At 37.4% G+C, this 247461-nt stretch overlaps 1 protein-coding gene, 1 long non-coding RNA gene and 2 pseudogenes across 14 annotated transcripts; 2 read left to right on the top strand and 2 right to left on the bottom strand.

The window, feature by feature from the left end:
• Positions 1-29278: 29278 nt before the first annotated feature.
• LOC123839307 (small ribosomal subunit protein uS13-like) lies at positions 29279-29742 on the top strand (annotated as a pseudogene).
• Positions 29743-75668: 45926 nt separating this feature from the next.
• C2CD5 (C2 calcium dependent domain containing 5) lies at positions 75669-176715 on the bottom strand. Of its 8 annotated transcripts, XM_045873759.3 has the most exons (28): positions 176505-176715; positions 176220-176338; positions 162354-162440; positions 151362-151533; positions 148735-148830; positions 145452-145607; positions 143786-143984; positions 138194-138345; positions 134838-135029; positions 132771-132856; positions 126920-127028; positions 114235-114349; positions 111798-111893; positions 108905-109096; positions 104005-104191; positions 101865-102029; positions 97967-98107; positions 95968-96031; positions 94712-94773; positions 94396-94494; positions 93608-93697; positions 93046-93133; positions 92012-92098; positions 82603-82653; positions 81606-81707; positions 80098-80288; positions 77003-77149; positions 75669-76336 (listed from the first exon to the last, which is right to left on the bottom strand). In XM_045873759.3, exons 2-28 carry the CDS (start codon positions 176307-176309, stop codon positions 76205-76207), a joined length of 3348 nt encoding a protein of 1115 aa, XP_045729715.1. In that variant the 5' UTR covers positions 176310-176338; positions 176505-176715; the 3' UTR covers positions 75669-76204. The 8 variants fall into 8 exon arrangements, with proteins under 8 accessions (XP_045729715.1, XP_045729710.1, XP_045729711.1 ...); XM_045873754.3 differs by lacking the exon at positions 134838-135029; XM_045873755.3 differs by lacking the exon at positions 134838-135029 and having other exon boundaries at positions 81606-81677.
• LOC123844964 (leucine-rich repeat-containing protein 34-like) lies at positions 147206-148723 on the bottom strand (annotated as a pseudogene). Its single transcript, XR_008506011.2, has one exon. The product of XR_008506011.2 is annotated as a leucine-rich repeat-containing protein 34-like (transcript).
• A 7-nt stretch (positions 176716-176722) lies between the features above and the next one.
• Positions 176723-225727, top strand: LOC123843905 (uncharacterized). Of its 5 annotated transcripts, none has more exons than XR_010411578.1 (5): positions 176723-177151; positions 181322-181486; positions 183545-183614; positions 187437-187530; positions 225385-225727. It is a non-coding gene; the product is annotated as an uncharacterized LOC123843905 (long non-coding RNA). The 5 variants fall into 5 exon arrangements; XR_010411577.1 differs by lacking the exon at positions 225385-225727 and adding an exon at positions 219238-219868; XR_010411576.1 differs by lacking the exon at positions 225385-225727 and adding an exon at positions 210198-210771.
• Positions 225728-247461: the final 21734 nt, after the last annotated feature.

Raw genomic sequence — 247461 nt, 5'->3', positions numbered from 1 at the left:
GCTTGAATATATGTCAATAGAAATGCCCCAAATTAAAGTGTGGGGCAATTTCAAAAGGTAATATACATGTAACTGGAAATCAGAAAGAAAAGAAAGAGAGAAAGGAACAGAAAAATATATTTAAAGTAATAATAGCTGATAATATCATCCTCAATGGGGAAAAAACTGAGAGCGTTTTCCCTACAGTCAGGAACACGACAGGGATATCCACTTTCACCACTGTTGTTCAACATAGTACTGGAAGTCCTAGCCTCAGCAATCAGACAACAAAAAGAAATAAAAGCCATCCAAACTGGCAAGGAAGCAGTCAAACTTGCACTCTTCGCAGATGACATATGATACTCTATATAGAAAACCCGAAAGATTCCACCAAAAAATTGCTAGAACTGATAGGAGTTCAGCAAAGTCACAAGATATAAAATCAACATACAGAAATCTGTTGCATTTCTATACACCAATAATGAAGCAGCTGAAAGAGAAATCAAGGAATGGATCCCATTTACAACTATACCAAAAACTGTAAGATACATAGGAATAAATCTAACCAAAGAGGTGAAAGATTTGAACACTGAAAACTATGGAATACTTATGAAAGAAATTGAAGACGATACAAAGAAATGGAAAAACATTCCATGCTCATGGACTGGAAGAACAAATATTGTTAAAATGTCTATACTACCCAAAGCAATCTACACATTCAGTGTAATCCCTATCGAAATAACACTAGCATTTCTCATAGAGCTAGAACAAACAATCCTAAATTTTTATGGAACCAGAAAAGACCCCAAATAGCCAAAGTAACATTGAAAAAGAAAGCCAAAGCTGAAGGCATCACAGTTCCAGGCTTCAAGCTGTATTACAAAGCTGTAATCATCAAGACAGCATGGTACTGGCACAAAAATAGACACAGAGATCAATGGGACAGAACAGAGAACCCAGGAATGGACCCTCAATTCTATGTTCAGCTAATCTTCAACAATGCAGGAAAGAATATCCAATGGAAAAAAGACAAGTCTCTTCAACAGATGCTGTTAGGAAAATTGGACAGCAACATGCAGAAGAATGAACTGGACCATTTTCTTACACCATACACAAAAATAAAGTCAAAATGGATAAAATATCTAAATGTGAAACAGGAATCTATCAAAATCCTAAAGGAAAATACAGGCAGAAACCTCTTTGACCTCGACCGTAGCAACTTCTTACTAGACGTCACCAGAGGCAAGAGAAACAAAAGCAAAATGAACTATTGGGACTTCATCAAGATAAAAATCTTCTGTACGGCGAAGGAAACAATCAGTAAAACTAAAAGGGAACCTATGGAATGGGAGAAGATATATGCAAATGACATATCAGATAAAGAGCTAGTATACAAAATCTCTAAAGAATTTATCGAACTCAACACCCAAAAAATAAATAATCCAGTTAAGAAATGGGCAGAAAACATAAACAGACATTTCTCCAAAGAAGACAAATGGCCAACAGACACATGAAAAGATGCTTAACATAACTCATCATCAGAAAAATACAAATCAAAACCATGATGAGATACCACCTAACACCAGTCAGAATGCCTAAAATTAACAACTCAGGACACAACTGATGTTGATGAGGATGTGGAGAAAGGGGAACCCTTCTACACTGTTGGTGGGAATGCAAAGTGGTACAGCCACTCTGGAAAACAGTATGGAGGTTCCTCATAAAGTTAAAAATAGAACGACCCTATGACCCAGCAATGGTATTTATCCAAAGGATAGCCAAAGGATTCAAAAACTAATTTGAAGGGACACATGCACCCCAATGTTTATAACAGCACTATCAACAATAGCCAAATTATGGAAAAAGCTCAAATGTCTATCAACTGATGAATGGATAAAGAAGATGTGGTATATATACACAATGGAATATTACTCAGCCATCAAAAAGAAGGAAATCTTGCCATTTGCAATGATGTGGATGGAGCTAGAGTATTATTCTAAGCGAAATAAGTCAGTCAAAGACAAATACCATATGATTTCATTCATATGTGGAATTTAAGAAACAAAACAGATGAATACAGAGAAAGGGAAGGAAAAATAAGATAAAAACAGAGAGGGAGGCAAACCATAAGAGACTCTTGACTTTAGAGAACAAACTGAGGGTTGCTGGAGGGGAGGTGGGTGGAGAGATGGGTTAAATGGGTGATGGGCATTAAGGAGGGCACTTATGATGAGCACTGGGTGCTGTATTTAAGTGATGAATCACTAAATTCTACTCCTGAAACTAATACTACACTGTATGTTAACTACCTTGAATTTAAGTAAAATCTTGAAAGGAAAAAATGTAAAAATAACTGAGAATTTTCCAAAAATAATGACAGACACCAAACTATAAATCCAGGAAGCTCAGGGAACACCAAGCAAGATAAATACCAAAAAACTACTCATGGTATATCATAGTCAAACTACAGAAACCAAAAACAATGCGAAAATCTTGAAAGAAGCTGGGGCAAGGGGAGAAAATCACCTTATTCACAGAGAGAAAAAAAAGAATTATAACTGATCTCTCATCAGAAGCCATTTAAGAAGATAGTGGAGTGAAATATTTAAAATGCCGAGAGAAAAGAAATCACCAACTTAAAATTGTATGTACAGTGAAAATATCCTTCAAAAGTGAAGGAGAAATAGAGACTTTCCCAGGAAAAACTGGGAGAATCTATCATCAGCAGATCTATCCTCTGAAAAATGTTAAAAGAAGTTCTTTGAGAGAAGGAAATGGTTTAGGTCAAAAACCCAGAGCTACATAAAGAGAAGAGCATCAGAGAAGGAATAAATTAAGGTACAATAAAAATATTTTATTTTTCTTATTCTTAATTCATCTAAAAGATAATAGCTTAGGGGTGCCCAGGTGGCTCAGTTGGTTTGAGCATCTGCCTTCGGCTCAGGTCATGATCCCGGGATCTTGGGATGGAGCCCTTTGTCAGGCTCCCTGCTCAGAGGGAATCTGCTTCTTCCTCTCCCTCTGCCCCTCCCCCCTGCTTGTGTGTGCTCTCTCTCTCTCTCCCTCTCTCAAATAAATAAGTAAAAGCTTTAAAAAAAAAAGATAATAGCTTTAGATAATAGTAATAATATAGAGTGATTATAGCATATGGATAAGTGAAATGAGTGACAGCAATGTCATTAGGGTCCAGAGGAAGGAATTAGAAATATTCTGCTATAAGGTAGTTGTACTACAAATGAAGCAGTATAGCATTATTTGGAGGTGGACTTAAACTAACTAAAAATGTATACTGCAATCTCTGGGGTAGCCACTAAAGAATGTTTAGAAATAAGTATAATTGATATGCTAAGACAGGAGAAAAAATGAAATCATATAAATTGCTGAAAAAGAGGGAAAAAAAGAGCAACCAATTCTATATTGGAACAGGAAAACAGAGGACCTGAGAAAGGATTCCTCCCAGGATGAAACTGAGAGACCACGCAGAATGTTTGAATGTGTTGAGAATAGACACTTGTGTTACGTTGGAATGCAGTACTAGTAAGTATATAAAAGACTAAATCATTATAAAACTGAGGCAATAATGAACTCCAAATAAAACAAAACACTGTGCAAGAAAAGAAACATTTGGGGGCACCTGGGTGGCTCAGTTGGTTAAGCATCCAACTGTTGATTTCAGCTCAGGTCATGTGCTCACTGGTGTCTCCTTGAGATTCTCTCTTTCCCTCTCCCTCTGCCCCCCCCCTCTTTTTTTTTTCCCTCTCTCTCTCAAATAAAGAAATAAATAAAATCTTTTTTTAAAAATAAAAATTTTGAGGGGCATCTGCCTTCGGCTCAGGTCATGATCCCAGGGTCCTGGGATCGAGCCCTGCATCAGGCTCCCTGCTCAGTGGGAAGCCTGCTTCTCCCTCTCCCACTCCCCCGCTTGTGTTCCCTCTCTCGCTATGTCTCTCTCTGTCAACTAAATAAATAAAATCTTTAAAAAAAAAAAGAAAAACTTTGATACATTAAATCTATATTCTTAATAAAATAATAATAGATGCTAATTTAACAAAAAAATGGATAAATGATATTGAGTAAGGGTGGGGTAAGATGGCAGTATAAGATAACAAAATCTTCATTTTCCTTAGAAAGAATACAATACACAATGTTTTTTTTTAAAGATCAAGAAAAGATAGGGGTGCCTAGGTGGCTCAGTCAGTTAAGCATCTGCCTTCAGCTCAGGTCATGATCCCAGGGTCCTGGGATCGAGCACTCTCTGCTCAGTGGGGAGCCTGCTTCCCCCTCTCCCTCTGCCTGCCACACTGCCTCCTTGTGTTCTTTCTGTCAAATAAATAAATAAAATCTTTGAAGATCAAGAAAAGGCAACATAAGCACATTATTTAGAATTATGGAGTAACTACCTAAAGAAACAACAAAAAGAACTGAAAGTGTTGCCTCTGTGGAATAGGGAACAAAAGATGGAGCAGGGAGAACTATTTATGTGTTTATTTACGTATCTACTTATTTACTTACTGTTTGAAGCTACTACCTGACTTTTTGAAATATGTTTATTCAATTTGTAAAATGAAAAATAAATTTTAAAAAGAAAGAAAGAAAATTGGGGGAGCCAAAGTATATTCAGGAAGATCATTAAGTGTGGGATGCTTGCAGTAGAGATTAAGGAAATAAAGTTGATTAAAGAAATATTTAGGGGATAAAATTTACAGGAGTTGGAGATGAATTTGAAAAAGACATGAGAGAAATGTGGGTATTGAGGGTAACTCACAGGTTCTGACTAAATAACAAAAGGCGCTATTCTTAAAAGATAGCAAGCACTAGAAGCAGAGCAATTTGGGTCTGAGGACCTGAGTTTTGTTTTAGATGTGTAGATTTAAGGTGCCTTTGAGGCATCCAGATAGAGATATCATCTAGACAGGGATCTATCTATTTGTATCTAAAACTCAGTAGAGAGATTTGAGCACGATATTTATTTGGAATCACAGGTGGAGACAAAGATGAAATTGCTTAATGGAGAAAAAAGGGAGGGAGACAACAGTACCTAGGAATGAGCTATGAATACCCAACTACAGGTGGGCAGACAGAAGAGAATGAGTATGTAAAAGAGTTGGAAAAGGCTTGACCGAAGAGGTGGAATGAAAATCCAAAGAGTATCACTGAAGGCAAAGGAATAAAGTATTGAATAAAGACATGATCAGTGGTGTATCAGAATGTATCTCCCTTCGGGGCCCCTGGGTGGCACAGTCAGTTAAGCATCAGACTCTTGGTTTAGGCTCAGGTCGTGATCTCAGGGTTGAGATCTCAGGTCGTGAGATTGAACTGAGCCCCCCGTCGGGCTCTGAGCTCAGTGAGGAGTCTGCTAAAGTTTCTCTCTCCCTATGCTCCTCGCTGCGCTCATTTGTGTTCTCGCTCTCAAATAAATAAATCTTTAAAAAAAAAATGTATCTCTGTTCATATGGAATATATTTTTGAGGTGATTCAAGGAAGACTGCTCATGGCATGACTGTAGTATCAAAATTCTGTGTGTTGATATGTAATCATTTCCAAAAATATAGTTTTAGGGGCACCTTGGAGGCTCAGTCAGTTAAGCATCTGACTCTTGATTTCAGCTCAGGTGATGATCTCAGGGTTGTGGAATCGAGACTTGCGTCAGGATAACACACTGAGCATGTGGAACGTGCTTGAGATTCCCTCGCTCCCGCTCCCTCTGTCCCTCTCCCCCGACTAAAAAAAATAAAAATAAAAATACAGTTTTGAAGAGAAATGGCCATATTGGTATACAGCAACAGTTTCCATGATTTCAAAACAAGATATTTCAGATGCATTAAATATAAGGTGGAGAAAGAGTAGAAGGGGATTAGGGGCGCCTGGGTGGCTCAGTTGGTTAAGCAACTGCCTTCGGCTCAGGTCATGATCCTGGAGTCCCAGGATCAAGTCCCGCATCGGGCTCCTTGCTCAGCGAGGAGTCTGCTTCTCCCTCTGACCCTCCCCCTCTCATGCTCTCTCTCTTTCTCATTCTCTCTCTCAAATAAATAAAAAATTAAAAAAAAAAAAAGAGTAGAAGGGGATCTAACATTTATTGAGATAGTAAGTATGGCACTTAAACACATTTTCACTCACTTAATCCTCACAACAGTTCTCTGATTTACTACATATATTATTCCTATTTTTCAAAGGAGCATTCGGAAGCATGTAGAAGTTAAACAATTTACATCATTTAATTCTTATTCAAGGTCTGCCTAGAAACACCTTAACAACTTTTTAAAAATGGTTAGGCTTTTTTAGGGAGTAACCCTAAGCAACAGAACTGAAGGGACTTGAGGTATTATTCTTCCTATATACATTCAGAGATTGCTTAATAAAAGTGGGTTAACATTTTTACATTGAAAAGAATGATTATTAAATTTATGCATGATAGGGGCGCCTAGGTCGCTCAGTCGGTTAAGCGTCTGCCTTCAGGTCATGATCTCAGAGTCCTGGGATTGAGCCCTACATCGGGCTCCCTGCTCGGCAGGGAGCCTGCTTCTCCCTCTCCCTTTGCTGTTCCCCCTGCTTTTGCTCTCTCTCTCTTTTGTCAAATAAATAAATAAAATCTTTAAAAAAATAAATAAAATAAATAAATTTATGCATGGTAAATATTCATCTTTAAGAAAATCCTAGCTTATAGGTAGAAAGAATGATGCATTAGTGAACTTATGCCATCTAATTAGTACTAAAGTCTGCCAATTTTTTCTTTGTGTGTCTTTAGAATCCAGTTTCCCATTATGCTACCATCTCAATTCTGCTTCTGATATTTTTTTTGTTCCCTATCATTCTCTTTGCATGCAATCGTCTCACTCATCCATCTTGCACACCACTGAAATATTAACCTAAGAAACTTTTAATTGCCACCATCCACAATCAAAAAAGGACTCCTAGTTACATACATCTGTTGCTTAAAATCCATAGCTGAGCAGGCAAGATGCACCATAGTCTCACCAACCTTTATACTCAGACTTAGATCCCCATATAAACAATTGCCTCCAGCCAAGTCATTCTACTCCGTGTCCCTACCTTTCTTGTGCTTGCTTCATTCATTAAGTCCCTTCGTTTTGACATAGTTTTTGAATATAGGTGAAATCCGGAGCTGAAGGACAAGAAAGAATTCTTGAGACATCTTTGGTGCAAAAAGGTAATTTTATTAAAGCAGGGGGACAGGACCCATGGGCAGAACGAGCTGCACTGGGGTAGTGAGGAGCAATTGATTATATACTATGGGGTTAGGAGAGGTAAGGAAAAAGGGAGGTCTGCAAAAGGACTTTCATATGCTAAAAAAAAACCCTCCGGATACTGGAGGCCTTGCAATTATCAAGCTAAATTTGTTTTCCCTCTAGCGAAGTATTAACATTAAGATAGTTAGAAGTTTCCGGGAGGAATGTCACACATATGGGGGGGGGGGGGCCGCCAGGGAGATTGCGGGTTGTCAGTTTGTGCTTCATCCTCAGCTTGCCTTCTGCTCCCTCATCAGTTTGAAATTCTGTCACTGCCTCTGCCTAGCCAGATCTTACCCAACTTCAAAATCCCATCCTTTTCATAAACGTTTATTTTTCCTCCACAGCATTCCAGGCCAGTCATCTTTCCCCTCGAGATTTTATGCCAGTATCTACAAACTTCTTTTAGCATTGCCCCAAGAACTACTGCAAGCTGGCTTGAATTTTCACCTTTTTTCTTATCTGCCTATTAGATTTACGTGATTTGCCTTCTCATTAGATTTTAAACTACTTAAGAGCAGGCACCAATCAAATACAAATAAAAGGCCATTTTTACAGCCAAACCACTATGGTGGGTATAAAAATAAAACTATGAAACAAGACAGTCCCTGTTCACACATGTTTACAGTCTTCATCTTTTTTAGCACTGGCCAGTCTTTTGTGTGTTAGTAGAGATAAAGCTGGATTCAGTGATTATGCCTACCCATGATTCCTACTAGTGTACCATGAAATAGACTTTTACATTATACAAAGTGCCCATGGAACATGAAAAAAAAGAATTATCAAGACAAGTCTGTATTCCCAAATTCACAGTTTAAAGCAAAGAAATTCCCTGCTCTTCCATACCCAAATATCTTTGTTCTTGTCAGTAAGGATATACAGAAGCAGGATCATGTTCAAACAAATTCTGAACAGGGTCATGTTTAAATAAACTCTTTGTGCACTTTGTAAACTAATCTATTTTATGAGACCTGGTGGAGACTAAATACCCACTTCATCTGGCATAATATATTCATTTCTTTCCAAATGTCATTATGGACACCATACCAAATTCTATCCACAGTGATCACAAAGTCACCTAATCTTTCTGGGCCACATGTTTCTTCTAAAATCAAAGAATTATGCTTGAGAATTTTGAAGGTCTTTCCAGTCATAGAATTCTACAATTATATACATACCACCTAGACTTGTAATCAGAGTGCTAGAATAGTAAGGACAAGAAACAAAAAAAATTTTCTTTAGTTGCATAATGGTTAATTTCATTTGTCAGCTTGACTGCACCACAGAGTGCCCAGATTAAATATTATTTGTGGGTGTGTCTGTGATGGTGTTTCAGGATGAGATTATCATTTCAGTTGGTGGACTCAGTAGATAACCCTCCCCTATGTGGGTAGGTATCTCACAATCCACCTGGGGCCTGAACGGAACAAAAAGCAGAGGAAGAAGAAATTTGCCCCTTTTCTTCCTGCATGCCTGCTTAAACTGAAACATTGGTCTCCTGCCCTTGGACTGAAATTTACACCATCAGCTCCCTTCATTCTCAAGACTTCAGGCTCAGACTGGAATTACACCACTGGCTTTCCCAACTCCCCAGTCTGCAGATAGTAGACTTCTCAGCTTCCATAATGACATGAGCCAATTCCCCTATAATAAATGTGTATGCGTGCATGTATGTACCCACACTACTGGTTCTGTTTTGCAGGAAAACTCTCATACAAAGTTGTAAAATACCAATGAGATAAGGTCAAAGAAGCCAGAATGGGGATTTAGATGTAACTCCTATTATACTTACTAAAACAAACACCATACCACCTACTGATAGAAATGTTTGGGTGCAAATGGAGCAACAAAAACTTAGCCTAGCAGTTCTGGGTAAATATATGGCATTTGAAAAATCTCTCTTATGCAAGATAATATATTTGAAAATATCAAAACTGGTTAAGTTCCTAGTGATTCTTCCAGATCTACTGAAAAAATAGAGACAATCCTACAATATGAGTAGGAAAGAGAAAGCCTATTTCAGTGTTTCTCAAATTTTGACGTTCTTGTGATTCACCAGCGGTGGGGGGGAGTCTCTTAAAATGCAGATTCTGATTCAGAAGATTTAGGCTGTTCTGCATGGTAAGCAATGATCCTTAATTTGTCAAAACCCAACCAATTACAGGAAATATAAATACTTTTTTTAATTGGTGGCACTGTGGGTGTGATGGAACCAAAATAAAGATCACACTTCCTAATGACATCTTGCCAGTTCAGGCTGGCCATAGTTTTCCCACAAATGGATTCTTCCAGACTGAGCCTCCATTACTCATGGGCACTGCCCTTTTAAGTATATCAGATTCTATTGCAAGCAATGTGTCAAGGTTCATGCCTTCCCACAGAGATGTCAGCAAGCCTGATCCTCCATCAGTTTAGTACTATATAAGCCCATTCTCATATTGCTTCATCATCTTTTCAGATCAACTGTCAAGACTGCAGTGGTCCCACTACTTACCCTTGTCCAACTTAACAGCTCTTTCCTATCCTGATGATAAGCCTCCACAAGAGCTATCTCCACTTGTCTTCACATGTCAAGTCCACCTCCCAAAACCCACAAGTCCCTCTTAATACATCTTGACCAATATTATTTAAGGCACAACAAATGTTGCCACTGTGTGCCATTTTTCTTCTTGAAATTCCAGGAATGAACTATCAGTGATACCTGATAATCTCATTAAGCCAATATTCACCTTTTGGAGCACCATCCTGATTCCATCAAAACAAACTTGTATAGCACTGTATTTGTGTTCACATCTGATATTGTAAAAAGAGCAAAGTAGACCCTGACACGCAAGGAAGGCAGTGATGCCTCAAATTATCTCCCATTATGCCCAACTGCCTTAACACGCTGTCAACTCAGCTGAACAAGGTACCAAATCAGCTACAGATGCCAAATCTGCAACATACGCTCCAGTTCAAGGATAGGTCTTCTCTAGAAACTGCAAAAGAACCAGTACAATAAACACAACCAACATAACATACCCATAATGGCAATTGCAAACTGCTCTTATTCAAATGAGTCATCATGAGATGCTGATTAGTATCTTTTCTCTAAATTTCCCAAGTACATTCTTTGGGTGCAACTTGTAGTATGGCTTTAATCCAGTTCTCCTTGTCAGGAGAAAACAAATCTGGGGGCTTTTCCTAGCATTGGCTATGATTCAACACCACATCTGAAAAGTATGATTCTCCTGGTTCTAAGATGTTCTCTCAAGATGTGATGATGCCCTTTCCTAGCATCATTACCCAGTTACATACTTCTTTCCCACAGTTTCCATTTATTACCTTGTTTCAGCCTTCCTGGGTGGGAGTCTCTGCCCAACCACGGCATAAGCAGTAGGCACAGCCTTGACAGAGTTTGCCCAGGAAACAGGACTAGGGTAAGAAAGGTTAAGGATGATGAAACTATATCTACCACTAACCGGTGAGATAGCACTGAGCCAAATTCAGAGAAATTAAAATAGTGTTCTGAATACTATCTCTTTCTTCCAGACACACAAGGGCAGTCCCAGAGACAGCAAATATGGATACAGAAAAACAAAGAAACATTTTGTGAGAGGAAGAATGCAGGATTGTTGTGATTGCATCAAGCCCCACTCCTTTTGTTTCCATCCCACATTCCAGAAACCTGTCCAAAAGTGTCTCCCCTTTACTACCCATGTAGTCAGATGAAAGATATATTCACCAAAGTGAGTCGGACATCTTTCCTGCCTTATCATCCCCCAGGTTACTAATAGATGTTTTAATTGCTCATCCCAGTTCTCAAGCAAACTTTGTGTATAGTCAATGATATCTGTCCATTCATTATTACTCTCTATAGTTCATTTTTGTACATTGCCAGCCAATAAATGCACGCCTTGATCCAGTGAAATCTAGGGAACCGATTAATGTATAACTTGCTACTCCATACCATAAACGGTATTCTCAGCCACTGCTTAGGTCACTGGGTAAGCACCGACCAAAGTAGATTACATGTCTACTCCAAGCAGGACCCATCTGAAACCAGCTGCAACTACTAGTAAGAGTTCTATATATTCACTTGCCAGCTAAATGCTGGGTCTTCAGAGACTCTTACCCAAAGCCATCTTCAGGTAGTTCTTTTCTTATTGACATTTATACAGTCTTCTACCTTATTAGAAGCTTCAACAGGAGGCAAAGGAATTTGTCATTTTTTCCACCCAATATTTCATAACGTGAGCATCTTCATGCTGCTCAGTTCAAGTTACTAGGTGGTTACAGGACAAGGACAGGGGCAGGGTAAGGACAACCTCTACATTCTGGTCCCCTTCTGAACCATCAGCTGGGCCTTTCTGGTTGGCATCTCCATAGCCCACTTCAATTCACCACTGGAATTCCTACAGGTATTTCCATAATTGCATTCCCCATAAAGCACTGCGTGACTATACATCAAGACCTTGGCAAGGTCAAGTTCTTGCAGTACTATGCATACACCACCCTCAATTTTGACCCATTGTTCAAACTTACCCTTGCTTCTTCAGCCAAGGTTTTATGAGCCAGTGATCAAATGCGGCAAACTTCTAGATTGTATTTCATTCTATATTTGGGCAATTGGGGAACTTTTATTAGTAAACCAGGAAATTCACTTTGCTTTAACAAGGAGAGAAACCTTGTCCACAATAGCCAAAATATGGAAAGAGCCCAGATGTCAACCGACTGATGAATGGGTAAGGAAGATGTGGTGTATGTTATACACACACACACACACACACACACACACACACACATAAACACAATGGTATATTACTCAGCCATCAAAAAGAATGAAATCTTGCCATTTGCAATGACATGGATGGAACTAGAGGGTATCTTGCTAAGAGAAATAAATCAATCAGAGAAAGACAAATACCGTATGATTTCACTCATATGTGGAATTTAAGAAACAAAACTGATGAACATAAGGGGAAGGGAAGGAAAAATAAAATAAGATAAAGAGAGAGAGAGGCAAACTGTAAGAAACTCTTAACTACAGAGAACAAACTGAGGGGAGGGTTGCTGGAGGGGAGGTGGGTGGGAGGATGGGGTAATTGGGTGATGGGCATTAAGAAGGGCACTTGATGTAATAAGCACTGGGTATTATATGTGACTGAAGAATCACTAAATTCTACCCCTGAAACTAATAATATACTATATATTAACTAACTTGAATTTAAATAAAAATCTAAAAAAAAAAAAAAAAGGGCAAGAAAGAAAAAACCAAGGAGAAAAACCTATGATTCAAACCATTCAGCACTAAGAGCTGCCACTTTCGGAAGCTCCTGTTGTTAGTTCTAAGGGCAGGGAGGCAATATAGTTATGGATACACTATAATCCCCAGGGCCACGGCCAGTGGAGACTATATGGTATATGGATGGGTATATGGTGGGGTACTCCTATATCCATATACCATTTCCACTTTAACACTGAGCTCTTCTGAAATGCTCCTTCCTTATGGGAAGTAGAATTTGACATTACCCAAGACAGAAAGGTATTTTGGATCTGAGAATCATTTTAAATCCCTGATTAGTGGGAGCAACATCCACTAAATCCCAGTAAGAAGCCAGTAATTGTTTCTCAAAAGGGCCATATCTCTTCTTGGCATCATGTAACTATAAATCCAATATTCCAGAAGTCGCTGTTTGGGGAGGAAAGGATAGTGTTAAAGACTTCTGCAAGAGACTCCAGTCTACATGTGTCTAGACAGTAAAAGCCTCCAAAGCAATCTGTGCATTAGACCAACCCAAATGATACTGTTTGGGGCTATAGCCCTCTGCAAGTTTCTCAAAGCCTAATTTTTTTGTTTGTTTTAGATCTCATTCAAATTCAGATTTCTTTTTCTTGCCACTCAATATATTAGGGTTAACAAGATGCCCAGGAACAGTGTATGGTATTCCCCACAGCCAAATGCCCCACAAAGTATTGTGTCTCTTTCTTATTAGCAGGGCCTGGCAAATATATCAGTGTAATCCCTGCCTTGTGTGGACTGTATCCTGTGGCCTCCAACCCAAGTCATTCTCAAATGTTTAACTAATTGAATTCAGCCTTGTATCTTAGCCCAGACAGATTAACCATCTTCAACTAGTCAATGTACCAGTGTTATTCTCAAATCTTTCTGGACTTCCTCCTCTGAGAGGGAGACTTTCATGCTATCATTAATGCATATATTAACTTGCATTTGACTGTGATTGAGACTAAACCTCACCTTGCCAGGTTGTCAAAATATACAGGAGAGTTCAGCTATCCTTAGGAAAGGATGGTGAATGTATATCAGTCATTCTCATGAAAGAGGAAATTTTGCCTGACTTGCTTCTAAGATTGGAGGGAAAAGAATTAACCAAGACAACCACAGCATCCCAGTCATCTTAGCCTATTGGATTTCCTAAACAGCTTTCCCCATGTCTGACATGCTGGGAGTTATCAGAACTACTTACTTTAAGCACAATAAGCAGCAGCTAGTTTCCATGAGTCACCCACTTTTTTTCCACAGGCCAGAGACAGAGGAGGGTTTAGGCAAATCTAAAAATTCCTAATCAATATGACCAATTAAAATCAAGCAAAAAATAGAATTGCCAGCAATGGCAAAGCCCTCCATTCATAAACACAATTATTCCACTTGTGCACTTGGGTATAGAGAATGCCACTGCAAAATTTTGCATTTGGGTTTTTTTTATTAATTTTGTTGTCAGTTTAAATTCATTCATGTTGGGCGCCTGGGTGGCTCAGTTGGTTAAGCGACTGCCTTCAGCTCGGGTCATGATCCCAGGGTCCTGGGATCGAGCCCCGCATAGGGCTCCCTGCTCCGCGGGAAGCCTGCTTCTCCCTCTCCGACTCCCCCTGCTTGTGTTCCCTCTCTCGCTGTGTCTCTCTCTGTCAAATAAATAAATAAAATCTTTAAAAAAAATAAATAAATTCATTCATGTTGTAGTAAATAGAGTGAATTTAACAAAACCCTTTAGGCAAGGTGCTCACCTGTGCTAAAGTAGTTTTTCTTCCTTCTAGCTAGCAATACTGTGCAACCCAGCAATGTGCAAAGTGGGCACATTTTTCTTTTGTTTCCAAATACCTGCTTTAACTTTATGTTGTCTCACTTTATTTTTCCCTGGCCCCATCAGTGATTTAACTTTTACTAAAGCAGTTTGTTATAACCAGGGGGTTGTATTTCTGGCCGTTAATTCCTCATTTTGTTTCTCCTTCTTCAGGCATTTTCCTTTCACTACTTTGAACCCAGGGTGGGTCGGCAACCACCCTAACTTCAAAATGTTGTTAGATTCCCATGCTGGCCAAGATGGAGTAAATCTACTATTATGTAATTACAACTCTGGATGTTGTATCTGGATGATACAAAAAGCAACCACCTGAAAGCTCTGAAAATTAAATCATAGCAGGCAGATTAGGAAAATAAAACTGTGATGACCAGTAATGTAGTGAGTTTTCTGATTTTTTTTCCCTCCTTTATCACGCAGCTTTAACCCAAGGGTAGCCCACTGCACAGTAGGCACAGCTAACAAAAACTCAAAGAGAAATCCTCTTTTTCTTGCCAGAGGACCAGAAAAATAGGCTTTTATTTATATTATCTATTTTCTCTGAGACTTTCTATTTTTTCATTTATTTCAAATATGTTTGTAATTGTTTGTTGAAGGCTTTTTATGATGGCTGCTCTGAATTCCTTGTCAGAGGGGCACCTGGGTGGCTTAGATGGGTAAGCAGCTGGCTCTTGATTTTGGCTCAGGTCATGATCCCCGGACCCTAGGATTGAGCCCTGTGTGGGGCTCTGGGCTCAGCAGGGAGTCTGCTTGAGGATTCTCTCCCTCTCCTTCTGCCCCTCCCTCTCTTGCTCACTCACACTTTCTCTTGCTCTAAAATAAATAAATCTTAAAAGAAAAAAAAGAAAACCATTTTAAATAAATAAATAATAAATTCCTTGTCAGATAATCCCAACATCTGTATCATCTCAGTATCGGCACTGATGGTCTTTTCTTATTCAAGTTAAGATTTTCCTGATTCTTAGAAGAATGAGCGATTTTGATAGTACTCTGGACATTTTGAATATTGTTATGAGACTCTTATCTAAATCCTCTGATTTAGCAGGGGCGCCTGGGGGGCTCAGTGGTTAAGCGTCTGCCTTCAGCTTGGGTCATGATCTCAGGGTCCTGGGATTGAGCCCCACATCAGGCTCCCTGCTCGGCAGGAAGCCTGCTTCTCCCTCTCCCACTCCCCCTGCTTGTGTTCCTGCTCTTGCTGTGTCTCTCGCTGTCAAATAAATAAAATAAAATCTTAAAAAAAATAAAAATCAATAAATCAATCCTCTGATTTAGCAGACCTTTTCTGACACCATGCTGGTGGGTGAGAAGGGATACTTTCCCACTACTCCCAGGTGGGGATGGAAATCCAGGCTCCCCAGGTATTTTCTACTGCACCTCAAGCAGAGTTTGGGGGAGGGGTATCATCACAGCTAGATGAAGGGAAAGTCTAGCCTCTTCACTCAGCCTTTGCTGAAGAAGATATAACCACTATTTATTCTGGGTTGTAATGGTTGCATTAGGGTGGTTAGCATGTAAAAGATATCTTTCTTGCTAATCTGCCACTTTTCTGTTCCTTTAGCTAGAGAGAGGCAGTTTTCCCTGGGGCCTTTTTTGGTTTACGCCCATTAATGTTTCTGGGTTGCTCTTTAGCATCTAGTCCCCGCATACAAATCATCAACAACAACAAAATCAACAAAGAGAAACTCTGCCAGATTTTCCACATGTCCCATGTCCCTAATCTTTCTGCCTTCTCTCTACCTTCCAAAGTCTTCTATGTTTCCTTTATATATTCTGTCCAGGATTTTTAGCTGTACTTATTAGAAAGCCTAAGGAAAAGTTTGTCTACTCCATCTTGTCTTGCAACCTAATTATCTTTTAAAACAAAACAAATCAACTTTCTTCAGAGAATTTTAACAGAACTCTGTTCATGTCATTCTACTCAAAATGTCCAGGATACAATCTAAAATTACTCAAAATATCAAAATCCAGGAAAATGTACCTAATTATTGAGAGGAAAAACAATCAAGAGAGGACAACCCTTAGATGACTCTGATATCCAAACTATCAGAAAAATACTTTAATGTTATGACTATGCTCTGAAGCAAAGGTGAAAACTCTTGAAATGAATGGAAAGATAGAAATTTTCAGCACAGAAATAGAAACTATAAAAACAAATCAAATAAAAATTTTAGAACCAAAAAATACAATATTGGGAATAAAAAAATCAGTGCTTGGGCTCAATAGCAGAATGGAGATGAAACTGGGAAGGGTATAGACAATAGATTAAGGGAGATTATCCAAGCTGAAGAACAGAGGGAAGAAATAGAAAATAAATTAACAGAGCCTTAGGGACTTGTGAGACAATATTAAATGGTCTAATAGTCATACCATTGTCACCACAGAGGAAAATGAGAAACAACTAGTAAAGAAAAAATATCTAAAGAAATTACACTGAAAATTTCCCAAATTTGAAGAAAGGCCTAAATCTATGTATTTAAGTAGCTCAGAGAACAACCCTCAGATAAATTCAAAGAAAATCAAACCCAAACACATTACAATAAAATTGCTGAAGACCAAAAATTAAGAAAAGCTTTGAAAGGAGCCATAAAAGTCACACTGCATATAGAAGAACAGCAATTTGAGTGACTGCAGATTTCTCATCAGAAACAAGGGAAGCCAGAAAACAGTGAAACAACATCAGAAAGAAAAGTACTATCAACCCACAATTCTATGTCCAGTGAAAATAACCTTCAGGAATGATGACAAAAATCCATATACTCTCAAATGAAAGAAAACTAAGCAAATTTGTTGCCCACAGATTTTCTCTAAAATAAGTGGTAAAAGGAGTTCTTCTGGCTGAAAGAAAATGATAACAGGGAAATATTGGAACTTCAAGAATAAAGGAAGAACAACAAAAATGGGTATGTATTTAGATAAACATTTTTTAATTATTTTCTTCTAAGTTCCTTAAATATGTATAGTCATTGAAAGCAAAAATTATAACATTTTCTGATGTGGGTTTTCAGTTATTTATGTTTAAAACATGACAAGCATAACATAAAAGAAAGGATAAAGAAAAGATTTCTAAATTTTGTTTGAAGTGGCAAAATATTAACTCTAAGTAGACTGTGAAAGGTTAGGTTAGTATATTGTAATCCCTACAGCATGTGCACACCTGCACACACGCAATATATATCCAATAAACCAATAATATGAAATGAATGGAATATTTAAAAAATCAAACAACCCAAAAGAACACAGAAAATGAGAAACAGATGGAAAAAATAATAAAATGACAGATTGAACCACAGATTAATATTTGTATAAAATATAAATAATCTATGTATATTAATTAAAAGACAAAGAATTTCAAATTGGATTTAAAAAAATGAGACCCAACTATTGGCTGTCTACAAGGAATTCACTTTAACTACAATGGTATAGATATGTTAAAAGTAGAGGAGGGACGGGCACCTGGATGGCTCAGTGGTTAAGCGTCTGCCTTTGGCTCAGGTCATGATCCCAGGGTCCTGGGATCGAGCCCCACATCAGGCTCCCTGCTCGGCGGGAAGCCTGCTTCTCCCTCTCCCACTCCCCCTGCTTGTGTTCCCTCTCTCGCTGTCTCTCTCTCTGTCAAATAAATAAATAAAATCTTTAAAAAAAAAAAAAAGTAGAGGAGGGAAAAAATATACCATGCAATTATTAATCAACAGAAAACTGGAGTTATTATATTAATATGGGACAAAGGATATTTCATATTAAAGAAGATAAGTGTGGATAAAGAGGGGCATTACATAATTATAAAAGATTAGCTCTCCAAAAATACACAAGAATCCTAAATTTGTGTTCACCTAATAGTAGAATTTCGAAATCTATGGATCAAACACTAATACAACTTAGAGAAATAAATAAATCCAAAATTATACCTGGAGACTTAAAGAGTCTTCTTTTAGTAATTGACAGAACAAGAAGACAGCCAAACAAGGATACAGATTTGAGCAACACTATGAACAAACTTGACCTAGTGGACATTTATGGATGTTTACAGAATATAGAATATTCTATCCAACAAAAGTAGAGTACACATTTGTTTCAAGTTTACATGAACACTCACCAAGACAAACCATATATTTGACCATAAAACAAACCTTAACATACTTGCAAGAAGTTATATTATACAAATTATTTCTCGACCATAACAGAATTAAATTACAAGTCAATAATAGAAAGATAAATGGAAGATAGCCAACTAAGTGAAAATTAAACAACTTGCTTCTAAATATCACATGGGACAAACAGAAAATTGCGGGGAAGTTAGAAACTCATTTAAACTGAATAAAAATTAAAATGTAATATATCAAAATTTGTAGCAGGAAACTAAATCAGTGATTATGGGAGATGGATGGATGGAGAGATAGATAGATAGATAGATAGATAGATAGATAGATAGATAGATCGATTGATCGATCTAGACCGTTAAAAGATTGTATTAGAAAAGAAAAAAGGTCTCAATCAATCATTTAAGATTCTGCCTAAAGAGATTCTCTTCACTATAGAGAACAAACTGAGGGTTGTGGAAAGGGAGGTGGATGGGGGGGATGGGGTAATTGGGTGATGGGCATTAAGGAGGGCACTTGATGTAATGAACACTTGGTGTTATATGCAACTGATGAATCACTAAATTCTACCCCTGAAACTAGTAATATGCTATATGTTAACTAAATAGAATTAAAAAAAAAAAAAGATTCCACCTTAAGAAACAAGAAAACGAAGAACAAATTGAAACCAAAGCAAGTTGAAGGAAGGAAGTAACAAAAATAAGAGCAAAATCAATGACATTGAAATTTTTTAAATGGTAAAACTAAATGAAACCAAAAGCCAATTATTTGAATAAATTAATAAAATTGATAAAACTCTCACTAGATTGATCAGGATAAAAGGAGAGAAGACACACATTACTAATATCAGAAAGAAAGAAGGAGTATCACTACAGACCACATAGACTTTGAAAAAGTAATAAGAGAATGCTACCTATTTCTCTATGCCTATAATACGAAAATGTGGATAAAATAGAATAATTCTTCAAATGAATCTGAATAATTCTTTGAAGGACTTACCAAAATTCACTTAAGAAGAAACAGATAAAATAAAAACCCCATGCCCTACCAACATTCAAAGAAGAAATAATATCAATTCTACATAATCTCTTTAAGAAAATAGAATAGAAAGGCACACTTCTCAACTTATTTTGTGAGACCAGCATTACTCTAATACCAATACCAGACACAGACATTACAAGAAATAAAAACTATGGAAAACTATCCTTCATGAATATGATAATTTTTTTCAACAAAATATTAGCAAAAAGAATCTGTAACATGTTAGACAGTAATCATGACCAAGTGGGTATTTTCCTAGTAATTCCAGGCTGTTTCAATGTAGAATCAATTAATGTACTGCACAATATTAACAGAAGAAAAACTAGATAGTCATCTCAGTAGATGCCAAAAAAAAGCAATTTACAAAATTCAATAGCTATTCATGATACAAATCTTTAGCAAATTAGAAATAAGATGAAAGACTGAATGCTTTTCTCATGATAATGAAATCTACAAAAATACTTCCCAGACCCTATATCCTACCTAAGACATACTAATAAAAGACTGAAAACTTCCTACTACGATCAATAATGAAGCAAGAGGGGCACCTAGGTGGCTCAGTTGGTTGGGCAACTGCCTTCGGCTCAGGGCATGGTCCCAGAGTCCCGGGATGGAGTCCTGCATCGGGCTCCCGGCTCAGCAGGGAGTCTGCTTCTCCCTCTGACCCTCTCCCCTCTCATGCTCTCTCTCTCTCTCTCTCAAATAAATTAAAAAAATCTTTAAAAAAAAATAATGAAGCAAGAGTGTCTGCTTCCACCCCTCACACTCAGTATCATACTGGAAGTCCTAGCTAGTATAATAAAGGAAGAAAGGAGTAAGTAGCCTACAGATTGAAAAGGAACAAATAAAACTGTCTCTATTTCCAAATGACATGTACTATTTGATGTAGGAAAGACATTAGGGTTCAAAGCCGAAGGCCAAGAAAGAATTCTTGAGACGTCTTTGGCACAAAAAGGTGATTTTTTAATTTTTTTTTTATATATTTTTTAAGATTTGATTTATTTATTTGAGAGAGAGAGATAGCCAGAGCAGGAACACAAGTAGGGGGAGTGGGAGAGGGAGAAGCAGGCTTCCCGCTGAGCAGGGAACCTGATGTGGGGCTAGAGCCCAGGACCTTAGGATCATGACCTGAGCCGAAGGCAGACACTTAACGACTGAGCCACCCAGGTGCCCCAAAAAAGGTGATTTTTTTAAAGTACGGGGACAGGACCCATGGGCAGAAAGAGCTGCAATGGGGTCATAAGGGGTGGTGATTATATACCTATAAATTGGAAGGGGGGTTAGGGATAGTGTAAGTCTCTAAGGACTTTTGGAAACAAGATTTCCAGGACCCTGAGGGGACTAGCTATTGTTAGGAAAAGGTCATTTATTACCGTCTAATAAAACCTGAGTCATGAGATCCTTCAGATGTATATCAGTGGGCCATATGCTTGGGGGATGATTGCCAACACGTATCTTGGGGGGTTTAGAGATAAAGGAAATTTCTAAAGGAATTTTTATATGTTAAAGTAGACTTACAGGACCCTCGGGGTTGGGCTAAGATTGCCTGTTGCCCTTAGGAAAGTATTAAAACAAGGCAGTTGAGTCCCTAGAGGAATGCCACTCTGCCTGTTTCAAGGACTTGTCAATGGGCTGTAGATAGTAAAGAAATTTAATAATTTTTCTTCTACCTTTGTTTCCCACATCACTATCTATATTGAAAATCCAAAGGAAAGTACAAAAAAGCTCCTAGAATTAATAAATGAATGTAGCAAGGTGATAAAAGATCAATATATAAAAAATAATTATATCTCTATATACAAGCAATAGACAATTATAAATCAAATTTGAGAGGAAAAAGTACCATTTAAAATAAAACCAAAAAATAAATGAAGTAAATATAAACCTAAGGAGATATGTGCAGGATCAGTATGCTGAAAAATATTAAATAATGGTGAAAGAAATTTAAAAAGACCTCAATAAATGGAGAGATATACTATGTCCATAGATTATAAGGATCAATATTGCTAAATTGCTAATTCCCCCAAAATTTATCTACAAATTTAAAGTAATCCCCCCAAAAAATCCCAGGAGCATTTTGTATAAATAGAAATAAAATGATTCTAAAATGTATATGGAAAGACAAGGGAACTATAATAGTCAAACAATTTTGCAAAAAAAAAATTAGGGATTCATACTACCTGATTTAAAGATCTAATGTAAAGCTACACTAATGAAAATTGTGTGGTATTGATGAAAAATAGACATATATATCAATGGAAGAGAAGAGGGAGCCTACAGTAGGCCAACAAAAATACAGACAATAACTTTTTACAAAGGTATAATGGAAATTTAATGGAGCAAGAACAGCAGTTCCAACAAGTGGTAGTGGAAAAATTGGACATCCATATGCAAAAAAAAAAAAAAAAAAAAAAGAACCTCAATACATAACATATACTTAAAACAAAAACTAGTTCAAATTAGACCTAAATATAAAACACAAAAGTACACAAATTTTAAAATACAAGAGAAAATCTTTGTGACCTCAAGTTAAGCAAAGATTTCCTAGATATAACAGCAAAAGCACAAGCCATAAAAAAAATATTTTTTAAGTTGATGAACTGGATTTCATTGAGTTTAAAATATTTTGGCCTCTGAAAGATACTGTTAAGAGAATGAAATTAGAAGCCACAGACTTGATGCTGGAGTGGAGGGGGGCGTGGGAGGGAAAGGGTGGCTGGGTGATGGACATTGGGGAGGTTATGTGCTATGGTGAGCACTGTGTAAGACTGATGAATCACAGATCTGTACCTCTGAAACAAATAATATATTATATGTTAATAAAAGAAAGAAAAATAAATCTTTCTTAAAAATAAAAAATAAATTAAATTAAAAAAAAAAAGAAGCCACAGACTTGGAGAAAATATTTACAAATCACATTACTGATAAAGGACTTGTATCTAGAATAGATAAAGAACTCTCAAAACTCAGCAATAAGCAGGGGCGCCTGGGTGGCTCAGTCGGTTAAGCATCTGCCTTCGTTCGGCTCAGGTCATGATCTCAGGGTCCTGGGATCGAGCCCCACATTGGGCTCCCTGCTCCGTGGGAAGCCTGCTTCTCCCTCTCTCACTCCCCCTGCTTGTGTTCCTTCTCTCGCTGTGTCTCTCTCTGTCAAATAAATAAAATCTTTAAAAAAAAAAAAAAAGACTAAGATGCCTTTAAAAACAACAACAACAAAAACTCAGCAATAAGCAAATTAATACCTCAGTTAAAAAAAGAAATTTCAATGGACACTTCAACAAAATAGATATACAAATGAAAAATAAGCACCTAAATAGATGCTTTTCATCTTTATTCATTGTAAATAATGAGTAATTATTTAAAACTACAGTGGGTATCACTGGACAATTAAAATAGCATAATTAAATTTAAAGCCATTAACAATATTAAATGCTGATGAGGGTGCAAAGCAACTAAAACTTTCATACATGACTGATGGGAACACAAAATGGTACTGTCACTTGGGAAAGCAGTTTGCAATTTCTTATAAAGCTAAATATACACTTACTATATGAATCAGCAATCCCATTCCTAGATATTTACTCAAGAAAAATAAAAACATGTTCACTCAAAAATGTGTATCTGGATGTTTATAGCATTAACTTATAATTGCCAAAAACTAGAAACAACCCATATATCTTTTAACTGGTGAGTGATAAATTCTGATACATCCATAATAAGGAATATTACTCAGTAATTTTTTTAAAAAGAGTTACTGATACACAACAGAAATGTATCTCAAATGTATCATGCTAAATTTAAAAAGCCATGTTCAAGAAGCTACATACCAAGCCATTCCAAATATATGGCATCATGGGAAAGCCAGAACTATAGGAATAGTTAACATGTAAGTGGTTGCCAGAAGTTGGGACAGGACAGGGCTGATTACAAAAAGATAGCATGAGAAAAAAACAAAAAAACAAAAACAAAACAAAACAAAAAAACCCCCAAAAGACAGCATGAGAATCTTTTTTCAGATGATGAAAATGTTACATATCTTGACTGTGGCTGTGGTGATTATATGACTGTACATGTGTTTCACAAGTCATAGAACTGGACACCCAAAAGCATAAAATTTACTGTATATAAAATTAAAATGTTATAACAAAAATAAGTTTTAAAATAAATTAAAATAAAACATTATTTTAGATCCTATGTCTATGTGCTTTTTATTATGCCGGAGTACTTCAGCCTTGCATCCAGCAATAATTGTTTTAAGGGAGAGAACAGACTCTTGAAGACAATCCACCATAGAAAGTTTAATTCTGCATGGGCTTATTCACTAGTAAAAAACCTTTTTATACAGAGAAATGATGAGAAGTTTAAAAATTTTTAAGTGATAGGATTTTTTTAATTGTAGCAATTTCATATCCATATAAAAATTAGGTAAAACCATTGTAGGCTGTTCAATAAACTATTGAGAGCTAAAGAAACTAACCCAAAGGGACCAGGATTGAAGGATTGAAAAGAAAGGAAAAGTAAAAGACAGGATAGAAGAATAATACAGTGCAAAAAGGGAGAGAAAAGAGAGTTGTAAAGGAAAGACAAGATAAAGAGAGAAAAAATACAATGGAAGAAACAGAGTGTATGAAATTTTTCTATCTTTCTTAGCCAGCATGCATTTCCCATAATGTAGATATAAAAGTGAAAACAAATACAGCTGGGTACTAAATGTTACTGCCTTTTACTAAGTTGTATTAACTTTCTCACACAATGAAACAGATTTATTAAAGCCTTCTTCCTTACAAAAATATTGTCAATTATTTCCCCTAGAGCTGCATATAAAACATCACCAACTATCTCAGAAAATGAAATTATCTAAATGTTCTCTTCTGAGTATGTCTGACGCTGGTTCTCATACCCTTTAAGTGTAGGAAAACTACTTTCTCCAAAGATGTTAAGCGTAAAACAACATTGAAATCAACTTTATCAGCCAGATAAAGGTTACCATAAAGTTATCAATAAACTATGTGGTGCTTTCACACTTATAACAGTATAATGTGCCATGGATATCTTCATGGCATAGAGAAATAACTTCTTTCATTAAAATAAAACACCAAACCCTTCGAATCAAATTGTATTTGTTAAAATGCCAATGAAAATACACAGAGACTTCCAAGTATGCTATAAATTAAAGCTAAGAGAAGACAATATATCAAAATCTGAGAATTTCCATGAATTGCTGAGTCTTGAACTGTACATCTTATTTTCCAACATATGAACCAAAACATGGCAGAATCTTCTTCCTGGCATTCCCAATGAGCACACTTAGAATGGACATCTTAGGTTTTTTTCTGTTGCAGCCTCTAATCCCCTTCTTTTGGTCCTAGCACAGTGACAGCCAACCCTCCTGTAGTATCTGCCCATGCAATGCAAGTGAAACTGACTCCACCCCATTCCAGGATTAGGCTTGTGAACTAAACTTGGGCAATTAGAACACTGTGGCTCCCTTACTACGGTGATTGATTCAGGAATGGGCACCTGACCCAACCCAGGCCACTCAGAGCCAATAAGATTCTATTTTAGGATTTTTAAAAAATTATTAGTAAATGGAAATTACTTTTGTACTGAAGTTGAACTAGTAGAGTGTACATCTAAAGATGTTAGTGTCCATCTTATTACCACATGGACAGAGTTAAGAAAGAACCAACACAGAGAAAGCAGAGCTTAGAAATGGGTGTAGAGACTGCATCCTAATAGTATCCTAATGGAAGTCTCTGGATCTATTTCTGTAGATCTACCTTTGAACTTTTCAGTTTTTGAGCGAATAAATTCACTATGTTTATTAGACCATTTGAGTTAGGATTCAGCCAAATCTAATGGAAAGCATCCAGGTTATAAAATTTATAAGCTAGTCATTTTCTACATTAATCAATCAAGCTATTTTTTTAAAAAAGCAATTAAGAGTGAAGGGCCAGTAGATGTGGTAGTTAATTGCAAAAGTAGGGAAAGAGGAAAGAGGACTATTGAGAATCCTCCACTCTCCATCTCTACTCAGCAATATCAAAGTAAGAGAAGTTTTTTAAAAAGCTTCTACTTGGGTCTGATTTTCTGTATAGCAGCATACATTTGGATTATGATATGATGTACCAGGGGTTTTCAACCAAGGAGATTTTGTTCTCCAGGTGACCCTTGGCAATGCTCGGATGGAGACATTTTTGGCTGTGATAACTGTGGGAAGGGTGCTACTTGCATCTAGTAGGTCGAGGCCAGGCACAGGATGCTGCTAAATATCCTACAATGTACAAGACCACCTTCTACAAAAAAGAATTATCCAGTCTAAAATATCAAGAGTGCCAAGGTTGGGAAACTGCTATCTGTAACTCTTAACATCACATCCTTATAAAAATATACCTATTTTTATATCAAGTACTTATTTGGGGTTTCTGCTTGTTTTTGTAGTTTTGATATTTGGGGTTTTCTGATAAGGATGTTTGGTTCTGTGTTAAGAGACCACAGGCTCCATTAGCAGACTCTTCAGAGACCTAAGAGAGATGTTTTTAGTAATATTGAGCATTGCAGTTGGTTTCTGAGTCAAGCTGCAGAGCCCTGGTTTCTGTAGCCACATAAACTCTGAAGAGGAATAGACCCTGTGACTGGGAGTGGAAACTTCCACAGTTCTGAGGATTGCACACCTGGTCTCCATAGGAAAGTAGTAATATTCCTGTGGCACTTATTAAAAATAATAGCAAAAGAAAGGGGGGGACCAGCTCTAAGTGTGAAATACCAGCAGAATTATATTTTCAAATACTTGGGAAGTTGGTACTTCTTTACCTGCAATAATAGTAAGTTAGTAAATTGAATTTACTTTTAAATGGATCTCTAAACTCAGGTAATATTATTCACCTTTGAGAGGCATGGAAAGTACAAACTTAGGTTCACCTTGTTAAGTGGACAGATAATTTATATATGAAATAAAACAGAGAAAGCTATTTTTTAAAGCTGAGAAAATCTAAATGAGTGAAACTCTTACTCTGACAAAAGTATTCAAGTAGATGAGGGAGAAAGAGTGAAGCTGAAAAATTCTCTAGCTTGCATGGACCCAGCCCTCTCTGTAACAGAAAAATGATAATGCTCAATTTTCATTCATTATATCCATCATTGAAAATCTGGTTTGTGGGGAGCCTGAGTGGGTCAGATGGTTGAGTGCCTGCCTTTGGCTCAGGTCATGATCTCAGTGTCCTGGTGATAGAGCCCAGCAGGGAGTCTGCTTCTCCCTCTCACTCTGTCCGTCCCCCCAAGCCCCACCCCCACTTGTGTGTGTGCTCTCTCTCTCTAATAAATAAATAAAATCTTAAAAAAAAAAAAGAATAAAATTTAAAAAGCTGGTTTGCATATAAAAGTAAAGAAAAAATTTGTAATCATTGTGTTGCTTTATGTTCATTTTTAAAAGACTTCAAAACATTTAAGAAAATTTGCTGTGTTAGACTTAAAATATGATTACAATCTATATTAAAATATTTGGAAATTTTAATTGGCTATATAAATAAGTTTTTATTTATAGTTGTATAAATATGTGAATACTTGAAAAAAATTTGTATTAAGGATTAAACAGACATTAACTGACATACAAATAAAAGTGAGGATTCCTCTACACACAAAGGCCCTCCGGAAAACTGCTTGCTTTATGAATTATCACATGGTGTCTGCCCCTACTTTAGGTCTATCTGATTGTATTGTCCTAAGAAAAGAAAGAATCCATAGAGAAAGCAATTGTCAAAGACGTTCAAAGCAGGATTAAAAAATTCTTCTCCCAGGGTGCCTGGCTGGCTCAGTTGGTAGAACATATACTCTTGATCGTGGGGTTGTTAGTTCAAGCCCCATGTTGGGTGGAGAGATTTAAAAAAAATTTTTTTAATATATATAAATATATACATATATATATAACATTTAACATTTTAAAAAACAAATAAAATAAAATCCTTCTCCCTCCAAATCATAGCATTTTGTTTAAGAGTCCATGTTTGAGAACCAAACTTCCTGGATTCAATTTTTGTGCTTTAGCCATTTAATAGTGGTGTCATCTTGGGCAAATTATTTAACTTATTTAATCATTTTCTGATTCAGTATATTCATTAATAAATGGGAATAACAACAGCACCTACCCTAGAAGGTTGCTATAAGGATTAAGTAAGACAACATTTTTAAGGACTTGGTGTAATATATGAAAGATGGATAACATTATCATATTACTCCAAACACTGAAACCCTTCTCTCTATACCCTAGAATAGGCAGGGGTTTTTTTGTTTGTTGGTTTGGTTTTGGTTGTTTTACATTTCTTTTTAAATTTTTTAAAGTTTTAATTCAAATTCCAGTTAGTAATTACACATACAGTGTAATATTAGTTTCCAGTGTACAATATAGTGACTCAACACTTCCATACATCACCCCATGCTCATCACGCAAGTGCATTCCTTAATGCCCATGACCGATTTAACCCATTCCCCCACCCACCTCCCTTCTGGTAACCATCAGTTTGTTCTCTATAGTTAAGGGTTTTTATTACATTTTAGAGACCCAATCCTGAAAATCAGAAGGGATATTGGCCAAAAATTTTTGAAATTTATCACTGACTTCACCGAACTGTAAAAAAAAAAAAAAAAGCACAGTTACTTTTAGCAAAATATTCTGTTATATTAGTGCATTTCACAAATACAAAAATTTACAGGGTTGAAAATAAAACATAATATATATACCTGAGTTCTGTTTAGTACTCAAATGGGTCCAGAAGAGTTAGGATTTAGATGAAAGGAGACATATGGACTTTTATAATGGTGGTGACAAAGATGTGGGGATGGTTCACATATGCATAATGTACACCATACCCTCTTCTGGGAGTTTAACATATTCACTCAACTGGTCCTCCGAACAACATTCTAAATGGACACTACTGTGATGTCCACTTTTGTGAATGGAAAAGCTAACACAATGAGAGGTTTAGTAGCTTACCCAGGTTGGCGGGGTAGTAAGTGGCAGAAAAGTCACTATATCAAAAAGTCTGAGACCTATGGTTCTGGGAACACAACATTTTTTTAAATTACTTTTATTATAGTAATAATAACTTGCTTGAATGAAACAATGAGATTAATAAAATGTTCTTTATGTCAACCATCATAACAGGTAACACTTAATGCTCACTATGCACAAAGAGCTGTTCTAAATTCTTTACATATATTAACTCTCTTAACACTCACATCAACACTACGAAATGGATTACTGTTCTTTAACCCAATTTGTTGACAAGGAAATCAAGGCACAAGAGAGCTGAGTGATTTACCCAAGGTGTACACATGGCAGGTGAGGAAAGGGATCAGGTCACACCAGGCAGTCTGCATCCAAGAGACATACTGCCTCTTACTATAAGGAAAATGGTCTCAAGTCTCTCCACTTTGATGTCCAAACTCAAACAAGACAGAAGTTCTCCCCATCCCTGCACATGTAGAGCCTGGACACGCCTAAGTTGACAGAACCAATTTAAAAAAAGAATATCAGAAAAAACTGGAGAAACAGAGCACTGCCCAAGAGTAAGAGGCAAATGCAAACTAGAATGAGTACAGCTCCTCCTTTACTTATGATGGGGTTATATTCTGATAAACTCATCACAAAATAAAAATATCATAAATCAAAAATGCATTTAATACACCTAGCCTACTGAACATCACAGCTTAGCCTAGCCTACCTGAAATGTGCTCAGAACCCTTACATTAGCTACAGTTGGGCCAATCACCTAACGCAAAAACCTATTTTAAAAAGACTGTTGGGCTCTTCCACAGGAGGTCTACACGCTGTCGCTGGGGCCGCCACCATGTCTCTAGTGATCCCTGAGAAGTTCCAGCACATTTTGCAAGTACTCAACACCAATATTGATGGGCGGCAGGAAATAGCCTTTGCCATCACTGCAATTAGGGTGTGGGGTGAAGATATGCTCACGTGGTGTTGAGGAAAGCAGACATTGATCTCACCCAGAGGGCCAAGAGCTCACTGAGGATGAGGCAGAACGTGTGATCACCATTACGTAGAATCCTCGCCACTATAAGATCCCAGACTGGTTTTTGAACAGACAGAAGGATGTGAAGGATGGAAAGTACAGCCAGGTCCTGGCCAAAGGTCTAGACAACAAATTTCGTGAAGAAATGGAGTGACTGAAGATTAGGGCCCACAGAGGGCTGCACCACTTCTGGGGACTTGGTGTCCAACGCCTGCACACCAAGACCACAGGGTGCCGTGGCCACATCGTGGGTATGTCTAAGAAGAAATAAATCTGTAGGCTTTGTCTGTTAATAAATAGTTTATACACCTAAAAAAATTCTTTTTAAATAAAATAAAATAAAATAGAGTGTTGGGGCACCTGGGTGGCTCAGTCAGGTAAGCATCTGCCTTTGGCTCAGGTCATGATCCCCAGGTCCTAGGATTGAGTCCCCCATTGGGCTCCCTGCTCAGCAGGGAGTCTGCTTCTCCCTCTCCCCGTACTTGTACTCTCTCTCTCTCAAATAAACAAATAACATCTTTTATTTATTTATTTATTTATTTATTTATTTATTTGACAGAGAAAGAGAGACAGCGAGAGCGGGAACACAAGCAGGGGGAGTGGGAGAGGGAGAAGCAGGCTTCCCATGGAGCAGGGAGCCCGACGTGGGGCTCGATCCCAGGACCCTGGGATCGTGACCTGAGCCGAAGGCAGACGCTTAACTGATTGAGCCACCCAGGCATCCAAATAAAATCTTTTAAAAAATAAAATAAAACGGAGTGTTGAATACCTCATGCTATTTATTGAATACTGTAGTAAAAGTGGAAAACAGAATGGCTGTACAGGTACAGAATGGTTGTCAGTGTAGCGGTTTCTTACCCTCGTGATCTCATGGCTGGCCAGGAGCTGCTGCTGCCACTCCCCAACAGCACCAGAGAGGATTACACCGCATATCGCTAGCCCAGGAAAAGATCCAAACTCAAAATTTGAAGTACAGTTTCTACTGAATGTGTATCGCTTGCATACCATCATAAAGTCAAAAAATCCTAAGTCGAATCATGGTAAATTGGAAATCATCTGTAATTTTGATTAGCTTCATCAAAAAGCAGATCATCTATGTGCTCTGGTAAGCGCTGTGAATTGTGCGAGACTGTTGAATCTCAGATCTGTACCTCTGAAACAAATAATGCAATATATGTTAAGAAAAAAAAAAAGAAGAAGGTAGCAGGAGGGGAAGAATGAAGGGGGGGAAATCGGAGGGGTAGACGAACCATGAGAGACAATGGACTCTGAAAAACAAACTGAGGGTTCTATAGGGGAGGGGGGGTGGGGTGATGGGTTAGCCTGGTGATGGGTATTAAAGAGGGCACGTTCTGCAAGGAGCACTGGGTGTTACGCACAAACAATGAAGCATGGAACACTACATGTAAAACTAATGATGTACTATATGGTGATTAACATAACAATAAAAAAAATTTTTAAAAAAGCAGATCATCTTTGCCCCAAGTAGGTAGAGGATAAGGCCAAGGATCTTGCCATTCACCTAAAAAGACAAAGTGGCCCTTCCTGAAATTGCTGGTATGAGGCTTAGAGGTAGGATCACTTAAAACTTATGTAATGCTGTTTCTTCTATCTTCACACATGTATTATTTAGATTTGCAAAACAAGAACCTAATAATTATCAGCTCCAAACAAATAATTAATTTGGGGTACTTAAGCTCCTGGGAATCACATGAATAGGGTATCCCTAAAAAGCCCAAGCACTGGAAAATGTTTTCATGACTTCCATTTCTGAAACACAGGCTGGCTGGATTTCTGAGCCATCACTCCAGCTGAAAACAACTGTAAATGCTGAGTACAGCTTACATGCTTTCATCTCATCTTAAAGGCCTTGACGAGAAGAGGAGATGGTAAGCAATTCCAAGGCCTAAATTTAGGTGAAGATGGGAACCAAGAGGGAAAACAAGCAAGGAAGCTACTTTTGCCCTAAGAGTATTTGCTGAACCTGGAGAACTTGTGATTTTGTCCTCATTGCCTTCAGGGATGTTTATGGTCCTGGATGGAGAGTTAAAGCATATGTGCTCACAGATCCTTTTTCTTCCTTTCAAACCCACAGGGAGACTGCTGTTCCTATTCCTACTCATAGTTTCTTTGTGAGCACATGTCCAGTTTTGGACAATGGAACTTCTGTACACCACTTCCAGTCCTGGCCCTTAAGGTAATCTGTAAGATCCTCAGCTTCCTTATCTAAAAGTGAAAGATTTCTTGAGAGACTGTGAAGGAGATAAACCCAGGAGAGCCATCTGACTTATATCTGACTGTGACATGAACTTATAGTACATTTTTATTTTTTGTAAGCCACCAGGATTTTGGCTATAGTAGCTTGTGGTCATTATGCTGAGAAATTCAGGAAACTAAGAAGAAACCCTAAGCCCTATAAATGTAAAAACAATGTCAACCCACTCTACTGGCCCAAACCTAGGAAACACTCATAAAGAACAGCATCTCTGTTGAAAGAAAAGGAGAGCAGTGAGAATGAATCTGAAAAACTAGAAACACAAATAAGTGCACACATGGATCACTAGATTATATTCATATTTCCTGGATTGTGAAAATATCTTAAATTAAGAATTTAGTTTAAACTTATCTCAGATTGTAGTATTCCCTGGAGTCTGGCAAATGCAAACATAAATCCTTTCTGTAAGAATTCATCTTCACCTTAGGCATCAAGGAATTTCCACAAATAATTTTATTTTTTTTAAAGATTTTATTTATTTATTTATTTGGGAGAGAGAAAGAGAGGGGGGGGGAGAAATAGCATGAGAAGGGAGAGGGTCAGAGGGAGAAGTAGGCTCCCCATTGAGCCAGAAGCCCAATGTGGGACTCAATCCCAGGACTCCGGGATCATGACCTGAGTGGAAGGCAGTCACTTAACCAACTGAGCCACCCAGGTGCCCCTCCACAAATAATTTTAAAGGGAAGATGTACAGATCACAACCCAAAATCACTGGAAACAGGAAGAAACAGGGGAGAATGAGCAAAAACAGCAGAAATAACAGCAGAAACAGGCATGAAAAAGATTATATACTGAAATTATCAGAAATATAATTCTATAATTACTGTGCTGAAAACATAAATGACTCATGTGAAAGCATCTGCAGAAATCAGAAAACTATGAAGAAAGACCAGCAGATTTGTAAAGGGTGCAAACAGAACTTCTAGAGTTAGAAAATGTAATAATGAATTTCATGAACATAAGATGTACTTATTTGTTTCATTATTACATCCTTATTTGAAAACTTTCTTACAAACTATGGCAATATTGACTCAAAGGAACATAGTTATTGAAATGAAAACTCGGGCGCCTGGGTGGCTCAGTTGGTTAAGTGACTGCCTTCGGCTCAGGTCATGATCCTGGAGTCCCTGGATCGAGTCCCACATCGGGCTCCCTGCTCGGCAGGGAGTCTGCTTCTCCCTCTGACCCTACCCCCTCTCATGTGCTCTCTCTCATTCTCTCTCTCACAAATAAATAAATAAAATCTTAAAAAAAAAAAAAAAGAAATGAAAACTCATTCAGATCCTGAAACGAATGAACGAATGAATGAACAAAAGAAAGCAAGCAAGAAAGAAAGGGACTCAGAAAGAAACTATACTAAGAAGAATAAGAAGGTGGAAGGGGGGAGGAAGAGGAAAATTCATTGGGAAATTTTAATAGCAAATGAGACAGAGCTAAAGGGAGAATTAGTGAAATGTAAAATAGGTCAGAAGAAATTATCTAGAAAGCTGCACACTAAGAAAAACAAATTTAATATTTTTTGAAAATATTTTTAAAACATGGGGAAGTACTTTCAGGATTGTCGGATAAGGATCTCTGAAAATCAGGTCCTCCATAAAATAAAATATTGTCCAAAGCAACTTTTTCAGTATTCTGGAATTTAGCCACTGGCTTGCAACAATCCATGGGACATTTACCCAAGGCTGAATCACAGTAACAGTAGTGAGACTTGTGATGTTTAAACTTTCTCTAGTCTCATCTGCATTCGGCAGCTCTGTAGTAGCCATGAAAACCAAGAGCCTCACAACTGTCATAGCTATGAACCAGAAAAGTTAAACCTAGGTTAATTGAGATTAACCACACTTAGGAATAGAAGGAAAAGAAAATAAACAAAATGAACAGAGCTTCAGAGACCTGTGGGAAACCATTAAGTATATCAACATACATTTGATACCAGAAGGAGAGAAAAGAGATAAGGGGGAAGAAAAAATATTTGAAAAATAATGATTGACAAGTTCACACATTTGATCAGAAATCATAGAGCCAAAGAACAGTGGGCAACATATTCAAAGCACTGAAGGAAATAGACTGTCAACCCACAATTTTATATCCAACAAAACTAACCTTCAAAATAAATGAAAAATTAAGACATTCCCAGATAAATAGAAACAGAGAATCTATCACTAGTAGATACACCCTACAAGAGACACTAATAATAATTTTTCAGGCTGAAATAAAAGGACAATAAATAATTACTCAAATCCATATAAAAAATAAAAAACATCAATAAAAGTAACTACATTTAGAAATATAAAAGACATTATACTATAATTTGTAACTCTTTTCTTCTCCTATCTGATTTAAAAGACAATTGCATAAAATAATAACTATAAAACTGTCTGAAGGGCTTATAATGAATAAAGATGTACTTTTTTTTTTAAAGATTTTATTTATTTATTTGAGAGAGAGAGAATGTGAGACAGAGAGCATGAGAGGGAGGAGGGTCAGAGGGAGAAGCAGACTCCCCGCTGAGCAGGGAGCCTGATGTGGGACTCGATCCCAGGACTCCAGGATCATGACCTGAGCCGAAGGCAGTCGCTTAACCAACTGAGCCACCCAGGCGCCCAAAGATGTACTTTTGATGATAATAATAGCACAAAGGAGCAGTGAGGAAACAGAACTGTACTGAGTCAAAGTTTTCATATTAAGGTGGTACTAATATGAACTAGGTTGTTTTAAGTTAAGATGTTCATTGTAATTTCCAGCACAGATTGATAGAATGTAAAAGATACACCATGAAAAGAGTAAATAAAGGAAAATTGGAGTGGCTATCCTAATATTAAACAAAATTTAGACTTAGTAACAAAAATTGTTACTGGAGACAAAGAAGGGCTTTCATAATGATAAAAAATTCAATTCATCAAGAAAATATAGCAATTATAAACATATAAGCATGTAACACTAGAGCCCCAAAATGAATGAAACAAAAACTGACAGATAAAAATAAACAATTCACTATCATTAATTGGAGACTTCAATAGCCCACTTTCCTTACTAGATAGAAGAACAAGGTAAGTCAACAAGGAAACAGAAGATCTGAACAACACTATAAACCAAATAGATCTAACAGACACAGAATACTCCATTCAACAACAGCAGAATACACATTTGTTTCAGGGGTGTATGGAACATTCTTCACCTTAGACCATATGTTAGGCCATAAAACAAGCCTCAGTAAGTTTATAAGAGTTTAAACCATACAAAGTATATTCCCTGGCCACAGTGGAATGAAATTAGGAATCTGTAACAGAAGCAAATTTGGGGAATTTTCCAAAAAATGTGTAAATTCAACATCACAATACTAAATAACCAATGGGCCCAACAACAAATCACAAGGAAAACTAGAAAATATTGTTAAATAAATAAACACAAAATTACAGTGCACCAAAAATCATGCGATGCAGTTGAAGCTGTGCTTAGAGGGAAATTATTAGCTATAAACATCTATATTTTAAAAATGAAGAAAAAGCTCAAATTAATAAGCTAACCTTCCATCTTAAGAAACTAGGAAGGAATAAATTAAACAAAATGTAAGCAGAAGGAAGGAAGAAATAAAAATTAGAGTGGAAACAAATGAAATAGAGAATAGAAAAATAAAAGAGAAAATCAATAAAACCAAAAGGTGATTTGAAAAGATCAACAAAACTGACACACCTTTAGCTGGACTGATAAAGAAAAAAAAGGCACAATACTCAATTTACTAAAATCATGAATGAAAGCAGGGACATCACTACTGAACTTATAGAAAAAAAGAATTTCCCCACAAGATGTTAGAGCAGTTAAATGGCAACAAATTAGATAGTCTAAGTGAGACAGATGAATTCCCAGAAAGACACGACCTATTAAAAAATAGATTCAAGCTGTTAAGCGTCTGCCTTCAGCTCAGGTCATGATCCCAGGGTCCTGGAATCGAGCCCCACATCAGGCTCCCTGCTCAGCAGGATGCCTGCTTCTCCCTCTCCCACTCCCCCTGCTTGTGTTCCCTCTCTCACTGTCTCTCTGTCAAATAAATAAACACAATCTTAAAAAAAAAAGTAGATTCAAGAAGTAAAGAAAATCTGAATAGACATATCACAAGCAAAAAGATTTAATTGGTAATAAACCCTCCCCACCACACACACACACACACACACACACACACACACATGCCAAAGACTAAATGGGTTCACTGGTGAATACTACCAAACAAAGAATTAACACCAATCCTTCATAAACTATTCCAAAAGATGGAACAGTACAGAACACTTTCCAACTCATTCATTCCATGAGGCCAGTATTATCCTTATAACAAAATCAGACAAATACATATCAAAAGAAAACTACAGATTAATATATCATTATGAATAGAGATGCAAAAATTCTCAACAAAATACTACCAAACTGAATTCAGAAAAACATAAAAGAGTATATAACAAGACCAAATGAGATTTATCTGAGGAATGCAAGGTTGGTTTACCATGAAAACCAATCAATGGAAAACACCATATTATGGAATAGAGGACAAAACCTACACAATCAAGTCAATAGACACACACACAATATACAAATCATTGGCTAACATCCAATACTCTTTCATAATGAAACATACAATAAACCAGAAATAAAAGGAAATTTCTCAACCTGATAAAAGTCATCTACAAAAACCACAGAGCTAATATAATTAATGGTGAAAGAATGCCTTCCCCCTAAGATCGTTAACAAGAAAAGGATGTCTACTTTTACCACTTCTATGTAACATTTCACTTAAGATTCTAGAGAAACATTTATAAAAATAAATGGTTTAATATATCAGAAAATGTAACAATTTTAAATGTATATGTGTCTATTTATATAACCACAAAATATAGACAGGAAAATTTTACGTAACTATAAGGGCAAGTTAATATATCCACAATCAAAATGGAAAAAATTTTAACACATTTTCCCCAGTATCTGATAGAATACAGACAAAACGAAAAAAGGCTATAAAATACTGAATAGCACACCCTACAAACCTGACCTAATGGAGCGATACAGAACACTGCACAAACACTGCAAACCACATTCTCTCAAATACACATCAATTATTTACATAAATTGCCATGAGTTGGCCCCCAAACTATTCTCAGATAATTTCAAAGTCATATAAATAAAAATCATAATTCAGTTACCCTAGAGGTCAGTTAATAAAAAAATAACACGGGAATATTCCATGTTTGGAAATAAAGAAGTATCATTTCAACTATGAGTCATGGTCCAATTAATAAATCATAGTGGAGGGGCGCCTGGGTGGCTCAGATGGTTAAGTGTCTGCCTTCGGCTCAGGTCATGATCTCAGGGTCCTGGGATCGAGTCCCGCATCGGGCTTCCTGCTCCTTGGGAGCCTGCTTCTCCCTCTGCCTCTCTCTCTCTGTCTCTCATGAATAAATAAATAAAATCTAAAAAAAAAAAAAAAATCATAGTGGAAATAGATGACAAGGAAAGTAAAACTGTCTACTGAAAATGGAGAAGAAGGACTACACACTATAATAAAAAGAAGGAAGTAAAAGATGGCTTGAAATATAAAAAGGAGTTAGGAAAAGAAGGTACTAGGTGGGGGAAATTGGGAATATCTTTACAAACAATAGAAGCAAACATAAAATAACAGGAACCGTGAATTTTCAGAAAGCAAGGCAGAGTGGAAAAATTTACTCCTAATCTTGATTTTTAAAATTCAATAAAATAGGAATTTATGGATATGTCCTTAACATAAACACCACACACAGGTTTCAAACCAATAGTCTGAATAACTTACTATTAGAACAGAAAACAGCAAAAGAATTAAAACAAAATAAAGGAAAACAAGTTGATTAAAATGAAGGAAGAAAGATTTTTTAAGAAGTTGGACAGAAGGCAAACTAGAGAGACACAAAAGGGAAAATGAGATATTAGAGACCAGAATAGATACGTTTAAATGAAAAAAAAAAGATCTTTTCCAATACCCCTAGGTATTGGAAAAGAGAAAGATGTACAAGTTTTATAGCATAAAGGGTGACTGGAACCCCAAAAAATCTGACAAAGACAGAGAGATGAAGTCTCCGATAGTCATCTGAAATGACCCATCGCATGTCCTCCACCGGAGACAGGGTTAAAGATGTAGAGAGGCCATGGTGAGATCAACTGGGGGAATCACCCTTGAAGACTGGGAAAAGTATGCAAAATTGCCAAATAAAATTTTTGGACAGACTCAGGGCAGGGGGGACCAAGGATAGAGTAAAATATTCAAAGAATTACTGGGTGAGTTTCAAAGTAACACAAAGTTTATTATAAGTGGACAATGTAAGTATTAACCATGCCCTGTAGGGACATGCCAAGAAATGCATGGGATTTGGGACTCTTAAGGAAAGACACAACCAAGATGAGGCAAGATAAAAGGGAGCCAGGCAGGATAACAATAGATCAAGTGTAGGCCTGCATTAGATTTTTGTTGATGGAAAAACACCTCCTATGTCAGATTAGCCAATTTTAAAAGGGGAAGATAGGTGAGGTTTGCTTTGATAGTTGATGTTTTAGTAGATCCATACCTTAATGACTCGTTTCTCTTACAATGGGAGACCCCACAAAACAAGTCTGAAAGAGTACATGAGAAAAAAATCACTGAGGCTGGGAAGAAAGAAGAATTAAAAACAAAAATGGAATTTTTTGGAATTTTCTACAGTAGAAAAGTACAGAGTATGATTTTTAAAAGTGATTTAAATGTGAAAAACTCAGCTGAGCCTCTCTGAAAGGAGTAGAGGAAGAGCAGTGGGAAAAGAAGTACTTGAGATATATCCCACAACTGGGAAAATAAAGATATAAGAGTAAGAAATGCTACTCAAGTCCTGAAACAAAGGCTGAGGAAAACATGCCTTGAGGAGCACATAACAGAAGCATCCATCCACCCTATGATCCCAGAAACAAACCCTTGAGATTCAACAAGAGGAGCCTCAGTTGAGGAATCTGCTGAGGCTGATTCTCCAGTTGGAACATAAGTGGAGACTATGTGAAAATCTTCCAGGAGAAGCAGATTTCACAGGCACTTCCTTAGGAAGAGGACATCGAAGTGGCTTCTGTAGCATGACCTGAATTTGGGGGCTTACAAAAGGATGGTAGCGGCTGCCAAAGAATGCCCACACTCAAAGGGTAAATGGAAATGAAGAGGTTTTGAATATTCTTGTTGAGGCAAAAGTAGAGATCCACAAAAGACCTCCTAACTGGGTCTGCTATCATTGAAATGTCTGTGTTCTTGAGAGAGATGACAGTATCCACAGGTGGATTTTTCCCCCCTCACGTGCAAATACACAGTACCATAATTACCTCTGGTGAATCGACGTTCATAGATCATGGAATTCAAACAACTCACTTAGATGGACATTCTGATGAACCTGAAATCAAAGTTTTCTCTTTTCAGTCTATCTCCTTCAGTCACCAGAGTTCCCAACTTTGGAGTTTACCAAGTACTATGTTCTGGGAACATCATTTTCCTTGGGATAGCTCTTCTCTAGGAGTTTGGGAATATTATCTTTTTAAATTTTGTGGTGGGGTAGGTGCAGGGGGCTGAAATTGTGATTGTGTTGAGTAGCCTGTTGTTTAAAGAGGAAGCATGTTTAAATTAACTTCCTGAGATCCCAAAAGAACCATATCCATTAAAGGCAGTACCCACTGAAGCTTCTCTAGCTTTGATTTTCAGCATTGGCTGGTATTAAAATCAACTTCAAGCCTTTAAAAACTGTGAGTTCCATAGCCCAATAATTATCAGACTGTGGTCCCCAGACCATGACCAGAACCAACAACATCACCTGGAAACTTGTTAGAAATGCAAACTTGGGGGTAGGGTCCAGCAATCTGTTTTAGTGAACCTTCCCAGGGATTCTAAGGCACAGTAAAGTTTGAGGACCACTGCCCTAGCTCATCTCAAGCAAAGGAAATCAGAAACTCAAGGAGTCTGGTCATCAGATTCAGAATCACTGTATTAAAGAATCCCTGAATCTACGCAGACACTGGAGTGAGAATCATCTGGCTGAGACTGGGCAGAAAAGAGATTGGGAAATTAGAATTGGGAGGACGGGCAGGAGGTGGGGGGGGGAGTAATTTAAGACATTTGGATTATAATTTCTTTGGAGTTTCCAAGATCAAGAAAATTTTATTATGACTTTTTTTTTTGTATTTTGCAATTCACAAAAGCAAAATAATTTGGTTTCAGATTCTTAAACCCTGTGGACTTTAGCTAATTTGTAATAATTAAAAGGACTTGAGATGGGACGCCTGGGTGGCTCAGTCAGTTAAGCGTCTGCCTTTGGCTCAGGTCATGATCTCAGGGTTCTAGGATCAAGTCCTGCATCGGGCTCCTTGCTCAGCAGGAAGCCTGCTTCTCCCTCTGCCTGCCGCTCCCCTTGCTTTACTCTCTCTGACAAATAAATAAATAAAATCTTAAAAAAAAAAAGTACTTGAGATGAAAGTTGTAAAGTGCACAGAGAAGTACAGAGAACCGTGTAACTGATCTGCATATTCCTCAGATTAAACAATTATCAACATTTTTCCATATTTGTTTCAACTACTCTTTTTCTTTTCTTCCTTCCTTTTTTTTCTGTTTTTGTTTTTTGTTGTTTTTTGTTTGGGTTTGGCTTAGTTTTGGTTTTGGTTTGTTTTGTTTTTTGAGGGGTGGTACTATAGTATTTTTGAGAAAATCCCTGGTATTGTTTTATTTAGAATCATAGGCACCTTCCATAAGTTTCACTAAAATATAGGGACATGTTCTTACATAACTGTAATTCTATTTTCTTTTGTAACAGTTTAGTAATTTTTCAGTATCATCTAATACCTTGTTTGTAATAATATTTCCTCAACTGTCTTAAAAATATCTTTCACAGATTCATTTGAAACAGGAACTAAACAAGGTCCACACATGCTATTTGATTGTTACATTTTTTAAAGCTGTTAATTTAGAAGTCACCTCTCCCTTTCATATTTATGTCACTGACTTGTGAATGAAATAAGATGATTCTTCTGTAGAGTGTCCCCATATTGGATTTGTCTGATTGCTTCCTCCTGGTGCTATTTAAATTTTTTTCCTTCCCCTCTCCTCCCATTAAACTGGAAATTAGATATTAGAAGCCTAGATTCAGGTTCAAGCTTCTTTGTGAGACTACTTCATGTGTATTTCATAAAGTCTGGTTATTGGGCTATGTCAATGTTAACCCTCACAAGTATATTCAGACAGTGGCTGTCGATCCTTCTGTTATAATCATCAACTTTTCCCTTCAAGATTTTGACATCCATTAATGGTCACTCTTTGAATCAATTACTGCTTTGAAAATCACAAAATGATGCATTTATAATGCTATTGCCTTACCTATATTTTCATTTGGGATTCTATAAAACCAACTTACTCTCATCAACTAAGGGTCTTTAGTTAACTTGAAATAATGTACAGAACAAGACGAATAAATGCTCAGCTCTTTCTCTCTTTGATAACATTTATCAAAAATTTAAAGAACACATCCTCCACTCAGCAGTTATGCTTCTAGAAATGTTTCCTACTGGGGTGTCAGTGGCTCAGTCAGTTAAGCAGCCAACTCTTGATCTCAGCTCAGGTCTTGATCTCAAGGTCCTGAGTTCAAGCCCCACATTGGTCTCCATGCTGGGCATAGAGCCTACTTAAAAAAAAAAAGAAAAGAAAAGTTTCCTACATACATACTTACACAAATGTGGAAAGAAGTATGTACAAAGATTTTTACTGTAGGATTTTTTGTAATAGCAAAAATACATTTCTGAAAATAACCTAAATATTTCTCAATAGGACATTGCCCAAATAAATAACAATGTATTTGTGCAAAAGAATACTACACAGCCATTAAAAAGTGTGTTTCTCTTAGGAAATTAAGAAAACGAACTTCTTAATTTAATAGACTATCTACTGCAAACCCACAGCAATTATCTGATTTCATGAAGAGAACTCACATAGACATCCTCTACTATCTCATTTATTTTATCAATAGTATTAAAGTCCTGGACAACATAACGAGACAAGAAAAAGAAATAATAGGTATAAGAATTGGAAGGAAAGAGACAAAATAACCAATACTGGTGCAGAGAATAAGAGAGTCCAGCAAGTTTGCTCAATACAAGATCAACATGTAAAAATCGACAACATTCCTCTATTGCAGCACCACCCAACTATAAAATGTACTAGGAAATAGGATACCCTGAACAATAGCAATAAAACTATTAAATGTCTAGGAAATAACCTAACACATAATAAATAGAATTTCATAAAATACTGAGTAAAGGAAAGAGCTGTGAATGAAGAACAAAGGTACTGGCAAATATCAGTGAAGTCTGAAGAAAACATTTGGATGACAACACTGGTTTGGACTAGGCTCACCCTATTGCTAACCAAAGCTTCCATTTCAGCCACAATCAAAGTCTAGCTGCTGCCCCATGTTCTGGGACAATGAATAGGGAAGGAGAATAAGTTCCAGGTGGCAAGGGCTCTTCATATATCTGCTCCCAACAGGCTGAGGAAGGCTTTTTGTTAGAAATTTTGGCTCATCTCATGGAATGCCCATCTGCATTGTCTGCCATGTGATGGATTTTCTTCTACAAGAGGCAAGTTTCACAAGTCATTAATTATACCAGATGGTGGTGAAAGACTTAATAGACAACATAAATCTGCTGGAGAAACAAACATCAACAAATCACTTCAGGAAATAGCATCCATCCATATATCATTATGGACAGTCACTAGTTTTGCCACAGTGGGTATCAGACATCAAAGTTGGTTGGATAGTCATAAATTAAGTCATCCAGAAATCCAGATAGGAAATTCTTATTTTTACAAAATGTAAAACCCCAGAAGATCAATTCTAGGAGGAAAAATATATATTATGTCTCTATATTTGATAGAAATATAACTCAGCGTGATGCATTCATAGTGCAGTCTGCTTGAAACCCTGTGAAAATAGAAAATTGATAAAGAACATATTATTAGGGGCACCTGGGTGGCTCAGTCATTAAGCGCCTGCCCTCGGCTCGGGTCATGATCCCAGGGTCCTAGGATCGAGCCCCGCATCGGGCTCCCTGCTCCGCGGGAAGCCTGCTTCTCCCTCTCCCACTCCCCCTGCTTGTGTTCTCTCTCTTGCTGTCTCTCTCTGTCAAATAAATTAAAAAAAAAAAAAAAACTTAAAAAAAAAAAAACATACTTGTTGCAGGGCAGGGACCTATTATCTGTGACAGGGTTGCTCTTTTGAGTGGAAAATGGTGCCAACGTACAGTAATGAGGTCAAAGTTGTATGTTCATATCCCCTGGTGGGCCAATTTTTTGTTTTGTTTTGTTTTGTTTTCAGGTTATATTGTACAATTTGCCCTTAATAGGACAGAAAGGGGGGTGGGAGGAGTGGGTCTATATGAATCTATCTCTATTACTGGAAAGCTACTCAAACGGCTTATTCTGCAGGTGGCACATCAGTAGTATCATCTTTAAAATGAAAGAGATCCAATCGTTATGAACACAAATGATACTTGTAACTCCTATCAGTGGTGGAAAATGTTAAATATTATTTCAAGCAATGTAACCCATTGTTTCACTCTTGATATGAGATAAAGTACTTTTATACCATATGAGACCTAGTAACAACTTAACTCACACTATTTTCCACAGAAAAATGTGTCTTCTTGTGAATTTTCCTAGTTCAGCATTAAACATTAAAAGAACTCACCATAGTAGCTCATGGAGAAGAAATACATTCTAACGTTCTTGCTAGCTTCCCTGGATATTGCAAAACATCATACTGCTAGTTCTTTTGCACAATACCCATTATTACAATATTTTTAGCACTTGACTTTTCCATTGTGAGTAAAAGAAATAGCTATTAAAAACTTAATGATAGTAATAGTATAATTATTATTACTACTAGTATATAAACACTAGTATAATAAAAGTAATAATATGTATTATGCTTAGTAATGGCTCATTAATTGGGACACCTTGAAAATTTTTGCCCATTTCTCAGAATTGCCACTGATCAAAATTTTCAAATGTGTATATTTAGATAAAACACTGACACTGAATCTAATAAAACTGAAACCATGAGGGGTGCCTGGGTGGCTCAGTCAGTTAAGCATCTGCCTTCAGCACAGGTCATGACCCTGGGGTCCTGAGATCAAGCCCCCTGCTCAGCAGGGAGCCTGTTTCTCCCTCTCCCTTGCCTGCCACTCCCCCCTGCTTGTGCTCTCTCTCTCTCTAATAAATAAATAAAATCTTAAAAAAAAAACAAACTGAAACCTTGATACTTGAATTCTAGTCATAATTTTTGAGGGAAAAAAAGTTACCTTAGAAAAAAATGGATGCTTCCTTCAGTCTAAAAATCTAGCCCCTGGGTGTTTATCAGCTGTAGTTAGAGAAAATGAAGCACAAGGCAGAGGAAAAGAAGGAATTACCTCTCAGTTTCTGGGATGAGCAAGGTTGGTTCTTCCCAGATGAGTCTATGTATCAGGTAGGATAGGCTAATTACTACAGCAACCCAAAATCCAGTGGCTTAACCTACTAAAGGTTTATTTCCTGCCCAGTTCTGCAGGGGCCCTGGGTATCATTGCCAGTTTTATTGGTCATGTCAAGATCCCAACTATTCTTTACCAGAGCCATTCTCAGAGTTACACTTGCTATGAGCAATCTTGAAAAATGACATAATGTCCTCCCCATAGCAAAGTGCAGGCTTGCTTCTCCTTACTATCAAAGTGGTGAATTCCCCAAACTCAGTGTTCAAGTCTTCCACTGCATGTGTAGACATCCCTCATATGTCCTGTGCTGCCTGAATGGAACTTGGGAGACAAGAATAGACACAAACCAATATGAAGCACTGGGCTCCTGCTTTTGCCAGGAATAATGAAGTCCTTTGTCTCTGACTCAGGAGCTTTGGGTGTTCTGCCAGGATCCAAGAAACAGTAAGGGGTTAACTTGCTATCTTGCAAGTAGGGTAAAATCCCAGACACGTCACAATTCTTGACAGGTGGAGTTTGGGGCTCTGTTCCACACAATCATTCAAGGGGCCCAGGCATATTCCATCAGTGGCTCTTCCAGCCAGCATCCTCACCTAGATGTAGCTGACAGGTGAAAGAAGGACCAACATGGACTGCATAAGAAGTTCTAGAGGCCTGGCCTGGAAGTGGCCTATATTACTTCCACTCATATTCCATTGACTAAAATGTAGTCATATGACCTCACCTGACTACTAGGGAGGCTGAGATGTAATTTAAATGTAATTTAACTTTGTGCCCAGGAGAAAAAAGGAAACAGGGCAGAGGATATAGCAATGTCCTTGCCACTGACCATCATGCTGGTGTGATCATGAAAATATGAAACTGTTTTCGGAACCAGAATTTTCTCAGTGGGAGCTCGTGCCTGCACAAAATAAAATTAACAAATACATCAAGAGTCATGTTTTTTGTGGAGGAATCAGCATTTCTACAATACTACGAGATGAGAAAAAAATAAGCATTCTTTATTTTTCTAGAAAATAAAGGAGGCCTTCTCATCTTGATCTGAGACCCTTATCCTATAAAGGCTTGACGCAAAAGGGGAATTAAACTTGCCAATTAAGATAACTTAGGCTCCCTTATTTTTTAAAAGCCTATTTGGGTTTAGCTTTGTTTATTTCAGGTAATTGCTCAGTTGATCAGTGTCTCTCCTGTCAGAGGGTATCTGAGTGTAGACGTGAGGAGAAAAGGATCCTGGGGTCTGGAGCTCTGGGGTTGGGTCCAGCATTGTGCTCCTGGCCATCCCTGAACTCTGCCAGGCTATTTCTCATCCTGCCTGGACACCGGGCATCTTCCTGGTAGCTGCTGCTAAAACCCACAGGAAGGGAAACTTATAGTTTCTTTTTTTAAGATTTTATTTATTTGACAGAGAGAGAGAGAGCACAAGCAGGAGGAGCAGCAGGTAGAGGGAGAGGGAAAAGCAGGCTCCATGCTGAGCAAGGAGCCCAATGTGGGGCTCAATCCCAGGACCCTGGAATCATGACCAGAGCTGAAGGCAGACGCTTAACCAACTGAGCCATCCAGGTGCCCTGGAAACTTGTAGTCTTCTCTCTGTCCTGACCAGATCCTTGAGCTAGTCCCTCCATGATCTGAACTTGGCCTTGGTAGGATAGAAGAGGAGCTGACTCTTCCTCTCCTCTGCTGAGAGCATCCCCTCAACCACTCCAACCTATCACTTGGGATGCACCTTGTTGGTTGTTCTCCTTCGAGGGGACTTGAAATCCCAGCCTGTGCCCAGGGAAGTGAGAAAGTCCATCTGCTCCCACATACCTGAGGCTTATCTAGAACTTGACTTGGAGCAGGGAAAAAGAAGTCATAGATGTGACCACATGCCCTTCTTTCTTCTTCTCCACTTACTTCTTTTCCTGGAGATTTCCCATCCTTCCCTATACCAAGAGAGGCCTACCCATATCATAGACTGTGTTCTCCCTCTTCCTGTGCTCCCTATTAAATTTTGAAGTTAAGACTTCAAGGAGTTTGGGAATGTAGAAATTCTCTTCTCTCTCAACAAACTTTGCTTCTCAGAAGCCTGCTTTTATAAGAGCCCTAAATGCATCCATGCAGGAAACAGCATGTTCTCTGATGCCCTGAAACCTACTGTTTCATTGGGTGGAAAGTCCCAGAACATCATAATTTAAAGGGAAAGAAAATACATCACTTCACTGTTTCTAATGTGTATCTGTTACACTCCCATTCTTAAAGGAAAACTGCTAAAGATATTGATAATGTTTCCTTTCCACACATTTCTCCAGCACCACTTGTAACGAATATTACCTTGTGGTATTTGGGGTATCATAACTTTCCTCTCTAGGACAATGCTAATATCTTGGATGACTTTCATATCCAATATCACACAATCCAGTTCCAGTAATCACTTCTCTGGCCCTTTTTTCCTGATAAGTGTTGAGCAGTATCCATTGTCTTAGAGCCACACTGGGAACAGCAATGTGGCTATTTTGTTAAAAAAAAGAAAGAAAGAAAGAAAGAAATCCCTTGTCTTTTTAGAATTTTAACTTGTTTATGTCAGTATTACAATTAAAAGGGCAAGTTTTCTCGACTACCAGTATAATTTTTCAATGGGATTTCTGAAACAAGGCTGCTCTTTGTGTTAGAAGTCTGGCTCTTAAGGTCAGAAAAACTAAAAACTGTCTCAAGTAGAAAATTAGGAAATGTAATCACAGAGGTTTGCTATTCTAAACATTCTATTTTTTTATGTTTCCTTTTTTTATTATGTTATGTTAATCACCATACATTACATCATTAGTTTTTGATGTAGTGTTCCATGATTCCTTGTTTGTGTATAACACCCACTGTTCCATGCAGAACATGCCCTCCTTAATACGCATCACCTGGCTAAACCATCCCCCCACCCCACCCCCATTCTAAACATTCTTCATGAAGAATTGCTCTGTGTCAGAATTCGGCAGGGTGGTGACACCGGGTACATGACTGCACTGAAGTGGGTCCCTAGATTCAGGTCCCTGTCTCCGGGGGGCACAGAGTGGGGCACCAGCATTTGGGCAACCTTGGGTCCAAACCCAGGTGTGGGGAGGAAGGAGGAGACAAAGAGTCCTTTAAACTAGTAGTTACAGATTTTAAAGCATATCCTGGTTACACCTCTGTCAGACGGACATTTGCTTAGCCATAAACTATGAGGAATATTTTGTACTTACAGATCGTGAAAACATTGTCTGACAATTACCTAATATCAGTGTTCTGATACTTCAATTTGTCTTTTTAAAAATAGAATAAGCTGCCTTGTGAGTAGTAAGTTTCTTTTCACAGGAACTATTCAAGTCAAGGCTGCTGAGGTTTATCATTGAAATTATGAAAATAAATTCCTTGTTAATTTACATTAGACAAGACCTAAAGTCCTGTGGAATCTCAGTCCAAAAGAGCAAAGAGACAAAATCAGTCCTTTGAATTTGGGGATGAAAAATCATCTCATTCAAAAAAATGTTGTGCTCTTAAGAATAGAAATACAGGAACACCTGGGTGCCTCAGTTGGTTAAGCATCTGCCTTCGGCTCAGGTCATGATCCCAGGGTCCTGGGATTGAGCCCCGTATTGTGGGGGGAGGTCCTTGCTCAGCAGGGAACCTGCTTCTCCCGTCTGCTGCTCCCCCTGCTTGCGCTCTCTCTCTGACAAATAAATAAATAAAATCTTTTTTAAAAAATGGAAATATATTCAATAATTATTTCTATAACCTCAACAACACAAATATCAAACACCTCAGCCTCCACAAGGAGTATCAGCAAGATAATACTTTATATGTAGCCTGTAAAGGGCCATCAGATTTTTTTTCCCCACATCTGCTGAGCATTCACAGTAATTTCTATTTTAGCAGTTTCCAGTGATGTAAAGTGGAATAGAAGCCACTGCACATCTTTTGAAAAAGTTATAAATATCCAAAAGGCCGCTGACTCAGGAGAACTGCAGATGCCCTCAAAACCTTCCTACACTTTTGCATGTCCCTCTCCCAGCTCCAAGGCCAGCCACTGCCTCCTCTCTCACTACCTGATGCCTTGCAGTGAGTAACATCAGTCATTTCTTGTTCTTGTTGCCTTGTGGTCTATAGTAGGTACCCCAGGGGCAAAGCACTTGTTTGTTCTATAATATCACATGCCCTTTGTGTCTTTTTCTTGTGACAGAAGAGAAAGCAATATAAAAGATATTAAAATTAAAAACAGAAGCAGCGGTGGTCACTCGTGTTGGTAAAATGGAGCCCCAGAGCTCTGTCCAGCCTTTACAGCAATGAACTCAGAGTTTAAACTGAAATGATAGTTTTTCTACTACTAGCTGTGTGACTTTGGGGAAAATAACTCATTTCTCTGTGTTTCATGAGAACATGAAACAAAAAATGAGGAGAGTATAACCCTTCCCTCACAGGATAGTTGTGAGGATTGAAAAGTTAATAGATGTAAAGCATTCAGAGTAGCGTCTGTATATAACAAGCATAATATAAATGTCCGCTATTTTTGCTGTGGTTTGTTCAGGTGGAAATAAAGGACAACAAACATGGAGCTGATGTCCTACGTTCTATTATGATTTCAGTGTATTTCTTCTGATTTGGTCTTCAGGAAAACTACTGACTCACTCAATTCACCTCAAGGAACTCAGGTCCTCTTTTCAATGATTGCTTTTTCTGATAGCTAACAATCAGCCAATTGAGGCAATTATTATATGGCCCCTTAGCTTTCTTTACTTTTCACTTGACAGTTTGACATCCCTAAAACCCATCTCATATATTTTCACAGTAAATGGAGGATTATAAAATTTATACCCTAAGGTTACATATAGCCTACAAATTTAACACTAATAACATTGTATAAGCCAGGAATTGGCCAAATTACAGAGTAAATAAATAATAACCAAGACAGTTAATGCTAATAGAATTAATTTGACAACTCCAAGAAAATATAAAAATATATATTTTTAGATGTCCAAACTACTTGAAGCAACTATATTCTAAGAAATACTTAAATTTGGGGGCGCCTGGGTGGCTCAGTCGTTAAGTGTCTGGCTTCAGCTCAGGTCATGATCCCAGGGTCCTGGGATTGAGCCCTGCATTGGGCTCCCTGCTCAGCGAGGAGTCTGCTTCTCCCTCTCCCACTCCCCCTGCTTGTGTTCCCTCTCTTGCTGTGTCTCTCTCTATCAAAAAAATAAATAAAATTTAAAAAAAAATAACTTAAATTTTCATGTAACTGAGAAGTGAATCTATGTGAAATATGATAATGCCCAATTAGGCAGGATTTTTTAAAACTGCCATTTAAAGTTCCCTAATTCTTTTCTTTTCAGATAAACCCACGTTTTCAATTTGGTCAGCATTTTCACCGTTCAAGAAAGAGACCTGAAGGCTCCACGTCTCACAGGTTTCCCACAGGAATGCTGAGTGGCAGTGACTGAAGTAATAGCAGCTGAAAAAGGAGTCTCCCAATGGATTGTCAGTCTTTGGTTCCTTCCTCCCCCGGCACCTGGACAATGGAGAGGCCCCTCTGCACTAAGTAAGCCTCCAGGTTCTTACACATTTGGTTGGAGGACATGAGAACTTGAGCAAATGGAGGCTGAGCCATTACTATGAATATCAAAGGAGGTGAGTATTTGAGAAAGCAATGCCACAGAAGCCCAGAGAAGACGGGTCCACGCAGAGTGGAGTGGTAAACAGTGTCCAGAGCTGCTGAGACTGGAACAAGATTGCTCAACATGCTTTTTAGTCACCTCTCGGATCTATGGTTTAGGTCATCAACCTTGTAAGCAGAGTTTTGGTGGAAAGCAGATTCCATGGATGGAAGAGTAAATAGTGAGTGAGGATGTAAAGAGGACTATATTCTCAATAAGTTTGTTTGAAGAAGGGAGGCCCAGTAACTAAAGACTGACATAGGAAAGAGCAGGAACAAGTTTATATATTAAGATCAAGAACAAGAAGAGAGGAAAGCTTAAAAATAAAAGAGATGAACTAGAATTGGGAGATTTAGATTTAAAACTCAGCAAAGGGACTAGCCAGAGAAAGGAGGAGGGCTCCCCCATCCTCTGACAGAGTGGGGAGGAATAAATAAGATTTGAAATAGCTTCTGAGAGGAACGGGAGAGGGAGCCTGCCAGAGACAGGATGAGGTCTACTATGGATTGCTTGCTGTCCAACTGAGATTATTCCAGCACCAATTTGCAAGAAAAGGGTGGATGGCTAGCCTGGCCCAGGGTTGGGATCTTGTCAACTGGTATGGCAAGAAAATAGATTTCAAATTTTCCTAGCCAGGTCACAATCATGTAATTTCTAGAAATAAATCTGTTTTCTGTATGTGTGTGTATGTATATACTTATGTATAGATCTCCTAGTAGTTCTGTTTCTCTGGTAGGTCCCTGACTGCTACAGATATTCGCAGCTTATTCAAGGGCATAGTGCTGATAAGTGGTAGAGCCACTCTCCTGACCTGGGCAGTCTGGGCCTTGAACCAATGTTCTTAACCCACCACCCCACCCCTCTTCCCTGTAATTTCCAGTCATTAGTGGTCTAATTGAATATTCCGGACTTGGCCCTCAGGGAAAAAGCAAAGAGAAAGAAAAACAAAACACACATGAATGAAGAGGAATACAGTATAAATGAGTTCATTGAGTGAAGGAACATGCAGAGTAAGGTGAATAGCATTAGACTCTGGAGAAGAGATTTTGGATTATGCCGGGAAATGAAAATGAAGAACGTGTATTTGCTTAGAAGAGGAGAAGAGCATTCCAAGTGAAGTGCATGACACATGCAGAAGCCTAAAGCAAATCACATAGAACATGGTTATGGTAAGCCTCCAAATGAGCAAAGAACATGAAATCTATATTACTTATCAACTGCCTCATAACAAACTGAAGGCTGGAATCAAGGGAAAACCCACTCTCACACATGTCTGGCAGTAATGCTGGCTGTCTGGTGATGACTGCTTCATGTGGTCTCTTCACATTAGCCATTTGAGCTTCTTTAAAATATGGTGGCTAAATCCCAAGGCTGAGTATTGACAGAGAGAGAGAGAACTGACTATATCAGCTTCTTATGATGAAGCCTCTGAAGCTGGGTAGTATCTCCTGTACTTCTTTACTGCTTTTATTCTACTTCCAATTTCAAATGGAAAACAACTACTTCACCTCTTGGTGGGGAAAGGCAAGGTCTGGACAGCATGTGGAACTCAAAACACTGCATTGTCAGTTTTGGAAAATACAACGTACCACACAATAACTCATGGCAAATTAGTCCCATTGTGAGCTGGACCATTATGTCTTTTAAATGCTTACTGATAGGGAGACTGGGTGGCTCAGTCAGTTAGGCATCTGTCTTTGGCTCAGGTCATGATCTCAGGGTCCTGGGATCAAGTCCCACATCGGGCCCCTGCTCAGCGGGGAGTTTGCTTCTCCCTTTCCCTCTCCTTCTGTGCTCTCCCCTACCCTCTCTCAAATAAATAAATTAAATAAATAAATAAATAAAATCTTTAAAAAAATAAATAAAAACTTACTGATAAATACTTGGTGGGGGAGGGAGAAGTCTGTATCACCCTCCTGTTTGTTTATAGTCCCTTCATTCAACATTCTTCAAAAAGTGGTCTAGCTTTTAAACCTAAATTAAACATTTAATTTCACACCTGAACCTCAGAGATCTGTAACACATAAGCACTTCCTGTTGAAGTTTTGTCATGGCATGAGTGAGGGAGGGAAAGCTCAGAGCTGAGCAAGTGAGCACAGCCAGTGTAGTCAACAGCCAGCTCATGCCGTAGGCTGAACTTGGAGCTAGGATGAAGCATTCGACCTTTCTCATTCGACCTAGAAAATGACTTCCATTTATGGCAGAAGCATAAACAGAATCTGAACACATATGTTAATTATTCTTCCTATGGAGGGCACATGAGCCCGGGTTTTCTACTCTCATACAGTGGTGCCATGATGGAAAGTGTATCATCATCTTCATACAAGAGAGGCTTAAAGACACAACAGGCTTTTCAGTCTAAGGATCCATGGCTTTTTGCTCTGGTTGGAGGCTGTTGCCTGTGATATACAAGGTTTCCCCTAAATGCAGTTTCTTCACCGTACACTAATTGAATCTTGGTCAGCTGTCACTCCATTCTATATCTGTGCACTTGATCTTACCTTGCTTCCAGGACTGTGCTAAAAATCTCACTTTCTGTCTGACTTTTCTAACTGGAGTCACTGACTTTTTCATGTATTTTCTGACAGCAATAAATGAACTTTTCCCATCTTTTTTGTACTAAGTTATTTTTTCAATGCCTCCAACAAGCCACATTGATTGACTTGGGTTTTTTTTATAATTACTTCTACCAACTGCTAATGTCCTAATAATTAATATCCTAATAATCTAATATTGAGAATATGGGAGTTTTTAGAGAACTGATAGAAACTGTTAGAAAGTTTCTGGCAACAAGATAGAAATCAAAGGAAACAAGTACTTTGAAAACTATAAAGCACCAATCACATACATATATGTACATGCAAACATGTATTTATATATATACACAAACAAATGCATATTTGAAACTTCTCCGTTTTTTGTAGACTTGTCTAAATATTTATTTATTTTTAAGATTTTATTTATTTATTTGTCAGAGAGAGAGAGAGAGAGAGCACAAGCAGGGGGAGTGGCAGGCAGAGGGAGAAGCAGGCTCCCCAGTAAGCAAGGAGCCCGATGCAGGACTCAATCCCAGGACCCTGGGTCATGACCTAAGCTGAAGGCAGATGCTTAACCAACTGAGCCACCCAGGAGTCCTAATATTTATTAAATAATATGTAAGGGATGCAGTGATTGCAGCTACCTTCTGGTAGGTGAAGCAGAGGAAGCCAGGAACACTGTGAGAGTGTGATAAGAGCTAGTGTCAGATAGAGTGGCAGGGGACAATTCATATAGAATCTTGCAGGATTTTAAATGCATTCTAAATTTAATGAGACATCAATGCAGGGTGGTGGAGTTAATGGAGAGAGCTTGACTGGAGGAGATCTGTATTCCAGATATTGCTAATACAATTGTACATGGTTTCAGGGTGACTGGGTGGCATTAGTTGGTTAAGTGTCAGACTCCTGGTTTCGGCTCAGGTCATGATCTTTAGGGTCCTGGAATCAAGCCCCATGTCAGACTCCGTGCTCAGTGTGGAGTCTGCTTGAGATTCTCTCTTCCTCTCCTTCTGTCCCTCCCACTCATGCTCTCTTTCTCGAAAATAAATAAATAAATCTTTTCAAAAAAATTGTACCTGGGTTGTTGTTATTGCTTAACTTTTCTCTATATTTGTTCTGTGGATGATACTATTTCAGGACTTCCCAGGGTTTCTGACGACTTGTACTTGAGACTAGTTTTGAATATCCTTCCCTAAAAACTATAGCAAAGGATGAACTTAAGGACATAAGACTGGTCTGGGTGACCTGAAAACCCCCTCCAGGCATATAATTCAAGATATCATGCTTCGGGAAACCTCCATATACAGGGAGCAGGGCACCTAGCAAAAGCATCCCATTTAATCCTCTCAAAGGTGTTGCCCACAACTGGTGAGTGGTGTCTTTCATGTCCTCAACTGGGAGACACATCTCTTATCACTTCTATTTCAGGGCTAGCACCTACACAGAATCAAATGCAATGAAGACTTACATTTTAATAGTTGACTCAGCACATAAATCTCTTACCCATCCTACAGTTTACTTACTTATCATTCATCTAATAATGAATTGCGGCAAATTCTTCGTTAGTCAAATTCCCTAATTTGTTATTTTTCTATTTTTTAAACTTTACCAAAAAACGTTCATAATTAAAAAAAAAAAAAAGCAGTTGACCAGGAATGAAAGATTGTTCAAAATGCTTACATGTGCTTTAAAATGTGACAGGTAATTAGTTTTCCATAATGTAGGACTCTGGAAAGCTAGTTTACAATGAATAATGTATCTGGAAGAGCATGGCCATTAGGCTGAACCTCGGGGGCTTTGCCGTTTCAAAGGAGAAAACATATTCTGCATATAATTGCATGGCATTTTTCATGGCTGCAGAAATACCAGTAACTAAGTAACTTTGATTATAATATTAACAAAAATTTGGCACTGTACTTAGCAATTTTTAGTAAATGCAATACATTCATAACTGGCAGGATATAAGTATTCCTAAAATGGTCTTTAAATATTAAAATGGCCTTCTTTCCAATCTTTATTTGATTCTAATCTAGAAGTAGAAATTCAAATTTTGCTGGGAAGAGAAGATTCCCACACCAGTGTGAAGCATTAGCCTCATGCCAAGTATATGAAGGAGTCTGTGAGGGAAGTTTAAGACAGCTTCTCTCTGTGCCTTGTAACCAAAATGGAATGTTTCCTGAGGCATCAAACTATGATAAATTATCTGTTCCAGAATGGTTATTAAAAAAAAAAAAGTAATGCACTGATTTTAGTTAATAATGTACTCCATTGTTCTTCCTCAGTTCTCTGGGGAGTATCTCATAACCCAGGGAAAGAAACAGGCAGGAAGCAATTAATTACAATAGAGTCACATACTTTCAGTAATAGAAGAAACAAAGTAGAAACCAATCCTGATGTTCTGACTCTACTTTCAGTCCTTTGACTGATGTACAAGAGGTCACTGTAGCCAAGATAAGGCCTCCAGAAACATAGTGAAATGCACAGTAAGTTTAAGGCCATGGAGATGAATGGGTGTAAGTAGCCATGCTGGGCACGGCCTATAGATATTTTTAGCTGGACAATGTGCATATATACAGGTTATGTGGGGGTTCGTGGAGTGACTCCCCCAGTTTGTAGGCACTGGCTTCAGGCTTACAAAGGAGCAATTCTGTATTTACAAAGTGGCAGTTCAGCTACATCTAGAGATAGGATTCTGAGGGCTGTGTACAGACAGACAGATCTTACTTGAAAACCAAGATTTTTTAACTTCTGCCCATTGGGTCACCTGCAGCTAGGCCAGATATTCGCATATTGGTTGGCGGGTCTGTCATGGCTGCAGCTGGAGGTCTAGTCTCTGCTTGGCCCCTCCAAATATTTTCTAACCTTGCAAAGAGTCCAGAGGCCCTCCTTTCCCTATGCCCTGGGAACTAAGCTATATAAAGGTTAAACATACATTTCTTCCCATGTGTAAATCCTCTCACTGATTACTTTTTCTCTCTCTGATGACAGTGTTCTACGTACTATACACTAACCAGCTAGAACCAGGGAGAGAAAAGGGCCAGTTAAATGTGGCAAAAATCCCCAGACTTCACATAACACATCTTCTGATCTGAGGTTTTGCACTTCTCACCAATAATCTAAAGAAGGGCTGGGTGGGAGTCTTACTCTTTGACCTGGACCTTGAAACCTTTAAGACTAGATTGAACAGAAAATCTCTAGTGAGTGGTAAGTGCTAGGTACAGGATTAGAATTGGGCTTCTTTAGATGATCAAGTTTCTCACCTCATGGAAGTGACTTTAAGCTGGAGAAGTATTCATACTAGATGGGTGGAAGAGCCAGGACCAGAAGAGTTTCCTGAATACCAGCATTCTTGCCAACATACCTGGGCTGGATGATGGTTTAATGACTGTGCCAAAGCCTATTTTTTAAACTTCACTCTACTAGTATTATTCTTATTTCAAAGTAAATGTGGCCTTTAGAGCAAACTACTTCATCTGGTCATTTTAAATGGAAATATAACTATCTTAGATAGGTGGTATTTTATGCAATGAAACACATCCAAATTTTAACGAAGTAAGTCATGTTGTGAGAACGAATCTTGAACATCTCTGTGAAATGCAGAGACGGAAGGAAGGAGGGATGGAAGGAAAGAAGGGAGGAAGGGAGGAAGGGAAAGAAAAGAAAAGAAGGAAGAAGGAAGGCAGGCAGGCTTAACATCAACTTTCTTATCCATCAATACTTTTGCCAAAGCTTTAAATAATTAAACAAAATGAATATCATAATTGAAGACTATCCATTTGGATTTTGGGCAAAGGAATAATTGACCTCATTGGCTTTTTATTCTTTCCCAGACTGATTGTTGTTTAGATAGCAGGTATTTAAAACCAGGGTGTTTATAATCAAATAAAACGTTCTTGGTTAGTGACCTTTTAAATATCATGTTGAGATTCCAAAAACAAGCCTACAAAAGAAGTGATAACAGTTTCAAAGACTTTGAAACACTGAGATCAAAGAATAAAACGTTAATAAAAAAAGACACACAAGGTAACTCCTAGATAGATTAAAACTCAGACAGCATGACATTAACTGTTTTTTAGCTTAAACATCTTTATGCTTAAACATTTATCTTGGGCTGTAAAAAATAGCATTTCAAGCTTTTTTAAAAAAGAAGAAATAAAAGCTTTCGATCATTTTACATGTAATAAATATTTACTTTTCCCTATTATGTACTAATCACTGTGTTTGTAGTGGTGGAACCCTTAACATGCCAAGATTAGCTGAAGCAATATAAAAGCAACTGTAAAGAGGTTAACAGTTTGACACCTAAAATCTGAGGGGTAAATTTGTACCTGTGTCCATCCTGTTGAGTATGAAAGAAAATTGGTCTATAGTGGGGACCATTAAGTGACAATCCTTTAGGTTCATGCCTCTGCAACATAATGAGAATAAATCTGAAAGGCCTCTCTGGAAAATGCCCAAGGGGACAAATAGCAATCAACCCGATGAACCCAGCTGCTACCCACCTCCTTCTACCCATTATGAACTGATGCTTCAGCTTTTATTTCCACTATTATAACCACTTTGGTAAATGAGGTGTTTGTGCCAATGTGCGGGGAAAAAGCCTTACAGACCAATAAGCATTTCTAATATCTATACTGAGAACCAATAACAGCTGAGTACTTTATTTCAAAGTGGAGGATTAGGAATCTGATCAATTTAAATTCAGAGGAGGCCCATCAAACATAACTGAGTGTGGCCAGGTAAAAATAGAGATAATTTCTCCTCAATTTCAGGGAATGACAAAGAGATAGGGATGACATCTACAGATAAACCAGTTTCTCTAAATAAGCTTAGCAAATACCTCCAAGGCAGACAAGAATATTTAACTAGATGACTCTGCTATTAAAATATATATGTATACATTTGTGTCTTGTAGGGTATGGGTATCCTTATGCCAAAAAGAATCCATTTTGCTCCCTCGACCTGATTTCTAGTAGTTTCCTTGAAAATCTTATCTGTGAGAAAAATGCTTGTGTGACTAGAGGTTGTTATGCTGAGCCAAATAAGTCAATCAGAGAAAGACAATTATCATATGATCTTGCTGATACGTGGAATTTAAGAAACAAAACAAAGGATCATAGGGGAAGAGAGGAAGAAATAAAATAAGATGAAATCAAAGAGGGAGACAAACCATAAAAGACTCAAGCATAGGAAACAAACTGAGGGTTGCTGGGGGTGGGGGGTGCACGGAATGGGGTAACTGGGTGATGGCCATTAAGGAGGGCCTGTGATGTAATGAGCCCTGGGTATTATATAAGACTGATGAATCACTGACCTTTACCTCTGAAACCAATAATACATTATATGTTGAGTTTAAATAAAAATAAATAAATTATTAAAAAATAAATAAAAATAGGGTGAGGAAAGATGGCAGAGGAGTGGGGACCCTATTTCAACTGGTCCCCGGAATTGAGCTGGATATCTACCAGACCACTCTGAGCACCCATGAAACCAGCCTGAGATGTAAGAAGATCTGGATCTCTACAAGCAGAATATCGCAGGTGGTTGGTTTCGAGGTACAAAGCGGGGAGCCGTGATGCCGCGGGCAGATATCGGAGGATAAACGGCAGCGGGAGGGTGCCTGGCCATGGGGATCCTACACCGCCAGTGAGCGACAGCCTCATGCCCTGGGGACGGGCACAGACTGGCAAACCAGTAGTGGTGAGGAAAGGACTTTAGGGCAGCCCTCGGGGCGGAAACCCGGAGTGGTGGGGTTGCTCAGGCGAACTGGGGGCGGCTGGCGGTTTTAGAAGCACAAAGGGCAGAGACGTGCCCCAACCTGGAGGCAGGACTGGGAGCACTGCGGAGGGGCGCACAACCCAGGACGCTGCAGTTTATAGCAGCACGGACAGAAACGGAGACGGTGTGGCCTGGAGAGCTCACTGAAGAACAGACTGCGGTCTCTCTGCTCTGAGGCAGAGGGTTGGAAACGGTCTCTTCTGCTCTGACTCGTGGAAGACATGTGGAGAGCCACCAGGGAAACCCGCCAGAGAACAAAAGCCCCTAAAACTGATTCCTACTGAGCCCATCCCCCGCCACTGGGGGGCAGGGCAACTCCGCCCAAACAGGGTTGCCTGAGTAACAGCGCAGCAGGCCCCTCCCCCAGAAGACAGGCTGGGAAAACAAGAGGCCAGCAATCCTAAGGTCCCAAGAAAACAGGTGCATCTTGCTTGGGTTCTGGTCAATAATTTGGACTCTATACATTCCCTCAAACACCCATCAACAGAATGACTAGGAGGAGGAGCCCCCAAAATAGAAAAGACTCAGAGATTATGACTTATGCTGCAGATTTACAAATGGATGCAGATATAACCAAGATGTCGGAGATGGAATTCAGGCTAGCAAATTGTGAAGACAATGGCTAGAATGGAGAAATCAATTAATGGCAACATAGAGTCTCTAAAGGCAGAAATGAAAGCTGAATTGGCAGAACTTAAAAATGCTATCAATGAGATCCAATCCAATCTAGATAATCTAACAGCTAGGGTAACTGAGGCAGAAGAACGAATAAGCGACCTGGAAGACAATATAATAGATAAAAAAGGAAAAGAGGAGGCCAGGGAAAAACAACTCAGAATCCATGAAAATAGAATCAGAGAAATAAGTGACACCATGAAGCATTCCAATGTCAGAATAATTGGAATCCCGGAGAGAGTGGAGAGAGAGAGAGGACTAGATGATGTATTTGAGCAAATCGTAGCTGAGAACTTCCCTAATCTGGGGAATGAAACAAACATTCATGTCCTAGAGGCAGAGAGGACCCCTCCTAAGATCAAGGAAAACAGGCCAACACCCCGGCATGTAATAGTAAAACTTGCAAATCTTAGAACCAAGGAAATCATCTTAAGGGCAGTTAGGGGGAAGAGATTCCTTATGTACAGAGGGAGGAACATCAGAATAACGTCAGACCTATCCACAGAGACCTGGCAAGCCAGAAAGGCCTGGCAAGACATATTCAGGGTACTAAATGAGAAGAACATGCAGCCAAGAATACTTTATCTGGCAAGGCTTTCATTTAGAAGGGATGGAGAGATGCAGAGCTTCCACGACCGGCAGAAACTGAAAGAATATGTGACCACTAAGCCGGCCCTGCAAGAAATATTAAGGGGGTTCTATAAAAGGAGAAAGACCCCAAGAATGATCTACAACAGAAATTTACAGGGACAATCTATAAAAACAACATCTTCACAGGCAACATGATGACAATTAATTCATATCTTTCAATAATCATTCTCAACGTGAATGGCCTAAATGCTCCCATAAAACGGTTCAAGAAAACATTACTGCTAGGAATATCAAGTTTCCCAAGTAACCATTTATACTTAAAGTTATTTTAAAAACCACGCTGAAAGAAATATATTGATATACTGGAGAGATTCTTTAATTATATAATATCCATTTTTGCTGTGGCAGTATACTTTTTACTAATTGATATAATTAAACTCTACAGGTAAGAGTTATGTCTGTGAAGCATAATAAAATAATTCTATTGTTTAGCAGTGAAAAATAAACTAACCTTATCAAAAATTCTAAATCATCTGCAAGGCACATATCAAACTCAGTAAGTGGGTGCAGATTTAAATCAGTATCCTGGAGACATTTGTCAATTGATATTATTTACCTTGCAATAATTAATCGATTACTTAGAAATTGTACAATTTGGCAATTAACAAATAGTTTTCAAATTCATTATATTCTTTTTATTTTGAAACTCGCAAGGATGTTATGAATTAGTGTCCCATCTTCAAGTGAGATTGTTATGCTAAATGGCTTTGCCAAAGCCTAATGATAATAAGTAGAAGATCTGGCATTTAAGTCCAGTTTATCTGACTCCTAATCCAGGATTATTTTCACTATTCTGTTCTCCTAATATCTGTAAAACTCATCCATTCATCCAGAGGTTCTGGTACTCTGCTAGGAATTGTTGTACAGCTCTGAGGGAAAAATATTTTGAACATAGAATTCTTTTTTTGGGAGGGGGGAAGGGGCAAAGGGAGAGGGAGAGAGAGAATCTTAAGCAGGCTCCACACCCAGCAAGGAGCCCAATGTGGGGCTCCATCTCATGACCCTGAGGTCATGACCTGAGCTGAAATCAAAAGTCAGACGCTTAACTGACTGAGCCACCCAGGCACCACAGAACCCAGGACTCTATAATCAACTAAATTAGATGGAAAGTGAAGGTGGAATAAAAATAATTTTAGATATAAATTTTTATCAAAAGATAAAAATTTGAATAAACTAATGTCTTAAAAATATACTTGAGATGCAAGAAGGAAAATGAACCCAGAAGAAAGGAATGATATGTAAAAACTAGTAAGTAGACATCGGAAAAGCACATTGGTAATCTCAAAAACAACGATAATTTGTATATGTTTCAAAATGCTAGAATTAAAAATCATAGAAAACAACATTAAGTCCTGGCTTATGTGGGAGAAGGATAGAAAGGCTCTGAGTTTAGACTTGTTAGAGAACTAAAATATTAAGTATATATGTGTACTAAGCTGAACAATGGCCCCCAGAGATAGCCATGTCCTAATCTCCAGAACCTATGAATAGTGTTTTATATGACAAAGGGACATTGCAGATGGGATTAAGGATATTGAATTGGGACAACACTGGACTGTCCAGGTGGGTCTTAAATGTAATCAGAAGTGTCCACATAAGAGATCTGATGAGAGCAGAGACAGAGGCAATGTAATGATTGAAGGAAGATGCTAAATGTCTGGCTTTGAAGATGGAGGACTTGAAGGCAGAAAAGGAAAGGAAGCAGATTCACGCCCTAGAGCACCTGGAAGGAGCATAGCCTTGCTGTCACCTGGGTCTCTGCCCAGGGATACTGCTGTCAGACTTCTGGCCTCCAGAACTGTAGAAGAATAAATGTGTGTTGGGCGCTTGGGTGGCTCAGCCGGTTAAGCATCTGCCTTCAGCTCAGGTCATGATCCCGGAGTCCTGAGTTTGAGCCCCGCATCAGGCTCCCTGCTTGGCAGGGAGTCTGCTTCTCCCTCTCCCTCTGCCTGCCGCTCCCCCTACTTGTGCTCACTTGCTCTCTCTCTCTCGGTCAAATAAATAAATAAAATCTTAAAAAAAAAAAGTAAATTTATGCTGCTTTAAACCATCAAATTTGTGGTAATTGTTACAGCAACCATAGGAAACTAATACATTAAAAATGTGGACGTAATAACTAAAGAACAGATGTGGAATATATTATTTACTTTCTAAGAATACGTATGCCTCTACTTGTGTTTCTAGGGGTGATTTTTATTAAAATAATATTCTTGGACACTCAGGCCACTCCTCCTCACTCTGTTTGGTAGACAAAATTACTTCTCAGAATGACAGTTTGGGAAAGGCAATTTATTGGTTTGCAAACTGGCCCTTGTACACAGAGGGCAAGGAGAGACTGAAGAAAGAGGCAGCCCACTCCAGATCAGCAAGTGACAGTTTTAATAAGCAAGGAAACTTGCACTGGAGGCTTGCTGCAAGACAAGAAAATCCCTGCACCTACCCGCCAGACTTTTAGGACTTAGCTGGGTTCGGTCATGTATACTGTCCAGATAGTCTCAACAACCCCTTACTCTCTCAAGGCTATGTCCCTGGAACAGCTCTTACTGTGGGAATGGTGGGTAGACCATACATTCCAAGGACAGGGAAGGGAGTGAAGAGCCTCTGACTGCCTGGGTCCACCTCATGAGTCAACCAGTGGTCACATTCTCTCAGTGACCTCCTCCAACAAAACTGAACACCTAGCTCAGCGCCTTCTAATCTCCTTCTTCTCTTGTGATCTGTTTATCAGGAGAGAACATACATTCTACTCTGCTCAACTTCGCTTGTCCCTGAGGAAGGAGTTCTGTGGTTACTCAGCACTATTAGGGACCAGATAATTCTGCCTAATTCACAGACAACAGACTTAGAGTCACATTCTCCAAAACCTTCATCAGTAATAAAAGTGGCATTTGACCTCTGCCTGCCTCACTCTCCTGTCTATTTCTCAGTTGCTTCAGAACACACATGGGGAAAAACAAAATACCACACATTAGTTTTTTGAAATCTGAATTTTCAAACTGGTAATGAAAGAAAAAAGTGGGAGGACTTGATGAATTCAACTGAAAACACAGAAAGAGAAAACAAAAAGAAGCAAAGGAATGGTGGGCCACACATACACAATCAGAACAAAAATCCACAGAGAATTTAAATATAATGGTTTGGGGAAAAAAGCACACCAGGCAAAAATTAACCCAAAGAAAACTGACATACCAATGTTCATATTGCTCAAAATATATGATTTTTAAGAAATGCATTTGTGGGAATACATTTCACATTAATAAAAAACACATTTACATTGGTAAAAGATGTAAACAACAAAGGTGATATGAAATCATAAAATTACATAAACCTAAATTCATAGCCTCAAAATATAAAAAGTAAAAGTACCAAATTATAAAGACAAATTGACAACTGCATAATTACAGTGGAAAATGTTAATGCTATGTGTTGGTTAGTTATGCTCCATAAAAATTATCCCAAACCTCTCTGGCTTAAGATAACTGTCATTATTATTGATGAATCTGCTCATTAGCTAATTAATTCAACTGCAAGAGGAATAGTTAAGATGACTTATCTTTGTTCCATGAAGTTTCTCATCTAGCAGATAAGTCAGGGCTTGTTTGCATGGCAGGATAGAGGTTCCAGAGAGAAAGCAGATGCACACAAATACACCTGTGATCTAGGCTCAGAGTAGGCACATCAATACTTCTGCTGTATTCTGCTGGCCAGTGCAAGGCAGAAGGCCAGCCCAAACTCAAGACACGGGGAAACAGATTCCACCTCTTGATGGAAGGAGCTGCAAAATCACAGTTTCACAGAGGTCATCAATGTAATCAATATACCACATTTACCTTGCTCAGAAATTGATAAATCAAGGGGACAGAAATATTGGTTAAGGATGTAGAAGAGTTAATAATTAATTAACAAGCTTGATTTTATAGATACTTGATGATAGGTGATGAATGGATGATACAGAGATATATATACAACCTTGTATGCAACAAATAAACAACAAATTTTCTTTCCAAGTACATGTGAAACAGTTATACAAATTGAACAGAAAAGCAACAAGGAAGTTTCAAGAATTTCCAAAGAATTTGTCAATCAGATCACAATATTTTATCACAGTGCAACTTAATTAGAAAACAACAAACTGAAAGAAACCCATTCATTTGGAGACTAGAAATGCACTCCTAAATAATTTATAGACTAATGAAGAAATCACAATAGTAACTATAAATATTCAGATTTAAAAGAAATAAAAACAATGCATAAAACTTGTGGAATGATAAAAGAGCAACTGCACAGAAATTTATAACTTTAGATACACTTATTATGAACTAAGAAAGACTGACAATAAACAAGCTTAAGCATTCACCCCAAGATGCTGATAGAGCCTAAAGAAGAATGAAAAAAATAATAAACTGGATTACAAGCATTCAGAGAATAGTCCCCAACCACAAAGTAGATATGCTAGTTTATTTGAAGTAAGAAATACTATAACTTATACCTAAGTACTTCATGTATTTTCAATATACAAATCTGTACTTTTGTGTGTGGGAGGGGGGGAAGGGTTTCACACCTAAGTACTTGGGTTATTTGAAGATAGACTGTGATAAAATAAAAGTACATATTGAGGGGCGCCTGGGTGGCTCAGTCAGTTAAGCGTCTGCCTTTGGCTCAGGTCATGGTCCCGGAGTCCCAGGATCGAGCTCCGCATCAGGCTCCCTGCTCAGCGGGAGGCCTGCTTCTCCCTCTCCCACGCCCCCTGCTTGTGTTCCCTCTCTCACTGTCTCTCTCTCTCTCTGTCAAATAAATAAATAAAATCTTTTAAAAAGGGGGGGGGGGCATCTGCCTTTGGCTTGGGTCATGATCCTGGGGTCCTGGGATTGAGCCCCGCATCGGGCTCCCTGCTCCACGGGAAACCTGCTTCTTCCTCTCCCGCTCCCCCTGTTTGTGTTCCCTCTCTCGCTGTGTCTCTCTCTGTCAAATAAATAAATAAAATCTTAAAAAAAAAAAAGTATATATTGAAAAGTATAGAACAACCACTAAAACTTTTTTAAAAATAAGCATAAGTTATATGCCAGTAGTGAAGATAAAATGAAATCTGAAAGAACTTGAGGGCATTATGCTAAAAGAAATTAAGTCAGACAGAGAAAGACAAATATTATATAACATTACTTACATGTGAAATTTTTAAAAATCAAACTTGCTTCTTAAATTCCACATATGAGTGAAATCATATGGTATTTGTCTTTCTCTAACTTACTTCGGTTAGCATTATACTTCCTAGCTCCAACCATGTGGTTGCAAATGGGAAGATTTCATTCTTTTTTATGGCTGAAAAATATTCCATTGTGTCTATAGATATAGATATATACCACATCTTCTTTATCCATTCATCAGTCGATGGACACTTGGGTTGCTTCCATAATTTGGCTATTGTAAATAATGCTGCTATAAACACTGGGATGCATTTATCTTTTCCAATTAGTGATTTCATGTTCTTTGGGCAAATACTGAGTAGGATGATTACTGGATCACAGGGTAGTTCCATTTTTAATTTTTTGAGGAATCTCCATACTGTTTTCCACAGTGGCTGCACCAGTTTGCATTCCCACCAACAGTTCACAAGGGTCCCTTTTTCTTTTCTTTTCTTTTTAAAGATTTTATTTATTTAAGAGGGAGACAGAGAGAGTGAGAGAGAGAGAGAGAGCATGAGCGGTGTGAGGGGCAGAAGGAGAAGCAGACTCCACTGAGCAGGGAGCCCGATGCGGGACTCAATCCTGGTACTCCGGGATCATGACCTGCGCTGAAGGCAGACGCCCAACTGACTGAGCAACCCAGGCGCCCAAGGGTCCCTTTTTCTCCACATCCTCTCCAACACTTGTTCTTCCTTGTTTTTAAGAAACAAAACAAATGAACAAAGGGGAAAAAAAGAGGGACAAACCAAAAAACAGACTCTTAACTATAGAGAACAAACAGGTGGTTACCAGTGGGGAGATGCGTGGGGGGACGGGTGAAATAGCTGAAAGGGATTAAGAGTACACTTACCTTGATGAGCACTTAGTAATACACAGAATTGTTGACACTATATGTTAACTATACTGGAATTTTTTTTAATTTTAATTTTAAAAAATCGAACTTTTAGGGCGCCTGGGTGGCTCAGTTGTTAAGCGTCTGCCTTCGGCTCAGGTCATGATCCTGGAGTCCCTGGATCGAGTCCCGCATCGGGCTCCCTGCTCGGCAGGGAGTCTGCTTCTCCCTCTCCCGCTCCCCCTGCTTGTGTTCCTGATCTCGCTGTCTCTCTCTCTCTCTGCTAAATAAATAAATGAAATCTTAAAAATAAAAAAAAATAAAAAAATCGGGGCGCCTGGGTGGCTCAGTCGTTAAGCGTCTGCCTTCGGCTCAGGTCATGATCTCAGGGTCCTGGGATCGAGCCCCGCATGGGGCTCCCTGCTCCGCGGGAAGCCTGCTTCTCCCTCTCCCACTCCCCCTGCTTTGTGTTCCCTCTCTCGCTGTGTCTCTCTCTGTCAAATAAATAAATAAAACTTTAAAAAAAAAAATCGAACTTTTACAGTATAGTGATTATAGGCAATAATACTGTATTATGAACATTAAATTGCTAAGGGACTAGATCTTAATTATTCCCACCACAAAAATGAAATTATAATTATGTGAAGTGAGAAGGTATTAGCTAACACTACAGTGGTAATCAAATTGCAATACATAGGGGTGCTTGGGTGGCTCAGTAGGTTAAGAATCTGCCTTCGGCTCAGGTCATGATCCCAGGCTCCTGGTTTTGAGACCCCTGCCTGGCTCCCTGTTCAGCAAGAGTCTGCTTCTCCCTCTCCCTCTGCCCCCCCATGCTCTCTCTCTCTCAAATTAATAAGTAAAATCTTTTTTAAAAATTGCAATATATAAATATGTCAATATGTTGAACACCTTAAACTCACACAATGTTACATTTCAATTTATTAATAAAATTAATAATGAAATTTTAAAAATAAAAACGCTGAACTCATAGAAACAGAGTAGAATGGTGGTTACCGGGGGCTGGGCACTGGGAGAATTGGGGAGATGTTGCTTAAGGGCACAAACTTGCAAACAGTAGATAAAGTAAGTCCTGGAGATCTAATACACAGCATAGTGATTATAATCAACAATACTGTACTATAAACTTCAAAGTTGCTAAAAGATTATATCTTAATTGTTCTCACCACAAATAATATATCTGGAAAATCCAAGACACTTGGAAATTAAATAACATTCTTTTAAATAAACCATTAGTCAAAGAGGAAGTTAAAAGGAAATTATATAATATTTTTAATTTAATGTAAATTTTTAAAAATGCATCAAAATTTGGAGATACTATTAAAGTAGTGTATAGAGGGAAATGTATCAGATTAAATACTTATATTAGAAAAGAAGAAAGGTCTCAAATCAATGATCTGCTTCCACCTTAAGAAACTAGAAAAATAAGGGCAAATTAAATCAAAAGCAAGCATATTAAGGAAATATAAAGATAAAAGTAGAATCAAATAAAATTGAAAACAGAGGAAAAACCAACAGAGAGAAATCAATGAAGCTGAAAGCTGGTTCTTTGAAAAGATCAATAAATGAGATGAACTTCTAGCTAAACTGATCAAGAAAAAAAGTGAGAAGCCACAAATTACCTATATTGGGAATGAAAGAAGATACATCACTACAGAACCACAGGTATTAAAAAAATAATAAGGAAACAGTATTAATAATTTTTTACCAATAAATTTGACAATTTAGAAGAAACGGACAAATTCCTTAGATACAAACTACCAAAGGTTACACAAGAAGAAAAAGATAACCTGAATAGCCCATAACTATTAATAAAACCAATTTTTGGGTTACAGACATTCCAACAAAGAAAACTCAAATTTGCCAGCTTTATGGCATATTCTATCACACATTTATGGAATAAATAGCATCAATTATAGACAAACTCTTCAGGAAAACAGAAAAGGAGGGAACATTTGGTTTAACATTTGAAAATCAGTAAGTGTAATCACCATATCAACAAACTAAAGAAGATTAATATGATCATCTCAGTAGGAGAATAAGCATTTGACAAAATTCAAAGAAGTCCTTGGGAAAACCCACAGATAACATCATACTTAATAGTGAAAGACTGAATGGCTACCCCGGAGATCTGGAAAAAGTTAGGATGCCCATTCTTACCATTCTACGTCATACTTAATATTTAAACCACTCTACATTATACTGGGTATTTTAATAAGCTGATTGTTAATAAGGCCATTTTGGTAAGGAGCAAGAAAAATAAATAATATTCATTCAGAGTCCCGATGCACAATCATGACAATGACTGTCTACATAAAAACCTCATATAATAACCAAAAAAAGCTACTAGAATCAATACACAACTGCAGGATACAAGATCAATGTAAAAAATCAATTCTATTTGTATACACTAAAATAAATAACTGCTGAAAAATTAAAATTAAGGCAGTGTGCGCCCTGCGGTCCCCCGGATCTGTCTCTTGCTTCAACAGGGTTTAGACAGAACAGACCCAGGGACGCCCCTTCTACCAGCCTCCCACCACCCTGCAAACTTTTTCCCCAGGGGCAACCTTCGGAGGCTCTCCTTGGCCACCCTCTGCCTCTGGGACCAGCCAACATCCTATTTGAGCTTAGCTCCTTAAGAAACTAGAAAAATAAGGGCAAATTAAATCAAAAGCAAGCATATTAAGGAAATATGAAGATAAAAGTAGAATCAGATAAAATTGAAAACAGATCAATCAACCCATGAGCTCCCGGATTCCTCAGAATTATTCCCCCCAGATGGAGACCACCGTCAACCGCCTGGTCAACATGCACCTGCAGGTCTCCAACATCTACCTCTGTCCGGGCTTCTATTTCCACTGTGGTGATGAGGTGGCTCTGCAGAGGGTTAGCGAGAGCTGGCTGAGAAGCGCGAGGGCGCTGACCTTCTCCAGAAGATGCAAAACCAGCGCGGAAGCCGGCTCTCTTCTAGGACTTGTAGAAACTGCCGAGATGACAAGATGAGTAGCGTAAAACCACGGACCTGACGGCACCTGCCGCGGTCGCGGCGAAGAACCGGAAGCCAGCGCTCCCGCTCCGCGTGCCCGGCTTCCGTCTGCGCAGACGCGCGTCTCGGGGACTTGCCGCAGACCCGCTGCCTCGGAGAGGAAGGTGAAGCTCTTCGCGAAGGTGGCGAGCCCCTGAGTCAGCTCCGCAGGCCGGCCGGGCTGGGCGGGTATCTCTTCCTCTGGGAAAGCCTCCGGAGCCCAGCGGCCTCTGAGGGGCCCCTCGGGCATCCCCCTGGTGCCAGGGCTCGAGCCGGAGCGCCTCCCTGCAGCCGCTAGGCAGCATTCTGACCACCCTGGCGCCCTCGCCCAAGCTGTGGACCAGATGGAAACAATAAAGCTTTTTGCAGCAGAAAAGAGAAAAGAACGTTAAAACAGTACCATATAATAGGACCAAAAAACATGGAGTACTTAGATATAACCCCCCCCAACACACACACACACACAAGATTTGTGCAAGATTTATGTATTGAAAACTACAAAATATTGACGAAAGAAAGTAAACAAAACCTAAATGAAGAGAAATAGCATGTTCATGGATTAAAAGACTCAATATTGTCAATTATCCCTAAACTGATCTATAGATTCAACACAAACCCAATTTTAAAAAGCAGGATTTTTTTTTTTTTTTTTTTTAAGATTTTATTGAGAGAGAGAACAAGCATATGGGAGAGGCAGAGCGAGACGGAAAAGCAGGATCCCCGCTGAGCAGGGAGACCGATGCGGGGCTCGATCCCAGGACCCCGGGATCATGACCTGAGCCGAAGGCAGACGCTTAACGACTGAGCCACCCAGGTGCCCCAGCAGGATTTTTTTTTAACATAAAGCTATCCTAAAATTTATATGGAAAAAACAGAGGAACTAAAATTGTCAGAAATAGGGCGCCTGGGTGGCTCAGTTGGTTAAGCGACTGCCTTCGGCTCAGGTCATGATCCTGGAGTCCCGGGATCGAGTCCCACATCGGGCTCCCTGCTCGGCAGGGAGTCTGCTTCTCCCTCTGACCCTCCCCCCCTCATGCTCTCTCTCTCTCTCTCAAATAAATAAATAAAATCTTTAAAAAAAATAAAATAAAATAAAATAAAATTGTCAGAAATATTTTTTAAGAATGTGAACCAAGTTTTAAGACTCACATTCTTTGATTTCCAGACCTACTATAAAATTAGAAGAATCAAGATCGTGTAATATTAGAAAAAAGGTAGATATGTGGAACACATGACAGATCCAGAAAGAAATCCATACATCTATATGTGGTCAACCAATTAATCAATTTTCAGCAAAGATGCCAAGTCAATCAAATGTAGAAAAGTTCGTCTTTTCAACAAATTGTGCTCAGCAATTGGATATCCATGTGCAAAAAAGAGAGGGAAAGGGGGAGAAAAGCCTTAACCCATACCTCACATCATATACAAAATATAACTTGAAATGATCATGTACCTAAAAGTAAAGCCAAAAACTGAAATTTCTAGAAAACCTTTGCAATGTTGGGTTAGGCAAAAATTTCTTAGAACACAGAAAGCACAAACCACAAAAGAAAAAAAAGTCGACTTCATCAAAATTAAAAATTTCTGTTCCCCAAAAGACAACGTTTGAAGAATGCAAAATAAGCCACAGACTGAGAGAAAATGTCTGCAAAATACGTATTAAAAAACCAACCAACCAACCTCTGATATCTAGAATTTATAGGAAGCTCTCATAACTCCATTGACAGTTGAATTGAGCACTAGGAACTGAAACTTGGCAGGCTTCCTTGTCCTGGAGGAAATAGGACTACCTGCTAAAGAATTAAGCAAACCTTTGCAGGAATCTTGGCGTCATCACCGCAGGAGACCAGCATCGACTGTTTTACTGTGCGGAACCCATTCCAACAGCGACATCATGTGGCAGTGAGAAGCTAACGCAACAGTGTTCCACAGACCTTCCTGAGGCTTAACGTTAAAGCTTGGGTGGGGAAGCTGCTCTTAAAGTCCTGAGGACTACGGTGAGCCCCTAGAGTTCTTGGACAATTTTAGAAGTGGAGACGACTTCAAAGGTGAGAGATTCTGGATTTATCCTAATTAGTTGGGTGGGTATTCAAAAAAATTAGTTAGAAAAATAAAAGAGATATGACTGTACTTATATCCTGAGTGTGTGAAGCATTTCATATTACCATAAATAGCACTATATTGTAATTTTATACTTTATATATGGCCATAGTTTAAATTTATGAGAACTTTGTAACAAACTATCGCCAACTTAGTGGCTTAAATAAGTTTATTATCTTACAGTTCCATAGGTCAGAAATCTGATATGGGTCTTGTAAGGCTAAAATCAAGCCACTAGCTGGGTTCTGTTCCTTTCTGGAGGCTCTAAGGAAGACTCCATCTCCTTGCCGGTTTGAGTTGTTAAAATTCAGTTCCTTGCAGTTATAGAACTGAGAACCCCATTTTCTTGCTAGCTGTCAGCTGAGGGCCATTCCTGGAGTCTAGAGGCCACCCATATTTCTCAGCTTGTTGCTCCCTTCTAACTTCTTCAAAGCCAGGAATGGCAGCTTGAGTCCATCTCTCATAGAATCTCTCTCACCTACTCTTCTACCCTCCTCTTCCATTTTTGAGGATTCCTATGATTAGAATCTAGGACCCTTGCAGATAACCATAGATAATTTCCCCATCTCCAGGTCTTTAACTTTGTCACATCTGCAAAGTCCCTTTTGTCCTGTAAGGTAATATATTCATAGGTTCTGAAAATTAGGCTGTGGACATCTTTGAGGGGGTGGGGCTATTCTGCCTACCATAGATATATTGGTGTGTTTTTTTTTTAAAGATCTTTTATTTTTAAGTAATCGCCACACCCAACGGGGGGCCTGAACCCACAACCCCAAGATCAAGACTCACGTGCTCCACCAACTGAACCAGCCAGGCACCCCTAGGTTTTTTAATATTTAAAAATCTAATCTTAAAAATATCTTGACTTGGGGCGCCTGGGTGGCTCAGATGGTTAGGCGTCTGCCTTCAGCTCAAGTCATGATCCCAGGGTCCTGGGATAGAGTCCCACATCGGGCTCCCGGCTCAGCGGGGAGCCTGCTTCTCCCTCTGACCCTCTCCCCTCTCATGCTCTCTCTCTCGCTCGCTCTCTAAAAAATAAATAAAATCTTAAAAAAAAAAAAATCTTGACTTTCCTACTGGGGAAAAGGCAAATTTTTAGATAGCATTTACCCAATTATTCCTAATCTCTATTTCGGCCTGGTTCCTTATTCCCCTCCATTGATTCTATACTAGGGGTTTCAATGTTTCAATAAACCTCCTGAGGTAGTATGCAGAATATCAAGTGTTTCCTATTTTTCTGGGGAAAAGTTGCAGAGTTTAAATCAGATTCTCAAAGTACTCTGTGAAAGCCTCTCCCCGGGGGGTGGGGGAGGAAGGGGGGAAACTACAAAACTGTTTGTAAATAATGTGTTACTTTCATGTAACATGCATTTTCAAGCCTCCACACTTTTATGCATCTTGTTCTATGAAATTGGGTGGTGTAGTGGAAAAGGTATAGGCTTTGAATCTCCCTCAGGTATCTGGCTCAAGCTAAGACTGACTAAATGTGATGGCATTTATCTAGTAAGAAATAAGGAAGGGTATCAAGTTTGGTGGGGAGCCACCGAGATGAGAGCAATTCAGGACATGTTTGATGAACCTTCAACCTTCGAGATAACCAAAAAATCAAGGGGAGATCATCTTAATTAAGGGAATCTAAGAAAGAAAAGGTAGTCATATTGTCCATAATAAAATTAAATGTTTGGATATGATAAAAAGGTAGCATAAATTATGTTGATGGACAACAAAATAAGGGGAAATTTTGTCAAACACATGGCAAATTATCAACAAGAAAGGTAAATTCCAAAGAGAAGTTCAATTTTCACAGAAAAGTGCCAACTCAATTTAAAAAATCGCTTTATTCATAATAGCCGAAAATGTCTATATGTAGATGCACCCACTACACTAGGTGAAAGTTATCAAGCATAAAATCCCGGAGCACCTGGGTGGCTCAGTTGGTTAAGCGTCTGCCTTCAACTCAGGTCATGATCCCAGGGTCCTGGAATCTATCTCCAAGGAGGGAGCCTGTTTCTCCCCACCCCACCCCCCATCCCCTTGTACTCTCTCTCTTACTCTCTCTCCTCTCAAATAAATAAAATCTTTAAAAAAGAAAAAAAGCACAAGATCCCATTTACACAAAAGAAGTGGACTGACTGCCAAAGGGCAGAAGGAAAACCTGGGGCGATGGAAATGTGTTTTTTTTTTTTTTCATGTGTGTGCATGTGTGTGTGTGAAATGGAAATGTTCTCTTGTGTGATGGGGATGTTCTTTACCTTGGTTACACAACTGAACCTATTTGTCAGAGCCCCTTGAACTGTACATTTAGATTAATTTTACTGAATGTAAACTATCACTCCTTAGCAGATTATTAATAGGGATGTGATGGGAAAGAGGAGAAAGCCAGGCAAAAAGGTAAAAAATAAAGCTACTCTATTTAAAATTGTGTATATAATCCCATCTATACATTAATGAAAAATTGTATGTATGTATAAAAAAAGCTTGTCAGCAACCCAATACTTGTATCATTGGCATACAAAGGGCAGAGGAGTTGGAAGCCAGATGGCAATGGATTAGGGAAAAGAAGGAGATGGAAGAAGTGGGACAGTGCAGTTAGCAAATCTAACATGGGCTAAGTTTTGTAGTTTACCCTTGGAGCAGTAATAACGAATGAAAGAGATACATAGGAGGCCTGCTATAAATACTGTAACTGGCCTCAGTATTCCCAAAAGAGTGAGTGCCAGCACATCTGTAAAAATGATCATTTTTGAGGAATCCACACGAAGGAAAGAGCAGCAGCTCTTGGCGTATAGGGCAACGTTAGCTTTTCCGCAAGAAGCCTAGCTTTGCATGGGCTGATTACGCTTCAGAGGTAGAGCACATGAGCAAATGGCCCATGTGAGTGGACAGAGAGCAAGCCTGAGTAGTTAAGGAAAGTCTAGCTCTTTTAGAAATCAGCGCAGGCCTCTGTTGAGTATACAACTGTTCATACCAAAATGGAGCGAATGCCACCCAGCTACTTTTACGTTCAAGAATTAGTAATAATGCGTGGGGCACGCCTGGGGGGCTCAGTCGGTTAAGCGACTTCTGACTTCTCCCTCTCCCACTGCCCCTCTCCCTGCTCATGCTCTCTCTCGAACTCTCTCAAATAAATAAAATCTTTTAAAAAAATAAAAATAAGGGGCGCCTGGGTGGCTCAGTTGGTTGGGCGACTGCCTTCGGCTCAGGTCATGATCCTGGAGTCCCGGGATCGAGTCCCGCATCGGGCTCCCTGCTCGGCGGGGAGTCTGCTTCTCCCTCTGACCCTCCCCCCTCTCATGTACTCTATCTCTCTCTCATTCTCGCTCTCTCACATAAATAAATAAATAAATCTTTAAAAAAAAAATAAAAAAAATAAAAATAAAAATAAATTATCATTTCCTTTGGGAAGCTACCTCCATCTCAAGCTGTGCCTACCTTCTCACTTAATAGTGTGGGTTTCAGAGCCAGATTGCCTGTGCTTGAATCTTTTGGCAGATCAAACTCTCTACTCAGTTTCCTCAACTATAAAATAGGGCTTAACTATGATATTTACCTCTACCTCATAGGGTTTCTGTAAAGATTAAAAGGGTTAATACAAAAATACATTTATTAGGGACGCCTGGGTGGCTGAGTCGGTTAAGCATCTTTGGCTCAGGTCATGATCTCAGGGTCCTGGGATCGAGCCCTGCATCGGGCTTCCCTGCTCAGCGGGGAAACTGCTTCTCCCTCTGCTCCTGTTCCCCCTGCTTGTGCTCGCTTTCTCTCTGACAAATAAAATCTTTAAAATTATATATATATACATATATATATATATTACACTGCCTGGCATATAGTAAGCATTCAGTAAACATTAACATTAGCAATTGTTATAGTGTGTGTATATACATATACACACACAATACATAAACATATATATACCACATATATATGAATAGTAGGTATAGTATATATATACACACACACACATATATATACATACACACAGCACATTTTACAAATTATTTACTTGTGTGGCCACTGAAAATAAGCTCCGTGATCATAGGAACCTAAGCGTGTTTTGTTCACTGCCTCAAACTATGCCCTGGGATCTAGTAGGCATTCAGTAGTTGTTGAATGTGAATACCTACCGACCAAAGACCATGAAAGTGCCCCAAGGATTACAGTAGCTACACAATGGATGTTTGCTGACTGCAGGAATAAATGGAGGTGACCAGATGGAAAGTGATTTCAGACTACTGGCAGTCCTACACTACACAAAGGAGGCAAACAAGAGATTTAGCAATATTCCAGTTTATAAACTTTTTATTTAAAAAATAAAATTATACACAAAATACAGAAAAATATTGACACCTGTGATAACAAGGAAATGACTCCTAATCTTTAGGGTAGTTTGTTATCCTGAAAGAGCAAAACCATAAGTTTTATAAAGAAATTTTATTGTGCAAAGGAGGAATGTACTTTGTATGCTTCATTTACAATAGGTATTTGGCATTGACAGAAAAAGTATTTCTATGTATACATTCAACACTTTGCAGCATACTTACATTCAAGTTACATTTCCAAATTCTATGCCAAATACAATCTAACTCACCATCAAAAATCCCTAAGATATAATTCTGTTTATTTGGTAGGAGTGCAGTATGATTCTATCAGAAATAATTTTATGCTCCTACTAGATCAATTATACCTTAACTACTTCAACAAAATTCACTGACCTTTTCCTTCCAGTTGAAGCCAAGCCTCTTCTAGACAAATTAAGCACTAATAAAATTTGGCCAGTTACAAAATTACATAGTTTTTTCCTCCCTCCTTACAGACATTATTAGAACTTTCAATGGAAGGACACTGGCTCTAATAAATTACTTTTTCTTTTACAGTAGTTAAGACACAGTATGGATACAAGTTGCAGAATTTTAACTTCTTTTTAAAAGATGGCTGAAGCACTCTTCCTTTCGGTTGTTACCAAATTCCAAATTCAGTTGTTCTCAAAATAAAACATATTAGGAAACCCGCATAGTGTTCTCAAACTTTTCTGCATTTTCTCACACATTCCTCAAATCAGATTTTTTTTATTCATTGACAATTTGTAAATTTCTTAGTTTCTCTCAATTACACTAGGATAGCTATTATAATTTTGATGATTTGACCATTTTATTTCTAAGTATGATTTTATTTAAGTCAACATAAATTACCAATAACTTCCATCTCTGCTACAGTTCTCTGAGAAATCTATCTGAACTTAGTGAGGAGTCAAGATTCCATGGGGCCTGACTAGGACTGGCAAACAAAACATCAGGATTTGAGAATTCTCATGCCTCCAAGAGATTCCAGATAAATCAAATCACCCATAATGTACCAATTCTTTCTTAATTATCTCAAATAAGTTCATTTTTAAAAGTCCAGTAAGATAATTAAAGACAAAACAATGGAGACAGATGGATTTCATTGAGCTGAGCTCTTTCTGATTTACTTCAGGTTGTAACTTCTCCTCCAGCACATGATGGGGGGCAGTTGGTAGTAGGCTGCTGAGTTGACACCACTTCTAATTCAGATTCACGAACAAAAACCACTGCATCACCACTCACATTTATAAGACACTGTGCCTATACAAACAACAGGAAATGTTCAATCACCAACCCAACAATCTGCTCATAATTTTCTGTTATTTTAGGGCCAGTGCTACATAGCTGAAAAAGCACAGGCTTTTAAGTCACTTGGAAAAGAGACAACCCAACAGAAAAATGAACAAAGGGAAAAAAAGGAAGGCAACTCACAAGAAAGGAAACTCAAAAAAACCCCACTGATAGAATTAAATTTTTTAAAGGAAACTTTAACAATTCTAAGTGAGCTATTATATGAACAATACTGATAAAAGGAATTTATTCTAAAATTAATCCTAAGCAACAATTCTTTGCCCCCACTAACAGAAGTATTTATTAGGGATAATAATCGGGACGTACCACTACGTACCACTACGGCGATTAGAACTAGACAGAACATAGTCCAAACTAAAGGTTGTCTCTCACAGTAACTTAGAAGCTAAACTTCCAGAGGTATTTAAGAATACCCAGATGTGAAAACAGCATCTGATCTATATATGACCATGGTTATTAATATATTTGTTAAAACATGTTTCAAGCATCTGGAAACAAAAAGTTCTGAAGAGCAATTCTCTTTGGTGGAGGTTGGGGGGAGGGTGGGAGATGGGAAAGCCATAGGGGAGGGAAATCCTCAGGTTCCCCCAAAAGAAGTTTTTGACTACATCTCACCTGGTTTTTATTTGGATTCTCCATGAAGACACACTGCTTCATTATGTAGGAGACAACAGCATTCCCTCCTAATGCAGCAACATGAGCTCTCACCATTGCAAACACTTCAGCAATAAAAGCATGGAGAAAACCACTGACTCCTCCTTCCTAGAAAATAATATGAAAGAAAATCAAACTGTAGACATGAATGTATATAAAATGCCAAAAATATATATACTAAAAATCTTAAATAATCTTAATATAATGGATGGATCATTTTAATTTCCCTCATAACAGGGATTTGTTACATGAATGAACAAACAAACCTTTACTGAACACATGTCTGTGATGGGGATTAATATCCTTACTTCACAGATGATGAAACTGATGTCAGAGAATGTGTCATATGCCCATGACTATGACCACATAGGTAATAAAAAATGGCAGAGCAAGAATTCAAACTGTTTCTCCAATGTCAACGTCTCCATCAAATCATTCCTATCACTCACAGAAATTGAAGGTAAATATAAACAATAAAACTGCTCTGCTCTCCATCTCTCCCATTCTGAAGCATGTTCCAAGTACACTTGCCTTTTTATCAGTTTCTCAAACCTATCAAGCACTTTTCCTGCCTCAGGTCCATGCTGTACATGCTGTTTCTGAAGGTTCCTCACCCAATTTTCCATCAGGATAACTCTTACTCAATTCTTCAGGTCCCTGTTTATATGTAACTTTCTCAGAGAAATGTTCCCTAACTATCAGATCTAAATTAAGATCCCCAGCTGAATTCCCTGATAGCCTCTGTTGTATTTCTTTATATTACTATCACTAGTAATACATTAGTTACATGATTATTTGTTGCATGCTCACCATGCTCCGTTTCACTAGACTGTAAATTCCATCAGGCCAGAGACTGCCATCTGTTTTGCTCATAACTATATGCTAACACCTAGTTCAATAGGTGCACACACTAAGCATTCCATACATATTTGTTAGGAAATGAAATCCAATAGTTTAGGGAATGTTTTCAGTATTCAAAAATAAAACAGAAACCAAAGTCTAGCAGAGAGCCTAAAATGCTTTAGAACCTAAGTTTTCCATGAATTCTACTGGAGGTTATTTACAGTCAAGGAAGAAATTTCCAACTTTAAACTAGAAGTTAAGGGCAAAATTTAATGCACTGTTAAAAAAAAACATTTGACCAGATCACACCTTACTAAAAAGCCAGGGGATCCTATATATAGATCCTACATATAAAGGTAGCTCTTTATAATTAAGGAATTGAGGTATTTCAGCCTACCTCCAACTCAGTCATAGCTCAGTACATTTTTTTTCTTTTACTTGTATCTGTTTTCCTCCTGCCTTTTAAATCTCGAAATTCTGATGGCAGAGTACCAAAGACTACAGAGGGGTAATTCTTAGAAGATTACAAAATAGAAAGCAAATAACTTATCAAGCAATGAATAAATTTGGGATATTATGCCATCCAGTTAATATTACAATTCTCTGTTGAAAGGAAATCTACTATGAAGCAACATTTTGGGGTATGGCTGCTTAAGCAGTAGAGAAGGCACTTAGGAAATAAAATTTTATGGACTACAATAATGCAATATCCATGTACTATTAAGAGCAACTGGAAAGTTAATTCACCAATCTATACCAGCTTCTCACACCCAATTTTATCAAACTTAAATGGGCTTAGAAGTGTCACCTATTTTAATTCTATATTAAAAAGGGTTTTGAGAATATATTAAGTGTCTTTTCCATCTCAACACAATTAGAATATGCTTTAAAACCTAATGTATCATAAAGGAAACATCTAACCAATCTGTCAGAAGTCATTCCTTCATTTACACAAAAATAACTATGTCTACTCTGCCAGGCACTGTGCCAGGTACAGGATGGTGAGCATGATATTAAAAAATAGTATGAGGGCTGGGGTGCCTGGGTGGCTTAGGGGGTTAAAAGTCCAACTCTTGATCTCAGCTCAGATCTTGATCTCAGGGTCATGAGTTCAAACCCCATTATGGAGCCTACTTAAAAAAATAGCATGAGGGCTATTATTTCTAAGAAAGTATAGAAACACTGATGGTGAGACAATGGGAAAAAAGCATAGTTAAGTCATCTTTATAATGCACACACTTTTAAAAAATACAAACTGCTCAAGAGTTTACTGGGTTTCATACCTATTCAATAAAAAATTTCCCTATTCACAATATTAATTTGCTCTAGCCTTATTTCATAATGTAAGACACAATATAATTTTTTTCTTGAATTTAAATTCCTGTGTAATTAAAGATATAATAGGCTGACTGTAATTCTTAAATTTGACCACATCAAAACATTTATAACTATGGTTATACAGTATGAGGTAAGAATTTGAATAAACGGCATTCTCATGTACTTTTGGAGAGGTGGGAATAAAATGAGCAGCCGCATTCTTTTGCAGGGAGAGAAAATGATAAACTATCCCCACAGACATCTATCTATAATATAGTCCCTTATGATTTCTAAATGTAAGGCCTTAAAAACTGTTATTTAGGGGCGCCTGGGTGGCTCAGTCGGTTAAGCGACTGCCTTGGGCTCAGGTCATGATCCTGGAGTCCCGGGATCGAGTCCCGCATCGGGCCCCCTGCTCGGCAGGGAGTCTGCTTCTCCCTCTGACCCTCCTCTCTCTCATGCTCTCTGTCTCTCATTCTCTCTCTCTCAAATAAATAAATAAAATCTTAAAAAAAACCTGTTATTTAAATATATCTCAGACAAATAACTGAGCAAACTAAGCTGTTCTTCCAGGCTGTTTCAAATCTCTAATCAAACATAGATCAATTTACTTGTTTTATTTATCCTATGATAAGGATCTGGGATTTCTAATAATAAATGAAATTAAATCCAACATAACTCTGGTGATAATACTAGGTGCTATATGAAATTTAGTAAGTCTAATCTAGAATCAATCCATACAGGTTATTGAAAACAAAACAAAACAAAACAAAAAGGTGTGGGTATGCGCACGCGTGTGTGATTACTTTGGCAAAAAATAACAATCTGGAATTTGTTTGGTTTTGTTACTGATGTCTTCAATCAGAAAATTCATAAAAACAATGTTATAAAATTACCTCACGAAGAGAAGTGGTTTCCCGAATAAAAAACATGTTAATTATCCCAAGATATTTAGTTATTTTTGCTCCAGGAATAAAAGAAAGAGGTGTCATCTTAACAACCCCAACTGTAGTATTTGCACAAGGTGGAGTTGAGCGGTTCCGGAAATTTCCTTCACCCATAGGACTTGCTTTTTCAACTGTCACAGCTAAATTTGGAAAAAGAAGAAAAAACATCAAGATCAGGTGTTGGTAACTCAATTATTCCCTAAGGTTTCCAAATAAGTGGTGACAACATTCAGCTGTCTGTGAGGCTAAGCCATGTCATGAAAGTAAAGAAATTATCATGCACTGCATGCAGTTAAAAAGAGAGGGAAAGAATAACTTAAGAGGCAATGCTGGAATGGAATTCTTTTGGAAGAAAAATGGCATTCCTGCAAAAGAAAATGTTGATGCGGTGTAGCTACACACACAATGATCGTTATAAAGTGAAGAAAAAGAAAAAGCAGTAGAGCATTAAAAATTATCTGCTGTAGGAACAAATTATTACAAAGAGAGTGTGAAAGTTGTTATATTTCCCAGTGCAGTTTTTTCCATCTTTTTCAGCCGACTTCATCATTGTCAACTTGTAGATAAACCTTATGTTAACTAGTTGTAATAGGTTTCTTCTCCGAACCTCTTTGATCAAACTCATAATTTTAAAAACTTAACATATGACCTTGGCTGTCTAAAAGCTGATTGTTATATAAAGTAACATAAAAATAGGTACCACTTGACAAGTAACTAACATAAGCCAGACATATATATGTATATATATCTAATCCTTACAACAACGCAGCAACATAGGTATTATTATCCCCATTTTACACATGAGGAAACTGAGGCTCAGAGAAGTTAAATAACTTGTCCAAGGTCACACAGCTATTAAAATGACACTTCTAGGATCCCAAACCAGATCTGGCTGGTTCCATATCCTGTGATCTTTCCTCTAAAACATCGTTTCTTCCTTTTTAATGTAAATTCTTTCACTCAAATACATTTACCTCAGAGTCTACCAAAACACATGGAGTATAAAGAGCATGTAAGTAATGATGCTGATTCTAGCAGTGAGATAAGAATTAACTACTTTCTATTCAGAAATACCTCATTCTTTTAGCCCTTTGGATATCACTCTTAGTAAACTAACAGATGCCATCTACTACATAGTAGCTTGGGTCCTGGAAGAATGTCTCTTCAATAAGAGAGCTCATAATTTCCTTCCAGTAGAAGGATATAATATCTATTTATACACTTTTAAGAATACCTTCACAAAAAGTAAAATTTTAAAAACAATTGTACAGTTAAAATGAACAAATCAAAAGGCCCTTCAATAACTTTTGCTAAGTGACCATTAGAGTCTGCAGCTTTCACACTCCAATACATGATTGATTGGCAATGTTATTACTGGATAGTAAGGTCTAGCCTTCACCACTGGGAAATCAGGGATATGCTTCTCAGATCATAATGTGGTAGAAACATCCGCCTACTTGTCTTAATTGATCCGCGCCTTATGGTCTGAGCTTTCAGTTTAATGAGCTCTATCCAGCTGCTGCATCTGTCTGCAAAGGAACTGTAATCAACTGACGTTGCTGAAAACACAGACAGAAAACAAAAGAAAAAACAAAGAAAAAATATGGATGACGTCTCTTACTCGTCATAACACTCCTTCTGATGACGTAATTTAACTGTAACTTAGAAAAAGAATGGTCCTTTTCAAGTCAGATATGACAGATAGTAGAGAGTCAAGCTTTAGACACTGATTTGTCCAAAACCAAGTTCTCAATTAGCTGGCTGAGCATTTTTGGCGATATCATAGTGGTGTGGTCGCTTAGGGGAAATGGAAACAAGGTCTAACAGAAATATCAATGAAAGGACCATACACTGCTTTAACTTTATTTCCCATTCTTTTTACTTTACAGTGTTTTAACTGTCTATATTTTATAACTTTAATTTACAATTCAAACTTTGTGAATAATTCCCTTCCCTATTTTTACCTTAAAATAAAAAAAAATATTGAGAATCAAATGCTGAAGAATACATTTTAAAAAATTACTAGTTGACTTATCTTTTATTAAAACACATTTTTTCTACCATCAGTAACAGGAAAGCCAAAGGGTCACTTTGGTCAATATTCTGTTTTCACATCTGATTTTGGCAACAAAGCTTCTGATGACATTGAGTGGGGAGGCAGGTGGGAGTCTAACAAGTTCTCCTTTTTTAAAAAAAATAGCTTTTACTATTACTGAGCTAAAAAATGTTGAAGAGCTAAGATTTTATTTTTAGAAACAGGGAAACTATTAAAATGCTAAAAATGTAAATATTAGTTTAATTAATATTTTAAAAGACACATTCTAACTATAATAAAGCCACATTTTGGTGTCTATTCCACTGTCCAGTGCATTTCTCCAATGTCTATATGTTTATGCACCACCACACTAGAATTTCACACCTTTGGTGACTATTTGCTTAATTAGACAAACTCACCTCTCTGTGCAGCTGGTATACCTGAGTTAGAACTTGCACTCTCCAGGTGTTCTAATAAGACAATATGAACAACATTAGCTTGAATGCTAAGTACAAGCCAGTATCTCTTCTTTGCTGTTTGTTAATACCTCTATAAGCCAGATGAATAAGAGGAAATCTTTATGGCTTCATTATAAAAAGCAAACCAAATAGAAGTATTTAGGTTTTAAATGCAGTTTCTATTGATTTATGAAAACTAGCTCAGTTAATAAATATCATGCCAAGGAAGACTACTTGTTACTGTAACACAAGAAGAGTTTCAGAAACATTATAGACATGAGAAAATATAAACATAGTAACAAATGTTAGTAGGATGAAAGCAGGGTGAGAAAACTGAGCAGAGAAAAGCATCAATGTATTAGGAAGAAAATCTGAAATGAAACATGGAAGGAAAATGTTTGTGTGTGTGTGGGGGAGGAGCCAATAAGATTAAAAATTACAGACCAGGCAATGACCTATGTCTCACAGATAAACACAAACTGCTTACTTACTAGCCATAACCCTCCCCCTCGCCAACCCCCCTTCATTCAGGGACTTCACTATCAACAGCTCCCTCTGGTGGTATCAAGACATCATAGAACTAAAAAGTGCTCCCCACAGATAGAACTAGATACCAAACAGGAATCATTCCCTTTCCAGTAACCTTGTAAAAGGAGCATCCAGAATTTTCCTTAGTATTTTGTATTTTTATTATCGCTATTTAAAGTATTGTACAAATTTAAACAGCACTAATAAAAAAAACTTCATAATCTATTTTTTAAGGTTCAGACTCTACCTACATTGGCATATTTGAATTTTTGTTTCAAAGAATTTTATAACTGAAAGAATAGTGTTGCTGAGTTAGAAATAACTAAAAAAAAAAAAAAAAAAAAAAAACAGAATAATTTCAGTCACCCAGTTTTTTTTTAAACTTATAAATTAAGTAAACACATATTTTTATCTCTGCTTAATGTGTTAATCTTTTGGTAATATTCTTAATAAAAGTTATACCTTTTAAAGATAAGATTTGTACAGGTTTCTGCTAATTGGGTGCAATGGGAGTATCTCTCATACTCCCCCCTCTTCCCATTTTTATAAAGCAAGTGACAACTAGCTAATACTGGAAAGTGTATAGTGACTGTCATTCCTCTTATAATACTGGGCTGTTGAGTAAATAGGATCACTAGGCAGGATCCACAAAATGACTGTGAGGGTACCATGCTATGGATGTGCCCTGACCATCATGCCCTCAGACTGAAGATCTAGGCAAGAAAACGTCCTCCCTGATTCAGGATCCTGAGGAGCTTTGGAACCCGGAAGGAGATGGAACCTACAGGAAGGAGACCAGAACAGAACTGACATTCAGAAGCTTACCACATCTCTAGGGACAGCTAGTTCAGCACTGAAAAAGGCTGTAGTGCAGAAGCTGGGACAGCAAATGCTTACCCAAGCTTACAAATGCCGGGAGAGTCCCAGGACTCTCCTATGTCCTATGCAGTACAGACTTGGAGAGTACAGACTTACATAAAATAGAGTGGGCATTAGGAATTCTGTGCAAGTTTTTAAAATGAGGGAACAGGGGGCAAAAGCTAAAAAATAATGTGAAAATTACTAAAGTGAAACTGTCTTCTATATCTCAGTATTATCTGAGTAATATGAATTCCCCAGTAGCAACTATGTATAACTTAATGACAAATGTCCACAACAAGAGCTTAAACATGTACAAAGTATCTGCTCTCATCCCTAAATAACAAGTGAAAAAAAAGTACACAATGATTTGTAAAATACTTGTTTTTTTTTTTTAAATAAAAATATCTTTGCAAAGACAGACAATAAAGCTGATTGAGGGTAGTTGCCTCTTGAAAAGGGAAATGAATGGAGAAGGGAGTTTGATTTTGGACTGTATGATTTTTTGGTAAGATTTGAATTTTTCACCATGCACATTTATTACTTTTCCCAAAAAATTTTACAAAGGGTGGAGAAGTGGGTCTTTTCCCTGCCTCCACATATGAATGTATTTGAATTAATATCTGAAAAAAAAGTTTTTAAATTGCAGATATTCTTTTTAAGTTTTTATTTTCATTCCAGTTAACATACAGTGTTATATTAGTTTCAATTACACAACATAGTAATTCAACAGTTCCATACATCACCCAGTGCTCATCACTACAAGGGCACTCCTTAATCCCCATCATCTATTTAACCCATCCCTTCACTCCCCTCCCCACTGGTAACCATCAGATTGTTCTCTGTAATTAAGAGTCTGTTTCTCTCTCTCTTTCTTCCCTTTGTAAATTGCAGATATGCTTAAGGGAAAGGTTAAAATAGATGATTTTTTTTTTATCTCACTTAAGGAGAGCAGATTCATCTAACATGTTTGCTAGGATCTTAATTTTTCTCTCAGAGAAAAGGCCCAAAATGAGATGGTCCTGGGAACAGCTGAACATTGGCACCTCAGACATTTGAATACCTCAGGTATCTAATGACCTCAGATTCTCAGTCACTCTGCTCTTCCAAGGTAACAGGCTTCTCAAAACAGAAGGTATTGCAGGTATTAGCTGTCTGGCTCATTGATACACTAGTAATTATGGTGAAAAAGAAATAAACCCATATGTAATCTCTAAAAAAAAAAAAAAGACAACATATTTCATATTCAGGATTAGAAATCTTACTAACATCTTTTGGGCTTTGTTGAGGAGCTAATGCCCATTGTCAGCCTTATCTATGTAGAAGAGTTTGAGACAAACACTTTTTATGTAAGGTTCCCCCCATTTTGCTGCAGAAAGTCTCAATCAAGCCACACAGCAGCCCACGTCTCTTACAATTTCCTTTCCCACTGGATACAAGAAAATGATTATTTTGCTCCATTAAAAAGTCACCAGTAGGTGATAACCCTGTTATCTATAAATGAACAACCCTAGAAAGTCAGCAAGGCAAAAAGAACATAAGATTTTATTATTCTTTTAGTATACTCTAACAATATTTAACAAGGCCTATCAGTGGGGAGGGGGACTAACCTAGGTTAAAAGCAGTTGAATAGAAATGAGCATATTGATGACCAACAGAAAACAATGTGGCAAGGATTCTTCCTCCCTCAATTATACATGCTCCAGTGCTTCTGACGTTTGAGACTTCTCCATTCTTCTAAATAGTCATAACAAATGACAAAGGTATCAGCTGGCTATGATAAAGCTCTACGCTGATTACTAACTCCTCTGACAAGCTGTTCACTTTATATCATTAGAATTTACAGATCATCTTTGTTCTGAATAATTAAAAAATATCTGAGATAATCTTATCTGGTCATCTTAAGAAAATTACTAAAACTAAAAAAAGCTCCTGAAACTTCTGAAGATTCTCTGGCAGATTAAAATATATGTAATCTGGGGGGCCTGGCTGGCTCAGTGCCTACAGCATATAACTCTTAATCTTGGGGTTGTGAGTTCAAGTCCCATGATGCGCACGGATGCTACTTAAAAGAAAACATATGCAATCTGAAGTCTTTAAAAATGTATACTTTATTTAGTTATTTAAACATTCTCGGGGGCGGGGGGTAGGGGGGCGCACTTAGGTGGCTCAGTAGGTTAAGCGCGCTTGCCTTCTGTTTGGGTTGTGATCTCAGGGGTCCTGGAATCCAGCCCCGAGCTGGGCTCCCTGCTCAGCGGGGAGTCTGCTTCTCTCTCCCTCTGCCCCCTGCTCATTCTCTCTCTCGCGCTATCTCAAATAAATAGTATCTTTTTTAAAATAAAGTTTTTTTTAAAAATAAATGGGGCACCTCAGTGGGTTAAGCATCTGCCTTCAGCTCAGTTCACAATCCTGGGGTCCTGGGATGGAGCCCCATGTCTGGCTCCCTGCTCAGCAGGGAGTCTGCTTCTCTCTCTCAAATAAATAAAATCTTTAAAAAAGTTTAAAAAATAAAACATTCTTGGGCTTTGTATTTTAAACTTTTTAAAAAGATTTTATTTATTTTAGAGAGATAGAGCTGGTATGGGGGGAGGGGGAAAGAATCTCAAGCAGCCTCCTCACTGAGTGCAAAGCCCAACATGGGGCTTGATCCCAGGACCCTGAGATCATGACCTGAACCGAAACCAAGAGTCAGACGCTTAACTGACTGAGCCACCCAGGTCCCTAAACATTCTCAGTTTTAAGTTATTATGATCAAAATTTGGTTTTATGTCTCTTTTGGCATTTCCATCAATCTATAATGCACTGATTAGCTATGTCCTATAACTATAAAATCTGGCTTAATGACGGACTTAAATTATGTGTATAAACCTTGCCCATAATGGTATTCAAATATTGGTGGATTGATGATGAAATTGCCATATTATAGCTAAAAATTATTAAAGCATAGAGAAAAATATAAATAGCTTCAATCTGCATAGCCCACTAAGGGGAAAAACTCAACTACCATCACAATACATACATTAGATGACAAACACAATTAGCTTCTCCATTTGGGTCATTAAAGCTTCCAGCTAAAGATGTACAACAGCCTAAACCACTTTTCTTCAATCCCCATCTTCTATTTTCCTGCCTCTGTTTCCAGGCATCCACTTCTCCCCTCCCTCGTACCCTTCAGATTTTCTCTTCCAAATAATGCCAATTTTTGTGAGTAACCCAATTCAATTTTCTTTGTTGCTTACTCCCTCTTCCTCAGACTCTGGATTTCACTGAACTCAAGCTGCCTTGAAGAAGCAAAGATTCCTTATCTCTACTCCTCCATCAATTTTCTCTTTCCTTCCTTCTTTCCCATGTCTGGGATAAGTTTCTCATACGTTTTCCACTCCTTACTTTATTTTCCCTTCAATCTCCTTCCCCTCAGCATCTCTCTCCTTTCTTCTTACTAATTGTTGGGGACATCAATAACATGGAGAACTTCAGCACTTTTTATTTTTGCTACCATTTGGTCATAATGATAAAATACATTTTATGTTTTGTTTTGTTTTTTTAAAGATTTTATTTATTTATTTGACAGAGAGAGAGAGAGACAGCGAGAGAGGGAACACAAGCAGGGGGAGTGGGAGAGGGAGAAGCAGGCCTCCCGCTGAGCAGGGGGCCCGATGCGGAGCTCGATCCCGGGACTCCGGGACCATGACCTGAGCCAAAGGCAGACGCTTAACCGACTGAGCCACCCAGGCGCCCCAATAAAAAACATTTTAAAAAGAGAGAAAAAACAGACATGCAATGAATTGTTAATACATAAAGATATTTTTAGTTTGTGCAAAGAATTGTGTAATAGTTGTTAAGAATTTAGAACCATTCATTGGCAGGATAAAATAAAAGCTAACTCTTGTAGTTTTTATAGGTTTATATTTCTAATCACTAGCTTAAAAAATGTAAGGCAAGTCATTAAATTTAAAAAATTAAACTACCTTTTAGAATCAAATTTGGCTTAACAAAAAAATAACCCTTATAGCCTCAATAAAAATAAAGATAACAAAACTTCAAATGTGATACCTAATTATGGAGTACAATGTATTGAGGGTTTTATTTTTATACTGAAATCCAGATTTTGGCCTATGCTTGTCACATTAATCGGCAGCTGCTTAATGAAAAGAGTACTCCTGCCAGCCTATTATGCCATCGAACGTGAGGCTATCACTCCAGCATAAAGCAAAACGAAAGCAGGAACAAAGTTGGTATAAAAGACTTTTCTTCTATACAGTTTCACCCAACAGTATATAAAAACTAAATTGACTTAATTAAACCTTTTTAAAGGCTTAAACTCTCAGAATTTTAATTTTAAAAAACTATTATCCTATTATAGATTGAACTTATAAAGTACTTGAAATATTTATAGTGGTACATGATTCACACACATTTATCTAAGATCTTAAGCCCCACAGTATGGTATCTAAGATATTGAGATTTAGGTCTTTAGACATGTATCAAAAATAATATGCTAACCTTCTATAAAAACTACATGCATATGAAATTTTTGAGATCAACTACAGTCTGTAAAACAAATCTTATTTTTTTTTTACTTTTCACCCAGATTACTTACTGTCACTCAGATTCTCCATTTTCACTGTATTTGCTCTATCCCTTGATAACATTTTTTTTTAAAGTCTCTTAAAACCATTTCAGAGTTAAGTAGTAAATATTCAGAAAACTAAAGTACAGACATTAATGATGAGGAAAAAACATCATGGGAGTGGTGTAAAAAGTTTGTTATACCTCCTTTTTCTCATAATACAGCCTCATATAAGTAATTTACATTGATGCCAATCATCTATTTTCCTTAGTATTCATCAAGAATTTTGATGACCTTCACATGATAATTTCCTGGAAGAAATTACTCAGGCTCAGCACCTTTTAATATTTCAAATCAGAAAAATCAAATACTTAGAGCAAGGTAACCAAACCAACATCAAACTATCTTGTTACCTTGGGAAACGAAACTAAATATAACCAAAGATGAAAGGAAAAAATTGAACATGGATGGACAATTCAGGCCCAGGCTTACTCTACACAGTGAATTAGAATACATGTAACTGAAGCATCTTTTCTTCACATAATATTCACTCATCTTCAGTAACATAAAAAGATAATTATCAGAAAGGTTTATCTACAAGTTAAAAGATGGAAGTATTAATATATACTGTGCTTAGCTCTTGAAACTACTGTCAACATAAAAGAAAAATTTTAATAAATCACCAAATTTGTAATAAGAACGTGAAAAATAAATTAGGATTCAAAGTTTTCAGAATTTAAAAAAAAAGGAAAAAGCTCCATCAGCTTAGCGAACTGACCTAACAAAACCATAAAAACTATACATTTATTTACTTATCAATATTAGCAGTTAACTTTTAAGCCTCTTGTGGTTGCATATAAGAAAATAGAGAAATTTTTTGAGCATTTATTCCTAGCACCCTTACCTTCCTCTCTTGCTTGTTACTTCTAAATTGCCAAGCTTAACTTTTGCCACATATTTCTATTCTCTATTTAAAACCTTTCATGTTACAATACTCAATTACTACATTCATATATTACACTCTATTACATTTTTCAGACCTTTTCAAAACCCCTATCCTCAAATCTTCCAAAATACTTTGTGATAACTTTTTCAAGTATATTTAGGATAGCCCATGTCCTCCTGAAAAGACTTGAGAAAGCAAAGACAGTAAATAAGCATGCAATGTAAACTACAATTTACACAACTATTTATAAAAAGGTACAGGTAAACTATTTAGTGTTTACTGATGATTTTAAAATGTAATATTCAAGGAAAAGCACGTAAGTTTTGCAGTTAATACTTAGTAAAAAAGTTTTATATATATTAGTATTAGATGTAATGCTATTGAACACTATGAAAATGATGATGATGGCAGCACGATCTGATTCAGTGGTTTTCAAACTTTTTGAAACTCTGTCTTACAACAAAATCACATACAGAAAATCAATAAATAAAAGCATACTGAATCAAAGCTGCTCTATTTCAAGGGTAGGAAGGGGGTCCAGAGACCCATCCTCTCACTCCTCCACTCTCCCCTCAGCTCCCTTCCCACCCTGCCTTTTGGAGAAGCAGAGTTTAAAAATTACTGGTTTAACAGATTTGAAGCTATTTGGAAATTTTGAATGTAACACTAGCTTTTGATTTTGATTAATTGGCTTTTGATTTGTTTTTAATAATAGAAACATGTTAATTATTGAAAAACCATAAACCACAGAAACCCAAGGAATCAGAATTTTAAAGGGTAGAGAGAATCTTAATCTTTTCACACTTTACAGATGAGGAACTGAGGCTTAACTGGCTTATTAGAGGTTCCTGGGCCAAGTTCTCACACTATCAGTAGCAGAACTGAGAAGAGAATCGAGGTCTGCTACTTTATTACTCCACTTTATGGCCCCTCTCCACACTACAAAATAAATTGCAATATTTTAAGTACTGCTCAGATAGGACTTACTCTACTCAAATTCTTCTTTTGTTGTTCTTCAGTTCAGAGTATCATTTGTACAAAATAGACTAATGACCCACAAGCACGAATTCTAATGACCTTTGAAAACATTTTGAAAGCTAATGCAGAAACTGCAAGGTATCAATGTAGATATGACAAATTTACAGAATTTAAATCCAATCTTCTGCAGAAATCAGTAATGATTAACAAGGTAAAAGTGAGCTAATAGGGACCCGATCTGCATAAATATATATACCTATATATTAGCAACTGATCAAATCTTTTTGTTGTTGCTGATTAGATTTTTGGTTTTGGTCCCCCCCCTCCACATTGCACCCCTTCCATTGCAGGGTAAGGACAAATGAAACGACACCTAAAACTGATTTGGAATTAACCTTACGTTAAATACAAGTTTCTGTATAAAGTAGGTGTTTTTTAAAAAAATTCTGTCTACCCAGTTCTAAGGAAGATTCTTCACAGTTCTTTTTGTTCTGGAAGCTGTATTTAATTTATAAATCTGAACTCAAATTATCTTTGGATTTGATTTTTTCCTCTCTGTTCTTTCAAGGAGTTCAATTATGCTAAAATTCTCTATCGAGTTCTAAATTAGAATTTTAGTTTAGATAAAAAAAGAAAGAAGACCACAGTTACCATGTTAGAAAGTTCAGAATCTGAAAGTAGCTTATCTTTTCATTTTCAAAATACGAGACAAGATCTATTTACCTACATACATAAACAGGCTTTGCACTAATTTAGTAAAGATTCTATTGACATAGATGCAATGTGAATATAAAACTATTCTGTATCATAACTAATGCTACAAAATAAGGTATAGTAATTCTGAAAATTCGTATAATAAAAATTGCCCTGAAATCAGAAGAGAAATAGAAAATACTACCTCCCATTAGTACAGATCTAGGTAGATTTAACTGCTATTAAGTTAAGAGACTATCATTTTGCATTTGAAAATATGGCAGTATCTTTTAAGTACATAACAATGTTCCTCAATAATAACCAAGACACTCAAAAGACAGCTCATCCCTTTCTCACTTATACTACCCAAACCCAAACCTCTCTCCACATTTCTTCTGAAGAAAATCAGTATTTTGTTGTCTATAAAAATCTAAAAATTTTTGTAAAATTTCTATTGTGGCTGGAAAAACCTTACCAGATATAAATATCAATATATCACGTGTGAATAGTTACTTTGGGAAATCCAGATCTCTGAAAATAAAATTTTAATACATTTGAAGTATAAGAATGGAACATCACATGATGCTCCTTAAACCTTAATAATTTATGATAAGATTACCTGAGAAATTAAAATAAAAGGAATTATTAGTCTCTCCCCTGTATGAACATGAAGAAACAGACAATGAGGGAATGAAGAATAAATCTTCATCTCAAGATTAAGTAAAACTGCCTACGATGAAGAAGTAAAAGTAACTAGAAACTAGGATTTGTGTTTGCATTTCCCTCACTTAACCAACCTTTAGCTGGTGGAAAAGGATGAGAAGGAAGTGAATCTGAACAGAGCTCCAGTGGAAACTGCAGAAGTTCTTCATTATCTGTAGAGGCTTGAGAGGCAAGAAAAACACTGGTTATTTAGTAATGATCTAGTATTAATTTTTTTAAATTAAGAATCTGGGATAAAATATATATTTCCCCAAATCCAATTTATTCTGGTTATTTTCTTCTTGGTTTCTCCCATGGAGACCCATTCTTCACCTGCACGATGATGAAAGATGCTATCTTTCCTGCTAGGACTGTAGTGAGTCTTCGAAAAAATATACTAAGTATAAATCTCTTAGCACAATGCCTTCCAAATAATAAGAACTCAGTAACAACTATTATTATCCTATTCTTTGTACCATACTGGTTCTATGATACTTAAACCAGCTATTTTCTATCTTCTTTGATAAATATCTGAACGTAATTGTTTAATACATCTCTATTTAACATTAATTCAATGCTTTACATATAGAATGTAATCAACTATAAAAATTTTAGACTAATCGTGAATATTTTATTTAGCTGCTACGTACCTAAATTTTAGAAAGCATACTATTTCCCTCTCCTTTTTTCAGAACACATAGCAATTTTTAACAATTTGAGTTTCTCTGGGATATATTAAAAATGGTACTTCCTAGATTTTTACTGGATAAAGGACAACTCTGAGGACCTTTCCTAAGAAAAATACGTGGTGCTTACTACATCAGTAGGTTCTCAGATGCCTTGAAGACCTCCCCAGAGATCCTAGGACAGAAACCTCTAAATTACTGCAGAATATGTTATAATCTAAGTCTAAAAAATAGCAGCATTCTCTATGTAAATAAACACCAGTCAACCACCTATTCACGTGTGAAAAATACCAAGTCAACCACAAAGTTATCTTGAAAAAGATAAACAGAAAAAGTGACAGTATCTCTTCTTCAAGAAACAAGTCATTTATTTAATCTACCTTTTTCACTTAACTATAACTGTAGATAAACATTAACTATGCTCCCATCCATCACAGGTTTACCTCTTTGCAGTGACTTTTCAACATGTGTTTTTGTGGTCTGTAAAGCCTGATTTTTGTCAAAAGTTATTGCAACTGCTGTGACTGTAACCTAGAATTACAGAAACAATTTGATTAGCAAAATAATCACTGACAAAATAAGTTTCTCAAAAATCTTCAGTACAATGGAACAATTTATATTAACTGGCTAATCTGCTTTTGCTAGTTAAAATTCTCAACCAGAATTACAGATATCCGCAGATATTTAGACTACAACTGAGTCTGACACATATACCTAACCCTAGATATTCCAGAAAGAGCTCAAGTACCTTCTCTAAAATATGGAGACTGAAGAAATCCCACATAAGAATACATCCTATTGTATATATGCTAGAAATGTGATTCTACCTTTGGATAATTCAGAGTTCAGAAAAATAAAACATATGTGGTCTGATTCATTCTAGTGTGTTTAAAAATATTTTGAAGTAAAATCCTTTATATTTATTCAATTATGGCAGATTTATAATATTAAAACATCAGATAAAAGCTAGAAATCTTCTTTAATAATAAACTGAATCTTAATTACCTGTATTAATTCATCTTCAGGCAGAGATACTGTAAAATTTACATGGCAAAGGCAGCAGGGGATCATAGACCGCAGTTTAAAATACAGGCTCTACATAACAGAAAATATTAGTAATATCACTTCTTTTAATTTAAAAAAAAAAAATTTTTTTTAAAGATTTTATTTATTTATTTGACAGAGAGAGACACAGCGAGAGAGGGAACACAAGTAGGGGGAGTGGGAGAGGGAGAAGCAGGCTTCCCGCGGAGTTCCAGGAAGCCCGATGCGGGGCTTAATCCCAGGACACTGGGATCATGACCTGAGCCGAAGGCAGACGCTTAACCAACTGAGCCACCCAGGCGCCCCTAAAAATTTTTCAAAACTGATTTTTCACTGAGCATTATATCATGGCAAAAGAAAAGTTTAAAAGATTAAAACAAGGCTGGTCCATTTCTATTTTGTGTATTCTTACATTATTTTAAATATTTAAGCAGACAATAGATTTAATCATATTTATCAATAAGTCATAAAAATCTAAGAAAAAATTTTTCATTTACACATATACAATAGATTTCTATGAAGCTTAAAATTATGAAATAACTTAAAATGTATTTAATAGTGTGGCTTATTAAGATGGAGAGGACAGCTTTAGCATTTTACCAGTGGAGAGAGTTAAGATTAATACAATATGTAAATAAAAATCATTCAACCCACAACTGTGTAAGATACTCCAGATAATATACACACTTTTTTAATTTCATAATTCTTAGGAGATTTAACTAAAATATAGTTAGTCAAAAGGTTCCTACCTTGAGCAAATTTTCACAGAGATCATTAAAGTTCTTATTAAGGGCTTGATTAGTCAGGTTAAGGCTGCTTAATCGGATTACTCTTACTGATGTGAACATCTAAATATGGGGAGATATAATAGCATGTCATTTTATTATTTTTAACTAAATACTGTAACAGTTGATAAAACTGCCAAATAATGAGTAATAATAAATAATGTGGTATGAAAAAGGCTAACATTTTAGTTGCAATAGGTGGTCAAAGAGAAAACATATTAAGAAGGAACTTGCTAAAATCACATTATGTTGTATTTGCTTAAAATTATGAAAGGTTTACCTGTATTTCAGATGTCCAGTTATTTATACCAGGCATAATTTCTGTATTACAACTATAAAAGCCTGTCAAAATAAATCATAGTTAAACTATTTGATAATATTTCATCTATTTTTATGTTAAAGAATAATATTTTTCACTTATTACATGGAATTCTAACTATAAGATCTATTTATTCTTTTTTTTCTAAAACACTACACCTTCAGTAAGCTTTAGACCATCTTAACAAATTATCAGTTTGGGTTTTTTTTAAATGTATGAACATAAAAGGATTAAAAATCAGTTCACCTAGGAGCACCTGGGTGGCTCAAGTCAGTTAAGCATCTGATTCTTGATTTCAGCTCTGGTCATGATCTCAGGGTCCTGGGAGATCAAGCCCCACAGGCTCTGTGCTCAGTGGGAAGTCTGCTTGAGATTCTCTCCCTTTCCCTCTCTGCCCCTCCTCCTGCTCGTGCAGGTGAGCTCTCTCTCTCAAATAAATAAAATAAATCTTTAAAAAAAAAAAAAAATCTAGTTCACCTACTTTTTTTTTTAAGATTTTAGTTTTTAGTGATCTCTACACCTAACATGGGGCTCAAAATTACAATCCCAAGATCAAGAGTCACATGCTCTACTGAGCCAGCCAGGCGCCCCCTCAGTTCACCTAAGTTCTAACATAAATATATTTTTTAATTTTATTTTATTATGTTATGTTAATCACCATACATTACATCATTAGTTTTTGATGTAGTGTTCCACAATTCATTGTTTGCATATAACACCCAGTGCTCCATTCAATACGTAACCCCCCTTATTACCCATCACCAGACCAACCCATCCCCCCAACCCCCTCCCCGCTAGAACCCTCAGTTTGTTTCTCAGAGTCTACAGTCTCTATGGTTCATCTCCCCCTCCAATTACCCCCTTCATTTTTCCCTTCCTGCTATCTTCTTTTTTTTTTTTTTTTTTCTTTTAACATATAATGTATTATTTGTTTCAGAGGTACAGGTCTGAGATTCAACAGTCTTACACAATTCACAGCGCTCACCATAGCACATACCCTCCCCAATGTCTATCCCCAGCCACCCCATCCCTCCCACCCCTGACCACTAACATAAATATTTTTAAACTATGGTTTTTAGCCTTGGAGCAGCAAAGTACATGACAGGATGTGACACTGATAAAGCCTTTAAAATAAAGTTAGTACTATAATAATTTATGAACTAAAATATTGATATATAAAACTAGTCTCATCTCAAAAGTAAGTTTTTTCTGTTCACCTGAAGGAGGAGGAACATCAGTAAGCAGAGAATGTACATCTTCCATAGCATCTGTGTCATCAATCTGAAAATAAAAATATTAGAACTATTATGTATTAAATGTATAATTTCAAATTTTAAAAAAATCATTGTTTTTATTATTTACTAAAAAGAAAACATCAGAGTCAAGGCAGAGCCATTTTTCCCTAAATTAAAAAACAAAACTTGAAAAAAAGTTCTAATATCTATAAATTTCTCCACAATTATTATAAATACTTCTAATATTTCACATTATAATGTATATTCAGTTAAAAAAAAAAGAGCCTTTTCTCAAGCCTTTATGAGGACATGTTTCAAAAGGCTTACAAAGACACCATAAGCAATTATCATCTCTACTTGTATAAGTTAATAAAGTGCAATTAAAAAAAAAAAGATCTTTTGACTTAAATACAAAACTGCTTTAAAACTGAATTACATAGGGATAAATTTAAAGGCACATCTAAAAAAAAAACCAAAAAACCCAAATCCTATTTTTCTTGTATCACAGTATTCCATTGTGAATAATAAATAGTGAAAATATCCAACTAGACATATACTGACATTCATCTGTACATCGGGAGTCTAACTGACTCTCACACACTTCAAGCGTCCCTTCACATTACCCTTGAGACTTTAAGAACCATTTTTAACTTTAGTTACCCACAGTCATGGCCATACCTCAACCCACTATTCCCAAAAACATTCCACACGCAGATCCAACTACAATGTCCTGTCTGTCTGTTCCTTCTCTTACTGAATCTGCCTCTGTTCTCAGCCTTCTGTCCAGATCTGAAGCACCTTCATTCTCTGCTTAGCCAGGATCCAGGACCATAAAGATCAATAATATTCTAGAATGCTAAGAATCACTGGAGAGTTTGTTAAACAGATTCCTGGGACCTACCTTGAAATTTTCATTTACAAGGTCTGAAGCAAGGGCTCCAGAATTTGCATTTCTTACAAGATTCCAGATGGCTGCTGATGCTGTAGGTAGTCACAGCACACTTTAAGTGGCACTACCCCAAAGAGTACCCTAGAACCTTCTACCTCCTCAGTCTGACATATTCTTTTACCAACCTCCATTTTTTTTTCATTCTCAGACTGTAGAAAACAGGCACACATCCATACAGTCTGAGTTTTCTACAAATTAACACTCTCATCTCAGTTAAGTCTTGTGCATCTCCCATGGCTAACAACCTGATCACGATCATGGGCACTGTTATAGATTCTTCAAACTTCTAATCCCATCCCAATACAATTCTACCATGTGCTTTCTGCTTTCCTAAAATAAAGGCATCTGATTTTTTCTCTCAACCAGAACCTACCAGAACATTTCTGAGTATCCTCATTTGTTTTCCTTTCCTTAATACCAAAGGAAGATAATCTATCTCCATCAAAGCTAACTATCTACAGGGCAGGGCAGAGGGAGCAGATTTGTGAGGTAGGAGGCTCCATACATCTTCCATGCCACATTTATTCTCCAGGAAAGTTCTGAGTGTATTTTTATAATGGAAGTTCAACTATACCTTCTGAATTCAGTAAGAAAACCCTACACTCAGAATTCGTAGTGCTGTTATACCACATGTAAAAGGATACAATTATACTAACATGTTATAACACATGAAGCAAGTAGACATAGGAAGTCAAAGAACAGCATTTTAATTTAATTAAATTCATTAAAGTTTACAAAAATAGCTCTAGGAATTTAGCATTATTTTTAAGCTTAGCATTATTTTAATTTTATTTCAACCCATACATTAATTTTTCCAGAACTACCTGCATTATTGTACCTGGTGTTGATCAAAAAAAATAATACCAGCTTCTAGTATTTTCAAATTTGTTGTAATTTCTATAATAAAATTTTTATATATTTATAGCAGTTGTAATAATACAAAATCATACCACATCAATTTAGGATCTGATTGTAACAATGAAAATCTTATCTTCCAAAAACTTTTAAGAAATTACTCTAATGCAATAATACCTCCAAAACAAAAGCATCTTTTTTCCCATGTGAAAGGTCCAATTCTGTAACTTCATCAGAGCTTTCTGACTGAGATCTTAAAAGTCTTGAGCGTTGCCTAGGTTCTGGGATGGGTGATCCTATAATCTCTTCAGATATATCCTAAAAGAAATACAATTGCTTTATATCATATAAGACTGTCTTTTTCAGTTTGGGGGTTATTTTGTAAACTGCAGTCTTTTTTTCCTTTTACTAAAGTATAATGGACATATAATATTATATTAATTTCAGATATACAACATGATTCAATACTTGTACACTTCAGTTTGGTTTTAAATTTTTATATTAATAAATATCTGTAGAGAAAAAGTCTGTAAAATATATTCACAGCCTATATTTAATTATAACTTTTATAACTAATTAGCCTTTTATAAAGTACATGGATATTTCCTCTTACCAATAATAGCAGCCTTGATACACTAATCCATTAACGTATAGGACTGCCACAGATGGCAAGGCAATACTGACCTCTAGTGTAATGAGCAGACACCACAACGAGTAGGGAATTGGCAGCCCTTCCAGCTCAGAAGGTATTTTCTACTCAGCATTTAAAAGACCGAACAGCCCAGAAATAATTATTTTATTATTTTTTTAAAGATTTATTTATTTGACAGAGAGAGTGAGAGAGCACAAGCAGGGGGGAGTGACACGCAGACAGAGAGGGAGAAGCAGGCTCCCCGCCGAGCAAGGAGCTCGATGCGGGGCTCGATCCCAGGACCCTGGGATCATGACCTGAGCCGAAGGCAGATGCTTAACTGACTGAGCCACCCAGGCGCCCCAATTATTTTTTTTAAATATTTTATTTATTTATTTGACAGAGAGAGAGAGACAGTGAGAGAGGGAACACAAGCAGGGGGAGAGGGAGAGGGAGAAGCAGGCTTCCCGTGGAGCAGGGAGCCCAATGCGGGGCTCGATCCCAGGACCCTGGGACCATGACCTGAGCCAAAGGCAGACGCTTAACGACTGAGCCACCCAGGTACCCCAACCCTGAAATAATTAAAAATGTAGTCTCCGAAAAGGATTCTAAACTTTTATATCTTTTCTTATCCAGTGGTAATTTTTCAAAGCTCCACATAATAAAATGAGGAATATGATAAATGTGTGCATGTATACATAATACATCTATTATGCAGGTATTTGCTGTGCAAATTATTAAGCTAAATAAACTTTGGTAGCTACAACAATGATCTTTATGAGGTCAGTGTATGGTGCCACCCTATATGGGTCTGTAAGCTTTCACCTACTACACAGCCAAAGATCAGAGCCAACCAGAGATTCTAAATATCTGTTGGCTACAGGATTATCAGAATGTGAATATGTGAGCACAAATGCAAAATGCATAGCCTATTGTTGGGATAAGAGAGCTATGTTTTTTAAAGAAACAAGGAATATAAGAAAATTTTTTTCAAAAATGCAGTTTTAAATGTTCATTGCTAGTGCATACCTTACATAAGACTACCACAATTTCATAACAGCGATCTATAAAGTAATTTCACATTTGTTTCTCTTATTTGTACCCCAAATTAACTTGCCCTGTATAATTCTGACAGGGTGCCTATTATAATGACTACAAAATGAGAAAGAGCTACAGTTCAGAGGTAAAGCAGTTTGCCTGGGCTTGAAAACTAGTTTAAGTGACAAACCTATCCAGTGCAATGTTCTTCCCACTAGATAACATCTTTCTTTTTATAATTTTTTAGTAGTTTAAGATTTGGTTATGCTTCTGTTCATTGTATTATGGACCTAATAAAAGCAACTATCTGTTATTTAATATATCTTAGATTCTTAACAAAGTTTCACCACTGGTACCATTTATTATTCTAAAAGTTTTGCACCTTTTGATACCTTTGGTTGACTGAATTATCTCCATTTAAGTGGTACTACTCCACATTAGAAAGATTTTTCAGTGTTGAGAAAAAAATCAAACGAGTACATTCACTTCAGCTGGAGCTACCTTCCTAAGAGAAGAAACACACTGATCCACATGTTCAGGGTGGGCATACATTGTTTTAGAAACAGAAAAGTCAAAATTGTAGTATGTGTAGTGGCCTACTACAATGACTTTGTCAAACAAATTCTGAGATGTTATGCTGAAAGAGATAATGCATTCAGTATGTGAAATAAGGAGAGACATATTAGAAAATTCATGAATCGATTAGTCTTTTTGTGGAAATACAGTCATATTCAACACAAGAAATCCAGATATGCTGAAATCATAACAGATTTATTCCCTCCTCTAAAATGTACTAGTAAAACAGAAGTTCGATAAATATTTATTGAATAGATGAATTTAATTCACATTCTCTAAATATGTCTGACTTTAAAAGGCTCATATTAAAGACAGACAGACATGTAAAAACTAAGTGCAATAATATGGAACAGGCCCGATGACAGAAGCACATACAGATACAATAGGAATATAATGAAGGAGAGGGTCAATTCTTCCTGCGGAGGTCAGCACAGAAGTACACAGTTGATAAATACTGGTGCAAGAGAGTTCAGCTTGTATCATGGAGCCCTAACATAAAGCTTTGCAAATCATTCTCCCCAACAGGCATAAATGCGATTTGTAAATGTTCAAATATCAAAACATAATTATAAAAGAAAAATCATGTACTGCAAACAAGTAGTCAGTAGTGTTGTGTGGAAAGCTTTTACAATAGCTATTTAAGCATTAATATATTAACACACCAACTTTCTTAGTGAATTTAAAGAAGCTCTATATCAGCACTGTTCAATAGAAATATAAAGCTAGCCTCATAGGTAATAAAATCAAAAAGAAACAAAATCAATGTTAATAAAATATTTTATTTAATTCACTATATCCAAAAGATTACATTTTCAACATGCAATCAAAATTAAAAATACTCGAGATAATTTACATTCTTTTTCATACTAAGTCTTCAAAATCTAGTTGTGTATTTTATACTGATAGCACCTCTCAATTCAGACCAGACACATACCAAGTGCCCTATAGCCACATGTGACCACTGTCTACCACACTTAAGAGTGTAGCTCTGTCACATCTTTAAAATTCCTCTCAGCTTAACTCTGCTACAAAGCTGTAAGTCTGAAGGTAGAATGCAGAGGTACTGTCCCAGACAACCAACCAAAATGTGTATGAAATCAAATAATAACAATAATGTTACCCAAACACTTTCCTTTTACAGAAGTATTTCATTATCAGAGACTCATAAGAAACAAATAGATTCATTCTAACTCCAACACTTCTTTCCTTCAATTCAGACTCTGGCTATAAGGCACCCCAACACTGTGGTACCTACTATAAATCTGGTATCAAAGACTGACTATGGAAGTGACTGGTAGGGAAATCCCAAGAAAGAAGCTAAAACTGAAAAATGGTGTATTCTTTCACATTTTAATCATATAGAAAAGCAATCTTTTACTAAAAATGAACATTTAAATATTTATTTAATCATTCAGCAATATTTATCAAGAGGCTACTACTAGGAAAACTGTTCGGGGCCTCAGGAATACAACCCCAGGGGAGCTTCATTCCACTAGGAGTAACAAGCAATTACAAAAATCAAAAACATACTTCTTTGTGCTTACACACACACAGATAAGAGAAACAAAAAACAATAAAACACAGAAGGGGGATAGGGAGTATCAAAAATTGATGGGAGAATACAATTTTCAAATAAGGTAGTCAGAGTCAGCTCCCTAAAAGGAGACATTTGATCATGATTGTAAAGGGAGGTGAAATGAATGAGTAATGAGGAGAACAATTCTCAACAGTGAAAAAGAAGTATTTTATGTCCAAAATAAGATAACCCCAAAATAAACTAACCCCTAGACAGTAACTTACATATTCACAATGTAGATTTATTTTACTTACTGGAGGATTGATTTCATATAATTCTTTATTTTTAGCAATTGTGTCATTTATCTTCTTTTGCATATGCGATATATGCTGTTCATAGGAGCCATCATTAGGAGTCTTCCCAGCAATCTGAATGCCACCAGGCGTTGGTAAAGCTGCTAAATACACACCTGTGGCCGACTTGTAAAAATAATGGGGGAAATAATCAGAAAAAATAGCTAAAGAATAATAGTCCTTAAGTTTTCATATTTAGGAAAGCTGTCTTTGCCTTACAGGAAAAAGATAATTAGCATCAGTACACGTACTGGACATATGTTGAAAGAGCACAGAAACACGTAACTGGTAACAGGAATTGGTTGCTTCTGGCAAGAATCCTGGGTAGGTAGGTGGATCAGCAATGAAAGAAGGATTTACTTTTCACTGCATACCCAACAGCACTTTTAAATTTTTACCTTATGATTGTAAAAAATAAATTGCATTGAAAAAACAGTTTCCTGGGGCTCAACCATCAGAAGTATTTGATATAGTTGGCACAATGCTTTTTAAATCTTTGAATCTGAATCAAGCTCTTAGTTCTCACAGACACCCACCAATAACTACAGTTTTGTATTAAGCCCAAATTATACATTTGTAATAATTGCTAAGCATGCGAGTTTTAAATGAATGAATTATAATGAACACTTTCTTCACAAGTTAATCTAGATATCAAACATTTTAATATAAATCAGATTACTTTCATTAATATTGCAAATTTCTCTTGTTAAAAAATTGTGACTACTTGATTTGTTTATCATCACCACACAATTATCCCCTACCTACAGAAATATACATATTTGTAAATGTATGAACAGGAAATAGTTTAGCATTTTATCTACAAACTCATACGGAGAAAAAAAAATCCAAGTTCTATAAATTTCTTTAAATTTTTATGCATCTCAGAAAGATGGCAGAGAATTCCAATTTGAAAAGTGCCAGTGTCACAGATAAAGATTCTAGCTAGCAAAGTGTCTAAAATAGGAGAGGATTTCCATAAATACTGTTAATCAGTTTCTACCTGATCAATATGTATTTTGCAAGCACCTAGTTCTCTGGGTCTCAGATGACTTATAAAGACAACTCTTGTTTCCCCACTGACAACTTTCTAGTCAGAACTTCTTTTCTACTATAGAAGCCAAGGTGAACATAAGGCTGAGATAAAGAGCTTTCCACTCCCTCACAATTTTTCTTCTTCTATTTTTTTAAGTAGGCTCCATGCCCAGGATAGAGCCCAGTGCTGGCTCAAACTCACAACCCTGCTGACATCAAGACCTGAGCCGAGATCAAGAGTCGGACGCTTAACCCACTGAGCCACCCAGCACCCCTCCACTGCCTCACAATTTATCAACACTTAAGAAAAACATACTTTAAAAAAAAAAAAAAAGAAAAGAAAAGAAACACATACTTAATTGCACATTCCACTGTTGACCACAGGTGCACATTTATGGTGAAACTTAATTCTCTATCCAGCAGTAGGCAGTGTTTCATATGTATTGCTTTATTTTCTCCATACAACTAAAGATTATTTTAGCATAGTGGTCCTCCCCCTCAGGAGTGATTCTGCACCCTAAGGGACATCTGGTAATGTATGGAAACATTTTTGCTTGTCACACTGAAGGGAAGCCATTATAGCATCTAGTGGGCATAGGCCAGGGTGGCTGCTAAACATTCTACAATGAACAAGACGGCCCCCTACAACGAAGAGTTTTCCAGTCCCAGATGTCAACAGTGCTGAGGAGAAAACATGTTTTAGCAATGCATAAAAAATTATAAAGTCCAGAACAATGATGACCAACTTACTAAACAAGCTACATATGATAATTTTTAGAAATCTGACTATTGAGATTATGGTCAGAATATAAAAATATAATAATATAAATATAAATAAATTCTATATAATTTTATTAGTTGAATTTTAAATAATTCATAAATAATTGTAAAAATAAAATATTTAAAAGCCTATCACCAGATTTTTATTTCTTATAATGTCCCCAACCCTTAAAGATCTTAATGCCAGTTTCTTTAAATAAGTTCTTTTAAAAGACTCTTTGAATCACACAAAACAGAATCTATTACAACTACAGGAATCACAAAACAAAACCAAAACATCTAAACTTACCGCTAAGCCCATCAACATATTTTCACCCACTGTGATCTGAATTCTCAGTCCAAATAAAGCATTCATTCCTTTGAGTTTTAGTTTATTCATTAGCTGAGTATGCACTTCATATTCCATAAATGGCAACAGATTACTGATAGCTGTGGCATTTGCTTCTGCCTGTGCTTTCTTTTTTAAGCGACACAACCTGTTAAGGAAAATAAATTAGCCACTAGACAGTATTCTTTGTACCATCTTAAGAAATGTCCAATTTTTAAAACTTTCTATAAGTGTACCTAATAAAACATTTATTTGTTTCAAATGGGCTTATTAAGTTATATCAATAATCTTTTCTGCCATTGTTTTCATTGTGTATGCCTTTGCTAAAAGTCTTATTTTAATAAATGAAAAAGAAAAATCTCAAAATCTCCAGAAATGAAAAAAAATACCAATTAAAATTGTTAGAGAATATAATTTAAAATTTTAGGTTTCATATCTCCATGTGATCATATGATGACTGGATAGCAAAGGAAAAAAGTTAATTTACTCATTAAAAGAACACAAAACTTTCCTGAGTATCTACCCGGTGCCAGGCACTGTTCCAGGTGGTAAGCACTAATCAACAAACAAAACACAGAGTCCCTATTCTCATGGTTATATTCCAGTGGAGGGCGGAGGGATAAACAAAGAAACAAGGTAACAACTTGTCTGAAGAAAATGAACCAGGTGAAGTGAGTGGGAATAAATAGAGAGAAGGCCTCACAGGAGAGATGATGCCTGACCTGGGATCTTTAAAAACAAGATGGAACCAAGAGAGCTGGAGAAAGACAAATACAGAATGGGGCTGGCATATTAGCAGAACCAAAAGGAGACCACTACACTAAAGTGAAGGGTAAGAGTAGTACGGATGGGGGTGCAGTTAAGCAGAGGCATGATCATGTTAGGGGCTTACAGGTCATGGTAAGGAGTTTGATTTTATTCTACCAGCAATAAGAAACTCCAGATAGGTTTTAAGTAGTAACATGATCCAATTTATGTTTTAAGATATCATTTATATTGCTATACAGAGCATGGGATAAGGATGACATAACTGATAAGGAGATGGTTGCAAAAAGCAATATAGGTGACAATGAGAGCTTAGACTAAAAAGGTAGCAGTAAAAATGAAGGAAAGATCCCAAAACTGACAAACCAGGGTATTTAGGTTAGTAGTTATCAATCTTTAGCTTGAGAGCTCATTAAAGAACAATTACTAGGACCCATCCCAGGAGTTTCTGATTCAATAGGTCTGGAGTAGAGCCTGAGAATCTGCATTTCTATAAGTTCTTTCAAGGATGGTGATGTTATTGGTCTAGGGATGACACTCTGAAAACTGCTGATGGACACTAACTCCTTCCTACCTAAAACAAACAAACAAACAAAAAACTGGATAAATTTATATATTTTTAAGAATCTTCTTAAAAGCATCACAGGACCAGGGCAAGGGGTTAGTGGAGAATATAAACATAAGGAGACAGCACAAGGAGATTCTTTTGTGGTAATGGAACACAGTTCTGTGTCTTAACTATGGTGGTGGTTACACAAATCTACTGGTGGGATAAAGTTTGCACAGAACTATACATATACACACAAATACATAAATGAATACAAGTTTAAAAAAGTATAAACACTGAGTAAGGTGTATAGTAAACAGTATTACACCAATGTTAATTTTCTAGTTGATACTCTACATAGCTGTATAAGATGTCACCAATGAGGGAAACTGGGTGAAGAGTAAATGGGATTCTTTGTACCACTTGTGCAACTTCCTGTGAGCCAATCACAGTCTAAGGAAACAAAACACAATGAATAATAATGAACAGAAGTAACAGAATACAAAAAATTTCAGATATTAAAACTATCCATGGGGTGCCTGTGTGGCTTAGATGGTTAAGCATCTGCCTTCGGCTCAGGTCATGATGCCAGGGTCCTGGGATCGAGCCCCACATTGGGCTCCTGGCTCAGCGGGGAGTCTGCTTCTCCCTCTCCCTCTGCCTCTCCCACTGCTCATGCTCTATCTCTGTCTCTGTCTCAAATGAATAAAAAAAAAAAAACAACTATCCATTAAAGAATCAGTCACAGGCTATAACATATAAGATTTGAAAAGAACAAAATAAAACTTATAGAAATAAAAATAGATTATGAAAAATTTAAAACCCCAATTATTGGGCTTACTAGAATGTGAGAGACAGCTGAAGAGAGAATTAAAGAACTGAAAGATAGATAAGAAAATATCCAGAGGTGCCTGGGTGGCTCAGTCAGTTAAGCATCTGCCTTCGGCTCAGGTCATGATCCCAGGGTCCTGGGATCGAGCTCCACGTTGGGCTCCCCACTCAGCAGGAAACCTGCTTCTCCCTCTCCCTCTGCCTGCCATTCCCCCTGCTTGTGCTCTCTCTCTCTCTGTCAAATAAATAAATAAAATATTAAAAAAAAGGAAGTATCCAAAATATGACATAGACAAAAAGATAGAAAATACAGAAAAGAGAATAACATAGAGGAGGCAGTGAGAAAGTCTAACATTTTTAATTACAGTATCAAGAAGAGAAAAGAGATGAAACATAGAAGAACTAATATCTAAAAATTTTCTAAAGCACATGAAAGAATCTACAGATTCAAGAAACCCAATATACAACAATTAGGATAAAAGAATTCCATACCTAACATTTCATAGGGAAACTGCAGAAAACCAAAGACAAATAGAATAACTCACAAACCTGGGTGGGGGGTGGGGAGAAGGTTATCTTCAAAGGAATAAAAGTTAATCTAATAGGTTATTTCTCAACAGTAGCAATGAAAGCCAGAAGGCAATGGAGAGGTATCTTCAATGTGCTATAAGAAAATAAATGTGGCAGCCCAAAATATCTTTTCAAGGTAAGTAAATATTTCCAGACAAGCAAAAATAGACAGTTCACCACCAGCAGACCCACCAAAATAAATACTAAAGGGTATTAGCAAAATAAAGACAATCCCAAATAGAAGGTCTAAGATGTAAGAGGAAATGAAAGCAAAAGTAAATAGATCAGAAATACATTCAAAAATAAAACTGAACATCACTTTGTAAGATAACTCTGATGCAGGGAGGTTAGGCAGGAGGACAGTGTCAAAGAATACCATACTTGGCATGAAGAACTGGACAGAGCAAAGAGATCATTCATCATAATAAAGAAGGCTAGGGACGCCTGGTAGTTCAGTAAATTAAGAGTCTGCCTTCGGGGCCCCTGGGTGGCTCAGGTCATGATCCCAGGATCCTGGGATCGACCCCTGCATCGGGCTCCCTGCTCTGCGGGAAGCCTGCTTCTCCCTCTCCCACTCCCCCTGCTTATGTTCCCTCTCTCGCTGTCTGTCAAATAAATAAATATTTAAAAAAAAAAAAAGAGTATGCCTTCAACTCGGGTCATGATCCCAGGGTCCTGGGATTGAGTCCCACATCAGGCTCCTTGCTCAGCAGGGAGCCAGCTTGTGCTCTCTCTGACAAATAAATAAATAAAATCTTTAATAAATAAATAATGAAATAAAATTAAAATAAAATAAAATAAAGAAGGCTAATATGAAAGAAGTGGAGAAAATCAGCGGTTCAATTCAGAACAAAGTATGTGAGCCTACAAGACTTCAAAATAGGGTACGAAAGTATGAGTCTGAAGCTCAGAAGAAAGTTCTGCACTAGAGTTATAAATCTGGGCGCCAAAGACATATGGAAAGCACACAGACCTACAGGAATTGATGAGTTCAACTGGGGCTTTGAGAAGAGGGTCCAGACCCGTGGCCCTTCTAGGATCAAGAAAAGGAGGAGGAGGGGTGCATGGGTGGCTCAGTCGTTAAGCGTCTGCCTTCGGCTCAGGTCATGATCCCAGGGTCCTGGGATGGAGCCCTCCCTCTCCCACTCCCCCTGCTTGTGTTCCCTCTCTCACTGTGTCTCTATCAAATAAATAAAAAATCTTAAAAAAAAAAAAAAGAAAAGAAAAGGAGGAGGAATCAACAAGGAGACTAAGGATTATACATAAAGGTAGGAAAAACCTGGGGTGGTGGTGGCAGGGGGCACTATGAAGTCAAAGAAATATGAAGGAGAAAATGATCAACTGTATGATACTGCTGAGATGTCAAGTAAGATGAGGACAGAACCGCTCAATGGATTTGGTAACCTGGCAGTTGTTAGTGACCTAGACAGTTATGGCTGCTTCCTGTATGCCAACCATAATTCATCATTTCCTACTCCAGTACATTCTAAAAGGAACTGTTAACAGCTAAATGAAGTAGTAAAAGAAACACTACATGGCACTATTCTTTAAAAGAAAAAAAAATAATTTCTAAAATGTATTACATATTTAATGTCCTTAAAACAGAGCCACATTACTATCCCACAACAGGTTAATTAGTAATCTTCATAATAATAAACATCTGTACAGAATTTAAATGTTTAAAACTGCTTTTTTTTTTTTTTAAAGATTTTATTTATTTATTTGACAGAGAGAGACACAGCGACAGAGGGAACACAAGCAGGGGGAGTGGAGGAGGGAGAAGCAGGCTTCCCGCCAAGCAGGGAGCCCAATGTGGGGCTCGATCCCAGGACCCTGGGACCATGACCTGAGCTGAAGGCAGACGCTTAGCGACTGAGCCACCCAGGCGCCCCTAAAACTGCTTTTGCATATGAACTTATTTGAGTTTTAACCAACTGAGCCATCCAGGCGCCCTTATTTGAGTTTTATAAAGAGTGTATTCTTCCTCCCAATTTTCTATGTGATTAAATACAAGATTTGGATAGCATTACCCAGCCTGCCCAGGATCACACAGATAGGAAACACTACAGCTGACATTTGAAACAGGTCTATCGACGTCATATCCCATAACTCCTTTGAAGACTCCAAATACTATTTGCACAAATATACCTTGCTTGAATAAGACAACCTTTTCCAATAACTGTTGCATCTATTGGGAGGTCTATAGTTGTAAAGAGAACATCAGGAACTTTTTGTTTTCTGCAGTTATAGCAGTATGTGAGATGAGCTGGAAATGGCATATTCAGTTCATCATATGGTATGTGGCAAAATCCACAGCCTGCAGGCAAATTTTCTTCTAGCCTATATGAATACATCAAGAAAAAAATTGAAGCATTCTTTAAAATTTTATGCATTTTTTCAAAAACATATTTTTCATATACAGTACTTATGTACAAACTACACAACTTCCAGAGTAGGTTATGAGAGTACCACTATGACTACTAAGAATTAAAAATGACCATGAAATAAGAACCATACACTTTCGTATGAGAGAAAAGACTTACACAAGTAGTCACTGGATTGCATCAATTCATATGTTTGTGGGTGTCCCACCTGACAAAAACCACTATTATCTGAGAGCTTATTCTTTGTGATACAACATAAAAATAATGGTTAGGTATGGGTGACATTTTCCTACTATCTGACAAATATAACTCAAATATAATCACAAAAAAAATCCCAAGGAAAAAAACCTCTTTAACCAGACAACCTAACAATTTGGAAAAAAAAAAAAAATTACGATCAAAAACAAACCCATTAAAAATTTAAAAAGTCAAAAATAGGCATAATCTAACATTTCTAATTCCTAATGACTGCTTTATGATTTCTGAGAAACCATACAACTGTTTCACAAACAACATATATATCATATATAAACCACAAATGACAACACACAACCTTCCCAATCATTGTAAAATGTTTGTTGCAATAATGTTGTTTATTAATTCATTTTAGAATGATTAAGTATTTTTTTCACTCTTCCAATCTAAGGAAATTCGGGGAACAACAGAAATGGAAGCAGAAGGAAGTTCCAGGGAGAACTCCAGACTTTCATACAGCCACACCTTCTAGGGCTCTGGAAAGATGTTCCCTATTCACTCCAAGCTAAAGCAACCTGTTAGAAGTTGAAGCTTGTCAAGTGGACAAATTAAAAAGGAGAAAGGAAACTCATACTGTATCTACTACAAGTCAGGCTTCCTGCAAATTTCTTATACACATTATTTCACTGAATATCCACAATAACCTTCTAAACCTAATCAATCCCAGGTATTATTCTTTTATTGTTGAGATGGCATTCTGGTATATTAAAAGTAACAGGAAAATCAAACAGATTCTAAGTGAAGTTGTGTGACCTTGCACAAGTCATTAAACTTCTCAGAGCCTCCTCTATAAAACTAGAATAATAATATCTACCCAGAAAGGCTCATTTTCTTTGAAGATAAGTAAGAACACACAGCTAAACACCACCCCCTCCCCAATGTAATGTGCAGCAAACAGTAACAAAAACTAGTTCTTCTTGGCCTGAAACAAACCTGAGCTACTAAGTAACTTATTCAGTAACACTAAATACTAAGTAGCAGACTTCAGATTCTAATGTCAGGTTGTTTGAACCAAAGCCCGCGTTACAAAGGGGCATAAAAGGATGAAAACTGGGGCAATTTTTAACTAAACACCTCACAGAAATTTGAACTTAAGTGATGTAATATCATAGGCATAAAAATAGAAGTATTTAAATTTAAGAAAGCATTTTAAATATGAAATATACAAAAGGGATTGTCTTTGAATACTGAGATCACAGAGAATGTTTTCTTCCTTCGACGCTCGTATATTTTTCAAATTTTCCCTAGTAAGCAGAAATAATTTTATAGCAAGAAAAAAAGACATTTTCCTCTTTTACAGATAGGGATGGTATCTGTTGCGCTAGATTGCCATATAAGAGACTTCACTGTATCCATCCAAGCCACAATACCAAAATAATCAAGCTGCATGGGAAAGGTCATTTGTTAAATCAGGCTTCTATCTACTCAAGAATGAACTCAACTGACATGTGTCAAAACTGTGTTGTAGCACTGGGACAACTCACCGGCAGGCAGTTTTCTCAACAGAACACTCTGATTTTTAACATACTTCAAAATGTTCCACACCTCTATTTTCCTATTTTTGATGACTTTCAATGCTCAGTAATATGTTACAGTCAAAATCCATTTTTAATACAAGCTAAAGAAGAAACTGACCAAGGTCTTCTATTTGCCTACCTGAGCTATTTCTCCTTCATATTTCTTTGTTATACAGAGACTTGCAAATTTATACTAAAAAAAGCAAATACGCATACAGTGGAGTAAGGGGTAATTAAAATTTATATTATCCAGGTATACTCTGGCACCAAACTAATAGTTTTCTGTATGTATATTTGATAATTTCATCTGTTTATGGAAAGCATTTCTGACATTTATGGAAGCCAACAGATTAAGGGATGAATAAATAAACTAAAAAGTAATCTAATTTTAATCTCAAATTAATAATTTCACTTTTACTTTCTCTTTCACAAACATTAAAGTTATACTTCACTTTCCAGGAACTTTTATATATAATTTTGGTACAATATAGTGTTTTGATTGTTTTGTAAATTATAAATTTTCTGTATGCAAATTGTTTCATGACCTTTTTCTGTTTCAGAGGTAAGACAAAGGGAAAGGAAAAAATAAAAAATTATTTCTATAGTGTAACAAACAAAAAATATATACTTGAAATTCTTTGAGAGTCACACATGTAATTTATCAAGATACTAGGAAAATTATAATAAGGTGTGTCACGTAGTACAGAACTCAGTACTTCTCTATTGCTACAGGTTAGGTAAAAAGCAGTAAAGTACACTGGTCCTGATTTCTATAGTGCACCACAGTAACCCACCCTCATACAGAACTATCCTGGCTCTAAAAGTTAAAAGTCAACTTCTCCCTTCTTTGCCCTTATAGAAAATAAGCCAGGCTGCCATGACAACCTCTGCTCCAAACAGCCCTCCACGGTGCCATCCTGCAGAAATCTAGGGTTGAGTACAGCTGCTGTGCCGGATGCAGATAAAATACAGACCTCTTCACTATAAAAGAAAAGAATATAAAATAGTTAATATCTTCAGGCAACCTAGCTTTGGAAAATGTTAAATATCAAAGTGTTTATAAGGGTGACAATTTAAATTCAAGTTAGACTACTAAATATTAATAATACCATAGGATTATCTCCTACTCTAGGATAAAAAATAGAAATACTTATTAAAATGAAAAGGGCAAGAATTATTGCTTAAAAGGTATAAAAGATAAAGTATAATATTAATGACAGTAAATTCCTTTAAAATATGGTAAAACTGATAAATACTGGAATGTTTCAAAATAAAAGCAGTAACAAATTATATTGCTGAATTCAACAATAATCCATAAAACTGTATTAAAGCACTCTTTAAATGCATGTTAAAGTTTATTAAAATTACTTTAAAAGCTTAATATGTAATGATCAATGTCAATATTGCTATAGCTTAATTTAAACTTAATAACAAAAGGTATCTGAAACAAATAATATCCAAAATACACTAAATGGAGCTTAAACTACATCATTATATGCAAGACAAAAAGTGATTTTCAAAAGAATTCTTTGGAATTCTTGATTACATATCACCTAATTTTAAATAATCAATACAATTATTGAATAAAATCCCCCAAAGCAAATGAGAAAAGTAGCAGTCTAGGGACAAAATAATGGAAACAAAGTATAAATGGACCAGAAGCCTGAAAGGACATGAAAGAAATGGTCACTTGATCTGTGATTTAGTAGAGAGACGCCAGGTTTTTAAGTGTTTAAGTGGGCACTGAGAAATCTGATGGCAAAAACTATGTCTTTTAAGGGCCCCTGGGTGGCTCAGTGGGTTAACTGACTCTTGATTTCGGCTCAGGTCATGAGCTCTGGGTCGTGGAATCGAGCCCCGAGTCAGGCTCTGTGCTCAGCGCAGAGTGTGCTTGGGATTCTCTCTCTCCCTCTACCCCTCCCCCTGCTCTCTCTGAGTAAATAATTAAAATCTTAAAAAAACAAAACAAAAAACTACGTCCTTTAAGACCATAACCTTAGGACCTGAAAGCTATGACACTAAAACTATGAATGAGCCAAAACTATCTATTGGGAAGTAAGGCAGGATAAGCATAACAAATTACTAGTTTAACACAAGTAGAATAGCTACACTGGGGACAGAAAGGTGCAAGAATATCACACATGGTCGGCAAAAGAAAGGGCCCTCAGAAGATGAAACAGCATGGCTTGGCTCTGTAATGTCCACATTTACTGGAGTCTAATCATTTTTCTCTAACACTAAAGACCACCATATGCATAAAAGAATTACCCAGGTAACAGCTGACAGTAAGAATTATCCAAGAATAGGTGGAAAAATAAACAGCAGAAGGTCAGTTTCTAGATGTTATCTGTTATAAACTTTTCAAGGGGTTGAAAATAGGGTTCATCAATGGCAGTCAGAAAGTTAAATCAGAACCTGAGTAAGGAACTGGGCAAAGTCTTGGTTAAGGTAAGTGTCAAAATAAACCAGGTGTAAATGGGCAAATGAGGTGGGTGGAAAATATTAAGCTGTGATCCAAGAGTGAAATTTTATAGTTTCAAATTTTTAAAAGCAAATAGTTTTGAGCAATAATGAAGTCCAAAATGTGGTTGAAAGTTAAGTGGGGATAGAGGAAGACTTGAGAATGAGAAAGCATTAAGGTCAAGCTGTTAGAAGGAGGGTAATCATGTTCAACTGGTGGAGATACCAGAGAATTAAGAAAGGCGGGAGAATGTTTTGGAAGTAGAAAAGTCTGAACTGTGGAATGGCAAGGACTTTAAAGTAAGAGAGGTTATTCAAACGAAAGGTAGGAGAAAAAGGAATTCAGAGTAAGAGTATGGAAGTCCCTTCCTAACTTGGCAGAGATAGGAAGGACGATGTGTTGGCAGGAGAAATTTATGGTACAAATTAGTAATAGAAGGCAGAAAGAGCTTACAGACAAACTTTAAAGAAAAATGGTGTTCATTTACAACAGATCAAGGGTCCCAATATCCCAGAGGAAGGAGTTAGCAGGGTCACAAAGTGGAGTAAAGTTGGCCTAGAATTAATACTTGCTATGTGCCAGTATCAATTCTCATTTAATTCTTCAATAATCTTAATTGATAAGTGATCATTAACTCCATTTCAACGTAGAAATTGAGGCTCAGAGGAGTAGTTACTTTTCCAAAGTCTCACAGCAATTAAGTGGCCAAAGTGGCACATGGACCTCGGTCTGATGTACTCCAAAGCCCATGCTCCTAGATCACGCCACAATTCTTTTTTCTATACTTGCATAAACCTTGTACCCTTTCAGATGACAATCTGTAAACTACAGCATCTAGAAAATCAAGTTATTATCATTTACCAGATGCTAGTTGATTCACTGTAGCCCACTACAGCATGACAGCCTAATGCTTTAGCATGTGATTTTATTTCTTGTCTGATTTCTGCCCACCACGCATCTCGAGTTTCTGGTTCATCTGAAAAATAAATTTTAAATCAGTTCACTACTCAATAGCACATTGTCTGTATGATAAAGAAATGTTTAAAATAAACATACTCTGGAAGGCAAAGACATACGGGTCTATAACAGATTTTAAAACTAACTTCACATGTTTAAAATGTTACTTCTCAAAATGCTTATTAACATTTTAATTTAAAATGTTACTTCTCAAAAAGTTCAACATTTTAAACTTGAGTGACAGAAAATAAACCAAGTAGTTATATTTGCTTTATTACTTCAGGGGACATCTATAGGGATGTATTTTATTAGATACAACTTAAAATGCAGACCCAGAGTTTCCAGTTTCTAATCCTAAACTGAGAGGATATTCTGTGTCTCACTCACCTTGCTCAGTGAACATTTTGAGTCATATCCATAAATTTAATTTAAATTCTGATTTCATTTCCTGGTACCTATTTTTTTTTATAACCCACTATATCTAGGTTCTTTCCAAGGCAAAGGTTTGTCAATGTTAAAAAAGAGAAAGCCATGTAGCCATCCTTGTGGGTCCTAAAGCAAAGTAACAAGAAATGAAGGGACTAACCAATTTAAAATAAAAAAAGCAAATACATTTAAAGAGTATGACAAATAATCTGGTTAATTTCAGTTAACCCACTGTAACTTCATGTATGGTTCTGTAATTAAGAAAATGCCTCAGAATCACCGCATTGCATTTTATTACCACAGGGAGTCCAACACTGCTTGTAATGGGGCATTATAAATGGAGCATCTGGCACACATATGGCCTAATCACGTGCATGTGGCTGCAAACCACTGGGGAAGAGCAGCTGCAAATTATAGTAACATTTTATGTGCAAATCAGTCTATAATGAGCATATTCTAATGTTTCTTTTTGGGGCAAATTTCATTTGGGAACAATTTGGGATAGAAAAAACTTAATCTAACTCTAAATAGGAGGCTAACCTCTTATTGTAAATTTTCCACATAAAAGGCACTATTAAAACTGAAAATCAAACAATCCAAAAACTGCGTTTTTGAATTTCAGTACATATCCAGTTTTCAAAATGTTTTTTAAATAAGTAGAATAATTGGAATTATACTCACTAGTAAAATACTGAAGACAGCAAAATAAAGAAAGGTTAAAAGGCTTGTTATAGCTGACATTCCTATGATGTGATTTTGTTTCCTCCACAGGGAGGAGACCAGCAAAAGGGAGAAATGAGATAAAAGCCAGAGCTACAAATGATGCCAGCCAGTTCTTGTATAAAAGTTTTGGATCCAAGACAGAGCTACACTAAAACTTTCTTTCAGAAAAAAACAAAGAAATGCAGACGCCAGGAAACTGAGGAAAAGATCCAAGGACGAGATAAAATAAAGAAGAGAAATAGAAAAGACTACAACATGGTATTAGCAATCAATATTATGAATTAAGAAATGTGTAAGGCAATTAGGTAGCCCTATTTTGCACATACATTATGTTAAAGAATTTCTTCATATTCCCCCTGAAATATAGACATCAACAGCACAAATACACTATCAAATCCATTCTCTTTTTTTAGGCATACATGTTCCCAGACCAATTTGGGTATCTATTTAACGTCTTCCTTTCCTAATAAGGGAATTTTTAACATAAGACAAAAACTTATTCAAGCAGCTGCTCAATCTATCAAATTATTCATGATTCTCTGAAAACAGGTATCATAAATAATAATAGAAATATATCTCAGTTTAGAAAATAACTATTTTCCCTGAAAAACTGTATAAAATAAAGCTTAAACTTTTCTTTAAAAACACTAGTTGAACCTGCTATTTACTTTTTAAACCTTTCTAGGAGTTTAAAATATTATTTGCTAAAGCTATATGCTATAGCTGTATGCTATAAAAACAGATTTTTCTCACATTAGATTTGCCTACATCTGTGGCACAAGTAATACATGGTAGCCTTTCTGTTTTAAATTGAATTTTACAGAAAGTAATCCATAACATTGTTTTTTAAATTTATTTCAAAAAAATGGAGGAAGTTACTTATTTTAAGTTCAGGATATATTTATTTAGAAATGGCCAGCATGTCTAAATGGAAATGTATGTAATAATAATTACTATGAAATACATATAACCACATAGAATACAAAGTTTATTTACATCAAACTTACCTTGGTATAACACATAAAATAATCAGATAATTAAACCAAAAACTATGAAACAATAAGTGGCTGATTTAAGAAAATAATAAACAAAATAAAAAGCTGAATGCAGCGCAAGTGGAGCATTCATATTCTTCTGACAGGTTCACAAGCAGCCTTTATTTTGACACATGAGCCACACAACTGCACATGGGGATGCCATTGTTGTATTTAATAAAGTATTTACAAGTTTAATAAAAGCTAAAGAGTTACATGGCATGGGAGCTAAGGAAGCAAATGGCATATGTCCACACTCCAAAGAATTTGTTAAATTTTGTTTTTGGCTTAAGCAAAAGCTCAGAGAACAAAGGGTTTTGCAAAGCAGATTCAGCAGACAGGAGCCAGAAACAGTGGATATTTTGGCGCATGCTTGGATCAGGTGACAGTACAGACTGAAAACTATGGCAGCTCACTGAAATGGTTACAGAAAGTAATGGCCCTAGATTCTAGGTGAAAGCAAGGCAAGCATACAGTAGGGAGCACTTCATCACAAACTAGGAACTGAATTAACAATAATTACCTACAACTGTAAGCAAGAAGCCAAAGAATGAATTTGTGGGCTATTAAATTTAGGGACTATTTAATTAAAATAAAATTAAGAATAATCAATTTATTCAATATTTTAAAAATTAAATTTATCTTCAAAGCCTATACTATATTTATGCCAGAGATAAGCCAGAGAATATTCACATGGTAATGATTCAGCCTAACTTATATAACTGAAAATTCAGAAAAATCACCATATTTAATCCTATAATAGTATTTTTAAAGCTTAAAAAACTGTTAACTATATTCTTCTAAGAAACACACTAGTTGAATTTGAATTGTTTTATTCACTCTCCAAAAGTCAAAACTGAGGATCTACCATGCTCATATAAAAGGCAAAACAAAGAGTATGGCTTAAAAATTTATGGCAACTATACATGCCACTCATGAAACTGAATACAACTTAGTCATTTGAAGGAAATACAGCTGAGATGTGAAGGTGCAATTAATCCACATTTCAGAGATGTCAAGAAAAAAATATCTTCACTTTAAACACCATGCTCCTCCTAATAATCCATAGAATTATTTATAATTTTGAAAAAGACCTCATTTTAGAAGATATTAAAATTTATTTATTATATAAATTATATTTCATACTATATTATGTTTTTCTCCTATGGGTCAAAACTCTTCATAGATAATATCACAAATCCTTTTTTTTTTTTTTTTAAGATTTTATCTTTAAGTAATTCTACACCCAACATGGGGCTCGGACTCACAACCCCAAGATCAAGAGTTGCATGCTCCACCAACTGAGCCACGCGGCGCCACAAATCTTTTAATATATCCTTTTATTTGTAGTCATGAACTGGGCTGTAGGTCAATACCTCACTGATGCTTCTTTTAGAGGTAATGTCTGCACACTTGGGTTGGTATCAAATTAATTCATTTTACTACTGTCACTTTTCTAGAGCATGGCCATAGCTTGATATCTTGCCATCTTTTTAACATTTTATCTTATTTCTGAAATGCAGGTGAAACTGGTAAAGATTCCTAAAATGAAAATAAATGCTTATATCTCAGAAAGTGAAGAAGTGAACAACTCAACATAATATGCCTTTATAAAACTGAATGCTTTTGAGATTTTAGGCAATCACACACTTGCAACTAAGAAACACTGACTACCTAAAGTGTTCAATTTAATTCTACTTTTACATAGTTCTGGAAGAGAATAATTCTGCCACTGAGACTCTTTTAATCCGACTTAAAGAAAAAAAGGAAATGGGCAATTATTCAATCTAATTTTTAAATAAACAAGAGGAGATCAAGTGTTAGGTGGGCTCAAATAAACATTTTTAATACAATGATAATCTATCTTGTTACTGGACAGCATAAGAATGCCACATTCTTAAATACCTTAAAGTATTATTCCAACACAAAACAACCTTTTGAAGAAGATAAATTCCCCCTAACAGAAATTAGAGAGTTCAAGTTTAAGTGTGCATACAATCTCAAACTAGGTGCGGATTCAGTACCAACCTAGGAAGACCAGTCCCATCATGGAGGAAATGATGTGCAAATTCAGAGCAGACATCAGTAATTTGGGATGTTAGGATGGTAGCTGGGATATAATCCATGTTAGATCAAACTGGAGTCTTCACTATTTATAAAATAAGTCAGATATATAATTACTCCTTATCTGTGAGATTTCCCTCTTTATATATATAAAGTTATATATTATATTTACATGTCACATTATAATAGTGTAATTAATATCCAGTTATATTAGATAATATATAAAGAGTAAAATTTCAAAATTAAGGAAATTACATATCTCACTTTTTTTTTTACAGATAATAAAGAATGGACAGTAGTCAATATCCAGTTACACTACAGATAGAAGATTATTTATTACATTTATATGTTACATTACATATAAAGAGAAGCTCACACATCATACATGGCTATATTTATGCCCTCTTGAACTCTATATACCTACTTCCTAAAACCCTTATTAAAATTCTTAAAACCAAAAGCTGCTTAACTACTTCAGGCTTAGTTTTGCATGTCTGCTCACAAGTACCTCTCAAATCAGTAGAATTCAAGTTCCAAGAAAGCCTCTCTCCATTTAACTACTACTACTACTTACTACTACTTACTACCACCACCACCACCACTACACACACACACACACACACACACACACACACAGCAAAACAGTATAAGAAATAGCCTAGACTGGGTGTATAAACAGGTTGTCTGCCTGGCTGAACAATCATGTTCCCAATCCCCAACATCATGCTCAAGACATGGTAGGCACACCACAAACATCCACTGAATAAAAGATTTTTACTTAAAACTGAAAAAAAAAAATTTAGATTATCAGAATAATATGTGTATTCTTTTTTTTTTTTTTTTAAAGATTTTATTTATTTGACAGAGAGAGCCACAGCAAGAAAGGGAACACAAGCAGGGGGAGCGGGAGAGGAAGAAGCAGGCTTCCTGCCGAGCAGGGAGCCCAATGTGGGGCTCGATCCCAGGACCCTGAGATCATGACCTGAGCTGAAGGCAGACACTTAACGACTGAGCCACCCAGGCGCCCCATAATATGTGTATTCTATAAATATTTCCTTACACATCAGTTGACTCATTTTGTTAAAATATGTTTAAAGTAATAATTATACTTATTTTTTCTTGGTTTTGTTTATTAATTTTTAACCCCAAAGTAAATTTTCTAAACAACTATAATTCAGATGACTAAATAAAAAGAGTAACATTTTCTAAATTCAGACCACTAATGTAAAGCTTCCCTTAGCACTAGTAAAGGTTCATTTATTATAAGACTGAGAAAATCTTAAGCATATGTCCTAAAATCTACAATCTAAAATAATAAAATATAACTTTGTAAAATATTCTCAAAAACAAAAGTTATCTAGTTTTAAACAAGCTGTTTTGGGGCACCTGAGTGGCTCAGTCATTAAGTGTCTGCCTTTGGCTCAGGTCATGATCCCAGGGTCCTGGGATTGAGCCCTGCATCGGGCTCCAGCATCCCCTCCCCCTCATCGGGCTCCCTGCTCAGTGGGAAGCCTACTTCTCCCTCCCCCACTCTCCCTGCTTGTGTTCCCTCTCTCGCTGTCTCTCTTTCTGTCAAATAAATAAATAAAATCTTTAAAAAAAATAAATAAATAAAACTAAACAAGCTGTTTTACTAACTCAGTACTTAAAACATTCACTCTTAAAAATATTGTCTAAGTTTGGAAGCTATTTCAAACTAGCATTTTTTCAAATCACTTTATATAGCTACTTTATTATTTCCTCTTGTGACTTCTTGAAAAAATATCTAAGCTCACATGTATCCTACATGAAAAAAGAATAACAAATATTTCTCAACTACACTGAGACTATTCCTAATTAAAAATTATATCCATAGGCTATTCAGAAATACTTTCGGGCGCCTGGGTGGCTCAGTTGGTTAAGCAACTGCCTTCGGCTCAGGTCATGATCCTGGAGTCCCGGGATCGAGTCCTGCATCGGGCTCCCTGCTCGGCAAGGAGTCTGCTTCTCCCTCTGCCCCTCCCCCCTCTCATGTGCTCTCTCTCATTCTCTCAAAAAAAAAAAAAAAAAAATACTTTCAGTGGTAAACTCAGAAGAAAGAAAAAAAAAGAGCATAGCCATTTAAGAAACAATGAGCTAGAACTTTTAAAATCTACTCTTAAAATATTTTTACAACTCAATTTTCAAATATACTTGGGTTTCCAAAAGATAGGATTCAACTGCTCACTGGGATTTTAGACTTGCAGCTATGTGGGATAATCCTAATCTATCTTTCTCTCAGCTCAAAGTTGCTAAGAGACTGTTTGACTTGCCACATTCTAATTACCAAGTCCTGCTGATTTGACATTTTAAATATTTTCTAAATTTATGTTAAGAGTGTAAGCCCTGAAGCCAGAGTAGTTAGGTTCACACTGTAGCTCAACAAATTTCTATTTTACTTTGGGAAAATTGTTGTTTCATTTTGCCCAACCACAAAATAGAAAAAATGCCTATCTCATGCCAATGTTTTGAGAATTAAATGATCTACTATCATAAAGCACTTGGAAGAGTGCCTGGCACATAGTAAGGGCTCTATAAACTTTAGCTCTCCTATCACCACCAAATCCTAGGGCACTTACCAGGCCAGGGGTATTGCAGTCAACCAACTGGCCTCCCTGTCTCTAGGCTTGCTGCCTTTAAATCCATTCTCCCTTCTATAATCAATGATCTAATACAAATGTGACCGCAGGGATACCGTCTTATTCCTATGCAGCCAGTTCCTGGCATATCATACACAAGATGTGCAAATGCTGCTTCCTCCTTTCTAGCAGCAAGATTTATCCTTGTCTTTCTCAAAGTCTGTTACCAGGCCAGAAACATAAGAAGCAAGATAAGAAAAGGTAATAATTTTAAAATAAATTCTCAGATAATTGAGTTTTCTTCTTCCTGCTATATAAAAATATTTCCTCTCACTGTAGTTAACACAACCTAAGACAGCAAAGCAGGAGAAAAAGGGAAATACACAAAAAAAGTTGAACTAACAAAGACATTCTGTATTCAATGGCAAACAATGGGTATGAAGTAACTATGTAAACATCATCAAATAGGTAATGGCTAGGATATTGTTTTGCAATGCACTACTAAAGTTTCAGAACTACATTCAAAGGATGGAACAATATGCCTCCAAATACACTGTCTGAAATATAAAATCTGTGTGAATCTTTTATATATCCTTCAAACTAAACTCAAGAATTACCTCTCCAAGCCTCCCTGCCACGTAGTTAATCACGCCTTCCTCTTTAATTCTGTATCTTATATCGTACCATACCATACCACACAGTAAACCATTAACATATTTTTTCTAACCTCCCGGAATATGACTTTCGTGAAAGCAGAGGTGGCATCTTCGCACACCTATCATCTAGCAAACCATATGGCATAAAATAAGTTCTAATAAATGCTTGCACGACAGATCATATTTCATGAAATACTACTGTGTGATAAAAACATGTTCTTATATCTTTCCACACTTTAATGTTTCTGAAATAAAAATGTCTAATAATTAATCAATACACTAAATATGGTAATGTTTCTTTCTCTTTTCTCTTGGAAAGCTATTATTAAATTGGTGATACCTCACATAATAAATGGTGTCAGAGAATCCAGAAAATACAGTATTGATGAACAATTTCTAACATTAATAAAAATTATACCAACAATTATTTTTCTTACTGATCTGGCCAATTCATGATTTTCTATGGTAATAATACAGGACAGCAATGGCTAACTTATTCCTTAATCACAGAGAAGAATACATAAATGATTTGAATATATTTTTCAAATATTACGTTTTTATATTTCAGAATTACCACATTATTTTTCTTAACCTAATATCAAAATCAGCCTGATCTCTGAATAGTACTGTTAGCATAAAGATTCTAATATCTCAGTCAAAAGCACAGATGAGAACATTAAACTGAAAGTCATCTTTGATATTCTTTTAATATTCTGTAACTTATATCCACCTTTTTTTCATACACTCACTACCTGACTTTATTTTAAATGATGGCAAGATATACTGCTTCCTCAACCATGTTTCTCCTTGCCAAATTCTGTAGTTCTGCTTATGCGGGACAAAGGATTATATCTATAAGATTTAACTTCTTGTCTACTTTCCAAGACTGTTCTTTCATCTAACACACATCTCACCCTAAACATCTTTGCCCTGACAACATTTAAGCTCCTTAAATTATTAATGATCAGTCTATTCCCAACGTCCTTTTCTTACATAATTAGGCTTTTTCACTTCCTATACACTAATCTGCCTACATCTTAAAAATATATTCCTATTTTTATTAAATGAATCCCGCAGGGTATTTTTCTCACTAAAAACCAAGTATAACATATTACATTAAAAATGATTATTTTAATTCTAATCAATGTGATAACATGCTGGCAAAAACTTGGATAGGAGTTAGAGTTAATTTCCCTGAAGATTTACCAATTGAAGTTAGTCTAAATCTGCAAAGGTTGGACCTGATCAGATTGTTTACTAGACTGAACTTAGGTAAATCTGCATGATGAACATGAGATACTTCATAGTCAAACATGCATTACTTACATCAGAACTTACATCCTGGACTCCTAAGAACAAAAAAAGTTTACAATATTGAAAAGATTATGGGATATTATCTAAAATGCTGAGCCTCTTGGTGTTTTTGTTTTTCTATAAATAGATATATACTTTCTGACACAAAGAACTGGTAAAATCCTTCAAGCAAAATACCAGCTTCTATTACTGAATCAAAATGGTTTTATTATTTAATTCCAAAAATAACACAAAAATTTACATATTTATATTAAAAGAATATACTTTTATCAAAAAGAAAAATTGGCTTTGACTCTAAACCACATCATCAGCTGTAAAGTTATCTTAGTTTAGTTTCTCTAAAAGCTATAAACTATATCCATATGTAAAATTACTTAAAAAGAAAAATTATATTCTCACATGAAAGGGGAAGGAAGGGAGCTTATGAAAGCCGTTAATCCCTCCAAATCTGCTCTTACTTACCAAATTTTGAAACACTTCTGGAATTATAAATAAAAATGGTAATAGTTACAATTTTATAGTACTTATAGAATACTAAATATATTATATTCAAATCTAAATTAACGTTTAAACATACTTTAAGCTTATCAAACTAGCCATTTAATTAACAGTTAATATTTCTTTAATCGTAAAGCTAATGCCTATGTTATTTACCTGATATGAAAAACTGTCAAAAATGTAATAAATATAATTTAAATTAAGGTTTTTGAAAGTTAATCACCTAACAAAAGCCATTTGTAATTTATGGTATTTCTATGGTTTTGGTTAATTCATTTTAGTTAACACATTTTTATATTTGCATTTCCATGGAAACTATAAGAGTTATAACATATGTACTGCAGAATGTATCTGTATAACTGAATTGACATTAAACCTATTTAATCTAGAACATTTCTAAAAACTTCACTGAGCTGCCATAATTTTTGTCAGCATATGTAGTACTGAATGACCATCAAAATACCTGAATTGAAACTATTCCAGTCTAGCAGTTTGTAAGATCTTGTGTTACCCATAATTCCGACAAAGGCTGAGTTCAAAACAGCAAATTAGTAGATCAGTTTTAGGTGCAGAATAGTAGGAAAAAAACAAAAAAAACACTACAAACAAGAACACAATTGACAATACCACTTGACAGGAATTGGAAAGACACAGACAGCAGAGTTAATAAGAAGTAGAAATAGAAAGAGAAGGAGCATGCTATCATAATCTAACATTAACTAAAGTCTAGTTGTTTAAGATAATGACTTTGATTTTTAAAACCACCCCATTCTTTTCCTTGTTGTTTAATATTTAACAAAGGAGAAAATTCTAAAAGAACTAACTCCAAAATAATAATCCATAGTTAGCAGGTGGTAGTGGTTTTAAAATAAGATTTTATTCCTTCTACACTCAGTGTAAAATGAAAATTTCCCATTTTCACTAGACAAAAAATAACTGCAAGAGTCATTTGAGAGTGCAAATACAGCATTTTTAACAGCACATGCATCTCAATCCATCTTAAGTTTCTCTCAGCAGAGTAACTCAGTGTCATAAAATTAAAACATCATCATGGTAGATGCTAATCTAGAGGGTTTTTTTTGTTTTAACATTCAGCTTTTTTCAACAAATTAAATCTTTTTCATAAATAATTATTTATGAAATATTAAGAACATCAATAAAATGTTCTTAAGAAAATCTTCCTTTTTTAATGCATAATACATATATAAAACAACCCAAAAAATGTGATTTTTGTATCAAAATAATGTAATATTGAAACCATTAGAATATATAGTTGATTTGTATTTAACTGAAAATAAAACAAAAATTAAAATATAACTTATATATCATTAAAAGCATTTATATTTATATGCCCATAATCTTTTGGGAAATAAGTACATTAGTAACTGAGAATTCCTACATGTGAATTGAAAAAAATATTCTGAAAGGGGAGGAAAAGAAGAGAATGGATAAGCTGATAATTACAATACACAAAATGTATTCTGTAATAAAGATTCCGGTATTCTTCCCTGGGCCTGGATTCTTACATTTATCACACCACTAGAACAAACTGGCAAGTATGATAAACCCCAAAAAAGGGTTTCTTGTAAAAAGTAATAGGATTTTAAATACAGCTCTCTACTTAAACTTATTTAAGTAACCTTTGTTTGTTCTCCCAGACTCTATAGCTTACTCAGAGTACATGGAAGCAACAATAAAATCAAAATGTTTTCAGTAAATAGAAGACATCACCAACAGTTAAATTTATTCCTGAAACCATTTTTGGAGCTTATCAGTAGGCACCATCTATCAAAATATTTGAGTCAATGGTCCAAAGAAACGCAGGTAACAAGCCTTGGGTCACACAGTTAATGTCAGGTATATTAAAACTCAGTATTTCCTTGCACTTTCCAAATAATTCAAGTTCCTAAACACAAAGATATGGAACTTGAAGGGTCTCCAATGTCTCAATACATTAAACTGGCATGAGTCTAAATATGCCTTTAATTACTACAGAATATACAAATAATACATGAAGAAAAGATCTTAAATTGATTAGAAAAAATAAGGACAGCAGAAGAAAATAATAAACCAGAGAAGAAAAAGAGAAGACTAATGCTTAAAAGATATATTTGTTCAGCTCTAAGAGTTAGATAATCCTAGCTACTATTCCTCTTCTGAAATCTCATTCAAGCTCTGGGAAAAATTCCATTCTGCTTCTCTGGAATTATTAACTGAAAAGACATCAAACCGCAAGGCACGGATTAAAATTTTTTTTAACTTAAAAGAATGGTAATGCTCTGTAACCTCAAAATCACTATCTGCAATGTTTTGCATAAAATAATTTCAAAGTGTTTTACTCTTTTTGTAGCTGTCAGTACAAGCCTCAGGAAGAGGTTATTGAAAGTGAAAATTTAAAATTTTCAACAATATGTAGGTATATATGCCAAATAAGAATACTAACATAACTTCAGCTTTTTTAGTATGTCATCAAAACAGCAAATTAGTAGATCAGTTTTAGGTGCAGAATAGTAGGAAAAAATTGAGCAAATTACTGGGAATCCAGTCAATGAGAGATGCAAGAACACACACCATATGGAAAGTTTCTACCACACTTGCCATGCTTATTTTGGATTTAGAAAAACCATCAAACATTCCTAATCCAAGGGCCCGATATTGGGATTGATTTGATGCCTTTCTTCTTTTACGATCATGGCCCCATGTTTTAAAGAAGTGAGCTACTATTCTTACTTGTTCATTGTTCACTTATATAGAACAAACAGCTTCAGAAAAGAAACCGAGAATGCACAGACAGCACTATTTTTTTTTTTAATTCTTAGACACTACACAATGTTTATGATTACATTTCAAAGGAATACTTCTTTTAGGAATAAGAAAATTACTAAAATAATCTACAAAGAGTTATTGCTAGTGAAAAGAATTACCGTCTTAAGATAATGGCCACAATGGTCTAATTGCGAAATTTGTTATCTGCCTAGATCAAAGAAAAGAGCTGACTGAAAAGTTACCTAAGAATTCCTTCAAAGTGATGCCTTGGCCAAAAAAATGAATCAAGATTTGTTTGTTTTATATAAAAACCTAACTAAAATAATACTTCTACTTATTTGATCATTTTTAATTAGGATTACTGCAAATACTTAAAGCAACATGCCAGTTTATACTTTCTTTTTCATTTCTCTTTTTGGATAGATTTGATTTTTTTTAATTATAAAAATCAATCTTAATAACCGCAGTTTAAGTAAGTGAAACACTGAAAACAAACTTTTAAAGAACATACCAGGATTGTGGATACGATCCAAAAGCTTCACAGAGCGTGCACTAACAACACCCCCAACATGCACGAGAAATCCAGGAGGAAATGCCGTCAAGGTAAAAAATGGAAATTCCTAGTAAAAATAAAGGGGGAAAAATATAACTGATCATGTGCAAAGTATAAAAAATTTGCTTGTTAAAAAGCCTGATCCGAATAGATTATATTCATACTATGAGATATGAATCCTATCCCTTAACAAAAGGCTACCAGTTATACATTACACTTGCTTTGTAATTAAATGTTTTCTTAGATGCTTAGAGTTCCTAATCCATTTTCCCATATACATCATGTTATACAGAATCCAAACACTCTTTTTATCAATTCTCAATGAGAAAAAAAGGTTCTCAGAGTTTCGATTTAAGATCTTTGAACACACTCTTCCTTCCTCTCAATCTCCTACTCTGATGCAAATTCACAGTGAGATGTGGGGACTCCCTGCCCTTCTACTCTGAGTCTACTTCTCAGTGGGGCAGAATCCTCCTCACATACACACACCCAATTCCAGGCTACTGGTAAAGACTGAAGGCCTGGTGCAAGAGATCTACAAGAATGTGGGACTGAGGGAGGAGTGGGACAATGAACAGTGTGGGTTAACAGATTCAGGGAAAAGCAAAGGGCAATACCAAGCTGAAGTGGGTAGAGAAACGCTGTGTAAGATTATCTACTCTATCAACACCAGGTCAGCTGGAGAAAATTTTAAGTACATAAATGCATCATATTAAGGAAAAGGGAGAAGAATGTAGATGACAGCAAGGGAGGAAATAAAATTCCACAAGTTCTTCCAAGTTTCATTCTCCCCTTCTCTCTCAAGGACATCAATCTCATCAATCTAGAGGTAAGAGGGAAATGGGAAAACAGAGAAAGGAAATTCATTGAAATAGCATCCAGGAAGAAAGGGGAGCTCTTGTGACTCTCCAAATACAGAGGCCTCTCACATTACACAAAATTGGATACAAGCAAGGGAAATTTAATATCTGCCTCATCTGGCTATACGATTAATGTAGCTCACTTAACCAGAAGTCATTTGCCAGTAGCCTCAGCTATTCAGAACATAACTGAGAGCTGGAAAATAAGCAAAACAGAGCTCTCAATAGTCAAAAGAACTGTTATACTTCCAAGTACTAAAATTTATGTACCTGATTCATAAGAAATCCCTATAGATCATATCCATACTATGCCATACAGCAATTATAAACATATAATTTTAGGAACGTATTTTAAAGTCTAGCAGTATCTTTTTTTCTGGACATAGCAGTTTAAATGCAGCAAACAAAAGCTGAGAGATAAAAACATACAGAATACTACTAGAAGCAGGCACATTAAAAGCAGCAAGATTACTGACTGGCTGCTTAAAGCATGAAGAATACAAATTCACCAAAGCATAATTCACAAAGCATAGCAACTTGGAGTCATTTAGCACAAAGGCAAACAGTCTTGCACACTTCAATAACCCATGAAGATATAGTTTAAAATATAGAGAGAATTTAGAAATAAATTCAGTTAGAATTTAAAAGTAATATTTAAATTAACAAGGGTAAGAAAAACCTGGGCTACATTAAAAAAAAAAAAAGTAAAAACCAATCTATGGAAATAGACAGGTTTGGCCCAGCTGACAGGCAAAAAGAAAAAAGGGAGAGGATAGGAGGGGAATCTCACTTACATGAATTATAAAATGTTTAGTCAAAATGCCTCATTTCCACCTGAATTTTTTAAATATAAGTTTTAAATGAGATATATACAAATAAGCTTATGCTATTTGAAACTTAAATATCTTATCTAAGTTAGGCCTTTATGATTTTTTTTCAATTTTAAGTACACAGTTTTTAAATTTCCTCAAAATACTGAAGCATATTAGAAAAAAGTACTTTACATTTAATCTTTATACTTAAACATTTTAAATATCCTGGACAAGAGACACTGAAAATAATATTTTTATAAGCTAAATGGAAAGCTGTACTTCCTTCTGAAACTGAGAAATAAGTTATGTAAATTCACATATTGGAAAACATCTGCATATAAGAATTTAGGTATAAAAATTAACCTAAATGACTTCTCTGCTTGAGATTCGGACTCTTCTCCCCAAATTCCAGAAGATGGGATAAAGGGACAACAGGGAAAGCATCACACTAGAGTTGGTGGTCATAAGCAGAAAAAGTAGGGGAATGGCTGCCCAAAGAGGCGGACGACCACTCTGCCAACTTAAACTCTGTCCTATATGTCCAATCAGCACACCTACTTTAACACACAAAATTTAACCTGGAGTACATAAAAATGGTATGGTTATTCAACCAAAACTACATCTTCAAATAACTCTCTCAGAAGAACTATGGCTGATACCTACCGCTAAAATATCTATCATCTCCACCCCCATCACCAGTGACACCAGTGACTACCAGTGACTGTTAAATACCCCTCATCTCCACCCCCATCACATAGTGACTACTATGAAGTGCTTACAGAGTGCCAGACCTCTGCACAGTATCTTAAAACTATGCTTTATAATCTTTCCCATACCCTAACGTGAGAGTCAAGAGGGCCTAGACTCTATGTGAGCAACAAACTTTATCATCTGGCTTCTTGAAATATCTGATTAAAACAGACAAGGAGTTGGTTTTAATCTCTACTCTATCATTATACCTGATGACTTTATAGGTTCTCTTCCATTGAAAAGAACAGCTTCCTTAAGATCAGCCAAGCCCAATCCATTTCCAATGCCTAGATGAGAATTTCAGGGACCAGAGAAGCCATTTTCTCTGCAAAGTCATAATATTTAAAGTGCCTTGCCTTGTGGTACCACTAGGTAAGAATTCGTATGTTGACATTCTGACAATAAGCCAAGTGCATGCAGCATAAATCTATTTAATACCATGTGTTCAAAGACAGGCTAGTTGGAAAATCTGGGGACATAACGGGAGTAATTTTTTAACATTTAAATAGAATTTTTCTCAGAATATATTTAAATAGTTTATTTTTTCAATCAAATATTCTTTTTATTATCCCAAGAAACGAGTCAACTTTCTACATAAGAAAACTCCGTGCCAGATTCCTACTATGATTTATTGTATAATTTGACCCCACTATTAATAATTATCAAAAGAGTTTGCTTTATATAAATGTTTCCCAAAATGTGGTCGTCACTAACAGGTATTTCACATGGAAGATTCCATTTTAAAATATATTTGGGAAATACTAGGTTAAACCAAGTCAACTAGGTTTCTTTATTGAAGAAAAAAATCCCAGCATCTGAAAAGTAACTTCATTTTTCTTACAAGTGAAAGAAGAGTCATATTGAAAAATAAATCTATTTGCTTTACATCAAATAGTTCATAGGTGGAACCTAAATCTAATCAAATATTTATCTCTACATCTTATCTCCTAATCATCTGACACCTATTACCAAGATCATGTCAATTTATTTTTCACGGATTTTGTGAAAGAAAAAAATAACACTTTTATTTTTGAGAACTGCTACTTGAACCCATTAAATAAAAGATGCTGGACAAAGGTTCTCTTTTCCTCAAGAAAAAAAAAAAAGCCATACATTTTATGAAGGGTGGCAAGGGGCAGAAATGAGTATCTTTAAAAAATGAATATAAAAATGGTATTAAGTATATCATTTGTTCACCTTGACCTAGTATTCGACTTAGCAGAGTTAAGGCCTATCTGAACACATGTGAAGAGAATTCTTCATACTTCTAAACAAATTTTTTCCCCAAAACAAAGACATACTAATGGCAACCACAGGTTAATGGGAAAGCTAAAAATGATGTTTGTTCTATTTATTGTGTACCCAGGACAGAGAGGTAGTCTCACAAAGTCAAGTAACTACTCAGGGTTAGGTAACATAAATATATTGCCAACTCAGATTTTACAAGGTTGTAAATGAAAACTATAGTTCTCCCACATCTTTACCATTAATTCCATAAAGATTATCTAGTAATGTATGCCCAATGTGATGTGTCCAAAACTTTAAGAATGTTTAAAAGCATATTTGAAAACATAAATTTTATCCAAACTAAATCTAAAACAATTTTTATTGATTAGTTTTTTTCTTCTTTTGAAGCTAGATGTTTTCAGAAGTTCTTAATATAGATAATGAAGTCACAGGCACAAGATACAGGCAAAATCTCATATCTCATATCAGTTTTCTGTTCCTGTGAACTGTAGAATGACAATTACAAGGAAATACTCCTAATGTAAGGAACTCTACAGAGAATGTAAAACTGGGAGCGGGGAGGAGGTAAGAGTATTCTGGCCTAAAAAAAGGTAAGTGAACAGGCATACCTTCACCCTGACCCTCTTCTCTGTGTTTTCAGTCTCTTTCTCTATTTGGTTTTAATAAATGGTCCCAATGTTTAAGTGGGCTTTTGCATGACAGTAGCTGGTATGCCTGCAAGGTGTGAAAGTAGCTCAAGCCCAACTGCTGCCTGGTAAGGGATAAGGCAAACAACTGTGTGTCGCTAAAGTCTCATCACTCTGCTTAGCTCAGCTCAGCTCAGCTCTGCTCCCCACAACCTTGTCTAAAAGGCAAACAGTGCATACAGATACTTTCTGCACAGGAAAGAAAGTCTAAAAAAAGTAAACTGTTACATTGTTTGTAGTCACAGAATCTGTAAACACACTATTCTCAAAAGCTAACCTCTAGAAAAGAAATACCTTTTTTTATAAAATGCATTCTTTTATAGGTATTTACCGTTTCATCTTTTTTTTTTTAATGCTAGTATAAAATGGAACATGTAAAAGAAAATTCTGTAGATGCTTATAAACTTGCAAATCAGACACAATGAAAGCTATGGAACTGTGCCTTAAAATAACTGACATAACATATAAATAATCATGCACTGTATTCGTTAAGTAGAAAAAAAAATGAGCCTCATAATGCTAATAAATTTTTAAAAATTGCATTACGAAAAGAAATAAAGCTGGCAACATTTGTTAAAGCTTAAATAAAACTTAAATGATCAAGATTAAAACTAGAACAGCTACCAATACAAGAAAAAGGCTCTCACACATGTTCAGAAACATACCCGCCTTCTACAGAACCTATGAGGCGATCCTCCCTTAGCAATGAAGTTTATACAAAAAAATAAAAAATAAAAAGAGAAAAATCATCTAAAAATTTTGACTATTTTCCCATTTAACATAGGTAACTAAACATTAAACTTATAATAATTAAAAGAGATGTATTCACATACCAAATAACCACATTGTTTATGTTAATCTGTAGAAATACTGAATCTGTGCATTTCTTACCCCTAAGAGATTGGCCAGCCATAAAACTAATCTCAGCATATAAATATATTAATACACTAAAGAATTACCTTTTCTTTTCTTTTCTCTTTTTTAATATAGTCTCCATGCCCAGCACGGAGCCCAACACGGGCCTGATCTCACAACCCTGAGATTAAGGCCTGAGCTGAAATCAAGAGTCTGATGCTTAACCAACTGAGCCACCCAAGCACCCCAAGAATTAACTAAAATATTTTTTTCTGGAAAAAGTCTACTATTTCCTTCTATATATTATAATTTTAAGGTAAGATGAGAAATGATTTCATCATTCAGTGGATATTTCCAAATAGACTATTTCTAATAAAAAACTGGAGAACAAAACAAAAAAGTTACAGAATTATTCCAAATTAAAATTAATTATTCATAAACAAATTTCTTTGATACCTTAAATAAATTTTGGACTCTGAAACTACATTACAGATACATGATCAAAACTAGTTTATGGAAATAAGTTATAAATACATGGAAGCATGATAGTAAAAGCATATTAACAGTGAAAGAATAAAGAATGTTGAATGTCTCTTACCCTTTGTTCCAGTGCTGACTGAGTCTGTTGTCTTAAAAGAGCTTTAAATGGCCCCCCTTCTTTTCCAGCACTACCACTTCCCATTCCTACAGAACATCAGTACATAAATAACAACCAAAAAACAACTATAGAAACAAAGTTTAACTGCATTCATCTTCATAAATATCATGAGTCAAAATCTTAAAATGATCCAAACATTTAAAGTATTTGACATGCAATTAAGCACATATCTTACTCTATTTTATTCACAAAGTTTTCTTTAGAAGCAAGATGTCGAAACTGTACTGATCACAGTTTTAAACTTATTTGTTTAGACTCAATCTGTTCTAAAACTTATTTTTTAAATTGTTAATGTAATGAATTTTTGTATAATATTCAATTTTTAAAAGTTGAGTCTTCTAATACAAAATAATCAAGATACTACCAATTACAATTGACCCTTGAACAACATGGGTTTCAACTGCACAGTCCACTTATACATGAATTTTTTTCAATACAGTACAGTACTGTGAATGTACTTTCTTTTCCTTATGATTTTCTTAGTAACATTTTCTTTCCTCTAGCTTACTTCATTGCAAAAATACAATATATAATACATGTAACAAAATATGTGTTAATTGACTGTGTTATCAGTAAGGCTTGTGGTCAAGAGTAGGCTATTAATAGTTAAGCTTTTGGGGAATCAGAAGTTACATGCACATTTTCAACCTGTGCAGGGGTGTGTTGCTCAAGGGTCAACTGTACTTACTATGCTAACAATTTAAGAATACTAAAAGAAACCAAGAAACATCAAATGCTTGTTTAAAAGGAACTATAGAGAGGAGAAGCACTTTTAATTGTGCTTACTTAAAATATTCCAAAATTCTCTAAAGAGCATGAATTTTAGGCAATTTTGAAATATAGTCAAATCTATTTTCTGATAACTTCTCATTCCTAAATATATCATCCATGACAAAACACTATTAACATTCATAGTTTTCAATACTCACTGGAAAAAATCAACATAAAATATTTTTAAAAACTAAAAATCACAGACATATAATAGACACATCACAAATGTACATAGTTATGGATGAAAAGAATTATATTTCCCAAGCTCTTAGATGTATTTTTTAAAGGCTTCATTTTTAATTTCTTTCCCTACTTTATTTTATTCTTTTGATAGTACCAATAGACCAATTGCGATCAGAGAATTACAGACAGCAGGGGACAGGTGAGAAGCCAGTGCTCTCTGGTGCTACGGGCCCTACAGGTTAGAGTTAACAGTTCAGTCCCACCCTTTCAAAACGGAAGATACACACAGTCAGATTTACTGCAATGACTTAAAAAAGGAACTAATTTACTTTTACATTTTTAGCTGTTCTTGGATAAGGAAACAAAGGTTAGCATGTGTATAGTCCCATTCTGTTCTTTAAAAATAAAAAAGGAACATATTTTTCTTGTAGTAACCTAAATATGTTTTTTAGAGACTATACAATACTAAACACTGAAATGAAACTAAGATCTTTATATGAAGCATATTGAAAGCCATAAAATAAAATGTAATTGTAGAGATAAATAAAACATCAGAAAATACAGCAGAATAACTTGAAAATTAATGCAATGGACAGAAAAAAAAATGGATAAAGAAAGAATACCACCAAAATGAGACTTAAACTGATTCAAACAGAATAATTTACTAATGTAACCATATGGCTTAGCAACATGATGGTGCAGGTCTGATACGAATGGAGTTGGTGTGAAGGGAAAGAAAGTAAGGCATCTAAAACAGAAACTCTAGTAATGAGAACCCAACAATCACTGGAAATATGCAGATCTATGTCCTCAGACATATAATTTTTTAATAAATAAAATAATTTCAGCAGAATATTCATAATTATCCATCAAGTAATCTTCAACCATGTCCTCACGATCATCATAATTATTTAATTCTGTGCACCAGTAAGAAAAACAAGAAGTACGCCCTGTGTAAGACACCCAACACTTCTTTATAGTATGAAATAATTACTTGTTTTCAAAGGTGATTTAAAATAAAGGGATTAAAAAGCTGACATAATGTGATCCTACCAGAAGCAGCCAGGAACAGCTCTTCACTGAAAGAAACACTTTTCCTCAGAACTGGGCTGACAGGGCTAGAATGATGAGGGGGAAGGCTAGATTCCGAGAGGAGGAGACAGGACTTTTTAAGATGAAGGGAACCACAAGAGAGAGAGGGGGAGCTGGGACACAGGTAAATCCTAGGCCCCTGTGAGTAAGGTGCTGTGGAGGAAAGTAGCAGAGAAAAGATGCAGATTCAGAAGATGACCAGAAAATGCAGAATAAGGAAAGCAATGATGATGCAAAACATAACAGTAAAAATGGAATTTAAAATGCTACATAAATTACACTAAGCATATGAAGTCATTAGCAAGACCCTCTACCCAACACAATATAAATTAAAGGAACAGTCTAAAACCTAGGAAAACCTTTATAAACTTTGCATTTATTAAAATTTTTTAAATCACTAACATGGGATTTTATGCCATTCTAATCACTTGGAGCTGATTTCTCAAAAACACTTAAATTACCTGCCTTTTTTTGCTTAAGAACGTATAAAGTTAAAATGTAAATTTTATAAATTTTTAAAGCCAGAAACTTATTGCCTCAAATATAAACATTATTTAAAGTGGCAAAGTACAGTTCTTCAAACGTTACTAAAACATATCACTTATGAGTATTTTAACTGTATACCCATAAAAAAAAGCACCATATTAAACAGTTGCCATCATTAATTTGAAATAAATACTAACTTCTTTCTGTTCATCTTTGAGATGTATATTACTACTTTTCTTTTTCCTCTAAAATTTTAAATATTCAGGTTTGATCATAACACTGTTCACATTTACAAAGATCTGAGTATGTAAGGGGCAAGTACTCTCAAATCACAAAAATTATACATGGTTAAAAGCTTTCTTTTTTTTTTTTAAAGCAAAAATTAGCTTGAGTCAGGTGTCAAATCAATACCCTAAAACTAGCATTCTAAAATTCCACTCCTACTAGTTGAGTACTTGGAAAAAAATATGAAAATGAAACCTTGTAAAATGTCAAAAATTAGAATCTATAGAAATGAATCAGTATGAATTTTTTAAATGAGACCTATCTAAAAAAAAGACAATAGCTTTAACTACAAATAGAAACCCAACTTTCTCAGTCTAAAGCTTTATTAACTTTATTCTATTTTTGGTTCCCCAGTTTACATATAATCAATCAATCATAATCAGCTTATCCCCGCTATTTCTCAAGAGACTGATTTGGTATATAGGTAAATTTGAAAGCAGAGAATTATGAAATACACACTCAGTTATAGTTTTAGAAATTTTAAAACAATCATAATTTTGCCATTTCAGATCTCTTCTGGAATGGTCCTCAGGAATATTTAAAGATATTTAGGGATTCATGATAAGCGAAAATACTGTTTATGTTCTATAAATATGCTATTAAAGATAGTGAGTAGCATATGATAGTAGAAAAACAAAATTATCTAAAGGCATCTGATAAATACAGAAATACATGAGAATAGTAACTTATAAATGAATGTTTAAAAACTAAAATTTTGGAACTAGAACATAAAATGCAAAACTGTTTTAATTGATAATATAATTGACTGCCTACAAGAAAGCTAAGGGAAGACAAATCTGATTCAGTTAACTTATTACTTGACAATCTTTTTTTAGACTTGGCCTTTTTGGTGAATTAAAGAAAAGAAAACAGAAAGACCAAGAAAAGACTTCCAAAAATTTGTCTGTGGTTATGGCAAAGAATAAAATAAAGATAAAAATATCGAAAAGTAGCCTGGAATACACAAGTAACCAGTGGTCAAAGCCTGAAAAAATATTTTTAAGAAAACTCATTCTTCAAATACTATCCTAAGTCTTTCTTGTTTTGTTAGGCATGAATTTGAAGGCCAGAATCTCATTCTTTATTAAAAAAAAAACAACAACACTTCACTATCATTTGAATGGTTCAGTTTTTATGGCATAAATATGGTTAAGATGCCACATTCCGTGTATCAATTACTATCAAATATCTCATGATTTGGAGTGCCTGGATGGCTTAGTTGGTTGAGTGTCCAAGTCTTGATTTCGGCTCAGGACATGATCTTACAGTCATGGGATTGGCCCTACATGGGGCTCCTTGCTCAGCGGGGAGTCTGCTTGGGATTCTCTCTCTGCTCTCCCTGCAGCCCCATCCCCGCGAGTATGTGCACATGCTCACTCGCTCACTCTCTCTAAAATAAATACATCTTTTAAAAAAAATCTCATGATTTTAGATGTTACTCATATTATGTATATGTAATAAAGAATAAAGCTATTCTTTTCAAATAATTAGGTATTCATAATTATCTTCCTCACATTTTGTGACTGCATTTATAAAAATAGATACTAAATCTACAGGCTTTCTTTTTAATGCCCTTTCTTTACTTTAGAATTAGCACTGGTTTTCAAATTAGATTTCTTTTCATTGTTTTCATAAAATCTGGGATCATTTTATAAATTTCTTGCTAACACACAAAAGGTTATTAAAGATGATAAAAATGAACAGGAACAATGCAAAATGTTTTCATCAATCTGGAGAGAAAACTGCCAGAAAAAAACAATATTTACAAAAATTGCTAACTACTAACTTTTTAACTTTTTACATTTCACTTTTCTTAATGGTTTGAATAAGTTAATTCTACTTTAAGAAGTAATGAAATAATTTGACTTTTTAAACAATTTTTATCATAAAACATTCATAAAAACTCACAGAAATTATTCATCAAAATACAAATAGGAGAGGGAAAAATTATAAATTGCATACATTGAGAAATATGTAAGAATAAGTAAAGCAAAAATGCTATTTTCTAACCTAGAGAGCAAGACTAGCAAAACCAAACATTTTAAATAGCAAGAAGTTAATAAATAGATATATGTACTCCAATATAACCATTTCAATTGTTCTAAAAATTTTTTCATAATAAAATCTTAGAATTAAATTCAGAAATAGACAGAAAAATGAAATCGAAAATGTTTCTACTGCATGAGGAATTGGATTGCAAGCTACTAATGTTACTTTCTTTTCAAAAGCTTTAAGATGTTATTCCTCATAATATGAGCATGAAATGAAAAATGTCTACATGCAAAAATAAATTCTGGACTTCATATCTACACTATGATTAAATCAACATATGCAGATCTTTGAACAAGATCATTTCTGAGCTATATGAAATTTTCATATTTTAATGATAGTAACTGAAAATGATCAGTATTCACATAATCTTTTAACTTAAATGCCAAAAACAGGAGGAAAGCCTTGGATGGAAAGCTAATAAAGAACAGAAACAAATTTGAAAAAAAAAAAAAAAGAAAGAAAGAAAAAGAAAAAGGTGGGTGGAAGCGCCTTACCAGTTTTGGGTGTCAAACTCAAATCTGTGTCAGAAGAAGAGGACTGTCGACTGTAGGACTTGGAAGGTGAAAAGGAATAAGTTTGGTTTTTCAGAGGGGTTGAGGGTCCTGATGAGTGAGTATTGGGATTGGGATCTTCATTGAAGGGAATCCTGCCAGAAGAAGGTGGAGAAATATTAAGCAATCATGTGCCAAAGGACCTGACGGAAGGCAGCATGATCCAAACACCAGGAAAGTATTGGGCAGGGCCAGCAGTCATTTCTTAAGTGTGGAGCTGGGTATGAGGCTAAAGACAACCAATTGCTGTTCAACCATTCATCATTCTCCAGATAAATAATTATCTGCACTTAAACAGTTAATAAGCCAAGTAAAAAAGCAAAGAAGCATGAAATGACAGACTAAGGGGGTAAAAAATATTAAAAGGAAAAATAAAATAAATACATGACTGAAAATACTTCCAAATAAACAATGCTTTTTTAAGTTACAAAAGAAAAAATGATGCTGCAAATGGTGTGTGCAAATATTCGCAATAGTTTTTATATTTGCACACACAGATATCTTCAAAAGAAAAATGTTTCCTTATCCTATAGCATCAAGAGTGCCACAGCTAAAAACACAGCAGAGAGAAAAATGAATATAGCTACACAGAACCATTGCATTTTATGCAGAAGAGTTGCTTACCTGTTTTCCAATAGCTCTCTTCCATAGAATAAACTGGACCCTACTATGTAAAAGGTTTTGTACATAATAAAATAAGCAAATCAGAAGCTTTGACAGCTATTTCGTTTAGAATCCAATCATCAATTTTATTTCTAACCAAATGCAGAAATAATGGTGAATAAAACACATACTGGAGGATACTCCTAAAAACTTACAGGATGCATACATAAGATAGGGGTCTTACAGGATCTATGGAAGAGACTTTGGAAGCTAGAAGAACACTTTCACTTCAAAGTAGTTAGAGCCTCTGTGGAGGCTATATACTGGATTTCTTCACTGCAGCTGGACTTCAAGTAAGAAAAGGAGGAAGCAAAGACTTGTGGTACCTGCCTACACTACACCACCTGCCTGCCTGCTCTTTGCAGCCACTCTGCCTGTGGCCTGCCTTCCCCAACTCTTGAGTCTGAGCAGTCTCGTACCAGTATAGATGAGAGTGGGAACAGACACAGAGAAGTTCTGAGTAAGTCGTGAGCCAGTAGCAGTGTGAATTGGGCTGTTGTGAGTCGAGCGGCATCCATGGCTTGGAGGATGAACCAGCGGAGACCTGAGGGAATTTGTAGTCAAAGTGGAAGAAAAGAAAACAATACATACAACAGAGAGCAAAGTTATGTTAAAATAATTTCAAAGGAGCTTTAGTTAGGGGAGAGGAATTTTTAATCCCCAACATGCAAAAAACAAATTGAAATTTAAAAAGAATAGCTAAATACTAACTTGTTAGGATACAGTTATAGTTTTAAGGGATCAGATTAATAATTAGGACTGTGAATAAGAAAAACAGCAAGCAGAAATAGTAGCATTAAATAAGAAAAAGACTAAGATTTGGATTCTGAGTTGCTTTAAAATATCTGTTATTATTTTGATCACCATAAAGCTTTACTACACAGGGACAAAACACCAATAAAAGTGAAAAGTCAAATATAAAGTTCTTATGTTACTTCTGAAACTGAATTCATGTAATTAATTATAATTTTCTATTTTTTTAAATTATATTTTCTATAAAGAAACTTTAACAGAGCTGTTTCTATAATCGCAAGATAGTGGTACTAAACAATATGAAAAATGATGGCATAAAGAAAAATGAATAAACTGAATGGATATAAGCAAATATAAAATTCCAGTATTTCAGCACTCCAAGTATACTGCTTTCCAGATTATACTGGAAACAAAACAAAGCAAGGGGACACTGCTTTTCAAAACACATTAATAAAACAATGTAGATAATTTTTGTCTAGCTCTCAAACAGAATATATTATTTAAATTTAAACAGAACCTACTAGGGGCCCCTGGGTGGCTCAGACGTTAGGTGTCTGCCTTCGGCTCAAGTCATGATCCCAGGGTCCTGTGATCGAGTCCCGCATCGGGCTCCCTGCTCAGCCAGAAGCCTGCTTCTCCCTCTCCCACTCCCCCTGCTTGTGTTCCCTCTCTAGCTGTCTCTCTCTCTGTGTCAAATAAATAAATAAAATCTTTAAAAATAAATAAATAAATAAACAGAACCTATTAAACTACATTCTGAATTGAAATTTTATATCAACTGACATCCTGCAATAGATCATATCTATATGTATGTATAGATATATTTATATCATAATGAGCGAAAAAGAATCAATCATACATAGGTGAATACACTCTGAAAAACTATCATATCTTCATTTTTTAGAATTCAAATTAAAAGCAGATCAAGAGGTCAACTTTTCCTGGCCTCTTCTTTTCTACTGGCCAGCAATCACAATTTGTCAAGGTTCAAACATGAGCTATCATTAACTGGCAATAATGGTCTTTCACAGAATCTACAGACTATTTTCTGAAAATATCACTGGTTTTACAATAGGACAATGTTACTGTTTTTGTTGCTAGTTTAAAATAAAAATGTGTTTAATACAACTGATAAAAATCAAACATCTCATTGGTGACCTATCTGTATACAAACAACTGAGTGAGGTTTTTTGTTTTTTTCTTTCTCTGTTGAAGGGACTAATGAAGTTAAAAATTCTAAGAATCAGTGCTGTACAGAGGAGAAATTACAGTTAACGTCTCTTGAATGGTACTTTTTTTTTTTTAAGTAGAGAAGCAGTAGAGCATTTGTACCATCAAGATATTTCAGCAAGGAAATATCAAAGAGATTTATATCATTGTATCATTCATTACACTAAATATCTGAAAGGGGAAAAAAACAATGGAGTAAAACACACCATTAATACAGGTAAAATAAAATAAATAAAATAAAATGAACATTGGAAAAGGTTCAAATTATGACATCTAGTTAAATCCAAATACAATGGAGGGGGTATAGCTCAGTGGTAGAGCATTTGACTGCAAATACAATGGAGCATCACCATATGTATTCTTGGAGTTCTAATTCTTATCAGTCTCCCTGCATGAAAGATTATCTTGCAATAATTCCCCAGTGACATTTCTAATACTAAATCCATTCAGACAGGAACATAATCCAAACTACCTTTTATCAACTCCTGTCTAGAATCAATGTTATAACATCAAAATAATTATAATCAGTTGAATCATAAAACAATTTAAACTAGCACCCAGAGGCACCTGGGTGGCTCAGTCGTTAAGTGTCTGCCTTCAGCTCGGGTCGTGATCCCAGAGTCCTGGGATCGAGCCCCGCATCTGGGTCCCCGCTCCGCAGGGAGCCTGCTTCTCCCTCTCCCACTCCCCCTGCTTATGTTCCCCCTCTTGCTATGTCTCTGTCAAATAAATAAAATCTTTAAAAAAAATAATAAACTAGCACCCAAAATTGATTCATTATCAAAAATACAAAGAAGCTGGCTGAAATAAAGCAGCCTGAGTACTGAGTTTGTTTGTTAACAGCATGACTAAGGTAGTAAGATGACTTTCAGAAAACCTTAATGAAGCAACTTAAATTCTTCATGATGTGAATATTTGACAACTTAGGGCAGATAGGCTACAACAAATTTAGAAAAGGAGAACACTTACACAATCCCAGAAGATTTACATTAATGGAACTATTCCTAAATGTAGGCAAAATATATTCCACTACTATCAATATATCATTTTAAGACACCAACAGACAATATAATATTCTCTTTCTACTAAATAATTTAGTGAAAAGAGGAAAACTTCAGACATCACAGCTGCAAAAGCCAGGCCCCTTCAGGCAACTTAGGTAAAGCTGGAGGACGGCAAGAGAAGGAGGGACCCAAGTCTTTACTTAAATTTGGTGTGGAAAAAGAAAATAAAAACTGAATCCCTCAAAAAGTTACACCTGCAATCTGACTTTACCTGTGGCAGCAGACAATTCATATCTTGTTAAAACATATCTTAAATGGAATATAAAGCAAATTCACTCTTCAATTTATTTAAAACAAGTTATTTCACTTGTCAAGGTATTTCCCAATAAAATCAGGCAATATATATAATACTGTGCTCCCTCTTGTGACTAAAATTTAATCTACACAACTAAAGGCCAACAGAAAGGAAATAATTAGACAAAAAGAACAAACTTAAGAGGAAAATCTCATCTTTAAAAATATTGTTAAAAAAAAAGTTGAATCACCATATTGTACATGTGAAACTAACAGAACACTATATTAATTATACTGGAATTAAATTTTTTTTTTAAAAAAGGATCATGATTGTTTTCTAGTCAACCTCTCTTGACTATTGTTAATCTGGGAAGCATTTCAGGTTTTCTGACTACAGAATTCTGACTCCCTGATGATACAGGGCAGGGGTGAGCAAACTATACCCTACGGGTCAAATCCATCCTGCATCTGTTTTGTAAATAATCAAGTGTTATTGGAACACAGCCACACTCACTTATTTGCATTGCACACTGTCAATGGCTGTTTTCATGCTACAATGGCAAAACTGAGTAGTTATTAGCAAAGACTAAATTATTATTTACCTGTATCTTCTGGTCATTTACAAAAAAATTTGTTGACCCTTGATCTAAAAGAATCTCTAAATCAGTGGGTCTCAATGGAAGTACTACTGACACTTACGCTGGAACAAGTCTTCATTGTACAGAGTTGTCCTTTGCTGTATACAACAATCAGCATTTATAGTCCCCAACCAGTATCTTCCTCACCCCAATCATTATGACAGAAAATTTTCATTTTAAACCTTCCTTATAGACAGCACCACCCCACCACGTTGAGAATCTTCTGCCTTAGACAAAAATGATAATACAAAAGCCAAATCCAGTCAACCAAAGTGTTTTGTTGAATCACACTCAGTTTTTTAAAAAATGTATGAGCCTAAATTCCTTTAGATCAGGATCAGCAAACTCCTTTTTCTGGTAAACAAAGATAGAAACTATATGGCTAGAGCATGGAATATTTACTATCCAGCCTTTTACAGAAAAAGTTTGCCAACATTTGCTTTACACAGTCCTCAATACTCCCTATTTAATTATACTGAATTATTTTATTTATATAAATGGTCTGGCCTCTGTAGACGTTTGCATGAGACCCCAGCACAGGTCAACCTTTCCTGCTATACTTTTCCTTTCTATACTATGTTGCTAATAATAAGCATAATTGGATTATCAGGTATAATAATGGGTTTTAAGCATTCCCCAAAGAATAAGTAAAAATTCCATAAATACCCATTTTACGCTTTAAATATATAGTGCCTAAAGATCTGAAATAAGTTTAGTTTACATTACTAACTTGAATTTCATATTAAGACAGTATAAATATTAGGAATCGCTAAATAGATTAAAGCTTCAGATTTTCAGTCATCTCTGATAGTAAAAATTACCATAAGAAAAAAAAAATCACCATAGCAAAAAATGTATGTTAAACAAATCCACTAGAATATTTCAAATCAAATGAAAACATATAGGTAAAAGATAAAAAGCTCCATAAGAACGATTCATTGATTCATACTTACTCCTTCATTTCTTTGGATGGGGAATTACATGCAGGAAGGAATGCTGCTGGGCTACTTAGTTTATCCAGTGTACATGCTGTTCCTATGGCTCGTACCACTAACCCAGATTCGCCTTCCAGATCAAAACACTGTAAGTACCCAACAACTGCATTTCCTCTCATTTCAAGCACTTTCAAGCCAATCTTCCTCTGCAGTTCACCTACAAAAAAAAGGAAGAAAACTCATTCTGCTTCAGGTCTTCACATTACATAATATAAAGTTGGATATAGTAGCAATAAAAAAAAAGTCAAAAAATCACAGATTTTTAAAACTTGAAAAGAACCTAAAAGATTATCTGCTCCAGTCTCCTAATTTCAGGGAGGTAAGACATTACTAGTTGCATTTTACAGATGTGGCAAATTAAGATTCACTCATTCATGCATTCATTTACCAAATAATTTTTGGTTGTTTACTATGTGCCTGGCATTCTTCCTTTCTTCTAAGTGCTAGAAATACAGAGGTGAACAAAAAAGATATATTATTTAATATATTAAATATAACATTTTATATTATATTAAGTATAAATATATTTATACTGATTTATAAATATTAAAATGTAATTGATATATTAATATAAATGTATTTATATTTTATAGTTAAAAGCATAAATTTATTATACATAAGTATAACATATTTATATTTATTAAATATAACATTTATACTTATTTATTGTCTGATATACATATGTGAGTATATATACATATATATGCACACACATATATACATATAAAATTTAAAATGATAAACAAGTTCTTCAAAGAAAAATAAAGAAAAGTAATGGGGTAAGAATGGCAGGGAGAAGTACAGGGAGCTAAAACAAGTTGTCAGAGAAGGACTATGAAAAGGCAACAAAAGGGGCACCTACGTGGCTCAGTCGTTAAGCGTCTGCTTTCAGGTCAGGTCATGGTCCCAGGGTCCTCGGATCGAGCCCCACATCGGGCTCCCTGCTCAGCGGGAAGCCTGCTTCTCCCTCTCCCACTCCCCCCTGCTTTTGTTCCCTCTCTTGCTATGTCTCTGTCCAATAAATAAAAAAAAATCTTAAAAAAAAAAAAAAAGAGGGACGCCTGGGTGGCTCAGTTGGTTAAGCGACTGCCTTTGGCTCAGGTCATGATCCTGGAGTCCCGGGATCGAGTCCCGCATCGGGCTCCCTGCTCAGCAGGGAGTCTGCTTCTCCCTCTGTCTCTCCCCCTCTCATGCTCTCTATCACTATCTTTCTCAATAAATAAATAAAAATCTTTATTAAAAAAAATAAAAAAAGAAAAGAAAAAAGAAAAGGCAACAAAAAACAATAGAGAGATTACCTAAGCTCTGACTACAAATAAATGCTAGAGGAAGGAAAACTAGAACCCAGTTTCCTACTTCCTTGCTCAGGGTTCTTTCCACTATGCCACTTCATGAGCACAAATTCTTTCTACTACCTAGTTAAGAAGGAAGTATAAGCTTCTGGTTCAGATTTCCTCTTATAAGATGGCAACGTGTGTATGTTCAGGAAGATGGGGCCAGGGTAGAGAATCAATCATATATAATTCATAGCCTTCACTGTAAAATTTCAGGTAGCATGTCAAAAGGAAGTGAAAAATGTAACAGTGTTAAGTAAATCAGTAATGAAGTTATTTTTTTTAAATACCTGACATTAAAGAAATGAGTCTCTGTCTGGCCTCATTTGATGCCCTTGGTGTACGAATTCGATCAATCCACTGATATTCTGGGTCTTCATTGACCACAAGCTCTTCTACAAAACCATGAATTATTACAGCTCTATAGCACTTTGGAATAGATGTTGCTGTTAAAAGAAATTGTCTATTATGCTTTTATTTATCACAAGGTTAAATTCAATTTTTAAAAAATGTACAATTAAGTTCTTACCTTTTGGATACATAATACAAGAAGACTTTTTACTGTGCTAATTTCAATGTAATTATAATAGTCATACTTCCAATCAGTCTTCTAAATTCCATATTATTCTTAGAAATAATCATTTTCTTTAATGAGACCTCGTTTTTCTCATAATAAACATAGTAGATAGAAATTGTATTTTTATAATTTGGAAAACAGCCACAGACAATCTTAAATAGCATTCAATACAAAGTTTAAAAAAAATCAGAATCAATGTCAGCTAGGTAATCATTATAAAAATAGGTACAAAGTGGGTAATAAATACAAAAAACTTTATTCAAAGCCCTTTGAAAAAGTTCTTTTGTACAACATATAGTGCAGTCTTAAAAATCAAACCATTACCTTTCTGACATAATCTGAGGAGTCATATAGCCCTGCAATTTCCAATAACCCATGGCCATATGGCCAACTGGTTCAGTAGTCACTATACTATTTAACAAACTCATTTAATATAAATAACACCAAATGTCATTAGATTTAAAATAAGATCTAGTTGGGGGTGCCTGGTTGGCTCAGTTGGTTAGGCGACTGCCTTCAGCTCAGGTCATGATCTCAGGGTCCTGGGATCGAGCCCCATGTCGGGCTCCCTGCTCGGCGGGAAGCCTGCTTCTCCCTCTTCCACTCCCCCTGCTTGTGTTACCTCTCTCGCTGTCTCTCTCTGTCAATTAAATAAATAAAATCTTAAAAAAAATAAAATAAGATCTAGTCGGATTCAAAAAGGGGATAACCTATAGAAAAACAAACAAAACAACAAAAAAACAAAACAAAAAAAAAAAAAAAAAGGGAGAATCTAAGAACATCCACACCAAATTAGTCTCTAAGACATCCATGCCTTAAAGCTAACTCAACTACTTAGGAGTTTTCAACCCTATTAATCCAGGCTGGCTATGATTGCCTACATCTGCCCAATGCCAGCCCATATTTCATGGCACTTGAGGGACTGTACCTGTAGATACCTATTTAAGTTTGGATAGCATCACAGGGTTTGGCTATAGTGCTCTGCTCCTATCTTAACAACATCTTCTACTAAATTACCACTGAAGGAGAGTCTGACTGGCTCAGTCAGTGGAGCATACGACTCTTGGATCTCAGGAATGTGGGTTCGAGCCCCATGTTAGATTAGAGATTACTTAAAAATAAAATCTTTAAAAATAAATAAAGGTAAAAAAATAAAATATCAGTGGATTTTTCTTTTTTGACAGTTATACAAAGTTCAATATAGTCTTATCTTTCACATATTCACAAGGCAACTTGTTCTAATTTATAGAAGAAAAATTTAATAGGCAATAAAATATTCATTGCTGTGAAATAAGGTAAATATGTGAAAATTATTTTAGAGCTTGTTTTTCACGGAGATTGACCTACCGGTAGAAGAGGAAAACCTGCAGGGTACCTGGATGGTCCCTTCAGTTAAGGGTCCAACTCTTGGTTTCTGCTCAGGTCATGACCTCAAGGGTGCTGGGACCAAGCCCCACATCAGGCTCCTTGCTTAGTGGGGAGTCTGCTTGAAGATTCTCTCCCTCTGCCCCTCCCCCCATGTGCATGTTCTCCCTCTCTCTCTCAAATAAATAAATAAATCTTTAAAAAAAAAAAAAAAAAAGAAGGGCGCCTGAGTGGCTCAGTCGTTGAGCATCTGCATTCGGCTCAGGTCATGATCTCAGGGTCCTGGGATCAAGCGTCGCATTGGGCTCCCTGCTTGGCGGGAAGCCTGCTCCTCCCTCTCCCACTCCCCCTGCTTGTGTTCCCTCTCTTGCAGTGTCTCTCTCTGTCAAATAAATAAATAAAATCTTAAAAAAAAAAAAAAGAGTAAAACCTGCATTAGATGAGTGCTGCAAGGTTTTCTGTAAGTTGATGTCTGATAATAATGCTTTTTAAGGCCACTGGAGACTTCTGCAAAATACACATGTCCACCCACCACAAATAGCTCCGTATCTGTATTACCTAATTTTAGATGGTCCATTTGAATTTGAATCTGAATTTGTCTGATTTGAATTTGAATTAAGTCTGATTATATCATACATGTAGTCATCGAATTTGTTTTCCCAAATGTAGATATTAGAGAGAGTGGGATTTGTTTTCATTGATTACGAAAGTACAAGCCCATCTCCCCCTATGTTGTTGCTGACTACTGACAACCAGCTGACATCAAGTTAGCATAGGCTACTGTTCAGATACGGTGCATCACCTAACTGTTTTATAATATCATGCTTACACATGAGCAATGCAACAAGACAGTGATTTTCTTTCAGCATGTGGCCTAGATGAACTGTGGACGCCTCCTATTCACCATACAGCATAGGTAGGTTTGGGTATATTCCCTTAGTTGTTTGGTTTTCAGTTAGGACTGTAGCAAATGCTATCACATTTTGCATTTCTAGACCACAGTCATTCCGATCTCATTTCTCTAAGGATGAATTAATTTGTAGCATTCCTGCAAAACACATTCCACCTTCATTTTCAAACTTGTTTCCAGTCATTCTCAGGTATTTCAGAGTTGTATTGTTATGTAGTGCTTTTACAATCAATTCTCCACCTTTGGGCCCAATATTACTAACATAAGATTTAAGTAAACAAGATTAAGTTGTTTCATTAATACATGGATTCTTCTTTAAAATTTGGGAAAAAATCCAAAATCTTCACCAGTCACTCTTTCTACCAGCAATAAGCAAATAAGTTACCAGCAATGTTTAATGTGATTCCTTCCAGAGTCTGCAGTAGGGGCGAGAGTGCAAGGCAGAGTAGGGTCATGATAACCATGTATACCTCACGCCCCAATGGACTATTCTAACAAAAATTTCTAAGAACTTGTAAAAAATTAGATTTCATTTACTTTAAAATCAGATAAATAGTCCCCAGAGCTACGGTAATTGTTTCTGAAAAATTGACAATTTTCTCTTTGGCATTAAAACCAAAGTATGATAGATTTTCCATTAGCTTTCTGAAATATTAATTTGATTCCCTATATTTAACGATTAAATTTCCTGTTAAATGAGAAATAAAATGCATTTACTTACTGCAAAAGAATTTGACTCCACATGATGACTGCCTAAATCGATTTAAATCATTGAAGAGGTCTACTTTGACAACTACATTGATTTCCCCACGGATACCTAAAATTTCAAACGGAAAATCAAGTTTTTACCCTTAACAAAATAAAGCACAATTAAATAATCCAGCAAATGAATGCCAACTGATGATTTTAAAATATCGTATCAATCATAATAGCAGTGCTAACTTTGTTTCCTAATTATTTTTACTCTAAGTAGTTTATTACATTTTCTGAAGTATACATATATATTAGAGAATGAATAAGTCTACTTATTTGAATCAAAACTAACTGCAAAGGAGCCACATTTGAATTGATGACAACAATGATGATGACGGTAACATCTGAGCACAGATAATGTTCTAAATGCCTTACGTGTAGTATCTCATAGCTCTCACACCAACCCAGTAAGGTAATTTCTGTAGTATTATCATCCTCATGTTACAGAGGAAAACATTAAAGTTTAATGAAAGTTAAATAATTTGCATAGTGTCAATAACTAGTTAAGTAGTACAGCCAGGATTAGAAGTCAGATCTTAAATGGTCAACAAATGCCAAGAATCTGATTTAACACAAAAGTTTTATTCTTTTTCTTTTTTTAAAGATTTTATTTATTCATTTGACAGAGAGAAAGACACAGCCAGAGAGGGAACACAAGAGAGGGAGAAGCAGGCTTCCCGCTGAGCAGGGAGCCTGATGCGGGGTCCCAGGACCCTAGGATCATGATCTGAGCTGAGACAGACGCTTAACGACTAAGCCACCCAGGCGCCCACACAAAAGTTTTATTCTTTTCAATGAATATATTAAGTTAAAATGAGCTAAGAAATTCCAAAAATTAGGGTTTCTCAGAACATGTCCTAATAAATAAAAATGACCCAGTCTCTATCTCTAACATTTACCAAATATTTTTACTGGACTGTCCTGATTGCATGTCAATCAAATTCAGAGTTACAGAAGGCCTTCTAAGAAGAGTGACTTGCTCATTTACCCATTGAAATAATAAGATTATGTCCTAACAAAGGGTCCATAAACATATTAAACCAACTATAAACAGTATTTAATATAAAATATTTGGAAAATTCATTCCTGCCTACTGCTATTGCCTTTAATCTAAGTCCAGATTATTTCTCCAGTGGCACATTTTATTGGTAATATACTATGGGACTGGATTTTATTTCCTGACTACAAAGATAATATACTTTTGTTGTAGAAAATACAGAAAAAAGCAAAAGAGGAAAAATAGGATTAAAGTCCAGAAATAAAACTATCCAAGAATAAATATTTTATCGGGGTGCCTGGGTGGTTAAGCGTCCAACTCTTGGTTTCAGGTCAAGTCATGATCTCAGGGTCCTGAGATCCAGCCCCGTAGGGCTCTGTGCTCAGCAGGGAGTCTGCTTGAGATTCTCTCCCTCTGCCCCTCCTCACACTCTCTCTCTCTAAAATAAATAAATAAATCTTTTTTTAAAAAAAAGAATAAACATTTTATCATGTATTCTGCCAATTTATCATATGATATCACATATATGCAATTCTTTTCTTTCTAAACAAATATGTAATCATCCTATAATAATGTTTTATAATCTGAATTTTACAAAATTTTACAATTTTACAAATCATACACATTTCCTTATGCCACTCTACTCTAAAAACATGCATTTTGTTCTGGCTGCATAATTCATGGTCTATATATGCTCTAATTTATTTAAGTAAATCTTCTTTTCCAATTTATTTTACCATTGTAAATATTAATAAATAATAATAGAATGTGTCACAATAAATACACTTTTGCATAAATCTCAGTTTATTATTCTTATAATAAACAACTAGCAACAGGATTGCCAGGTCAAAAATGGAAAATAGGCAGAAAGATGCTAGACTATAGAGAGAAACATTTGCCAGTTCCTTATGGGTCCATTTGCCATTCTAAAAAGATGGCATATTTTCAGGCTGGCAGTTCTCAAACTTTCTGATGACATAACCACTTTTACAATCTTAAAAATTATTGAGAACTTCAAGGAGTTTCTGTTTATATGCATCATATATCAATATTTACCATGTTATAATTAAAATTAAAATTGAGAGGGACACCTGGGTGGCTCAGTCGGTTGGGCCTCTGACTTCAGCTCAGGTCATGATACCAGGGTCCTCGGATCAGACTCCCCGCTCAGTGGGGAGTCCGTTTCTCCCTCTCCCTCTGCCCCTCCCCGCTGCTCACTCTCTCTCCCTCTCTCTTCCTCTCTCTATAATAAAATCTTTTTAAAAATTTAAAAATTTAAAATTTAAATTAAAATTAAAGCTGAGAATTTTAAAAAATATTTATTACTATAAACATTTTTATAAAAATAACTATATTCTGAAAAACAAAAAAAATAGTAATAAGAATAGCACTTACATTTTTGTAGTTCTCTATAATGTTTAGCTTCATGGAATACAGTTAGATTCTATTTCTGTTCTGCATTCAATGTGTGGTAATATTATATATCATAAAACCTCTAGAAAACTCCACTGTATTTGTAAGATTATTTTTAAATAATGCATTTACTTACTATATTGTACAAATTTAACAGGGATTACTTCAAATTATATACTCCTTACCATGTATAGTATCATAAATTGGAAACCATCCTGAGATGACTGTTGCAGCCTCACTGTAGAGTAAAGGATCAATATCAATGTACACTTTACCAATGGCATCATTTGCACTGTAAGTGTCATGGTCAAGAACTGTGATCTGCAGAGGTTCATCCTGTAAATCTTCATCATCCACCTAAAAGTACACCTTAAAATTAAATCTTTTAATTTTTAAGTCTTCATTACCATAAACATATACATATACCAAATGTAAAAGATTACTTATTTCTAGAAAAAAAACTTACAGATTTATCTCTAAGCACAAAGGTAAAGGAATTAACACACACACACAAGTTATAACCCCTTTTTCTATAAAAGATGCCAAATTTCTAAGGAAAAAAAGTACAGTTCGGGGCGCCTGGGTGGCTCAGTTGGTTGGGTGTCCAGCTCTTGACCTTAGCTCAGGTCTTGATCTCAGGGTCATGAGTTCAGGCCGTGTTGGGCCCCATGTTTAATTTCTTTTTCTACATATTATCCTGTGTCAGGCCCATGTTTAATTTCTTTTTCTACATATTATCCTGTATTTTACTAGTCTACTTATAATATCCAGTAAAAATGAGTCCAAACATTATCTACAGGAGAGCAAGGATGCTAATGAGCACCATGATACCATCATTTCTAAAGACAATTTCACAGAATAAAACTATAGGAAAAACTAATATATTATTGGTAAAAAAAAAAAAAAAACTAAAGTTCATGAATTAAGTAAGTGAAATAAATGTTTGTTCTCTCTCCTTTTACTTTCTATCAATTACTTATCACATGCCAAGCACTAGCCTAAAAGAGGGACTACAATGGGGAATGCAGTGAACTAAATGTCTCTGTGCCCTGAAAATCTGTATATGGAAGTCCTAATCCCCAATATGATGGTATTTGGAGATGGAATCTTAGGAAGGTAATTAAGTCAAAAAGGTGGAGTCCTCTCAAATGGGATTGGTATCCTTGCAAGTAAAGACGGGGAGAGACGTTCTCTCTCCCCTCTATGAAAGGACAAGCAAGAAGATCACGATCTACAAGCCAGAAAGAGGGATCTCAGCAAAACAAAACCATGATAGTACCCTATCTCAGAATTCCCAGCATCCAGAAATGTCAGAAATAAAAGGCTATTGTTTAAGTCACCCACTCTACGGTATTCTGTTACAGCAGGCCAAACTGACTAAGGCAAAGAATGAGGCAAAAAAAGATTTTTCCCTTTGGAAGACATGTTCATTATTTCGGATATGGAATACCATATCTTCTGGATACCATATCATCCTCCAATTTGCCAGTACTCCTCATCAAATGTAGTGGCTAGATGGAACACAATATTACAGATATTTGTAAGGATGGAATATAAAAGGATTATTTCCTGTAACTTAAAAACTATACTTTTTAAATGTAGTCTATGAATGTTTGTCATTACAGCAGATATATCATACTGTTCATTAAGACAGTTTGTGGTTAACTAAAATCTCTGTATTTTCCTTACATATGCTTTGGTCAAGTGATATCTCTGCAAACCTATATACTTTGGTTAATTTTTTAAACTTAATTATTAAATATTATGCCTTTCTCCATTCCATTTAATTCCTTATTGATTTTAGACTAAGAATCTAACCTCTGAGGATTATTTTAAGAATTAAAGTAGAAGGAATTATTGGCTTTTTTACCTTTATTAATGTTTAACTCTAAATTTTTTTTTGTTGTTTTAATTTTATTATGTTAGTCACCATACATCATTGGTTTTTGATGTGGTGATCCACGATCCATTGTTTTCGTATAACACCCAGTGCTCCATGCAGTACGTGCCCTCCTTAATACCCATCACTGGGCTAACCAATCCCCGCTCCCCCCTCCCCTCTAAAACCCTGTTTGTTTCTCAGAGTCCATAGTCTCTCATCGTTCATCTCTCCCTCCAAATCCCACCCCCATTTTTCCCTTCCTTCTCCTAATGTCCTCCATGCTATTCCTTATGTTCCACAAATAAGTGAAAACATACGATAATTGACTTTCTCTTCTTGACTTATTTCACTTAGCATAATCTCCTCCAGTCCCATCCATGTTGATGTAAAAGTTGGGTATTCATCCTTTCTGAGGGCTGAGTAATATTCCATTGTATATATGGACCACATCTTCTTTATCCATTCATCTATTGAAGGGCATCTCAGCTCTTTCCACAGTTTGGCTACTGCAGACATTGCTGCTATGAACCTTGGGGTGCATATGGCCCTTCTTTTCACTACATCTGTGTCTTTGGGGTAAATACCCCGAAGTGCAATTGCTGGGTCATAGGGTAGCTCTATTTTTAAATTTTTGAGGCACCTCCACACTGTTTTCCAAAGTGGCTGTACCAACTTGCATTCCCACCAACAGTGTAAGAGGGTTCCCCTTTCTCCACAACCTCTCCAGCATCTGTTGTTTCTTTCCCTGTACATTTTTGCCATTCTAACTGGTGTAAGGTGGTATCTCAATGTGGTTTTGATTTGAATTTCCCTGATGGTTAATGATGATGAACATTTTTTCATGTGTCTGTTAGCCATTTGTATGTCTTCTTCAGAGAAGTGTCTTTCATCTCTTCTGCCCACTTTTTGACTTACTTGTTTTTTGGGTGTTGAGTTTGAGAAGTTCTTTATAGATCTTGGATACCAGCCCTTTATCTGTAGTGTCATTTGCAAATATCTTCTCCCATTCTGTGGGTTGCCTCTTTGTTTTGTTGACTCTTTCCTTTGCTGTGCAGAAGCTTTTTATCTTGATGAAATCCCAAAAGTTCATTTCTGCTTTTGTTTCACTAGCTTTTGGAGATGTATCTTGAAAGAAGTTGCTGTGGGCGATGTCAAAGAGGTTACTGCCTATGTGCTCCTCTAGGATTTTGATGGATTCCTGTCTCACATTGAGGTCTTTCAACCACTTTGAGTTTATCTTTGTGAATGGTGTTAGAGAATGGTTGAGTTTCATTCTTCTGCATATGGCTGTCCAATTTTCCCAGCACCATTTATTAAAGAGACTGTCTTTTTTCCATTGCATGTTTTTTCCTGCTTTGTCAAAGATTATTTGACCATAGAGTTGAGGGTCCATATCTGGGTTCTCTATTTTGTTCCATTGCTCTATATGTCTGTTTCTGTGCCAGTACCATGCTGTCTTGGTGATCACAGCTTTGTAATATAGCTTGAAATCGGGCAACGTGATGCCCCCAGCTTTGTTTTTCTTTTTCAACATTTCCTTGGCGATTCGGGGGTCTCTTCTGATTCCATACAAATTTTAGGATTGTTTGTTCCAGCACTTTGAAAAATGTCATTGGAATTTTGATCGGGATGGCACTGAAGGTATAGATTGCTCTGGGTAGCATAGACATTTTAACAATGTTTATTCTTCCGATCCATGAGCATGGAATATTTTTCCATCTTTTTGTGTCTTCTTCAATTTCTTTCATGAGTGTTCTGTAGTTCCTAAAGTATAGATCCTTTACCTCTTTGGTTAGGTTTATTCCGAGGTATCTTACGGTTTTTGGTGCTATTGTAAATGGAATCGTTTCTCTAATTTCTCTTTCTACAGTTGCATTGTTAGTGTATAAGAAAGCAACTGATTTCTGTGTATTGATTTTGTATCCTGCCACATTACTGAATTGCTGGATGAGTTCTAGTAATTTGGGGGTGGAGTCTTTTGGGTTTTCCACATAAAGTATTATGTCGTCTGCGAAAAGAGAGAGTTTGACTTCTTCTTTCCCGATTTGAATACTTTTTATTTCTTTTTGTTGTCTGATTGCTGTTGCTAGGACTTCTAATACTATGCTGAACAATAGTGGCGAGAGTGGGCATCCTTACGTGTTCCTGATCTTAAGGGAAAGGCTCTCAGCTTTTCTCCATTGAGGATGATATTCGCTGTGGGTTTTTCATAGATGGATTTTATGAACTTGAGGAATGTTCCCTCTAATCCTATATTCTGAAGAGTTTTAATCAGGAAAGGATGTTGTATTTTGTCAAATGTTTCTTCTGCATCAATTGAGCGGACCGTATGGTTCTTCTCCCTCCTCTTATTAATGTGTTCTATCACACTGATTGATTTGCGAATGTTGAACCACCCTTGCATCCCAGGGATAAATCCCACTTGGTCGTGGTGGATGATCTTTTTAATGTATTGTTGGATCCTATTAGCTAGGATTTTGTTGAGGATTTTGGAATCCATATTCATCAGGGATATCGGTCTGAAATTCTCCTTTTTGATGGGGTCTGTGCCTGGTTTGGGGATTAAGGTAATGCTGGCCTCATAGAATGAGTTTGGAAGCTTTCCTTCTGTTTCTATTTTTTGAAACAGCTTCAGGAGAATAGGTATTATTTCTTCTTTGAATGTTTGGTAGGATTCCCCAGGGAATCCACCAGGCCCTGGACTCTTGTTTTTTGGGAGGTTTTTGAGCACTGCTTCAATCTCGTTACTGGCTATTGGCCTATTCAGGTTGTCAATTTCTTCCTGTTTCAGTCTTGGCAGCTTATAGGTTTCCAGGAAGGCCTCCATTTCATCCAGATTGCTCAGTTTATTGGCATATAGTTGTTGATAATAATTTCTAATAATTGTTTCTATTTCCTTGGTGTTAGTCGTGATCTCTCCCCTTTCATTCATAATTTTATTTAAAAATTTGGGTCCTTTCTCTTTTCTTCTGGATAAGTCTGGCCAGTGGTTTATCGATCTTATTAATTCTTTCAAAGAACCAACTTCTAGTTTCGTTGATCTGATCTACTGTGTTTCTGGTTTCTAATTCATTGATTTTGGCTCTAATTTAATTATTTCTTTTCTAATGCGTGGCTTAGGCGTCATTTCTTGCTTTTTCTCTAGTTCTTTAAGGTGTAGAGTTAGTTGGTGAATTCAGGATTTTTCTGTTTTTTTGAGTGAGGCTTGGATGGCTATGTATTTCCCCCTTAGGACCGCCTTTGCAGTATCCCATAGGTTTTGGACCAATGTGTTTTCGTTCTCATTGATTTCCATGAATTGTTTAAGTTCTTCTTTGATTTCCTGGTTGACCCAAACATTCCTGAGCAGAGTGGTCTTTAGCTTTCAAGTGTTTGAATTTCTGCCAAATTTTTTCTTGTGATTGAGTTCCAGTTTTAGAGCACTGTGGTCTGAGAATATGCAGGGAATAATCTCAATCTTTTGGTATCGGTTGAGACCTGATTTGTGACCCAGTATGTGGTCTATTCCGGAGAAAGTTCCATGTGCGCTCGAGAAGAATGAGTGTTCTGTTGTTTTAGGGTGGAATGTTCTGTAAATATCTATGAGGTCCATCTGGTCCAGTGTATCATTCAAAGCTCTTGTTTCCTTGTTGATTTTCTGCTTAGATGATCTGTCCACTGCAGAGAGTGGAGTATTGAGGTCTCCTACAATTAACGTATTGTTATCAATATGACTCTTTATTTTAGTTAACAGTTGGCTTATGTAGATGGCTGCTCCCATGTTGGGGACATAGATATTTACAATTGTTAGATCTTCTTGTTGGATAGACCCTTTAAGAATGACATACTGTCCTTCTGTGTCTCTAATTATAGACTTTAGTTTAAAATCTAATTTGTCTGATATAAGAATTGCTACCCCAGCTTTCTTTTGAGGTCCGATGGCATGGAAGATGGATCTCCATCCCTTCACTTTCAGTCTGGATGTATCTTTAGGTTCAAAATGAGTCTCTTGTAGGCAGCATATGGATGGGTCCTGTCTTTTTATCCAATCTGCAACCCTGTGCCGTTTTATGGGAGCATTTAGGCTGTTCACGTTGAGAGTGATTATTGAAAGATATGAATTAATTGTCATCATGTTGCCTGTGAAGATGTTGTTTTATAGATTGTCCCTGTAAATTTCTGTTGTAGATCACTCTTGGGGTCTTTCTCCTTTTATAGAACCCCCCTCTTAATATTTCTTGCAGGGCCGGCTTAGTGTTCACATATTCTTTCAGTTTCTGCTGGTCGTGGAAGCTCTGCATCTCTCCATCCATTCTAAATGAAAGCCTTGACGGATAAAGTATTCTTGGCTGCATGTTCTTCTCATTTAGTACACTGATTATGTCTTGCCAGCCCTTTCTGGCTTGCCAGGTCTCTGTGGATAGGTCTGACGTTATTCTGATGTTCCTCCCTCTGTACGTAAGGAATCTCTTCCCCCTAACTGCCCTTAAGATGGTTTCCTTGGTTCTACGATTTGCAAGTTTTACTATTACATGCCGGGATGTTGGCCTGTTTTCCTTGATCTTGGGAGGGGTCCTCTCTGCCTTTAGGACACGAATGTTTGTTTCATTCACCAGATTAGGGAAGTTCTCAGCTACGATTTGCCCAAATACATCTTCTAGTCCTCTCTCTCTCTGCACTCCCTCCGGGATTCCAATTATTCTGACATTGGAACACTTCATGGTGTAACTTATTTCTCTGATTCTATTTTCATGGATTCTGAGTTGTTTTTCCCTGGCCTCCTCTTTTCCCTTTTTATCTATTATATTGTCTTCCAGGTCGCTTATTCGTTCTTCTGCCTCAGTTACCCTAGCTGTTAGATTATCTAATTGGATTGGATCTCATTGATAGCATTTTTAAGTTCTGCCAATTCAGCTTTCATTTCTGCCCTTAGAGACTCTATGTTGCCATTAATTGATTTCTCCATTCTAGCCATTGTCTTCACAATTGCTAGTCTGAATTCCATCTCCGACATCTTGGTTATATCTGCATTCATTTGTAAATCTGCAGCATAAGTCATAATCTCTGAGTCTTTTCTATTTTGGGGGCTCCTCCTCCTAGTCATTCTGTTGATGGGTGTTTGAAGGAATGTATAGAGTCCAAATTATTGACCAGAACCCAAGCAAGATGCACCTGTTTTTTTGGGACCTTAGGGTTGCTGGCCCCTTGTTTTCCCAGCCTGTCTTCTGCAGGAGGGGCCTGCCGTGCTGTTACTCAGGCAACCCTGTTGTGCAGAGTTGCCCTGCCCCCCTGTGTCGGGGGATGGGCCCAGCGGGAATCAGTTTTGGGGGCTTTTGTTCTCTGGCAGCTTTCCACGTCTCTTCCGCGAGTCAGAGCAGAAGAGACTGTTTCCAACCCTCTGTCTCAGAGCAGAGAGATCGCCATCTGTTCTTTGGTGAGCTCTCCAGGCCACACCGTCTCCATTTCTGTCTGTGCTGCTATAAACTGCAGCGGCCTGGGTTGTGCACCCCTCCGCAGCACTCCCAGTCCTACCTCCAGCTCAGAGCACGTCTCTGCCCTTTGTGCTTCTAAAACTGCCAGCCGCTCCCAGTTCGCGTGTGCGCGACCCCGCCACTCTGGGTTCCTGCCCCGGGGACTGCCCTAGAGTCCTTTCCCTGCTGCTACCAGTCTGCGAGTCTGTGCCCGTCCCCAGTGCACGAGGCTGTCGCTCACCGGCGGTGTAGGATCCCCACGGCCAGGCACCCTCCCACTGCCGTTTATCCTCCGATATCTGCCCGCAGAATCACAGCTCCCCGCTTTGTACCTCAAAACCAACTGCCTGCCTTATTCTGATTGTAGAGATCCAGATCTTCTTACATCTCAGGTTGGTTTCATGGGTGCTCAGAGTGGTCTGGTAGATATCCAGCTCAATTCCGGGGACCAGCTGAAATAGGGTCCCCTACTCCTCCGCCATCTTTCCCCCCTCCCCGGAATTATTGTTGATATCACTGATGTAATAATGTGACTGCATGATTTGTTTTCAAAAAAGGGGATACCTCTCTATAAGAGAGACATAATTAAAAATTTATGGATGAAATTACATAATATTTTGAATTTGCCTTAAAATATTCCTGCCACCCCACCCTCCAAGTAGGGAGTGGTGTTAACAGGTAAAACAAGAACAGCACAACATATAGGTAAAAGTAAAGGTAAATGATGGATAAGTAACCTGCCTACTTTTATGCATATTTGAAAATTTCCACAGTGAAATGTTAAAATAATCATTTTGATTTCCAAGCCATTCTAAATCATATGTCATCAATGGCATTCCATACTATGGCATTACCTATATATTTAGTAAAAGGGAAAGAGTCATAAACTAAGCCATTAACCGCTGCTCCAAAGACATCCCTTCAATTTTTACCTCCATTAATAACATGTTTTGTGTACACTATTTAACCTCCTACACATTTACCTATGAGTACCCTCATCTTCTGTACTGCTACACTAAGGTATTCCTTCCCTGACACTATAGGTCTCCATAGCAACTAAATGACTAGAATTGTTTATGATATATATAGATAGCTAATAATACAAATAATCTAAGAAAAATTCAGGAATTAATTTTAATTAATTTTAATAAAATAATTAAGGATATTTCATAGATTTAATTGAGCCAATATCAAATCATGAAATAATATAAATTAAGACTTTCTCATAAATGTCTTAAGTGTTTAAAAATGTTAGTTTCACAGCAATTTGTCCAGTTAAAAGACTAAATTTCCCACCCTCCTTTGTAACTATCGAGATATAAGCATAAATCATTACATAGAACTAGTTAGGATAGGGAAAAATTTCTCAAACAGGGCTTGCTCAGCTGAAAAATATATATTAACTCATCACCACCTCTCCTGCTTTTTCTTCCAGGCCTAGAACACTGATGTGATCACTGGAACTCCAGCTGCTTAACTTGGAGGCTAATGTGACCATGAATATTGGAAGCCACAGGCTACAGATGATGGAGAAGACAAAAGGATCCTAGGTTCCAAATGATTACATGGAGCTTCCAAAGTCTCATTATACTGCCTGGCCCAGTATTTCTTTTATATAAAGAAAACTAAACATCCATTTGTTCATGATATTTGAGAGTTCACAACATATAAACTAATGCTAATTGCAACTGACAAACAAGTTTAAAAAAGTATATAATTAATGTTAACTATAAACACAAAGTTTAAGAACATCTGTCACACAAAATACAGTATTATTAGAAGTACCAGCCAAAATAGTAAACTTAGTAAATTTTAAGGGAAATGGCTGGTAACTTTAGTTGCTAAATCTCATTAACATTATAAAAATCCCGGGGCGCCTGGGTGGCTCAGTCATTAAGCATCTGCCTTCAGCTCAGGTCATGATCCCAGAGTCCTGGGATCAAGCCCCGCATCGGACTCCCCGCTCGGCGGGAGGCCTGCTTTTCCCTCTCCCACTCCCCCTGCTTGTGTTCCCTCTCTCGCTGTCTCACTCTCTGTCAAATAAATAAATAAAATCTTTAAAAAAAAATTACAAAAATCCCTTATTTCAGAAAAATAAGTACAAATATATTATCTTTTAAAGTTACCTAAGCTACCTGAGTACTTTGCAGCTTTAAAAATTCTGCTGCATCAATAAAATGAAATTAATATTCTTAAATATTAATGTCCTACTATCATGAAAATTACTAATAAGATAACCCAACTTAAAAAAAAGATACCCCAACTTAAAAATGAGCAAGGAAGTTGAACAGTTTTCCAAAGACATACAAATAGCCAATAAACACATGAAAATAGGCTCAACATTACTAGTCAATAGGGAAATGCAAATCAAAACCAATGACCTATCACATCACATCTACATTTTCCACATTAAGCTAATCACCAAGTCCTATGAAGTCTACCTCCATAATGTCATCTCTAAATATCTTTGGGGAGTTAAAATACGAGATGGCAGTTCAAAGTAAAAGAAAGGCAAACGGTCCTTAACCATAAAAAAGCATTATCATGTTCATTCATGACAAAAATGCATATTAAGATTACATTGCAAACATCACTTCACACCTACTAAGATGGCATGATTTTTTAAAAAAAAACAGAAAATAACAAAGCTTGACAAAGATGTGGGAAATCAGAATTTTCTCATACATGCTGGTGGGAATGTATAATGGTGTAGCCACTACGGAAAACAGTATGGCAGTTCCTCAAAAAGCTAAACGTACAATTTATCATATGACCCAGCAATTCCATTTCCGGGCATATACTCAAAAGAACTGAAAACAGGTACTTAAACAGATACTTGTACACTAATGTTTACTGTGGTAGTAGTCACAGTAGCCAAAAAGTGAAAACAACCCAAATGTCCATCAACAGATAAATGGATAAACAGAATGTGATACATACATACACACACACATACACACACACACAGAAGAATATTATTCAGCCATAAAAAGTAAAGAAATTCTGACACATGATACAACATGGATAAACCTTGAAAACATTATGCTAAGTGAAAGCCAGACACAAAAACACAAATATAATGATTCCACTTGTATCTAATATAGGCAAATTCAAGAGACAGGAAGTAGGTTAGATGTTATTAAGGACTAGGAGAAGAGGTGAGGGTTACTGCTGAATGAGTAGTTTCTGTTTGGAGTGATGAAAAAATTTTGGAAATAGTAGCAATGCTTGTACAACATTGTGAAAGTAAGTAATGCAACTGAGTTATACTTAAAATTGGTTAAAATGGCATTTTTTAATATATACTTTTGACTATAATTTTTTTAAAAAATTTAATTCGTACACTATCCTTAAGTGGTTTTTGGCATATGCTAAAATCCAGAGAATATTACAGTAATAATAATATAATACTTTAAGAGACTGCTTTTTTTAAACCTATGTTCTTGCATTCATACACTGTATTTTCTCAACTACAACATTATTTTTTAAAAACAATCTTGGTTAAGCAAAAAAGAAAGTATTTTTATGGTGTAGGAAGACTACTATACCTGAAATAAAAGGTACTCCTATCATTCCTGGGGGGAAGGGGTCATGTCAAAAATATATACTAAAAAATGCTGATATTTAAAAACTTACCTTAAGGGGCACCTGGGTGGCTCAGTCAGTTAAGTGTCTTGCCTTCAGCTCAAATCATAATCCCAGGGCCCTGGGATCGAGCCCCAGGTTGGGGGGGGGGGTCCCTGCTCAGCGGGGAGTCTGTTTATCCCTCTCCTTCTGCCCCTCTTCTGCTTGTGCTCTCTCTCTCAAATAAATACGTTTTAAAAAATTAAAAATTAAAAGCTTACCTCAAATTTAAACCATTCTGAGTTCCACTGAGGGTTGAGGGACTTGAGATACACATCTGTTTTAAAGGTGGTATTTCCAAATTTTACCTAAAAACAAACAATCCAAATATAAACATAAAAAATATGAATAAAAGTAAATTTTGGTATCAGCCAACCAATGGGAAGATTAACCATGGAGGGGAAAAAAAAAAAAGGCAACTATCCCCTGAAACAAAAGAGAAGAAAGTACAGTCCAGTAAGTTGATAGGCTACACCTTCATGAAAGAAGAGATTACCTACTGCTCTGGTTGACTAGCTCTACACAGAAATTAAAAACAGACTATTTTGTCAATATGAAGGAAGGAGTCAATATAGCCTTCAGAGAACAAAAGCTCAGACAAAAGAGGAATCTTGATGGCAGAGGACCAGCAAGGATAAAATTCGAAGGTAAAAACAGCAAGTGACCCTCCTTTCACCATCTCAGCTTGGGAATCCAGAACTCCAGCCCATTATTGTAAAAACTTAGAAATATCTCCTTGTATTTTCCAGCTTTCCCATTTTGTTATTTTTTTTAATCCCTTATCGGTGCACACATAGTGATTAGCAACAAACCATTATCATTAAGGGTTTTACCTTTGGGGACAATGAAAGGGATTGGATGGGGAGACTATCTTATTTCACAACCAGTCTTGGCAGACACTAAATCACAAAGATCCAAAAATAAATAAGAAGGGAATGAAGAAAGCTGAAAGCAGGCTAAATCCCTGGAACTTGCTTCCAACAAAGAATGGAGATTATAAAATCTGACTGAACTTGAGAAGTTGGTCAGGAAGCTTAAGAGCAAAACAGCTGAGAACTACTTCCTAGATGGCCTCACCTTTCCTAAATTTGATCTCTTCCCTAATTCTATGTGTTATTACCATTATCTTTCCTTACCTCTAAATTCACTAAAGCTTATTCCCTTTAAGACAATTTCTAGCAATAAGAGACTCTTAATCATAGGAAACAAACTGAGGGTTGCTGGAGGGGAAGGGGGTGAAGGGATGGGGTAACTGGGTGATGGACATTAAGGAGGGCACAATGATGTAATGAGCACTGGGTATATATAAGACTGATGAGACACTAAACTCTACATCTGAAACTAATAATACAGTGTATGTTAATTAATTGAATTTAAATTAAAAAAAAGACAATATCCAGCACATAGTTTTATACACTGTAGATTCTTAGGAAATGCTAGTTCAAGCAGATAATCTATGAAACCTCCTTTCTTTTTTGAAAGAAACCTCCTTCTCCTTTGGTATTATATTTGCTGATTTTCCTGTTTTATCATTTATCTGTCCAAGAAATTTCTACAAAATATCCAAAAGAATAACTGCTTTTATCTTCTGTGTATTTTTCTAGGTGTTTTATCATTTAATCTGGATTATTAGGCATGGTACCAACCATTTTGGTGCTTAGGCAGGTTAGAGGGTAGAAAAGGTTAAAAAAATTATGTGAAAATAATAACTTCTGGGGGCGCCTGGGTGGCTCAGTCGTTAAGCGTCTGCCTTCGGCTCAGGTCACGACCAGAGTCCTGGGATCGAGCCCCGCACTGGGCTCCCTCCTCGGCGGGAAGCCTCTTCTCCCTCTCCCGCTCCCCTTGCTTGTGTTCCCTCTCTCGCTGTGTCTCTCTCTGTCAAATAAATAAATAAAAATAATAATAATAACTTCTGACACAATAAAGAATGTAAGAAAGTCAAAGATAAATAAGAAATTGAGAAAAAGTATTTGCTAAATATATACTAAAGAACGACTTTCCACAATTTCTAATGAGTTCCTATAAAGCAATATGAAAAAGATCAATAACCCAACAAAAAAAATGGGCAAAAGACATGAACAGACAATGCAAAGAAATGGAAATATAGATGTTTTTATTTATTTTAACACAGATGCTTTTAAAATACAGTTAGGGGTGCCTCGGTGACTCAGTTGGTTAAGTGACTGCCTTCGGCTCAGGTCATGATCCTGAAGTCCCTGCTCTGCTTCTCCTTCTGACCCAACCCCCTCACATGTGGTCTCTCTCTCTCTCTCTAATTCCCTCTCTCTCAAATAAATAATTTTTTAAAATAAATAAATAAATAAATAAAATACAGTTAAACTTTGAACAACATGGATTTGAATAGTACGCATCCATGTATAGGCAGATTTTTTTCAATAAATATACTGGAAAATCTTTTGGAGATTTGTGACAAATCGAAAAAACTCACAGACAAACCATGTAGCCTAGAAACAGCAAAAAAACTAAGAAATAGTTGTCATGAATGCATAAGATATATGTAAATACTAGTCTATTTTATCATTTACTACCATAAAATACACACTAAGTATAAAAAATTAAAATTGATCAAAACATGCACAGAAATACGTAACAGAGCACACATGACGCCATTAGCAGTTGAGAGAAATATAAATGAATGGAAAGATTTGTATTAAATCATAACTGCATAAAATGAATAGCATGTACTGTGCTACTGTAATAATTTCAAACCACCTTCTGTTGCTACTGCCATGAGCCCAAGTGTTGCTAGTATCCGCTTAAAACACTGTATGATGCTACCCATCTCTATGTGAGCAGTTCATCTCTCCAGCAAACTGCATATTGCAGTACAAAGTGACCTCTTGCAGTTCTTGTGTATTTTTCATTGTGTTTAGTGAAGTACCGTAAACCTTGAGTAGTGTCACGGGACCCATAAGAAGTGTCACTAGTGTTGCTTTAAGTGCTCCCAAGAATCAAAGAAAAGTCATGATATTACAAGAAAAAGCTGAATTGCTCGATATATACTGTCGATAAAGGCCTGCAGCTGCACTTGCCTGCTGCTTCAAGATAAATGAATCCAGCATAAGGACCACGGTAAAAAAAGAAAATTCATGAAGCCAATACTGCAGCTATGCCAGCAGATGCAAAAACCTTACACCTTTTGCAAAATACCTTTTTATCTCATATTGAAAATGCAGCTTTTATATGGGTGCAGGATTGCTATAAGGCAGCTATATTTATAGACTCTAATATGATTCGAGAAGAAAGTGAAGTCATTATGTAACAACTTAAAGCAAAAGGAAGGTGAAAGATCTAAAGCTGGATAATTTCATGCCAGCAAAGGATGGTATGATAATTTCAGAAAGAGGACTGGCTGAAAAAATGTCAAGATAACAGAAAAAGCAGCTCTTGCTGACCAAGAGGCAGCAGACGAGTTCCCAGATGCCATCAAGAAAATCACTGAGGAGAAAGGATATCTGCATGAACAGATTTTTAATACAGACAAAAGTACCCTATTCTGGAGGGAGAAAAAAATGCCACAAAGTGTATTTATTAGTCAGGAAGAGAAAAAAGGATTTAAGGCAAGAAGGGATAGGCTAACTCTACCATTTTGTGCAAATGCAGTCGGGTCTATGATCAGAACTGCTCAACATCAAGGGCATCGAAGTGGCCTACCTGCCCCCAAACACAAGCTCTCTATAATCAGCCTCTAGATTAGGGGGTCATAAGGACCTTTAAAGCTCATTACATGGTATTCTTTGAAAAGGATCGTCAACCCTATGGAAGAGAATTCTGATGAGAAAACATGAAAGTCTGGAAGGATTACACCACTACACAACTACGCCATCGTTGTAGAAAAAGCCATGAAAGCCATCAACATGAAACAAATTCCTGCTGGAGAAAACTATGCCCAGATGTTGTATATGACTTTACAGGATTTACAACAGAGCCAATCAAGGGAATAAGGGAAGAGTTTGTGGGTATGACAAAAAAGGTAGAGGGTGAAGGGTTTCAAGATTTGGATCTTAAGAGAAATTTAAGAGCTAATAAACACCACACCAGAAGAATTCACAGAAGATAACTTGATGGAGATGAATGCTTCCAAACCAGTGCCAGACGACAAGAAAGAAGCTGTAGAAGAAGCAGTGACCAAAAACAAACTGGTATTAGACAACCTGGCAGAAAGGATCTGACTATTCAAGACTGCTATTGATTTATTTTACAACATGGACCTTTCTAGGATACTAGCACTGAAACCAAAGCAAACACTGGTACTGTATAGAAATGTTTTTTAAAAAATGAAAAAGCAAAAATGTCAGAAATTACAACATATTTCAGTAAAGTTATTCCACGTATGCCCCTTTCCTGCCTCCCCTTCCAACTCCTCCACCTGTTCCACTTCTGCCACCCAAGACAGCAAGACCAACCCCTCCTCTTCCTCCACCTACTCAACATGAAGACGAGGATGAAGACCTTTATGACAATCCACTTCCACTTAACGAATAGTACATAATCATCAAGCCATATAGTTAATAAGCTTATCTGTTGTGTATATGTGAGTGTCTTCATGTGAAAATCTAATAACTGCATGGCAAGAGCCTCATATGTCATCATCATTTCCTAAGTAGTCATCTATGCAAGACGTGTACAGAAGTGCTTAGCTTATACTAAGCAATATGAGCAATATTTAATACAAAATTAATCAGATGTTAGTTTTGGGTTTTTTTTATTTACTTATTTGAGAGAGAGAGAGCATGTGCACATGCGCACAAGCAGGGAGAGAAGGAGAGGGAAAAGCAGGTTTCCCGCTGAGGAGGGAGCCCGACGGGGGGCTCGGACCCCAGGATCATGACCTGAGCCAAAGGCAGACGCTTAACTGACTGAGCCACCCAGGTGTCCCAGAAGTTAGTTTTCTTACTGTTTTATAACTTTGCTTTCAAAGAATTATGTAACTACAGTATGCCTCTCTCTCATAATTGGAGAAACTATCAGCCTTTAATCACAAGTAAATGATTTTTTTTTAAAGTTACATTACTGTATTATAAATATGACTGCAATACTGTATGCCATAAAATTTTTGATAACGATTCATTTGTTAGTATATAGGCTAGGCTACTGTGAAGCAATCCTATCAATTACACTACGCTACCATAAAGCAATCATACTGCTGCTTCTTTGTTATCAATGCCCATAAATCATTATATTTGTAAATAAATGTGAATTTCTTTTTCACATTATCTTTTCATTTTTGTTGTCTAGTGCTAGTAATACGTATAACATCCACCATGTTTTGTATCATTTAAGACAATATTGATAGAGTTACTGACAGATGATTCATCCTGTAAACATACAGCGTAAACTTACTATATCTACAAATACAGTAGAGTACTGTAAATAGATTTTCTCTTCCTTATGATTTTCTTAAGAGTAATTTTCCTTTCTCTAGTTTACTTTATTGTAAGAATATAGTATATAATACATATACCATACAAACTGTGCATTAACCAACTTTATGTTATCAGTAAGGCTGACAGTCAACAGCAGGCCGTTTGTAGTTAATTTTGGGGGCGGAATCAAAAGTTATATATGATTTTCAACTGAGCTGGATTGAGAGGAGGATGTCAACAGCCCCTAAAAGGCCCCACATGGTTCAAGGGTCAACTATATATCAAAAGATGATCAACCACAAGAAAAATGCAAACTAAGCCAACATTTTTACTTACCATGTTGGCAAACAGTTTGAAAACAGTGTTGATGAGGTCTTCTAATACTTTGTTGGTGGGAGTATAAAATAAAACAATCTCTAAGGACTGCAATTTGACAATGTATCAAAATGTTAAATGCCTACACCCTTTAACTTCATAGAGAAGTGCACAATGACATGTACAAGCAGCATCATAGTAATGAAAGACTGGAAATAACCTAGATATCCACCAATTTGGAACCGGTTAAATGAAGAATGGTAAAGCCACACAGTATACTGCTAATTAGAAGAATAAAACAGTTCTCTCAGCACTGGTACAGAACAATCACCATTTAGATAGATCTTTCTTCTGTGGAGAAGCATGTATGGCATTCTTGGGAGAAAAAAATGGCAAAATGTTGTAAGTCACATAATATATGCCTTTATATAGCATAGGTTATTTCTAGTAGGTTATACAACAAACGTTAACAGTGGCCACTAGAAAGAACAGAATAGGTTGGTTAAAAGAAACATGATGTGAGAGAGGTTGACCCATTTTGTATCTTCTGAATTCTGAACCATGTACACATATTTCCTATTTGTAAAACATATTATTTTAAAACTCAAAAACTTAAAAAATTCAAATTGAAATCGTAGTAAATTTAGTTTGATTAAAATTATAGCATTCTGGATCCACTTCCAGGAATTTATCCTAAAGAAGCACTTTCACATGAGTCTCCCTCCTAAAACACACTAAAAAAATCCAAATAATCATTCAACAGGAAAATTATTGAATAAATCACATGTACTGCTATTAAAGAATGGAGTTGATTTTAAGTACCGTTATATGGAAATGTCCATGACATAATAACTGAAAAAAACAAGTTGCAGAATATATAAAGCATGATTACATTTGTTTTTTAAAATATAAGTAAAAAAAAAATTTTAAAGGAAATGAGGGGGAGTAAACGAACTGAGAGTAATTGTCTCTGAAGAAAGGACTGACATGGTATAGGGAATACAGTACAGTGCAGCAAGTACCAAGTAAGGGGCTTTCAAGTTTTACTTCTGAGTTATTTGAATCTTTTGTAACGGAAGCCATTCATGTATTATTTCCATAATTTTTATTTTTTTAATCACAAACAGTAAAAAATGAAACTTAATGGGGATGTGGGTGGGGGGAGTCTAGGAAAAAGTTACTGCTCAGTTACTAATTTAATTTTCATTACATTTTAATATTCAAAGCATCAAGGAAATACTTATTTCTTAATTTACCTAATAACAGCTTTATTTGAAGTAAAATATTGTTAGGATTATAAAATCATTCAAAACCTTTCAAAAGCCAAAAGTTTGGGTTCAACTGCCAAAACTACCATATCATTCTTTAAATTATGAGTTCAGGGATGCCTGGGTGGCTCAGTCAGTTAAACGTTTGCCTTCGGCTCAGGTCATGATCCCAGGGTCCTGGTAGCAAGTCCCGCATAGGGGTCCTTGCTCAGCAGGAGCCTGCTTCTCCCTCTGTCTGATGCTCCCCCTGCTTGCACGCGCTCTCTCTCTCTAACAAATAAATAAATAAAATATTTTTTAAAAAATGGAAATATATTCAATTATTACTTCTATAACCTCAACAACACAAATATCAAACACCTCAGCCTCCACAAGGAGTCCCACATCTGGCTCCTTGCTCAGCAGGGAGCCTGCTTCTCCCTCTGCTTGCCGCTCCCCCTTCTGTGCTCACTCTCTGTCTCTCTGACAAATAAATAAATAAAATCTCTTAATAAATTAGTTTTTAATTAATTATGAGTTCAGCCCTCTTCAGGTTTGTTCCCCTATACTGTACTGCTATATTGTGCCTTTTATTCTTCTTTTGGTCAACTATCCATTGTAGATATAGTAAAGATCTGATAGCCCTCAACTGCATCAAACAAACAAAAACAAGATTTTAGGAAAAGAAAAAGGCCAGAGTGTGTACTTTGCCAAATTGTGATGAGTCCCCTTCTATTAAAGAAGAATCATAGTTCAATTGGTCTTATCTAATTTGAAGGAGATTTTATTACCCAGCAATTAAATGAATGCCTTACAACTTTGTTAAAGAACATCACGGATTTTAATGAGATTCCCTATCATCACGGATTTTAATGAGATTCTCTTTCCCCACTCATTACCTAAATTACCTTGAGAAAGTTATTTAACCTGTTATTTAAGGCTGCTTCCTCCTCTGAAAGGGGGGGCTGTTGTATTACAGGAGAAAATGTATGTACAGGGCGCCTGGGTGGCTCAGTCGTTAAGCGTCTGCCTTCGGCTCAGGTCATGATCCCAGGGTCCTGGGATCGAGCCCCGCATCGGGCTCCCTGCTCGGCGGAGAGCCTGCTTCTCCCTCTCTCACTCCCCCTGCTTGTGTTCCCTCTCTCGCTGTGTCTCTCACTCTCTCTGTCAAATAAATAAATTAAAAATCTTAAAAAAAAAAGAAAATGCATGTACAGACCTAGCAAAATGTCTGGTATATCATTAAATATTAATTTCTTTTTCTCTCCCTGTTCCCTCAAAGGCTCCTGGATAAACACAAAATGATAATACAGCTTGCCAAACAGTTTGTAACATGCACATTAATACTGGGATAAATTTCCCAGTATTAATACTTTTTTTATACAGAACCTCATCTCTTTCATTCTGGAGATTCCTGCAAGAATAATCATCTTTAAATAATACTTGGTGCGGTGCCTAAGTGGCACAGTTGGTTAAGCGTCCCACTCTTGGTCTCGGGTCAGGTCATGATCTCATTCATGGTCGTGAGATCGATCCCCACATCAGGCTCTGTGCTCAGCACGGAGTCTGCTTGAGATTTTCTCTCTCCCTCTGGCTCTCCCCCAACTCGTTCTCTCTCTCTAAAATAAATAAATCTATAAATACATACATGTACACATACATGCATGCATACTATTTGGTCTTCACTGGCTTCCTAAATTCCTCACATTATAGATAGTAGAAATTCCCTCAACCAATGAAATCCGGACCAGTATTTGATTAGTTAATCAAATAATTTGGTAACTTGGTTAAATCAAAGAATCATTAAAAATGATTCAATTTGCTAAATATTTTAAGATAAAACATATAAATAAATATTCATTCCTCTACATTTGAATGAAGGCTAAGGCCTCTTCTTTGAGTAAGGGTCCACTGTTTAGAGTTCGGTATCATTTTTTTTGCATAAACCACACCCATAATGTACCATCTGTGATTTCCAGTTTGGGTTTTTTTATGTGGTGGTAGAACTTAAAATTGCTTGTAAAAATGTATGAACACAGACTCTTAGATTTTTTTACAATCTTTTCTCCATCTAATTCTAGAGTAATGTTTAGTGACTGTATCCATATGTCTTTATATAGCGTTATCAACTTCATTTTCACTCTTATTTCACCAATTTACATAAGGTTTAAGTAAATTACAGTAACAAATAGAGTTGGCATAAACAGGTTTGAGGAAAAAACATAACTGCCTCTTGGTAAAGTATTATCAGGCAACTGATGGGAGAAGCAGGCACAAGAGAGAATAATCTACCAATGTGGGATATTCAAGAATAGGCTTATGGAAGGAATGCAGAACACTGGGGACTGTGATAAGTGAGTTAATGCAAGTTGTTTAAGAGAGCTTCTATTATACAGACTTCTCACCCCCTCATTTTCAGACCGTTCAATAACCTGCATTCCCCCTACCTAGCAAATTTTATTCCCCACAAGAACCCTCCCTTCAATTACGTATGTTCTATCCCTCTCCTTTTGCTTTTACTGAGTTTGTCCTAGTCATCTAAAAAATGCCGCTTTTCCTGCCTATAGAAATTTTACCATCCTTCAAACCCAGCACAAAGACTTCTCACGACCAATTCAGGCATCATTATCTCCCTTTCCTACGAGCTTATATAGTACTTAACAGGCTACATCACACAATTTATCCCTTTATTATATGGTAATCCTTCATTATCCCCTTTTTCCTGCATTAATCTTTCCCTTTCTGCTGGATTTTTCCTATTACCACACAAGTATGTTCTAGTCTCTTCTAACTTTTTTTTAAGTACTAAAAGGTACATACTCCCCAAATACCACACTATTTCTCCTCTCCCCTTCTCAGCCCTGTTTCTTGAAACAATTGCCTATTCATGCCACACCTCTTCCTCACCTCCCTTGTACTTTAACCCTCTTTAATTCACTACAGTATGGGCTTCCTTGACACTCTCGTCAGAAGCAGTAACAACCTCCATACTGTCCAATCCAGTGATTTTTTTGTCCTCTTTACTTGACCTTTCAGTGCCATTTAATGGTTGAGGGCTTCCTCTTTCTAGAAACTTCCTCTTGCCTTCTGAGACATTACTTTCCTGATTTTTTTCTCTCCCCATTGGCTGATAATCTCAGTTTTCTTCCCCTAGTCCTCCTCTTCTAATAGACAGCTAATGTCAAGTGTTTTCAAGGATCCATACCTCTGCTCTCCCGCTAAGTCAGAGGTTTACAAGAGGGACAGACCAACTCCTAAGGGAATTTTAGAAAATTCTATGGGTGTATTTGTGGAGAATAGTTGTAATATTTAGAAGGAAGGGCCAGAGAAGCTAGGTGTCCTGCAATGAAAGAAATAGTTCCCTACAATGAAGAGTTGTCTCATGTCATGACCTTCAAATGTCCTACAAGATAATCACATAGGATTAAAAACCTAACTCATTTTACAGATAAGAGTGTAATGGGGGGAAAAAAAGTGTTGTAATGAAGTTTTCATATACATAATTGTCAAGAAATACAACCATCATGTAAATTAAGGGAAAATTCTGCTTTTCCCCATGAGTCGATTATTTTGAAAAATCAGATAGCAGTGAAGGACTATCTGAGATGTCAAAACTGCACAACTGTCTCACTCAGTATGAGGAGTCAGATTCATGTGATTTTTACATATAGGTGAGACACTCCCTACCTTGTATCCTTGCTTTATTTTCTCCATAGTCTCATCATCTATCAGTTTACCTTTTAATTATCCTCTTTATGAACTCCATCCTCCCACTAAAATGTGAGTTCCATGATTAAAGAAATTTTTGTCTTATTCACTACTATATCCCCAGCACACTGTACTATACCCAGTACAGCGATAGACATATACAAAGGCTTAATAAATATTCATGGACTCAATCTGATTACTTCTTACCTTCTACTGTGATCATGAACAAGTACTTCTAAATTGAAACACATACTAAAAAAATTCTCTAATTTGTCATACTACTAGTTAGAACAATATATTGATTTTTTTTTTTAACTGTGAGGCTAGGTTACATTGGCCATAAATATCATGCCAGCACAGTAAAGAGTGGATTTCAAAATACCTGCTATATAAAGGGGGCACTGGGTCTCACAGAGTGGAAAAGCACTGGCCTATATGAGCTCATTTCTAACTCACAAACCTGAACAAATCTGAACACCATACTCACAAATCTAACTTCCTCGTGGACAACTCCAATTAACATCTCAAACCTAACACATCTAAACAGAAATTGATTCTTCACCTACTCAATCAATCTCTACAAATCCTATGGAGCCTCAGAAAATTAGCCCAAAGATTCCAGAAAGCTACGAGTCATCTTTTAGTTTCCCTTTCCCTGGCCCCCTACTCCAGTCAACCAACAAATCCTCTAGAGTCTATCTTCAAGGTATATCTGGAATCCATCCACTTCTCTCCATTATCAAACCAACATCTTGGCCCCCACCTTTTCTTTTTTGAACTATTATAGAATCTCCTAATTAGTTGCCTGCTTCAGCTCAGTCCATACTCCAGACAGCAAAAAAAAAAAAAAAAAAAAACTAATCTCAAAAACCGCTTCCCACAGAATTTAGAATAAAATCTATACTCCTAATCATGGCCTCTAAGATCCTGCATGATTGGCTCCTTGACTAACTCTCCCACTTTATCTTACACCACATGTCAGCCACACCCATCTTCCTTCCCTTCCTAATACACTCCCTGAGCAGCTGGCTCCTCCTCATCCAGCAGGCCTTTGATTGACACTTCCTCAGAGGTCTCCTGATTTCCCAACCTAAAGTAGATGTTCCCTGTTAATCTCTATTGTTTTCTTCCATGACACTCATCATAATTACCTATTTAATCATTTCTTTATTTTTTAATGTCTGTCTCTTCCACCAAAATATAAACTCCATAGAACTAGGAACCAAGTCTATGTTGTTCGCTATCAGATATGCATCAGCTACACCAGAGACTAGCACTGGGCCTGTCAAATAGCACTCAATAACTATTTGCTGAAAGAAGGAATTAAAAGTCACTCTTGAATCCAACCCCTCCTTCACCATCAAAACCATTTATTACCAAGGCATGATGATTTTACCTAAGCGATGTCCCTCAAGGGGTGCCTGGGTGGCTTAATCAGTTAAGCATCTGCCTTCGGCTCAGGTCATGATCTCAGGGTCCTGGGATCGAGCCCCGCTTTGGGCTCCCTGCTCAGCCAGGAGCCTGCTTCTCCCTCTTCCCTGCCCCTGCTCATGCTCTCTCTTGCTATCTCTCTCTATCTCAAATAAATAAATAAAATCTTAAGTAAGAAAAAAGAAAGGGAAATGTCCCTCAAGTCTTTCTCCTCTAATCGGTTCCCACAGACATTCCCAACATGCACATATTGCGTGGATCATTTTATCACCTTCTTAACTGATTTTCCTGTATCATCTCTCATCTGTCCAGTCCATCAATAACATTACCACACAAGTCATCTATAAACAACCTAATAATAAACATCATCATTTTTCATTTCTCCTTAAAAAGTTCTCTTTGCTTGCCCCTGCTTATAAAATAAAGGAAAAATTATTCAGTACAGAAAATGAGATTTGGTACCAACCTACCTTTCCAGCCTCATCCCCCATAACCTCCACTACCCACATATTCCCTTTTACTCCAGACATGTCTCAAACTAAGATAGTTCCCTGAACATACCATGTATCCCATTTCTGTGCCTTTGATGTTCCCTCTGCCTAGTAAAATCCTGATGTCCTTCAAGATTCAGCTCAAATGTCTTTTTCTTAGGAAAACTTCCTAAACCTTCAGAGACAGAATGAAGTTTCCATATTCTACAACACTCATCAACTTGTCTAGAGAGGCAGTGTTAGCACAGTGGTTAAGAGAACAGACCACAAGTCTATTTACAAGGTTAAGAAACCTTGGGCAAATTATTTACTGTTCCTAGGCCTCAGTTAACTGTAATATGGTATAATAATATAATAGCAGGACTGTTATGAGGAATAAGAATTAAAAAGTAGTTAGCAAAGACCTGGCAATAATGAGATTCAACACATGTTAGCTATTAGTTATTAAACTCTATAGGTCAGTCTCTGAGCTACCTGAAAGCAAAGACTATGCCCTGGTAATGTGTGTATTCCCATTACTTAACATCTGGCCCAAGAACACACTCAGCATCTGTTTCTCAAGTGAAAATGAAGTTGGGAGTAAGAATGACCATGGCAATGTTTTTTGGGGGGGTAACTGCAGTTATTAAGTCAGAGAACCTTTAGGGAACATCAAGAATATTTTATATTGAGATGAAATCAGGCTGTGTATTATCCTGTAGCTGTCAACTCTAAGCATTACCAGCCCAAATGATTATTATTTTAATGCTCTGGCTCATCAAGTCAATTTTTATTACAGTTTTTACTTGGCTTCTTTTAAACTCTGGGTTATTACTTTCCAGGCCCTAGGCCTGTGCTAATTTGCATGAGTTTTAAACTAATCATCTGGCTTAAAAAGCAATTTTGCAATTTAAATCCATGGCACTTAATTCGCTCCCTACCTCAAGGCACTAAATTACCCTAAAACAGCTCATCATACCTACCAGCCCATACAAGAGCAGAAAGCGTTATGGTTGTGTTTTAAAACTTACACTGATGATTCAGAGAATGTTATGCTCAAGAGTGGATCGCCTCGCCTTGTAGGTCTCCAAGTGCCCATAGCGGGCTGTTATCTACCTTCTTAACGTGATCTCCATCACTTGGGCTCGAGAAGCCACCTCTCCTTAAACAGAAGAACGTACACGTGTGTGTGTATGTGTGTGTGTTTCGGTGGCTACGCGGATATGCCTCGGCATCTCCTCCTGACTGGCAGGTGGCCTATTACGAGTCCTGACATCAGGGTCACCCCCGCATGCAGAGCAGTAACTGCCTCCCCGCGCGGCGCACTCCGCCGCAGACGCCCAGGAGCGGTGCACCCATCACATGGGCTGCAGTCTCGGCAGTCAGCCCTCAAGGGAGGACTTGGGCAAGCACCGCACAAAGGACGGCAGTCGAAAGGAGAACGGGCTGAAGAGCTGGGGGCGAGGTGGGTAGGATCCTTCAAGGGCTTGGCACTCCCTGTGTTTTGAGGGGCAGGACCTTGCACCAACCTCCACGAAGGCATCAGTCAGGTCACTAGCTCGGTCCATCACTGGCAAATGGCGCCCGGCCACGATTTTCACCTTCAGCTTCCCAGGCATCTTCTCGGCTTCGGCCTCTCCTTGGGCTCCTGCAGAAACAAACCAGCGAGTCTGCGCCGAGCTCTTAGCCCGGCGGGGGGGGGGGGGGGGGAGGGGCGGGAGCGCGCGGGGAGCTGCGCGCGCCGCAGGGAGCGCGCGGGATAACTGACAGCGGAGGGCGCGCGAGGGCGCGCCATGCCGCCGATCGTCACTCACTCTCGGATGAATGAGGGGGCCGTCCCGCGCGGGCGCTGAGGCCTCATTCCGGAGAGGCAGTCGGAGGAGTGGCCCGGGTGGATTCTTCTACCCCGGTCCCACAGAGCTGGCAAGAGAAACAAAAGCCAGTCAACATCCCGTGGAGGCTCTGCCACCCCTACTTGTGTTTTCCTCCCCCCAAAATGGCGGCTCTCGGGGCGTGGAGGAAACATCGATCATTCGGCGCTCGGCCCACTCCGCAGGGGAGAAATTAAATTCACGGAAAGCAGATGGCGGGGGCGGGACGGACTTCGAGGAAGCCGGAGGGCAGGGAAATGGGTCGAGCCCTGCATCATCCACCGAGCCAGGGCTGTAGGTTGGTGCCCCGCTCTTTGAGAGCTGACTCTGTCCTTCGGGGGCGAATCACTCGTAGAGCTCGGTTCGGTGACTTCCCGGGTCGCCCCCTTCCCAGCTACAAACGCTGCATTTTCGAGGGGTGTGACAGAAAGAGCAGCGGCGGAGACTGCCAGAGGAGGGACTTCAGTCGGCCTTTAACCACCAGTTAGTGGTTTGTAAAATCAGTTTAGCTGGTTTCTACCTGGAAAGGATGCAGTTTTTGTTTTATATGAAGGAGAGTAGGAAATTTCAGGGACATCTCGGGTAATCAGGTAAGTATTCTATAGCAACATTTTTTATTCAGTCATATACACGTGTACTGGGTTAGAGATGTTACTGTAGGTCTTGGGGAAAAACAAAACTTTGAAATCCAAAACCACTGGTTAAAGGAGTTTCCCCTGCACGCCTGGATTGGCTCAGTGTGTTTATTAAGCATCAACAACCCTAAGACCTACTTTGCTGGCAGGAGTTCATGATCTCCTACCCTATGAAATTTCTAGTCAACTGCAAGAAACAAAGATGAGCTTAATGAAACACCTTGAACAACCGACCCAATTATATATGTGAATATACATGCAAAAACGAGGCAAAATCTATAGGCTCAAACCATCAGAAAAAATTAGGGAAATTGAGGCAAACGCACAGGATGATACCAAATATCAACAGTACATGTCATATCAAATAACAAAATCACCATTAACAATTCTGGTAGAGGGACGCCTGGGTGGCTCAGTGGGTTGAGTGACTGCCTTTGGATCAGGTCATGATCCTGGAGTCCTGGAGTCCCGGGATGGGCTCCCTGCTCAGCTGGAGTCTGCTTCTCCCTCTGACCCTTCCCTCCTCTCAGGTACGCTCTCTCTCTCATTCTGTCTCTCTTAAATAAATAAAATCTTAAAAAAAAAAAAAAAATTCTGGTAGAAAGATTTTACCACTGGATTCTTTAGGAATGGAAAATTCCCAAATGAAGATTTTTTTTTTTAACTGATTCACCTTTTTTCTTTTTTTAAGATTTATTTGTTTGAGAAAGAGAGCATGGGGGTGGGGGTGGGCAGAGGGAGAGAGAGAGAGAGAGAACCTAGAGCAGATTCTGCATTGACCCAGAAGCCCTTTGCGCGGCTGGGTCTCAGGACCCTGAGATCATGAGGACCTGAAACCAAGAGTCGGATCCTTAACCTGCTGAGCCATCCAGGCCCCCAAACTGATACACCTTTTTAACTTTAAAAATACTGAGGGATCAGTGGATGGAGCAAGTGACTTGAACTTGAGGTTGTGAGTTCAAGCCCCACAATGGGTGTGGAGATTACTTAAAATTAAATATTAAAAAATAAAACAAAATACTGGGGCGCCTGGGTGGCTCAGTCGTTAAGTGTCTGCCTTCAGCTCAGGTCATGATCCCAGGGTCCTGGGATCGAGTCCCACATCGGGCTCCCTGCTCCGCGGGAAGCCTGCTTCTCCCTCTCCCACTCCCCCTGCTTGTGTTCCCTCTCTCGCTGTGTCTCTCTCTGTCAAATAAATAAATAAAATATTTTTAAAAATACCGAATAGGTTTTTAAAGAATTCTCTTTAAAAGGGCAAAAGTTCCTTCTATAGAGGGAATATCGTTCATGTAAGTGAGAAGTTGAAATCTTCCAAAGAGAAAAGAAAAAGGCTTCCTCAAAATAAAAATCTAACAGATAAATCACTGACTTTTCAGACTAGAGAAAACTTCATCCACTCAAACAATAACAAAAGGCTAGATGGCTACAGCTCACGTGCAGATTTCCTTAGATCCTACTGCAGCTTTTTGTGGAATCTACCTCTACTCTTAAAATGCCCTTACCATGGTGAGCAACTTATACAATCAGTTAATTTTGGTGTGTTTTGTTTTGGTGGTAGAGTTGAAATAGCTTTTTTTTTTTTTTAGGATTTTATTTATTTGAGAGAGAACACAGAGGTAGAGAGCACAGAGGGAGAGGGAGAAGCAAACTCCCTGCTGAGCAGGGAGACCAATGCGGGGCTTGATCCCAGGACCCTGAGATCATGACCTGAGCCAAAGACAGACGCTTAACCAACTGAGCCACCCAGCACCCCTGAAATAGCTTTTTTACTGAAATCAAAGTATTACCAATTCATTAAAAAAAAAAAGAAAAAAAATGCTGAGTATCAACAATAGCCAAACTATGGAAAGAGCTCAAATGTCCATTGACTGATGAATGGATAAGAAGACATGGTGTATATATATAATGGAATATTACTCAGTCATCAAAAAGAATGAAATCTTGCAATGATGTGGATGGAGCTAGAGTGTATTATACTAAGCGAAACAAATCAGTCAAAGAAAGACAAATACCATATGATTTCACTCATATGTGGAATTTAAGAAACAAAACAGATGAACAGATGGGGGGAAGAAAAAACAGAGGGAAACAAACCATAGAGATTCTTAAAGACAGAACAAACTGAGGGTTGATGGAGGAAGGTGGGTGGGGGGATGGGTTAGATGGGTGACTGGCATGAAAGAGGGCTCTTGTTATGATGAGCACTGGGTGTTGTATGTAAGTGATGAATCACTGAATTCTACTGAAACCAATAATGCACTGTATGTTAACTAACTAGAATTTAAATAAGAATTTGAAAAGAAAAAAAAATGTACTGAAACATAAAAAGAAAAAAATTAGAAAACTGAAGTTTTGCAACAATCTTAATGGAAAACAATGCTTTGTATTACAAGATGTTGTAATGTAAAAATATATTTGCAAATTGCACAATTAGAGGTTAGCAATCTCAGCCTCCTAATTAGTATCCGGTAAGGTACTTGTACATACCTGTTGCCTTAGGCTTCATTAATGGGAGATTATAATTAAGATGCTTCCTGAAGACTTTTTTTTAGTAGAATTAAGCCTGACTTCGGTTTATTTTCTAATAATTGTACTAGTTTGTTTTAATTAATGCTGGGAACAGTGTTAACTTTCCTGACAAATCTATCATGATCTGGTTCCTAATTAGCTTCTGTAGCTTCATACTTCACCACTCTTTTTGCATCTTAGATCCCATAATAATACTATGTATTGAGTATTTGCTGTGTACCAGCTACTGAATTCAGTGCTTCGCAGCTTTTAAAGCTCCCTAAAATCCTATACAATAGAAATTACCAGCCTTCATTCTAGAGGTGATGAATTTGAAGCTTTGCAATGTTTACTCGATGATGACCCAAAGTCACGGAGCTAGTAATGTTGGAGGCAGGATTTATATCTAGGCAATTTGATTCCAAGAACTCCTCTTTAAAGGCTTTGTGTAGTTTCCTATAAACTATGTTTTTTTCTTTTTCTCATAGTATTCCTAGCAAACACTTAAGAATTCATAACTCGATTTTAATGTCTTCCCTTATCTCCTTCCTGATAAACATACTCTTCACTTCCACCGCTATGCTACCACTAAATTTAATGCATCTGTTATTGCACGTCTATATACATAATTATTTATCTTTCTCTCTCCCCTATTAAACTTTGAGCACCTTGAAGGGAAGGACTATTTCTTGTCCATCTCTCAATTCTCAGTTCCCTCCTTGTGCCCTTCATGTAATCCACAAATGCTTATGCAATTAAATGTTAATAACACATATACATTTACTGCTTTGCTCTCTCTTTTCTGGCTTCCTAAAATGTTCCTTTGAATCCCTCTCCACCCCTCAAGGTTAAACTTCTCAAGGTTTATCTATATTTGGTGCCCTCTCCTCACTTCACAAACACTCCTAAAACTATTTCTGACCTTGGGGAACCTGGGTAGGTTGAGCGACCTTATTCGGTTGAGCGACCAACTCTTGATTTTGGCTCAGGTCATTTTGGCTCAGCGTGGAGTCCGCTTGAGATTCTCTCTCTCTCTTTCCTTCTGCCCTCCCCCTGCTCACATGCACACACGCTCTCTCTCTAAATTAAAAACAAAAACAAAACTATTTCTGACTTTAGCTACAGCCTCTCTACCAAAACAACTTTCTCTACAACTTTCTCCAAGGCCATCAATAACCTTTGATTGCTGAATCTAGTGGACAGTTTTCATTTTACAGGATTCCCAGTAGCATTTGACACTGTTAATCATGTTCCCCTTGAAATGGTTTTCCACTTCATACTCAAATACCATGCTTCTCTTACTGTTGCACCATATATATATTTGCCTTCTCAGCTTCCTCACTGTCCTTAACAAATATGGATTTTCCTCAGGGTTTCAGTTCTTGACCCTCTTCTCTTCTAACTATACTCTCTCCTTAGGTGATCTCATTCATGCATGTAATTTCAATTTCTATCTATTTAGCTGAGGATTCTGACGTTTTTATCTTTAGCCCACAACTTTCTTCTGGTATCTGGACCCATGTATTCAAAATGCCAGGTTCCTATTTCCATTTGGAGTATCGGAGTGACCTTAAAGTCAAGGTCCAAAACTGAACTTATTTTCTTTATCTCTCCCAGAATGACAACAACAGCAATTACCACAACAACAAGAAAATAAAAAGCCTAATCCTCCTCTACTACATTACTGGTCTCAAATTACAGAACACCAGCTACCTAGTCAATTGCTGGAGCCAGAAACTCACTGATTTGAGGGTGGATACAAATGGCAACTTGAACTCTCAGGTACTTTTACTTTGATTTACTTCTAAAGCAGCAAATCAGCTGAGTAAAGGGTAAACGTGAGTTAAATAGCTAGGTCAGCTCTTCTTCCCATTGGTTCCCTTGTATCTCATAAAGGTGTGTCTCGTGTATAGTAGACACAATGTCCTCATTAAGTAAAACGTTCTCTAGATTGGAAGAATCTTGAAGTAGAACACACTGCTTTGTATCAGTACTCAGCAGTGCATTCAGTGAGCCATGCCCCCTAGGTGTAATGGAAAGGTTACAGGTCTTGACTTTCTTTTTTTTTTTTTTAAAGATTTTTTTTTAATTTATTTATTTGAGAGAGAATGAGAGACAGAGAGCACGAGAGGGAAGAGGGCAGAGGGGGAAGCAGACCCCCCGCTGAGCAGGGAGCCCGATGCAGGACTCGATCCCGGGACTCCAGGATCATGACCTGAGCTGAAGGCAGTCGCTTAACCAACTGAGCCACCCAGGCGCCCAGGTCTTGACTTTCTTACTGGCCCAGCACCCAGAACAAGCGCTTCTTATCTGTGCCTGTACAGCAAAGCCTAGAGGTTTCCCGCTTATGTCTACTTAAGGCCTTTGTGGAAAACGCTAGCCACAATTGACGATTATCTTTGACTCTTCGTCTTCCTTACCCATGACACCCAATTAATCACAGTCTTACTGTTTATAACTCCTAAAGATTTCTCAAATCCCTCTACTTTCCACTATTACTTCTCACCTGGAAAACTGCAATCCCCACTTGCACTCTTGCTTTCATCTAATCCATTCACTATAAAGTAGTGCAAGTGATCTTTTTAAATAAATATTCATATCACTTGGTTTTAGGGAAACTGCTTGCCAAAGATCCCCTATTCTTGTCATACCCTTTTCTATATAAGAAAGTAAAAATGTGGGCGCCTGGGTGGCTCAGTTGGTTGGGCGACTGCCTTCGGCTCAGGTCATGATCCTTGAGTCCCGGAATCGAGTCCCACATCGGGCTCCCTGCTCGGCGGGGAGTCTGCTCCCTCTGACCCTCTTCCCTCTCTTGCTATCTGTCTCTCATTCTCTCTCTCTCAAATAAATAAATAAATAAATAAAGTAAAAATGTTCAGAAATTCAAGAGCAGAACATCAGAAGTGGGTTTTTAATTTATTTTTGCCTTCTTAGGTTTTTTAAAGTCAAACTATGGCTTCTCCCCCTTGTATTAATCTATCACCTAGCACTAGATCATTCCCTTTCAACTGAATTATTGTTCAAATGAATTGTTCCATTTCAGTATCTACAAACTGAAATAGGTCCCAATTCACCTCAGTTCATAGGATCCAAGTTACATGCCTGACCCTTAAAAGTTAACACTGTAGGGGCGCCTGGGTGGCTCAGTTGGTTAAGCAACTGCCTTCGGCTCAGGTCATGATCCTGGAGACCCGGGATCGAGTCCCACATCGGGCTCCCTGCTCAGCGAGGAGCCTGCTTCTCCCTCTGACCCTCCCCCCTCTCATGTACTCTCTCTCATTCTTGCTCTCTCAAATAAATAAATAAATCTTTAAAAAAAAAAAGTTAACACTGTATTTCCTCTTATACGTATCATTTTTCCTTTGCCAATTAGGTGGCACTAATAGTTTTGATGATCCTATAAGCCATTATCTTCACAGAGACACTAACACATTAATTGGATTAATTACATTGCTATATAATTTCCTAACCCCTTTGTTAACTTCAAATCTTCTCCTATTGTTAGAGGAGAGTCCAGTAATGTATTCAATGTACCTTGGAAAGCAAACCTAGAGCTATATATTTACTAAATTGTCATGAGCAAGATTCAGCTCCCAGTGTGGACAAGCGTTATTCAACAGAAGAATGCTGACAAGTGGAGAGGTTACTAATTACTACAATTGATGGCAAGAACAAAAGTGAGCTGAGTTGACGGCTAGTACCCTGTACAGCTTACTGTGATAGGAACCCTATTCAGTCTGTTCTAGATAGCTGGGTAAGGGACTTTTAAACCAGCTATTAAGTTGTGTTGCTTCCCACTGGACGGAGTAGTTTCACACATTACTGGTGCTGTACTTGCAGACAGCTGCTGCAATTCAAATGAAGTGAAGCTGAAATTTTAGCAATACTGTGGAAACCATATTGGAATAAGGTAAGTCAGCTACATATCTTTTAATACTAAAGATGTTGGGGCTTTAAAAAGTAAATAAATAAAGATATTGGGACTTGAATAAATATTCCAAATTTAAATCCGGCTGCATACCCTGGGACCGTACCCACTGCTACTCCCCCTTGTGTCTTGACCACCAGGTAGATAATCTGTGTCGTGCTTCCCACTTGAATAAAGAAAATGACCCACCATCTCCCCCAGCTAAGGGAGGTTTGTTCAAACATCCCCTGATTCATCCTAACTCTTCAGTGCCTGTTTACTGCTATTTAGTTAAAAACCAAAATTTAAAATCTAGACTATAAGACTCTGCTAGGTCATGTAACTTGGCCCCCTACCAATGATACTAGCTTTATTTTTCATGACTCTTCCACTGGCCTATGCCATCTGCATTACTCTCCTTTTGACTACACGGCTCATACTTCCCCCACCCCGCTGGGTGTTTTGAGGCATTTCCTCCCCTGCTAACCACTTGGCAACTGGGGGATGGGGAGGACAACTTAGGTGTAAAAAAGATCCTGGCACTGGCGAATGGTGGTAATTTGCCTCCGGTTAGTGAACACTCCCCCTCTTTCCTTCCTGTAACACAGTTTTTGCAAACAACAAAGTATTTTTAAAACTCTATTTCTGTGATCATATTTTCCGCAACAGTGTAAAAGTCCTGAGGCATAAATGAGCATCACTGTGCCTTGGAAAAAAAGTAAGCAAGGTGAAGAATGATAGCTGAGTGCTGAATTGTTGTTGTTGCTGGGGAATTAAATTGACCCTTTATTTGATACTATCTTTCCCATCTCTGGAATAAACCATACATATTCTCACTTGTTGCTCCTATCCCTCTAGAATGGGCCTTCTCTCCCCCCCTCCTCAAATCTTACTGCTTCTTTCAACATCAATTAATATTTACTGACAACACTTCATATAAAGCATAAAATGTAGACTTTGATCTCCAGAAGGTTACAGTTTAGGTGTGTAGATAAAACATGTATACATAATAAATGTAACTATAATAAATGACTATATAGTCGTGGGTATTAACTGAATGATTTGGACAATAAAATATTAAAGGAGTTTGTAAAGATAATTTGGGAATAATTAGGGAAGAAGCCTCACATAGAAGGTAGAATTTAAATGGGACATTTCTAGGTCATGGGGATTCATTTAGAAAAAAAAATCAACAGCAAAAATATTTTAAAAAAAACAAAAAACTATGAAACTATGAGTAAGCTAGTTTGGCTGGAGTTGGGATTTTTTTTGGAGAAAAATGATAATTTGAAAGCTAGGCTATGCCTCGAAATATACATAGCAATCAGAATTGGGAAGGGGGTGATTCAATAGATAAAGCTGATGATCAAGAACATTCTTGTGTAGGCAAAGGAAGCCACTGAAGAATTTTTTTGGTGGAAAGAAGCGTAATTGGAACAATATTTTGGTACAATGACAATTACATGAGGATTCAAGATAAATTGAACTGCTGAAGACCTAAAGCAAAAAAACCATTGCTGTACTTTCTTTTTTTTTTTTAAAGATTTTATTTATTTTTCAACAGAGGGAGAGAGACAGCGAGAGAGGGAACACAAGCAGGGGGAGTGGGAGAGGGAGAAGCAGGCTCCCCACTGAGCAGGGAGCCCGATGTGGGACTCGATCCCAGGACCCTGGGATCATGACCTGAGCCAAAGGCAGACGCTTAACGACTGAGCCACCCAGGCGCCCGCAGTACTTTCATTATTAAATTGGCATGAACATGGTGACAGTGGTAATAGAAAAGAGAATTGAGAAGGATATCATTAAGGAAAAATTGATAAGAATTACACACTATATATCAGGGAGAGAAAGACAGGAAGAAAAAAAGTGCATCTGTTTCAAAACAGAGTAAAAGAAGTGGTGGCATCATTATTAGAAAAAATGAAGTCTGAAAGTCGAGACTGAAAGTCAAGAAAAAAGTTTTGTTCATGTTGAGTTCCATGAAGTCTTCCTCAATTATTCTAATCTGTTTTGACCACCCTAAAACCTGGTGACTTCACAAGAATTCATTATGCTCACTGTTCTGTGGGTTGGTTGGATAGCTCTGAGAGGGGAAACTAAAGGGACTTCCTTTTTAGAAAGGCTCCATCTCTGCTTTTTCTGCCAGGCCCCATTTCCTCATGTTCTGTATTTCACCTTGCATCTGAATAAGTCAAAGAAGCTATGTTCCCATTCCAACGGGGAAGCAAGAAAGTTAATCATTCTTTGAATTTCATCATAGGCCCCCAAATACCTGATGACATCCAAGAACTGGATCCTAAATGTGTTCCAGGACATTAGCTTTGAACAAACCTCTGCTGACGCTGATATCAATACCCCCTATCTTCAGTGATTTTTGAAATAACACCTATTGTTCACCTGTCACTCACCTTTGATCAGACCCTGCCCTGGATTCCTGAAGAAACATGTACCCTGGACCTCTTTCCAGTATAAACCCCTAACCCCAAGCAATAAAGAGACTCATTCTCCTTCCCTTTCCAAGTCTCCCAGACACTCCATCTGCTATACTCAGTCACTTACACAACTCAGCAAACTCTGCTTTCACTTCCTCCTGGCTTGAATTTGATTTCTATCCTGTGTGAAGCCAAGGAAGGACTCTCTTGCCTTGTCCTGTGGGACCCCCCTCTGGGTCCTCAGACCTGGCCTGCCTATGTCAGTTCTGCAGGTTCTGCGGGACCCACTCATGTAATTGCATGTAGGTTGACTACACTGGAATGTGGGCCTTACAGATCTGTCATTTGGGCGCTGGCTGTCAGGTCTCTCCTGCATAGCGGGATAGATTCCATGGCAGGATGGATTGGCTCTAGCGTGGTGGCTTCACGCAGCATTCCAAGAGGGCAAAAGCTGTCTGCTGGTGAAATGTATTGCCGTCACCGTTTCTGAAGTTTGAAAAGTACATCTGTGGGCAGGACCCACTGTCATGACCTCGCCACTTCTTCCCTTGCAATGTGACCTTGATGCCTAAAATGACATCAAACTAAAATGTTTTGTTTTTTATGTTTAGAGCCTTGAAAGGTGGGCTTCCTTTAACTGAGGTGTTGCATAAATACAAAAATTACCGTGACATAGAGTAAGATACAAAGACAAAAATATCCTTTATACTTTTTTTCCTTTTACTTTGTCTTAGTTTTTAAAAGTTATGTATTTCAAATCAAATAATCCTAGCTTTGGGGCACCTTGAACTTATAATGACAGTATATCAAATCCATCTCTTTCCAGATAAAAGACAGATTGTCTAATGTTCCAAGAGTCCTTGTCATCCACAACTTTCCCCATTTTCTGTTTTTCTGACTCAGAAATGATGGTTTCCGATGTTCCCTGATGATTAGTAGTTTTGTGAAAAATAAGCAGGGATTAGCAGAATGAGGATACCTTAGTCAATTTCCTCAATTATTATAGGCTTGGAGTAGCAACACATGAAGATTTAATAACTAGGATTAAGGAAAAAACAGCTGATGGATGGCATTGGAAAGTTGCCTGGAAATTTTTTGCTTGGGGTCAAAAGAATAAATAAATTAATGAAGTTGATCATAGGATATATTATTTTGATGTTTCATTATGTAACAAGCTAAAATATAAATATAATAGTTATTTTAAAATACTTAAAAAAATATATTTTTTTAAGTAATCTCTACACCCAACATGGGGCTGAAGCTTAAAACCCTGAGATTAAGAGCTGCATGCTCCAACTGAGCCAGCCTTGCATCCCTTAAAATATTTTTTTATAGTCAACATCATAATTGACTAAATCAAAGGCTCATTTCAGCTCTCTTCTTACCTTGCCAGGTGTAACCTATCCACAGAGAAAACACTGGTGGGCCTTCCTTGTCACATGGTGATGGTAACTGGAATTACAGAAATGGGGTCTAGGAGAAAATAAGTAAGTACCTTGCTCCTTGGGGGCTTTTATTTTTATTTATTTAGTTAGTTATCAACTAACATCTTGTTTATTTTTTTAGAATTTATTTTTTTAAAGATTTTATTTTTTATTTATTTGAGAAAGAAAGCGTAAGTCAGGAGGGGTGGGGGTGGACAGAGAGAGAAGCAGACTCCCTGCTGAGCAGGGAGCCTGATGCAGGGCTCAATCCCAGGACTCTGAGATCACAACCTAAACCTAGAGCAGACACTCAACCGACTGAGCCCCCCAGGTGCCCCCTTTTTTTTAATTTAAATTCAATTAGCCAACATATAGTATATGACTAGTTTTAGATGTAGAGTTCAATAATTCATCAGTTACATATAACAGGGCTTTTTTTTTTTTTTAAATCATTCTCTATTAAGTGGTTACAAAACACACAGTTGTTGCTTAAGACATCTGGTACTCTGAATAACAGAAAACTTAGCAAAAGCTTTGGATTTCTAATCTTCTAGACAATGCACAAATTTCAAAATATGAATGGCCAATTTACCCACTCTGTAAAATCTAGAAACTGCTACTTCAGCTGAAGAAGAGCCTTTGCTCTTCTGGAGTTTTAGCTCATCATTCATTGAGCTCTTACCAGCTCTTACCTGGACGTTATCTAGGTGGGCCTGACCTAACTGTATTAACTCTTTAAAAAGTAGGGAGTTTGGGGGCGCCTGGGTGGCTCAGTTGGTTAAGTGACTGCCTTTGGCTCAGGTCATGATCCTGGAGTCCCGGGATCGAGTCCCGCATCGGGCTCCCTGCTCGGCAGGGAGTCTGCTTCTCCCTCTGACCCTCCCCCATCTCATGCTCTCGCTCTCTCTCTCATTCTCTCTCTCAAATAAATAAAATCTTAAAAAAAAAAGAGAGAGAAAGCAAAAAAAAAAAAAAAAGTAGGGAGTTTTCTCTCTGGCTGGTTGCAGGAGGTGAAGTTTGAGGACTGTGCCCTGGCTGGCCTGGAAGAAAGCAAACATACCATGTTGTGAAGTAACAATGGTGGCCACAGGGGAAGAGACCTAACAGTAGCCTTTAGTTGCTCAGAGCAGGTCCCACTGACAGCCAGCAAGTAAATGGAACTTCAATCCTACAACCACAAGGAACTGAATTCTGCGAACTACACCAATGAGCTTAGAAGTGAATTTTTCCCCAGAGCCTCCAGACAAAAACTCAGTTCAGCTGACTCTTTGGTTTCAGCCTTGTAGTACCCTGAGCAGAGAACACAGCCCCCATGCCAGAGTTCTGAACAGGTGGTAAGGTAGAGGATGGGAGAGAAACTCAGGTGACTCTGTAATGACCCCTCTAAATTCTCTAACGACCTCTGCCTTTGAGAATCAGCGTACTGAAATTACATTGTGAAACTGGGGTGTAACAAAGATTTACAACAAAAGGAAGATAAGAATAAATAAAATGTCGTGTGGCCCTGACTCATGATGAGTCACATGCTATGATAGTAGCAAGCCCAGTACAGCCACATTTTTTTTTTTTAAAGATTTTATTTATTTATTTGAGACAGAGAGAATGAGATACAGAGAGCATGAGAGGGAGGAGGGCCAGAGGGAGAAGCAGACTCCCCGCCGAGCAGGGAGCCCGATGCGGGACTCGATCCCGGGACTCCAGGATCATGACCTGAGCCGAAGGCAGTCGCTTAACCAACTGAGCCACCCAGGCGCCCCAGTACAGCCACATTTAATTCACTATTGTCATGAATAAAAACTTCTGGTAGCAGGCACATATGTCATGTCTAGGCATATGTTTCACTGTATAAAAAACTTAGAAGCCCCTGCTAAACCTCAAAATTTCTTTATTATTTCACTCTCTGTGGCTTTGTTACTTTGTTTCTCTAAGGAAAGCAGATTTCTCATTGTTGTTGAGGTAACCATTTCTTCCTTTTTTGTTTATGGGGCATTCAGGAAAGTCCAATCTGTGCCTTTTTTATTTTTACTTTTCTTGCTAAGAAGACAAATTCAGTTGCATTTTAAACTGAATAGCCACTACCTATGATTTTAATATAAATACATAACCTTAGCCCTCTTTGATTGAGAAGTCATATTCATTCATTCAATCATCCAACAAATATCTATTGAGCCGCAGGTGTGTATCTTTAAGTTAGGCTCTGGGGATAGGGAGGAACAATATAACATGATCCCTGTTGGAGGAACATACAGCCTAGAGGTAGAGATGGGCTCCTAACAAGGAAATGCAATGCAGCAAGTCCAATGCTATGGGAGAGGCAAGGACAGGGAGTTGAGCAAACATTGAGGAGGAGTGGCTAATCCAGTTGGCGGGGGCGGTTATCAGAAAAGGCTTCCCTGAGAAGTGTTTCCTATTGCTGCTGTAACAAACTACCACAAACTTAGTGGCTTACAACAACATATATTTGTACAGCATGGTGACTATACTTAATGAAAGTTGTTAAGAGAGTAGATCTTAAAAGTTCTCATCACAAGAAAAAAAAATGTAACTGTGTGGTGATGGATGTTAATTAAACTTATCATGGTGATAATTTCACAATATGTACAAAAATCAAATAATTATGTTTTATACCTGAAACTAATATAATGTTATATGCCAATTATATATCAATTTTAAAAAACAGCACAAATTTATTTTCTTGCAGTTCTGGTCACTGGACATTGGAAGTCCAAAATCAAGGTGTTCCAGGGCTGTATTCCTTCTGGATGCTCTAGAGAAGAATCTATTCCTTACCCTTTCCTACTTCTGTAGACCACATACATTCCTTGGCTCATAGGCCCCCTTTCAGCAATGGCATCACTTTGACCTCGACTTCCATATCTCATCTTCTCTCTCACTCTGATCCTCCTGCCTCCCTCTTTGTGAGGGCCTTTGTGATTACATTGGACCCACTCAAATAATCCAGGATAATGACCCCATTTCAAAATTCTTAAATTCTTAACCTAATCATATCTGTAAATTCTCTTTTACCATGTAAGGTAAGAGGTTCTCGGGATTAGGATGTGGATGTCTCTGTGGGACAAGGGGGCATTATTTAGCCTGCCACAGGAAGCAACTAGAGAAGGGGATTGAAGAGTCTCCAGACAATGGAAACATGGGGAAATGCATAAAAGAAATCTAGATGTGGGGAATTTCAGAACTTTATACTAAAGTGTCCTTGGCTATAAAATAATATATAAATAAAATAATAGTGTTTACCCCACCTCATCATATAGGATGAGATAATACATGTAAAGCTCTAAAACCAGTGTGTTCATTCTGTGCTCTTGCATAATGTTAGTCACGGTGATGATGAGTAAAGGAGGAGGAAATCTACAAAAGAGGCTAAAATAGTAAGCAGAGACCAGCAGTTTTGTTGAATTAACCTGAGAGGGATTCACTCAAGAACTTTAAGCAGAGGGATGCCTGGGTGGCTCAGTCAGTTAAGCATCTGCCTTCAGCTCAGGTCATGATCTCAGGGTCCCGGGATCAAGCCCCGCATCAGGCTCCCCGCTTGGCGGGGAGTCTGCCTCTCCCTCTGCCCACTGCTCCCCCTGCTTGTGCTCTCTCTCTCTAATAAATAAATAAAATCTTTTTAAAAAAAAAAAAAAGAATTTTAAACAAATGTGGCATGACTACATATGTATTTTAGTTGACTGTCCTTGCTGATTGGAAAACAGATTGCAAGAGACAAGATAGAGGTAGTAAGTAGGGCTTGAGCAAGGGTCAAGTGAGTGAAGAAGCACTTGCTTTATATGCACAATTGAAGGAGGCACCAGAAGATTCAGTAAACAAGATAAATGACATTTTAATGCAATTTTTTTTTTTTTTAAAGATTTTTAAGTAATCTCTACACCCAGCGTGGGGCTCAGACTCAGGGCCCTGAGATCAAGAGTCATACACTCTACTGACTGAGCCAGCCAGGTGCCCCAATGAAATATTTTTTAAAAATCAAAATTAATGCAAAAAAAAATCCATGATGAACAATTTATGGAAATCACAAATAAAGTCAGGGTTGTTAGGGAGATTATTGAGATTATTAGATGAGAGATGATGACAGCCTGAAGCAGAGAAGTAACAGTGGCTGTAAAGATAGCTGGATGGATTAAGGATAGCTGTGAAAGGAATTGTGGCAGGGAGGGTTGGTCTGTGTCTGAGAGAATATACTCAAGGGGAAGCAAAAGTTTAGATAGGGGAAAGGGTAGAATGTGTCAAGGAGGAAATTAAAATCTATTTTGGACATACTTAGCTTAAGAAGACTCTAATACATTCAACTTGGAGATTCCAGTAGACAGTTGAAAAATATGAGTTTTTTCAAAGCAAAAATTATTCATCAAGCTTTTCTGCTCCCTCACCTGTTAGCCTCTAAGGTTCTTCACTATTGTCTTCCTGCCAGACCAGTTCTATGGGAGGAAAGAAAAGGATCTCGAAGGACCTAACTCCTTGGAGTACAGGAGCAAAAGATTGGGAGCTAATTTTTAGAAGGGAGATGACCAAGGAGTGTCAGGCATGTGTTAGAGCAACTGATGGATCTTCACTTTGTCCCTGAACCATTTTCAGATCATTACATTTGCACTCTCTCTGTTCCTTTATGATTCATGACATCAATCTTTAACCTTTGTTGGTACTGTCACTTATTGACAACTTGGTCATTACCTCTTTCTCATCAAAGACTTGACCCCTGGGTGAACCAGCCATATCCTGTTATTAACCTGGAGCTCTTTCACTCTAAAATCTTACATGCAAACATACCACTCTAGAACTTTGATCTTCCTTCCAATTCTTCCCTTAGTCACTTCTGTTAACCATCAGTTCCTTGAGCTCATCAAGACTTAGTTGCCCTTGGCCCTCTGACATGGGTGTCTATCAGCTGCTTTCTACTTTAATTTCTGTTTCTATCCTGTTTATATTGCAGTGGTGCATCACTTCAGACATTTTGTATCAATATCCTCAATTCCCATACTTTATTTCCTTTTGTCATATCACCGGATAGACTAACTCTGCAAGGACTATCATATAAATAGATGCATATTGGGGTGCCTGGCTGGCTCAGTCAGTAGAGCATGTAACTCTTAATCTCAGGATCATGAGTTTAAGCCCCATGTTGGGTTTGGAACCTACTTAAAACAAAAATAAAATAAATAGATGCATGTTATACATTACACAAGAGCACCCTACAAAGGGAACGAGTGGAAACCAACCCAAGCTGTATTCAAAGTCCTGGGGTAGTTCTTTCCTGATGGTGCAACTTTTTCTAATCTGCCACAGTCTAGGGACGCCTGGGTAGCTCAGTAGGTTGAGCGACTGCCTTTGGCTCAAGTCATGATCCCAGAGTTCTGAGATCAAGTCCTGCATGGGGCTCCTTGCTCAGCAGAAAGCCTGCTTCTCCCTCTGCCTGCCACTCCCTCTACTTGTGCTAGCTCGCTCTCTCTGACAAATAAATAAATAAAATCTTAAAAAAATAATAATCTGCCACAGTCTAGTGCAAAGGTTCACAAATTGTGGGCACTGCAGATCAAATCCACCCACTGTCTATTTCGTATGGCTCACAAGCTAATAATTATTTTTACATTTTTAACTGGTTAAAAATTTCAAAATAAGGATATTTTATGACACATGAAAGTTGTATTAAATTCAAATTCTAGTGTCCATAAATAGTTTTATTTGAATATATAGTCATGCTCATTCGTTTACATATTGTCTATGGCTGATTTCACACTACAGAGGCTGAGTTGAATAGCTGTGATAGAGACCATCTGGCCCACAAATCCTAAAATATGTACTGTCTGTCTCTTTACAGAAAAATACTTACCTACCCCTGTCCAGCAGGTCTGTTGCCTGTAAATCTGTACTAACACTTGGACTGTTAAATATTTGCTAGAGAAAAACCAACAATTATACAGATTGGTGCATTGAATGATATATTCATGATCCTAAATCCCACCTGGAAACTCAACATTACCTGGATTCCCTTCTAACTTCCCTAGTCAGCTCTCTTTTCTCCAGCCTTTCACTTTGTTCATCCTCTAAGCCTCCAAACATTTCACCCCCTCATCTCAACAGATGCGTCACCTCCTACTTCTAAGCGAAAATAGAAGCCATCAGATTGGCACTCCCTCAGTTTCCTGCTTCTGCACCTACAAATGTGTCTACAGTTGCCCTCATCCTTTATTTACTACCTCTTGTTTCAATAGAAGTGGGACTTTTCACTCATTAAAACAAAGTCTTCAACCAGTGCTCTGGATACCATCACCTTCCTCTTCTCCAGTGTCCTACAAAAAATGATTAGTCCTTCTCTCCCTTGAAGCTTAACACTTCCCTGTCTGTTGGTTTCTTCATTAGCATTTTGACAAGGTTATTCTCAATGGACATAGTTAACCTCACACCATCTTCCTTGAAAGAATTTCTTGACTTGGCTTCCAGGAATTCACATTTCCAGTTTTCCTACGTTGTCGTGAGCTGTCTCACTTGCTGGTTCCTTCTCATGTCGCCAACTTTTAAACTTTAAACCCCCAACTTTTAAACTACTACTACTACTCAAACTTTTTAGTCCCAGGGCCCCCTTTACACTATCTTAAAAATTACTGAGAACATCAAAAAGCTTTTGGTTACATGGCTTGTATCTATTAATATTTACTCCACTGGAAATATATATAATATATATAATAATTATCTATTGATTCAGTTAAAAATAATAATTATAAATCAATTACATGTTAATATAAATACCATTTTTGTGAAAAAGAAAACTGTCTTTTCCAAAACTGTGATAAGACTAACATTGTTTTACATTTTTAAAAATCTCTTTAATGTCCATCTTGGAGGTCTAGGGATCCACAAACTATAGCCTACAGGCCAAATTCAGCCCACTGCCTATTTCACTGGATTTAGTGGAACACAGGCATACTCATTCACTTCTGTATGTTTATGGCAGCTTTCTCACTACAATGGAAGAGTTGCATTTTTGTGACAAAGATCATATAGCCTGCAAATCCTAAAATACGGACTTTTTTAGTATACGGACTTTTATGGAAAAAAATTTGCCCGCTCCTAGTCCAATTTAACAGCTAATCTATTGTAACAGGTTGTTTTGGTTGAAGCATATGAAGAACATCTGACCTTACACAGATATGTATTTGGAAAAGGAAGGAGTATTTCTTTTTTAATATTTATCTGAGAGAGAAAGAGAGAGCCTGAGGGGGTGAGGGACGGAGGCCGAGGGAGAGAATCTCAAGCATACTCCCCACTGAGCATGAAGCCCCTATACAGGGCTCCATCTCAGGACCATGAGATCATGACCTGAGCCAAAACCAAGAGTTGGAGGCTTAACCAACTGAGCCACCCAGGTGCCCCAAGAGCATGCTACTCTTCTTGATCTCAGGATCATGAGTTTGAGCCCCACATTGGGTGGAGAGATTACTTAAAAAAATAAAATCTTAAAAAAAAAGAAAATATTGTTTCCTTGAATTATGCAGATCTTCCAAATGTCTGCACATCTCATTATATGATATCAAAAAAAAATCAGATTTGCTATTATCACCATCCATCTCATCAAACAAGTATTGGGAATCTATCAAGCTCACAGGAGCAGCTATAAGTCTTCCAAAATTCTAAGTTTTGCTTGAAAGTTCAAATTTTATCACTGGTAATGAATGCCATCAGTTGTTTTCCTTGAAGTAGCAAGGTTACTTGGTTCATTTTCAAGAAAATGTCTGTTAAAAACCCAAGTCTGAAAAAGCATATTTTTTTCTGTTAGTCATTTTTTTTCCAAGTAAAAATTGTGTTCCATGAAAAATATCAGTTAGTTCAACTTGCAATTCAAACTGTGGCACAAGTGTCTTTCTTTAAGACAAGCCTAGTTCTTTGGCTATAAAAGGACTTTCCATGTTGATAGACAGAATGCTAAATAAATATGTACTGAAGGGTTGAGATTTAATGAGTAATGTTTACTCTGTCCTCAAGAACATTTTTCAATGAAACTGGCACCTTTATTTTAACTACAAGAGCAGTGATGAAAAGTACAGTGGTTTCTAATCGAGTTCAATGATACTGTCTTTTTTTTTTTTAAGATTTTATTTATTTATTTGACAGAGAGAGACAGTGAGAGAGGGAATACAAGAAGGGGGACTGGGAGAGGGAGAAGCAGGCTTCCCGCGGAGCAGGGAGCCCAATGCGGGGCTCGATCCCAGGATCCTGGGATCATGACCTGAGCCGAAGGCGGACGCTTAACGACTGAGCCACCCAGGCGCCCCAATGATACTGTCTTGATTTGTGCTAAAGTGGCAGCAGATTTACCCACCATTGTTTTTGTATTTCCAAAGCAATTGTTAATACGGTTTTTTTTTTTTTTAAGATTTCATTTATTTATTTATTTATTTGAGAGAGACTGAAAGAGAAACAGCATGAGAGGGGAGAGGGTCAGAGGGAGAAGCAGGCCCCCCGCTGAGCCGGGAGCCCAATGCGGGACTCGATCCCAGGACTCCGGGACCATGACCTGAGCCGAAGGCAGTCACTCAACCAACTGAGCCACCCAGGCGCCCAATACGGTTTTTTTTAAAGGCAGTTACTGTTTGTGAATTCTTACAAAAATAGTTCTGACCTCCAGGCCCCCATGTAAAGATTTCAGAGAACCCCGTGGAGCCACAAACCATAATTTGAGAGTAGTTGCTCTGAACATTCAAGTGTCCTAGGACTTAATCTTTGTATTTCCCCTTTTCAGTTTACTCTCAGTTCCTAGATAATTCTTAGTCTCATGGCTTTAAATTAGGTATTCTCACAACTCCTAAATTTATGTCTCCAGACTGAATATTTCTCTTGTTGAATGGATGTGTATAGGTATGATATTGTGATATATAAGAAATATGTATTTGGTCTTCATCTCATTTCTGGCATAGAGCACCTAAAACCCTTGGAATTTCCTGAGTAATAAGAGTGATAAATGTATCTTGATATTCAAAACCAACCTCTTTCAACCACCTCTAAGATTATGTTAAAGAGGAGACTTTTGGAAAGCACCAAGAATGGGGGCTGCCTGCAAGGGGAACCAATCTGGTGATTGGACGGTTGGAATTTTCAGTCCTATCCCCCTGACCTCTGGGGAAGGGAGGCAGGAAGTTGAATTTATTGCCAGTGACTTGATCAATCATGCCTACAGAATTGGAGTCTTCATAAAAACTCAAAAGGCTGGGGTCAGAGAGCCACCAAGTTTGTGAACACATGGAGATTCGGGGACAGTGGCACTCCTGGAGAGGACACAGAAGCTCCATGTCCTTTCCTACATACCTTGCCTATGCATCTCTTCCATCTGGCTGCTCCTGAATTATCCTTTCATAATAAACTGGTAATCTAGCAAGTAAATTGTTCTCTAAATTATCTGAGTCACTCTGGCAAGTTAAATCAAACCCAAGGAGGGGGGTATGTTGGAGTCTCCAACCCATAGTCATTTGGTCAGAAATATTAGTGATATCTGGATTTGCCCTGCTATCTGAAGTGAGGGGAGGGCAGTCGTGTAGGACTGAGTCCTTATCCCGTGGGATCTGACACTACTATTAGGTAGATAGTGTCAGAAATGAGTTAAATTGTATGATACCCAGCAGGTGTTAGAGAATTGTGGGGAAAAAAACGCACACATCGATATTGAGTGCAGAATCATAATAGATATTTCAAACCTAATATTCTCAAACAGAATTCCTGATCTTACTAGTCAGTGCTCCCCAAATTGCTGTTCACATTCTTCCCCATCTCATTAAATGATCTCATCTGTCTGCTTGCTCAGGCAAAAAATCTTTGAGCCATCCTTGACTGTCTCTTTCTTTTGTATCTTACATTCAATTTGTCAGCAACCTTGTTTGTAGAATCATAAATCAGATTCTTACCATTTCTCATCATCTGCACAGCTACTACCCAAGTGGTCCAAGCCACTATTATATCTTACCTATATCATTCCACCACCTTTCTTTTTTTTTTTTTTTTAAAGATTTTATTTATTTTACAGAGAGAGACACAGCGAGAGAGGGGACACAAGCAGGGGGAGTGGGAGAGGGAGAAGCAGGCCTCCCGCTGAGCAGGGAGCCCGACGCGGGGCTCGATCCCAGGACCCTGGGACCATGACCTGAGCCGAAGGCAGACGCCCAAGTCTGAGCCACCCAGGCGCCCCATTCCACCACCTTTCTAACTGGTCTTCTTGTTTCTTCCCTCAGCTACCTCTGGGTTTTCTGTTTGGTTTTTTCAACGTAGCAGCCAGAATAATTTTTTTGAAAGGTCAGATGATGTTACTCCTTGGCTCAAAAACTATTATCTTCCTATATGTATCAATCAGCCTGGGCCACCATAACAAAATACCATAAACGGGGTGGCTCAACCAACAGAACTTTGTTTTTTCACAGTTCTAGAGACCAGAAATCCAAGATCAGGGTGCCAACCTGGTTGGGTTCTGGTGAAAGCTCCCCTCCTGGCTTGAAGACTGTCTGTCTTCTCGTTATGTCCTCACATATCAAAGAAAATGTGAAGAAACTCTCTGGTGTTTTTTCTTATTAGGACACTAATACTATTGGATCAGAGCCCTACCCTTATGAGCTCATTTAACCTTACTTACCTCTATAAAGGCTCTATCTTCAATACAGTCACATGGGGGGTTCAACATGTGAATGGAGAGGGCAGGGAGGAGACACAATTCAGTTCATAGAACCATTTCACTCAGAGTAAAAGCCAAAATCCTTATGATGATGCTTTAGTTATCTATTGCTGCATGAAAATGAACCCCAAAATTTAGTAGCTTAGAAGAACATCTATTTTATTTGCTCATAATTCCATGGATCACAGCAATTTGGGCTGGCTTAAGTGGGAGATTCTTCTGCTGCTCTTACCTAGGGTTACTCATGTGTCTGCAGTCATCTGGTAGCCTGACCAGGGCTGGACTGCAAAAAAGACCTCACTCACAAGTCTTGTGGTAAGTGCTGCTGTTGGTAGGGCCATGTAGTCTGCAGACTAGTCCAGACTTCTTCCCGTGGCAGTCTCAAGACTACAAGAAAGAGCTAGCCCCAATATATGTGTTTTTCTTTTTCTTTTTTTTTTTAAAAGATTTAATTTATTTATTTGACAGAGAGAGCACAAGTAGGCAGAGTGGTAAGACAGAGGGAGAGGGAGAAGCAGGCTCTCCACCAAGCAGAGAGCCCAGTGAGGGACTCGATCCCAGGACTCTGGGATCGTGACCTGAGCCAAAGGCAGATGCTTAACCAACTAAGCCACCCAGGCGCCCCTAGCTGTGTTTTTATAAGTTTCTGTTTTTGTCATGATTACTAATGTAGCATTGGCCTAATCAAATCATAAGGTCAAACTTAGAGTCGATATAGGAGGGCACTAGACAAGGGTGTGGATCAGTAGTGTGCCAAGGGTAAGATGGTGGGAGCAGTCTACCCTGGGAGTGGGCACGAAGTGTTCATATTGCCAGGGGAATTTTATTTTATTTATTTTTTGGTTTTTAAGATTTTATTTTAGGATACCTGGGGGGCTCAGTCAGTTAAGTATCTGCCTTCAGCTCAGGTCATGATCCCAGGGTACTAGGATCCAGTCTTGCATCAGGCTCCCTCCTCAGCAGGGAGTCTGCTTCTCCCTCTCCCTCTGCCCCTCCCCCCTGCTCGTGCGCTCTCTCTCTCTCTCTCTCTCTTTCTCAGATAAATAAAATCTTAAAAAAAAGATTTTATTTTATTTTTGTTTTTTTGTTGTTTTTTTTTTTAAGATTTTATCTTTAAGTAATCTCTACACCCAACAGGGGGCTTGAACTCACAACCACAGGGTCAAGAGTTGCATGCTTTACCGACTGAGCCAGCCAGGCACCCCAAAAGGACACTAAGGTTTTAATAAGGGAATAAAAATAAGGAATAAGGAATAAAAATACTGGCTTTCACCAGTATAGATTCACATTACAGTACAAATATTGACAGCATACTCTTGTCTGTTTTTGGTACAGAAGATGGTATCTCTGTACATAACCTTGTAAGTCTTCAGTAACTAAAATGTAAGACAAAGTAAACAAAATCCCTAAAAAAAACAAAACAAAAAGCCCAACCTGTAAGTTTATAGTTTATTTTAAAAATTCTGAAAGACATTGCAAGTTCTAAAGTTTTAGTAGTGCTACCTACATACAACCATCTGGTCAAGAATCAAGTGAAAGAGCCTCCTTGAAAGGAAGCTTTGCAACAGTAGAGTTGTGTTATAATATGGATGTTTCTTTTTTTTTTTTAATTTTTTTTTTGTTATGTTAATCACCATACATTACATCATTAGTTTTTGATGTAGTGTTCCATGATTCATTGTTTGCGTATAACACCCAGTGCTCCATTCAATACGTGCCCTCTTTAATACCCATCACCAGGCTAACCCATCCCCCCACCCCCCTCCCCTCCAGAACCCTCAGTTTGTTTTTCAGAGTCCATCGTCTCTCATGGTTCATCTCCCCCTCTGATTGCCCCGCCTTCATTCTTCCCCTCCTGCTATCTTCTTTTTTTTTTATTCTTAACATATATTGCATTATTTGTTTCAGAGGTACAGATCTGTGATTCAACAGTCTTGCACAATTCACAGCGCTCACCATAGCACATACCCTCCCCAATGTCTATCACCCAGCCACCCCATCCCTCCCACCCCACCCCCCACTCCAGCAACCCTCAGTTTGTTTCCTGAGATTAAGAATTCCTCATATCAGTGAGGTCATATGATACATGTCTTTCTCTGATTGACTTATTTCGCTCAGCAATCTACACATTCAATGCAATCCCCATCAAAATACCATCCACTTTTTTCAAAAAAATGGAACAAATAATCCTAAAATTTGTATGGAACCAGAAAAGACCCCGAATAGCCAGAGGAATGTTGAAAAAGAAAAGCAAAGCTGGAGGCATCACAATTCTGGATGTTTCTTATCACAAGAAAAAAAATATACATGGCACATTCTCATTCATATTTTGTAATGTAAAAAGTTACAAACATACCTAATCAAATTAATAATAATGCAAGAATTGAATGTATTTGTTAAGTATCCTAAAGCCACTATATAAATAATGGCAACTTTCACTCACAGATTATTTATATGGTAATACCCAGTGTGAATACACTGCTACAAAAATCAAAACAGAATGAGTAAACTTGAAATGTTTTCTATAATAAAGATCTAGCAGCATGACTATCTAATGCTGTTTTATCCTGATTGCTTCTGAAACGTTGCCAGGGGAATTTTTTTTTTTTAAGATTTTATTTATTTATTTGACAGAGAGAGACACAGCGAGAGAGGGAACACAAACAGGGGGAGTGGGAGAGGGAGAAGCAGGCTTTCCGCTGAGCAGGGAGCCCGATGTGGGGCTCGATCCCAGGACCCTGGGACCATGACCTGAGCCAAAGGCAGACACTTAACGGCTGAGCCACCCAGGTGCCCTGCCAAGGGAATTTTAAAACAATGCTAAAACTTACTAAAATTTGGTTTGATTTTTTTATTTGCACTATGACTGTAGCAATGGTAAAATACTCTTACCGGAAAAATTCTGATTGTTTTAAGTTTTAAGCAATTGTTATAGATACTATTGAGTTTTTTTTTTTTTTAAAGATTTATTTATTTATTTTAAGGAGAGAGAGAGAGAGAGAGAGAGAGAGAGAGCATGAGCAGGGAGGGGCAGAGGGAAAGGGAGAGAATCTCAAGTAGACCCAGCGCTGAGTGAGGAGCCTCACTTGGGGCCAGATCTCACAACCCTGAGATCACAACCTGAGCTGAAATCAAGAGTCAGACGCCCTACTAACTGAGCCACCCAGGCACCCCGAGACTATTGATCTATTAACAATATATATATAAGCTCCAAGTATCACATTTTTATTCCTTGTTAAATTAGCATTTTCTTCTACATGATAGTAAATTAAGAGAACTTCCTATTATGTGGTTACTTCCAACACATGGACCCAGATACTAGTTTTCTAGGGCTTCCATATAACAAGTGCCATAAACTGGGTGGCTTGAACAACAGAAATTTGTTGTCTCACAGTTCTGGAGGCTGGAATTCTGAAAAGAAGTATTGGGAGGGTAGGTTTTTTCTGAGGGCTGCTTAGGAGAATCTATTCCATGCCTGTCCCCTATCTTTTGGTCATTTTCTAGCATCTTTTGGCATCACCCCAATCGCTTTCTTTATCTTCACAATACGTGCCCTCTTTAATACCCATCACCAGGCTAACCCATCCCCCCACCCCCCTCCCCTCTAGAACCCTCAGTTTGTTTTTCAGTACGTGTACTGTATCCCGATTTAGCCTTTTGATAAGGACACCAGTCATATTGGATTAGGGGCCCACCCTACTCCAGTATGACCTCATTTTAACTAATTAAATCTGCAAAAACCGGGGCACCTGGGTGGCTCAGTTGTTAAGCATCTGCCTTTGGCTCAGGTCATGATCCCAGGGTGCTGGGATCGAGCCCCACATCGGGCTCCCTCCTCCACGGGAAGCCTGCTTCTCCCTCTCCCACTCCCCCTGCTTGTGTTCCCTCTCTCGCTGTCTCTCTCTCTGTGTCAAATAAATAAATAAGATCTTTAAAAAAAAATAAAAATAAAAAATTAAATTAAATTAAAAAATCTGCAAAACCCTAGACCCAAATAAGAACATATTCTGTGGTACTGGAGTCTAGGACTTTAACATACATGAATTTTGGAGAAGAACACAACATAATTCAACCATAACACACATGTTTAATGAAAAATTAAGTACTGTATTTCCATTGATGATGGAAATGTAACTTGCACAATGTGTTTGCCACTATTTACATCCACCATGGGGGCCATAGTGATTGTACCAACTACTGAAAATCCAAAAGACAAATCAGTTGAAAAAGCATTGGCATCTACTTCAAAAGGGAGCACTTTTTTTATAAAGACTATGCCCAAGGCACCTGGGTGGCTCAGCCGTTAAGTGTCTGCCTTTGGCTCAGGTCATGGTCCCAGGGTCCTGGGATGGAGCCCCACATCGGACTCCCTGCTCTGCGGGGAAGCCCACTTCTCCCTCTCCCACTCCCCCTGCTTGTGTTCCTTCTCTCGCTGTGTCTCTCTCTGTCAAATAAATAAAATCTTTAAAAAAAAATAAAAAGACTATGCTGAAAGACAAAAATTTAACATGAGCAGGTGTAGAAAGCCCACTTACCTACCACTATGTGATGCATTAGATCAAATGACTGTTTCAATTAATTTCACTCATTTTTTTATTGAATGCTTTCTTATGCACTTATGAAACGTGGAACAATAGCTGTTAGTATGTTGGCTCCATTAGCAGAATAAGACTTTACAAACAGTTAAAATGATGCCTGCTTTTATGTCAGTGTTATTGCATGCTTCAAACAGAAAATCCATTCATTTCAATAATAGTTTTTTTTTTCATCTAATTCACGAAATCAATATAAAGTTTTTGGAAGGTCATTCTGTCTAAGGTGAAACATCTGAACATCTAACATTGTGAAGACTATTGTAAATTTCATTTAAAAATTTCAGCATTGAAACCTAATTTGGAGAGGCGCCTGGGTGGTTCAGTCATTAAGCATCTGCCTTCAGCTCAGGTCATGATCCCAGAGTCCTGGGATAGAGCCCCGCATCCAGCTCCTTGCTCAGCGGGAAGCCTGCTTCTCCCTCTCCCACTCCCCCTGCTTGTGTTCCTTCTCTCGCTGTCTCTTTCTGTCAAATAAATAAATAAAATCTTAAAAAAAAAAAAAAAAAAACCTTGTATCTAAAACAAAAAAAGAAACCTAATTTTTACAAAGATTATGCAAATACAGATGCTGATGAATCACAGCATCATGGTAAAAACAAGTATCCTAACAAATTAAGAAATTTGTAGAGCAAAAATTGGTTTTGATGCACTAATATTCATAATTATATACAAACACATACATCACAAGAGCTAGAGATGTCATATAAATACACAAACAGAGGTTTAAGATTATTAATCACTAAGGAAATGAAAACTAAAACCACAATGAAATACCACTACATACCTGGATTAGTCTGCTCTGGCTGCTATCACAGAATATGTCTTGGAGGCATAAACAGAAAATTTTTTTCACAGTTCTGGGGGCTGGAAGTCAAAAATCAAGGTGCTGACAGGGCTGGTTTCTGGTGAAGCCTCTCTTCCTGGCTTGTAGATGGCCACCATATCACCGTGTCCTAACTAGACCTTTCCTTTGTGTGTGTGGACTTCTGGTGTCTCTTCTATTCTTGTAAGGACACTAGTCCTATTGGATTAGGTCCTCACCCTCATGAACTCATTTAGCCTTTATTATATCTTTAAAGGATCTATCTCCAAATATAGTCACACTGGGGGTTAGGGCTTCAACAGAAAAATTGGGGTGGGGGGACACAATCCAGTTCATAAAAATTAGGAGTTGCTGGTGGAAGTGCAAACTGTACAGCCATTTTATTTATTTTTTTGAAGTTTATTTTAAAGTAATTTCTACACCCCATGTGGGGCTTGAACTCACAACCCTGAGATCAAGAGTCACATGCTCGGGGCACCTGGATGGCTCAGTCAGTTAAGCATCTGACTCTTGATTTCAGCTCAGGTCATGATCTCAGGATGATGAGACTGTGCCCCATATTGGGCTTGACACTCAGTGCAGGGACTGCTTAAGATTCTCTCTTCTTGGGGCGCCTGGGTGGCTCAGTCGTTAAGCGTCTGCCTTCAGCTCAGGTCATGATCCCAGGGTCCTGGGATCGAGCCCTGCATCGGGCTCCCTGCTGTGCGGGAAGCCTGCTTCTCCCTCTCCCACTCCCCCTGCTTGTGTTCCCTCTCCTTCTGTGTCAAATAAATAAATAAAATCTTTAAAAAAAAAAAAAAAAAGATTCTCTCTTCTTCCTCTGCCTCTCACCCCACTCATGCTCCAAATAAATGAATAAAATAAATAAAATAAAACTCTTTAAAAAAAAAAAAAAGTCACACGCTCTACTGACTGAGCCAGCCTGGCACCCCTGTATAGCCATTTTGGTTTTTTTATTTTTTTTTAGGATTTTATTTATTTATTTGAGAGAGAGAGTGAGCAAGAGAGAGCGAGAGCACACAAGGAAGGAGAGCAGCAGGCAGAGGGAGAAGCAGGCTCCCGGCTGAGCTAGGAGCCCAATGCAGGACTCGATCCCAGAACCCTAGGATCATGACTGAGCTGAAGGCAGGCGCTTAACGACTGAGCCACCCAGGCATCCCATGTAGAGCCATTTTAAAGATTTATTTATTTATTTGAGAGAGAGAGAGAGTGAATAGAAAACAATGTGGTACACTGAATGGTACATCCATATAATGAAATGCTGCTTAGCAATAAAAGGAAACCTATTTGCTTATCCATTCACCTCTTTTTTCTTTTTTTTCTTTTTTTCTTTTTTTTTTTTTTTAAGATTTTATTTATTTATTTGAGACAGAGAGAATGAGAGACAGAGACCACATGAGAGGGGGGAGGGTCAGAGGGAGAAGCAGGCTCCCCGCCGAGCAGGGAGCCCGATGCGGGACTCGATCCGGGGACTCCAGGATCATGACCTGAGCCGAAGGCAGTCGCTTAACCAACTGAGCCACCCAGGCACCCTCTTTTTTTCTTTTTTTTAGAGAGAGAAGTGGGGAGCAGGGCAGAGGGAGAGGGAGAGAGAGGCAGGCTCCATGCCCAGTGTGGAGCCCAGCCTGGAGCTCTATCTCAGAACCCTGATATCATGACCTGCGCCAAAATCAAGAGTCTGATGCCCAACCGACTGAGTCACCCAGGCGCCCCTTCATTCACCTCTTGATGGACATTTGGGTTGGGTCCAGTTTAGAGCTATTAAGATGCTATAAATGTTCAGGATCAAGTCCTTGCATAGGTATATGTTTTCATTTCCTTGGATAAATACCAGAGTGGAATTGCTGGGTTGTGCTATAAGTGTATGCTTAACTTTATTTTTTTTTTAAGATTTTATTTATTTGACAGACAGAGAGAAAGCAAGAGAGGGAACACAAGCAGGGGGAGTGGCAGAAGGAGAAGCAGGCTCCCCACTGAGCAAGGAGCCCAATGTGGGACTTGATCCCAGGATCCTGGGGTCATGACCTAAGCCAAAGGCAGATGCTTAACCAACTAAGCCACCCAGGCATCCCTGCTAACATGGTATTGACTAGGACTACTCTTCTGGCTACATTCAGCTGGGAGCTCAGCTGAGGCTGAAATGTTCAAGAAGACCCCTTAACGGAAAGGTCCTTAACTGCATAGCATTAACTGCACAATATAACTTTTGCCATAGGTCGTTGGTCAAAACAAGTCACAAGGCAATCTGGATGAGAGAAGCAGCATGTGTTGCATAAGATTGAGAAGAATAGTTGACAGTCATAAGATTCTGCACCCAATTTCAACGTATGGGAGTTTTCTCTCTATTCCAAGCAATTCTCCCACCCCAGCTGGGTGTCCTACAATTTAACTGAATTCAATTCTGACCCTATCTACGTGGAAATAGCATCAGATCCCACAGCTTAAGGCCTTAGTCCCACAAAACTACTCCCACCCCAGTTCAGAGGCCAACCACAAATCCAGGTTGTCACCTGTGCTTCTGACCAACAGTAAGTCTGAGGTTCCCATGACTCACTTCTCAGGTTCAATTCATTTGATAAAGTGGCTCACAGAACCAGGGAAACACGTTTACCAGTTTATTATGTAGTATGATGAAAGATACAGATGAAAAGCCAAATGAAGAGATACATAGGGCGAGGCCTGGGAGGGTCCTGAGCACAGGAGCTTCTGTCTCCTTAGATGTGGGGTGTGCGGATGTGTTCACTAACCCTGGAAGCACTCTGAATTGGGATTTTATGGAGGCTTCCTCATATACCAGTGATCAATTATTAACTCCATTTCCAGCCCCTCTCCCCTGGGGTGTGGGGTGTGAGGCTGAAAATTCCAAATTTCTAACCATGGCTTAGTCTTTGCACTTACCAGCCTGCATCCAGAAGCCGTCCAGGAGCCCACCTAGAGTAGCCTCGTTAGAGCAAAAGATTCTCCCAGGGCTCTTATCTCTTAGGAATTTACAAAGGTTTCAGGAGCTCTGTGCCAGGAATGAGTCAAAGACCAAATATATATATTTTTATTGTAAATCACAGTATCATAGATTATTTCTCAGACCCCTCACGACTCTCTGGCTTTTGTTGATTGTACTATTCAAAAAGTCACATAGGCTTGTAGACAAAAATATCTTGGATTTATCTATCTCTTAAATCTAATCCAATTGTTTAACCATTTTTTCTATTAATAATTTCTGCAAAATAGCTATTATATTCTTTTGTTTCTATTATCTTAGCTTGCAATCTAGTTTAGATCAAAAAATCAAATTGCATGGCAAAAATCTATAAATGGCATATAAACTTTTCTACTATAAGTAAAATAACACAATTTGATGTATCTAATGATATTTGTAGTAGTTATTGTACCTAGATTGTGAATCATAAAAGGTAAGCAGCCGGGGCGCCTGGGTGGCTCAGTCATTAAGCATCTGCCTTCACCTCAGGTCATGGTCCCAGGATCCTGGGATCGAACCCTGCATCAGGCTCCCTGCTCCACGGGAAACCTGCTTCTCCCTCTCCCACTCCCCCTGCTTGTGTTCCCTCTCTCGCTGTGTCTCTGTCAAATGAATAAAATCTTAAAAAAAAAAGTAAGCAGCCCAAGCAAGGAGGTATAATTTATCGTATACAATAAAAAATAAAATTGTAATATTTTCCTCATTTGTTGATTCTTCATCTCTCTCAGCAGTACCAATGTTTATGAATTTATTTATTTAGTTATTTAATTTATTTTTTTTATTTTTTATTTTTTAAGATTTTATTTATTTATTCATGAGAGACAGAGAGAGAGAAGCAGGCTCCCAAGGAGCAGGGAGCCCGATGTGGGACTCGATCCCAGGACCCTGTGATCATGACCTGAGCCGAAGGCAGACGCTTAACCATCTGAGCCACCCAGGCGCCCAGTTAATTTATTTTTTAAATTAACATAAAATGTGTTATTTGTTTCAGGGGTACAGGTCTGTGATTCATCAGTCTTACACAGCCTAGAGTAGCAGTGCTCATCACCACAACACACATCCTCCTCAATGTCCATCACCCAGCCACCCCATCCCCCTACTCCCCTCCCCTCCAGCAACCCTCAGTTTGTTTCCTGAGATTAAGAGTCTCTTATGGTTTGTCTCCCTCTCTGGTTTCATCTTGTTTCATTTTTCCCTCTCTTCCCCTATGATCCTCTGCCTTGTTTCTTAAATTCTGCATATTAGTGAGATCATATGATAATTATCTTTTTCTGATTGACTTATTTCACTTAGCATAATACCCTCTACTTCCATCCATGTCATTGCAAATGGCAAGATTTCATTTTTTTTTTTGATGGTTATGATGAATTTTTTTATTATATAGCATTTCATCACTATTATCATTACACACACTAAGGTGGGTCCTCCATATTACTTCCTGGTAGGTAGTGTTTTGGGGGGGCTTTTCCAGCTCTAATCATGGCCAGAATTTAGCTTTTCTGTGTCCTACCCTTGAATCTATCCTTTCTACCCCCTTCTGTGCCTTTTTTCCTGGAAATCTTGGTCTAATACATTAGTGTTCCCCAAAAATTCACTCTACTCCCTTCTGACTCTGTTTCCCTGCCATGCTGACTTGGGGATTGGCCATGTGACTTGCTTTAATCAACAGTATATGATGATGTAATAGGAAATTATGTGAACACAGGCTTCTTGTCTTCCTGTGCTGTGGCGATTTGACCTGGGTAGCTGCTATATAAACACATGGAGCACATGTGAACCCAACCTTCAACCTAGAACTTGGAACCCAGAGACTAGAGATAAGAATCTTAAAAAAAAAGTATCTTGCCTGGAATAGCCAAGGAGCAAGCAACCCACAGACCTGTAAAAGAAAATGAATGCTTTTTTTATTTTAAAATATTTTATTTTTAAGTAATCTCTATACCAATGTGGGGTTCCAAAGCCCAAGAACAAGAGTCGCATGCTCTTCCGACTGAGCCAGCCAGGCACCCCTATTTATTTATTTTTGAATGCTTGTAGTTTTAAATCACTGAGTTTGGAGTGGTGTATTCTGCAGAATTATTGCAGCAATAGCTGACTAAAACATTTGGGCAGTTACTCTCTTTTCCCCAGCTGTAATCCAGGAGTCGTGGGACCAAAGGGCTTGAGGCTCCAGGACCTTTGTGCCTAGAACTTGTGTATTGGTGCTTTAGGGGTGAATAAATAGCATCAATGCTGCAGGATTGGAGAGTTGGAGCACCAGGCTAAGGCACTGCAGGGGGGGTGAGGGCGCGGGAAATGGTATATAACAATGACACCCAGATGTCTGACATATGGAGACCTCGGGGCCAGGGAACGCAAAAGATTGAGGCTGGGATTAAAGGGAATACCAATTCTGAGCTCTTGTAGAGTACATTTTCAGTAAACATGATTGTTTTCTTCTTACTGAAACTATTAAGTGATCTTTCTCCCTTGAGGGCAGAGACCATGTCTATCTTAATTATATGTCTCTAGCACATATTGACTAGTCGGTAAACATAGGTAGAATCTTGAAAATCTTGAAAAACTGAAAAGAAAGCTAAGAGGTCAAAAGTGGCCTAAAATGGGCACAGATAGTCTCAGAATACCCTGTAATCCACCCCTTCTTATTTAAAACCATTAAGACCTACATCCTTTTAGCAACAGCATTAGGTCTAATTTAATATTAGGTTCAAGCAAAAGATCCACTTAATGGAAAAAACGCAAGTCTTCTCCCCTCCTGTCTTTGAATTAATTGGATGCAAAACCTTTAATTACACAAGTAGAAATAAAAAGTCTAGATAAACATAGACATTACTTAGATGTTAAGAAGTTTCATTCAAAGTTGAAAAGGTCTGTTGCCAAACTAAAAGATGCATATTAGAGAAAAATTAGCTGTACAGAACATTTAAAAAAAATTTTTAAGTCGGCTCCACATGCAATTTGGGACTTGAACTCATGACCTTGAGATGGAGAGATCAAGAGTCGCGTGCTCTACTGACTGAGACAGCCAGGCACCTCTATGCAAAATATTTTTGAAATGATTAGGAAATTGGGGCACCTGAGTCGGTTAAGTGACTGCCTTCACTCGGGTCATGATCCCAGGGTCCTGGGATGGAGCCCAGCGTTGAGCCCCGCGTCAGGCTCCCTGCTTGGCAGGGGAGTCTGCTTGTCCCCTTCCCCCTACTCATGCTCTCGCTCTCTCTCTCTTTCTCTCTTTCAAATGGATAAATAAAATCTTTAAAAGAGAGAGAAATGATTAGGAAATTTAAATATGGGAAGCATATTAGATATTAGGGAATTATTGTTAATTTTCTTAAGAGTGATAATGTAATTATGTGAGAGAATGTCCTTATTTCTTTGGACATACATGCTGAAGTATCTAGGGGTGAAGTTTCATGATATCTGTAACTTACATTCAAATTGTTTAAAAATAGGGGCGCCTGGGTGGCTCAGTCGTTAAGCGTCTGCCTTCGGCTCAGGTCATGATCCCAGGGTCCTGGGATCGAGCCCCGCATTGGGCTCCCTACTCAATGGGAAGCCTGCTTCTCCCTCTCCCACTCCCCCTGCTTGTGTTCCCTCTCTCGCTGTCTCTCTCTGTCAAATTAATAAATAAAATCTTTAAAAAAAAATTGTTTAAAAATATTGTAGAAAGCAAGATGGAGTCACTCACGTCAAGCAGTGACTCATGTCAAGCAGCCAAGGGCGTAGTAGCTAAGACTGGATATTGCTGAAACCAGCACAGATGCCCAGATGATGTCCAGAACTGATAACCAGCAGAACCAGAAGAGGCCTGCAAAGGCCCAAGACTGATTAAACTCCTTTAAGGACTTTTGCAGCAAACTCTCAGACTCTCCAGATACTGACCCTTTCACATCTCACCACGTTGAAGAGACAGCTGGTGCCAAAGCCTCTGCCTGATTGATCTCTGAACATAATAGAGATCCTCCACTGCTAGAGCATAATACACAGCATGCACTGAGAGCTGCCCTGGACCGGACTGAGTCCTCATCTCAACTGTGCGCTCATGGACTGACTTCATGTTTGTTATTAACTTCTCACCCTTTGTTGTATGACTTTGTATTGTGCTTTGCTTTGTTTAATGTGTATGAAACCAAGTTAAATGTGTAACAAAATGTCATTGAGTTTGGAATCCTGAACCTGCTTTGTAATTATGTTAGCCTTGCTTTATGATTAATAAAACCAACATTGTGGAAAGACACAACTCGTATCTGCGCATTCATAGTGTGCTCGTGACAAATGTATATATAGATATAAAATAAAGAGGAATAAAGCAAATGTTAACAATTTACAATTTTTAAAAAATATTTTATTTATTCATTTGACAGAGAGAGAGAGAGAGAGCAAGCACAAGTAGACAGAGCTTCAGGCAGAAGGAGAGGAGTAGCAAGCTCCCTGCTGAGCAGGGAGCTCGATGCAGGGCTCCATCCCAGGACCCTGAGATCATGACCTGAGCTGAAGGCAAATGCTTAACCAATTGAGCCACCCAGGTGCCCCAACAATTAACAATTTTTGAACCTAGGTGGAGGGCATATAAGTAATATACTATTTTTTACAAACTTTTCTGTATGTTTGAAAATGTTCAAAATAAAATGGAAATAAAGGATAAAAGATGCAGGCTCATAAAATGGGAGAGAAGAGGAGAGGATATTTTAAAAAATGGGTAGAAATGAAAATGTTGTAAACACAAATAAATTTTACCTAATTCACAACCTTGTGGTGAGCTAATTCCCTGTTTCCACCCTAGCTTAGGTTATGTGCTTTAGGTTTGCAACTTAAAAATATATTTCATCTAACTAAAACATATAAAAATAATTAAAATGCTTATGAAGTTTATACATTAAGAAGTGCTCAGGGAGGGACACCTGGGTGGCTCGGTTAAGTGTCTGGCTTTGGCTCGGGTCATGATCCCAGGTCCTGGGTTCGAGCCCCACATTGGGCTCCTTGCTCGGCAGGGAGCCTGCTTCTCCCTCTGCTGGCCACTCCCCCAGCTTGTGCACGCTCTCTCTCTCTCTCTCTCTCTCTCTGACAGATAAATAAATAAAACCTTAAGGAAAAAAAAAAGAAATGCTCAAGGAAACCCACCCTCCCATATATCTGTTTATAAATTAAAACTTGTAAAAAGTATTTTTTCTTACAAGAGCATGGAGGATATTGCCAGTTGCTAACTTACTAGGTAATATGGTTATATTTGGACATGTGGCTCCCAGTGAAAGACTGTGTTTCCTAGCTTATGTTTTAGCTATAAGTGGCCACTAAGTCCTAGTGAGCAGTAGTAACATATACCACTTTCAGAGTAGAACTTTAACACTGAGTGTGCAAAAAAGTTTTTAAAAACAGTAAAACACTGAGTGTACACTTTTTCATGTTCTTCCCCTTTTTGTAAGTGAGAACACTGCCTAGGACTCAGCTTCAAATGAAAGACACACCCAAGGGCAGGGTTTCTTAATCTTAGGTTCATGAACTTGGGTAGGAAAATATTATATCCTTATCTTCATTATCCTCTAGCTGAAATTAATATTTTCTTCAATTATGAATGTAGACAACGAATCACACTGTGGTATTAGTAATACCTATGAATTTGCCACACAAAAAATTTTTCATATCACATTACAATTTTTTCAGGTCTCTCTAAATATCATTTATGCTCAAGTATACTTCAAAGTTATGCCCATTGTTAGATTAGGTTGTTTAATGAATTAAGTATATAACTATGTAGAAAACTATTTTATAACTGTAATCCAGTATAATTTATTTCCTTTAAATCCAAATGTATTTCATTTTATGCATTAAAAAATGTATTTTATGTATCATTTTGAGAGACAGTATATATGCTTGAAGAGAGTGCCAAAGGAATTTATGGCACAAAAATTGGTTAAAAACTCTTGCCCTGACTAGGAACTAATACAATATTGTATGCCAGTTATTCTTCAATTAAAAAAAAAGTCTCTTGCCCTAGGCAATGGTGAAGACACTGGATGGAAAGTGTAAGATCCATTTAATGACTGTCTAGAGCAGAATCAGCCAGAAAACTTGGCCCAGTCACCTCAGGATTGTTACATAAGAGAGCACTAAATAGGGGCATCTGGGTGGCTCAGTCGGTTAAGTGTCCAACTCTTGATTTCAGCTCAGGTCATGATCTCAGGGTCATGGGAGCGAACCCCATGTCAGGCTCCTTGCTCATTGGGGAGTCTGCTTGAGATTATCTCTCTCCCTCTGTCCCTCCCCCCCCCCAGCTCCCTCCCTCTCTCTCTGTCTCTCTCAAATAAGTAAATCTTAAAAAAAAAAAAAAGAAAGAAAGAAAAAAGCAAGGTCAAAATAAAGCACAAAACCTGCTTCCGTTGGTGGTGGTGGTGGTGGTGGAGGTGGTAGTCGTGGTGGTATGTGTGTGTGTCTTATTGTATTTAAAAGCCAGCCCACAAATTTCATTAAAGTTAACAAATGACTCTTCTGAGCCAGTATAATCTGGCTCCAGGACAACACTGATTGTAAGTAAAATAAAATACAAATCCACAATGGTGGCAAGGGATTTTTTCCTCCTGACACCAAATGCATGGTGTCTTTCCTAACACAATTTCTCCAACCCTACAACATCAACTAAGTGTGCTACAGTTCAATGTGAACACTACATACCCAGTATTAATGTCAGTCTCCAGAGATTTAAGTGCTCAGTCTCACAAAACTGACCTCACTTCAGATGCCAGTCACAAGTATCAGGTCCTAGGTTATCCACACTTCTGTCTGACGTGGCTACAAATTCAGGGGTTTCCTCAAGCCCACCCCCCTCAGGTTAAACAAGTTGCAGAGCCCAAGAAAATGTTTTACTTGCTATTACAGTTTATTATAAGGTATATCAATGAATAGCCAAATGAAGTAAAAAAGCAAGGTCGAGACGAGTCCTGAGCCTGTGGAGCTTGGGTGCACCACCCTCCTAGCACGTGAATGTGTTCACCAACTTGGAAGCTCCCCAAACCTCATCATTTGCAGGGTTTTATGGAAGTTTCATTACATATGCATGATTATAGTCAATGGTAATTAACTCAATCTTCAGCTCTTCTCTCCAGTTGGTGAGGGGTGGGGCTGAAGGTTCTAAGCTTCTAATCAAGGTTTGGTCTTTCTGGTGCCCAAGTCCCATCTTTTTTTTTTTTTTTTTTTTTTAAGATTTTATTTATTTATTTGATAGAGAATGAGAGAGAGAGAACACATGAGAGGGGATAGGGTCAGAGGACGAAGCAGACTCCCTGCCGAGCAGGGAGCCTGATGCGGGACTCAATCCCGGGACTCCAGGATCATGACCTGAGCCGAAGGCAGTCGCTTAACCAACTGAGCCACCCAGGTGCCCCCCAAGTCCCATCTTGAAGCTACCTAGGCACTTGCCAAGACTCCCCTTTATAGGACAAAAGACATTCCTATTGCCCTTATCACTCAGGAACTTCCAGAGGTTTTAGGAGCTCTGTGCCAGGAACTGGGGACAAAGACTAAATATCTTTCTTATTCCATAGGTAGAGAAGGAAAGCTCTTCTTTACAGTAAAAGTCTAATTAATTAATGTACAAAGAATGATGCAAGTAGAAAATAACCACTTGGCAAACACTATAGTAGTAATTGTTTTAGACAAGTGTCATCAATGGATGTTAAAATTAGTAGGCAAATATATGCTGAGAAACAGGATATTTACATAGTCTTAAAAGTATCTCCCCATAAGATATTTATTAATTACAAAGAGAAAAATAATTTTATGGTGGAGAAACCTAGTGAACGTTGTCTTAACCTAGCAACTAGAGAGATATCACCATTATGCTTTCCCTGATATGATGCACAAAACATTCCTTATATCATAGTCTTCGCAAAAATACATAATTTGATCATACCTGTTAGAATGGCTATTATTGGGGTGCATGGGGGCTTAGTTGGTTAAGTGTCTGCCTTCAACTCAGGTCATGATCCCAGGGTCCTGGGATCGAGCACCACATTGGGCTCCTTGCTGGGTGAGGAGCCTGCTTCTCCTTCTGCCTGCCGCTCCCCCTGCTTGTGCTCTCTCTCTCTCTCTGACAAATAGATAAAATCTTTAAAAAAAAAAATAAGTGTCATCATAAGGAAAGATTAGATAAACCCAAATTGAGGGCATTCTATAAAATAACTATACAGGGGGCACCTGGGTGGCTCAGTTGTTAAGCGTCTGCCTTTGGCTCAGGTCATGATCCTAGGGTCCTGGGATCAGCCCCGCATCGGGCTCCCTGATCTGCGGGAAGCCTGCTTCTCCCCCTCCCACTCTCCCTGCTTGTGTTCCCTCTCTCGCAGTGTCTCTCTCTTGTCAAATAAATAAAATCTTTAAAAATATAAAATAAAATAACTATGCAGTACTCTTTAAAAGGGTCAAGGTCATGAAATACAAAGAAAGACTGAAAAATTGTTAGGATTAAAGAAGGATAAGGAGACTTGACAATGTCCTGGATTAAATCTGAGGCTAAAAAAATGACATTAATGGGCAACTGGCAAAATTTTTTTTTAAAGATTTTATTTATTTATTTGACAGAGACAGAGATAACAAGAGCAGGAACACAAGCAGCGGGAGTGGGAGAGGGAGAAGCAGGCCTCCCCCCCCGGGAGGGAGCCTGATGTGGAACTCGATCCCAGGACCCCGGGATCATGACCTGATCCTAAGGCAGACGCTTAATGACTGAGCTACCCAGGCGCCTGCAACTGGCAAAATTAAGTATATCATATTAATTAATTAATAGTATTGTATTGATGTTAAGTTCCTGATTTTTATCATTGTATTGTGCCTATTTAAAATGTAAACACTTGGGGGAAGCTATGTGAAAGGTATATAAGAATACTTTGTACTGGGGCGCCTGGGTGGCTCAGTCGTTAGGCGTCTGCCTTCGGCTCAGGTCATGATCCTGGGGTCCTGGGATCGAATCCCGCACTTGGCTCCCTGCTCAGCGAGCCTGCTTCTCCCTCTCTCTCTGCTGCTCCCCCTGCTCTGCCCTCTCTCTCTCTGCCAAATAAATAAAATCTTTAAAAAAAAGAATACTTTGTACTATTTTTGCAACTATTTGCTAGTCTAAAATTATTTCAAAATAGAAATTCCTAAAATACAAATATATGCTGCTTATAAGAGACATCTCAAAAGCAAAGCAACATGACAAGGCTGAAAATAAAATGGTGAAAAAAATTAAACAAGGAAATATCAAGTAAAGAAAAATACTACACAAAAGATGGCTAATCTAGAAATATTAACAGCAAATAAAAATGTAAGGCAAAAAAATCAATATGGTTAAAAATGAATGCTGCACAATGAGAAAGGATCAACTCATTGAGTTACAATAATGATGAATTGGCATATTCCTAACAATATAGTTTCAAGGAAAAACTGTCAAATCTCTAATAACTCTACCAGAAACTCAAGAATCAAAGTAATGATTTGAAAGAATATAGAACATTTGAGTAATGCAATTGGGCACATTTTTAAATATATGTACACATAACAATCAGAGAATATGTCTATGTTTTAAGCACACATGGAATATTTACAAAAAGAATAATAAAGTACACCAAAGAGAATAGAAAGAAGTAATAATAAGAGTAGAAAATAATGAAAAAGGAGAAAAACCAGATAAACAAATTGAGAAGCTAACTGAAGAAATTAATAAAATAGTTATGCATTTAGTGAAAATGAAAAATAAAGAGAAAACATAAATGGGTGAAAAGAGAGTATAACTATAGATACAGTTTAGATTGTTAAAATCATAAGGGAAATATGTCCCACTTATGTAAATTAATATAAACATATGAAATGGATAATGTTCTGAAAAAATTAATTTTCCAATATTTACTGAAAAAGTATTTGAAAAATCTAAAATATCAACAAAACAAAGAATACTTCAGTGTTTTTTAAATGTGAGATAAATTCTGTTGTAATCAAACTGTTTTAGAAATAGTAAAAGAGGGAAAGCTCCCCAAATTATTTTAGAAGACCCTACAACCTAGGTAACAAAAGCAAGGACACTACAAGAAAATAACACCATAGACAAACCTCACTTATGAATGCAGAGCCAAAGTCATAAATAAAACTTGAAAAAAGTCAGGACCAAATAAAATTTATTTCATGAACATAAGCATGGTCTATCTAACATCAGAAAATCTGGGGCGCCTGGGTGGCTCAGTTGGTTAAGCGACTGCCTTCGGCTCAGGTCATGATCCTGGAGTCCCGGGATTGAGTCCCGCATCGGGCTCCCTGCTCGGCAGGGAGTCTGCTTCTCCCTCAGACCCTCCCCCCTCTCATGTGCTCTCTGACTCATTCTCTCTCTCTCAAATAAAAAAAAAAAAAGAAAATCTGTAATGATTTATCATATTAACATTATTTCATATTCAAATATTTACACTAAAAGAATTCTCACACATGTCCAGTCAGGTACAAAGATATTCACTGCTGCTCTTTTGGTTTAATTTCCAAAATACTGGCAACAATCTTTTTCTTAAAGATTTATTTATTTATTTGAGAGAGAGAGAAAGAGATAGAGCGCACATGCACATGTGTTGGGGGAGAGGCAGAGGGAGACAATCTTCAAGCTGACTCCCAGCTGAGTGCAGAGCCAGACTGGGGCCCAATCCCATGACCCATGAGATCATGACCTGAGCTGAAACCAAGAGTCAGATGCTTAACCAACCGAACCACCCAGGCGCCCCAATCTTTTTTTTTTTTTTTTTAAGTAAGCTCTACGCCCAACATGGGGCTCAAACTCACAACTGTGAGATCAAGAGTCCTATGCTCTACCTACTGAGACAACCCAGTGCCTGCCCCCAAACTGGAAATAATCTAAATGCTTTTCAACAAAAAAAATAGATAAGCAAATTGTATATTATTCACTGTATGGAATACTTTGCAGCAATTTAAGTGAATCCACTGCATATATCTGCATGCTTAAATCTCAAACACATAATTTCTAATGAAAAAATAGTTTGCAGAATACTATGTATGATTAACATTTGTGTAATATTTGTAAACATGGAGAATAATGTTATATAATGTTAATGTTATATATGTGTATGGTAAAATATATACAAACATGGAAAGGAAGAATATACATATATACATATACATATCAACTTTGGGATAGCTGTTCTTCTGAGGAAAGAGAAAGGAAAACAAGGTGAGAGGGCTTCATCTCTATAATGTTTTATTTCTCAGGAAAGATGGCCGAATGTTAGTATTTGTTAAACCTGCCTTAGGTGAACACGGTTGGTTGTAATATTGTTCTTGGTACTCCTTTAGTCAGCGCTCATTATTTCATTTTATAAAAGTTAGAGATGTTTGGGCGCCTGGGTGGCTCAGATGGTTAAGCGTCTGCCTTCGGCTCAGGTCATGATCCCAGGGTCCTGGGATCGAGTCCCGCATCAGGCTCCCTGCTCAGCGGGGAGCCTGCTTCTCCCTCTGCCTCTCTCTCTCTCTGTCTCTTATGAATAAATAAATAAAATCTTTAAAAAAAAAAAGTTAGAGATGTTTGCTTGATGTGACTAAAATAAAATGTTTGATTATAGAGGGGAATAATAGCTCCTCCCGAGACCATAAAGCCACAGTTAATTATACAGTAGTTCTAATATTGACATATGATTTCAGTTTATATGGAAATGTACTCTGTTTTAGGGCTATCTCCTTAGTTCCATTCATTACCATTTCAAAAGCATGTATCTTCAGGGTTTGTATCCTTGGGAACCTTCCTGGTTGCTAGGTAGACCTATAAAAGCCCTAAGACTCACATTCAGTTGTCCATGACGGTTACTAAGCTAAAAAGAACCAAGTAGAGGTAGGGGAAGAACTTGTGTGTTCTAAATTAGAGTTTTAGTCTAATGTTTAGCCTGTATCTAAAATACCACAGTAAGCCCCTTGAAGAGTACAGAGAGATCTAGAATGCAGTCATTGCTCTCAAATAAGTTCCATTTTAGTTTATTATATATACACTTAAAATGTAACAATAGAGAAAAGTATGAAAATGAATGGTAAAGGTAATAGGAATTCAGAAGCAGAAAAGCATCTCTGTGAAGCGAGATGCTTGGTGAGATTTCAAGAGGAAAATAAGGCCTTGCATGGGAAATCAAGAGTGAGAACTGTTCAGATAAAAAAGCAAGGTGGGAACTAAGTCAGGGTTTAGGATGAGGAAGTTGGCCATAGAACAGATTGTATGAGATTTGAATACTTCTTGCTCTGTCCATTACAACAGACTCCAAATTACTTTCCTTTAATTTTAAAATACAAGCAAACTAGTTTATACATAGGTACTTTCCCCAAGAAAGTAGAGGTATGATGTAAAAAAATAATTTAGAGCTGAATTTCCAGATAATTTCAATGCAGTAGATGGTGAAGGATGGGAAAATCCAAAGAGAGGTAAAAGTTGTGTCTTATTCAAGGGAAGGATGTTAAGTACCAATTAATGCTTTATGTGTAAAACAGTATAAATATGTTATTACTCTACTTCTTTCTTTTTTTAAAGTAAGTTCCACACCCAACGTGGAGCTCGAACTCATGACCCTGAGATCAAGAGTCTCATGCTCCACTGACTGAGCCAGCCAGGTGCCCCTTACTCTACTTACTTCTGTATTGTTTATGTGTCATGAGTTAGAGCTGCCAGTCCTAATAAACTCCTTTCTTTACATTAATTGTATTTTAGGAGACATGCTGCCTATCCCTACCACTGGCCCTTGGATGAATGAAGCCTGCCTTCTCCATTCCAGCAGCATTCTCTAATTTTGTATCTAAGAGAGGAGGAGGTAGAGAGAATATTTAGGATTTATTTTCTCCCAGAAGGTCCTGAGTTCCTTATGCAAATTCATCTACTTCTGCCCTAAGGAACCAACTTTACATTTCAGGAGTCACAGTGAGTGACAGACTTGATGAAGCAATGAAAGATATTTGCTATACTCTTATTACACCCTCATTAAAGATCTCTGCCTGCCTGACATTTGTATAAAGAATAGGGCCATTCTAGTGACTCTTCAAGAAATAAATAATAAGCATTTCTTGCAAACAATATCAAAAAATGTCTTACTCTGCTGTATGTAAAATATCCATAATACTGCCTTGGTCCATAGTAGAGGACTTGAAACCTTCTCTCTTTATTTACCACCACTCTTATTATTTGTCCTAGCTCTTCTAAAATTCTTTTTGATCCAAGAGTCTTTTTCTCTTGGATGTTACGTAGCTTATTTTTCATTCAAGTAAATCAGTAAGAGCAATAAAGTAAAATAAAAGGGTGTTTAAGGCTAAATCCAAGACTAAAGTAAAGAACAAGAGGGGTGAGGTGGGAGGTGGAAAAGAGCTAGGGAAGAATCTGGGTATCAGGAACATTTGGATTTTTCACTTGTGACAAGTACCAGTTGGTGTTACTATTAGGTATGCTGAATGTCAAAATGTCTTGAATCTGATATTTATCATTGCATAGGTTTTTTTTTTTTTCATCTTTAGACAGAAAATTTTCAGGTATCAGAAATTTTCAATACTATTCTGGATAAATCAAGATTCAACCAAACAAATTCTTCATTGGTAGAAAATAAAACTTTATTCTTTAAAGCTAGAAGCTTGATTGCATTCAATGTAACCATTGATTTTAATCTTATGAAAATTTCTAATACAAAAGTGAAGAGGCTGGTACACTGAATGCCTATTAATATATGTTACACCCAGATTTAAAAATTATAAATATTTTGCCATATTAGATTCATCTACCCTCCTTTTCTTTCTTTTTGCTGCTCAAGTATTTTAAAGTAAATCCAAAACCTCATGAGACTTCATCTCACCTACTTATAATTCTACTGATTTTTAATTGAATTATCAAGTAGTTAACAGAAAACAGAATATTACAGGAAGTATCTAGTGAGGTGCAAAGTGTAGCAATTAATCTTTTCTCATTTAATCAAAGAGAGCAGCAGGGCTCTAGTAATATCATTATATTTAGAAATGGAAATTTTTTAAAAATCAAAAACAAGGAAGCAATTTTAAGCCTTTACTTCTGTTTTCCTTCCTCTTGACCTATTCCCTTATTAACAACTGGCTACTTCTTGGCACTCTGGCCCCTCAGTGTAACTAGGATATACGTGAATCATACTTAGGTAAACCATCAAGGGATTGACAGGATCCTAGGACACAGTTCAAATAGAAGTTTTTATTTTTACAGCAAAATCCTGGCCCTTCTGTCTGGGAGAACTTTGTAGTCCTTTATATTTTAACACTTCCATTTAGGTTACTATTAATTTAAGTGTGTATCAGTATCTTAAAACAATTTTTCTTTGTTTCACATGAAGAAAGGGATGAAGAAATACCCAATGTTGATGAAGATAACAGATGATGAATTTCTGCTGGGAATATGGTTAAGTTGATACATTGAAACCAAAACCTAGTTTGATAATAATACTTGAATACCAAGCTTCAATATTTGGTATCTAAAGTTCTGTTAGCCTGTTCATAATTGAACAGGATAAAAAATTCTTAGTGTGGAAAGGACCCTCCCTCTGTCAGAAGATAGAATGCAAATGCTGACTGCTTTTTTTTCCCTCCCATGCCAGCTTCCCACACTTTTCCTCCAGAGAAAAGGTCACTCTGCCAGCCTGGATTGAAGGACCGTTGAGATGCAAAATTCAAGACTGGGAAGGGTAGGAAGAAAAGAAAAAGCTAATTGATGAGGGTCATTTATTTTTTTTATTTTTTTTAAAATTTTTTATTCTTATGTTAATCCCCATACATTACATCATTAGTTTTAGATGAAGTGTTTCATGATTCATTGTTTGTGCATAACACCCAGTGCTCCATGCAGAATGTGCCCTCCTCAATACCCACCACCAGGCTAACCCATCCTCCCACCCCCCTCCCCTCTAGAACCCTCAGTTTGTTTTTCAGAGTCCATCGTCTCTCATGGTTCGTCTACCCCTCCGATTTCCCCCGCTTCATTCTTCCCCTCCTGCTACCTTCTTCTTCTTCTTCTTTTTTTTTTTTTCTTAACATATATTGCATTATTTGTTTCAGAGGTACAGATCTGAGATTCAACAGTCTTGCACAATTCACAGCACTTACCAGAGCACATACCCTCCCCAGTGTCTATCACCCAGTCACCCCATCCCTCCCACCCCACCCCCCACTCCAGCAACCCTCAGTTTGTTTCCTGCGATTAAGAATTCCTCATATCAGTGAGATCATATGATATATGTCTTTCTCTGTTTGACTTATTTCACTCAACATAATACCCTCCAGTTCCATCCACGTCGTTGCAAATGGCAAGATCGATGAGGGTCATTTAAAACAGGTGATGGAGGGATGCCTGGGTGGCTCAGTTGGTTGGCATCTGCCTTCAGCTCAGGTCTTGATCCCAGGGTCCTGGGATCGAGGCCCACATTGGGCTCCCTGCTGAGCAGGGAGCCTGATTCTCCCTCTGCCTGCCACTCCCCCTGCTTGTGCTTGCTCTCTCCCACCCCCTCTGTGTCAAATAAATAAATAAAATCTTTAAAAAAAAGATAAAAATAAAACAGAGGTGTTGGAAAGGAAGGGAAAGCAGCTGAGAAAAAGGGAAGAGAATATTATTGAGTGTGGTTTGCCAACAAGTGGCTCCAGAATAATGTGGGGTTACAGAAAATCAAAAGGAGAGAAAAAAAAATGTGGGGAGTGCTGGTGGGGTATATGAATTGAAGTTTACTGACAATTTTAGAGGAGAGCCAAGTAAATTATTAGAATTCCTTTAAAAATATTTTGGCTATTTGAACTACACATCTTTGAGAATGTTTCCATTTATCAACAAATATTTTTCTATGCTGGTACATATTTGAAAACACCTTTTTGATGATAGTGTTGTAGCATTTCTTTTCCTTTAGCATCCCCAGTTCTTGGTCACACCGAAGAATGAAGAGGTAGACCAGACGAAGAGTGCTGGGCAGCAAAGCAAAGTTTATTGAGCAATAGTACAAAGCTCCCGTAGAGGAAGGGGACCTGAGAGGGTTGGCAATTTGGGGGCGGGGGGGCGTTGGGGGAGGGCCCTTGTCCCTGCTTGCCTTTCTTCCAACTATCCTTCATTAATATCATAAGTTTCTATAAAGTGTATATATTGTAGTTAAAGTAGCATTGTTCTATTATTGGATTTATATTATTTCCATTCTTCTACTACTTAAAATCCATTGTGATGAATATATTTGTAATCATGGTTTCTCTCTTGTTTAAAATATTTCACCAGGGGGTCGCTTGGGTGGCTCAGTCGTTAAGCCTCTGCCTTCAGCTCAGGTCATGATCTCAGGGTCCTGGGATCGAGCCCTGCATCGGGCTCCCCGCTCTGTGGGAAGCCTGCTTCTCCCTCTCCCACTCCTGCTTGTGTTCCCTCTCTCGCTGTGTCTCTCTCTGTCAAATAAATAAAATCTTTAAAAAAATAAAAATTAAAAAAAAAATATTTCACCAGGATAGATGCATAGAAATTATAGGATGAAAGTTATAAATGTTTTATATTGTCAATTTTTTCTTTTTTTTTACAGTCTTGAGGTCTTTTATTTTTTTTATGCTTATCATACCCTGAATTCATAGGGAATAGGTTCCAGCAGCTCAGTCTCCTTTCCATTGGTTCTCACAAAGTGTGTTTCTCTGGGCAGAACAGGCTGGAGCTTCAGTTGAACCCAAGAACCTTTCTCTTCTGCTTCCTTCTTTTTCTCATCATTTTCCTTCACACTGTGCAGGAATCTATCTCTGCTCTTTGAGTGCTTAATATGCATTAATCCTCTTGGCAAGAATCTTGCCCTTGTTTGTTTACAACAATGCCAATAGCATGCTGGGTAATGTTGTAGACTCTTCCAGTTTTGCCATGGTAACGTGTGTGGGTGTTCCTTTTTGAACAGTGTCCATTCCCTTGATGTTCACAATATCACCTTTCTTGTAGATTTGCATGTATGTGGCCAAAGGAACCACTCCATGTTTTCTAAAACGCCTAGAGAATATAGCGGGGGTGGGGGGGCTCCTCTTTCCCTTTGTTGGTTATTTTTCAAATTACCCTAAGATGGTGGTTCCCAGGTGTTTTATTGCTTAGTGGCTTAGTGTTTTGTTTTGTTTTGTTTTGTTTTGTTTTAAGAGAGTGAGCTCAAGCAGGGAGGGGCAGAGGGAAAGGGAGAGAGAGAATCTTAAGCAGGCTCCATGCCCAGCGTGGAGGTGGGTGAGGAAATAGGTGAAAGAAGTGAAGGGGATTAAGAGTACACTTATCATGATGAGCACTGAGTAATGTATAGAATTGCTGATTCACTACATTGTACACTTGAAACTAATATAACACTGTATGTTAACTATACTCGAATTAAAATTAAACAAAACAAAACAAAACAAAGTATGTGACCACTAATACTGGCAGGAAGCTGAGCCAGGGGGAGGGGGCGGGAATCTCACTACTGACTCCATGGAGGACTATAGGACCCTTAGTGACCCTTATCCCTCTTTGGCCCTGTTAACTCTGCTTTTGGATACACTTTGTTCTTTTTTCCCAAAATGTAAATCTCCAAAGTCAAAGGTCACAAACTGCACAAAAATAACTGTAGCATTTAAAATGGCAATCCATCAGCTACTCACTATTCCCCTTTCTCTGCTTTGTTTCTCCATTTTCTTACCTTCCAGCACACCATATAGGGACTTGTGTGTGTGTTCATGGTTCTACTCTCTGCACTAATACAGGTTTGTGTCACTTTTGTTCACTGTTGAGTCCCCATTATCTAACACAGGGCCTGGGACACAGCAGACACTCAAATAGTCTGAAGCTGCTCTGCTGTTTGGCTCCATGCAAATGTCATCATCCACCTCTTTCCACTGTGCCACCCCAACAGCAATCAGATCACTCACACTGAGGGAGGACTCCTGCTACAGCTTTCTGATTGGTCTTTCTGCCTCTGCCCTGCCCCCAGTGCTTCTGTGGATGAATCTTCCTCACACATGCACTAGATCACATCACTCTCCTGTTTAAAAGAGTTCAGTTTCTTCCCATTCCACTTAAAATAAAATCCACTTCTTGCCTATATACTTTGGCCTTTGCCTGCATCTCCAAACACCTCTTGCACTACTTTTCCTTTACTACCTTCCAGCCATAAACACCGCCTTTTGGGGTTTTTAGGGTTTTTATTGTTGTTGTTTGGTATGAACCAAACTTTTTTTTTTAATAAAGATTTTGTCTATTTGAGAGAGAGAGAGAGACAGGGATAGCATGAGTGGAGAGGAGAGGGAGAAGAGTGGGAAGGAGAGGGGAAGCAGACTCCCTGGTGAGCAGGGAGCCCAACCTGGGCTCGATCCCAGGATCCTGGGATCATGACCTGAGCCGAAGGCAGACGTTTCACCAACTGAGCCTCGCATGAACCAAATTCTTTGCTTTAGAACTTCCACTTTTGTTTTTCCCACTGCTTGCAGCGCTTCTTTCTCTCTCATGCTACAATTACCTATCACTTCACCCAGCTTATCTTCTTTGGAGATTCTCTCAGATTATGAAAAGACTTGTTCAGTCATTGATTACTTTCTTTTCTTTCGTTCGTTCTTTCCTTTTCTTTTTTTAGGGAGGGAGAGAATCTTAGGCAGGCTCCATGCCCAGCATGGAGCCCAACAGGGAGCTCAATCTCATGACCCTGACACCATGACTTGAGCCACCCAGGCACCCCTCTTAGTGTCTTTTTTTATGTGATTGTTTTTCTGATTTTTATTATGCTTGTCAAATCATAAGATTGGAATCTTTCCTATTGTCATCAGAAAATAGTGACTATCGTCTTTGAAAGAGGTCTTCAACTACTTCCCTCCATGCTGACCTCAAACTTTCTAATTGATTAAGTTCTTTCCAGCTTATCTCTTAATTTTGACAAAAGACCCTGTGGGCAAGTATCCCCTTAAGGCCTGTCCTGAGGCAGCAAGACCCCATCCATGACAACGATGACCTGATCCATGGCAACGATGACCTGATCCATGGCAACGATGACCTGATCCATGACAACGATGACCTGATCCATGGCAACGATGACCTGACCTTTACCGCCCAGCTGCTTGTACCCACCAACCTTTGTCCCACATTTTCTGCATACAAGACTCAAATTATTTCAGCACTTCAGAGACAGTCTTTGAGACATTAGTCCGTTGTCTTTCCGGTGTTGGCCTCACTGAAATAAATGCCTTTCCTGTCTCACCATCACTTGTCTCTGTGCCTCTGGATTTTGTGAGCAGCGAGTGGCCGAAACTGGGCTTTCTGGGACTCCTGGATCCAGGTGTTTTTGCACCCCTGCGTCCTGGCTACATTTTACATTACTTTGCATTTACTTCTTAAAGTGATCTTTGATAGATTATCCTTATGTTTATCCATCCTTCCTTCCTCCCTTTCTTCCCTTCCCCTCCTCCCATTTTTTGATAAAGCTGTTTTATATTTTGAAATACATTTTAAAAGAACAAAAACAGGGGTGCCTGGGTGGCTCAGCTGGTTAAGAGTCTGCATTCGGCTCGGATCATGGGTCCTGGGGTCGAGCCCCACATCGGGCTCCCTGTTTAGCAGGGAGGCTGCCTCACCCTCTCCCTCTGCCTCTCCCCCAGCTCGTGTTCTCTCTCGAGTTCTTTCTCTCAAATAAATAAAATCTTAAAAAAAGAGAAAAGAACAAAAACAAACTCTCCCTCCTGGTAATGGTAATCTCGAGGGCTTTCGGGCATACAAAGGGACCCCATTCACTCACACACCCTCCCTTTCCCATCTCATTTATCTTGTTTGTGCCTCGAAGCAACACAAAAATAGATCTAATCTGTTTTGTACAAAATGCCCTTCAAATATCTAAAGATAGCTATAGAAGTCTTCTCTAGGCCACAGAGCCACAATGATGTTAACTTCTCCATAAGCAACAACATTTGGAAATGTTTCACTAACCTGCTCAACCTTCTCTTCTTTTCAACCATGCTCTTCTTCATTCTCTTCCCGAACTGACAGCAGGATTTCAGATGCGACATTACACGTCATTTGTAAAACTGTGGGACGCTCCGATCAGATGGGGGCTCGTGGCGCGGTCAGTGAAAGTGTTCACCCAAGGCAGAACGAAGAACATAGAAGTTTATCGAATACACCGCAAGGGAGCAGCAGGCAGGACAGCAAAGGAGAGACTATCAGCCACAAGACGGTGATGAGGGGCCCCGGTTATAGGGCGGAGTGAGGAAGTATGGGGACATATGGAATTTTCCCTTTTTTGGTAACTGTGCCTGGTTGTAAGTAGCCCACTGGTTAGTTATGGACTATGGCTATTTTGAGGTAGGTCGCTTAATGAGCTTGTTTGCCTTCAGCTTGGTGGTCCCTGTGGGCCCTTAGGCCCCGCTCAAGCTTCCGTTGCTCAAGCCTGTTGCCTAAAAGCAGCCTCTACAAAAACTACAACTGAAAATAATTGGAGGGGGTGCCTCAGTGGCTCAGTTGGTTAAGCATCTGCCTTTGGCTCAGGGCATGATTCCAGAATCCTGGGATCGAGTTCTACATCGGTCTCCATGCTCAGCAGGGAGTCTGCTTCTCCCTCTACACCTCCCCCCGCTTGTCCCTCTCTCTCAAATAAATAAATAAAATCTTTAAAGAAAAAAAAGAAAAGAATTGGAGGGACGCCTGGGTGGCTCAGGTCATGATCCATTGTCCTGGGATCAAGCCCCACCACGTCAGGCTCCTTGCTCAGCGAGGAGCTTGCTTCTCCCTCTGCCTGACACTCCCCCGGCTTGTGCTCTCTCTCTGTCTGTCTCCCTGACAAATAAATAAATAAAATCTTAAAAAAAAGAAAATAATTGGAAATATCTTTTTTTTTTAAGATTTTATTTATTTATTTGACAGAGAGAGACACAGCGAGAGAGGGAACACAAGCAGGGGGAGTGGGAGAGGGAGAAGCAGGCTTCCCGAGGAGCAGGGAACCTGATGGGGGTTCGATCCCAGGACCCTGGGATCATGACCTGAGCCGAAGGCAGACGCTTAACGACTGAGCCACCCAGGCGCCCCTGGAAATACCTTTTAAGAATAGATTCAATTGCCTAATATTGCTAAGTTTTAGTTAAAACTTTTTCTCTCCTTGAAGAGAGCTATGTACCTCATGGTTCTCTCTCACAGAATGCTTGTGAAGATTAGTGATGTTCATAAAGTGTGCAGATCACTGGCTAGCATAGAGTAATGTTCAATAAACGTTAGTTGTATACTAGTAACTGACCTATTACTTTAACTCCCAGGAGGCACACATATAATCAGCCTAGATTTTCAGGTTATATTTATCCACACCCTCATATAAAAGAGTATTTATTCTTTTGTCTTTATTTTAATGACACTATAAATTAATAACAATCCTATAAGGGGCTGATTTGAACTCAGTTCAGTGGAACTATTACTTTCTTTCGTTGAGATACTCATCCATGTGTGGAAAACATACTTATGTATCAAAAACAAAGAAGATTCTTTTTTTTTTTAAGATTTTATTTATTTATTTGATATAGAGAGAGAGCACGCACCATTGGGGTGAAGAGCAGAAGGAGAAGCAGACCCCTGCTGAGCAGGGAGCCAGTGTGGAACTCGATCCTAGGACCCCGGGGATCATGACGTGAGCCGAAGACAGACGCTTAACCTCACCTGAGCCTAACGCAGACGCTTCAACTACTGAGCCACCCAGGCGCCCCAACAAAGAAGATTCTTTAATAGCAGTTCAGTTCAAATAGTCTTAAATTGTAAAATAATTAGTCCAGGTTCCTTTTTTTGTCAGGAAACAAAAGATGAACAAGACTTTTTCTGAAAATATTCACCTTTATTTGAGGAAATTTTATGTCTATATTAGACAATTTATCTAAGTCAACAGATAGGAGGAGACCTGTAACCAGAGTTCTAAAGCTGAGAAAATAACCATATTAATACTAATGTTACTTTAGTTAAAATCTTAAAGGTATACCATCATGTATAAGAATCTAAACTAAACAATATTAACTTTGCTTCTTACTAAATTTTTTTTTAATTCATCACTGCATCACTATGTTTATTTCTTTGAAGAATATTTCCTAGCACCTATTTGAGTATGTGCCAAATTGAAAGTTCCATTGTTATGAGATGAAGGCTTTACAACCCTAACCACACCACATCTGAGGCTGGAATAGTTATGTACAAAGGAAATATTTGAGGGAATATCCCAGTGAATGAAAGACAACTCACAAGCAGTAGAGCCCTCTAAGAGCATAAAATTATGAAGAATTTCCTATTTCCATAAACATTTATTAGTCTATTTAGTTACTTCAAAATCATCATGCATTTTATATTCACAGTGCAAATAGTTAATGAGTTACTTGAAGAAGTTAAACAATCGTGTAGAATTGCAAGCCTTACTTAGGTCATATTCCACCATCTAGCTCGCTATCACGTTACTGGGAAATTAAGATCTCTTAGAAGTGTTTCACTGACTTCACAGTAATAAATTCGTCACAGCCTGAAGTAAACAAAGTGATCTTTAAAAAGCCAACACAACTTGGATGTTCTTCATAATTTTAACAGGTATATTAGTGTCAGTAATTTGGTGAGAAATGAAGTCAATTATCAGCTCTGTTAGGTAAATTTCCTGTAATCTTATGAAAAAGGTCTGAATAACCTGGCACATTCAGCACTTCATGCTCAGGAACATCAATGACTTTTCCAAAATGTGCTAGTTAACTTCAACTTTCATGATGAGAAATACATATAACTTATTTAATTCTTTAATTAACTCAATCATTTTCTTTTTTTTACAATTAAAACCAAATTGATTTGTTTATTCCTCAAAGTCGAGATGAGTTTCAATCTTGTTAACCATAGAACACAGTTTATTTTCTCACCTAGAAAAGACATTTTCATTTGTCACAGGTCTAAAACGCAAACAGTACAGGACATATAATTGGGTACTATTTTGCCACTGATATTAAAATTTTGTTTAAAATGCCTCTCATAGATTATTTCTATCACAACTTATTTTTTAACTCAATCATTTTCTAAGTGCCTACTATGTGGCAGGCATTGTTCTAGGCAGGGGATACAAAAACAAATAAATGTAGTTTCTACCTTTACAGAGCATACATCCAGTTAGGGGAAAAGAAACATGAATAGATAATTATAATACAGGATGAAATGGAAGTATATTACTTGTGACTTTACTAAAGGCGACATTTGTACTGGTCTTTTACTTTCTGTTTTCATTAAAATGAAATTGACATAACAAAATTAGCCATTTAAAACTGAACAATTCAGTGGCACTTAGCACATTCACAATGTTATGCAATGACCATCTCTATCTAGTTCCAAACAGTTCCTTTTCTTTTTTTCCTAGCTTTATTGAGATATAAATTGACATATAATATTGTGTAAGTTTAAGGTGTATAATATGATGATTTGGTATATGTATATACTGTGAAATGAGGTTGGTTAACACACATAAGGTTAGTTAACACAGGCATCACCTCATAAAGTTACTTTTTTGTGTAATAAGAAACTTCAAGATTTACTCTTAGCAATTTTCAAGTATATAATACAGTATTGTTAACTATAGTCACCATGCTGGGCGCCTGGGTGGCTCAGTTGTTTAAGCGACTGCCTTCGGCTCAGGTCATGATCCTGGAGTCCCGGAATCGAGTCCTGCATTGGGCTCCCTGCTCAGCGGGGAGTCTGCTTCTCCCTCTGACTCTCCCCCCTCTCATGCTCTCTCTCTATCATTATCTCTCTCAATAAAAAAAACACAAAACTATAGTCACCATGCTGTACATTAGATCCCCAGAACTTGTTCATCTTATAACTAGAAGTTTGTGCTCTTTGACCATATTCAGTTATTCTTTCCCCATCCCCCCTTCTCCCAAGCATTGACCAATCTGCTCTTTGGATATTAATCCTTTATCAGATACATAGTTTGCAAATATTTTCTACCCTTCCAAAGGTTGCTTTTTCATTTTATTTTAATTTTTTTAAAGATGTTATTTTTCAGTAAACTCTACACCAAATGTAGAGCTCAACTCACAACCGAAGATCAAGAGTCATGTGCTCTAGTGACTGAGACAACCAGACACCTTTGCCTTTTCATTTTATTGGTCTGTACTGATCTTGAAGTATGAATAGGAGTTTTTTTGGGGTACAAATCAAAGGAAGGACATATTTTAGGTGTTCCACTGTTTTTATGATAAATTATTAAACACAATTCACAAGTGGTATTCTAGCATGATAAAGCTAAGTGAAATAAATAATGTAACAGTTTTGGTATACAAGTTATTTGTTACGAATGTTAATGTCAGGTGATTCATATATATTATAAATCATTCTGAAGTATCTTATGGGCTCTTAAAATCTTTAAGGGCTCTACAAGTTTTTCAAAGCCCTTTTACCAGAAAAATATACAATAAGTAGTTTAATGGGGTGCCTGGGTGGCTCAGTCATTAAGCGTCTGTCTTTGGCTCAGGTCATGATCCCAGGGTCCTGGGATCAAGCCCCACATTGGGCTCCCTGCTCAGCAGGAAGCCTGCTTCTCCCTCTCCCACTCCTCCTGCTTGTATTTCCTCTCTCGCTGTGTCTCTCTCTGTCAAATAAATAAATAAAATCTTTAAAAAACAAAAACTAGTTTAATAAGCAGTCTCCCCTCAGTATGGTGTGAACATAAAACTTACATTTTTCTGAATGACTTCAACTCTTCTATCAAAATCCCCTGATTCGTCTTTTACTCACATCTCAGTCAGATCCCAGAGCTTTCCAGTCATATTCAGTTATTTAAAATTCAATTTAGTTTGACCCACTAGGTCTGGGTTCTGCTCACCAGAGTGTCTCTTCCCCTATGTCAGCCAGTTTGTGTCCTGAGGGACTTAGAATGGGAAGGAATGCTCTGTTCTTTTTTCTCTTTATTGCACATCTTGCCAGGTAAGTATGGTAAGATGTTCTTCAGTACAACCCTAATGAAATATGTACTGTGGACTCTACTATTTGTTTATAGGAAGTCAATGAACTCATTAACATTTTATTATCTAACATTATCAACCAAGGCTTTCAGTGATATGTATCTTGTATGGACTCAGAATCAACATTTCACAATTTGAAACATGTGGTTACCTCTTTATAACTTTGCAACACTGTTCATTCAAGAAATATTTATTATCTACTCTGTGTCACTGTGTTATATAAACCACAGCACAAGAAAAAAATGGGTTTCATTTGGATATATAATTTTTTTTTTAAGTTATAAACACAGACCTAGGTACTCCAAACATTTTCTTTTTTTTCTTTAAAGATGTTATGTATTTATTTGAGAGAGAGAGAGAGCCTGCGCGTGCATCTGCATGCACATGAGTAGGGGGAAGGGCAGAGGGAGAGGGAGAAGCAGACTCCCAGCAGGGAGGCTGACTCAGGGCTTAATTCCAGGACCCCCGAGATAGTGACCTGAGCGGAGGGTAGACACAAATGACTGAGCCACCCAGGCATCCCAGATATTTTCTTTTTACTGATGCAAAATTTAAGTTGCCTTTAAGTGTTTCAAGGTCCCCATTATGACTGGTAGTTCAGGTTGACATAACCTGACCAACTCTATCAACAATACCAAACATATTGAGTAGATACTATGTGCCATTGCATTAAGCGATTTACATGTCTTATTTAATTGAGGTAATAATCTGATAAGCTAGTTAGTAACATCATTCTCATTTTACAATGAGAAAACTAAGTATGAATAGTCATTAAACTAGCTTTGTGTTTTTTTTTTTTTAAAGATTTTATTTATTTATTTATTAGAGAACGAGCGCGAGAGAAACAGCATGAGAGGGGGGAGGGTCAGAGGGAGAAGCAGGCTCCCCGCCGAGCGGGGAGCCCGATGCGGGACTCGATCCCAGGACTCCGGGATCATGACCTGTGCCGAAGGCAGTCGCTCAACCGAATGAGCCACCCAGGCGCCCCAAAACTAGCATTGTTTTACCTACCTGCTAAGTAAGTCTTGCCCTCTGATTCAAAAGCTAGCTGAGCTAGTCCAGGTGTCTGGAGCAGTGATATGAATCTAGGTTTCACCCCTTACTAGCTTTGTGAATTATATCACCATTCTCTGTGTCAGTTTCCCCATCTGTAAAATAGAAATAACCACTGTACCTTTCTTATACGTATTGTGAGATGAATTCAGGTAAAATAAATAAAGCATTTAGAGTAGTCTGGTACAGAATATACATTATAAAAAACGTTAAATATTACAAGCCCATACCCCTTATCAAAAATCCATGAGGTTTGATATGTTTTGGAATTCAGAATTTTTCAGATGTTAGAAAGGTAAATGAGAGCATATAGCAAATTTGTATAATATTTCCAGCAGAGTCTGGGAACCTCCTTATAAGCAAAGAAATGAATATACCTGATTTAAATTTATGAATTCACACAAAGTGGAATGAATGAGGACTATAAGGAATTTGATTTCAGTTTAGCTCTGAATTGTTAATTAGTCTGTGATAAATGTCAAAAAGAACTTTTGGTTTTTAGAGCTTTAGGATTTGAGAATTTTAGTAAAAAGCCTATTATTAACAACTAAATTATGTAGCTTAACCCATAATGGTCAGAATCATTTTTCCTTCAGGCTCTAGAATTTCAAATGGGATTCAAAGGAACATTTCCCATGTAAATTCTACCAGTTACTTGGCAGAATTTAACACAGTGATATTATTTGACAACCAATTTCATTTTATCTGCTTCACAAAAGGTCTCTTAATTGTGTTTCCATTTCAGAGGTTCCAAAAGGCATTTTAAATCATTGTAAAATTTTGACTAGCTTCTCAATACAAATAAGTTGATTTATTTAGATTTTATCTTATGCCATGAAGTCTCAAAAGCCATTTAAATGTTTCCCAAACCTTAATCATTTTGGTGCAATAATCTGAAAACTTTTTAAGTCACAACTATCATTCAGAATAGACTTATGTTTTATTGCGGTTAACATAGTTTTCCAAATCTCCATAGTTTAAACAATAAACAAAAATAATATAAATAAATACTGACAAATTGTTAAATGGGGCATCACATTTGAAAATTAAAGTTACTGGGAATATGTTTTGGCTAATTGCCATTTGGATTAAATTATTTTAACCAAATCATCTGAAGCTAATATTATTGATAATTATTGCTGAGTAGAAAAAAATACAGGATTTTTTTCTTTATACATATTAATATTTTGTAGTTTTTAAAAATTAGCATGTACTCTAGGAAAAAGAATTCTTGCACATCTTTATTTCTGGGTAATTTATTCTTTTTGTTGCAATTGCCAATATAATCTTTAAAAAAAATATTTTTCCTTCCATACTAGTTATTGGAGGGGTATAGATCCCATTTACATTTTTTTTTTTTTTAAGAAAGAGAGTGAGAGAGAGAGAATGTGTGAGCTGTGGGGGGGGGGCAGTGGGGGAGCAGGGAGGAACAGAGGGAGAGGGAGAGAGAGAATCTTAAGCAGACTTTACACCAAGCACTGAGTCTGACGCAGGGCACGATCTCACGACCCTGACATCATGATCTGATCCAAAATCAAGAGGCAGACTCTAGGGGCACCTGGGTGGCTCAGTTGGTTAAGTGTCTGCCTTTGGCTCAGGGCTCCCTGCTCAGCAGGGAGTCTGCTTCTCTCTTTCCTTCTGCCCTTCCCCCCTCACTGGTGTTTTTTCTCTCTCTCTCAAGTGAATGAATGAAATCTCTAATAAAAAAAAAAAAGAGTTGTACTCTTAACTGACTGAGCCACCCAGCACCCCATACACTTTTATATTCTAACTAAGATAGCCTTGGCTGAGTTCAGAGAGACATTGATTTTATGGGTCTCATTGTGCCCCCACCTTTCCTTCCCTAGGGTGTTTTAATTTTATTAATTTTATTTATTTATTTATTTGTTTGTTTGTTTATTTAAGTAGGCTCCATGCCCAGTGTGGAGCCCAACGCCGGGCTCAAACTCATGATCCTGAGATCAAGACCTGAGATGAAATCAAGAGTCCTTGCTTAACCGACTAAGCCACCCAGATGCCCACCTAGGGTGTTTTAAAATGATAAACACAGTGCTTATCTTTTTTCCTATTTTGATGACAAAATAGTCATAAATTAACCCACAAGTGTAAGTTCTGATTTAGCAGCAGCCCATCTTGTGTATATTGTTTTCATATCAATTATTTCCCAAATAATGTATTTTAAATTTCCTTTTGGACTCAGTTTTTGTTTAGAAGGATGTTTCTTTGTTTCTTAATTTTTGACCTTTCTTTTCAACCAACCGGGAGCCTGCTTCCCCCTATGCCTGCCGCTGCCCCTGCTTGTGCTCTCTCTCTCTCTGACAAAAAAATAAATAAAATCTTTAAAAAAAAAATCAGTTCGTGTCTATATAATACATAAGTTTTATATTTCTTTTATGGGTAGCTAGGAAACTTTTTATTAATTGGATTTTTCTACCATTCTGCCTCTTCTCCTTCCCTCCCCCCACCCAACTTTTGATTTTTTTTTCCATCTGAAGGTCTGTGTATCAGTCACCTCATATGTTTGTTTCAGACATATGGCTTTGGGTCAAGAAGGTGTAATTGGGTTTAGCTATTATTATTTCTGGACATTGACTCAAAGTTGTAGGAGTGGGTAGAAACGTCTCCTTTTTTTTTGTTTTTGTTTTGTTTTTTTTATTTGACAGAGAGAGACACAGCGAGAGAGGGAACACAAGCAGGGGGAACGGGAGAGGGAGAAGCAGGCTTCCCGCCGAGCAGGGAGCCCGATGAGGGGCTCGATCCCAGGACCCTGGGATCATGACCTGAGCCGAAGGCAGACGCTTTACGACTGAGCCACCCAGGCGCCCCACTACTCCTGGTTTTTGTAAAATGTCTCATACTTGTCACATAGATTGAAAATCCCTGAGACTGATCCTTAAGTAACCCCATTTGGCATATTTTGGCAGCTGTGGTACTTTAAACTATTTGGATAAGATATTCAGTCAATTTTCTCTCTACTGTATAATTCTCTCTACTACCTAATACCGGATTCTAGGCCTTATGGTCCTAACATGTTGACAAGAAGAAAGAATCACATTTTACCAAAGTCCAAATACATGAAATCCAATGTTTCCTCATTGTCACTAATGGCCTGACACCATCATAAAAGTTAATTAATTAGTTCAGTAGGCTTTGTCCTTTTTAAACCATCAGGATTTAGCTTTGCTATATACTTCAAGGTCTTCTGGATTGTTATATTACTGGATTGCCTGATAAGCTCTTATCTAGTGGTTACCTAGGCATCCTGGTTTATCTTGCCAGTTTACGATTAATAGAGATCATTCTGCCCATCTTCATTTAAAAAACAAAACAAAGTAAACAAAACAAAACAAAACAAAACACCTGGTATTTCATTTAACTCTTGAGCAGCAATCTTTAGAATTTTCATATCCATAAGTCCTCCAAAACAATGGCCAATCTCTCTGCATCTGCTTTGGGTTTAGGTGACTTGTGGACATTATCACCGAGCCACCAGTCACTATGTCACTCCTCATTCTTTGCTATTGTGCTCCCTTTCCAGGTCATGTTACTCAGGGCAGCTTTAAAATATACAATGGGAAGCCAAGGAGAGTAACATGAGCAGACCTAGTGGATTACAAAGGGCCAGTGAAAGTAGGTCTTTGATATTCTCCTTATAGAATATTCTCCTTTAAGCTCTGATAAATCTATCCCTAGGAAAGAAGAAAGAAACATCCTTGGGATAGGCAGACCTCAAAGCCATAACTCAGTTCTGGGTTTTGAAATTCATTTACTGAACTAATGTCAAAACATTGGAACAATTCCCCTGGGTTAAGCTAAGAAAGTCTTTCACCTTCTACTATTTAGTAATAGTAGAATCATCTCATTTATTTTTTTAATTTTTTTAAAGATTTTATTTATTTATTTGAGAGAGAGAGAGAAAGAGAGCACACGAGTGGGGGGGAGAGGGGTAGAGGGAGGGAGAAGCAGATTCCCCGCTGAGCAGGGAGCCCCATGAGGGACTTGATTCCAGGACTCTGGGATCATGACCTGAGCTAAAGGCAGATGCTTAACTGACTGAGCCACCCAGGTGCCCAGAACCATCTCATTTAATAATAACTAATTATTATGTACCATTTCATTTAGTTCAGATAAACATCTAGTAATAAGGACTCACAACATATTTGAGATTTAAGCCCTTATTAGGGCCAGCTATTATTTCGAATATTTGACAACCATCTATTTAAATCTTCTTGACATCACCGTTATTATCACTGTTTTGCAGATAAGGAAACTGAGGTTCAAGAAGATTAAATAAGTTTCTCAAATTCTATAGCAGGATGTCTAACTACAAGTCTCAAATCCTTTTAAACTCCTTCATTACATCTCTAATCTCTGTGTAATATGCTTTAAAGAGCTAGAAAGCAAAACTATGTCCTTTGGACAAGATAGAATAAAATCTGAAGCTGCAGTAAGTGGTCCTTACTTGTGTGTTTTTCATATGTGGTGATTATACAGGTAGTAGATATTAGCCTTTTGTAATTTGTGTGCACACAGAGTTCCTCTGAAATCCTTACCTACAACTATCAAAATATTGTTTTAAACACTCTTTATGGGATATGGAGTAGGCATAAGAGGAGAGATATTAGATGTTTAACTTAGGAATTGATGTTAAACTAATTAGGTACATCTGGGAAAGTTGGAATGGTAGTAAAACAATATAGAGTGATTATTCAAATCAGTATACCTTAGGAGTCTGAAAAAATTGGGTTTTTTTTAAAGATCTTATTTATTTATTTGTCAGAGAGAGAGAGAAAAAACGCACAAGCAGCGGGAACGGCAGGCAGAAGGAGAAGCAGGCTCCCCTCTGAACAAGGAACCTAATGCGGGACTCAATCCCAGGATCCTGGGATCATGACCTGAGTTGAAGGCAGACACTTAACCGACTGAGCCACCCAGGCGTCCCTGAAAAAATTGTTTTAAACTGTAATGCAGATAATATTTATCCCTATTACCTATTTTATCATCTGACAAATTATTATTAAGTGCCTATTAAATGCCAATCATCAGGTAAATCCTAGGAAAAATGGATTTAAAAAACAGGATTTAAGTAGGCGAAATATCTGTTCTTTTACGTGTAAGGTGATGTTTTTGCCACTGATTTATAGAATTAAGATAAAGTATTGATCAACACTTGTGAACTTTTAATTAATACCACTTGAAGAACAATAATAAGGACTGGTAAACCCACTTCATCAAATTCTATGAAAAATATAATCTCAATATTATTTTTAAATTAGTCTGCTTTCCCCATTGATTTGAAATATTACCTTTATTGCATACTAACTACCCATATATACTTGATTTTTTCTCTTTCTCTTCTTTTTTCTTTTGATCTCTTCATTCCTGTGTCAGCCTCACAATTTATGGCTTTATGAAATGATTCAACATTTGGTAAGGTGCATCCCCTTTCATTACTCCTATAAAGATTTTTTTAAACAAATAGTCGTTTATTTTATTTCATTTTTCAAAGATTTTATTTATTTTGAGAGAGAGAGAGCACAAAGGAGGGGAAGGGTCAGAGAGAGAGGGAGAAGCAAACTCCCTGCTGAGCAGGGAGCCTAACGGGGGGCTCATTCCCAGGACCCTGAGGTCATGACCAGAGCCAAAGGCAGATGCTCAACTGAGCCACCCAGGTGCCCCTATTTTATTTTTTTAAAGTAATCTCTCTGCCCAATGTGGGGCTCAAAGTCACAACCCCAAGATCAAGAGTCATATGCTCTACCAGCTGAGCCAGCAAAGTGCCTCACTCCTATACAGATTTTTAAAAGTTTTTCCCCTTATATATTTTAAATGGTTAAAAATTTTTTTTAAAGATTTTACTTATTTGTCAGAGAGAGAGAGCACAAGCAAGGGAACAATAGACAGAGGGAGAAGCAGGATCCCTGCTGAGGAAGGAGCCCAATGCGGGGCTTGATCCCAGGACCCTGGGATCATGACCTAAGCCGAAGTCAGACACCCAACGGACTGAGCCACCCAGGCGCCCCTAGATGGTTAAAATTAAAATGAAAATTTCTCTGTTCAATTAAATCCATAATTGTAATTTACAATATGCAAGACACTACCTTGAGACCATGGAAGATGATGTAAAGACGAAAAGGATAGAATTCTTGTTCTCAAGGACTTCATCTATTATGTGAAATAATGGAGTAATAATCTAATTCTAGGAATATGAAAGAGAGGCAAGCTAGAACAAGCACCAATAGACATATTTTATAGAGTTAAATATTAATTAGCTCTTATAACTGAGCACGCATATAAGTAGCACAGCCTTTCTTAGATGTTTAATGTGGCTGTTGTAGTTTTATACATGGCCAGACCCCTTAGGCTGTCTTAAAGTTGTGAAGTGCAGAACAGGTGCAGCCTCATTTTTATATAGCATCTCTGAAAATCTAAGCATTTAGAAGCTCTTCCTTTTTCATTTTGGTGAGGGAATAGAAGAACAGAGTATTCATGTCTTTTACATTTTTTAGAAAGTTTATTTAAATTTTTAAAAAAGATTTTATTTATTTGACACAGAGAGAGAGAGTACAAGCAGGGGGAGCGGCAGGCAGAGGGAGAAGGAGAAGCAGACTCCCGCTGAGCAGAAAGCCTGATGTGGGACTTGATCCCAGGACCCTGAGATCATGACGGGAGCTGAAGGCAGACGCTTAACCAACTGAGCCACCCAGGCACCCCTATTTATTTATTAATTTAAGTAATCTCTATACCCAACGTGGAGCTTAAACTCACAACCCTGAGAAAGAGTCATATGCTCTTCTGACTGAGCCACCCATGCCCCCCTACGCACATCCTTTAATGTCAGGTATTACAGATGTTTTGGATTTCTGATTTTTTAGTTCACTTTACAATGACGTTAAATAACTGATTCTCTGTTAGGCACATAAGAGCGATTCTTTTTTTTTTTTTTTTAAGATTTTTATTTATTTATTTCAGAGGGCAAGGGTGGAAGGGGCAGAGAGAGAGGGAAAGAGAGAATCTCAGGCAGACTGCACTGAGAGCCCAAAATGGGGCTTGATCCCACGATGCTGAGATCATGACCCAAGTCAAAATCAAGAGCCGGCTGTTCAACCGACTGAGCCACCCAGGTGCTGCAAGAGTGATTCATTTTAAACTTGTTTTCAATTTAGTGTCTGATCTAACTATTAGATGTGACCACATAATCGTGTTTCACAGAATAGTTTCTTCTGCAAATTTTTTTTTTTTAAGATTTTATTTATTTATTTGACAGGGAGATAGAGAGAGAGCACAAGTAGGCAGAGTGGCAGGCAGAGGGAGAGGGAGAATCAGGCTCTCCACTGAGTAGGGAGCCAGATGTGGGGCTCGATCCCAGGACCCCAGGATCATGACCTAAGCCGAAGTCAGGCGCTTAACCGACTGAGCCACCCAGGCGCCCCTGCCAATTCTTTGTGATATTACTCTGGTAACTAAAGTTAACTCCACTGTAATTAAAAAAATTATGACCAGAGCCTCTGGAATTATATTCAATGATCCTTTCATTCCCTCATATGAAATGCTCATTATTTAACAAGTTATAAACGTTTTACTAGTCTTTTATGTGTAGCACAATCTTTATGACTTACATCTACAATGTGGGTGGCATATGGCAGAATTTTTGTTAGGTGTTCTAAAAGATGTATAAAAAGGAGAAGTAAATTTGGACTAGGAAAATCCAGATAGGCTTTATAGGGATAGAAAATTTTTCCCTTCATCCATTCTATGGTTATTTGGCTGGTCTAAATTAAATTGATATAAATTAGATTAACAAAAGAAAAACAAACAAAATTATGGCTATGGGAGCCCTATAAAGATAGGGAGACTCAAAGGACAGTCTGGTAATCGAGGCTCATGTAACATCCTGAGCTAAGAAAAGGGGTAGTGGTTTGGGAATACGAAGGGGAGGAAGACCATTCATAGAAAGTCAGAAGAGATGTTTGGAAAACAAAGCTTGCCCTGCTATGCAGATAAGTTTCTTAGGGAAAAAGGTACCTCTGGAATAGCTCTTCTTCCAGTACAGGCCCCCTTTCCAATGTAAATTTAGGCAGTTGAGGGGGAGGTAAAGAGCTTTTCCTGAATCTGCTGGGTTTTGATTGCCTTTAGCTCAAAATAATCCTCATGCCAAAGTGACATATTTTGAGATGGTAAATTCTGCTCCCCTTCAGCTCCATGAACATGATTGCTGGACAGTTAAGCTCTGAAGAATGAGTGGGAGATAAGTATGTACTGGAGACCCCAATGTCATGCTAAATACAGGAAGGGGATTAAAACATGTTGGACATTTTATATGGATGTTATATTTTCATAACTATCTTCTATACTCTAGACCTGTTGCAAAGTGCTGGGCAGATTTAATGATACCCTGCAGTAACGAATTTGTTCCAAAGCCAGAGATAATGTATGGGCTGGCCTGTGGCCTAGGAAATTATCAGGTAGAACAGCTCAATATCATCAGAGTACTCTATGGGGATGAGAAAATACAACCCTTGACTGAGGGTTATTCTTGTGTATGACTGGCAGAATTTCAGGAGCTAACTAGGTGGGCTTAAGCATTTATTTATTATTTTTTTATTTTTAAATATTTTATTTATTTCTTTGACAGAGAGAGACACAGCGAGAGCGGGAACACAAGCAAGGGGAGTGGGAGAGGGAGAAGCAGGCTTCCCACTGAGCAGGGAGCCTGATGTGGGGCTCAATCCCAGGACCCTGGGACCATGACCTGAGCCGAAGGCAGACGCCCAACGACGACTGAGCCACCCAGGCATCCTGGCTTAAGCATTTATTTATTGAGTACCTTTTATGTTCTAGGCACTATTCCAGGCAGTGTGGCAATAGACAAGATAGACTGTGGCTTTGCTCTCCTGGAGGTAATATTGTAGTACAAAAGATAGATTCTAAAAAAGTAAGTATGTTGATTTCTTTTTTTTTAATTAAGAATTTCTTTTTTTTTTTTTTTAGATTCCATTTATTTATTTGACAGAGAGAGACACAGCGAGAGAGGGAACACAAGCAGCGGGAGTGGGAGAGGGAGAAGCAGGTATCCTGCTCAGCAGGGAGCCCGATGTGGGGCTCTATCCCAGGACCCTGGGATCATGACCTGAGCCGAAGGCAGACCCTTAACGACTGAGCCACCCAGGCGCCCCAAGTATGTTGATTTCAAGATAACTTACGTGGTGATAAGTGACACCTAAAAAATAAAACAGCTTGGGGTGTGCCTGGGTGGCTCAGTTGTTTAAGTGTCTGACTTCAGCTCAGGTCATGATCTCAGGGTCCTGGGATCCAGCCCTGCTCAGCAGGGAGTCTGCTTCTCCCTCTCCCTCTGCCCCCCGCCAACTCGTTCACACACATACACTTTCTCAAATAAATAAAATCTTAAGGAAAAAAAAGAGCTTGTTGTGATAAAGGAAGCAATGGGAAGACCTTCCTAGGAACAATTTTTGGGTGAGATCTGAATGTTAGGGACATACATGGAGAAAGATGAATAGGCAGAAATCACAAGGAAGCAAAAACAGATAATTAGAAGCAAAATAGAGGGGTGCCTGGGTGGCTCAGTCGTTAAGCATCTGCCTTCAGCTCAGGTCATGATCCCAGGGTCCTGGGACCCCGCATCAGGCTCCCTGCTCGGCGGGAAGCCTGCTTCTCCCTCTCCCACTCCCCCTGCTTGTGTTCCCTCTCTCGCTATGTCTCTGCAAATAAATAAATAAAATCTTTAAAAAAAAAAAAGAAGCAAAATAGAGATAAAAACAGGTGGAAAGAGAAAAGACAGAGAAGCCAGTTGTTTGGAAACTAACCAGAGGTGCTGTTGGATTCCAAGAGCCACTGCTTGATTTCTGACTTCTAGCACCACTGTTATCTCCTAAATGTATGCGTAAATACATGCATATATTCCACCTGCCATCTTTATTTTGTTGTAGGATATTCTTTTTTTTTAAGATTTTATTTATTTAGGGTGCCTGGGTGGCTCAGTCGTTAAGCGTCTGCCTTCGGCTCAGGTCATGGTCCCAGGGTCCTGGGATCGAGTCCCACATAGGGCTCCCTGCTCGGCGGGAAGCCTGCTTCTCCCTCTCTCACTCCCCCTGCTTCTGTTCCTGCTCTCGCTATCTCTCTCTCTGTGAAATAAATAAATAAAATCTTTAAAAAAAAAGATTTTATTTATTTATTTGACAGATAGATAGTGAGAGAGGGAACACAAGCAGGGGGAGTGGGAGAGGGAGAAGCAGTCTTCCCGATGAGCTGGGAGCCCGATGTGGGGCTCTATCCCAGGACCCTGGGATCATGACCTGAGCCGAAGGCAGACACTTAATGACTGAGCCACCGAGGCACCCCATTGTAGGATATTCTTTATCTATCTATCTATCTATCTATCTATCTATCTATCTATCTATCTATCATCATCATCATCATCATCTTCATCCAATCATTTCCCTAATGAAGGATAGCTAGGTTGTTGACAGTTTTAGCTATTTTGAACAGTACTGCAGAATACATTCTTGCACACTTTCTCATGTATATGTGTGGGACTTTTGTATGTATCTGGAATTGGAAATTTGTGAGTGGTAAAGAATACCTACCTATTTTCAATTTTTTAAAATATTGCAATATTGCTCTCCAAAGTTTTTTTTCCAAATAAATTTACTTTCCCATCAATAATGTACAATTGGAAAGAAAATAATAATGTAAATTGGCATTATAGGAATTCAATTTTTTCTAATCTAATGGATATAAAATGGTATCTCATTATTGTTTTAATTTGCATTACTTTGATTATTTTCCTAAGCTTATTGGCTGTTTGGATTTCATCTTCTGAGAATTGATATTCTTTGCCCATTTTTCTATTGAGTGGTTTGGTTTTCTTATTAGTGGTATTCTGAATAATAGTTCTTTTTTAATCATATTACATAGGCAATTATATTATAAAAAACTTATCAGTCCTGTGGTGCCTGGGCGGCTCAGTCAGTTAAGCTTCTTATTCTTGATTTCAGCTCAGGTATTTTTTTTTTTTTTTTAAGATTTATTTATTTGAGAGAGAGAGAGAAAGAGGGAGGGAGAGAGAGCGCTTAGGGAGCAGGGCAGAAGGAGAGGGGAGAGAGAATCTTAAGCAGGTTCAACATGGGGCTCAATCTCATGACCCTGAGATCATGATCTGAGCTGAAATTTAGAGTCTGACGCTTAACTGAATGAGCCACCCAGGCGCCCCCTCCTTTGCCCATTTTGAAAATTTTTTTCTCCTATTAAGAGTTCTTTATATACTTTGGACACAAATCTTTTATCAGATAAGTGTTTTGCAAATTATTTTCTCCCAGTCATGTGGTTTGACTTTTCATTTTCTTAACTGTTTTTCACAGAGCAAAAGTTCTTAATTTTAATGAAGTCCAACTCACCAATTTTTCTTTCATGGATTATGTTTTTGATGTTGTATCTAAACCCAAGGTCACTTAGATTTTCTCCTATGTTTTGTCTTAAGAATTTTATAGTTTTGTTTTACATTTAGGTCTATAATCCATTTTGAGTTAATTTTCAGAAAGATTTCAAGTCTATGTCTAGATTCCTCTTTTCTTGTGTATGGACATCAAGTCCTTCCAGCACCATTTATTGAAAAAATTATCCTTCCTCCAAGAATTGCCTTATGCTCCTTTTTCAAAGATCAGTTAACTATATTTATGTGAATATATTTCTGCACTATCATGTTCCATTAATTTGTCTATTCTTTGCGAATACTTCACAGTCTTGATCACTGTAGCTTTATAGTAAGTCTTGAAGTTGGGTAGCGTCTCTCTTATGACTTTGTTCTTCTTCAGTATTTCATTGACTAATCTGGGTCCTTTTCCTTTCCATATAAACTTTACAATCAGTTTGTCAATATGCACAAAAATAACTTGTTGGGATTTGCATTGGAACTGCATCGAATATATAGATCAAGTTGATAAGAAGGGACATTTCTTATATATATATTTTAAATATTTATGTATTTATTTTAGAGAGAGAGAGAATGGGTGCTCTTATGTTTGCATGAGCTGCGGCAGAGGGAGAGGGAGAAGGAGAGGAGCAGACTCCCCACTGAGTGTGGAGCCTGCCACAGGGTTCAATCCTGCACCCCCAAAATCATGACCTGAACCTAAATCAAGGGTCAGATACTCAACCGGCTGAGCCACCCAGGCACCCCTCTTATATAAAGTTTTGTTTATAACATTAACATTTTTAATCTTCCAGAATTAATTTTTTAAAAAGATTTTATTTATTTGACAGAGAGAGACACAGAAAGAGAGGGAACACAAGCAGGGGGAGTGGGAGAGGGAGAAGCAGGCTTCCTGCTGAGCAGGGAGCCTGATGTGGGGCTCCATCCCAGGACCCTGGGATCATGACCTGAGCCAAAGGCAGACGCTTAACGACTGAGCCACCAGGCGCCCCCAGAATTAATTTTTATACATAATCTGGAGGGATAAGTTTCCCCCCATCTGAATGGCAATTATTCCAGTAATATTTATTAACTAGCCCATCTTTTCCTAACTTTTAATGCCACTTCATATATGTGTAGGTCTTTTTCTGGAAACTTTATTAGGTACTACTGGTCTATTTGCCATTCCTAAACTGTTACATAATAAATTCTAGTAGAAGGGGTTCTCCCAACTTATTCTGCAACCCTCCTTCCACCACAAATTATAGCAGGTTTTCTTGGACCTTAACTTTTGGTATGAGTTTTAATGTCATTTTAACACATTCTGTGAAAAACCCTGTTGAGATTTTAATTATTAATACATTATAGTTATTGATTAGTTCAGTGAAAACAGATCTTTGTATGTATGTTTTCTTGTTTATGAAAAGATTTGTCCATTAATATAATTTTATCCATTAAGGCCTTGCACATCTTTTGTTAGTTTTATTCTTAGGTACCTAATAGTTTTTTTTTTTTTTCCTGTTAATGGATGCTTCCTTAAAATTACAAACTTGTGCAGTTCTCAAAATAATTTTTCTTAAGATTTAATTTTTAAGTAATCTCTACACCCTACAAGGGGGTCAAACTTACAACCCCGAGATCAAGAGTCACATGCTCTACTGACTCAGTCAGCCAGGTGCCCCTCAAAATAATTTTTTAATAATTTGCTATTATAATTCAAAATATATTTCTAAAATTCCTGAAATGTCAACTTTTAGTATAAAATACATACAAATTGTACAAAAATACAAGAGATACCCTCTGAAATGTGAAAGTATTAGTATATTATTTCTCTCAAAATTGGAAGGAATGTGTAATGTTTTTTATAGTACATGATTTAAAAAAAAAAAAAAGCCAAAGTCTAGAAAATGTTGATTCAAGTCCCTTGCTGTATTTTAACACTATATTTTGTTTTTCTTCTTTTAAAAAAATTTTTATTTATTTTATTTTGTTTTATGTTTTTAAAGGTTGTATTTATTTGAGAGACAGAGTGAGAGAGAGGGAGCATGAGCAGAGAGAGGGGCAGAGGGAGAGGGAGAAGCTGACTCCTTGCTGAGTAGGGAGCCCAACTGGGGGCCGGATCCTAGGACCCTGAGATCATAACCTGAGCTGAAGGTAGACACTTAACCAACTGAGTCACCCAGGTACCCTAAAATTTATTTATTTATTTTAGAGAAAGAGAAAATCAAGAGTTGGACACTTAACCAACTGAGCCACCTAGTCACCCCTCTTGTTCTTTTTAGTTTATGAGTTTACATTTATTTATTTATTTATTTATTTCCCACATGCGGTGGGAAGGAAGGGGAGAGGGAGAGAATTTCAAGCAGGCTCCCCCTCCGGGGCTTGATCTCACCACTCTGAGTTCATAACCTTAGCCAAAATCAAGAGTTGGACACTTAACCAACCAATTAAAAAAATTAATTCTGGAATATTAAAAACGTTAATGTTATTTATTTATTTCCCATAGGAAGGAGGGAGAGAATTTCAAGCAGGCTCCCCCTCGGGGGCTGGATCTCAGCACTCTGAGTTCATAACCTTAGCCAAAATCAAGAGATGGACACTTAACCAACTGAGCCACCCAGTCACCCCTCTTGTTCTTTTTAGTTTATGAGTTACCCTTATTGATAGTGAGCTATTTATTTTGATTTACAAAACTAAGTAGGTTCATTCTGAACAATCAGAATGTAAACTTATGTTAAGGAGGTAATTAAGCACTTGAATGTTAATTAAGTTGAATCCAGGTAGTGATTTAATTTACCACTAATAAACATATTCACTGTTCTAAGCATTTCAGGGAAGACAGATTAATAAGTCACATCTTACACCATTTTCCTAAATCATAAAGAAAATTAGGAGGTCCCAGTAAATTACTTCTGGATTATCCAGTTTCCAATATTACCTTAACAGGGGAACAGCTACCATAAAACTTGGAAGCTAAAAGTTTTTAAGGTAGCTATTTTAAGGTCCATGCAGGAATACCCTGAAATAGGCATGGAGCCACTGTAGTGCTGAGTCTCAAAACTATTTTTCTTTCCTTCCCTTTCATCTTCATCCTAGGCTACAACCTGTTTTTCCTGGCTCTCAGTAATTCTCAGTACGGGGGCGCCTGGGTGGCTCAGTCTTTAGGCGTCTGCCTTTCGCTCGGGTGGTGATCCCACGGTCCCAGGATCGAGCCCTGCATCGGGCTCCAGCCCCGCATCCGGCTCCCTGCTCAGCGGGAAGCCTGCTTCTCCCTCTCCCACTCCCCCTGCTTGTGTTCCCTCTCTTGCTGTGTCTCTCTCGGCGAAATAAATAGAATCTTAAAAAAAAAAAAATTCTCAGTATGGTCAAACATTTGGCCTTAAAAATAAATCTTGAAGTCCTGTCGTTGTCTTACACAAATATCTCAAGTTTGCCCCAAATACCATGATCTCGGTATACAGTCGATGGGAATTTAGTTGCCCAACCAACTGTGCG

Source organism: Mirounga angustirostris, unplaced genomic scaffold (genome assembly GCF_029215605.1).
Source record: "Mirounga angustirostris isolate CCGP_5_RB_7025 unplaced genomic scaffold, mMirAng1.0.hap1 SCAF_5, whole genome shotgun sequence".
NCBI classification, from domain to species: domain Eukaryota; kingdom Metazoa; phylum Chordata; class Mammalia; order Carnivora; family Phocidae; genus Mirounga; species Mirounga angustirostris.
Note: the sequence above shows the minus strand (reverse complement) of the source record. Positions and strands in the feature narration are given on the sequence as shown.

What these genes read in the sequence shown, in the direction of transcription:
- C2CD5 (XM_045873759.3), bottom strand. Translation starts at nt 176,309, where the DNA reads ATGCCTGGGAAGCTGAAGGTGAAAATCGTGGCCGGGCGCCATTTGCCA. An exon ending in CCATCCAAAGAAATGAAGGA is followed by an intron (nt 138,346 to 143,785) that starts GTAAGTATGAAT and finishes TTCTTCTGGCAG; the next exon opens with GATTCCCTTCAATGAAGATC. An exon ending in GAGTTTGACACCCAAAACTG is followed by an intron (nt 135,030 to 138,193) that starts GTAAGGCGCTTC and finishes TTTCCTCCACAG; the next exon opens with CACCTTACTCACAGGGGCCT.